The 288,358-nt window shown below is 38.4% G+C and overlaps 3 protein-coding genes and 1 long non-coding RNA gene across 10 annotated transcripts; 2 read left to right on the top strand and 2 right to left on the bottom strand.

Moving 5' to 3' along the window:
- Positions 1–61,963: 61,963 nt before the first annotated feature.
- SS18 (SS18 subunit of BAF chromatin remodeling complex) lies at positions 61,964–136,594 on the bottom strand. Of its 6 annotated transcripts, none has more exons than XM_061131050.1 (11): positions 136,476–136,594; positions 133,108–133,184; positions 123,958–124,042; positions 99,402–99,555; positions 95,728–95,949; positions 82,263–82,430; positions 81,511–81,615; positions 78,587–78,679; positions 77,750–77,869; positions 73,035–73,168; positions 61,964–63,733 (listed from the first exon to the last, which is right to left on the bottom strand). In XM_061131050.1, the coding sequence occupies exons 2-11, from the start codon at positions 133,182–133,184 to the stop codon at positions 63,707–63,709; spliced, it is 1,185 nt and encodes a 394-aa protein (XP_060987033.1). In that variant the 5' UTR covers positions 136,476–136,594; the 3' UTR covers positions 61,964–63,706. The 6 variants fall into 6 exon arrangements, with proteins under 6 accessions (XP_060987033.1, XP_060987035.1, XP_060987032.1 ...); XM_061131052.1 differs by lacking the exon at positions 136,476–136,594 and adding an exon at positions 136,147–136,219; XM_061131049.1 differs by lacking the exon at positions 136,476–136,594 and adding an exon at positions 135,882–136,040.
- Positions 136,595–148,527: 11,933 nt separating this feature from the next.
- On the top strand, positions 148,528–168,735 carry PSMA8 (proteasome 20S subunit alpha 8). Its single transcript, XM_061131414.1, has 7 exons — positions 148,528–148,629; positions 156,427–156,553; positions 158,068–158,192; positions 161,114–161,236; positions 166,198–166,317; positions 166,614–166,676; positions 168,643–168,735. Exons 1-7 carry the CDS (start codon positions 148,528–148,530, stop codon positions 168,733–168,735), a joined length of 753 nt encoding a protein of 250 aa, XP_060987397.1.
- LOC133047841 (uncharacterized) lies at positions 165,307–190,906 on the bottom strand. 2 transcript variants are annotated; one of them, XR_009690855.1, is made up of 4 exons: positions 190,711–190,906; positions 177,139–177,329; positions 176,109–176,263; positions 165,307–165,710 (listed from the first exon to the last, which is right to left on the bottom strand). It is a non-coding gene; the product is annotated as an uncharacterized LOC133047841 (long non-coding RNA). The 2 variants fall into 2 exon arrangements; XR_009690854.1 differs by lacking the exon at positions 165,307–165,710 and having other exon boundaries at positions 174,239–176,263.
- A 152-nt stretch (positions 190,907–191,058) lies between these two features.
- TAF4B (TATA-box binding protein associated factor 4b) lies at positions 191,059–280,383 on the top strand. Its single transcript, XM_061130736.1, has 15 exons — positions 191,059–191,893; positions 200,888–201,033; positions 202,587–202,694; positions 208,524–208,685; positions 208,788–208,910; positions 211,028–211,117; positions 213,598–214,215; positions 220,617–220,752; positions 221,454–221,556; positions 234,165–234,334; positions 237,904–238,034; positions 242,641–242,766; positions 247,573–247,629; positions 257,477–257,587; positions 278,528–280,383. Exons 1-15 carry the CDS (start codon positions 191,551–191,553, stop codon positions 278,693–278,695), a joined length of 2,592 nt encoding a protein of 863 aa, XP_060986719.1. The 5' UTR covers positions 191,059–191,550; the 3' UTR covers positions 278,696–280,383.
- Positions 280,384–288,358: the final 7,975 nt, after the last annotated feature.

Genomic DNA, 288,358 nt, shown 5'->3' with positions numbered 1-288,358 from the left:
AAAATTAAAGGGCAGCATTTGGAGGTCCTTTAATTGCATGGTAATTGGGAGTCAAAGCAGAATCTATTTAGAATCCACAAGGCCTATTAGGAGTCCAGAGGACCAATAGCAAGTCAACCAAAATTAGGAAAAGAAATCAGACTTTAATTGTAAACAGAAGACTAATCATTAGCTGTTCCCTTTCCCTGGAGTAGGTCATGGATAGCTGCCTGACATTTTACATTTTACTTTAAGTACAAAAAAAAAAAATTACACAAGTGGCCTCCTCATTAGTAGGTTTTTCTGTGTTAGGAATCATCAGAAATCCAGCTCAAGTCTAAGATTAGAAAACATCTTCCCAGTTTCTCCACAATAGCACACTCCTTAAATTGTCTCGTACCCACCCCAGGTCTGCAGGTGAACAGGGGAATTCACTTTGCATATGTGCATGACAGCTCACCTGTGGTTTCATGCCAAGTCACCACCTGATATGCAGACCAACTCCATGCACACTGAAAATATACTCAGTCAACCCAAAGACTCTTATAAATGTGTCTCACTGCTAAAAAGCAAAGAACCCTCTTCAATAGCTGCCAGGTTCATACAATACAGGACTTCCCTGGTGGCTCAGATGGTAAAGGATTTGCCTACAATGCAGGAGACCTGGGTTCAATCCCTGGGTCAGGAAGGGCCCCTGGAGAAGGCAGTGGCAACCCACTCCAGTATTCTTGCCTGGAGAATTCCATGGACAGAGGAACCTGGTGGACTACAGTTCATGGGATCACAAAGAGTCAGACACCACTGAGCAACTAAGTACAGCACAGCATAGTTCATTAGAACAACCTGTTGTTGAGTTAGAAATGAAGTTATGACATTGTTGAAATAGCAGATTATGCTGGAAATTACCAACTACTAGTATATCGAAAACAGGGTCTTCCCCAGTGGCTCAGCAGTAAAGAATCCACCTGCAATGCAGGAGATGCAGGAGACGTAGGTTTGATTCCTGGGTCGGGAAGATCCCCTGTAGAAGGGCATGACAACCCACTCCAGTACTCTTGCCAGGAAAGTCCTGTGGACAGAGGAGCCTGGCGGGCTACAGTCCACAGTGGGGCAGAGGGGGGCGGGTGGCGGTCATAGAGAGTTGGACACAACTGAAGCGACTGAGCATACCTGTGTGCAATATATGGAGAACTACCCCAATCTCTTGATCTTATTTGGTTTTACTTTAATATTCTACTGCTCCTTTGTCAGATCCATATACTAATCTGCTCTGTGTAGGTTCTAGGAACATTTCTATGGTGTTAAAAAATAGAACTAGTTCTACTTTTTAATTTTAGTTTACTAAATATTAAATTATTCATTAAGTGTTTTTTAAGCTTTTCAAGGGGGCCCACAAAATTCATATCCCACGGATTTTGTGTTACACAGTTTTAACAAGACTGAATCACCTCTTGGGTATAAGGTATCATGATGGGCACTGGAAAGACTACAAAAATGTATAAAGAGGCATAGGATTAATATAAGAAAACAATACCACAGGACCTCAAAGGAAGAGAGATGGTTTCCAGCGAAATGATCAGGAAAGACTTCATGGAGGTGACAGAACAGGAACTAGACTGAGAAGAGTGAAAAGAGCTCCATTTGATAGCTGAGCAGATACTCTATTCATTTATTTAGTGGCTATTTCTTGAGCCATAACCTGTGCTGAAAATGTCATGAATGACAGTGCAGAGGCAGATACACTCAAGAATGCTGGCATAACTACTAGCAGACTGGCTAAATGAGGGCTGTGATGAGAGAGGCTGTCTCAAGGAAGTGACTAGACTTGAAGTGACTCATGAAGGGCCCTGAGTGCCAGCCTGAGGAGTCTGGGCTTCACTTCTGAATAATATGAAGCCATTAGATAATGACAATCAAGTAATCTAACCTCCTGGTTAGGTTTATAACTGGGAGAGGAACAGTAGTCTCAGGTTTAACTTAGGTAGAGAGAGGAGTCAAGGAAAGAAGGCAGAGGGTGCTAGAAATGTTTCTGGACATGAAGACATCAGAACTAGTGTTACCAACTTGGAAGTCATGAGGAGATGGTGTTTAAAGCCACCAATTTGCAAGAGATTATCTCGAGAGGACAACTGTGTAGACTAAAGTGACAAGAAAAGAAGATCAAAGAGACCACACTGGAAAACAGGAAATTGAAGGAGTAGACAGTGGTTAAAAAGAGGAGAAGTGGGGGGAAATGGTGTCTTGGGCATCCAGAAAGCAGAGTCTCATCAGACAGGGAGAGAACAACCCATCTTACGCTACAGAGAGGTCATCTAGGATAGAAACTGGAAATGAGCAATTGCGAGTACTTGATAAACCATATGTGAGCAGCTTTGTAGTTTTGTGGGAGCTGAAGTGAGAATATTATGAATTTTGAAGAGTGGGTGAAAGGGAGGAAGAGACAAAAACCAGGCAGAATGCTCATTGAAGAAATAGGGCTATAATGGGCTCTAGCGAGAGACAGCAGTACCTTGGCCAAGGAAAGAATTATTTAAGATAGGGGAGATCTGGGAGCATTTATGTGTTTCTGGGAAGAAGCCAGAGAAAGGGAAAAACTAAAGATACAGGGAAAATCAAATGAACTGGTACAGTAAGAATGTATTGATAAAATCTAGGAAATACTTTAGAAGAAGCAATAAGAGAGCAAATGCCATGGTTTCCCAGGAGCCGTGATACCCACCACCCCAGAGTCAGGAACAACATCAACACATTGAGAAAAAAAAAAGACAAAGAGAAAAAAATGAAAAATTCTAGTCAGGGCCAGGAGCATAAGACATGAAACACAGTTGTCCAACATTTGTGATGAGAATCCTCACCCACGGGGCCCTGAAGAACGTTCTAGGATGACATCTCTGTACACACCTTTTGCAGGCACCCCTTGAAAAGGGATTTCCCAGCTGGGGTTGGATGGATTTAGCCAAGTCTGTGGAAGTGACAAGAAGTAGGAGGAAGGTGCCTTTATCCCAGAAAAGCAATAAAGGGTAGGCTGCCTTGGTTTACCTACTTTTGGCCAAAGTGGTATAATTCTTGATGATATCTTCATTAAATAAAGGAGAATTAGAGTAAGTAAAATTTAGCACACTGCCTAAATGACTTCCAGTAAATTCCTCAAAAAGTAACCCCAAATCTCTCACAGAGAGATGCAGCAAGTTTACTGTTGAATTTCTAGGGTGAAAACTTTGAGGAAAACACAGGTCCCTACAAAATCTCCAGTTGCTCCCACTCTCCAAAGGACGTCTTCCTACTGACCACTAACCAAGGTTAGTTATAAGAGATTCAGGCTGAGGAGGGGCCTGCAGGGAGGGCTACAAGCACTCCAAATTATCCCAGGGGCTCCTGGTCTTGCCTATTAGAAGGTTAACCCCAATTCCTGCAAATGAGCCAGATTTGAAAACAGGTGTTTAGGAGCAGAAGCAGCCCCAATGCCATGGCTCACAAAGCAGCCGGGCAAGTAGCAAGTTCAGTGCACCGTTCAAGGATAATAGGTTTACCGAGTGAAATAAAGGCTAAACTGGGGATGGGGAGAGCATTTTACCCTATTTGACCTCTTAGGAAAGTCACCCAGGGTGTCCTGGGCGGGAGCAGAGCAGATAGGAGGAAACTGTGGACATGGTGCTCCCTTCACCTCCCATATGAGTTGGTGGCCCTTGTTACGGAAGTGAAATAGAAAACAGAAAATTTCCCCATCACTTCCGCAGTTACTTTATTTGTCATTATTGTATGTTTTGTGCTGCGTGCATGCTAAGTGCTTCAGTCACATAGGACTTTGTGTGACGGTGTCAACTGCAGCCCGCCAGGCTCCTCTGTTCACGGGGATTCTCCAGACAAGAATACTGGAGTGGGTTGCCACGCCCTCCTCCAGGGGATCTTCCTGACCCGGGGATCAAACCTGCGTCTCTTACGTCTCCTGCACTGGCAGGCCAGTTCTTTACCAATAGAGCCACAGGGGAAGCCCTTTTAAATACTGAAGTAGGTCAATATTTGTCAAGTTCTCCTGCTTGGCCTCCACTATTAGGACACATGGAGCTCACAAACACTACAGGGGCATCATCATCTCCTCCAAACCTCTCTCGGGCCACGTCTCTAAGGCCACCTTATGTCCCCCACAGACCACAGCTACACAGGGATTCACCCCAAAATCCTGACAGGTCTTCTCAACCAGAGGCTAGGAAGGAAGGATGTGAGTGGAATATATCACAACTTTGGAGGTCTAAAGTTCCAAAATTGCATGGTCTTGTTTATTTCACCAACCCCACATTTCTGCTTTTAAAACATTAAGTCAATCTGTCTATGGAAACAGAAAATTATATGGATTGTTAATTCTGTTTATGCCTTTTTGCATAAAGATCATTGAGTTTTCAGACCACTGGTTTTGCACATACATATACACATCACATTTTAGCAGCCTGCATGTGCTTCTTTGCAAATGTTAATGTCTCTTTGTTAATTGGAATTCTTGTAGTGGGTATATATATATATATATATATATATATATATATATATGCACTATATATAATTTTTGAGCAATTTTTGCCTTACTTCCCATTATTTTCTAAAATAATGTTTTCCCTACTTGCAAATGGAAGAGTTGTTTATTTTAGAAAGGAAAGGAAAGCACAAGGGAGAAAATAAAAATCATCCATAAGCCCCTTCCCCAGAACAAACACTCCCATTTTGGTGCACATTCTTCTAATCTGGTTTTCTATGCATACATACACTTTTTTTCCTCCAAAATAGTATTATACTATGTATGTGCAAACAGTGGAAACAGTGTCAGGCTTTATTTTGGGGGGCTCCAAAATCACTGCAGATGGTGACTGCAGCCATGAAATTAAAAGACGCTTACTCCTTGGAAGGAAAATTATGACCAACCTGGATAGCATATTCGAAAGCAGAGACATTACTTTGCCAATAAAGGTCCATCTGGTCAAGGCTATGGTTTTTCCAGTGGTCATGTATGGATGTGAGAGTTGGACGGTGAAGAAAGAATTGATGCTTTTGAACTGTGGCATTGGAGAAGACTCTTGAGAGTCCCTTGGACTGCAAGGAGATCCAACCAGTCCATCCTAAAGGAGATCAGTCCTGGGTGTTCATTGGAAAGACTGATGCTGAAGATGAAACTCCAATACTTTGGCCACCTCGTGCGAAAAGTTGACTCATTGGAAAAGACCCTGATGCTGGGAGGAATTGGGGGCAGGAGGAGAAGGGAACAACAGAGGATGAGATGGCTGGATGGCATCACCGACTCGATGGGCATGGGTTGGGTAGCCTCCAGGAGTTGGTAATGGACAGGGAAGCCTGGCATGCTGCGATTCATGGGGTCGCAAAGAGTCAGACACGACTGAGCGACTGGATTGAACTGAACTGAACCATTTTATAGAGCTTTTGTTCATTTAACATGTAACACATATTTTTCTAGGTATTAAATATTTTTAAAGCATAATTTTCAAGAGTTGCTTAATATACCATACTATGCATATACCCAAGGTTATTCAACCATCCCCTACTGTTGGATATTTAAGTTATTGCTAATATTTTGTTATTATTAGCCAAATTATGTTGAGCATCCTCTTATCCTTGCTTAAATCTAAAATTATTTCCTTAGGGTAAAATTTTGTAAATTGAGTTGCTAAATCGTTGGAATTAGGCAATTATTAAGGCTTTCTATATATTGTAAAGTAGCTTCTCAAAGAGATTATATCAACTTACTTTCCTACCAGTGAGGTATAAAGTGCATTTCCCCCCATTTTCCAACACTAGATTGCCCACTATTTTGACCTTCTGTCTTCTTAGGATAGAACTTGTTCTGACCATTGTCTCTAAACCAGTAAATGAATGGCCTTAGACCTGTCAGGCAAAACTGGCCATCAACATAATAAATCTGATCACTGAACACTGTTCTAAGGTGTCTCTCATCCTCTCGCTTTCTATGGCTAATCTGTCCTTTTTCATCCACACAAAATGTTTCTGATCACCTATCTAAATGCTCTTAAGTAAAAATAAAGGCAATTTCAAACAGTTGGGGATAGAGATTCCAAATATGGTTCTATAAAATGTAATGAGGTTTTGAATTGTAAAACTCTCAGTTGAGGGGAGAGTTCTCGGCAACGACTGTGATACTAACAGGAAGATCTAAAAAGTAAACAGCTCAGATCCCTGAACGGACCTCTGAGGAATGAACACTAGGTAAAAGCTAGCAGGAGTGAACAGAACAATATCAGAGTAAATAGACTGTACCGATTCCAAGAGATAAGATTGATGAAATCCAGTGTGGCACTAATATATCCCACCCACATGGTTATATAAATAGGACTGTGGAACAGAGCTTATGGAAATGTGTGCCCTAGGAAAAAAAAAAAAAAAAAGAAAGAAAAAAAAAGTACTGGCTGTGTCAGGTCACGGCAGCGGGCTTGCTTTGTGTAATGAACAAACCGTCTTCCCCAAAGAATCCTCCTGAAGCTAGATTTTATATTACCTACCTCCTGGCAGGGTAATATAAAAATTGGATATATTGAAAATAATTTCTTTTAACTCGTAATGCTAGTACATACGAAGTTATGATCTACATCCAATTTCTCCTCTCAAACAGTTCAGAACTCAGTAATTAGTCTGAAAGGTGACTTCCAGAAACATTTGACAGAGAAACACATTATTTCTGTGGGTGGCTGCCACCTGGCCTCCATGTCTACTAAAGTAGTAAATGAGTCCCAGAATGCTTAGGAAAGCTGACACGCTGAACTAATCTTTAATTTATTGATTTGCTACCTCAGTGCAAAAAAGTAGGATATCAATAAATGGCTTTAGTTAAGAAGTGAAGGTCCAAGAAGAAACGGTGAGGGTTTGCTGGAATACACGGAGTACAACAAGGTTTATAGAAAATGAAATCAAGGGCTTCTGGGAAAAAATTGATGTCTGGTAAGGACACCAGAGTATCAAACAATATAAGCTTTAAGATCAACAACTTGAAGATCTATTTTATTATGTCCTTCCTTTTTTTGCTGTCTTCTTATTTGTACAAAATAAAAAGCAACAATAAACTGGAAGTTTTCAGATGAACTAATCTAAAAACAGTAAGTGGAATGAATAATTTAGAACTCTAGATCCAGCAAAATATGACTTCGTAACTTATGACTTTATGCTTAATTATAATGATCAATTAAAGAAATCTCTGTATGAAAATTAAAAATAGGGAATCCTAAAATGATAAAACTAAAAAGGAAAGTAAAAGAGAAAAGGCAATGATGTAAAATTAAAATAATCCTTAATTCTGAAGATGAAAATGGTCCCTGAACATATTTAAATTACTTCTTGCTCTTGTAGTCTTATATTACACTTTCATAAGAAGAAATTGTAAAATTTTCCTTTATACCAAGGGAAAATGTTGTTGGAACATATTTTCTGAGTATCTATAATATGACACATTAATAATTTAGAGATGTGCAAAATTATTTCTTTTTAATAAACATGGAAAGTTGATTTTGAATAAAATTTTAGGTAGATTTTATGTGTGTGGTATAATTTTTGAGAAGTTTTGATTAATGAAAAGCAGACTGACTCATGATGTCATACCTCAACATAGACATGAAAATTTTTTATATTCATTTCCAAAATTTTTTATAAACATTTGTTTTAATGTTTATTGGGGCTTTCCTGGTGGCTCAGCAGAAAAGAATTTGCCTGCCAAAGCAAGAGATGCAGGTTCGATTCCTGGGTTAGGAAGATCCCTTGGAGAAGGAAATAGCAACCCACTCCAGTATTCTTACCTAGGAAATCCCCTGGACAGAGGAGCCTGGCAGGTTACAGTCCATGGGGTCACAAAAGAATTGAACACGACTTAGTGACTAAACAGTAACAAATTAATATTTATTACATAATTACCATGTGTGTGTGTGTGTGCTAAGTTGCTTTAATAGTGCATGACTCTGTGCGACTCCACGGACTGGAGCCCACTAGGCTCCTCTGTCCACTGGGATTCTTCAGGAAAGGATACTGGAGTGGGTTGCCATGCCCTCCTCCAGGGGATCTTCCCAACCCAGGGATCGAACTTGCATCTCTGTCTCCTGAATTTCCCAGGAGAAATTCGCCACTGGCGCCACCTGGGAAATCCCCATAGTTACCATAGGATTCATAAAACTGGGTACGTTTTTTTCACTTAACAGTTTATCAGAAGCATTTTTAATGTTACTACCTGAGAGGTACCAAATAGTCCTCCCAGTGTATCATAATTTTTTATTGCTTTTTGTGGGACATTTGAATTACATTTATGTATTGTTATACTATAAAAGCCATGGTGATGAACATCTTCATGCATAATGTTTTGACCGCCTATGTAGATTTATTGCAAAAATGGCAGCAGTCCTTCCCCTTCAGCGTCCAGGCCTCTCACCCTGTAACTGTGAGTGTCCTCCTGCTCTCCGAGCTCAGCTATGCAACTTGCTTGGCTAATGGGATATTAGCAATAATGAGCATCCAAGTGCTTTCACTTTCGAGCTTGGTCCCTTGCTCTCCCGGGAACTCTGTCAACAAATCAACAAGCCTGAGCTAGCCTCCTGAATGATAAGACACAAGACCCAATCGCTCCCAACCCTTCTGCAGACCTGCCAACAACCAGACGTGTAAGTGAAGCCATCTTAGATCCCCCAGACACCAGCCAACTTTCCAACTAAACATAGAGATTTGAGCAAACTTTGCTGAAACCAGCAGAGTTGGCCCAGACAAGAAGTAATGCCAGTGATCCAAGAATCCAAGATCCAACTATTTGTTAGTCAGATAGTTATTGGTTCAAATTAGTTTGTTTTGGAGTGGCTTGTTATACAGCCAATATCATTAATACAAATTTTATATATATATATATATTTCCTTATACTTCCCAGGTGGCGCTAGTGATAAAGAGTCCGCCTGTTCCATCCCTGGGTTGGGAAGATCCTTGCTACGATTTTCTTGAGACCCAGAACTCTGGTAAAGAGACATGTCCCAGGTCCCAAATCTGCTAGTTAGGTGGGAAGTTTCCTGTCCTTGGGTATCCACCCTTACTCTCAGGCCTGCTGAGGTCCACTCTAAAGCAGTGAAGCCACTCTATCTCTTCCTTTCTTTCACTCATTCACTCAAAACACGTTTACTTAGAATTTATATATTAATGAAGCAGGTGTTGGGAGGCAGCAAGGAAATGGTTCCTACATTTAGGATGCTTATCTTCTAGAGGAAAGAATAAATATCTAAACACAGAGATTCTGGAAGCAATCTCTAGACTTTCTATAAATATATCCTAAAATATTCTGTTCACAGCCACCCAGCTCCTACCTTGATCCTAATTTAATATCTCTTGGTCTCAGTAGCACAGTTAAAGTGATATAAAATAAAAGTAATATTTATGTTGTTAACATGATGAAATGATAGTATTTTGGATATACTGAGTGAAATAAAATATATTATTAATTTCACTTGTCTCTTTTTAAGCATGGTTCTTGAGAGTCCCTTGGACTGTAAGGATATCAAACCAGTCAATCCTAAAGGAAATCAGTCCTGAATATTCACTGGAAGGACTGATCTTGAAGCTGTAGCTTCAACACTTTGGCCACCTGATGTGAAGAATTGACTCACTGGAAAAGACCCTGATGCTGGGAAAGATTGAAGGCAGGAGGAGAAGGGGACAACAGAGGATGAGATGGTTGGATGGCATCACTGACTCGATGGACATGAGTCTGAGCAAGCTTCAGGAGTTGGTGATGGACAGGGAAGCCTGCCATGTTGCAGTCCATAGGGTCGCAAAGATTTGGACACGACTGAACAACTGAACTGAACTGATCAGTAAAATTTAATATATGGCTCACATTTGTATCTCACATCATATTTCTACTGGCCAGTGTTGCCCTAAATACTATCAAAGTCTAGGTGAAAAGTATGCTAATTTAAACTATGTATTAGTCACTCAGTTGTATCCGACTCTGCAATCCCATGGACTGTAGCCTGCCAGGCTCCTCCATCCATGGAATTCTCCAGGCAGGAATACTGGAGTGGGGTGCCATTCCCTTTTCCAAATTTAAACTGGAAAGTAAATAAATTAATTGAATGAGGTTAGCTGCTATTGGGCTTCCCTGGTGGCTCAGATGGTAAGGAACTTGCCTGCAATGCAGGACACCCAGGTTCTATCCCTGGGTCAGGAAGATTCCCTGGAGAAAGGAATGGCTACCTACTCCAGTATTCTTGCCTGGAGAATTCCATGGACAGAGGAGCCTGGCAAGTTACACAGTCCACAGGGTCACAAAGAGTCGGACATGACTGAGCAACTAACACACACAACTGCAATCTGGACAGGGGTGAAGATTCACATGAAATAACAAGATGGGGAGAATGTGGATTTGAAGTAGATACAGAGATTTGGAAGATTAGCTCACCATTTGGCTGGTGATACAGAATCATCAGAGATGCATGTAACCCTCAAGCCCCACATCCAATCCTCTCCCACCTCTGACCACATCCTAGCCAAGACTTGTCAACCCAATAACCAACTCTTCTCACCCACTAGAGGAAATAGTCTAATGGTAAGTACATTCTCCAGATTGGGAAAGGCTTAAATGAAATATAAATATAATGAAATAAATCAAATCCTTAGTATTAATGATTTTGTGTTATATTCAGGAAAGGTTTTACCATTAGGACATTCAGTACATATCTGGTATTAAAGTATTTTAAAGAGAACTTGGTATATTAGGAATTCTGACAGGTTATTAAGCTTTGTGATTCCAACATAAAATGTATAAACACTTTTAGAATTGTTTTGAAAGGATTAAGAGAATTTTTCAAAACATACTAAATAATACCAGAATGGTTCAGAGAATTTCTTCATACTTCTCATTTGTTTTACCCTGCTTCCAAATTAATGTAGTAGATTTACAAGAGGGAAGTGCTTGGGAAGTTTCCTCTTATTAAAGCCAATCATTTGCCCTGTGAGCATTCAAAATAAAATCTATTCAATAACTGGTGGATTTTTAAATGCTTAAGAATTTGATTAAACTAGATTTTTCAATAAGACTAGTTGCTTAAAGACTTCTAGGTTTTTCAACTTGAGTTAATGAAATAATACAAGAGGTATTTGTTCTTATTTTAATATATTTTTGTTTTTAAAAGCTTAACAAATAGATTTATGTTTTTAAATTACTAAGTTAAAACTCAAGTATTATTAGTGGACATGAAAAGTCCAACGCAGGACATGAAAAAACCATGCACAGCAGCAAGAGAATATGTACAAAATTCTTGAGGGAAAATCAAGTTCATCCTTGAATAGAAATTATACTTGTTTACTGAGTAATATTTCCACTAAAGATTAAAAAACCAGTCTTCTCTTAGGTAAGAAATCTGTGTTAGATGTCACCTCAGACTTCATAAGTGCCTCAAAATGAAAGCAGTTGCCTGCTCATGCCCAGGAAATGGCTATGGGTTGCGGGCAAACCCTCTGTGAACATCTCTTCAACCAACAGGACCACGCTGGTTCAGGGATGCTGGGTGGCTTGTACTGTGAAACATTCCACTTTTGGTAGAGGCCTTAAATAGTAGCTTCATACTGCACAGAACTGGGAATAAAGGGACAATAAAAACCACATGAGGGAGCCTTTTTCTATCTTGTTATTATTAGGAGAACCAAAGTAGGACCTATCCCAGAAAAACGACTCATTTCTAATCATGGCAGTCCCTAAAATATCTTCTGTGTGCGCACCCTGGCCACCATGTCAAAATGTATGTTCATATGTGTCTCGTATTACTCTGATGCTCCATACTTCCAGAGGGAATCAGGAAATGATACTGAAAACAGTTTGGGAACAAAGAGTATTTACTTTATTTAAAAGGAAGTGAAGGGTTGGTTACGGTTTTAAAGCAGAGAATCGATCTTTTCCAGTAGCTTTCATTCAGAGAGAACCTAAAGGCAAGAGGCCAGTTAGGAGGTATTGCGAGAGGGACTGAAGATCTGATCTAGTGTTGTGTATGTTGTAGGGTGACTGTCTCATCTATTGTCCTAACCAGGACAGTCTTCTGGGTAAAACAGGGTGCTAACAGAACGGGATGCTCAGGGTATAAATCCAAACCGTACTGAGAACAGTAGGGTATATGGTCACCCAGCCAGTGGGAAGGTAAATGAAGAACGATGAGAGAGAAGCGTGTATATAAAAGCAAAAAGGGGGTTTCCTTAGTGGTCCAGTGGTTAAGATTCCACACTTCCAATAAGGGGACATGGGTTTGATCCCTGGTCAGGGAAATTCTGCATGCTTCAAGGTGTGGCCACCAAAAAAAAAAAAAAACCCAGCAAAAAAGAGTCAAATGTGACAGTGAGCTCTGGATAACTTGGGGAATACTTGGACCATTAACAAAAACAGGACACTCCTGGGTGCTGGATAGAGGGAGGAGGTAACCATGGTGGTGTAAAGCAAACCACAAATGCTGAATTAAAGCCTGACCAGGTCTGGGTGTAGAAATATGGGGTTCATCTCCATAAGAAGAAAGGTAAAAGAAGACAGGAAGGAGTCTTGTAACTACAGTTATTGTCAGGGGAGAAAAGGAAGGTGAGCAGAGAAGGAGAAGACAAAGCAGTCAGAGATACACAAGAGGAAAATTAGTCATGATCATTGCAACCAAGGCTTTCAGCAAGTTTAGAGAAAACAGGAGAACAATGGTACCAGACATTATAGGAAACACAAGGTTGAGAAGAATTGAACCAAAAGCTACTGGATTAGGGATCAGGGAGTTACCAGTGAATGTGAAAAGCATCTCTTTAAGGAAACGGGAACTACAGCCAGATTGCAAGAAAGTAAATACTGAGTGGTGATGAGAAAATAGAAACACAGAGGAGAGACTATTCTCTTTTAAATGTTTGATAGTGAAAGGAAGGAGGAAGACAGAAAGGTGCTGGGAGAGAATCCACCCTCTACAGAAACATAGTTTCAACAGCTAAATTCAGGTTCTCTCTCTAGGTAAGACCTATGTGAAAACCACCTGACTCCCTTGGGCTCTGCCTATTCATTTTGGAGCGAGCCCAACAAAGCCCATATAATAACCTACAGCATGTTCACTTCTGTTTGAAGTCTCTCAGTGACTGTAAATTCTGAATCAATTGTTTTGGTTGAATTCAAGTTAAGTGGTTCTTTATGTTACTGGAATTTTGTCAAAAATCTTATGTGTCTTTATTCAAATTTCCATGTTATTGCTATCTAGAAGACTGTCAATTTAGGTTTATTCCGTCTTGTAAATATAATTTTAATTTGCAAGTTACCCAAGTAAAGCTGTACATTCATGTTAAAGGGAGAGTCAGGTGGGAAGAAAACAGAGAAGAATGGCAGCTCACTGCAACTTATTTTTTATATACTATATATATATATGTGAAAGTAAGCAAAAATCTCTCTAGATTTGCTCATTTAAAGACTGGGTCATTAATCAAGACAGTACCCCAAGAAAATTTAAATTTATTTACATTATTTATTGTCCTAAGTCCTGCCCACGTATCCCCAATCTTTACCCCCTTTTCCTATTCCTTTCTAGCTCACGGTCACTTTCAGGTTACAGCTGAACATCACCTCCTCATGGCTGCCCTTCTCTGACTTAGGGTAACACGCCATACGTCACTTTCCTAACCCTCAGCATTCTTTATTTGCATTGTTTTTAACTAGCTGCCTTCCCACCTATCGAGAGTCTACGAGGGTAGGAACCACGGCTGTCTTGGGTAAGCAGTGTCCACACTTTGCACAGTGCCCGGCAAACAGCAGGTGCCCAGTAATATTTCGCAAATGAATAAATGCATGAAGCTCTGAAAAAGTGATCGTGCAGACTTATGGTTGCTGAGAGGGGTAGGAAAGGGATGGACTGGGAGTTTGCAGTTGGTACATGCAATTACCAACTGAGGCACAGGGAAGCCCCCTAATACAGTTAGAAAGAATAAACAAGGTCCTATTGTATAACAGAGAATGATGTGCAATCTCCTGGGGTAAACCATATGAAAAAGAATATTTTTTAAAATGTGTGTATGTGTGTGTATGGAGTTGGTGACCGACAGGGAGGTCTGGCGTGCTACAGTCCATGGGGTCGCAAAGAGTCGGACATGACTGAGTGACTGAACTGAACTAATATATATAGCATTATGTTTTTAATTCATAGACTCAAAGATCATAGTACTTCCAAGCAGTAGTGATACTTAAAGATGATCTAGTTTAAACATCTGTTTTAAGCAATAGGTCCTTTTTTAAAATACACACACCTGCAATCTTATAAAGGCTCTTATCTCAAAGTGAAGTAAAGGAGAACTGCTCCAGCTCTGGGTTGAGGGAACCAGAGCCCTGTCCGTTCTGCCTCTCATTTTCAAGGAAATACACCCTTACGTGCCTCACATAGCTCTGCAGAAATGGGGCTCCATAAAAACTTGGAGCTTCATAGACAGCAATTTGAAAACCACAGAACTAGATTAGTATCAATATATTAAAAGCACCTGGAAATCAGTAAGAAAAATGACAAATGCTAACTGATAGAAAAAAGGGTGCGAAGATTATGAAAAGGAAATTCACTGAAGAAGGTACACTATTGGCCAATAAAGACACATAAAGATGATGAACTTCTCTGCTAATTAGGAAAATGTAGGTTGAAACAGCAAAGAAAATGCAGATATTATCAAGAAGGTGAGAAATCACTGTTTAGAAGTGGAAATTGGGCAGCAATTCCAATTTTAAATTGTATTTACCATTAATTTATAAATGTTAGCTATTTAGGCTACGTGGGCTGTTTTGTTTTGTTTTGTTTTTTTGCTTCAGGACCTGCAAATTTTAGAGGCAAGTCCGCCAGCACATTGCTTGAATTTTTTTCTAACAACAATAATGTATCACTTTGGTCTTTTTTTTTTGTCATTTTAAAAAGACATTTTTAATTTTTAAAAAAGGAACTGATCTAGGTCAGCTATTTAGTTTACGGATGAGAAGGCTGAGTTTCAGAATCACTGAGCACCTTGCTCAGGTCGCTCAGGAAGTCAGTGAGAAATAACCAGGCCTCCGCGTGAAGCTCTGCCCTCATCTGTTGACAAATGCCGCTTCCCAGTCACTCAGATCCTTTATTGTCGTTGCAGGCTATCCTGGATATCTTAATAGTCCCGATAAGGCCTAAGAGCTAAACAGCAACAAGGACCTGAAGAAACTGCGTTCAATTTGAATATTTGAAACTTGGGGGGGAAATGTGTTTTTAGCACATAATTGTTGTCTAGGAAGCTAGTCTGCAATCAATATGTCAGAAGAGGTCACTTTGCACTTTCAGAATTAAAGATTTTTTTAGAAAAAATAAAAACCTGACATGTCAGCTTCCCAACCCCCACACCCAACATTCTTTCAGCGCTCACAACTCCTCCAAGCTGCCCCTGGCTCTGACTTCTCTTCCTCTAACTCCCTTTTTCATTTGCACTTCATCTCCTCTGCTCCACCCTAGAGCCTGGAGCCCATTCTCATACTCAGTGAAGGCTTCGTATTACCAAATTTTCACATCTTTCTCCTTAAAATCCAGCTCCCCCTCCTATCTCTCATTCCCTCCTTCACACGCACAGACAGACACATGCTCACATCTGGGCTCAAGACTTTCAACCTCTCTCCCAGGTTCTCTGTACTCTACTCCTTTCTCTCAAAACACAAATCCTTTCATTTCATTATACAAAACAATTTAGGGTCTCACCCACACCCCGGCTACTACCTTTGCACATCCAAGAGTCTGAAAGGACTGTCTTCTCTGGGACCCACAGTTGTATAAAAGAAAGAGAAGAGACTTTGTCACTTCAATTTTTTTCTTTCTGCATCAGTGGAAGGCAGTACTAGAGAGATTTCCTTTTCCACTGTATCACTTAGGATGATTTCAGCTATAAGTAATAGAAAACCCAGTTCAAACTGATTTAAATCAAAAAGGTTTACTGTGGTGCTGGAGAAGACTCTTGAGAGTTCCTTGGACAGCAAGGAGATCAAACCAGTCAATCCTAAAGGAAATCAACCCTGAATGCTCTTTGGAAGGACTGACACTGAAGCTGAAGCTCCAATACTTTGGCCACCTGATGTAAAGAGCCGACTCATTGGAAAACACCCTGATGCTGGGAAAGATTGAGGGCAGGAGGAGAAGGGGGAGGCAGAGGATGAGATGGTTAGCTAGCATCACTGACTCAACGGACATGAGTTTGAGCAAACTTTGGAGATAGTGAAGAACAGGGAAGCCTGGCATACTGTAGTCCATAGGGTCACAAAGAGTGAGACACGACTTAGCAATTCAACAACAACAATAAGAAGTCTAAGGTTTAGAGGTTTGGGACTGACTTCAAGGACAAAAACCCCTCCATCTTTTTTGCTTTGTCATCATCAGCTAACTGGCTTGATCCTGAGAGCTGTCTCCTTATGGTCACAGTATAGCTTCCATGGTTCCAGAAGTCAAATGTATGCTCAACAATGTCAGACTGAAAAGTGCATACATTTCCTCCCATAAGTCTCTATTTTATCTGTAAAGAAATGTCATCCAGCATCTCATTGACTGGAACTAGTCAAATGTATTCCCCTAAAATACTTTGGCAAAGAGCTGAATCACCAAAATTGACTTAAACCAAACACGACTCACTTCCTGGGACTGAGAAATGGCTCTTTTCCTAAGCATGTTTGTTTTGGTTGTCTATTACTATACGACAAATCATCCAAAACTTAGGAGTTTAAAGCAATTTACTATTATATCATTCATGGTTTTGTGAGCTGACTGGACTCATCTGGGTGTTTTGGGTTCTCGTGTGGCTGCAGTCAGGCTAGAGTCTCCTGAAGGCACCACGGGGTGCCTTCTCCACGATGGCTTCCCTGCTCACACATCTGGTCCTTCAAGATGCTTCCACATGCTTCTCTTTCTAGCAGAGCAGCCTAAACTTCTTACAGGGCAAACACAGAAGACAGGAGGCAGAAACTGCAAGTCCTTTGTAATCCTTTGTAATCCTTAGGACTGTAGTCTTAAGTCTGGAACTAACCATACTCTGTTACGTCACACGGTTCTGCCAAATTCTATGGATCAAACCAGCCCAGCACTGATTCTAGAGAGTCCACTTCTCAAGGCAAGAGTGGCATTCATGTACAGGAAGGGAAGAATTCATGCCAGCCGTCTTTGGAGTCAAGCTACCAGAGGATTTCTGACCAACATTCAAATAGTATTGAGATTCGGTAGACAAGGGAAAAGTGGGAAAATAGCTGTCGAGCAGGTAACCACTTTCTCCTTTTTTGGGGCAAATCGTCTCTGAGAAGAGGTGTATTTGTAATCCAGCCTAATCATGAGGCTCCATTATGAATCTCAAACCAGAGTGACCATCCATGAAATTACTACATAGAGTCCTTTGATGTGTCCAATTTTTTTAAATCATAAGATATTTTAGCTGTTAGAAATTCAGAAATCATTTCATCAACAAACCGTTTTGCAGGGATTCAAAGGAAATTATGTTATGCCTAAAGTAAAACAGAGACATAAATGGCAGCGCCAGCCTTGGGCATTTCTCAGTGCCACCAAGCCTTTGGCATTGCTCAGTCCTCCTTTCTGCCTCCACAATATAGAGTTCACACTGTCAGTTGTTTAGCAGAGTTGAAAGAGCCCTGGATTAGGAATTCAGAGTCCAAGTTCTATGTCTAGCTTTGTGTGACATAGACTGTTGGTGTTCCCCCAATATTCAGCCTCACATTTTCAATAGCAAAAGACCTCCCAATTTTATTTAGGGCATATACTTTATTAGGGCTTCCCCAAGGCTCATCAGGTAAAGAATCCACCTGCAATACAGGAGACACAGGCGACACAGGCTCAATCCCTGGGTCAGGAAGATACCCTGGAGGAGGGCATGGCAACCCACTCAAGTATTCTTGCTGGGGAAATTCCATGGACAGAGGAAGCTGACAAGTTACAGTCCATGGGCTGGCAAAGAATCAGACATGACTGAAGCAACTGAGCATGCACACGTCCATGTATTTTACTAAAACACTGCATCTCCCAGACTTCCTTGGCAGTAAATGCAGTTATGTAACAAAGTTCTGGCCAGTGAGATAAAAGGCACAGGTGCATGCCTTCCAGGAAACCTCTTCACCATCTAGCCTTCACCCCTGGTCTTTGTCTTCCTCCTTCTTGCCCTTCCTCTGTTCTGATGCCTGACCCCACCATGCCAACCAGAGCGCTGGCAGCCATCGGGACCACAAAGACAGGGGTCACACCCTAGGCAAGTGGAAGGAAACCAGGCTTCTGACAACTCTGCACAACCACCCACAAATGCTTTTACTTTCCTCCCCAAATTTACTTCCTGTCAGCTTCCACAGTCTCTAGGTACAGCTTTACTGCCCTCCCAGACACAGAACTGCTCACAACTCTGGCATCATCTTCAGCTCCCTTACTTCTGTCATCAGACAGCAAATCCTTCACCACGTCTTTCTGATTCATTCATCACTGCATGCTTTGGCTCTTCCCTCCTAGCCTGGATCTGCCTGAACGGCTATCTGATGGGTAGTGATAGTGACAGCGGCAACTAAGGCTCCTTGCCAACCTCATGAGACGATGCCTTGCTCACTGACTCAGCTGTATCCTCTGTTTTTGTCAGTCACTGTCCATTGTGTTCTCTGTGGGCACTGCATCTTTTAAGCAGAAAAGAAATGTCAGGGTAAGATCCTCCTCCAATGAATGTTCAGTGCTACCAAAGAGTCTGCCATTCACACAGTCAGTCAGTCAACTCTTATTACGTGTTTGTTTTGTACAAGGACCGGAGCTGGTGCCAGAGGGGGAGTAAAAGGATGACTGAGACATAGCCCCTGTCCTCAAGGATCACGGCTTCCAGAGGAGAAGGTAGTTTTGTATAAATAGAAACCAGAAACAAATAACTAGATGAAAATTTATTTTCCAGAAGAAAGTCCCAAAGCCAAGTTTCTGTTTGCCATTCAAGGAAGAACAATGCAAGCATCACCCAGAGTCTCTTAGGCCCAGTCTACACATTTGGAAGAGAGTCCCATAGAGCCCATGCAATAACCTACAGCATGATAACTTCTGTTGTAATCTCTCAGTGGTTGCAAAATGCCCATCTATCGTTTCAGCTAAGTGGGATTTTGGTGATTACATTCCTTCCAGCTCTAAATTTCTATGTTCTATGAAATACATAACTAATGACAGTTATGGTTACCCAGACACATATACACTAGTGCTTAGAGTGATACGAGTGTCTTGAGATGAGCAAGTTAATCTAGGAGGGTTTAACAGAGGAACTACCCACATAGGCATTCCAGTATGAATGAGAGTGCTTTCCTGTCAATAATACTTCCAAGTGAAGAGCAGCCACAATCAGAACCCTCACCTGTGCTTAACACAAAAGAGTTTCCACATATATGTTTTAGAAATGAGGCAAAACTATTTAACAAAATGCTATGGTTTCATTGCATATTTCTTTTTTATGTTCCTACCGTTTGTAAAATTGGATTAGAAACCACTAATAAAAAAAAAAAAACCTATACAATAGGAGGATTTTGTAACAGATAAGAGAGCAAGAGACCTAGAAAACTAGAATGATATGATGGAATTGATCAGAATATTGACCTCCGAGTTTCCGGATAGCTAAGGTAAGATATGTTACATCCTGTGTTACGTCATTCTCATTAACTGATCATTTTTGAGAATTTGTTGTATAGATTTTTATGAAAGGGACACTGAACAATTTTCAAAGAATATATTCAAGAACAGGTTTTAAAATACTTTAAATCAATGCTAAAAAAAAAAAAAACTCTGAAGCACAGATTATAGTCTGTTAGGACTACCTAATATAATGTTGCTGCTAACTATAGAACCCTATCTTTAGAAGGAGTAAAAATCCTGTCCTAGAGACTCTTTAGTAAAATTGAACATTCGAGGCTCAGCTGCCCACCTTGCTGAGCTCTCCCCTTGCACAGATACACTTCTGTGTGACTTGGAACTTTGCAACAGGACCATAAGGGGTTCTCTGACTTCTCAGGCAACACTTGCTGATCACCTGACCAAGGTAAGCTAGTCCAGTCCACCAAGTCCTAGCATACAGGATCACAAAGAATTCTCTGAAACAGCAGTGAGTTCATGCTGAACTCTGAGTGCCCTGGACTTCACTGAAAGCCGTTGGCAGCACTGGATAAGCTTCCCAAATGGACCAGGTGCATTTCCACAATGCCAAGCAACCAACTAGGGCTGCTGTTGCTTCTTTGTTTTCTTTCCAAAAATTCAAAAGCATGGATTCCTCTTGTCCACTGGATGAATGGTGGTTTGTCCCTTTGACATCTCAAGCTTGGTTCAATCCTGATCTCCAGATATCTGCCCAAGGGCTACCTAGCCTCTCATCCCTAAGAATGGAGCAGCAATGCTCAGCACCCATCACAATTCAAAGAAGAGAGACTTTGGAGACCAAAAGTAGACTTCTGGAGTTAGGTGGAATTCCAACAACTGCTTTCTGAACTTGGTTACCCAAGAGCTTGTTGGAGTATCCAGAAGTCACTTTTTACTCTGAAATCTTCAGACTTCTCTAGATCCACAAGGCAGATGCTGAAAGCTCCCCAGCAGGCTTTAAGCTTCTTTCCCTCAATCATTCTGGATCTCGAAGATCCCAAGAGCTGCCAGCAGAGGAGGGCAGGGTGGAAGGTCGGGAGAAGCCCCTGTACCTCTGCACATGCTCCTTCCACTTGGATGGACCTGCCTCTCTCTTGTTTTTCCATCAAAATCCTTTGTACCCTTCAAAACCCAGGTCAGGCCTTACCACTTCCGTAAATATTTCCCTGATGACTCCCTCTCTCCATGAGAATAAGTCACTCCCAGCTCTGTACTATTTATCTGTATAGACTTTACTGTTGCCTGTATCATTTCATGTGTTTGGTTCTCATGTTCAACTCTAAACTCCACGAAGGCAGAAATTTTTACCCCACTTTGTAATTCTCAATACTAGCAGAGAGCTTGCAATTTTCTAGGAACTTAATGAGGGTTTGTTAATTGTCTGAGCAAGAGTTTTACCACTTCCCAGGTGGTGCTACTGGTAATGAATCCACCTCCCAAAGCAGGAGACACAAGAGACTTGGGTTCAACCCCTGGGCCGGGAAGATCCCTTGGAGTAGGAAACGGCAACCCACTCCAGTATTCCTGCCTGGAAAATTCCATGGACAGAGAAGTCTACTGGGCGACAGTCCATGGGGTTACAAAGAGTTAGACACAACTGAGAGACTAACTTTCACACTTTTACTTTAACATTTTTAAAAAAAAAAAATTACTTTCTTTAACATATTTGAAAAAAAATTATCTGAACCAGCAAGAAAAGCTTAAGGTACTTAACTATTTTAGGGGAAAAGAAAATCAACTAACCTAAATCCAAGGTGCAAGATTCAAATGCATACCTGCAAAGTGTGTTTTTCTGTTCTTGGAAATAAGAAAATATTCCCTCCTTAGCTGCAAATGGGAGAGGATAAGGGAAAGAGATCACAATAAGGGTGGGAGGTTGAAAAGAAAATTGCTAGAGCCAAGAGCACAGAGTCCACCCTCTCCTTCCTGTGTTTGCGGACCCCCAACTGACATCAGCCAACCCATCACCCAGGCATTCTCTGGGTAGGAGTGACTCTCATAAAGACACCAGAAGTTTCCCTACCCTCCTCTCCCCACCTACCCTCTCACACCACCCTCCTCCTCTGATGGCCCGGAATGTTAGTAAACACTTCTCAGAATGAAGAGTAAACATCTTCACCTTCAGGGTGATGGCAGGAAGGGAAGACCCCCAGTAGGTAGGGACCATATGGAATCATTTGAAATCAGCCTCCCATCAGCACCCACAGTGGTGGGACACATCATTCCCATCACAACAGCCTTACAACTGTGCAATGTTCTGAAATCTGGAACTATCCCACACCGACATCAGGCAACTCAGGTGCTGAGTTTCCCTTGGTCCCTGCAGGACTCTAGTTAAGTGATGTATGGCTTGAGGAGGGAGCCATTGTCTACATCTCCAGGCTACGTAGTTACTCCTGTGTTTGGGATTATGAAGAGTCTTTTAGAACCTATCATCTAGCTTCTAGCTAATACCCCAAGTGCTAACATTTTCAGTACTGGGGGCCACTTCAAAAATGTGCTTACCGTTAAAATCTAACCTAAAGTATACATTTTCTTACTTGGTGACTGAGGTGTGAAATGGAATCATGTGGGATAAGGAAGTGGCAGAGTAGAACAAAGAAACAATACAACAGCACAGAAATCAGTGTTTTCTGAGCTCTGGGAAACACATGTTTGAGAAGGCGAATTCCCCAGGAAGTACTTGCTTCTGTGTTGTAGCTTGTTTTTTTTTTTTCTTTTCTACTCTACCACTTTTTCCTTGTCCCATGGGATTGCGTTTCATGGCTCAGTCACTGAAAAGAAAATGTATATTTTAATTTTGAAGTGAGAATTCTGAAATAGCTTTGAAGTGTGCGGTGGTGCAACAAAGCTGAATCCCTAGGCCTGGCAGATCAGCCACGGAGGTAAGACAATTGAAAAGGAAGTTGAGAGCTCAAAAAGTTGATTCAGCAAGAAACTAGGAAGACATTAGGTGGCAAGAAGTAAATAAGTGCCAAACTAACCTACTGTTGCTCAAAATCAGGTATATACTAGGACCACCAGAAAACAGTTTAAGTGCCTATGGAAGGCAACTGGTAGCAATTAACAGGAGAACAAAAGTTTTTGGTTTCTGGTTTTTTTTTAATTGACTTTTCTGGAAAGAAGCATGGCGATGTCTAAGCCCAATTAAAAGAATTCTAATGTTAATCACTTTGCTTGTAAAGAAGAATAAATCCAAAGGAAAGGTGTATACAATAGGTGATTGTTGTTTTTTTAATCAGAAGTACAGCATTTTAAGAGTCCAGTCACATTTTTTAACGGCAAAGAGAATTACAATTGTTTTTCCAAGACAGTTATTCAATAATTCTTACACTAACTGTTCACTGTTATAGAGAAAATCTTTGGAGAGAGGGAACTGATGGTTGTAGAAGGATAAGACCTGCAGAAATTCCAACACAAAAATGCTCCTAACGTCCAGTTGATGGTTCTATCAAAGTCAACAGCCATCTGGGGCTTGAATGTCATTTGCTATTTGTGTTTCTAAAAGTTATTTATCATCATTTCTTTTTGTCTCTCTAAAAATTTTTTTTTTAATTTAGAAAGAAAAAGATCAACTTTTTGGACCCTGGGAGATAAATTTCACCCTCAGTGGAAAAGAGCTTCATGTTCATATGTTTTCCTTTCAATAACAGCATTTGTGTTACCCAACCAGCCTCCTTCTCAGCTCTGTGATAAAAATCTATTATTCAAGGAGAGGCAGGATTCCTGAGACAGTCATCATGCTTCAGTTTATTTACTACACTAAAGGGGAAAGAACACCGATCTCTCAAGTTTTTGCTGCACTTCTGAGGGGTCTCAAGATTCCAAAACTTCATTTGATGATTGTAAAAAAAATTCCTACAATGTTGTATGTGAAAATTGTGTTCATCTAATAGACCTGAATATTACAGTCACCAAAACAATGACACAACTGAAAAGAAGTCTTGGAATAAGTGACAAAGAATAAGAATTAAGAGAATAAAAGAATAAGAGACAAAGATAGCAATGGGCCAGCTGTTCCTCAAAAAAGGCCTTCAGTTGATTGCACATCTTTTTGGACTTTTTTAATAAACCAGTTCAATTATCTATTAAACCTCTCCTGAACCTTTCACTAGCAACTTTTCACTCCTCTCTTTACTTAAGAGAAAGTGAGATAAATAGCCCAAACAGGGGGAAAAAATCTATAGTAGTGGTTACTAAAATCAAGAACTTGGAGTTTTTCCCTTAAAAATGAATTACACAATAAAAAAAAAAAGAAGAAAAAACATGAATTATAAATTTTCCAAGTCATGACTTTGGCCTTTACCACTTTGATTTAAGAACAAAGTGTATAGAATTCTGAAGAATGTCCACACATGGTTCAGGGACCATATGCACAAATTCAGAGATTAAATCCCTTTACTGTTCCACATATCTGAGCTCACATAAGTCAATACATTTTGAGGCTATGAGTTTCAAGAGCAACAGGAATTTTCCAACTCCTTCATAGAGAATATTTTACACTTTTAAAAATACATAAGCAAATCCAAACTGAGAGACATTCTACAAAATAAACGATTTGTACTCTTCAATAATGTCAAGGTCATGATGAAGACAAACTGGAGACTGTTTCAGTTTGAAGGAAACTAAAGAGACTTGAAGCTGAATACAATGCATCATCTGAGGTTTTTGCTTGTTATAAAGAAAACTATTGGGAAAACCAGCAATTTGAAAAAGGTAGATAATGGGGACTTCCCAGCCGGCTCAGTGGTAAAGAATCCGCTTGCCAGTGCAGGAGATATAGGAGATATGAGTTTGATCCCTAGGTAGAGAAGATCTCCTGGAGAAGGAAATGGCAACCCACTCCAGTATTCTTGCCTGGAAAATCCCATGGACAGAGGAGCCTGGTGGGCTACAGCCCAGAGGGTCGCAAAGAGTCACACATCCCTGAGAGACGGAGCATGAGCTAGAGATTAGTTAATAGTACTATATCAATGCTAATTGTGTAAGAGAATGTCCTTACTTTAAGAAACATGCAAGCATTTAAGAGTAGAGGAGCAAGGACTTCCCTGGTGGTCCAGTGGTTAAGACTCCACACTTCAGATTTCTTAACAAACTAGAAATAGAACTGCCATATGACCCAGCAATACCACTTCTGGGCATACACTGAGGAAACCAGATCTGAAAGAGACACATGCACCCCAGTGTTCATCGCAGCACTGTTTATAATAGCCAGGACATGGAAGCAACCTAGATACCCATCAGCAGACGAATGGATAAGGAAGCTGTGGTACATATACACCATATTACTCAGCCATTAAAAATAATTTATTTGAATCAGTTCTAATGAGATGGATGAAACTGGAGCCCATTATACAGAGTGAAGTGAGCCAGAAAGATAAAGACCATTACAGCATACTAACACATATATATGGGATTTAGAAAGATGGTAATGATAACCCTATATGCAAAACAGAAAAAGAGACACAGATGTACAGAACAGACTTTTGGACTCTGTGGGAGAAGGCAAGGATGGGATGTTTTGAGAGAAGAGCATCAAAACATGTATATTATCTAGGGTGAAACAGATCACCAGCCCAGGTTGGATGCATGAGACAAGTGCTTGGGGCTGGTGCACTGGGAAGACCCGAGGGATCAGGTGGAGAGGGAGGTGGGAGGGGGGGATAGGGATGGGGAATACTTGTAAATCCATGGTTGATTCATGTCAATGTATGACAAAAACCACTACAATATTGTAAAGTAATTAGCCTCCAACTAATAAAAATAAATGGAAAAACAAAAAACCAAAAAAAGACTCCACACTTCTAATGCAAGGGGTGAGGTTTCCATCCCTGGATGGGGAGCTAAGATCCCACGTGCCACACGGCAAAAAATAAATAAATAAAAGATCATCATAGATGACTCATATTTTAAAAAAATTTGTAGAGTTCAAAATACAGTTCAGAAAAGCCTAATAAAATGCATATACATGTGTATATGTATATTATACACACATACCCACAGAACAGAGGCAGCATAAATAAAGCAAATGCAGTGTAGTATAACAATGTGGAGACTGAGGGCATACAAGAATTCTTTGTACTATGCTACTAACTCCTCTGGAAATCTGAAACTATGTCAAAATGAAGAGCAAATACAAAATATTTTTAAATAAAAATATATAAGATTAAAATTTTTACTACATTCACTCTTACACCACACTTACCCCTACTTAAAAAGAGAAACATATTAAGGGGTCAAAACTCCTACTAGGGTGTTTTACCCTAAAAATATATATGAAGGAGCACTACTTTAAGAAGGAAATATCTAACGAGTTTGAAAAAACAAAACAAAAAGCAGGGATCATTACATTCACAGCATGGTGTCTGGAAATACACTTTAGAATGTGGACAGGTTTCTTATGGGTTAGCAATAAATGTATTTTAAAAGTTGAGGCTTACTAATTTCAGAAAATGGAAGAATTAGTATCAAAGGCAAGAATTATCCTTTCCCCACATCAGTACCTTTTAAAAGAGGAAGATTCCACCCGCTCCACTCATTGCCTACTATACTAAAGGTGGAGGAAGTTTGGGGAGAGGAATTTGATGGGAATGAAGTAGCAATACCCATCATTGATAAAAGTCCCTGCATAAAATGCCCTAAACTGGGTCCCAGGCTTGGGTTCACCAGGTGATTGCTTTAGTAAATGGTTTCTTAGAAACATGGAAGAGTTCGTCAACCTCCTTTGCACCAATCAGCGGATCCTTCCTTAGGAAGGATGGGGTTTACCTCCCTTTTATTTTAACTGATACAGAGAGAAGTATCAGTGCAGATGAAATATAGTTGAAATAAGAAGTCTCATAGTGGTCCTAGACAGTCTATAAAATCCAGTGGCAAAACCAAGAAAAGCATTTGCCTCCTGTGTTATGTTTAATGTATTTAATATTAGTCATTTGGTCAGAAACTTAATGACTTTTCCAAATGTCCCTAGTTTTCGGATCAATGTCTAAAAGAATGGGTTGCTCTCTTCACCTTCTTAGAGAAAGTTCAGGTTAAAATAAGAGAAATTCATCATAAAATACAAATAATATTGCTCTATTACTAATTCTTTCTTTCAATTTCAGTAAAATCTCAAACCAAAGTGCTTCATTTTCCAATCTAAACATTTTATCAATATATATTTTGCATTTAATTTCACGAGTATGGAAAATCCTCAGCCAAAAATAAAAGCAAAGTTAAAGATTAATGCAAATAGTGCCTTGTTTTAGCCTGACTTCAGTATCTCTAAAATCATGAGAATTATTGTGAATTGTCTAAATGTCTGGACACAGGCTTAAATTTTTAATACTCCCATCTAAAAACTATGAACCATTTTTCTTCTAATTTGACTTCATTTTCTTTGTTCAATGAGAACGCTACTCACATTCAATTTGAAGTTTATGGCTTCAGCTCTTTGAGTTATATAAGCCTCAAAAGGTCAGAGCACTTTTCTTAGAGCAGAAAGTAAGTTTTTTCACCCTCACATGACTCAAATATGGCTAAAGTGACCCAGCGGAAGCTTTAAAAAGACTCACATATCTGTTGGTTTGGAAAGTTTTAACCTAAGAGAATATAATCCATAACCTAAAAATGACTTTTCAATAACATGTGTCAGGGAGGGGAAATTTCCTTCTCTACCCCTCTGGAGTTCTTGAGGCTGGACTAATAATAAAACTGATATAAGACAGATTAACAGGAGAAAAAGTAACAAATTTTAATTCATCCACATGTAGATCTCAAAGACACGGGACTTAAGAAGTGGTCATCACAGGCAGCTTTCATACCTTTTAGACAGAGAAGGAATAAACTTGTGAGGAACTGCCAAGACAAAGAAATTTAGGCTCTGAGTGCTCAGTTAGTGAAGAATCTGGAACCTGGACTTGGGGGAGTAAATTAAAGAAATCACAAGGTTTGTTTATAAACACCCTGTCTCTGGAGGTAAGGGTGTCCTTCTACCTCCAGACGCGTGAAGGGCACTTTTCACATGAGAGATATATATCCTCCTTTCATGAAGACAGAAAGGAGAGTCAGAGTGTCCCTTTTGAATTGGCTGTTACTTGAGTGGATTTAATTCAAAAATAACCAATGTGTGCTACATATATACAATGGAATATTCCTCAGCCACCAAAAGGAACAAATTTGAGTCCATTGTAGTGAGGTAGAGGAACCTAGAGCCTGTTATACAGAGTGAAGTAAGTCAGAAAGAAAAAAACAAATATAGGATATTAATGCATACATATGGAATCTAGAAAAATGGTATTGATGAACATATTTCCAGGGAAGGAATGGAGACACAGATGTAGTGAATGGACCTGTGGACACAGTGGGGTAAGGGGAGGGTGGGATGAATTGAGAAAGTACCACCGACATATATACACTGCGTGCGTGCATACTAAGTCGCTGCAGTGTGTCGGACTCTGTGTGAGCCTATGGACTGTAACCTGCCAGGCTGCTCAGTCCATGGGATTCTCCAGGCAAGAATCCTGGATTGGGTTGCCATGCCCTCCTCCAGGGGTTCTTCCAGACCCAGGGATCAAACTACCATGTGTAAAAGAGATAGCTAGTAGGAAGCTGCTGCACAGTGCAAGGAGCTCAGCCTGGTGCTCTGTGATGACCCACAGGGGCAGGATGGGGGTGCGACGGAGGCTCAAGCAGGAGGGTACATATATCATATATAGTTTTATATGTATATATAGTTATAACTGATTCTTGATGTTGTATGGCAGAAACCAACACAACATTATAAAGCAATTATCCTCCAATTAAAACTTTTTAAAATAATAACAATAATAACCAATGCCATTATGGCATATTTGGGGCAGCCAAACATGTTTCGTATTACCTTGATTACATCTTCTGTAGTAACATATACAATCGTTTATCTTTTTTTTTTTTGCTGCAACTCACCACTTATGGGCTCTTAGTTCCCTAAGCAGGGATCAAACCTGGGCCCTCCACTGTGAAACTGCGGAGTCCTAACCACTGAACCACCAGGGAATTTCCAAAACTTACAAAGCTTTAAACTAACACATTTTAAGAATTTAATACAATTATTTTTGCTTGATTTTCAATACTTTTTCCAGAGGTAAAAAAGGAATTTATTAATGGATTAATAATGTTTTAGGTAAAACTATTCATTTGAACAAATAAGACTGATAGGCATAAAGCAACTATATATGTCTCCCACTGTCCTTCAATTTAATCCTATCCAAAGCTAGTTTCTCCTACCTCCTTAGATAAAAATTAGAGCGGTTTCATGAGTTTTTCTGGATTTGCTTGGGTAAGAAACATTTCTCTCATGACTCTGGTCCCCCAGTCTCAGTCCATTTATAAAATGTTCACTCTCTGATTGCTGTTGTTGTTTAGTCTCCAAGTCATGCATGTCCAACGCTTTTGCAACCCCATGGACTGTAGCCCACCAGGTTCCTCTGTCCATGGGATCTCCCAGGTAAGAATACTGGAGCGGGTTGCCATTTTATTCTCCAGAGGATCTTCCTGGCCCAGGGATTGAACCTGTGTCTCCTGCATTGGCAGATGTATTCTTTACCACTGAGACACCAGGGAAGTCCTCACTCTGCTGCTGCTTCTAAGTCACTTCAGTCGTGTCCAACTCTGTGTAACCCCAGAGAAGGCAGCCCACCAGGCTCCCACTCTCTGGTACTTGTTAAATTTCCAACTGTTCTTAAAGTTCCTCCCATATGCAGCTGGGCCTGATTCAGGTTGAACACTGACAGTGACAAAGATGAGCGTGATGCTCTCACTTTTTCTCCACCAGCACTACCCCTTTCCTCTCCACCATCCCCAACTCAGCTCTAGCCGGGCCCTCAGATCTCTCAGGGTTGGAGAGGAACGGAAGAGGAGGAGGGTAAGAGCTACAATATGGTGTGACACTGTCTTCTGAAGACCTGCATAGCTGACTCCCTCTCCTGGGCTCTTCAGTGGGTTCTTGGACAGCAGAGGACTTCTTAACTTGTAATCCCAACATGCTGGGAAAGGTGTCATCTTATACTGACAGCTTATACCTCCTCCCTCAACCGCCACCTGTTTGTGCTTCTCCAGGATCCTCTTGATGGACCCCTCCAGATGGACCTTGGGGCAGATCTCAGATGATCTATACCAGTTCTCTCTCTTTTGCTGCTCACAGAAACCAATGGCATTTGTTATTGCACAAATTCTGAGTGTATAGCCTATCTCCTACTCAGTAACCAATATTCCCCATTCTACCAAAGCAGGCAAGCAGTGCCAGACCTGAAGCAGTATCATTCCCCAGGCATGAGAGGGAGAGTCAACCCCTTCCTCTTCTCCCTTTGGAACTTCTTAACTTTCCCCCAAATTTCTTACATCCAACTCCCCTCTGAGTCTCTTCAACAATGCTTATAGGTTGGAAACAGGTGACCAGCTAAGGGTTACCAAACCATTTCTCAGACAACATCTTAACAATTGCTTCCTTAGTAGTCTGGAACTCTGTGCACACCCATTGTTTTGGGACCTGAGCCAGAACTGATCACATTTTTAAACATCTTGTTCTTAACACTTTTGCAACACCTGCCAAGAAGATTAAAACACCCTGGAATGTAACAAAGCCAGGACTGGAAAATGTGGTAGTAAGCATTCAATTTATACTGTTTTAAATCATAGTATCCGGTTGAGGAAAGATACATTCAGAATTTCATGCTATTTTCAGACCAGGGAATCCAGTGCTTCAATTTATACTGTTTTAAATCATAGTATCCGGTTGAGGAAAGATACATTCAGAACTTCATGCTATTTTCAGACCAGGGAATCCAGTGCTCCAAACCCAACTGGGACCATAGAGACAATGGAGAAGAGGTAGACGACAAAGGCTGACCAATTATAAAAAATTTGATCCTGAAAGGGAATCTAGGCAGCAGGAAAGAAACTGTTAAAGATAAAGGAAATCAATCAGAAGCCAGTGGAAGACCCATTGGCAGCATTGGAGCACCTCAGGGAATGCCTGCCACTGACCCTGAGTCACTGGAAGGGAAGGCAATCCTGTCGTACTTCATTTCCCCAAGTGCCCCCAACCCTAGGCATAAGCTTCCTACCTCTCACCTGGTCAAGGTTGCCTACCAGGGGTTTAATAACAAGACATAAAGGAGGATAAAAAGCCCGGAGGCAAGGCCACCTACTGGCTGTTTCCCTCCAAGGTCAGTCGGTCAGCAGTAAAATCTGGACTAACCACCCATAGAGACTCTTGATTCCAGTGAGTAAGCCCTGGCTCCCATCAAGGGACACCCAGCCAAGGAAATTAGGACCCAATCAGTGCACCCCACATGAACAAGAGGGACACTGGGAAAGAGAACACCCTCACTGTCCCCACATGGGGATGTAAATGGCAGATCCCAGCCACTACACTTGAATGCAGATGGTCCAAATAGACTAAGCACGATGGGGCTGGAGGCAGCCCTACTGACCCCAAGGAGCCCCAGCTGATACTGGACATGAAGAAAGTCTGTCAAATTCTTAGTCGACACCAGTGCCACCTACTCGGTTTTGAACACCAGACTGAGCAAACTCAGTCATGATGGTTGTAAACCTACGGGGGTATCAGGGAAGGTCTAAGAGGACGCATCCACGGAACCTTTAGAATGCCATCCTTTCCTGTATGTACAAGTTGGAGATTGGCATCCCCCTTAAACAAAGGGCACAGTATGATAATATTAATGGCTGAGGGCAAACCTCCATGGTCAGAGCAAATCCATCTGCCCAGAGTAAACTCCAAGGTCAGGGCTCACAGGTAGGTGAGATGAGCTGCAAATGTTACTTCACGGAACTTTTTTTGTAGTAATTTGAAGTAATTATTCAAATTACCTGTTTCACATGGGTGATTTGTAATAGGTTCTACCTTTACCATTTCACATATGTTTTCAAGTGAGCAATCTACATCTATACTCTATAGATATCGAGTGTTTGTAACAGTCTCTTACTAGCCTCTTGATGTCTATAGGTTTAGCGTGAAATAAAAATTCAACCCAGTAGATATTAAAGATCACATACATTAGCTTTATATGGTTTCTCTCTACAGTGGAGTCTTTTATTGAAATATAATTGATTATAACATGGCTCATTTTGGCTATACTACATAAAGAGGTATGTGCGTGCATGCTAAGTCACTTCAGTCGTGTCCAGCTATGTGACCTATGGACAGTAGCCCACCAGGCTCCTCTGTCCTTAGGGATTCTCCAGGCATGAATACTGGAGTGAGTTGCCAGGCCCTCCCCCAGGCATCTTCCCAACCCAGGGATCGAAGCCACATCTCTTAAGTCTCCTGCGTTGGCAGGCGGGTTGTTTACTACTAGTGCCACCTGGGAAGACCCACATAATGAGGTAACATTTGCATCTGCTTTATAATAAGGAGCCAATCCCATGATAGTCCATCAAACACCTGGACATTCACACCCACCAGACATGAGCATCTCTTTGTAGAGAGGCCTTGTTTGGTACTTGTTTGATACAGGGCCTAGTTGACCAGGGCCTTGTTACCTCAGGCCAGTCAGCCTGTTCTCTCTCCATTCTCCCCACAAAGAAACACACTGGGGAATGAAGGGTGATACAGGACCTCAGTGCAGTCAGTGAAGACCGCCCCCCTATATACACCAGTGGTCCCCAATCCCTACACCCAGCTGGTTGCTCTACTGTCCACCAGGACCTGGTTCTGTATTAGACCCACATGAAGCTCTTTTTCCAAAAACCAACAAAACAACAATACGCCAGGGATATTCAGACCTCAACGCCAGGGCACACTCACTTCCAGGCAAAAGATGTAGATACCTTCATTTTTTTTTAGGAAAAATTTGACATGTGACCATTATTCCCTTGCTAATATTTGAGCCATGCATCCTAAATTGTCTAGAGTCCTTTGTCTTCAAAAGGTTAGACAGATGGTGTTTGCTCAGGGAGACTGAGGCCTGAGGACCACTAAACACCTCTGAAGGTGGCTGAGGAGAAGGTCTGCTCCTCCACCCGCGGGTATAATGACACCCACACTCAGAAGGCTGGGACAAATTGAGGGCAAGAGGAGAAGAGGGCAACAGAGGATGAGATGGTGGGATGGCATCACTTACTGGATGGACGTGAGTCTGAGCAACCTCAGGGAGATAGTGATGGGCAGAGAAGCCTGGGGAGCTGCAGTCCATGGGGTCCCAAAGAGTTGGACACGACTGAACAACGAACAACAGAAAATGCAGCTGCGTCCCTCAGCACCCCCTGAGAATGAGGAGCAGGACAAAAGGTAGAGGAGGGGTTTGTCTCCAGCAAAGCCCATTCACAGCTTCCAGGGACTTGAGTGGGAGTGATAAAGTCTAACCTTTTTCTTTTCCTTTGTGCTTAGCCTCTCTCACTGGCTCACGGGGCGCTGCGTGCTGAGGCCTCATACCTGGCACCTGACGTCAGAGCTCCTCTTGAAAATGGCTGCCCCGACACCTCACCTGGGCGGGCCGTGTGCAGAGACCGTGCCCACCACCCCGCAATCCGGGGTGGGGGCGGCAGGCCGTGTGCAGAAGCGCTGTGCCCGGCACTGCGGTCTGAAACCCGGGGCTGCGCACCCGGGCCTGCCTCGCGAGAACCGCGTCGCCCCACGAGATTCCCGTGAAGCAGCCTGTCCGCGCACCAGGACCCACGCCTGTCCACAAGAGCGTGTGCTCCCAGCAGGAGCCTACCTCTCTTCAGTCTGCGATGAAAGAATTCTGCATTTTTACCCTTTGCTTCTGAACCCAACTCTGTCTCGTTCCGCTGCCTCAAAGAACACGGGACAGGAGGACGCTCGTTGGGGAGCAACTCGAAAGGTTAGGTGACATTAATCATCAGCCCTCAGAATCAAACCAGTCTGGGGTCTTTGTGCTTTTCAGCATGTAACAGCATCCTCCACCTGGGTGGGGGGTCTTCGTTCCTGCAGAACAGCTCAAAGGTGTGTGTCAAGTTGTTCCTCTCTTGCGGAGGAACTAGATATCTGTTTTATCACCGAACTAGGTTCTCGACTGCTTTTCCTTTGTTTCTGCATTCACTCGCTCTCCTAATTGCAACTGCTCCTGCCTGCTCTTTGGAACTCTGGAAAGGCCTAAGGGACTAAAATCTTTTTCTTACAAACATGAAGTGGGGGATCTAAGTGGGCTTTTATATTCAGGAAGGTTCCCCCAGTTTCAGTCACCTCCTCTTTGCTTTGATACTTCTCAATCCTGGGGAAAACAGAGGTGAGACAAGAAAAGGAATAAGGTTTTGGACAAAGAGGTTAATTATCAGCTCGGCAGAGGAACTCAGTTTTAGGGGAACTAGGTTTTGGTGGCAAGACACATGCACAGCTGGGGTATGTTAAAGTTGGTAGTGTCAAAGGTGACTATAAATATCAAGTTCAATTCTTTTCAAACTTTGGAAACACAGAATTCCAAAGGAATGCCTCAAGGTCCCCACCAGAAATAAAGGGACAACTGATCACGTGACTTAGGCACTTTCCTCTGCAGCTTTAAATGGAACGGCTTAAATTTAATGTTTAATTATGAGACTTCCACAAAATGTTTCATTTTTTTTTTTTAATGGTCCTCATGCAGGAGCCTGGACTACCCTGTAGCTCAAATGATAAAGAATCTGCCTGCAATGCAGGACACTCGGGTTCAATCCCTGGGTCAGGAGGATCCCCTGGAGGAGGGACTGGCAACCCACTCCAATATTCCTGCCTGGAAAGTTCCACGGACAGAGGAGCCTGGCGGGCTACAGTCCATGGGGTTGCAAAGAGTCAGATGACCAAGCACGACAGCAAACAACTGGGAAACAAAAGGCTGCTAAAAAGCAGAGCACTTATTTACAAGAGCCACCAAATGGCCTTTGCTTTCTTATTGCATCACCATCGTGGTCTGCAGTACCAACTCCACACATGTTGGATGAGTTAGGCACTTGCCCAAGACAACACTAGAGAAGGCAATGGCAACCCACTCTAGTATTCTTGCCTGAAGAATCCCACGGGCAGAGGAGCCTGGCATGGGGTCACAAGAGTTGGACATGACTTAGTGACTAAACCAACCACCACCCCAAGACAACACCACTGATCAGTGCTAAGCAGAGACTGGAACCGAGGTCCGCAGATTTGCAGCCCAGGATTATGACTGCTGTTGTCACACTACTTACAGTTCTTATGGTCCTACGTTCAATAAATACTTGCTGAATAATTGCACTAATCTGCTCCATAGAAAAATCGATCTGCACTTCCAGGAAAATATATTCAGCCCCATTGTCATAGTTGGTCATGGCTTTTCCCCAGACTTAGCTTTGGGTTGATTTGGGACAGAGGGTTCCCTCAACTTGAAGAGGAGTGGCTATGGTGACACCATGGAGAACCCAATTCCAAGTCTTTTGATAGAGATTTCTGTTTATTGCAGACTTCTGTTCTTTCAGTACAAAATTTTGCATCATCAGAAGTCCCTTTTTCTCATGCAAATGCTCCTGGGTAGACCAATTCATTGTCATTATCAAAATGAATTAGAACAGTGATTCAAAAAAATGGTGCACAGTTTTTATCTAGGGCTCTCCTTACAAAGTAACTTCTGAATCCGTCTTTCTGGAGTGAGGCCTGAATTTCTGCAGTTCAAACAAGCTCTCTGGTGCCTTGATCTGCCGCCCTGCCCTAGGACCACGCTTTGAAATTAACCAGTCTCCAGAAAAGACTTGGAGGAAATAGAAGACAGGCATAAATCTAGAGGCAGAGCTTCTTTGTGAGTTCTACATTCACAAAGGCCAGGTCTTGGGGGTTTCTAGCAGGGGAGATTCTAAACATTTTCCAAGAAGGACCTCAGTGTGGTCACAAAAGCACAGAAAAGGCAGGACACCGAAGACTGGCTAGAAGCTGCCTGGTTTGAAAAAGAAAGTAAAGCTGGGTTCAGCCAAGGGAATGGGTGAGTGTTAAAATGAGCCATCTCTATGCTTAGCACCCACCTGGGCAACCACGAGAGCCTGGCGTCCTGGATTGTTTAATAAGACCCACTTCCCAGGCTCCCTTGACTTTCAAGCTAACACCTCGCTGAGGTGACTAAGCGGTAAGCATGCACTGGAGTCGCACCTAGCTCCACCGCGGCAGCAATATTATCTGATTGGAGATGATCTTCATAAAGGCTGGGGGACAGGAGTATTGGCTAAGTTGGTTTCAGTGAGACTTTCACGAAGCTCCTTAAGCAGTTTGCCGTGTAGCAGGCAATATCCAGCCTTCCTCCCTCTGTGGTGTGATGCAGGGGCTTGGAGTTTCATTAGCCCCAGCTTAATTTTTACCAGATCCCTACTGAGCATACACAGAAGCAATTTTTTTAATTGGCTATTTTTTTTTATATTTTGTACTTTTCTTTCTTCTTCTTTTTTTTAAATTGAAGAAATACTATTGCACAAGGGAGATGAGTCATTGGTGAAGTTTGAAGTTTTATTTGTCAGAATTTTTTAAGGCATTATGGTAAAGCATATCTTCTCTTTCTTAGACCTATAAAATTTAAAAATATATATGTATCTTTTAAGGGTGGGGAATATCTTTGTATAACAAGATAAAGAAAAACTAGCTCTAAAATAATTTCCCAAACTGTGGTATATATAAAATTACATCATTCATTCCTTTGCCAAATAAGGTATAATTTTAATGTCTAGAAATGATAGCCACGTACTTTGTGCTTATCTTGAAAACATCTTTTCTCTAACTGAAAAAAAAAAAAGAAACAGATTATCTTAATCATTTGTATCATTTGTCAGCTGCACACTTGAGGCAATTAATCTCATTTTTAACTTTCTGAGTTTGTTGACACCACTTCGTTATCAGATAGCCCTCCTTCTCCCAGAAAAGGAAAATTTTCTTGTTGGTGTTCAGTCAGTACATTCTGCAGGGTCGTTTTCCTAGTTCTCATCTGCACTTCCCATGTTGAGGAGTGTTCCTACTTCTTTTCTAACATTGAAAACTTAATGTTATTTTAAAATGTCCCCTGTCACAGCCTAGATTCTCCGGAGAAACATATTCCCTTCCATAGAATGGGCATTTTTGCAACTTAATATCTTACATTTGATTACCATTGGTGCATATTTAAATATTGTCTTGCTCATCTTGTTTATTACATATATGTATTAAAAACTAATAAAAGCAAAATAAGACAAAAAATGAACATTTCATTTTGGCATCCTCCCTACTACAAAACCCTGCAGATGTTTGGCTGCCTGTGATATATTTTGGAGGATGGAATTTGCAACTGTTATAATTAAGCAATACCATTAAGTCACCCGAGAGTAAATTAGAAACTAAACTGGTGCTGTGTGCTCAGGAACCCAAGATTATGGGCTGAGATCTCTATTCAGTATCTGAAGTCAGCTCCCTTCAAATTGATTCTGAAATAAAAGGTGTTATTTCTATTCCCCACCTCCAAAATACGTAAGTGTATAAAACATGTCCCTAATATTGATTTGGCATGCCGGTTGTAATCTTAAATTGTAGGGAGGAAATGTTTTCGTAAATAGAGCTATTTCTGTTTTGCTACTACTGTTTCAGTTGTAATGGGCAAGAGAAATGTGTAGGTCTGGATTATTTCCAGGGATTTGGCCGAGATCCATGAACTCAGTTGTGGTTTAAAAAAAATGGAAAGAAAGAAATCAAGAGAAAGAAAGGGGGAGAAAGGAATCTTAGCACATCCTGTTGCAGTTAGAATTAGATAAAGGTAATGTCATGTCTGAGTTTTCCCTACATAATACCATCTAGAAAGACACAATCAAATCCCAGCAACCCAAGATACAAATTGTCCATAATAGGAATAGAACATTGATACAATAGCTGTCATAAAAGGCAGCTTGAACAACCTATAAGCTGATACATTTAGAATCTTAACAACTAAAAACTTGTTAATAATTACCTAATAAAATTAAACTAGATAATCTTGAACACAGCACCAGGCTAAACTCCTCTTTAACAGCAATTTAAGTTGGTTAAACTAAGACATAAAGGTCCAGTCCCTCACTACTAGCTGCTCAAATTAATGGTCTTTGACACCAGCCCCTTGCTACTCTGGGTAATGCTCTTTGAAAGCCCTATTAAGAGCACAGGCTGGGAGTTTGTTGGAAATGCAGAATCTTGACCCCACCCAGGACCGAATCTATATTTTCACAAGGTCCCCAGATGATTCATTCATATCTTTAAGGAGAGAAGCACTGATCTTGGCTTCCTACCTGTTTTCAGGACCCAGGTCAGCCCAAATTCACAAAGGCTTTAGTCACACGACAGGGGCAGCTTTCTTTTACTTCCCCACTTGTCAGTCATTTCCTTGACTTTCATGATGTGGCTGATCTCCCTAAAGTCACTGCATTTCAACAGTTTCCAAGAATTCTTTACAAATACCACTGGTGTAGAGGATTGGATCCCAGCTCTTCTTTTCAGTAGAGCCACTTTTACGGAGCTCCTCACAGACACGCTGACAAGATATTGATTCTATACATTTTCAGAGTAGTTCTCAATCGGATCTTTCCACACCTGAACTGTTGTTAGGATGGCTTGCTTTTCTCCCCAGACTTGACATATGCCTCCCCTGATCTAACAATCTGCTGCAACTTGGCAGCCTGAGTTTATCAAGTTTTCTATTCTTTCAGTTTTTCTTCTACAGATAGTACTCTGATTTTCTTCTTCATTTGTCTGGGATTAATCAGTTTTGAGGCTTCCCTCATGGCTCAGCAGTAAAGAATCTGCCCACAAAACAGGAGACACAATGTAGGAGAGACAGTTTGATCCCCGGGTCAGGAAGATCCCCTGGAAAATGGAATGGCAACCCACGCCAGTGTTCTTGCCTGGAGAATCCCATGGACAGAGGAGCCTGGCAGACTACAGTCCATAGTGTTGCAAAGAGTCTGACATGACTGAGCACATTGACCAGTACAGTAACCGGTTTTGATCTGATAGACTTCATGCAGAAGGAAGCTACTTGTAGAAGTAACACTTGTCCTTTATAGATATGGCCCGTCAGGAATGTGTCCTCCCTAGGGTGATTCCAAAGGCTTTCTTTCATGGCCTTCTCAGGCTCCCACTTTTTCACTCTACCCTATCAACAGAGGTGGAACGGTGTTCACATTCTGTGTGATTTTGCTGCAAGACTGCAAAGGACATCAATACCTGAGGACATATATCTTCTAATGAACTTTAAGGAAAAGAAAAAAACAAAAATACAAACCTAGCTACATGAGGTCCATTGCACCATGTTCATACAGATACCAAATCATTTTATGGCAAAGTCCAATCAATCGCTATGGTAACTAGGGTATCAACCAAAAGGCCAAGATCTGCTTTGTCCTCCAGGCAGCCTCTAAAGATTCTTCTCCTCCTTCAGATAGACTTGCTTGTCAGTTGCCTCCACAATCATGTTCAATCCAAGATTTTGCTACATAGGGTTTGCTTTTTTTCTACTTGGCAATTTCAGTTCTGCTATGATTTCCACAAACTCAACATCATGAATCACTTGAGCAAATAATGAGCCAGTAAGCACAAATCCAAGGGAAATTTCTACAAAGCTGTCTTTTGACTCTTTTCACACGGACTGAAGTGTTTCTTGTCATGGGATAACAATCTGAGAAACAACATCTGGCCAGATCCACAACTTTGTTTCAAATTGCAAACTATTTTAATATGTTAGAATAAACATTCCTTTATGCAATCAGTATCTATTCAGTGCCTACTTAGATGCAAGAACAAAAGAACAAAGGAACAACTCTTACAGCCTAATGATTTTTTCCCCTTATTTCTTCAAGCCTGTGCTTCTCAAATCCATCAAAAGGGCCTCCTTAGTGAAAGGTCTCCATGGCTCCCCCTACTCCTAAACGGCTCACATCAACCCTGGGAGCACTATCAATTCAGAAGAGGCCTTGAACACTTTTCAACTCCCCATGGAGGCACTCTCCCAAGCATCCAGAAGAGAGAGCTCTTGATGGCAAATCAAACATAATTTGAGTTAATATGTTTCTTAGTCATCTCAGTTTAATTTTTGTCCTCCCCCCACACATGCACCATTTTTCATACTCCTTCCAATGGTAACAATTTCCCAGCCTCTTGAAACTCTATGTGCTCAGCACTGTGGGACCTAATCAGATTTTCTAAGCAGCTCCATGCTGTGCTCTCAGCACTCTGGGACAATGCAAGACAGCGCTGAAATAAACTGGGGGAAGTATGTTTTTCTTTCCCAATTCCCAAGTATGCAGTTGGTTCTCACCAAGTTTGCTTCTGATATAGTAGCCAGGCATAAAACCTTGTGATCATATTGAGAATCACTGCCCCCAAGACGCATCCAAAGGCGCAGAGACTGCTGATACCAGGCAGGGATTTCACAAGACCAAGGAAGGGGTCTCCACATCGGATGCTGGATTTGTGCATCATTGGCTGGGTGTGAGTGGAGAGATGTACATGAGCAAATAAAATCTCATTGTGTTGAAAACCCTACTGGTTTTGGCTACCTGCTCCAGTTTGGACTGTTTTCCCATTGAGATGTTCTTTAACTTGGAAGAGCTCTTCGTTCTATTTTCCTAAACATTCCTTGGTAAATTCTTCTCTTTTGCATGTGGCAAGTTTTTTTGTTTGTTTGTTTCCAAGGCTTTTCCTTCTAAAGCCTTCCTGGAACTTCATACTACCTCTTTCAGGAAATACCATAAGAGAAAAGGCACAGAGAATTATAAAGTTTAGACCAATGCTGCCTGATTCTAAAACTAAAAACAAATAAGATTCAGCCATCACTGTCTTGGAAAATAAACCCTATTAATAATAACAGGATGCTTCCGGTACACCCCCTACTTTATACTTTGTAAATTAGTCTGCCATTCTCATCAGTCGCCCCTCAGGGTTGGCGAGAAGAGCACTGGCGCCCCAGGTAATATTTTTTTGGCAACCCCTCCCCAAAACAACAAAGCCAGTCCCCCACTGCTCTCTCCTCTCCAGTCCTCAGGTCGCCCCATGTCTCTAATTGGTATTCATCCAACGTGGAACAGTAGCTATCAGTACTTGATGATTAACAGCCTTGTGAGACCTTGTGCTAGCAGCAAGAGTTGGCTCTTGTAGCCACCATTTAAAAGGGACGCTCAAATGTGAGATTCTTGTTTCAAAGAGTTACAGATGGATGGCATTGTGTTTCCACCAGCTGAATGGGTCCTGGGAGTAAGGGATGTGTGGTGGAGGACAAATACCAAAATCCCTCTGTGTTCCCTCCCGACTTTGCTATGTACTGGGCAACTTTTAAAGCTTGATCTGCTTCTACATCGCTCCAACATTAATAAATCACTGGACTGTTGAGTGTTGAGACACCCATTTGTATTTCAAAGGACCTTCTGATCTGTATTCACTTTTCTCCTCCATGTTGACTTTTGTGCAATGCAACCCTCTTCACCCCCGCCACCCCTCACCAATCCCAGATTCAGGATTCCTCACTCTCTGCCTTTTGCCCCAACTTCACTGACTCATAGGAAACTGGATGATCATCTACATTTATACTAGAGAGCAACCCAGAGTTGCATACAGAATTCAACTTCTTTTCAGAATGATCCTAAAGGTCTCTAGTTACAAAGAGCTTTGCATGTCAAGATGATGATCCCACCATATGGGGCTCTTGGCTTTGCACTGGACCTGGGCACAGGGTTTCAGAAACAAGGTTTGGGTCTCATGGAACCACCAAGAATGTTTAGATGGCACCAGACTTCATAAGCCACAGAGCAAATTGTAAATACTTTGGGATACTGGTGCACATTTTATAAATAATTCTGGCAGAGCTTTAATTCTCTGGGACTTTAGGGGTTTGTTATATTCCATTTTTCATTATTTGTTCATTTCCATGTGGCCTTATTTCTGCAAACACAATTTCTTGAAAAATGGAATTAGGTCCAGATTTAGCAAATACAAAAGGATGATTTGTAACATTCCTCTCATAAACTGGTTCTAAGCAAAGGCAAAATGAACTCATTTATACTTAGTAGAACATAATTGTAAATTTACACATAAAAGTTGAAGGGAAAAATTGATATTCTGAATTTCACCAGTCTCTCCAGTTGCTTTCCTAACCTCTTCAGGGTGATGAGGCCTTTCTCGTTCCGTCGGTCTTATGACCAGAACCCCACAGGGCCTGTGTACTGACCAGAGAAAGCAGTGACTCAGTGGTTCCGGAGATAAGTTCCTCTCAGTAGAACCATTTCTTTTCTGAGTGCTCCGGAGTGACCACTGTGCACTGGTTCTACAGTGTGACTCAAGGAGAAAAGAAGTGGCTAATGTAAAAATAATATCTGAGCTATTCGTACGATTATGTTCTATCTGCCTGAAATCCTCTGAGCAGATGACACGACATGGTGGCTCACTCCCTCACCTCTTTCTGGTGACTTGGTTGCCACCTCCTAGAGAAGGACTTCCCTGACCACCTCTTTTACATTGCAACCCACCCATGCCCAAACCCGGATCCCCTCTCTCTGCTTTTTCTCCAGAGCCACTGTGCATGGACACAGACACAGACACACACACACCTCTAGGATGCCGGTGCCGTGAGAAAACAGATTTCGGGATGTTTGGTCACTCCTGTATTCCCAGTTCTTAGAATAGTGCCTTGCACAGGAGAAACACTCTGTAAATACTTGTCAAATAAACGAAGATATACAAGTCCATAAACAATGGGCATTTAAACACCCTCTTGGCCACATTATCTGTGTAAAGTTCACTCTAGGATATTCACTTTTCCCTTAGACTCATTAGGACCAAGCGTACACCTGATATGCCTTTTAACCTGCTTTCATCTCTATAGAATCCCCCTCCTCCTCCCATAATTTCCTTTCTATTCTCCTTGAGCCTTGACTTCTTATTTGTCTTCACCAGAGATCTATAGTGTATTCATCTGTAGAACCCAGTGCCTGGAGAAGCTAATAAAACTGAGCTATCAGGGTTAAGAGGAGAAAAAGATAGAAAATTAAGATGCTCAGAAGCACATTAGCATAAACCAAGCAAAGAGGAGTCTGGATAACTGCCACAGAACAACAGAGATGTTCACATAATCTCCGAAATTTATATTTACTGGCTGTTTGGTGGGATTGATCAGAAAATGTTGGGGCTAGGACTCAAGTTGAGGTCCTTTTCCTCAAAGTCAAATACTGTTAACCTTTTTTTTTTTGTTTTGTTTTATGATATAAAGCTCTTGGTTTCCTTAATCCATTTTTTGGATTGTAGATGTCATTCTCATCTAACAACTTAATTAATAACTTCCTTGTATAGCTCACTCTTGAAAGATGATTAGGAATCAAGAATATTTACTGAAGTAATTCATCTCCACGGTTCATGCTAGTTGCAAAAGAGTAAAGAAGAAAGAAAAGAATTAGAGGGTATATGGCTTCCTCAAATACCATGGCTAATGGGGGGAACACTCTCTGGAACTCAACAGGGCCATCACTTGCTGCTACTCTAGTTCTGAAAGAGCCGCTGAAGAGCTAGCTGCTAACGTCAGATGTGTCATTCTTATCAAGCTTGCCAACAACGCACTGATACAAGAGGCAAGAAGACTGCCTTCCACCAAAGGTGAGCTATGGGGAGAAATGACCCCATGCTTCCTGGATGAAGGCAAAAATGATGGGAAGTATGAGTAAACACAACACAATGACAATATTTGGGCCCACTAATAATGTGACCTAGAAGACTTTTTTATGATTCCTGTTTTGGGGAAACTGTTTTAAAATCTTTCACTGGCCAAGGCAGACCTGGTACTGTTAGCTAGACTGATTAATTTTACATCTGTTCTAACACAAATAGCCAACAGGCATATTATTTCCAGATTCCTAAAGGTTGGTGAATAGCAGTGGAATTAATTCTTGAGTACACATGAGAACATGCTCTCCCCCTACTTAAATACCATTGTGTTTTTTTCTTATAGATGACACACAGCAGAGCTTTGTTCCCAGTCCTCGAATTCTAAGAAAACCTGATCCTTTTGAAAATCTCAATTCAAAAGTTTTGGAGTTTCTATTATACAATTGCTATAAAAATTGTGAAATTCACCAAAACTGTGATCCTGGATTTGATTTAGATAAAACTCCTAATAACAGAATTATTATAGCAAACTATGTGTTAAAGTTTGGTTTTCCTCATGGAATTTACTCTGAAACTATATTTTATATATATATTTATATATATACATATAGCATGCATGCTAAGTTGCTTCAGTTGTGACCAAGTCTTTGCAACCCTGTGGACCTTAGCCACCAGGCTCCTCTGTCCATGGGATTCTCCAGGCAAGAAATACATACATATATATATGTGTGTGTGTGTATATATATAATATTCATATATATGGGCTTCTCTGGTAGCTCGGGGTGAAGAATCCACATGCCAATGCAGGAGACTCAAGTTTGATCCCTAGGTCGGGAAGATCCCCCAGAGAAGGGCATGGCAACCCACTCCAATATCTTGCCTGGAGAACCCCATGGACAGAGGAGCCTGGCGGGCTACAATCCATGGGGTCACAAAGAGTCAGACACAACTGAGCGACTAACACCTTCAGCTTGACAAACAGATGACACAGCAAAAACTCCCTTGAGAAATACTTGGGACTATTTGTGAAGTTTTATCGCCTGACGTTCATCTATCCTTTCCCACTAATACACCTTTCCATCTCAAATGTGCAGACTAAAAGCAAGAATAACTTAAGATACAGGATTGTAACCCAGCAGAACTAACTCTAACCAAGGAGAGGGGCTTCACCTAGTACAAGAGACACAAGGGCTCTACACTTGGAACTCCAACATCCTCAAGGGACTGCCTTCTACATCTCTCTGCATTGCCCTGCCAGTAAAATGGGGCTAATTCAGTTCACCTAGATAACCCAACAGACGTGAAAGTGAAAGTGTTAGCTGCTCAGTCATGTCTGACTCTTTGTGATCCCATGAACTGTAACCCACCAGGCTCCTCTGCCCACGAGATTCTCCAGGCAGGAAAACTGAAGTGGGCTGCCATTTCCTTCTCCAGGGGATCTTCCCCGACTCAGGGATCAAACCCGGGTCTCCCACATTGCAGGCAGATTCTTTACCATCTGAGCCATCAGGGAAGCCCCACAAACATGAAGAGAAGATGAATTATTCAGGGTTCACTGAGCGCTTTCAATATGAAAAGCACGATGTATGTCACAGACAGAGGGCTCTGACTTCAGGGGAGGCAATCGGCAGCAGGCACAGATGAACTTTTAAAAAAACAAAGGCCCTATTCTCATGTAAATACTCCATAATAAAGGCTACGGAAAGGAAGCTGCAGGAAATATAAAATATAAACAGAATATTTTCCATGAGGAGTCAGCAGATTTTATCAAGTTAATAAATTATTACAATAGAGTATATAAAATCAAACTCATGCAGAATCAGACCAGAGACTATCACGTGTGGCTGCTGGGATCATCTGGTGGGAAAGATCTCATTGATTTTTGTAGAGCACTGGATCTGGGAGATTTTTAAATTAGGTAAAGATGATGACCTGGTTTGGGTGGGAAAAGCTTAGAGGTTCCCAAGGAAGAACACAGCCCAAGAAGTCGTCTCTGGAGGTGCAGTTATTTTTAACCTTTCAGACCTGCATGACATGAAAAGAATTCTGAAAACTGAATGCAAAAAGGAGACATTTTAAGAACTTCTATATCCACTTTTCCTTGTCATGACCTGGGCTAAGATTTAAAAAGGACGGGCAAAGTTTATTTACATTTAAATAGGGATTCAAGGAAGATGAAATTCAGCTTGATATTCTGTATTTACCAGTATATGAAGAAACAGAGCTGGGTGGATTTTCTCTTGGACAGTGATTGGGCTAAGAGAGCCCTGTAAGAAATAAAGGCCATGTGTAGTCGTTTCAGTTGTGTCCGACTCTTTTCGACCCCATGGACCATAGCCCGCCAGGCTCCTCTGTCCATGGGATCCTCCAGGCAAGAATACTGGAGTGGGTGACCATGCCCTCCTCCAGGGGATCTTCTCAACCCAGGGATCTAACCCACATCTCTTACGTCTCCTGCATTGGCAGGTGGGTTCTTTACCACTAGCATCACCTGGAAGCTACACTGAGATGGCTGAAGAATGTTTATTTTGAGACCACAGCAAAGTGCTGTCATCACCCACCATGGTTTCCAACAGTAACTGGGGCCTGACACTGTCCAGGGTAGCCTCCCTTTCACTGCCTACGTGTTGCAGCTGCTCCAAAGCTTCCCACACTAGTCAAGTTCTCCACACCCCAAGAGGATCCTGCCTACCCTCAGCAGCTAACTTGGATTGTTCTTAGAGAAGAATGCACTCACCAGGACCTGTCTCAATCTCTTCTCTTCCACCTCTCCCGACTTGCACTTTCTGCATGTGTCCACACAACAGTGGATGCTGTGGGTGCCCAGATCCTCTTTACTGAAAGGTAATTTTGTCCCTTGGGCTTTCCATGTGACTCAGTTCAGTTCAGTTCAGTCACTCAATCGTGTCTGATTCTTTGTGACCCCATGGACTGCAGCATGCCAGGCCTCCCTGTCTATCACCAACTCCCGGAGTTATTCAAACCCATGTCCATTGAGTCGGTGATGCCATCCAACCATCTCATCCTCTGTCATCCCCTTCTCCCACCTTCAATCTTTCCCAGCATCAAAGTCTTTTCAAATGAGTCAGTTCTTCGCATCAGGTGGCCAAAGTATTGGAGTTTCAGCTTCAGCATCAGGGCTTCCAATGAATATTCAGGACTGATGTCCTTTAGGATGGACTGGTTGGATCTCCTTGCAGTCCAAGGGACTCTCAAGCATCTTCTCCAACACCACAGCTCAAAGAATCAGCTTGTCAATGAAGAAGACGTGGGTTCAATCCTAGGGTTGGAAAGATCCCCTGGAGGAGGAAATGGCAACCCATTCCAGTATTCTTGCCTGGAAAATCACATGGACAGAGACTGGCAGGCTATAGTCCATAGGATCTCAAGAGTCAAACACAACTGAACAACTGAACATGCACCCTTTTGTCCCTCAGCTGTTCTGAGAGCTGGTTGTTTAAAATTCACGGCTACTGCCTTCCCCAGAGAATTGCCCTCAGATCAACTGTATGTACTTAGTCTGGAAGGCTATGACCCATTCCCCTGGTGGGCAGACCTTAACCAATGAGTAACTGGCAAGGGGAAGGCCAGTCTTCTGGCTCCAGGTGGGTAACCGTGTGTTGCAGCCCCTCCTTCCATTAGACTGACACTAGTTTCCAGTCAAGATCACACTCTTGCTTGGCTTTCTTCCCTACCCCATAGAGAAGATACAGAGTAATATCAGAAAAGAAGATTTTACAAGAAAAATGAACTGCTTTTGATGTGTTAAGTCTTCAATGCCTGTGATATTAAACTTGAGATGTTGAGTAGGCAATTGATATTGAGGGTTTCAAGAAGTTTTGTGTTGGTAAATATATAACCGGCTCTTGGTGGAGGAGGGGGATGCATGCATACATAAGCATTTATACATTTTCCTGATGTGAAGGATGTCTGGTGCCTAATTTACACATACTAATAAAATATAAGATTCTATTGTAAACTCCATATCACCAACCAACTCTCATAAAATGTTTTTGTTGACTTTTATCAAGTGCTTGGATCCACAGAAAACCTATAAATGCAACTGATGAATGAGTGTTATGGTCAATATTTATGTTTAAGAGGAAGTGAAACAAGTAATTCCCTGGTAGTGCAGTGGATAAGAATCCTCCTGACAATGCAGGGGTCATGGATTTGATCCCTGGTCCAGGAAGATTCCCCAGGCCATGGAGCAACTAAGCCCGTGTGCCACAATTACTGAGGCTCATGTGCCTAGAGCCTGTGCTTTGCAACAAGAGAAGTCACCTCAATGAAGAAGCCTTCAGACCGCAGCAAAGTCCCAGTACAGCAATAAATAAATAAATAATTTTTTTAAAAAAGAGAAAGTGAAACAATAAAGTCGTAGGTCAGGATTTCTCTTGTTCATCAATGAAAGGACCAATTTCTTCGCTGAGGTGGATAATACTTTTTGAATATGAGAAGACTATTTCCTCAATTTTTTGGCATTACTATGTTACAGCTATAGACATGACACTATTACGCTTAATCTACATTATTAACATTTTCTCTATCACCTTCGTAAGTCTAGACAATCAACAAAACAATAAATTAAACCCTGATTTGAAGCATTTCCCAATTTCCATAGTGTAAATATTCCCACTGTGGCAGTTTTCAAGTTACCAAGATGACATCGCGGAATGTGAGTTGCAAGAGATGTGCAGTAATAGGCCACTATCAAGTCCTTTCAATACATAAATACAACAGACGCACAAAATCTCAAGTGCATTAATAGTTTTTAAATGTAGAAAAACTGTTAGGAAGTAATGAGTTTTAAGTATTTATTACCTTTGTTTTCTTTACTACAGTTTATTTTGTTGTAAATTTATAATAAAGGCTGGGTTTGGCAGCTGGCTCACAAAGTTCCTGAAAATGTAATAGTTGGCTGGCCGCAGCACACTATCAGTGTAGAGTGAAGTTGAGTGGTCCAGGCTGAGACATTTAAGTGTATAAGTAATAGCCCAATCAAGCATATGGATGAAATTCCCCCAGGGCGAATATTTTTCATAAAAAGGTAAGACAAGGTAGTGAGGAGGAAACCAACATTTAAAGGCAGGTAGTAGAAAAGTGAGTATGGGGAGGAGATGAGAAAGAGCCAAAGAAGAACAAACGAGGCAGCAGAGGGTGGGGAGTGGCGGGGCAAGGGCAAGGAGTGATGTAAGAAACGGTATGGTCAACAGTGTGAAATGAGGCCAAAAACTGATCACAAGGAATGAAAATTATCCATTCATTCATGGGATCATTTGTTTACTCATTCACCACTAATAATTCATTAAAAAATTTTTTTTATCATGGTAAAAGTCACATCATATAAAACATACTCTTTAAGCCATATTTAACTGTACAGTTCAGTGGTCCTAACTACATTCACACTGTTGTGCAATTCTCGCCACCACCCATCTCCTGGATTTTTCACCTTCCTAAACTGAAATTGTTCCCATTAAACACCAACTCCCCATTCCCCCTCCCCACTGCCACCACCCCCTGGCCCTTGGCATCTACCAATGTACTTTCTGACCCTGAGTTTGACTATTCTAGTTTCTCTGTATGTGTGTGTGCTAAGTCGCTTCAGTGGTGTCTGACTCATTGCAACCCTGTGGGCTGTAACCCACCAGGTTCCTCTGTCCACGGGATTCTCCAGGCAAGAATACTGGAGGGGGTTGCCATGCCCTCCTCCAGGGGATCTTCCCAACCCAGAGATGGAACCCGCATCTGTTATGTCTCCTGCACTGGCAAGTGGGTTTTACCACTAGCACCACCTGGGAAGCCCATCTCTGTATAAGTGGAATCAGACAGTATTTGTCTGCACCTGGGCTTCCCAGGTAGTAAAGAACATGCCTGACCGTACAGGAGATGTAAGAGATGTGGGTTTTATCCTTGAGTCGGGAAGATCCCCTAGAGGAGGGCAGGGCAACCCACTCCAGTATTCTTACCTGGAGAATCCCCATGGACAGAGGAGCCTGGAGAGCTGCAGTCCCTGGGGTCACACAGAGTCGGACACGACTGAGTGACTAAGCAGCACAGCGGCCTGCGACTCAGTCCAGGAGAAAGTGTCCCCCTGAGAGGCAGGCTGAAGTAGTCTGGAGTCTGGGTGCTTGGACACTCAGTCATGTCTAATTCCTTGTGACCCCATGGACTGTAGCCCCTCAGGCTTCTCTGTCCATGGGATTTTCCAGGCAAGAATACCGGAGTGGGTTGCCATTTCCTCTTCTAGGGGATCTTCCCGACCCAGAGACGGAACCCTCCTCTCTTACCACTAGCATCACCTGGGAAGCCCTCTACAGCCAGAGCAGGAGGCTACATTTGAGAAGTTATCACCTCAAAGGAGGACCTCAGCCCCTCTGAATGCATCCTAAGTGCATTCTGCCAGAGGGCCCGGCAGTCTGGAAAATGGCTGGAGGTGTACATTTGGCTGCAGAGATCACAGCTGCCCGTTTACCGTATAAAATTTTCTTTCCTTTGTTTCTATGGCATAATATCTCCCAGTTCTCCTTTTGATTTCTCACTGTTTCACTAATCCTCCTTATCCACCCACTCCCACACCTGCCTACGTCCTTAGCCATTCAGTCCTCCTTATATCACTGAGACTCCTCTGTAAAATTATCTTCAGAAAGAAATACCACTTCCTAGTTTGACCTGAATATACTATATTTCACCTAAGACTCGTGTTTTATCTGAGTTTCCAAACTGTAATTATAGAACATGGCTTATCTTTGTCAGCCTGAATTTTTATACCTTTCCTTTCTCCATCGTAGTAAACTTCTCGATGCATCAGTCCAAATGTGAATGTACAGATCCCACACGTGCTTACCAAGGTATTCCAAGGAGCTCTTGCTATCTATTTCTTGTAGAAAAAGACAAATTATTAGTAACAGTAATGCCATGTCAGAAGCCCCTCATGTAAGGGAGCTGTCTACCAGAAGAACTTGGAAATGCTTAGAAGCCATAAAATGTTAATAAAGGAAACAGGTTTAACAGGCAACTTGATTCAAGATGGTTGAGTGAATATTATGCGGTAAGGAAAGCCACTTGGAATGTAAAGGTATGTTTGTGGAGGGTGATGGAGAGGTGGGGGAGAAGCTCTAGGAAACAGAAGGGGCATTGTTAAGGTAGGATGGGCGCGCAGCCAAGGGTACAAGAAAGATGTGGAGAGGACGAAGAAGTATGATGGCAAGATCATACTGTGTATCACAGTGGGCTACAATGGTGAAGGAAGAAAACTGCACTTTTTCCTAGTAAGTTGTAGAATCCTAATCATTTAGCTCTGGGCACAGAATAGAGAATAACAGAGACCAAAACAAAGACAGGAATGTTGTCATCAATGTCATCATTTTCCCCATCTAAACAGACATCCCCGAAATTTCCTTTTTTTTATTAACAAGGGGAAATAAGACAAAGTTAGCTTTGCTTATCATTTTATAACTATAAACTTATTGCAATTCTATAATTCATTAATAAGTCACCAATATAAACAGGCAACTACTCCTTGCCTACTTAAAAATGAAATGTATTGTTCTATTATACAGATTATGTGGCTCAGTTGGTAAAGAAACCTGCAATGCAGGAGACGCAGGTTCGATCCCCTGGGTTGGGAAGATCCCCTGGAGAAGAAAATGGCAGCCCATGCCAGTATCCTTACCTGGGAAATCCCACGGACAAAGGAACCTGGAGGGCTGCAGTCCATGCGGTTGCAAAATAGTTGGACATGACTTAGCAACTAAACCACCACAGACATTGACACAGGTTCAGAATCCCTTATCTGAAACTCCTAAGACAAGGTATTTCATATACAGTATCTTACATCCACACCTCAAGGGGAATCTGAGTCAGATAAAGACAGGCCAGGCTTTGCAGGCAGATGACCTCAGGATAGGTCAGGACTGGGGAGTTTTGAAAAGGGAATTGTGGACCTGTGTTAATAATAATAATAAAAACCTTCTATTTTAACCCATTTGTTTCATTACTTCATTTATAATATGATTCCTAAATTTCTACATCCTAATTCATAATCAACATTCCTGATACACTTTCAACTAATACTTACAGAATTTCCTTTACATATCAGGCATTATTCCACACACTTGATGAGACCAGCAGTAGACAAAGTCCCTGACTTCGGGGAGCTGACAATGACTCCCTTTGAGCAACAGGAAGATTCATAAATGAGTTATAAAGTGATGAAAGAATTCGGTTTCATTCCTAAATCTAGTCATGACTCCCAAAGAAGCCAAAGACCACATCCTACATATTTTGTGATATTAATGCCAAATGTAAGAAGTTTATGATCAGGTTGGCTATACAGATCTTTTATAGTTCTAGCAAATATTTGGAATACACAGTGCATTTGTAATCACACTCCTTTCTTTTTCTCAAACTACTTGCTGCTGCTGCTGCTAAGTCACTTCAGTCGTGTCCGACTGTGTCTGACGGCAGCTCACCAGGCTCCTCTGTCCCTGGGGTACTTACTTGTACCTTAATATTTTTTCTTGGTCAAATTATAGCTCTGTTGGTTATTTTCAAAACACAGATGTGGTTCTTGATGATCCTCTTATTTTTATTAATTTATGATCTTTATTATTCCCCCTAAAAATCTTCCTTAGATTGTTTTGTCTGTGTTTAGTTTTGGCTTCCTCATCCATATTCCTGAGTTGAATTTATTTTCCACCTTTTTCACATAAAGACATTTAAGGCTATCAGTTTACTTCTAAGAACTGTTGCATCAACACCTCATGAGTTTTTATATTGACAATTTGTATTTTAGCTCAGTTCTAAATGTTTTAAATTTCCACTGCAATTTTCTCTTTAACCACAGATGCTTATTAATAAATTTTGCAAGTTCCTAGCACATGTACCGTTATCAAATAGTGACTCATCCAATATGGATTCTGTAAAATTTGATCAGACTTTATAAATTAGCATAAGGTCAATTTTTGTAAATATTACATATACTTGAAAAAGATTTATACTGTCAGGTACAAGACTTTGTATTTACTTATTAGATTTTCTGCATCAAGGCTATCCAGCATGGTAGCCACTAAGATGGGGCTGCTGAGCACTTGAGATGTGACAAGTGATGCACTCTAAGTGTGAAATACAAACTAGATTTCTAAGACTTACTTTGGAAACAATGTGAAACATCTCATGAATTTTCTCTCTATTGAAATAGCATTTGGGGTACTCTGGGTTGCACAAAAGATATTATTAAGTTTCTCTGTTTCCATACTTTTAAATATACTACTAGAAAACATTTTAATTACATATGGAGCTGATAATACTTTTCTATTGGACAGAATCTTTCTCTATCCTTATTGTTGTCTGGGTAATAGACTCAAGTTTCTGCTAGAAACAGACTAAAATCCTTCCACTATGGTCTTGCAGGCGTCCCTTCTGCAATGCAGGAGACCTGGGTTGGGAAGATCTCCTGGAGAAGGGAAAGGCTACCCACTCCAGTGTCCTAGCCTGGAGAATTTCATGGGGTTGCAAAGAGTCACACACGACTGAGAGACTTTCACTCACTATGGTCTTACAGTTTTACATTTTAGCTTGTAATTCTCAGCTTTTGCCTTATATATTCCAAAGTTATTATACCTTAAGTGGTTTTTCTATTTAATTACTTCAGATCCTTCTTTATTCTATTACTGCTTTTGCTTATAAATTCTACTTTGATATTAATACCTGTTTATTTTTCTACCTTTCTGTTATAGTTTTAATAATATCTCAATAAGAATAGTTCAGGTTCCCAATTTAATATCCTATAATAAGTAAGCTTAATCTGTTTATACTTACTGTGACTGATGTATTTAGATCTAATTTTATGATATTCTTTTTTTTTTTTTCCAGTGGGTTTTGTCATACATTGATATGAAACAGCCATGGATTTACATGTATTCCCAATCCCGATCCCCCCTCCCACCTCCCTCTCCACCCGATTCCTCTGGGTCTTCCCAGTGCACCAGGCCGGAGCACTTGTCTCGTGCATCCCACCTGGGCTGGTGATCTGTTTCACCATAGATAGCATACATGCTGTTCTTTTGAAATATCCCACCCTCACATTCTCCCACAGAGTTCAAAAGTCTGTTCTGTATTTCTGTGTCTCTTTTTCTGTTCTGCATATAGGGTTATCGTTATCACCTTTCTAAATTCCATATACATGTGTCAGTATGCTGTAATGTTCTTTATCTTTCTGGCTTACTTCACTCTGTATAAGGGGCTCCAGCTTCATCCATCTCATTAGGACTGGTTCAAATGAATTCTTTTTAATGGCTGAGTAATATTCCATGGTGTATATGTATCACAGCTTCCTTATCCATTCATCTGCTGATGGGCATCTAGGTTGCTTCCATGTCCTGGCTATTATAAACAGTGCTGCGATGAACATTGGGGTGCACGTGTCTTTTTGAGATCTGGTTTCCTCAGTGTGTATGCCCAGAAGTGGGATTGCTGGGTCATATGGCAGTTCTATTTCCAGTTTTTTAAGAAATCTCCACACTGTTTTCCATAGCGGCTGTACTAGTTTGCATTCCCACCAACAGTGTAAGAGGGTTCCCTTTTCTCCACACCCTCTCCAGCATTTATTGCTTGCAGACTTTTGGATAGCAGCCATCCTGACTGGCGTGTAATGGTACCTCATTGTGGTTTTGATTTGCATTTCTTTAATAATGAGTGATGTTGAGCATCTTTTCATGTGTTTGTTAGCCATCTCTATGTCTTCTTTGGAGAAATGTCTGTTTAGTTCTTTGGCCCATTTCTTGATTGGGTCATTTATTTTTCTGGAATTGAGCTGCAGGAGTTGCTTGTATATTTTTGAGATTAATCCTTTGTCTGTTTCTTCATTTGCTATTATTTTCTCCCAATCTGAGGGCTGTCTTTTCACCTTACTTATAGTTTCCTGTAGTGGATTGGAAGAATTAATATTGTCAAAATGGCTATTCTACCCAAAGCAGTCTATAGATTCAATGCAATCCCTATCAAGCTACCAACGGTATTTTTCACAGAACTAGACCAAAGAATTTCACAATTTGTATGGAAATACAAAAAACCTCGGATAGCCAAAGTAATCTTGAGAAAGAAGAATGGAGCTGGAGGAATCAACCTGCCTGACTTCAGACTCTACTACAAAGCCACAGTCATCAAGACAGTATGGTACTGGCACAAAGACAGAAATATAGATCAATGGAACAGAATAGAAAGCCCAGAGATAAATCCACGAACCTATGGACACCTTATCTTTGACAAAGGAGGCAAGGATATACAATGGAAAAAAGACAACCTCTTTAACAAGTGTTGCTGGGAAAACTGGTCAACCACTTGTAAAAGAATGAAACTAGAACACTTTCTAACACCATACACAAAAATAAACTCAAAATGGATTAAAGATCTAAATGTAAGACAAGAAACTATAAAACTCCTAGAGGAGAACATAGGCAAAACACTCTCCGACATAAATCAAAGCAAGATCCTCTATGACACACCTCCCAGAAAATTGGAAATAAAAGCAAAACTAAACAAATGGGACCTAATGAAACTTAAAAGCTTTTATGATATTCTTTCATGAGTTTTTACCACCCTATCTCTTTTTTCTTCCTTCCACTGAGTTAACACATTTTGTCTATTTCTTCTTCTCTTTTTTCCTCTTCCCTCTTTCTTGGCTCTTAAATTTATAAACTATATTTGTTTTTTTAACATGACTCATTTTTCATGCTGACACTTTTTAACATTACTCTTACAATTATACCCTAAAAATTTCCAATAAAGTCTAAAGGTTTTCAGTCTATTTCCCTGAACATGAAAGAAAACCCACATGCTTCCTATCTTGTATCTTATTATTATATCAGCTATCTATTGCTGCAATAATGCTTCATAACAAAGAAACATATACTAGTTTCATACAAACAAAGAAACTATACACAAAGTCAGTGACATGTAACAAAAAAATGGCTTAAGAGCCTGCAGGGTCTTGTTGATCTGGACTAGACTTGAATTTAATCTGTGGTCAGCTGACTGGCTGGGTGGCTTTGCTGATCTTGCCTGGTGTTCACTGTTGATTTGGCTTTGCCTCTCATGTCTCTCCCATTCCTGGGCTGGTTAGCCTGGGCAGATTTCCACGGCAAAGGCAGAGGTACTGAGTGGAAGCAGAACTGCACCAGTGTTCTGTAAGCACTCTATACAAGTTACATCTGCTAACAACCCATGGACAAAAATCAAGTCACACAGCCAAAGTCAGAATCCAGAATCCAGAAAACAAACTCAGCCTCTTCAGTGAGAGGAAGTGCAACATCACATGGCAAAGGGGCACAAACTCAGAGAGGGGTGAAGAATTGAGATCATAAATGCAACCAACCTACCACATTTATAAATTTTTTTTTTAACCTTTTATCTTTACCTTTCCTTTCCATGGGCTTCCCTAGTGGCTCAGATGGTAAAGAATCTGCCAGCAATACAGGAGAGCCAGGTTTGATCCCTGGGTTGGGAAGATCCCCTGGAGAAGGGAATGGCTACCCATTCCAGTATTCTGGCCTGAGAAATTCCATGGACAGAGAAGCCTGGAGGGCTACAGACCATGGGGTTGCAAATTGTAAAGAGCAGACATGACTGAGTGACTAACACTTTTTCTTTTCCATCCCCTAAAGAAGCGATCTGCTTCCTATGAATAATTACATTTGACAAATTTTATGTAATCTCTTTTCATCATCCTATACCTTCTTCTGATCATTATTATTATTTCTTTGCTGTACATCTTCCATGGATGATAAACTCTCTTGGTCTTTGTAAGTCTGAACATTTCTATTTTGCCTTCACTGAAGAAGGCTAGTTTAGCTAGGAATAACATTTAGACTGACTTATTTTCCCTCAGTACCTGACTTCTCTGTATCTTTTAGATTGTTGCAGATTAATTCTCTTGCCAAAATTTTATTTCTTCATAGGTAATGTGTCTTTTCTCTCAGATAATTTTTAGATGTTTTGAACATCATCATAATGTATCTGAATATGGATTCACTTTCCTTTGCCCTCACTGGACCTAGGGCAAATTGATAATTCAAGTATTAATAGACTGAATTGTGGAAAACTGTCAGCTTTTATCTATGCATAGTTTTCCTACCAAACCCTCTATTTTCTTCTGGAGCTACCTTATTGAAACTCTGCCTTCACTTCCATCTCTCTTCAATGTTCCTTCATTGATATATATATTTTAACATTTTGTGTTCTTGTATGAGACAATATCTCACACTATCATCTAAATCACAAATTTCCTCTTCAGTTGTGCCCAGCCTACAGTTTATGCCAATTGAGCTTGTTTCAGTGGTATTATTTTTTACTTGTAAGATTTCTCAGTGGTTTTTATGTATGTTTCATTTCTTCATGTTTTTGTTTTGTAATTTCATATCCATTCAAGGATGTGACTGGATAAATTTCCTTGAGCTGCTTAAGCATTCACATTTTAAAATGTCAGACCATTCCGTAACATTTAATTTTATATAGTGGGAATACATGTTCTTCCAAGTGATTCTGACATATCTTGAAATTTTAGTTCATGGGTTTATTTAAAGAAGGCTTTACTCGTACTTTTTTCCTCTCTTCCCTACCCTTCTTCTGTCTTTCCATTTGTACTCCTGGACCCTTGCAGAAAATTCAGAACCAAATCTCTAAAAGCTTCTTTCCCTACAATAATTATTTTAGGAATATTTTAGATCTAATTACCAAGTTTCAGAATACCTTGGTTCTGCTCCATATTAAGATGCTGAATATGTATTATCTAGCTTCATTATACTTAGCTGCCTGGAAAGAAGGCCCTAGGTGGTGATCATCAGTAGATTTTTTTTTTTTTTTAAACAAAACCTCCTTTTGGATGTGTGAACAGTTGGGAAGAGTCACATTCGAGCTTCTCTGATGTTAAACAGTAAACATGGCTCCAGTGTCCAATCTTGTTATTACTTTTAGTTTTTATTACTTCACAGGAGCCAATTTCTTAAGTACCACTTACCTGCTTCTAGACTCAAAACCCAGGTGCTCTGTGGTTTCAGTCTCACTCACCAATTCACATTTTTATTCTGTTTTTGCTCCACAGAGATACTTGGTTCTTTGAGCTTGACTATATCTGCTTTGGTTCCCTTTCTGTCTTTTCTTACAGTAGCAGTATTAGTATTCATTTGAGATAATACATCAAAACATGAACCATCCCTACTTGATCAGAAGTCTACATGGAATATTCAAATCCATACACACCCCAAAACAAACCCAAAAAAATCCATACACATTCTTTCTGACTTTGAGTGACTGATCTTAATCATTTTCCACTTCCAAAGAAATTTAAATATCAAATGATCTATTTAGTGATATTAATGACATAAACTGTTACCTCCCAGAAGACTATTGTAAATTATGGTCCAAAGTCCTTTAATCATGGGAACATTGAGGTATATTTTATTTCAAAGAACCGAAGAGTTAAGTGCCACTGATTTGCAACTTGGAATTCAATTTCTTCTTATACAAATCCAGTTATAACTTATTAAAACTCAAAATGCTTATGGGAGGGGGAGGGGGCTGGAGGAGGATGAATGACTTTTAGAATAGCCTGAGAATCGTGAATAAAGAAAAACATTGCTGTGTTTATTTAGAGAGTATTACCCCTTGGAGCCAGCATTTGCACTAATGCATTTTACATTAGCGTGCCGCATCAGGAAATCCTGAATTCTGGTGCCAAGGGGGTAATTAATATCAGTTCATGTTTTCAAAATGGTTGTGTTTATGTGGGAATGAGGACTGAGCACTAACATGTTGAGTTTGAAGTATGAAAGCTTGCTGTGAAGCAAGATCTTGGGAAAGAATGGAATACTGAAATTAATGAATAGGAATAGGATTTCTATGGATAGACTAATATTAGTACTGAAAAGAAAGTCACTGCCACACTTCCTTGTTCTTAATTTACTAAGCTAACCATTAACAGAAATAATCCCCTGGTATAGTTGCATCAATAGAAGATAAAATCCTTGATAGCTATAAACAGTATTTTGGTCCATGATGTCAGGAGACCTAAAAGTGCAGAAAACTCGATGTGTATGAAAAAGTATGAAAAATAATCAATATTCCAAGATATCCTTCCATAGCTAATATAGTTACACTTCCTACAGATATTAAATCCTTTATATTTGACCTGAAACTGAATGATAAAAGCTATTACAGGTATAAAATTAGAATGCTTTTAGCACATCTTCCCCGCCCACCCCCCCCAAAAGGAAAGTTGGCAGGCAAACTAGAATCAATGTATACACTTCAGATAGTCAAAGTCAGAAAGCTAAGGAAATAGCAAGAAAACATCAGAGAAAAAAGTCCAAAGGTCAAGTTAGGGCAGAAGAAGCCATAATAAAATTAAAAACACAAGAGATTTTATGAAGTCCTATCTAAAACATAATCCTCAAAGTAAGTATTCAGAAAACATGCTATTTATAAAATTTATAAATATGCCAAATGATAATAAATAGTAAGTATATTTTTACCAGTACTTTAACTAAATCTATTGTTACTAAATATAGCATTCAGCTAATTCAAGTGGTGAAAAGCTGAATATGATCTTAAAGGAAATATGGTGGGTTTTACCCTGTTTCACTAGTTAAGAATATGAACTAAATACAAAGTACACTACACACACAATAAAAACTTGTCACTTCTAAAAACTATGACTCCACACAGAATATGTACAGGGTAGTATGAACTGGCCCTCCCCTATGTGACCCTACATTAGAGTATGGGGTTTGCTGCTATAACAAAGAGCCTCACGAGACAGAAGTGTTACTTCTCTCATGTCATCATCCAGGCAGATAGGCAGTACGGGGATCCGTGAGGCCATTCAGGAGACTTTTCATTTTATTTAGTTGCACTGTCATTCTCTAAGTAATTTTCTGATATGTTAAGTTCAGATCTCCCCACTAATATGTGATAAGAGAGCCCTCGGGAACTGGGAGAGAGAAAATGGAGCATACTTTTAAAAATGTTATCTAGAAGTTACACACATCACTCCAGCCCCTCTTCCACAGGAAGCTGTAAAATGTAGTCACTAGGTAGGTGGCCATGTGTCACCCAAAACTTGGGGATTATTTTTAAAAGAAGAGAGGAGACTATTGATTGTCATCAGTATTTCAAAGAGACCAAAAATGATGAAAAAATCCTCATAATATTCAGGATTTTCCATTCACCTATTTTAACATTAAATAATTACTTATAATGTACCTCTCACAAAAAACCTCTCAGAATATTACCATAGTTACAAATTATAGCCTAAACATAAATGCAATGCTCACACATCTAAGTTCTTAAACTATAGATCTCTATCAGGAAAAAAAATTTTTTAAATATATACATACATTTATCCACATGTATACAAATATATAATACATACATATATATGAATGTGTATGTGTAATGTATATTTCAATAATTCTCTTACTATTAAGAAGCCACTCATTATTTATACCATTGCACTTAACTCTTACCCAATAGCAAAACCCTTGTGAGGGGGAAAAATTAATAACTTTATGCCAACTAAACGAAGTTATATTTAAATAAATCTAACTAGTCTTTGAAATGGCATAAATCAAGCATGTCTTAGCTATAATTAATTTTTTAGGTAAACAAAATAAGGTGACTTCTCAAATAAATTGGTTTATTCAGTAAATGATATTGAAACAACTGGTTATCACATAGGATAAAAACTAATGCTCTAAATCATATCACGTACAGTAAGTTTTAGAAAAATTAAAATAAGTATGGGGAATATTCTCATAAATTTGGAAGTTAGGGAGGTTCTAAGAAGTTATGAAATTGAATATGTGAAGTCTTACAACTTTAATACAGTGAAAGATATCAATAGTATATCTACAGTTAAATAATAGAGACTAAAGAGATGGGCAATATAGAAAGAGAATTAACATTTGCATTTAGAGAACCATATATAATTTTGTAATTTCTGTATATGTATTTATACAATTTCCTATCTCTCTCATATGCCCAAAGAAAAATATACAAAGAATATTAAAAGCCATTTCACAGCAAAAAATAATAAACTCCCTTTAAGTATTCTGGATGCTCAAACTTACAAATAAATCAAATGTAATTCAAATTAAATTCTGAGATAGCATTTTTTAGAAGCCTATTAGAATTGCAAAAATTAACAAGGTTAGTAATCTCGTGTTAGCAAGGATATATCCTTTAGGAAGATAATAATGTACATGGCCTTAAACCTAACATACTAAAATTTATAGTTTAGAAATATTCCAACAATCATATAAAAACAAAACCAAAAACACCTTGCCAGATAGTTTATGAAAGCTTTGCTTTTGCAATTGTAAAAAACAAACAAAAAATCCAAGATATTTTTTACCTTAAAAAAAAAAAAAAGCTGCAAAACAGTGTGGTTAGTTAAATTCCAATTTTGTTTAAAAAGAGAGAATAATATCTCAGCTTATGTGTATAAAATCAAGCTGGAAGAAATGTATCAAACCTTCTTAACAAGTGTTACATTTGAGAAATGAAATTAGGAAGACTGTACACTTAGTATACTTTTGCTAATACCTTAATGATTTAATATAAATGACTTTTTAAAATGAAAGAAAAGGCAGCAATTTGGCCATACATATTCTGAGATGATTTTTTATTCATTGTTAACAATGAAAATACAAAATTTCCAGAGCAGGGAAGAATCCTGGTACCAAGGTGTTACTTTAAAAAGTATTTATCTTTTAGAGATACTTATTAAAAGAATCAAAGGACATAGTGTTTGCTTCAATTTGTGGGTGGGTGTAAAGACAACACAAGACTGGCCATGAATTGCTAAGTGCCTCAGTCGGATTTATGGTACACGAAGACCCTCATACCATTCTCCACACACACAGAAAACGCCATTAAAAAATTAAAACCAAAAACAACTTGCCATCAAAGCTGTACAGACTACTAACATACTCTCAAATGCCGAAACTGGCACAGTTAAATAGTTTTAAATGTTAATCAATAACTGCCCTGCTCTTCTTAGTAATGTTTTGCTTCTGGAATTTCATGGGATGGTATGATATTTCTTCATAATAATACATTTTGCTAAAACGAAATTTCCAGTTTTACAATATATGGTCTATATGGTGATGTCAAACTTGGTAGAAAGCTACTGGTAAAGTTATTCAGCTTACTAGGTATCAAAGGAGTAAGGTAATTTTTGTCACCACCAATTAAAAACTTCTACGAAACAGGACTGTTATAAAACAATTAAACCTTGCAAATGCGGTAGTCTCCAGGAAGAAAGTCCTGGAGGAAATTCTGCTTATTAAAATTGCAATTTTAGTTTCCATTAAAAGAAGAATAAGACAACAGAAGATGGGTTGGCAAGACAAATTATTTCTTAATGTCAGTTGAGCTTATTTCAAATGAGATAACATATCTACACCAGGTTGGGTTCAGCACAATTTCGTCTCCTCAACTCATTTATCTAATTCAGTCATCTTGATTATAGCCTCATGGACTTCATTTTCAGAGAAAGAATTCCATAACAAACAGCCCACACAACATTCTGATTACTGAACAGTTAATTCTAATTAACTTGGGCATGACAAGAGAATTTTGATAAAGTCCTAGAATACAAATATAGTCTGCTTATACTAGACTAACTTATATAAAAAACCCACAGCACAGTCTCCAGACAGAACAAGAGAGTCAAAGAGATCTAATTTAAAAAAACAAATGAGAAAATTAAAATCACAAATAATTTATTCTTCTGTTAGAGTTGATACAGTTTTAAATAGCAACAAAGTACACAGTGGTGGAAAACTGGCACAGAACCTAAAAGCATTTCAGTCACAATAAGGCTGTCCATGCTTTATCTGATCAAATTTGATGTCCATTTTCTACTGACCATGTTGAAAACAGCCTTATTCAGACTTTAAAACACGCACACACTCTCTTTCATACACACAGAGACACAATAAAATTTCTCCTTTTGGTTACAGTATGTTGAGAACAGTACAGTTTGCTTTTTCAAATTTATGGCACCCCTTCTGTTTTGTTTCCAGTTGTAAGTGGGAAAAAACAATCCAATTATAAAGAATATACCTTATTCCCGGGGCACAGGCAACTGTGATGAAAACAGCAACTTACCTTTGGGCTAGATGTTTTCAGATTACGCTTAAAGAACTGTGGTTATAAACTTCTCAATGCATGATTTCCTGCCTAATGCAAAATCCCTGAACTCAGCTCAAACAATCAGGCACAGGACAGTCTCAAGTATGATTAAATAGACCATGCTAATAAAACAGAGTGATCTGAAATGCAACCTCTATGCTTTTAATATAGATCAGAATAAACCTCATCAGCAAGCATTTTCCTAAACATCTCTGTGTTCTATTAACCAACATAAAAAAGGGGGAAACATAAAAGTACTCCTTTATAAATGGCATTATTTCCAGTCAAGAAAAGTTGAAAGGAAGGTTTATAAAGTCTCCTGAACTATTCTTATTATAGAAACCAATTATCCTTCTCATGTTAAAAAATAAAATACATCATTGTTGACTCTTCTTTGATATCATTTATAAAATGTTCTGATATTATTTACTAGTGATTACTCAAATAAGGTAAAATCAAAACTTTCATGTTCAGTTATTGCTGTTTTAGGAGAGGACTTACATGCAACTGTTAACCAAGATTCTTCAGATCCCACACGAAGTAATTCTTATTGCCTCACATTTTAAAACAGAATTATAAATGATCTTTTATAAAAAAGGTTTTTGTCCATAAAACTGGAAAGCTTTTTAAAAAAATGTCTTTTTACTCAAAACTGTACCACAGTGCCCCTGATTAGCTAAGAGAGAAAAGGGGTCTGAATGTCCTCTGAAGAACCTAGTAGTGGACGTATGGGAGCTTTGTCTTCCCCCTCACCTTTAGCTTCACAGAACACCATTTTCAGACTAGCACAATCAAGCATCCAACGTGCTCCCATCCCCATGAACAGAGGATTTCTGATTCTGTCCAGCGCGTAGTGTACCGCCTTGCATATTCACCACATGAAATAAACATAATATACAAAATATTGCTGCTGTAAAAAGTGTACATTTCCCTCTTCCCCTTACAAAAGAATCTATGGAAAAGTATTAAAATCCCTTAACCTTCATAAACGTACAACGCTGTTCACACCTTTCAGTCTGTAACAGTCCGTTTGAAACGCAGTTCCGAAATCATTGCAAATTGGGTATGTCATTGTATTTTCTGTCCAATGTTGCCATCTAGAGTAGACATGTGAAATCAAGAGTATTTTTGAGCTACTAAAGCCTTTTTATAACTAAGCCACACAGGCTGCTTACGGATGAAACAGCCGCTTATCCACAAGGTTTTTCCAAAAACTAGATGGAATGGAAGGGTCTCTTCACAGGAAGGTGTCCACAGTGCTGAGGCGACAATTTGGCTGCTAGTAGATCCTGGCTACTGGAATGGAAGTACTTTTCACTGCTGGTAGTTTCCATACTGCCCCTAAAAGATAAATTTTAAAATGTAATTAGATGATCATTTGACCATAATAGTTTGCACAGAAAATCACAAGTAAGTCTTTACACTGTCATATGGCAAAAGCAGCTATTTTCACAACATACAGATATTGTTCTATATTTAGGTATATATAATATCTCTATAAATTTTTTCTGATATCACAGTCAACTGCAAATGGATTTCAAAATCTTTGAGCCTAGAACAGCACATAATGAGAATTTAAGTTTCTGGTGAATTTTGATGAACTGAATTGATCAGGAATGAGCGAGAAGTTCTGGCTCTAAACTCTGGCATGGTGTGTATCAGTGTATAAATTATGTGCTAGTATACAAAGTTCGTAACTGTTTAGATTATTATAATTACTTATGTATTAACACCAAGTTAGGACAAGTAGCAAGGATGAAGAGATATCTGGGAGGTAAGGGGAAAAGAACCTATAGCCCGTCGACAGAATTTGGGCCTCTCCCTGAGGCCAGTGAGGTCTCAGCAGACATATTCAGATAGGCAGCTGGTACATCAAAGAAAGACTGTTGTGCTTTTGTTGCTTTTATTTCTATTTTTTTGCTTTTGTTGCTTTTAATAAGGTAGGTTTGAAGGGCCTGTAGGCTGACAGCAAGGGAAAGAAAATAAAGTATAGATATAAAAGAGGTAATGAATGAAATAGCAACATTCTACAAGGGAGGTAAACAATGTCCAGTATACAACTGTTAAAGCAGGTTTTTAGAAAAGAGAAGGAAAATATTTTTCTCCAAAAGAGAAGAAAAGTAGAAGAAAAGAGAGACCAGAAAAAATATACTTTAGTAAAACATCTTAAATGTGTTTTAAAAAGATGCTCATAAAAGCACTTATTTTCCAAAAACAGTACTCACTGGAAGCACATAATCAGCTATTTCCTCTGGCTAAATACCCCCCTCTAAGTCACATTAATTATTTTATATCAAGAAAGTATTCTAGAGTTGAACTCCTCCTATACCATAAGAAGTAGTACCCTAAAAGTTTACACTTCCATAGAAGTAGATATACTTGAAAATCTGCTGAATACCACTATATCTAAGCAGATAATGCACTATAAATAGAATTAAGGTTTGAAAAATTTTGATGAATTTTACATAATTATATTCAGAAAGATTTAAAGTCAGAGTTCATCTTATAATATGTGCAGGGCTTCCCAGGTGGTCCAATGGTTAAGAATTCAACTGCCAATGCACGGGACACGGGTTTGACCCCTGCTCTGGGAAGATCCCACATACCAGGGAGCTACTAAGCCCATGGGCCACAACTACTGAGCCCATGCTCCACAATAAGAGAAGCCCCTGCAATGAGAAGCCCATGCACCCCAAAGAGTAGCCCCACTTGCCACAACTAGAGAAAACCCCACAGAGCAATGAAGACAGCACAGCCCAAAAATAAACAGGCCATTAAAAAAAATAAAATTACAAAAAGAAATATTTATAGGTAGGATTTGCTTTAAAATACTCAATAAAATAGGGTGGAAAGTATATAAAACAACATTGGTAAAATGTTAATTGTTGAAGTTGGTTTGTAAGTACACAGGGATTCATGAGGTTCCTCTCTGCTGTCTTTGTTTAAAAATTCCTATGTGCTGTGCTTAGTCGTTCAGTTGTGTTCAAATCTTTGCAACCCCATGTGTCCATGGGGATTCTCCAGGCAAGAACACTGGAGTGGGCTGCCATGCCCTCCTCCAGGGGATCCTCCCAGCCCAGGGATGGAACCCAGGTCTTCCGCACTGCGGGTGGGTTCTTTCCTGCCTGAGCCACCAGGGAAGCACAAAAACTCCTACAGTACAAAGTGTGAGATAAGAAACGCTTATTGTACAGGCGCTTGCTATTCAACTATAAAGTTACCTAATTACTAAGTTTAAGTCCCAACTCTACTGTTAATTGTTTGAGACGCAGATTCTTCACCTATAAGGTGGGGACTGTAACATACTCATCTCTGGATCTCAATTTTCTGTTTAAGGTTACATGAGTTCTACACCTCACTTGTTTGCTAGGACACTCAAATAAGAGAGGACATGAGAAAGCACTTTGAAAAATTACAAAAAAATTAGAAATAAGCAAGTCTCAATGCTGGAAGGAAACACTCTCCTAGTGAATGTGTATAATGAGATAGTAATGATGAAAGCAAGTGGCACGTATTATGAATGACGTGAATGCAGAAGAGAGGTAAAAACTGATGTGCTATATAAACAGAAGCTATAATCTATCTACTATAGTATGAATTAATGATAGGGACTAGGTCTTATCCATTCTTAGGCCCCAAGTATTGATGAGTGCCTGACACACAAGACTTCTTCAATAATGTATGCCAAATATGATATTCAAGCAATTACAAACATTTACTGAGCAAATATTATATGTTCATCACTGTAATAAATCTGAAAAATAGGGAAAATAAGATTTACAAATAAAGTCTAGTTACAGAACAAGTTCTATAAGCATTCAGAAAGGAAAAGGTTAACACAACTAAAATAATTTTACAAATATGTCACAGAGACTGTGTGCCTTAATAAAATAGTAAAATTTGAATAGCAGAGAAAAGAAAAAAGGGGCAATTCAAATAGCAGACATAGCTAAAGCAAAAGTGGAGAAAAAATGGGTAAAAAACGCTTAGGGAACTGGAGAATAAAAAAGAATGTACAATAATAAGGAGTAGAAGCTATTGATTATTTGGTAACACACAGCTTGAAGTAATAGATTTAAGTCTAATATCAATAATAGCTAACTGTTAATATATCTCAATAAGATCTTAATTACCAGATGTCAAACACCATAATAAGTGCTTCGTGTTCATCTGTTACATATGCAGTACACATTATCTCCATTTTATAGATGAAGAAACTGAAGCCCTGAAAATTTAAGTAACTTGATCTACACTTAATCACTTCGCTAGGATAAAATCAAATCACAAGCAAGCCCCCCCAAATACTGTATATTTGCAACCATTAGCAAATTCTAGGGTTACAAGTAAAGGTTTTGGAGTCGGAAATCTATTTCTAGTTTTAACTCTTTTGCTTAACAGTTTCTTGTCCTTGAGGCCAGTTACCTACCTTCCCTTTCTTGATTTTCTCATCTGACAAGTGAGGATAATTATAATTCCTGCTTCAGAAAGTTATTCAAGAAGAGCATGAAGATGCTCTGCACACAGCTGGTGTGGCTGGAGGCAGCCTGGTATAGGAAGGGTCCAGTCACTGGGTCTCTAGTCACTCAGGACTTACCACCCAGCTCCACCACTTCTCACCTCGGTCATCTTGGGTCAACCACGTCTACTCTCTAGGCCTCGGCATAGCATCTCTCTCTGCTTCTTCAATTTTTCTTTTCCTTTTTTAAATTACAAAATTCCTCTGAGTAAAGAATGAATGGGAAAGGATGCAAGAAGATAGCATGGGAGAATCCTTCATCCTGTGATGAAGTCAGGACATATTAATGGTCTAAACAAAGGTAAGGCACTTTTAGAAGTGGACGGATACAAGAATGTTGAAGGAAACCAGGCTAACAAGATTTTGTCATTTACCAGATGGAGAGAGGGAGATGGAGAAAGACTTAAGCACCAAATGTGGCACATGGCATTCTAACTTGGCAATAGTACCTCTCTCTGATAGACAACACAGAAAGGAGGAATGTGTGGCACAGAGATTATAAATGTTTTGGTTATATGAAACTGATATGCTATTTCTAACTGCAGATGACTACTAGGCGCCTGATGTTCAGAAGAGAAAGTCAAACTAGAAATACAGATTTGACAGTCAACAGCACGGTAAATTGAAACCCTGTGAGTAAATGAGATTTTCTAGAGTGTATGGTGTGAAGAGTCCCTAGACTGAACAATAACTGAGTAATATCAACCATCTTTAAATTTCTTTTCTTCATTCACCTAATCATACAAAGGTCTTAAAATTACTGCCAGAATGCTTTTTAGGGGTTTTTATTCTTTTTTTTTTTTTTTTTTGGTTTCTTTATTCTTATGATCACCATTCAGATTTAGGAAGTAAAGGTCTTATATGTTCACTCACCATATTTATTGACTACTCAATGTGTTCCCTGGAAGAAAAGCTATGACAAACCTAGACAGCATATTAAAAAGCAGAGACATCACTTTGCCAACAAAGGTCCATACAGTCAAAACTATGGCTTTTCCAGCAGTCATGTATGGATGTGAGAGTTGGACCATCAAGAAAGCTGAGCGCCAAAGAACTGATGTGTCTGAATTCTGGTACTGGAGAAGACTCTTGAGAGTCCCTTGGACTGCAAAGAGATCAAACTAGTCAATCCTAAAGGAGATCAGTCCTGAATATTCATTGGAGGGACTGATGCTGAAGCTGAAGCTCTAATACTCTGGCCACCTGATGCAAAGAGCCGACTCACTGGAAAAGACCTCAATGCTGGGAAAGATTGAAGGCAGGCGGAGAAGGAGCTGACAAGAGGACAAGATGGTTGGACGGCATCAAAAACTCAATGGACATGAGTTTGGGCAAGCTCTGGGAGACAGTGAAGGACAGGGAAGCCTGGCGTGCTGCAGTCCATGGGGTCACAAAGAGTTGGACACACCAGAGCAACTGAACAACAATAACAGCAATGTGTTCCTGGGTGGTGGAGACTCAACAGTGATAAAAACAGACATGGTGCTGTCTTTAAAGAACTGACAGTCTAGGGGAAGAGAGTATGATAATAAACAATAACTACATAATGTGTCACATGGAGATAAATGCTATGCTAGAAAATAAAAGCATCCAACATCGTATTTAATGAAACTTTCCTGCTAAGATCTAATGAAACTTTTGTGCTAAGATCAGGAACAAAGCAGAGATGTCCCCTCACACCACTCTTTCTCAACACTGTACTGAAATTCCTAGCTTATGCAATTAGAAAAAGAAATAAAGATAAACAAATTGGAAAAGGAGAAATAAAACTGTCTATGTTTGCTGATGACATGACTGACTCGGGAGAAAATCCCACAGAATCAACAATAAAAAAAACCTCCTGAAACTAATAAGCAAGGTTGCAGGATACAAGGTTAACACAGAAAAGTCCCCTGTACACTAGCAACTGAGAGAGTCAATTCCTGGGCAGGTTGATAAGAAGTCCAGGGTCACCGAGGAGGAGAAGAGAGGGGTCTGGAATTCTCAAAGAGGAGGAAAGGACAAGCGTCTTTTTCTTCTGTGTTCCTTAGTCTGAGTCATAAAACATTTTTTTCTTTAAGCCTGGAAGTGATGATTATACAACAAACAACTCAGTTTAAACTCTGTACTAAGGATTATATAACAATGTATCCTGCTTGAGGACAGTTTCTCCTTCCTGAAAATCTTCTGACTAATCCTGGTATCTTAGAATGTATATTATGGGAGTGGGTCTGGTAAAATCCTTCTGTTTTTATGTTCTAATCCTATTATCTTAAAATGTAAACTGTGGGAGTGGGTTTGGTAAAATTTTTACAACCTTGAGACATTCTTATGATTCATTGTAATAGCTAATTTAAAAACTATATAACTCCCTTGCTAACACTAGCAAGGGGGCCACTCTCTGTCCCCCATCCGATGTCTGTCTTTGCATCCGATGTGATGTCAGAAGCTTTCTCTGTCCCTTTTCTTACTTTAATAAAACTCTGCTACACAAACGATCTTGAGTGATCAAGCCTGGTCTCTGGTCCTAAAGCTAAATCTTCTTCAGAGATCATGAATCTCACACCGTTCACGGTAAGTTATCACAATGAACAAGTGGAGTTTGAAATTAAAAACAATACCATCTACATAAGAATTCTCCCCCACAAGTTAAATTCTTAGGTATAAATCTAATAAAATACATATATAACTGTATAAGGAAAATTTTAAAAGTAATAAAAGAACTGAATAAATGTAGAGATTCTCCATGTTCATGGATAGGAAACTCAATATTGTTTTGAGTTCTTCCCAACTTGATCTAAAGACTCAACACAATTGCAACCAAAATCTTCAAGTTATTTTTGGATACTGACAGTATAATTATAAAATCTATATGGAGAGGCAGAAGACCCAGAATAACCAAGGAATACTGGAGGAGAGGAACAATGACTTATCAGTTCATCATGTTCAGCTTCAAGACTTACTATCAAGCTATAACAATTAAGACAATGTGATATTGGTAAAAGAATAGAAAAATATATCGATGGAAGTGAACAGAGAACCCAGAAATAGATCCACTTAGATACGGTCAACTGATCTTTGGTAAAGGAGCAAAGGTAATACAATAATGCAAGAGTGGTCTCACTCAACAAATGGTGCTAGTTAACTGGACATCCGCATACAAAAAAGTGAATCTAGATACAAATCTTAACAATTAAGGTTTTCTCAATTCAGAAAATTAACTTAAATAAGAACTTGACCTAAATGTAAAATACAAAACTAATAAAGCTCCTAGAAGGTAACATAAGAGAAAACATAGGTGACCTTGAGTTCTGTGGTGACTTTATAGAAACAATATCAAAGGTGTGATCCATGAAAGAAATAACTGATAAACTGGACTTCACTAAAATTAAAACTTTCTACTCTGAGAAAGACAATGTCAAAAAAATAAGAAAAGTCAAGAAAACAAAGAAGTACTCGAAAGAGACACATCTGATAAGGACTGTTATCTAACCTATACAAAGGACTCTTACAACTTAACAATAAGAAAATAAACAACTCTATTAAAAAATGGGCCAAAGACCTGAAAAGACACCTCACCAAAGAAGATATAAGGATGGCAAATGAGCACATGAAAGGATGTCTATATAATATGTCATTGGAGAAATGCAAAATAAAACGAGATACGCCACACACCTATGAGAATGGCCACAACTCTGAACACTGATAACATCAAATGCTGATAAGGGTGCAGAGTGACAGGAACTAGTATTCACTGCTGGTGAGAATGCAATACGGTTGAGCCACACCATTATCAAGATGAAGGCCAAGCTCCCCTCTATGGCTTACAAGAGTCCTCCGAACCTGGCCCTAATTTATCTCTCCACTCTTGCCTCTTCCTCCCCACACTTCTGCTTTACTGAGCCACATATCTTAACACTAGTCCTTCATGAGTGCACTTCTTTCTGACAAGAATACCATTCTGTTCTCTCCAACAAGCTAGCTCCTGCACTTATACTTCCCAAGGAACATGTATCTGAGTTAAGCACTCCCTTTCACAAAAATCTTGCCTTCCCTCATACAAGTACCTTCTCACACTACATCATATCATCTACTTACTTGTCTGTACCCCGCCTAGACTTCAGTTCACAAACGCAGAGTCCATATTGATCTAATTTTCCTAACATGTTCCCATCTTGGCATATAAATGTTGCTCAAGAACCATTTGCTTAATGAATGATATAAGCTTAGGAGATTCAGAAACATGATAAGTCAGAAAGAAAATGATGAAGCTGAAGAAAATGGCAAGACACCCAGAGAGATGTTCTGTACACAGCTGAAAAAATGGAGCTGGAGTTGGGTTGAGAAGGGTGGGTTAAGGATACGGAAAATGTAAGACAGGAGGAATACAGACCGAAAAACTAAGCCAAGGATTGATAAAAGAAACTGATGGGGTAAAAGAAAGATGAGAAACAAGTAGAAAATAGAAAAGGAATCACTGGAAATGTAAGAGGAACGAAACAGTAGTCATGTAGAAGCTAAAAAACACCACTTAAGAATGAAAATAGGAACCTGAGTCAAAGGCTAAAGTGAGGTTAAGGAAGATGGAGGGAGTTTCTCCATGAGCTGTAAGGACCAGGCCTGTTTCACTCATCTAGGACACAACAGAGTGTCCAGCACACATGGGAAATTAATAAAAATCTGTTGAATTACAGAGTAAATGACAACTTTTCAACAGCTATCCTGTGGATTACAATGAGCCTAAATTATATCTGCTCAGAGATCTTGTCCTTAAATACTCACTAGTCAACACTTATTTTACAATTAAATAAAACTTCTACCTAATCCTTTGACTTAATCTTAGTATATTCTTTTTAATATTACTTATCTGTCCACATCCTTTTATTTTTCCCACCTAACTAGAAAGTGTCAGTACAAGAGGGTTGTCGACTTGGGAGAGCATTGACGAAACAGCTGCTCATGCCTCAGCATCTAATCAGCATTGTATATGACTTGTTCCTCAAACTAGATCATTCCTACTGGTCCTGTAACCCTGACATTAGAAAGTAATGTATTTCAGGCAGCTTAAGTGGTGAACAGATCAGATTCTCCTCACTGTAAAGTCATTAAACAAACCTGAAATCAATCAAAAAAAAAAAAAAAAAATAACCCTGCCAACATAATAAATCATCTTAATAATTTAGAGCATGTATGAGAAGATTCATAAAACAATGACTGTAGCACAGATTATTAAGCCTGAGCAATTTACTGACGCAAAGGTTTAAGAGAACACAGACATCATAGGATGATACACTTATACTTATCTAAAGGAAGCAGAAGGAAGGATAACAGGGGAGAAAGAAAGAGTATTAACATCTGACATAGTGGATAGGGGTACAGGAGGCAGCAGAGACAGGCTGTGAGCATGAGCGGAAAGAGAAAGGCCATCGTGGCTGCTGAGGACGTGGAGTGAACATGCTGACGTGAAGCTGAGAGCCAGTGAGTGCACTGACTCAGACGGACTCCACGTTTCAACAGGTCAGGTCTTGAGGAGTCTTGAACAATAAGCAGGAGGGAAATAAGAGAAATCAGGGGGTTTAGAATACAGAATAATGTTTGGAAGGGCTAAGGGAAGCATGCCTGCAGGGTAAAGACTAGAGAGAGACTATAAATGAATGAACAGGAATGAATGCTGGTGCCTGGAGAATGCCATGTTTTATATGTGACAGTAACCATGCTGCTGCTGCTAAGTCGCTTCAGTTGTGTCCGACTCTGTGTGACCCCACAGACGGCAGCCCACCAGGCTCCCCCGTCCCTGGGATTCTCCAGGCAAGAACACTCGAGCAGGTTGCCATTTCCTTCTCCAATGCATGAAAGTGAAAAGTGAAAGTGAAGTCACTCAGTCGTGTCCAACTCATAGCAACCCCATGGACTGCAGCCTACCAGGCTCCGCCGTCCATGGGAGTTTCCAGGCAAGAGTACTGCAGTGGGTTGCCATTGACTGTGCTGGCATTCTATGAAAAAGACTCAAGAGAAAATGCTTTTTTTTTGGTTAACTCATGTTATAAACAAAAGGAGGGAAAAATGAGTCGCCAACTGAAAAATATTTAAGCTAATCAAGAGTGAGCAAACAGTGGGGCAGCCACACAGCTGGCCAAGTTAACTTACCTGGTCGTACCCATAAGGCCTCTGCTGTGGTGGCTGTGGGGGTCCAGGCTGTGCCGGTCTGTAACCCCCATACTGCTGACCTTGTCCCTGTGGGTAGTTAGGATACTGAGGACCTGGGCCACCCTGTGAAGGACCTGCAAAATAATTCACACAAATAAAACCCCAGAAGAAAATACAGCAAGTTCCTAGAATTCTAGAAAGGGTTTAGAATTAGATGTTACTATGCTCTCATTTTTAAACTCAAAAGAATAGTTTGCTATCTTGATTCTTCTCAAATGCTTTTTGAAATAAATTCCAAAATTTATAAGTAAAAATACTGTTAGGTTCAAGAAGGAGGGGACATAGGTATACTTATGACTGATTCATGCTGACATTTGGCAGAAACCAACACAATATTATAGAGCAATTATCCTTCAATTAAAAATAAATTATAAAAAAATACTATAAATTGTAAAGCACACGAACTCCATGATGTTAAGGAAACTTATCTGTATTTCTATTAGAAAGTTAACCAGTATAAGCAAGGGATAAAAGAAAAAAGCAAGCAGCAGACTCAAATTAAAATACTGAAGAAATTTCTAATTAAAGTTTGGAAATCAGTGATAGTTGCAGCTGTATAACTCAACATTTACACTTGCAATCACTGGAAGAATCACAAAGAATGACTTTACATGTAAATTCCAGATTTACATTCACAATCACCAAAAGAAAGCTTTATGCTCTACACTGACAAACACTGACAAACAGAAACTAAAGAAGACTTGAAGAGCCACAGATTGCATGTGAAAAAGCACGATTCAAAAGTTACACTCTGTACCCATCACCTTTAACACTTAACATACATAAGTGAATGATTTCAATGTCCAGTGAGAGACAAGGGACTAATTTGGCTTGCCAAACAAATACATGTTTATTTAGTAAATTCTACTACTGTCTATTGTCAAGAATGCTTTATAAAGCATAAAGTTACACTCTGTACCCATCACCTTTAACACTTAACATACATAAGTGAATGATTTCAACGTCCAGTGAGAGACAAGGGACTAATTTGGCTTGCCAAACAAATACATTTATTTCGTAAATTCTACTACTGTCTATTGTCAAGAATGCTTTATCAAGCATAAGCTGAAATACTTTCCTGCTTAAAAGTTTTCAATCACAGCCATTCAAAACCTATCATAGAAAACACTGATTATAGAGGAATGTCAAAAGAGAGTAAATTTTCAAGCTGAAATAAATTCCATCAGTCTACTCTTTTGACTATGTAATTATTATGCACCCAACTATTAAAACTAAATTTTTCTATTAGAATGAAGTTTGACAACTAAAACCTACAGATAAGCAAAGTGGGAACATTTCCATGAGGGTACCCAATGTCAGACAGAAAAGCATTTAACCACTTAAACCCAGATTACTAAATTTCTTTTACTCTCTCTTTCCACTGAAAATATTTCTCTTAACTCAATAAACTTGCCTGACTGATCCATGTAACATTTGTTTTCATACAAACACAATAAAACCAGAATACTCTATTTATTCAACATACAAAATGTCCAATGGTCATGAAATGGAAATGCCATTTGAGAATAGTAAGAATATCCCTTCAAAAAGACAAGAAATACATGGAATATTTCTAAAGTCATATTTGGAATTAGGGAACCAGAACCGATCAACGAGGGGAAAATACCTAACTTCCAATACTTGACTGAAATTTCAGTGCTTACTGGCAAAGGTGCAAGAGAATTTTAGCCTGATTCCGGTTCTCAGATTTGCTATCACAGATGGAAAGAGGTGCCCATAATAACAGCAGAGTTTAAATCAATGAATAAAAAGAGTAAGACGTTGTTGTTTTCAGTCACTAAGTTAGGTCTGACTCTTTGTGACCCCATGGACTGCAGCATGCCAGGTTCCTCCGTCCCCTACTATCTCCCAGTTTGCTCACATTCATTGAGTCAGTGATGGTATCCAACAATCTGATTTCCTGTTGCCCCCTTCTCCTTTCGCCTTCCCAGCATCAGAGTCTTGTCTAATGAGTCAGCTCTTAGTATCAGGTGGCCAAAGTATTGGAGCTTCAACATCAGTCCTTCCAATGAATATTCAGGGCTGATTTTTTAGGATTGACTGGTCTGATCTTGCAGTCCAAGGGACTCTGAAGAGTCATCTCCAGCACCACAGTTCGAAAGCATCGATTTTTTAGTGCTCAGCCTTCTTTATGGTCCAACTCTCACATCTGTACACAACTACTGGAAAAACGATATTTTCAACTATACCGACGTTTGTCAGCAAAGTGCTATCTCTGGGGTTTTTTGGTTTTTTTTTTATATCTCTGGTTTTTAACACACTGTCTAGGTTTGTCATAGCTTTCCTTCTAAGGAGCAAGTGTATTTTAATTTCACGGCTGCAGTCACCATTCACAGTGATTCTGGAGGCCAAGAAAATAAAATCTGTCACTGCTTCTACTTTTCCCCTTCTATTTGCCATGAAGTGATGGGACCAGACGCCAAGATCTTAGTTTTTTTTTAATGTTGAGTTTCAAGTCAGCTTTTCATTTTCCCCTTTCACCCTCATCGAGAAGCTTTTTAGTTCTTCTTCACTTTTTGCCATTAGAGTGGTATCATCAGCGTATCTGAGGGTTGTTGATATTTCTCCTGGCAATCTTGATTCCAGCTTGTGATTCATCTAGTCCTACATTTTGCATATAAGTTAAATAAGCAGAGTGATAATATACAGCCTTGAAGTACTCCTTTCCCAATTCTGAACAGGTCATTCTATGTCCAGTTCTAACTGTTGCTTCTTGACCCACATACAGGTTTCTCAGGAGACAGCTAATGTGATCTGGCATTCTCATATCTTTTAAGAATTTTCCAGTTTGTTACAATCCACAAAAGGCTTCAGCATAGTCAGTGAAGCAGAAGTAGATGATTTTCTGGAATTCTCTTGCTTTCTCCATGATCAAACAAATGTTGACAATTTGATCTCTGGTTCCTCTGCCTCTTTGAAAACCATCTTGTGCATCTGGAAGTTCTCAGTTCACATACTGCTGAAGCCTAGCTTGAAGGATTTTGCACATATCCTTGCTAGAATGTGAAACGAGCACAATTAGATGATAGTTTGGACATTCTTCTTTCATTCAATGGAATGAAAATTGACCTTTTCTAGTCCTGTGGCTACTGCTGAGTTTTCCAAAGTTGCTGACATATTGAGTGCAGCATTTTAACAACATCATCTTTTAAGATTTTAAATAGCTCAGCTGGAATTTCATCACCTCCACTAGTTTTATTCATAGTAATGCTTTATAAGGCTCACTTGACTTCACATTCCAGGGTGGCTCTAAGTGAGTGACCACACCATGGTAGTTATCTGGGTAATTAAGACCGTTTTTGTATAATTCTTCTGTGTATTCTTGCTACCTCTTCTTAGTCTCTTCTGTTTCTGTTAGGTCCTTACCACCTCTGTCCTTTATTGTGTACATCCCTGCATAAATGCCCCGTTAGCTCCAATTTTCTTGAAGAGAACTCTAGTCTTTCCCCTTCAATTATTTTCCTTTATTTCTCTGCATTGTTCATTTAAGAAGGGCTTTTAATTTCTCTTTGCTATTCTCTGGAACTCTGCATTCAGTTGAGTATATGTTTCCCTTTCTGCCTTTGCCTTTCACTTCTCTTCCTTCCTCAGCTATTTTGTAAAGCCTCTTCAGACAACTACTTTGCCTTCTTGCATTTCTTTTTCTTTGGGATAGTTTTGGTCACTGCCTCTTGTACAACATTACAAACCTCTGTCCATAGCTCTTCAGATACTCTGTCTACCAGATCTAATCCCTTGAATCTATTTGTCACCTCCCCTGTATAATCATAAGGGATTTGATTGAGGTCATACCTGAATGGCCTGGTGGTTTTCCCTACTTTCTTCAATTTAAGCCTGAATTTTGCAATAGGGAGCTAGCTCATGATCTGAACCACAGTCATTTAGACATATTGATGTAAAAAAAAGAGACCCTGTTAGCAAAAGATGATATCTAATTAAGCAGCTCTATCTCCTATCATAGGAACTATATTTTCCTATATCTCAAGAGTCATAGATAAAATTAAGACTGATATTTCAGACTGATATATCAGGTCTGTGTCATTCCCCACTCCCTATCTAATGGATAGCCAACTAGTAAATATTACAGTGAGAATATAATAAGAAAAAATGGCTATACTTCCTCCAAACTCTGTAAGATACATACCTGCAATAAACATACCCCCATGGAAAGTGTACACTGCTATTTTAAAAGGGCATGACAAAAACATTTTCTCTAGACATTCCAAATGGACCTCATTTGTATACTAAAGGATCAATGTTACTTTTCATGGTAACAGTCATTAGTTTTGGAAACGAATTTGCCAAGCAGATTATGTAGATACTGTTAGTAATCACCCAACTCATCAGTTTTCTAAGCACATGCAAAGCTACTGGCTGGTCATGAATGCCAAACAGGTTTAGGAATTGATTAATTAATGAATTCATTTCAAATGACTTTCTATACCTTACCTGTGGTCAATGAGCCATCTCCAGTTTTTGCTTTCTCTTAAACAGACTACTAGTTTTAAGAACATTTTAAAGAGACACTCCATGAGCAAACTGAGCTAAAGCTATGAATTTTCAAATGAACATTTAAATATCCACTTCCACATTTTGGGGGGAGGGACAAAGTTAAAACTTCCAGAAGCAATTACCATAGCCCTGCTGCTGTCCTGGGTAGCCTTGCTGCCCTGGGTACTGCTGCTGGGGTGGGTAGCCCTGCTGGGGAGGTGGTCCTTGGTAGGCATCTTGCTGTTGGCCATACTGTGAATTTCCTACATGATAATTGGAGAAGAGGACAAAAAGAAAATACTGAGGAGTTTGCTTAATTAACTTTTTTCCTCTAAGATGCATAGCCAACAACACAAGAACAAAATTAAATGCTATATTGATTTTTGAAAGTTAACAAAACAAAGAAAAAACTCAAACCAAACAGAAGGATTTCGGCCAAACAAACTGCAGTTAAAGCCAATTTTGCAAGGTTGAACTGCAGCATTTTCAGCGTCTCTGCCATACGAGCATTACATTTACTGGAACATCACAGTCATAAGATCATGACTATGCTAAATAAAATAAAAAAGACAAAAATTAAAGACAGCTACAAGAGCACACACTAGCTACACAAGATCAGCAAGCTGTTTCCTAGAGGCACTAAACTTATATGTAAAATTATACATATGTGAACACACAACAAGAAAAAAAAAATTGGATTGATGGATTTATGTTCAAATAGAAAATTTCCACCGGGGAAAAAAATTATTTTAAAATGTTTTAGTCTTTTTATGGTTGTTAGAAATGGCAAGTCATGGTTATACATTTTAAATATTTGTAAGAAAATTATTCTGATTGTTCTAGGCTCCCTGGAACTTTCAAGACAGCCAGCAACTAGTATTCTACGAGAGCTTTGCGTGGGTAGAAGTTGTCTTATGCAAGAATTTTTGTTCCTGTAGAAGGGGATATATATGTGTATGTGTGTGAAGGTATATAGATACCTCCTTCGTAGTAATGTTGTGAGGAATCCTCATAAGGCCTATCGTAGCCTTGTTCAGGATACGACGGTTGCTGATAACCGTAATCATTATGACCTACATCAATTCGACAAGAGACAGGAAGAAACGTTAATGGCCACTGAGTGAAAACCCTAAATATATTTATACTTTCAGATAAAACTGAAAAAAAAGAAAAAGAAATGGAAATACATAAAAAATAATTTCAATTGCATTAGCCAAATATTTACCAAATGTGATTGCTTTCATATTGAGATAACGTGCATTTTCTTTTTAAAGCAAAAAACAGTTTTAGAAACATTACATTTAGTCTTAACTCTGATAATCCTCATCAAGGAGGGGAAAAAAAACTCTATCTTCCATTTTTTTAAAAAAAAGAAAAGGAAAGCATTTAGGCCTTTCACATGTAAATAACCTGAATTAAATTAGAATAAGCAAAGGAAGCAATTATCATATTTTGTCAAACACCTGTTCTGCTGGTCGCCAATTCCACAGCATATGCTAAAACAATGCAAAATATAAAGGAGCTCATAAGTTTTTTTCCCCCTAAAAGAAACTTAAATATTTCACATTCTGTATTAACTTCCTCGAAGTATTTGTATCTCAAAGTATTTTCAGATGCAAAAATATATTGCTTAATGCTGACATTCTAGGAGCCTTTAGAAAATATTTCTAGAGTATCATAAACATACACCTTCATAAAATTAATACTGTGTTAAGTGCCAGAGCACACTTTTAATTTTAAGGCACAATAAGTTACACCTGCAAGATGACTAGGCTTAGTCCTTTTAACTTATTTGCTCAAAGAAATTGTGGGAAAAAACCTTTCCGTTAGCTAAAATCTGAACTAAATTTTAGAAGAATACCTAATTAAGGAAGGAAGAATATAGTTATGAATAAATATAATACTCATAACTCTAGTATTTCAGTGTTTCCAAACCACCTCCTAAGTATCTACATTATAGATTGGCAACCTACGGCCTGCAGTCTAAATAGAGCCAGTGGCTTGTTTTTGCAAATTAAGTTTCACTGGAACAGTCATACCCATTCATATTTTCTATAGCTGTTTTCATGCTACCACAAAAGTTTAGTAGTTGAGACCAAGACCATAGGACTTGCAAAGACTAAAATATTTACTCCCTTGCCCTTTACAGAAAAAAGTTTGCTGGTCCTTATCTACATATTTACTGGCATAAGTATCTAAACGTAGTAAGAAAACATCCAATGCTGTTCAAGAAAACTGACTGTTGCTATAAATGAAATACTCTATGTAAATATCAGAAAAATATATTAATACACATTTATGTAAAAATGATATACAGCTTAAATTTTTAAATTCCATTGTACAATAAAAGAATTATTTATAGCAACCTTAAAGTTCTGCTATTTATAAGAACAACATATCTATTTTGAATAGAAAATTCATATTTATAACAATATAAATTTCATGTTTCATGAAATACTCAGTAACAGAATAAGTGTTAAATTCACCTCAATTACTTAAAATGTATTTTAAAAATTAAACAAGACTATCATTTATTTTCAGCAGACTATACCTAATGTGTTTAGCAACCTAGATTTCATTTCTTTAAAATATCTATAGTATATAAATGTAACTAAAGTTTTTCAAGGAAAAAAAAGTTAAAACAATGTCTACATGTGAAAGGAAAACAAAAGAACTCCAACATTCTAAATAACTGAGGGCAAGTAAGAGATTTTTTTAAAAAATATTTTCTAACCAAAATTATCCATATGTATCACTACCACTAAGAAACACATATTTTGTGTGCAAAATTCTATAAGGCGTGTTTGTTCTGCCTATATAAGCAGAATCTCTGCAGGAAAAAAACAATGTCCTTATACCACTTAGGATTTATACACTGACAGCAAGTGGCAGATAAAATGCTTTTTTAAATACACCAAGTCATATCCTCCTGCTAGCTTACATTAGCTTCTAGTCAAATGGTCTCAACATTTCAGCTTCAAGTTCTTAGTTTCTCCAAGTTTGTTAAGTAGTTTTACCTAATTACATCAAGGGAGCTTAATATAAATGAAGATTTTGGCAAATCCTTCCAAACAAGATAGATCATTTTGTAATGTGAACAGCCACCTCTATCTGATCAATTTTATATGTCTGGATTATTTTTTCTTCAATATTGTATCATAAAATTTTCAAGCATACAAGAAAACAAAGAACTGTATGATGAGAGTCTACTTGTAAACTTGGCTTACTACTAAACACAGTACATCTTTTACTGACCATTTTTTCACAAGCTACCTTCTCGTTAAAAAATAAAATTACCATTAAACTAAATAACTAGAGTTAAAATCTGATTTTCAAATGCCTTTCTATTCTACTAACTCTATATAAATAGCTATATTATGGATACAATTTAGCCTCCAAAATTTTTCTCAAATGCAAATGATAACATATATAAACCATAGTTCTTTGAGACGTATGTAATTTTAACTAACAGGATAAAATTTGGTAGAATACTCAAGAACTATATTCTCTTTGTATTTATACAATGAATAAAAATCAACAGTTGAACTTTATGATGTATGAATTACCTCAATAAAGCTGTTTCTTAAAAAAGCAAATCAGTAACACTTGCTTTGGTTCAAATGAACAATTCCAGATATAAAAGGATCTTCTTTTACATAAGATAGGATTCCAATGATAGAACATGTTGCCTGACGATACGAATATGGAATAACCAAGCAAAATATACTTTAAAATAGGTTATAAATTAATGCCACAATTGATGCTTTAGATTACTGAAGTGTTTCTAAATTTGGAAGAAACACAGTGTTAGTTTTTTCATTCTCATTACAGTGTTTTGAGTAGCTAGCTACATTAATATTGGGCAGGGATAGAAAATGGCAAAGTTAACATTAGGAGAGATTACCATCAGGGTAATATTGCTGGTTCATGCCTTCTGGAGGACCTTGTCCACCATGACTGTATTGGTCCCCATAATAGTCTTCCTGGCCTGAGTACTGCTGTGGTGGGCCTGAAAAACCACAACCAGTCAAGATGTAAATAGTTTGTTCTCTGTGTCATCAAAGGCATTCGGTCTAATCTGATGTTATGACAGATTATTTCTCAGCCGTAGATTCCCCTCCCATGCTCTGGCATCTCAGACACTTCTGACTTTTCTTATACACACACATGCATAAACACACAGCAACAACACACACCACATTTCACAGAAATCAATGTTAAGACCATACATGCAATATCAAACAATACCAACTCAAAAAACACAAACACTACCTTCCTAAAAAGAGATTCAAACTGGCAGAAAATTAATTTCCTGATATTAGGGCAGTTTGAAACAAATTAGGGTTTGTTTCTGATCATACATTTAGTAATTTCTCAAAAATAAAATGGTGTTTTCTGCTGTAAATTAGTGAGCTTATAATAATTTGATGACATAACCTTTTTCCAGAAAAGATTAAACAAAACCATAAACCAGGGAGTTCATATCCACTTTTCGTGACCCTCTGTACCTACTATACCCATTACCTTTTAAGAAAAATAATAAAATATGATTTTCAAAATCAAGAAAGAAAAGGCTCTAACTTTGCCTATATGAAAAGTTCATTAAAATGGAAAGCCTTTCGAGCACTGTGAGAATTTCTCCCCGTGGAGGCGTACCCTGTTGAGGTGGTCTATAGGGGGGGATCTGCCTCTGACCCAGCATATGATTGCCTTGGTTAACTTGACTCATCATCCCCATTGGTGGCTGCTGGCCTTGGTAATGCTGCCCGCCTCCCTGGGGCATGTTGTACTGTTGAGAAGGAGGCTGCTGGTGCATCACTGGACCTGAAAACAGACAAAACATTACACACATAATTGCTGGCACATAACTTCAATATCTTAAGAGAAATACAAACTTCTTGTATTGTCATATAATCCCTCAACTAGGTAATTTATTGGAAGATAAACTGACTTCAAGTAACATAAGCAAATCTTTTAACTACAGTTCACGTGCCTAAAATAATCTGCAAACTAGGAAAAACAAGCAATCCAGTTTGATTTGAATTCCACTGGAGGAATGTTATAGCAATTTCTTAAAAAACAGAGTGGTTATAATATATGAACTTGCTAAATGCATATATTTTTCATTATGTACTATGTAATATTTATCCAGACAACCTTTCCAGAAAAGACAGAATCTTGTGCTACATAAGAAAATATGTCAAAACAAAAAAACCCACAAAAATCACACAGCAAATGAGTATTTAAACAGAGGGAAAGAAATCTAATTCCTGGATATGTCTTTTTCCTTTTTCAATGCCCAATCATTATGTAACAGTAGACAGGGAATCTACAAATGCATTTATAAATGTACTATTTATATCAGTGGAATTTCATACACAATTTTAAAACAAAAACCTAAGGGTCTTTTATTTTTCAACTTTGTGAATATGCGTGTTCAGTCATGTCCGACTCTTTGTGACCCCCATGGACTGCAGTCTGCCAGGCTCCTCTGTCCATGGGATTTTCCAGGCAAAAATACTGGAGCGGGTTGCCATTTCCTTCTCCAGGGGGTCTACCTGACCCAGGGATCAAACTATCTCTTGCATCTCCTGCACTGGCAGGATGGTTCTTTACCAGCTGAGCCACCAGGAAGTTTTTTCAACTTTAAGATTTATAAACTAAAACAGTCTTCCTGAAATCAAAGGGCTATAAATGCTTAATAACCTCTAACACACACAGTCAAAAAAACACGTAGGCAGAGAATTACAATAAGCCATAGACTTAGAAATCAGAACTGCATAGTTTCCTGAGTGAGCAATATCCAGATAGTGGAACAACCACTGCTACAGTATCTTCACACTGGCAACAGTAAAAATGTATCACATGATATAATCAACAACAGCCATGAAGTTCCCTGTTGCCATCTAACAAAGTAGGTAGCTCCTCAGAGGTTCACTGGGCTAAGTTAAGGCATGTAGAGCTCATCATTTGAACATTATAACCATCACTGCCTGAGAAGCATGTATGAGTTGTCTCCTAATTTCCTGCTTAAATAGCTAGATGCCCCACCCCGCCTTCACTGACTTGGGGAAAGAATTAGAAAAGTTTTACAGGCAAAATGGTCCAGATGAGCCAAAAGCTCACAATTTACATAAAAAATTAAAAACACAACACACCCACCTCTTTAAATATATTTCTGACTAACAACAGCAGGAACAATGTGAGCAAAGAGAATTCACTCTTTTCCAATATGAAGAACTGGCTATCTAAAGAAGTACTCTATTAGAGCGAAAAATTTTTTTTCTCCTATTTGCCTTCTTCTATTCTACTTCTTTTCAAATTTCTTTTTTCTTCTAATTTTGTCATAAATATAAGTCTTCCAAAGGTTACTCTGGGACTTTGTCTTCAACAAGGAAGTAAACTCAATCACAGGGATAAGACAGCTCAGTAGAGACTGGGAGGGGAAAAGGGAACCCGACACAGAACGCACTTGCTCCCAGAAGTGCTCTCACGTTTACTTCATGTAAATCACTAACTACCAGAGGTAAGGAGCCTAACTTTCCCGTGTTCAGCCAAGAAATCCAAAGATCAAGATTACATAAGCTAATAGACATCAACTGGGAATCAGGCAAAACTCCAGTTAGATTTCAAAGCACATTTATTCCACTATTCTTCACTGCCTCTACTCCAGCTATAGCAAAGTTAGCAGTTCAGAAGCAAATTATGCAATGAAAAAGTTTCAAAGTACTAATTTATTAAGAGTACAATTATTAAAACATTTCGTATATTGAACACCAGCATTCATAATAGAATAGGCAGCATAATTGACCATTTACAGAATTCATTTCCAGTAAATGAAGGTTTTGCCTTGTCTTTCTTCTTCAACATTGATTAAAGATCTCGTGTTTTAACAGAAGATCACTATAAAATTAAAGCATATAATATGCAGTGGAACAAAAATTAAAGGGGAAAGAAAGCAAAAACATATCAGTTGGGGGAAAAATCCAAAAAGACACAATAATAACAAAGTTCTAAGGTTTGCTATAAAGGAGAAAAGTAATTCTAGTTTAAGCCCTAGATAGAAAAGACCATGCCACTTGTGCTTTATCTTTTGGGACTATCAGCAGTTCCAATCCCAAAGAGCTCAATTATCACCCTTCTCTTATTTTCTGTCACTTCTCTCCCTCTAAGGATCCACGAATCACTCAAGATCAAGCCTAAAACTGCAGAAAACAGAGCAGGAGAGCACTGCTAGACCATGGCACTTTTCATCTTTTTCCTTGAAGCCTTATCTATTAAAAAACTATGACTTAATTCTGATTGTTTAGGAAGCATATTATTTTTCTTATGATAATGAAATATGTCACACTGGCAAATAAATGTGTATTGAGATACTAAGGGACACTAAACTCAAAAGGCTACCCCAAAATAAGTTCTAAAAATCTGTGCTACAGAGTAAAGATTACAAAATGAGTATTATAACCATTTTCTACAAAGTGTGACATCACACATTATTATATGCTTAAAGGCTATTTTTTATCTTTCACATAAACCTTTCTGACACTAAGAAGTACCATAAAGGATGATATATACAAAGATCCTACTATCAAATACTCTACAAAAACAATGTCCTATATTTTAATCATATCTTGAGATATGAAATAATAAAACTCTAAAGTCATATTATTAATCTATGAATAATTTTAAAAGATTAAAAATGACAGCTAACAATTAATGAGTACTTATTATGGCCCAGGCACTAAGCTAAGAGCTTTATGTCTATTATTTATCCTCCTCAAACCCGATGAAACAGGTAGTATTGTTGTCAACTTCACTTTACAATTAAGAAAACTTAAGGCATACAAGCATTAAGACTCTTACCTAAAGTTGTATGGCTAGGAAATGGTGAGAAATCTAAAGCCATGCTCTTAGCCATTATGTGTAACTCTTCTCCAAAGTCAAATCAGACTTCTCCATGTAATATCTCGGAGAAAAACAGTCCTACATAACATTATCACTATAATAATAAAATCCTAGAATACAGTAAGTTTCTTCTTTTCATCTATTATCTCTGTGTTATAGTAAGAATGACTACAAAACTGTGTAGATAATATCCACTCCAAGCCCATTTTCTTGTTCATCTGTCATCACCTATTGCTCACATTTTACTACTTGTTCCTTAACCATTCAGTCTCAAACTAAACCATTTATAGCTCTCATTTGAAAGTATTACTAATGGTTTATTTGCAAGAAGAAAATCCCTGTATTTCAGTAAATTCAATTAGCTAACCCACTATCTATTAAAATGCCATTTAAAGTGAATAGGATTCTTTACTTACCTAAAATCTACACCTGCCTTCATCAAGAGTTTTAAGTGGTTCATAAGACATTTAGAAAAAAACATCAAGGGTAAAAGAACAAGAGCTAAGTAAGAAAATCTCAGAAGTTTAGTGAAGTCAATGTTAACTAGTACAAACCGAGCTGCATTTCCTAGCAACCAACGAAGAAACAGAACCATGACAGCTTTTATCTAGTAAAAAGAACAATTTTTAGAGAAATCCCATGAAAGTATTTAAAAAATACTGAAACATAACGTATCAATAACTTTTGTTATTGTTGTTAAGTTTCTTCAGTAACACAGACCACCCTTCCATGCAGTTCCGTACAGTAACCATTTCTTAAGGCTGTGACTCTGTCCCCAGGGGACTTTCAGTCAAGTTTGGAGGCATTTTTGGTTGTCTCCACAGGTGCTGGGGGTTGCCTACGGCCACCTAGTGGGTACGAGACAGAAATACTGCTAAATATCTCTGCACAGGGTAGGCCCCCACAGGAGAGACCGATGTAACTCAACATGTCAATAGTGCTGAGTTAAGAAGTCCTGGATTCTCAAGGGCATAATTCTACATCATAGGCATCTCTACAAACTAGTCTGAGGATTAGATTGTATATTTAGCTTTCTGCCGATTGAAAATTAGGAAAGGGGTGTGTTGTGGCTTCATAAATCTGGCAAAGCAAAAAGCTATGCAATTTCTCAGTCAACTCCTCTGAATAGTTTCAACTATACTATATAATAATATTAATTCAAAAACAAAGCCCCTGTAGACTGCATCTACTGTAAACTGAAAGGAATTCCAAAAGCTCTAGATTTATGGGACACAAGTGACAATCTACAGTGAAAGTAAAGGCCCCATCTTGTCCAAACAAAAAGCCATGGAGATGGGCTATATGAGAACATACAGCTTGTTTCAACTCAGCATGAAAGCTGAAAGTTATGAGCAGGTACAGGAGAGATTATCCTGCCCAGGAAAACTTCAGATGGAATGGGCTGTATAAACAGGCATGACTTGGAAGATTTGTAAAATGTAATTTCTAAAATTTACCCCTAGAGATTCTCATTTAGTGGGCATGGGGTGGAGCAGACAAACCTTGTTTTAACAGGTACCCCTGATGATTCTGATGCCGGTGGTCTTAGGATCACACTTTGAGATAAAGACTTCTAACAGAAAAAAGTAAATCAATCATCCCCTTTTATCATAAAAGAAGCGAGATTATGGTTAACACAAAACATTTAAACTGGAGTAAAACAGCATCCCATCAAGTCACCTAGGATGTTAGTTATAAAAGGAAGGCCAAGGAGTATATGTGTTACAAATACATCAAAACCCAGTGAATGAGACACTTAAAATTTATTTCATTGTATGTAAATGTTACCTTATTTAAAAAAAAAAAAACTATTAAAAGAAAAAGGAAAACGTTTTAAATGTTGTGCTCTAATGCTATGCAGACCAAAGTGTTAATGGGCAAAAGTATAATAATATCTGCAAAACACTCGGAAATGCATTTAAAAAGAAGATGCCATTAACGGATGAGTAGAATACAGAGGGCAACGATACAGGTACAATTCCTTGAAGTTTTCTGTACGTTTGAAATTTTACATTAAAAAAAAAACCCGGGAGAAAAATTTTAAATTAATCCTAAAAGAATATATGAAGACTTCTCAAAACTCAACAGTTAGAAAATAATTCAACTAGAAAATGGGCAAAAGACATGAAGAGACATTTCACTGAAGAGGATATACAGATGGCAAATAAGCACGTGAAAAGATGTTCAGCATGGCCAGCCATTGGGGAGATGCAAATTAAGGCCACAATGAGATGTGATCTACTACTCATTTTTAGAACAGCTAAGATTAAAAAAAAATTGACAATACCAAATGCTGGCAAGGATCTGAAGAAAGCAGATCCCACATGCACTGTGCTGCTGGGATGGTAAAATGGGAGAGATACTTTGGTAATCACTTTGGCAGTTTCTAAAAAAACTGAATATATAACTGGTAGTAAACCACTGTATAATAAGAGTAAATATAACAACCCTGGCTATGATAGTATTTTTTTGCCCTTTATATTTATATGATAAAGGTACTGAAAGAAAAACTTCCCACTACTCTAATGTCAAGCTTCTAGATCAGATCATTATCACTTGCAACTTATGAGCTAAATGAATCAAGACTTTCTTAATACTGTTCAAACAAAACTAAAGCCAGAAATAAATTAGGTCTTATGGCTAAAGAAGACAATAGCCAATAAACAGATCTCAAGTTCTCATTTTTACAAAAAAACCTTGTTCTCATTTTATGTAAATTATACAAATAATTATGGAATTAGGCTTTTTAAATGCATCATCTCACTTAATCTTACTTAAAGAAAATTAAGAAAATTAGACAGAGGTCCCATACACAGTACTCTATGGGGCCAAGACTTGGATCCAAGTCTGAAGAATTATATACCATATCTGGAAGTTGTGAAATATATGCTTTAACACAAACATAACAATTTGTGAAAATCCTTACGTTTGAATATGTAATATGTAAGTAAAATGGTGTTAAAATCTGGAAAGCTATAATCACTAAAGCCTGGGAATGAAAAATATGCTGGTTCTATCAAATGTTAACTGTTGGTCCAGAAAGCCTACCACATTACTCAAATTAATTAGACTTTTAAGAAACACATTTAAGGCACTAACTGTGTATCTTTCTGGGTTATCATGTAACATTTGGTTTCAGTTCCCATTCACTGAAAAGACATATCTGCATGCCTACCCCCAGGTTTTGTTCTAGACACCAGGACAAAAGAGGCAAACCTCTGCCTCTTTGGAGCTGTCTGAATTGCAGTGGAGCGAACACTCTCTACGTAAGTGAGTGGATCCAACACGTAAGAAGGTGATCAACTGTGAACATGAGCCTTACTCCTAAAGTTCAAAGTGACCATCACTGAACTTAATATGGGAAATAGTTAAAATAACACAGGAAGTAGATCAGATTAACTATTTACAACATTGTGCAGCAATTTAAGAAAGAAATTAACATTAAAAACTCCTGGAGAAGGAAATGGCAACCCACTCCAGTACTCTTGCCTGGAAAATCCCGTGGACGGAGGAGCCTGGTTAGGCTACAGCCCATGGGGTCGCAAAGAGTTGGACACGACTGAGTGACTTTTCTCTCTCTCTCTCTACTTCTTTTCAGTAGTCCTCCATAAGTTCACACTGTCCATTTACAGCTAATCTGTGTCCACTTTCAGACGGCGGTACTGCTTCATGGTCGCGCAGGCGCCTTTAACAGCGGGTCCTGGTTCCTCCCTCTCATCCTTCATGAACTGGCTGTCATTTGTTTCACTTAATGCTATACTCACCCTGTTTCTGCCAAAAATTTGAACAAACTTTGTCTACTGTGTCGGTTAAGAAAAAGAAGCATTTTAGTGTTACCTTTATTTTTTCCTTCTCCAGTGCTCTTTTTTTTATTTAGATTCAGATTTTCTGACCTGTATCATTTTCCTTCTCTCTGCAGAACGTTTAACATTTCATGCAGGTCATGTCTGCTGGCAGTAAATTGGCTCAGTTTTTGTTTGAAAAGTCTTTATTTCTTCTTTACTTTTGAGGGATCGTTTCACTGAATGTAGGACTCTATACTTTTCCTGCTTGCGTGTTTTCTAAGGAGAAGTTTGTTGTAATTCTCTGGTTTTTACTCTGGAGATAAGGTTTTCCCTCCTCCGGGCTTTTTCAGCACTCCCCTTGTCCCTGGTTCTCTGCAGCTGAGTGTGATTTGCCAAGGTGTAGATATTCTGGTATTTGCTGTGTTTGGTGTTCTCTGAGTTTCCTGGATCTGCAGTTTGCGGTTTATTGTTAACTTTGAAAAATTCTCAGCTGTTTTTCCGTCACATATTTCTTTCTGTTCCTTCTCCCTTCTCCTGTATTCTCATCATGTATATGTATCACTTTTTAATTGTCATAAATTTGCTTGATACTCTGTTCTCTGTTTTCCCTGTCTTTCCTTTCTGCTTTTCAGTAGGGGAAGTTCTTACGGACAGATACTCAGAGTCCCTCTTTCCTCAGCCCTGCCATCAGTATTTTTCACTCTTTGTCCACATTTCCTCTCTTCTTACATTATGTGTTTGCTTTTCCCATTAGAATCCTTAGCGTGTTAATTACAGTTACTTCAGATCCAAATCTGAGAATTCCAGAATTTCTGCTGTGTCTCTTCAGACTCTTCTCTCTTGCCTTTCACCCGGCCTGTGGCTTTTGTAGAAAGGTGGACATGGCGTCCTCATGAAACGTGAAGTGGGCCGGTGCTTGGCTTGAAGTGTGGTGGTAACCTGACCAGGGCTGGTCCCGGGTCTCCCCCTGCAGCTGCACACGTCAGTGCTTCAGGTTCCTCTCTCGTCCTTGTTTGTTGCCTTCTCCTTGACTCTGGGTTTCTCTAAAGACTCTTTTCATAGAGTCTGTACCTTGGGGCATTTTCCCCTGTAATCCTGTTATTATGCTTGAGCCCTGAGGAGTGGTCTGGGGGAGGGGAAGCATTTTATAGTCTGATTAAATTTCAGCCTTTTAGTGGCTTGTGTTTCCCGGGTTGTGACCTTGACAAGTATTTCTTCCCCTCCTTTCCCCTCCTAGGTGAGACCAGAAGGCCAGGGGCCAGGGTGGGGAGGGGCCTCCCCACCTCCTGAGATGGTGAAGTCTTCTCACTACAGCACAGGCCTTTGTTTTGGAGAACCGCTCAGGGCTTGCGGCCAGGGACTCCGGTGGTTTCTTTTCCTTTCTTTTCTTTTCTTTCTCTGGTGAGAACCTGGTGGTTCCTGGAGATGAACCCCAGGACACTGTGGGGCCCCTGGGACCGCAGCCCCGGGAGGTGCTCAGTCTCACCCGCGTGCAGTCGGCCTGGCGTCCCGTGCAGGCTGCCTCCGGGGCTCCCGCCGGCCCGAAGAGCTTCTGCTCCAGGCGAGCGGACGTCAGTGGTCCCATCCACAGGTTTCTCCAGGTCTGGGGGAGACATCTGACCAGGTTTCTCTGATACATCCAGGAAAAGTCATTGATTGTCAGTGCCGTGTGTTTCTTGCAGACAGGAGCTGTGACTTCTAAGCTCCTTGTTCGAGTGGAAGGTGGGGCCCCTCCTCTGTGTAATTTGGTTGTTGCTGACGGGCAGGAAGACTGCTGGTTTTACTAATGGCCACCTTGACAGGTTGTCTTATGAGTTCTAATAGTTTCTCAGTTGAGACTTGGATTAACTAGATAATCAATGGTAGCGTTTATCTGCAAGTAGTAATAATTTGGCCCCTTATTATTATGTCTTCTGTATTTTATTGAAAACATGCTCTATTTTCTGACATATCCTGTGTTCCCAGGTGTGCCTGGGGGCCTTTCCATCTCCTGGGTGATGAAGCGAGGGCCTCGCCCTTATTCTAAAGCAGCGGCTTCCCCTGGGTGCCTGTCCAGCGGGAGCCAGCCAGACCACCCGTGCTGCATGGGGCCCTCCGCCTGGCACAGCCAGTGCTGGCTGGGCCGCCGAGGCTCTCCACCTGCCTTTGCCCCCGCGGAGGACACTGGCGTCTCGCAAGGCGATAAAGGGGTGGGCAGCACCTCACAGGCGTCTGTCCCTAGGTCCCAGTGGGTGGGTCTGCTTGTTTACCGCCCTGGGGGCCGTGGGCCCCTATGCCGACACGTGTGCCGGGAGACACAGAAGGCAGCGGGCAGGCGTTTCCAGAGTGTGTGTGCCAGAAACCGCTCTCCTGCCCACCGGCCGCGCGAGCCCGCCTTGCTGCACCGGTCCGTCCCCACTGGCCAGCGGTGCCGGTCAGACGAGCGGGCCCACTCCTCAGTCTGCCCAGGCGCTCGGCCCCTCTGGCCTGGCTGACTCTCATGGATCGCCTCAGCCTCCACAGCTCCTCCCAGCTCTAAAGTTTGTTCATCTCCAGTCGTCTCCCTTTGTTCCACTTTGCCCTGAGGAGGCCCCTGTGTTGTGGAACTACAGTTCCCAGAATGCATCCTGCAGGCTTGGCAGTCACTTCCTGCGGGCTGTTAGCAGCCAGGTGCAGACATTTCCCGTGTGTTGGCAGAAAACAACCTTGAAGAACCTTGGCGGTGTCTGGAGTGTAGAAAACTTAGGGATGGGTAAGCCTGCTTTCACTGTCCTAGGTCCAAAAATGAAAATTCAAATTTCTTGGAGAAAATTTAAATTTTTGTTTTTGCATATTGGTTGAGATCTTAATAAAAGAAAAGTGAAATCAGGGAAAAAAAAAAAAAAACATTAAAAACTTGCTAAACCACTCATCTAAAAACAGCTGTCCTCATAAAAGAATATACACTAAATGCTAAATTTAAAAATATTTGCTTTCTCATAAAACTACAACTAAAAGTAGGCATCAACTGCAATGCCACTGTCATGTAAGTTTATTTAACTTATAATTTTTTAATAACCATGAATATAGAAATCAGTAAATTTAATGAGGCCATGTTTGGTATGGTAGGTCTACATGTTTTCACTATATTAGACTTTGCATTAATTTGCTTTACTATTATTTTTCAATTTTTCAGTAAAAATTTAAAAGCTGAAAACAGCTTTTAGAGAATTAATGACATCCAAAGACATTCCATAATTTCACTGCCAGAAATGATACTTTTACTGTAACACTAGAACACAATGTCCCCTTTTATATTGGAACTATGAGTATAAATCATCATGCTGCTTCTCCTTCCTTTTTTAAACAATCAAAATGATAAACAGAAAATGTATAAGATGTCTATCCTTTGAATTAATTTCAATCAGACTCCAAAACACATGACAAAATTTTTAGATGAGTACTTTTTTTCTCCTGAATTTCATTTTCAAAGCAGGGAGGAAAAAAAGAAGGAAAGGAAAGGAAATAAAGGAGAGAGGGTAAAAAACAAAGCCACTTCAAAACTACCAGAATAAAACACATCTAGGTCTTGACCAGCAATGTTCTATTTAGAAAACTACTATGACATCATCAGATAAGTACCCAAATATGTCACCTAAATAATAATTATTAACGTGACAAAGGTTAAATAATTGCTATCTGTTTTTAAAACACAATTATCACTGTGCTTTCTCTCCCCTTTGTCATTGGACAGAGATTTAATCTAAGAAATCCCACTATTTCATTGTTAAAAAAATAAGGGGTTTTAACATTTTTTTTCTAATAGCTCATGATGTAGAGATATGTATACAGAAATAAGCAGATAGTCAAAAGCCCTCAATGTTTTGAAATCTGAATTAATTCAAAGAACAGCAAATAATATCTCAACAAATAATAACAAAAAATTTTTAAAGTAGAAAACATTTCCTTTTATAGAATATTGGTATTCTTCTAAGCTTTTCTTTATTTTAAAATGTAATCTCCTCTAATTTCTTTCACCTATTTATCAAAACAGAAAAAATTTAATGTAAAACATGTAGCTTATTTGTGTAAACCTAAGGAAAGGTTTTATAATAAAATAAATATTAAAACTTCAAATAAAACTTATATCATGCTGAACAAGTTTTTAAAAATCCAATAGGTAACATGTAATTAAAGTATTTTTATAAGGAATTCCAAAATATTTTTATAAGGAATTTAACTGAAAAGTTTTTTATTTGTGATTAAGAAAGCAAGTATTGCTAAAAACTCATATAACTTTCCCTCCTTTTTTCCATGATAATTGTAATCTTCTTTGGTGGTTCTTGATTCTGAAATGTCAAAATTTAACTGAAAAGCTTTATATTTGTCCTGAAGAGATTTTTTAAAACAGCGGTAATTTCCTCACTAACATCCTCCTTTCTCTTTTGAAATGTAGCTTTTATTTCTAAATCAGATCCTCAAAGTCATGTTTTATACAGTCTATTTTCTATTCATAAATTCACAAATTATGAGAACAAAGAAAAAGTAAAATAAACTTCTAAAAGAAGAAAAAACTATACATTGATACAAATAGGACATTTTTCAGAAGAACACTGTGGGGTGTTGGGGGTGATGCACAAAATAGGTGAAAGAGATTAAGAGGTACAAACTTCCAGGTATAAAATAAGTAAGTCATGGTGGTATAATGTACACATAGGGAATATAGTCAATAATATTTAACAATTTAGTTCAATAACAGATGGTAACTGGACTTATGGTTATCATTTCATAATGCATGAAACTATCAAGTCATTATGCTATACACCTGAAACTAATACTGTATGTTAAATGTAACTAAATTAAAGAAAAATGATTTTAATTTAAAGAACAGTAATAGCTGGTGGTTATGTTTTGAACAGAAACTCCTATAAAACTTTAATTCCTTTTTCCAAAAACAGTTAAAACTATTTTCTCCATACACATTGCTGCATATGTTATTTTTCTTCTTCAAATCTTAAGCGCATGCTCAGTTGCTCAGTTGTGTCTGACTCTTTGGCAAACCTATGGACTGTAACTTACCAGGCTCCTCTGTCCGTGGGATTTCCCAGGCAAGAATACTGGAGTGGGTTGGCATTTCCTTCTCCAGGGGATCTTCCTGACCCAGGGATCGAACCCGGGTCTCCTGCACTGCAGGCGGATTCTTTACCACTGAGCCACCTGGGAAGCCCCTTCAAATCTTAAGATGCCATATCAAACCATGCTGTAGCAACATCCATTTTTGCACACGTATTTTCTAAGAAGTGAGCCACCATTACGGTGGCTGCTGTAAAGAATCACTATCGCTATTTTTTTGCTCTCCTTCCTGGTAATCAAACTGTATAGGAAACATCTGAACCCCTCCTGATCTAGCACTGACTGGATCTTGCTGTGGTTTTGAACCTTTATTTGATATAACTTAAAAAAGGAAATATTCCATAATGGGCACTCAACAACTTTCAGGGGAAAAGAATGGAACAAGTGCCAGTTCTATGAAGCTATGTTCATGGGCAATTTGTTCCATTTATTTGCCTTTGTTTCTGGTGTATTTTACCAAAATATAGAAAATATTTGTAGATTTTAAAATCACAATATATTATTTCATCAAAACTAATGATCAACAGATTAACATTAACTTCCTTTATCTGGGTGTATTTTGGTGATTTGTTTTTCATAAGCAAAATCTAGAGAATTTTATTGCAAATACATTTAATTCTATCTGAGACTCTTAACCTCACCACATTTCATAATTGAAATAGCTTTAAGCTGGCAACAGGCCAAATGTTTAAACAGGCAATTAGCAGAACAGAGCGCCACTTACTGGTTTTTAGTTATTATTCACAAGAATACTTAAAAGAGAAACATGATAACAATTTCATTCTCTGAAATTGGTAATAAACTTTAATAGACTTCACCCCACTCTAATAACACAAGAATACAGCAGCACCTCCACTGAACATTCTAACAACAAATTATCTTAAAATTAGCTTTAATGCTGAAACACAGCATCAGAAAACATTAAATCAAGGAAGATTCAAAGAAAATTAATATATTCTTCACAAGTAAAATGAACCACAGAGCAGATGCTTTTTAAGGAATGTACTTAATAAAACAAAATTTTATTTTCTCAATTCTCTAGGTCTAACCAAATGTTCTGTTATTCACCAATTAGCTTCAAAATCCAAAAATACTGTCTCAAATAAACTGTCCAAACAATATAAAAATAAATAGGCTTAAAAAGCTAAACTGAGCAATTCCTAAATGTAAAAGAAAAAAAAATATTTTCAGCTAGTTTCAAACTTGATGTTCCTTTTCTGAGTATGACTTACTTCAAACTTGTGTTTTTGAAAATCAGCTAACATTTTGAAAAAACTGTTTGATTTTCAAAAGCTAATGGAGCATGGTAGTCAAGAAGGGTATAAAGAAAGCTAACTTACCTTGGTTTGGTTGCATACTCATATTTGGTCTGGGGCCGTAGTTTCCCATGGGCTGCCCTTGACTCATGGTCATCTGGTTCTGTACCGGCATGCTCTGGGATGACGGCACGGAATGGTTGTAACCTCCCATGGACCCATGGCTACTTGAAGTCATGTTCATGGAACTGTTTGTCATATTAAGTTGATTGGGTCCAGGTCCCTGCATAGGCATATGGTTGGGCCCTTGAAGAAAAGTGATCAGAACCAAAATATGAAAGTTAAACAGATGATCTCTACAAAAGTACCTTAAGAAGCTATTTTTTTTGCATTAATGCAATAGTAATGACAAATGATAACTTGAGTATTGAATCAATAGCCAAAGAAGTAAATGCTTTACTTGAATGATAGCAAATACTGTAAGGTGGACTGCTATTCTCACTTTACACATTAAGAAACTGATGCTTTTGAAAAGCCAGAAACATTCTAGAAAAATTAAAAAAAACAGTATGAAGGAGGACTTGCTTTATAAGAGACCAAAACACATGAAGCTGAATTAAAAGTGTGTAGTGCTAACACATAAATGAACAAATTAACAGATCAATGAACCTAGAGCACAATCTAAAAACTGACCCAAAAGCACAATCTGGTAAATGACAATGGTTCTGATACTAAGTATCTGTGAGCAAAAGAAAGATAATTCAGTAAGTGATGCTGTGACAACTGAGTAGACATCTGGAAAAACACAGGTTGGATCCCTACCGTGTTTTTTCTAGCAAAACTAAGTCCAGATGTATAAAAGAATTAAACATTAAAAAAGAAGAAAGAAAAAGTAAGGAAACCATAGAAGAGTATTTCAAACTGGAGAATTTCTAAAATAAACTTAGAGTGGAAGTGCTTTCTTAAGTATACAAAAAAACTCAGAACTGTAAAAGATTTACAAACTAGAGTACATAAAAATAAAACATCTGCACATGATCAACAAAGCAAAATTAAATAACAAAAAGATTAACTGGGAAAAATTATTTACAAGAAATATCACAGACCAAACTAATTACTTAACATATAAACTTAAGTAGGTAAAAGTCCACCAGCAGTAAACAGGCAAAGTACATATAAAACATCAGTTCACACAAAAGCTGCAAAAGGGCCACAGACATGAGAAAATTCCTTGTTTCATTTAATATAGCAAAAAGGCAAATTAAAACCATGAGATCCATTTTTCATCTTTTAGATTTGCAAAGATCAAAAGTTTTGTTCCAACCATATTATGTAGAAAGAAGCACTTTCATTCTTCATTGGAAGACTATAAATGTAATAAGTACTATTTTTATGTAGACCAATATGGCAATAGCTACCATATTATAAAATGCATATACCTTTAACCTAGCAATTTCAGTTCTGAGACTTTATCCTATAAATATACAAGTTTTTGAGTGAATATGTATAGGATACAAAACTAAGTTTGTTTACTTATTTATTTATATTTCATAGGCATATTCACAAAAGCATAATTTTTAATACCAAAAGACTAGAAATAACCTATATTTCTATCAAAAGGAAACTGTCCAAATAAATGAGAGGCATCCATAAAAAGAATGAATACAGTCATCAAAAACAATGAGGCAGCTCTTTATATACTGAGTGGTCTCCAAAATGTATCTTTATATACTCTTGGTCTCTAAGGGAAATTTTTTAAGAGATAAAAATATGAAATATAATACTACCTAACATATGCTACCATTTGTGTTTAAAAAAAAAAAAAGGAAGAAAAAAGAATGTACACCAGCACATGTTTTAAGGGGTAACTAGACACCAATGACTATCTGGAACAACGAGTCTGGGTAGATAGGGGTTGTGTGCCTTTTCGCACCTTTTGATTTTGGCACCATAGGTATATATTATCTAGTTTTTTTTTAATCTGCTAAATTTATTTTAAAGGAAGATACGTGACCAAGATCAAGCAGCATATAAAGAGCACTACCACTTACAAGACAAAATATTAAAAACAAAACTAAAATCAGAAATTAAAAGCCTAGATACAAATTTGTGTGCATAAAAAGGTTAGCTAAATACCATATGAAACTTATTAAATAAAAACAATATAACTAACTGGACTTCCAATTTCTCCTACACCTAACTGAAAACTTTCTAACTATGAGTTGTTTTAGTTGTTCTCCAGTATTCTGGACAACCTAGGTCGTAACTGCTTGAAAATCCCTGGCTCATAAAGAGATATCTTATTCCAGATGGCATTACACAAAAACCAAATGTCATGTTAACAATAATTATATTGCTGCTTGCTTGCTTCCTCAGCCTTTGGCTTGAATGTTACCTGGAAAAGTTGAATCGAATTCCTAATTAAAGGCACCACCATTAAAAAAAAAAAAAAAAAAATCACAAAACTCCCCTGACTTGCTAACCTGCATTGGCACCACCCACAACGTGTCCTGATGATCTAAGTGTGGACAGAGCAAGAAGCTTCCTTAGACTACAACCAGTTCCTTCTGACTACGGCCAGAAGGAAGCAAGAAGCTTCCTTCTAACTAGCACCAACAAGCTGTTATGTCTTTAATCCTGCCTCCACCTGGGGTGAGGGCCATGTGGGCCATGACTGTGGAAGCCCCGGAAAGAAAGAGAAAGTTGCCACCAAACCCCCCCCTCCTACATGACCATTCAGTCACATAGCGACCTCCCATAAGCCAGGTCACCCGGCCTCTTTGCTCTGTGCTTTCTGCATCCACCCTGAACACCAGTGCTACCGACACAGTCAGTTGATACTATCCTAAGGATGCTAATACTAATTTTAAAAATAAACTTCTCTGTGATTTTAATTTACTCTCACTATTGCTATTTGTATAATACTTTATGTTAATGAAAATAACCTTTGTTTTTAGAAAGCAAAAATATTCTCACATTAAATGTAGAAAACACCCCACCAAAAATTATGGGTGTGTGATTGTTGTTACAAAAACAAGATAATTTAAAGATACTTTTCAGATTAAAAATTCAACCCAGCAAAAGGTGTGTAAATCAGCGCCTGATGGTCTGAAAGATATTTTAAGTAGCTCTAAACTTAAAATGGATAAACAACAAATGATGCATTATATAAGAAAGCTGACACTTTTCAGCTTTTAATTTTGCTCAATTTCCGCATTTCCATTATTCTATAAACATATATATTCATAAAAATCCAAGCTCAGTTTCAACAGACCAATGAGGAAATACCAAATACATCAGCACTTTAGAGAGTGTTTCGTTTTTATCTCCCCATGTGTTATTTTTTTCAGCAGTACTATTTCTGAGATGAATAAAATTTCAAGTAAATACAAAACTCAGAGAAATGCTATAATACATTTTTATAAACATTTTCATTCTTAAGCCACGACGCCATGCCTTTTTCCCCCCCCCAAAAGCTTCTAAAGCCAGCTGTATTGCATAGTTTCAGACAGACTAAATTTAGCCAGTTCTGTTCATCAGAGGAATGCTGTGTGTCAGCTACATCAAAGCCCAAGGGCAGCCTGATAAACACTGAATACAGGTCACGTAGCTCTGTAGCTAACAAACTCTAAGAGAGCTTGGACTCAGGGGCATTCAAAGCAGTTTTGTCATCAACAATCTAAGTATCCCTTGAGCCCCCATGTCGTTTCAGTTGCTAAGCAACTCTGGTGTTAATGTCTTAGAGGAGAGAAACTTACCAGGCATCTGGCCGTTCATCTGGTTCTGCATGTGTGGTGCCGGAGGACCCCCACCTACCATTCCATCTGAAGGCATGTTGTGAGCGCGCGGAGGTGGGGGAGGGCCGCTCGGACTCATCCCTCCGGGACCCATAGGCATATTCTGTGTGGGCGGCTGAAAGAAGACAGTTTAGTCAAACAAGACAAACAGTCAGACTAATATATTAAAGATGCATATGGTGTAACAGTTGCCTATATTATTCAAGTGAACAGGACAAAAACACACAAGTGTTTCAACTTATTCTGCTGCATTTTAATCATGGGCTTATTCACATTGTGTTTAATACACTCCAAAAACTTCACAGGATCATCAGCATGGATGTATCCTCTGACCACCTTAGACCAAAAGAAGAACCACAACTGAGGTATATTTTACTTTACAGTAAAAATTTAAAAATTGTCATTCAATACAAAAAATTCTTGTTTATCTATCAAGATTTCTAAGGTGCCCACTATTGTTATTTCAATTATACTTTAAAAATCAAGTCTCCTTTCATTATTGATATATGGGGGTGTATTTACTCTTAGTGATGTTATTTCACCTGAAAAGATACAGTAACAAAAGACTAAGGGACAGAAACGTCAAAATGTGATATATTTTATATTGTTGGGAGGGGGGTGGTTGTGGAGGGGGCATGTTTTAAACCACAGAGATGCAGCTCAGCCCAACATTTTTGTGCCGACTACTCCTATAGATTGGAAACATTACTGACGGCCTCCAAGGGTACACAGACAGCTGCCTCAAAAGGATGCCTTTGGCAAATTTCCTAATGCAAGTGTAAAGAAAATCACTGACTAACCTTGAGAGTTCACAAAAGGGCAAAAGGAAAAACACAGATATAAGGTAAGGTGGTCTGTAAACTTGGCTCCCTTCTTGGGGATTTTTGGGTAGAGAAAGCATATAGTTTCTTTCCAAACCCCAGTTTTTTAAGCCTGTAAGAGGATACGGAAATCTTACCTTTACAGATCTATTTTGCTTTCTTTCTCTACTTGTCTGTGTTCTAAACAGAATGTCCATTTCTACAACTTCAGTCTTCCTCTGACATGTTTACTATGTCTATACTACCCAGATTTTGCAAACACAGTCCTCCCTAGCACACTGCACAGATATACATTGTTCTTTAGACATCACTTGTAAATACTCAAATCTCCAACCACCTCATAACCACCAACATTTACAAAATTAAACAGATTCAAAATCTTAAATTCATAATCTTAGTTTCTTCCACTACTGAATCCAATCCAATAACTGCTTATTAAATATTTCCTCTTCAAGTCTTACTTTAAATTCTTTATCCAATTTGTATTCTTTAAATACTTTGCTCCATTTCAAAAAAATTACCAAACATCAACTTGGTGTCACATATCTCACTTTTAAATCACCCTTTCTTTATCCTCCTTCAATATGGCTGACATGACCCTCTAGTTTGAAAATCAAATTCCTTCCTCCTATTATCTTGTCCAAATTTTTTGTTCAAGAATTTGTGCTCTCACTCTCAGTAGATATCAGTTTCTCATCTTCTTGTGATTCACCTCATAAAACATCAGTGTTCTCAGTTCCCATCATAATAAAGTAGCTTGTATCAAACTAACCCTGTTGCTAGTAAAAGCTGTAAAATCCAGATAGGCCACTCTCTCCTTCCGAGATGGCCCAAACTCTGTCTGTGGAGTGTCATTCTTTCTAAATCCATTTCTTACCTATCACCTGGTTCTCACAGAATTCTTTCTGCCATGAGACATCAAGAACCTGAGCTTCATCAAGTTCTGAAACCAGGAGGTGGATCAAGAAAGATCTTGCTGTGATTTATGTCAAGGAGTATTCTATGTTTTCCAAGATTCATTACTTTATATTTGTGCTTCTTTACCTGGTTAGTTATACTTTTTGAAAATGGCAAAGAAAAATTAAAACTGTTTCTCTAAAAAAAATACAATCTAGATAAAAGTAAAAATCTAGATAAAATCTAGATAAAAATACAATGTAGATAAAAGTAAAAATTTGAAGGCACTGAACAGTGATGTACACAGAGAGGAACAAGAGGGGCTACAACCCTTAAAAGAAGGGAAAATAGAAACAACACAACCCCACAGCCACGCTGGCTTTTCCTGACTTCACTGGGGAACAGGAAAACAGAGCCCACGTAGGAGGCGCCAGTCCTACGGGACTAAGACAGAGATTTTTGGCTACCGGAGAGCTGGAAACTAAAGAACAAAGTCCCAGAGAGAAAGAACCAGAAAGAAGGGGAAGATTCAAGAAAACTAGCAGAAAACAGTAATTACAACAAAAAAGAGCTGAGAAGAGATTCCAGCTCTGCCCTGTTCAAGGGAGACAAAGATTGGAGTAGAGGTCCCAGTACATCAGAAAGGCCTTCAAACAAGTCCATCCCTCTGTTAAGATTTCAAAAGAGTCTTTATTTGGATTAAGATCAAATTTAAATAGATCAGCCCTACCAAGTCCAAAAGACCTCAATTAAAATTAAAAGGCATTCTACAAAAAGTAAGAAATGGCCAACACTCATCAGGATGGCTACAAAATTTTTTTTTTTTTAACTACGGAAAATAACAAGTGTTGGTAAGAGAGTGGGGAAAATAACTCACATGCTGAAGGGATTGTAAAAGGGTGCAACTGTTGTGCAGAACACTTGAGCAGTTTCTTAAAGAGGTAAACACAGAGCTATCAAAGGACCTAGCAATTCCACTACAGGTACAGATCCAAGAGAACCGAAGACATACATTCACACCATATTTAAACATGAATGTTCACAGCAGCACTATTCATAAAACAGCCAAACAGTAGGGAGAAAAAAAAAAGTTCTTTAACCAATGAATGAATAAACAAAATGTGATAAATTATCTACACAATGGAATGTTTCTCAGCCACAAAATGGAGTGAAGTACTGATACACACTACAACACAGACACATCTTGCAAACACTTATGCTAAGTGAAGATGTCAGACTCAAAAGTCTATACATGGTGTGATTCCATTTATATGAACTGTCTGGAACAGGCAAAGCCAGAGAGACAGAAAGTAGACTGATCAGTCTTTGCCAGAGGGATGGGCAGAGGGGAGAACTGCAGCTGATGGTCAATGGTCATGGGTGTTCTTTTAGGGGTGATGGAAGTGTCCTGAAATTAGATAATGGTAATGGCTGTATACCCTGTGAATACACTGAAAACCACTGAGTTGTATACAATTCCTCACTTTATTGTGCTTCAAAGATACTGTATGTGTGTGTTACAAATTAGAGCTGTGTGGCAACCCTGTGTGAAGCAGGTATGTGTGGTGCCATTTTTCCAACAGCATTTGCTCATTTCAAGTTTCTGTGTCACGTTTTGGTAATTTTCACAGTATTTCAAACTTTTTCATGACTGTTGTATTTGTCATGGTGGTCTGTGAGCAGTGCTGTTTAATGTTATTATTGCAAAAAGATTACAACTCACTGATGGTTCTGATGCTGGTGAGCATTTTTTAGCAATCAAGTATTTTTTAATTAATGTGTGTACACTGATGTTCAGACACAGCGCCAATGCACACTTCACAGACTACAGTACAGTGTAACACAACTTTTATATGCTCTGGGAAACAGAAAAATTTCTGTGACTAGCTTTATTGCAGTATTCATTTTATTGTGGTGGTCTAGAATGGAACCCACAATATCTGTACTTTAAAAGGTTAAAATGGTGAACTTCACACTATGTGAATTTTATCTCCATTAAAAAAAAAAGAGAGAGAGAGTAGATGGAAGACCAACAGAAATAATAGAAAACAGAAAAAAAAGACACATAGGTCATTCACATTTTAGAGTTATATGAGAGACTTTAATAATGACTGATATGTTCCAGGCAAAAAGCAAAAAGAATGAATGGAGAATTTCAGCAAAGCCTAGAATTCTTAAATGAGTAAAATGGAGCAACAAAAGTGTAAAATAAAATCACAAATCAAGATAGAAAAAATGGAGAGAAAATACAACTCAAAAGTGTTAAAGACATGTATGCCACGTTAAAAAGGCCTAACACACATCTAACTGGAGTTACAAAAGTGTTCTCCACTTTTTGACACATAAGCAGTAAGAATGCTGGCCAAGAATTTTCCAAAGCTAACGAAAGACCTGAGTCTCTAGCAAACGTATGAAGCTCTACACACCTCAGTAGGATATGAAGCAAACACAGCTAGACATATCAGAGTCAAAGTCCTAAAAGCCAAAGTCAAAGTGAAAACCTTAAAAGTAGCCAGGGAAAATAAGTTACATTACCTTCAGGGAAATGGCAATCAGACTAAAAACCTATTGTGTATCATAAATAATGGAAACAGAATTAAAAAAACCAAGATCTTTAAAGTGCTAGGACAGAAAACGAAAATAATAAATCAACCAACCTAGAATTCTATACTAAGAGAAAATATACTCCAAATACAAAGATGAAATAATAACAGTTTCAGATGAATGAAAGCTGAGATAACTTGTTTAACTGAAAAGGATTCATCCAGCTAAAAGAAAACGGCCCCAGACAGAAGCACAGAACTAGAGGAATTAACATAAAGGAATGGAAAGGTAAATATGTAAACAAATAAAAACATTAACATTTAAAATAACAGTAACAATGACTAGTATAAAGATATGTAGAAGTATAAAATATGACAAGACTAACATAAAGGACAACAGAATAATAAAGTTAAATTGCTATAAATTTCTTGTATTTTTTTCAGCAAGTGTTAGAAGTACAAATTTAGACTAGAATCTACTAAACCAAGCTTGCACAATGTAATCTATTGGGTAACTACTTCAAAATGTCTATACACATATAAAGGAACAAATAATGCTTGATTAATTCAAAGAAGGACCAAAAAAAGACAAATAGAAAACCAGGATCAGGCTGACAAACTCAGACCCTATTATATCATGTTCTACATTAAATGTTTATGGACCTCTCATTTCAATAAAACAACGAATACTATTGAATTTTTAAAACACTCAACTATATTCTGTTTACAAGAGATTTACTTTAAACTTAAGGACATATAGATGTTAAAAGAAAAAGAATAATATATAAACATTAATTAAATGTATGGTGATATCACTATATATCAGACAGTTGACAAACCAAAAACTACTACTACTAGAAATACTAAAGGGACAGTTTATTATAATAAAAGGACCAATTAACCAGGAATGAACAATCATAAATTTGCATACATCTTATAACACAGCTTCAAAATCTATATCGTAAAAGTTGACAGAATCAAAACGAAAAATGGAATAATCCATAATAATGGCTGGAGATTTTAATATACTTCTAGTAACTGACAGGACAAAAAAACACCTAATAGAAAAAAAAAAAAGCCTTAAAATATAAGATTTGACAACACCATTAACAACTCAATTTAATTAACATGTTTAGACTACTATATACAACAACTGAATAATACACATTCTTCTCAAACACTCAAGGAATGTAGACCAAATTAGGCTATATACAGGGCCACAGAGGAAGTCAACAAATAGCAAATGATTGAAATCCTATGTTACATGTTTTGAGCACAGTGGAATTAAACTCTAAATCAGTAACAGAAAACTAATAACCTGTTAATGAAGAAATCACAATGGAAATCAGAAAATATGCTGAAATGAATGAATGGTAATGAAAATGCAACATTAAAATTTGTGAGACAGGGACTTCCCTGGTGGTCCAGTGGCTAAGACTCTGAGCTCCAAAAGCAGGGGGCCTAGGTTCAATCCCTGGTCAGAGAACTAGATACCCCATGTTGCAACTAAGGCACAGCACAGCCAAATAAATATTTTTTTAAAAAAAGCAGCATCAAAGAGGACACAAACAGATGGAGAAACATACCGTGTTCATGGATTGGAAGAATCAATATTGTCAAAATGGCTATTCTACCCAAAGCAATCTATAGATTCAATGCAATCCCTATCAAGCTACCAACGGTATTTTTCACAGAACTAGACCAAAGAATTTCACAATTTGTATGGAAATACAAAAAACCTCGAATAGCCAAAGTAATCTTGAGAAAGAAGAATGGAACTGGAGGAATCAACCTGCCTGACTTCAGGTCTCTACTACAAAGCCACAGTCATCAAGACAGTATGGTACTGGCACAAAGACAGAAATATAGATCAATGGAACAGAATAGAAAGCCCAGAGATAAATCCACGAACCTATGGACACCTTATCTTTGACAAAGGAGGCAAGGATATACAATGGACAAAAGACAACCTCTTTAACAAGTGGTGCTGGGAAAACTGGTCAACCACTTGTAAAAGAATGAAACTAGAACACTTTCTAACACCATACACAAAAATAAACTCAAAATGGATTAAAGATCTAAATGTAAGACCAGAAACTATAAAACTCCTAGAGGAGAACATAGGCAAAACACTCTCCGACATAAATCACAGCAAGATCCTCTATGACCCACCTCCCAGAATATTTGAAATAAAAGCAAAACTAAACAAATGGGACCTAATGAAACTTAAAAGCTTTTGCACTACAAAGGAAACTATAAGTAAGGCGAAAAGACAGCCCTCAGATTGGGAGAAAATAATAGCAAATGAAGAAACAGACAAAGGATTAATCTCAAAAATATACAAGCAACTCCTGAAGCTCAATTCCAGAAAAATAAATGACCCAATCAAGAAATGGGCCAAAGAACTAAACAGACATTTCTCCAAAGAAGACATACAGAAGGCTAACAAACACATGAAAAGATGCTCAACATCACTCATTATTAGAGAAATGCAAATCAAAACCACAATGAGGTACCATTACACGCCAGTCAGGATGGCTGCTATGCAAAAGTCTACAAGCAATAAATGCTGGAGAGGGTGTGGAGAAAAGGGAACCCTCTTACACTGTTGGTGGGAATGCAAACTAGTACAGCCGCTATGGAAAACAGTGTGGAGATTTCTTAAAAAACTGGAAATAGAACTGCCATATGACCCAGCAATCCCACTTCTGGGCATACACACTGAGGAAACCAGATCTCAAAGAGACACGTGCACCCCAATGTTCATCGCAGCACTGTTTATAATAGCCAGGACATGGAAGCAACCTAGATGCCCATCAGCAGATGAATGGATAAGGAAGCTGTGATACATATACACCATGGAATATTACTCAGCCATTAAAAAGAATTCATTTGAACCAGTCCTAATGAGATGGATGAAACTGGAGCCCCTTATACAGAGTGAAGTAAGCCAGAAAGATAAAGAACATTACAGCATACTGACACATGTATATGGAATTTAGAAAGGTGATAACGATAACCCTATATGCAGAACAGAAAAAGAGACACAGAAATACAGAACAGACTTTTGAACTCTGTGGGAGAAGGTGAGGGTGGGATATTTCAAAAGAACAGCATGTATACTATCTATGGTGAAACAGATCACCAGCCCAGGTGGGATGCATGAGACAAATGCTCGGGCTTGGTGCACTGGGAAGACCCAGAGGAATCGGGTGGAGAGGGAGGTGGGAGGGGGGATCGGGATGGGGAATACGTGTAAATCCATGGCTGATTCAAAGCAATGTATGACAAAACCCACTGAAATGCTGTGAAGTAATTAGCCTCCAACTAATAAAAAAAAAAGAAAAAAAAAAAAAAAAGAATACAAGGTCATATTTAAAAATAAATAAATAAATAAAATTAAATTTAAAAAAAAAAAAAGCAGCAGCAGCAGCAGCCAGAAAAAATATGTGAGATACAGCTAAACCATGAAAATTTATAGCTTGAAAATGCATATTTAAAATGCATTTTTAAGAAAGGTTGAAAAATTAATGATATAAGCTTCCATCTGCAGTAGCCAGGAAAAGACAGCAATCAAACCCCAAGTAGTATAATGAAGGAAATAAAATAAGACAAGTACAGAATTCAAGGAGCCATATACAGTCTTTTAGAGAACAAAAAAATGGGAAACAATTTCCAAGTCTTAATGAGGTCACCAAAACTCTGATACCAAAACCTGACAATGACATCACAAGAAAGAAATTTACAGGCCAATATTTCTCATGAACAGACACAAAAATCCCAAACCAAATTCAGACTGCATAAAAAAGATGATACATTAATAACCAATGGAATTTATTTCAGGAATGCAGGCTAATTTAACTTTTGGAAATTAATCATTGTAACTCACCAAGTTAGCAAAATAAAAGTCATATGATCATCTCAATAAAGGAAATTATCTTTTAAAATTCAACATCCACTAAAGACTTTAAGGCATTAAGAATGGGAACATCATTAACCTAACAAATCTAGTTTACAAAATAAAATGTATATTCAATATCATCTTTTACTGATGAAAATACTGGACTTTCAGGAACAAGACAAGTATATTCATTAACACCATATATTCAACAAAATAAACAAGCCAATAGACAAATCAACAGTATAAAAAAAGAATAAAGTGGGGGAAAAATAAAAGATTGGTAATGACATATAATTATTATTCAATAATAGAAAACCCAAGAGAATCTTTAACGAACTGTTAGAACCACTAAAGTAACTAGAGACAAGGAATATATATATATATATACATATATATATATGTATATGTACCTATATGTGTGTGTATATATATAATTTCTTTAGGTTTCAGTAAAAAACTAGAAAACTAAAATTTTGAAAATGATACCATGTACAACAGCATCCAAAAAAAGGTGAATAAATAAATTTAGCAAGAGATGTGCAATACTTCTACACTGCGACATTGTTGACAGAAATTAAGGGGTTTACTAAACAGAGGGATATGTCATCCTCATTGACTGCAAGACTAAATATTGTGGAGATGTATCAGTTTCTCCAATGTTGGTTTAGAGATTTTATGTAATCTCAATCAAAATCCCAACAGGCTTTCTGCAGAAATTAACAAGCTAACTCTAAAATCTACATGGAAATATAAAAGATTTGGAACAGCCAGGACTCTAGAACATTACCTGATATGTAGTGCTCATTTATGTGGCTGATGCAAGGACTGATAAACAGACCAATAGAATAAAAGAGTTGAGGAACAGCCCCCCAGACACAGACACTTTACAATAAAATGATTTATATTTAATGGGTGAAAACTGATCTTTCCAATAAATGGTACTGGATAAACTGAACATCATATGAACAAAAATGAACCCTGACTCCTAGCTCAGATCATAAACAAATTTAATCTGCAATGAATCATGGATAAATGAACTTTCAGAAGAAAGCATATCTTCATGACCCTGATACAAAAAAGTATTTCATAAACAAGACACTGAAAATAACAGAAAAAGACTGATAAACTGGACTTCATTTAAATTAGAAACTGTTCATCCAAAGACACCATAAAGAGAATAAAAAGGTAATTTTCAAACTGGAAGAAAGTATTTGCAATATATATAGTCAGTAAAAGATCTGTATCTAGAATATAGGAAGAACTCCTACAAATCAATTTGATAAAGACAACCCAGTTTAAAGTGGGCAGAAAACAGGCATCAGAGAACTTTTTTGGAATGAGAGCATTATTCTATATCCTGATTGTAGCAGTAGTCACATGGATTAGTCAAAATTCATCCACCTATACAATTTAAATGAATGAATTTTATTCTATGCAAATTATAGCTCAAATGTCATTTTCTCAAGAAAGCGTTCCCTCACCCCCAGCGTCATCAGGCCCCATTATCTGCCCTCTTAAGTCCTAGATGCCCTTCCTTCATAGCATTTGCAACTGTCACTTAAAATGTTTGCATAATTACTTAATTAACATCTATCACACTATATGTTAATTTCTGTAAGGACTGAGCCCATAATTATATTTGCTTATCACTGTAGCCCCGAATCATCTCGTATCAAATAGAAGTGAAGTGTTAATTGCTTAGTCATGTCCAACTCTTTACAACCCTATGGACTGTAGCCCAACAGGCTCCTCTGTCCGTGGCGTTCTCCAGGCAAGATTCTGGAGTAGGTTGCCATTTCCTTCTCCAGGGGATCTTCAGGACCCAGGGATCCAACCTCGGTCTCCAGCAATGTGGGCATATTCTTTACCATCTGAACTGTCAAATAAAGGTACTCAATAAATAATTGTTACATGAAAAAATGGGGCTTCCCTGGTGGCTCAGACAGTAAAGAATCCGCCTGCAACTCGGGAGACCTGGGTTTGATCCCTGGGTTGGGAAGATCCCCTGGGGGAGGGCATGGCAACCCACTCCAGTATTCTTACCTGGAGAATCCCCATGGACAGAGGAGCCTGGCAGGATCGTGATTTTTGATGTCAAAATTACCTACTCTTAACTCCACACTTCCATTTGTCAATCTATTAGGCACCTCAAACTTAAAATTTACAACACTGAGTCCCTGACATCTTGGGGCATCCTTTACACCTCTATTCTTATACACTGTCTCCTATCTCCAACTTTCAACATATCCTTTGGGCTCTACCTTCAAAATAAACCCACAATGTGACTTCTACTACCAACTCCCCTGCTACCACCCTGGCACAAGCCACCATCACCACTCACACTGATTACTGCAAGAGTCTCCTTGAGGACTCCCCGCTTTGACCCACGCTCCTCCACAGTAAATTCTCCACAAAGTAACCAGAATGAACTTGTTAAACATCAATCTACTCTGGCTCAAAATCCTCCTTGAGTTTCTGGTTTCAGAGTGAAAAACAAAGTCCTTACAACCGCCTGCAAGATAGGCTCTGCTCACACACCTTCCTCACCTCATTCTGTTCCAGCCACAACCACCTTCCCGTTGTCCCTTGAACAAGCCAGGCACAGTCTCACCTCCGGAGCTTTCCACTGCTTGTTTCCTCTGCTTAAAACACTTTCTCAGGTCTTAGCTCAGACGTCACCTTCTCAAAGAGGTCTACCCTGACCACTCCATTTCATATCATAAACTCCACCCCAGCTTCCAGTATTTCCAGTATACCTCTTCTTCTCCTATTTGTTTTCCTTTTCCTTAGCTCTTTCCATCTCCTAACAGGCAACATGCTTTAATTATTTATCATGCCTGCCTTACTTGGTACAACATAAAATCCAAAAGAGCAGGAATATTTGTGTTTTGGTAAAGTAATTAACTATCGCCTAACACACAGTAGGCATCTAATACTTAAGGAACAAATGAAGAAACTACCAAATTTAAACAATTTACTATAAAACTAAAAATAATTCTGACTATAAAATATCTTCACTATTTCTTTAGGATATTTTAAAAAACTGAAAAATACAAATTGTAGTTTAATAATCTTTGGCCTGTATAAATATCATTAGTGTAACTGTCACTAAAATAGTTCCCCAAAGGAGGCAATCAAGTGACATACAGAAACAGATTAAAAAGAAACTATTCAAAATAGGCTACATATATTTTACATATACAGATAGATACATATACACATATAAATACTTCCAAAAACTGATAAAGGGATGATCCTTAGACACACACAAGAGTCTTGATGAATCAACCAAGACTGGACCCAAAAGCCCCATCCATATCATTATTTGTCTTACTTCCTGGTCCTAAAACCAGTCTGCCAAAATGAGTTTTACACATATCTGAAATGATTTAGGAAGGTCTCCTCCATTCCTTATTCATGCTATCCAGCAAATGGCTATCATGATTTTTCCTAGGAGTCTGAAAAGACACAACAGGCAACAATGTTGGCAAAATGCTCCCTGTATTAACATAGAGAAATGTGTTCCCATAAATTAATTCTCTATGAAATGCACGGTTACCTCTTTTATGAAACCTTCTCTAATCCTCAATAGAAGAACTAATCACATCTATTATGTTTCAAATGTACTTGAAATATACATACTTCTAAAATAGCATATAATTATACTGCAGAATTACTGTTGTCTTTAATTTCATTTATAGAATGCTCTGGCATATAAACTACAGATACACATTTCAAAAGACCATTTCACCTGCAGTCTTGCTCTGTTTTTAATACCAAAATGTCTTAATTAGACACTTTTTATTTTGCAGCACTTATTAAGGTAGAAGAGAAAGAAGACAGCTGCGGCTGGTGAAAGAAAAGGGAGTAGTCTGAGATGATCACTATGTTTCTCAGTAAAAGAACTCAATGTTTATACTACTCACTTGAGACAGGAAATACGAAAACGCAGGCTGTGCACTCCCCCCCGCCCCCACCTTAACAGCAGGGAACAGAGGAAACTGGAGAGAGATGAGTTTTGCCCACATCATGTGGTGAGGAATATTCAAACTAGGTATGCCAAATGGAAGCTAGATTCACGGTGCACACCTGGGCAAGAAGATACCTATTTGGGAGCCAAGAATATGGAGGAAGTGAAAGTGAAAGTGGCTCAGCCATGTCTGACTCTTTGTGATCCCATGGACTATACAGTCCAAGGAATTCTCCAGGCCAGAATACTGGAGTGGGTAGCCTTTCCCTTCTCCAGGGTATCTTCCCAACCCAGGGATCAAACCCAGGTCTCCCACATTGCAGGCAGATTCTTTACCAGCTGAGTCACAAGGGAAGCTCAAGAATACAGAGGGGGAACCTCAATAATATAAAAAAACAGGCATGTGAGTGAAATCTCCCATGCATGGTAAAAAAATGTTCAAGGATAGATCATCAACATTTGACAGGCAGGTAAAGAGAGGGAGCTGAGCAGCGAGAAAGGTGAACAAAGAAAACCCTCCCTGAAGTTAAAGGACAGCAGCCCCAGCGTCGCCACACTGACCACATGAACACGGCCATGCCCATCAGACGCTGAGAACACCCCGGGGACTCAGAAAAGATGCCGATACTGAAGTACCATAAATCTAAATGAGATGTTAAACACTTTCATTAAAAAAAAAAAAACTGTAATAAAAAATAGGATAGTGTGTACAGCAAGGTTCTACTCGCATAGAAAAGAAGGGGAATGTATGTATTGGCTTTTATTTGCATAAAAGTACATTGGCTTTTATTTGCATAAAACACAGCAAGAAGACAAGCTGGAGATGTGTTTTGTATAGCTGTTGGAAGTCCTTAATGTTCTAACCACATCAAAGTATTATAACCTGTGCTAAAAATTAAGCTAAAATTTATAAATGAAACAGACCTTGCTAATCTTTAAAATATTCCACAGCTCTAACCATGTATTCCTTCACTTCACTTGGACCATACCTGCAAACAGCTAATTTTGTAAACAGCAAATCCTATAATATCAAACTTTAGTCAGTGAAACATCTTAACTAATGAGTGCTCTGCCAGCATGGTCACTGACCTGAAGACAAATGTGTGATCGTTATTACTGACACTTATCTAAGGAAAGGCTAATCGAGGGCCCAATGCTAACTCAGACTATCAAGTGTGGCATCCTCCAAAAACACAATTTAGGAAATAAAAAACAACATATAAAGTGTAAGGCTACTTTCTCTAAGCTGATTTTTAGTAACAATTTAAGACTTATTTTTTTGTACAGAAAATACATTAAACAAAAATTATCTTTAATACCTAAAATTACCTAGTTAAATTAGAGATTCTTTTTAAAACTTAATGCTCATAATGAATTAAGTGAAAAGCCAAGACAAGCAATTCCAATCAACTTTCGGCCTTCTTTTAAAATTAAATGCACACACACTCAAACTCAGTGAATGGCATGAATATCAGTTAAGTCTCCAAAGTCCTTCCCTTATCCTGTATATGTATTAAGTAACATAATCTCACCAATATTCTTTCAAACACTAGCAAATCTGAATTCTCTTTCCATGTGTACGTTCCAATTGCGTACTACCTTCATTGTCATCACCATCAGTATTTCCTGAGTACCTGCTACACACTGGACACCCTGAACGCTTTATTTAGTCCTCCATGTAGTAGAATCATAGAGTAATTATAAATTCTCATAAAGTGGTCACCGTATACATCAAATGAAGGTAGATACTACAGAAAAAGGTATCATATTTTTCCAAAGTTTTACCTATCCTCAAATATCACTGGATATCCCATTCAAAATATATAGCAATATAAAATCCTCAATTTCTAGTTATACAATAGAATCAACTGAAAAGCTTTTAAAATGTGCCACCAAGGTAAAGAAACACTAGACAATAGGATTATCCAAGTTCCTTCCAGCTCTAAAATTTAATTCTGTAGAAATTCCAGACTGTATGTCTTCAAAATGAACTACCACAATAAAAAAGACGATTTCCTCCCCAAGTTTTTCCCAAAGAAAAATTAAATCAATAGATAAAAGCTGTTTAAAATTTAAACTGTTCTCTCATAATTCTTTCCTAAATCAATGGTACCTGAAAGTTAAAGTTGCTCAGTCCTGTCCAGCTCTTTGCGACCCCACGGACTGCAGCCCGCGAGGCTCCTTTGTCCATGGGGTTCTCCAGCAAGAGTACTGGAGTGTGCCGCCACACCCTCCTCTAGGGGACATTCCCAACCCAGGGGTTGAGCCCAGGTCTCCTGCACTGCAGTCAGAGTCTTTACCATCTGAACCACCAGGGAAGCCCGCTGTTGTTTTAGAAAGTAAATACCAACTCTGAAAACCAATATTCCAGTGATGCCTCCAACATCATAAGGCAGACAGGATACATACACATACTAAATGGCATCAGAATAGTGTGCACTTTGAACAATGCCCACTTTGTATAAGTATTTGGCCTCTCTCAATGTCACCTCAGATGTCAGGTACACTGCTTTTAAATAAGCCTGTCCACAGACTACATTCTCTGAGTTCTGATTTGTGATTTGCTTTTTGGTTATGGGCTTAAAATTGAAAAATCAAAATTGTTAAAACATATATAAAATTAAGAATAGTTTCTGTTAGAAACTTATACTGCATTTGAAACAAGAAAAGAATACCCAGGGCCCAGACCAAGAAGTAAAATGCCTAATGGTTAGTACACTGGCTTTGTAAGTCATCTTTCTCCTTTTAGGTCTTTTTCCATTTATTCCTGGTCTTTCAATTCTTGACTTTCATTCAAACAGAAGAAACTTGCTAGATCTGGTCCAGTTTCAGATACATGAAATATTACTATAAACACATAATTCCTCTTTTGGGGGTGATATTAAAGACTGAAAGTTGAGCTTACATATAAGTATGGGCACATTTCCAATTCCCACAACCAGTTAAAAAAAAAAAAAGAAAAACTCCATTCTGGAAAACTTGAGTAAAATCACCCTAAAACATAACAGTCTTTTTTCAGGGCCAAAATTTCTCACACTACAGTTAGTAACTAGTATATTCTATCCCTTTTGGCTGACTGGTGATAGGTATTCTGCTATTTCAGTTTTCCCAAATTCACCCTTCTTCCTATTTCATCTCTAATCCAACTGCTTCCCTTGCAGCTGATTTTTCCCCTCTCTAGCCCCACTTTTCTTTATTGGTCCAACTCTCTGTTGCTCCCCTTACTATGAGGATCAATTTATTTCTAGTTTCTCTAAAACCCTTCCTCCTTGCTAATGTTGCTTTTCAAACAACTTAAAGTTCAAAATACTCATTTTTTAAAATGAAAATTTGGTCACAAACTTCAATTAAAACTTTGACCAGTATTAAGAGGGAAAAATTTTATTTCAAAATACACAAATGGCAATATCTATATTCTTTAGCAAAATATGTAAAATGGTGACTCTGTTAAATGAATCTGAAATAATGGTAGGTCTGTAATGAAATCTGTGTCTTTCCTATGCGATAGTTCTTAACTAGGTGATGGTAAAATAATATTTGCCTTGAATACAAACAATAATAATTTTTACTGTCCTATTTGATCTGTAGGAAAAAATATAAATGCTATTTTTAAAAATTGCAAAAAATTTCAGTAAAGTATATAACTTAGCAACAGGTGAGAATGGAATAGTAAATTCTGAATCAGAAAATTTTGGGGTAGCTTAATGAATTTCTATGGTAAGCTAAATTTTACCACATTGGCTTCTCAATAATTACTACTTTTCTGAGGATGGGCAAGAGAAATGAGCAACTAAATCTCCAGATGCGTGCTATGAACCAACACTGTTGTGTTCTCCATGAAAGCTAGAGAGAATAAGGGACATGTGAGAAATTATAATGTTTAAGACTTTAAGATATTTCCATATCCTATGAAGATTTAATTTCAAATCAAGACAAACTGACAAAATTCAAAATTGCTCAGTATCGTAAGTTAGAGACTCTCCACTGGGTGGGCGGAAGGGATGTGGAAGGGGGAACAGAATCACCTGAGAGCACTGTGCACTGCTCACTCCCCAGCCAACCCCGAGATTCTGGTAACTGTCTGGGGGAGAACGTCCCCTCTCCACACTCAATGCCCTGACTTGAGAATCCTGTAATGCGTTACTGTTTTGACGAGAACATGACCAGAAAAGTGTTATATCTTTCAGGTGTACAAGAACAGGAGGAAAAAAAAAAATCACCATGGTGACAATAAGCGAAATTCTTAGCTTACATCTTAAATCCACAGTATAGCCCCCAAACTATAAGCAGACTCATTCATTTAACACTTTTTCTACAAACTTAACACCTAAGGACAAGAACAATGCTAGACAAAAAAGAAACAAAAGTGACTAAGGCATTCATTTACCTAACACCACAACCGAACAATCAAGTCACTGCAGGCTGTAAAATCTAGATTCAAGCTTTAGAAAAATCCAGCCAACTCCTACCCTGATACACAAACTTAAGAGCAAAGGGGTCAAGTTTTTATTCCCACTCCATCCCAATAGTCACATGACTGACTGATATAACACATGAACTGCTTTCAGTAAGGTGTGGGCTCAAGGGTCATGCCACCACTTACCAAGACACCCGAATCATCCTGAGACTCAGTATCTTCAACCATGAAATGGGACTAGTACTTTAAAGAATTCTGAGGATGAAATACAGTATTCAAAGGACCCAGTACTTAGCAGTCCTTTTCTGCAAGTGTGTTCTCTCTCCAGTGAAACAGGCATATCTGAGAAGCCATAAAAATAATTAATACACTATGGACAGCAAACAGAATTCTATGCCAATACTTAAGGAATCACACAAGGTGACGGCAGAGGAGGTCATTCAAACTCTCCGTGAGGGACAACAAAAAAGCTGGAGAAAATATTTTAAAAATATGTTTCAAGACATAGAAGAGCAGACAAAGCAATTAAAAATGCACAGGCCAAGCTCCAGAAGAAAAAAAATGCAGAGACATGGGCCCAAACCTGGGGCCACATTTGCTGTGGGCACAACAGGCAGTACAGAAAGCTGGTTGAGAATTTCCCAAAACTGATCAAAGCTGATCAAAGATTTCAATCCACAGACTTCAGAAATCTCAACAAAACAAGCAGGATAAATAAAAAGAAAATAGATAAATAAAACACCTAGAGAGAATAGAGTAAAACTGCAAAAAAACTCTAGGCAAAGCAAAACTCTTCAACACAAAGAAAATAGTCAAACTGCCTTCAAAATAATCACGTTTACATCGACACAGGTGTCAATAGTTAAAGGTCAGAAAACAACAGAATTATTAATTTAATGTACTCATATGCCAACCTAAAATCTGTCCCTGGCAAAAGCATCTTATAAGAAGGATAGTAAGGAAAAAAAAAATTTTTTCAGATCACATATACAAAAAAAAGACCTGAAGATATTTGTCACCACCAAACCAGTGCTAAAAGGAAATGTTGAAATATGTTCTTTCAGGAGGAAAAGAAGAAATGACCTGAGAGAAAAGGCTGAAAATGAAGGGAGGAATGAAAAGCATCAAAAATGGCAATAATGATAATTCTAATGAATATTAACTTTAAAAAAATAATTGTGAGTAAACAGTCACAGATTTAAAATGTGTAACAACAGATAAGTCATTGAGAAAATGAATAGAAATACAGTTATCTGAGGGTTCTTGAATTAACTGTACAGTAACCTATATAGTAAAAGAATAGTAAGCATATAATTTCCAAACGAGCATTAAAAAAAAAAAAGGAATGATAAAAAAATTATCCAGACAGAAAGAACAGAAAAAAGAAATATAAACAGATGAGACAAACACAAAGTGTTTGCATGGTAAGTTTATATGATGGTAGGTTTAAACTCAGATATATGAGCAATTATGTTCACTATAAATGGATTTAACGTTTCAAGTAAATAACAAAGACTGTTCAACTGGATTTTTTAAAAGCTTACGTATTATTCATAAAACAGGTATCTCTAGCACAAAGAAATGGTCATTCAAATGGGAGATACAACATGAAAATGCTAAAGAGAGCTGACTGAGCTACACAAAACCCAGACAAGTAGATACTAAGACCAAAAGCATAGTCAGAGACAACCAGGGGTACTTCATAAGGACACATGTTACAAAGAATCAGAAAGTTATAACATTTCTAAACATATAAGCACCCACTGACAGTGCCTCAAAGTGTAATAAAATCTTAAAACTGTACAAGGGAAAACAGTCAATCTATAACTACACTTGGACATTTTAAACATACACCTCTCAGTAGCTGACAGAACAAACACAAAAATGAAACGTCACGAAGTTAAAAAAAATCAGTAAGGCTATCTATGTATTAATAGAAGATTCAAACAAGATTAACACACTTGAAACAGTCAACATATATAGGACTCTGCACTCAGGAGCTAATGAATACATGGAACTTTTGTAAAAACTGACCATATGTTGGACCACAAAACAAATCTCGAAGAATTCCCAAGAACTGAAATCATATAAAGTGTTAACTACCCACAATGCAATGAAGTCGGAAATCATTAAGAAAAAGAAACAATAAAATCTCCCTGCTTGCAAACTAAGAAATATATTTACCAACCCATGTATAAAGAAGAAATAACAATGGAAATTATATATGAATATACTACACAAAAGAACTAATTGGACAGAAATTTACACCCTCAAATGCATAAATGAGTATGGAAGGATTAAAACTGAGGAAGCCAGGATTCATCTTAAAACTCAGAAAAAGAACAGCAAGATACAGTGAAAGAAAATAAAATGAAACAATGAAGTAAGATCAGAAACGAGCCATAAATAAAAACAAACAAAAGAGTAATGTCACAAAGTCTGGTTCTCAAGATTCTTTTAGGAAATCCAAAAGGTCAAAACTATTTCCATAATAGTACTAAGATAATGTTTGCTTTTTAGGCTATGTTGGTATTTATAATATCATGGTGCAACAGCAGAAGTGGACCTAACAGATGCAGCCTTATATCAAGGCATCAAAGTCTACTATAAATCACTGCATTATTGACTATCACAGACTGGCAATAAAAGAAAGTCACTTTCACTTAAGAATGTCCTTGATAAAGCAGTAAAAATTATTCATTTATTAAATTCTCCATGTCAGTTAAATACTCCATGTGATGACAAAGTGAGAAAATAATAAACACATCTGCCACAAATCAAAGTAAAATGAAAACACTTTGTGACTGAGCTGCTTGCTGATTTAGGCACCGTTTTCATGGAATACTGGGGTTCGTGTTTTCTCGGAACACCTGTGGCTCAGATGGTAAAGAATCTGCCTGCAGCACAGGAGAACCAGGTTCAATCTCTGGATCGGGAAGATCCCCTGGAAAAGGGAATGGCACCCCACTCCAGTATTCTTGCCTGGAGAATTCATGGCCAGAGGAGCCCGGCTGGTTACAGTCCAGGGGGTCGCAAAGAGTCAGACACAACTGAGTGACTAACACTTTCACTTCCCTTCATGGAACACCAACTTTACTTCAAAGAACAATTTCTAGACAAATTACCCTTATTCAGGCAGACATTTCCTCAAAACTGAACACAGTGAGCCTGGAAAACAATTGACAGTACTTGTTGCCAAAGACCACACTGCCAATGATCCTTGACTTTTCAAGGAAGAAATGGGAGTTTGGCAAACATATTTTCTATCTTGAGCTTGACAGCATCCCAACATATAAGAGACTTTTCTGATGAGACTGGCAGTAATTTCAACAAATGTGGTTTTTGGTATCACATAATGAAACATATTAGTACTCAAAATATGTGCAGAACTAAGTGAAATTATTTACCAGATGACCAAATCATGATGTTCTGAAATCATGCATGAGTAAAAGATCCATCCAAAAATGCAAGACAGACCAATGAACTTTAAGGTACCGGAGTAAGATAAATGTACTGATAAAATTTCAGATTCCATACTGCAACTAACCTTAAAAAAAAAAAAAACACTTGTTAAGATGTGCTATACTATCAGATTATTCACAACATTCTGAAAAGGTTAAAAATATTCTTCCCTTTACGAACTTCCTATTTGTGTGGAACTGGGTTTTCTTCTACTTCAACCAAAACATATTATGCTAGGTCAAATTCAGAAGTAAATGTGAAAATACAGATGTTTTCTATTAAGCCAGACATTCAAAAGAAATTTGCAAAATTATTAAACAGTATCATTTACCTCACTAAATTAGATCTCAAAGATATAGTTGTTTTTTCTTTAAAGAATCTTATATTAACATGCAATGAGTTTAGTATTGTTCATTTTAAATGAATAGTAGTATAATAAGGAAAATAAAATATCATATATATAACATATGAAACTCCTCAGTGTTCAGTCATGTTTACATATGATGCAGTTCTGAGGACAGAGTTTGAGAAATGATGCAACAGAGAAAGATCAAAGACAAATGCTGATTCTTTAAAAAGATTAAGAGAATAAATACAAAAAATACTTGGCAACTGTGATCAAAAAAGATTTTTTTTTTTTTTTCAAAAAAGATTTTTAACAAGAAGGCACAAATAAACTACAATGAGGATAAAAAAAGAAACTATCACTACAGATCCTATAGACATTAGGAAAATTCTATAAAACCCTAACAGATGTTAGGATTATTCTACAAACTTTATTATCAATAAATTTGAAATTTTAGATAAAATGCTAAAAAGCACAATTTACTAAAATAGGTATCTCATAAAATATAGAAATGCATAAACTGTCCTATAACCATAAAGAAATTGAGCAGGTAAATAAAAGTCTCCTCACAAAGAAAACTCCAGATCCAGATGGCTTTTCTAAATTATACGAATCAGCTAGGAAATAGCAATATTATGCAAATTCTTCCAGATAAGAAAAAGTGGGAAAATTCTGCAGCTCATTTTATAAAGCCAGCATAACCTCAAAACAAAAAAGAGACAAAGGTATTATAAGAAAGGAAAGATTAAAAAAAAAAAAAAAGAAAGAAAGGAAAGATAAAAGGCAATTACACTCATGAACACACATAAAAATCTTGATCAAAAATTCAACAAACTGAATACAGCAATTTTTTTAAAAAGATCATGACCAAGTGGGTCATGAAAAAGTAGGTTAATTACTAAAAAAATTCAAGACTGAACATTAAGAAGTAAATCAATGTAATTCACCACAATAACAGATTAAAGAGAAAACTATGATCATCTCATTAGATGCAATAAAAGTATTTAATAAAACTTAACATCCATTCAATATATAAACTCTTGGCACAAAAGAAACAGAAGGGAACTTCCTTAATCTGATTAAAGGTATCTACCAAAAAACTAGACGGAATATCATAGGGAATGGTTAAACAGTGAAAGCTTTCCCTCTGTGACCAGGAACAAGACTAAGATGTCCTCTGTCACCACTTCTACTCAGGAATGTACTGGAGGCCCTAGCCAGAGAAGGCAAAAGAAATAAATAAAAGGTGTAAGGACTGGCAAGAAAAGAACAAAACTCATTCACAAATGATACATTGGTGAATAGAGAAAACGAAAGTATCCACAGAAAAATTTTTAGAGATAAAAACTGAACAAGACTATAGGATTCAAAACCAATTGTGTTTCTATGTAAACAGCAATCACGGTTACAAAATAAAGCTTAGAAAAAACAAAGATTCCATTTAAAAACTGCCTTAAAAAGACAATGTACTTAGCAATAGATCCAAAGAGAGGTGTGCAAATCCCCTCCAGGAAAATCAAAAAACTTCACTGACAGGGAGGAAAGGACTAAATAAATCAAAATATATGGAATGATCATGATTTGAAAGACTCAGTATTGCAGAGACATCAATTGTCCCCAAACTGACTGACAGTCAAAGTCATCTCAGTGAAAATCACAACGGGATTATAGTGAACACGCTGATAAGTTTAAGTGTATAAGGAAATGCAAAGGACCAGTACCCAAGATAGTCTTGAAAAAAAAAAAAAAAGGAACATAAGGAAGAAGTAAAGAACTTCTCTAATATACATCAAGACTTATTACAAGTCTTGACTCTGACAAGTGTTGACAGGACAGAGGAAATCATCAAAACCAGCCAATGGAACAGAAGAGGTAAGACACAGACCCCCAGGTTTATGGGCACTTGATGTATGATATAGGTGTCATGACAGAAGTAGAGAAAAGATATTTTGCTTTGTTTTCCCAATAGATAATGCTGAGAGAGAATTATCTACCTGGAAACAAATGAAATCAAACCTATTTCTCATACTAGCTGGTAATCAAGATTATGGTTAAAAAAAAAAAAAAAAAAAAGATCATGGTAAAAAAATCACATTATTTCAGATTCAAAACAAAATTTATTCATTATATATCTTTAGTGAGATTTACCTTAAGGACAAGCCTATTATTGTTAGTGGCAATGTTGCTGTACTGAAATTATGTTACATATATAGCAGTACAAAGTAAACAAGACGATAAAGTTGTTAAGATGTCAAGCTTTTTAGAAAAGAAGAGACACTAATATACAAAATTAAAGCTCAGTTAAAAAAAAATCTTTCCTGAGGTGAAAAATACCACCAATATTTTCTTTTAAAAAAAAATGTTTACTACCTCTGTCCACTGAAAATGCTCCAAACATTCATTGGAAAGACTGATGCTGAAGCTCCAATACTTTGGCCACCTGATGTGAAGAGACAACTCATTGGAAAAGACCCTGATGCTGGGAAAGACTGAGGCAGGAGGAGAAGGGGGCGAGAGAGGATGAGATGGTTGGATGGCATCACCGATTCAATGGACATGGGGTTGAGCAAACTCCGAGATAGTGAAGGACAAGGAAGCCTGGTGGGCTGCAATCCATGGGTCACAAAGAGACAGGCACAACTTAGCGACTGAACAACAACCAAACGCAGTAATAACAAATGCCCCAAACACCCAAATTGTGGTCTCTAAATATCAACTCCCATAGAAAAAAAGGCTAGCTGAAAAAACAGCTGGGGCAGAATAGTTCTGGGGCAGAAGTATAGTCAGTCTGATCTCTCTCATAAATTCTAAAGTAAAGAAGCTCCACAAGAATACTGGGATCATGTCAGCAGGGCACAGAAGCCAAAGAAAGGGCTGACCAAAGGTGAGAAAACTTGAGCATCACAGCGTCTCAATGGATTTAAACACATTGAAAATATAGAAATGTGTAAGTTCAGATAATAATAAAAACAAAGACAAAATCCTTGGTCATCCTTTGCAAGTTGCCACAGACCAACTTGTTATTCTGAAAATTGATAAAACTGATTAAAAAATTGATAAAGAATAAAATCAAGATTTTATCATGACTTTCCTATAGGAACTCTCTATTTTAAGATAACCAAATATTTGCTGAAATTCTCCTTTTTAAAAGAAGTAAAATGAGGAATTGTAAAATGAAAAATTTATCATCCTTAGATCTTAAGAAACAACGGACCCAACCAACAAGCACCAATGACTGATAAACCCATTAACTGAAAGGTAGATGAAGAACTTTATAATGGACTGATGAAACTGGTATCAATTGTAAGCACTGATCAACATTAACATCACTAAAAATTGGACAACAAAATATGTTCCTCGTAACAAAAAACAATAGGCTACACTCACATGGCGCAGTCAATGAAATATTCAACATAAAACTAATTACGGTCGAGCCTCTCCATCTATAAATTACCAGTTTAGAGGAAATAGAAATGAGATGGAGGAACATGTTTAAGGATCATGAGGCTACAAACAGCCAAATCCAGAATGTGAGAAATTCTACAAAATAAGTGACCCTCTTTCTTCAGTAAGTAAATAGAGAATGAAAAAAACTGATACAGGTTAAAAAAGACCTAAGACACAGATCAGCCAAAGCAGACAGTGGGCCTTGCTTGGATTCTGTGGCAAACAATCGGCAAAACATTCTAATTTTTTTTAGATAACTGGGGAAAACTGAAAACATCCTGATTATTATAAGACATTAAGAGATTCTGGCTATTTTGTTATGTGGGATATCAGTCCTTATCTGCTAGAGATGCATATTAAATTACATACATGATGGATAGGGATCTGCTTTAAAATATTACAGATTTGTTCCTAAACAATTTGTGTGATTACACATCAAAATAAATGAATAAATAGGTAGGTGGATGGGTGAATGAATAGATGGATGGATGTTAACTTCCTTGGGCAGTGAATCAATTCTAACTGAATTACTTCAAATTAAATATGAAGGTAAAATAATAAAGCTAATAGATCATGTAAACAAATATCTTCATGTTCTCAGAGGAGGGCAGGATTTCCTAAACAAATCTCAGAATCAATCAACAAAAATGGGTCCTTCTGTACAGAACTCTATAAAAATTATCTACACTTCCCACTACTTTAAAGGTACTTACTGCTGGTAAGAGAGACTGCATGTTCTGATTAGAATCTGCTATTGTAGCAAGGTAGACCAAGTTGGTATGCAACATCTGTTGATACCTATTAAAACAAAACAAATGTCAATATTAAAAAAGTCATTTTCTTCCTATCTGCTTACACACAAACAGCATTCTATTTCTCAAGATTTTAGTAAGAGATTTCTGTTGCATGAACACCAGCAGTACTTCAATTTTTTCCTAGTTCTTCTGCAAAGTAACTGCAAATAAGTACATTCAAAGACAAAAATAAACACAAGGCTCTCGCCATGTGCTAGATATTCCTAGAGAATACATAAACATGCTTTATATACTTAACCGTCAAACCAACACTATGAGGTAAAGGTTCTTCTTTTCTCCATTTTACAGATGAAGAAACTGACGTTTAGAAAGGTTAATACCTTGTACAAGATTGTACAGCATAGAAAATGGAATACTAACACAGGTAAGGGCTCCACACAAACTACTGGGTTGGCCAAAAAGTTCGTTCAAGTTTTTCGTATTATATATAACACCTTATGGGAAAATCCAAACAAACTTTTCAACTAACCCAATACACTTACAAAGAGATCTAGGATGAAGGAGTCAACGAAACTGATATGTTTATTCCCTTCCCTCTGCCATTTTCGTGTTACCAAAAACCTCAAAGTCAAGTACAGTCAACACGCTCTATTAAAATGTCAGAAAGGAGGTGGAAACCACACTTTTTTATCCTCATTCCCGCACCAGTGACCAATAATTTATGCAGTTGTGCTGCCCAGCTATCAGGGCCTAGCATACAGAGGACAATAAATAGGTGTCTCCAATTAAAAAGCAGAGACATCACTTTGCTAACAAAGGTCCGTCTAGTCAAAGCTATGGTTTTTCCAGTAGTAGAGACTTGGACTATAAAGAAAGCTGAGCGCCGAAGAATTGATGCTTTTGAAGAAGACTCCTTTGGAGAAGACTCTTGAGAGTCCCTTGAACTGCAAGGAGATCCAATCAGTTCATCTTAAAGGAGATCAGTCCTGAATATTCATTTGGAAAGAGTGATGTTGAAGCTGAAACTCCAATACTTTGGCCACCTGATGCAAAGAACTGACTCATGTGAAAAGACCCTGATGCTGGAAAAGATTTAAGGCAGGAGGAGAAGGGGACGACAGAAGATGAGATGGTTGGATGGCATCACCAACTCAACGGACATGAGTTTGGGTAAACTCTGGGAGTTGGTGATGGACAGGGAGGCCTGGCGTGCTACAGTCCATGGGTTCGCTAAGAGTTGGACACAAATGAGCGCCTGAACTGAATTACAAAAAAAAAGTTACAAGCTAAAGCACTGAGATGGAGTAAAGAACAGAACACCAACACCATTACGAATTAACTTTAAAAAATAAAGCAAATTCTCATTATTGGCATGAAGTGGTTTTAAACATGTTTATTGCTATTTTATTTACTTATGAATAATTTTTGCTAAGCCTCTCTTCATAATCTTAAAAATTAATTCCAATGAAACCAGAGTGAAATTAGCAGTGATTCCATTACTAGTGTTGGTAAATACACAAAATACAAACTTAAAATCTGCATCAGATCATTATTCTTTTAGAATTTCATTTACTAATGAATAGTATATAAATTAAAATTATGAAGTAAGTAAAAAAACCTTTATTCTGCTAAATAAAGCCTTCTAATGCAGATCCCAAATGCAGTAATTTTCTAAAACAGACACCATAAAAGGAATCCTAGCAAATTCTTTGCTGTTAGAAAAACTAGTAAACTCTTTTTCCTGTTAGAAAAACTGGTTTCATTACTTTTTTCTTATTTAGTGGGGAATTTCTCACTGAACTTTAAGTTTCTTAACTAACAAGATTATGCTTTCATAGTTTGCTTTTTTTAGATTTATTGAGGTATAACTGATATTTATAAAGAACTTCACATATTCAATATGTACAATTTGATGTTTGGACATACATGAACACCTGTGAAAATATCACCACCGTGGAGGTAAGACATACCTAACACTTCCCAAGTCTTCCTTGTTTCCCTTTGTTATCATTTTTTTGTTGTTTAAAAACAAGTCTACAGGTTCTTTACGTTCCTCCTCACATATATTATACACTACGCTGCTCAATCACACGTGACATATTGTTACAATGATCCTTATACAAACAAGGACCAAGAAATAATATTTTGCAGTTATTCACAATTATGCCACTGAAGTTCAAACAGCACTGACAGGCACGACCAGCTGGAACTACTTCATTATTCCACAGGGATCTTAAATGGAATTTAAGGTGCAGGGCTCCACAATCTTGCCATTTTTAAAAAACCAACCAGCCATTTTTAATTAGAACATACAATGCATTTCAAAGGCTACTCCTTCAAGTTTTCCTCTTTTTCTGAGTACCAGTAAGGCTCTAATACACGTATTCAGATATGAGATTTGCTGACTGCCCTATCAAATATAAAAATGCCAACGTTACTAAGAACTATGGCTTACTTATGACCCTTTAAGAAAAACTGTAATCATGGTTACTGGTACTCAGTAAATCAGTATTAAAATATTTAATCTGCCACACTCTTGAGGCCCCATTTATAAAATACTGGCAATGAGAGTGGATCTATAAAGTGCTTGTAGTTCTAAATATCTTCAAATACAGCACCTTTTATCAAATATGTTAAAACATTTCCCTAACTTTCAAATCTTAATTTTTAATCTTGAAATAACCTCAAACTCAATTTCAAGAATAGTATGAAGAACTCCCAACTATCTTTCTCCCACACTCCCCAACTTTCATCATTTTACATTTGTCTCACACTATCTCTAAACACACAAATCAACATACACGTGCATGCAACTACACACTTTTTTCCCAAAGCCATTTGAGAGTCAGTTACTGACATAATACTCATCACTCCTAATACTACATTGTCAGTTTCCCAAAAACAAGGACATTCCCTTACATAACTACAGTACAACCATCCGAAGGAGGAAATGAATGCTGATACAATGTTAATCAAATACAAAGAACACAGTCAAATTGCTACAACTGTCCCAACAGCCAAATCTTTTTATCTAATGTAACGGGATAGGTAAAAACGAAAAATTTTAATGGGTCTTTTATAAGTAACTTCGTTAGGTTTTCTTTCTGGCAAAACCTAGAAAATTTTTCTTTTGGTTTATTTCTGGTTTCTTTCTTTCTGGTAAAACCTAGAAAAATTTTAACGGGTCTTTTGTAAGCAACTTCATTAGGTTTTCTTTCTGGTAAAAGAAAGAAATTCTTTTTTCTTCTTATTTTCTTCTTCATTCTTCTTACAACACTCACCAAATAAGCTTATTTTCAATTCTTCTACAAATACTCTTCTAAGAAACTTTTTTTATTCTATAAATACTACTAATTTATCACTGAAGCAGTTTTTAATGTATATGCTTGTAATTTCTAAAGCAGTATATTTTATATGAGAAAACAGTACATAAACAAAGGGCAGATATAAAACAAAATCAACATCTTATATTTGATGATGGTAACTGCCTAATAAATAACGGGCAGGTATTTCCAAATACCCTCAATTATTAACCTATTAAAAGTGAGGCAGTTCACTTCCCAAAGATTCCACTAAGAGCCACTACATCAATTACCTCGAATAAAGTTAAATAACCACTACTGAATGTACTGATATAATTATAAAGTGAATCAAAAAACATGAGATTTCATTTTGAAAAAAAAATCTTTATCTAGAAGCTATGAAGAGTATATTTATAGGTTAATAGGAATACAATGTACAGAATAAAAGTTATCTTCATAACTAGAGATTTTAACCAAAATTCATTTATATTATGAACACAAATTTTTCATTTGAGAATTGTTTATAACACATTCTGAAATAGATGCAATCACCCTGGAAAAAAAAAAATAAGGGCTGATTTAAGTAAATACATGGAATGATTTAAAAAATGCTCAAACCAAACACCACGAGAGAGCAATAATATATGCTTACATACACGTTGTCAGAATTTAAAGCGAAGAGGAGCTCGGTGTAGAAGCTCAACAGTGACTCACTGCCTTATATGTGTGTGTGTGAATGTATGAGTGTGGGTAAGGAACGAGTAACATACACAAACAGAGCTTCCCAGGTGGCCCTAGTGGTAAAGGATCCTCTTGCCAAAGAGGAGACACAATAGATGCAGGTTTGATCCCTGGATCGGGAGGATCCCCTGAAGTAGGAAATGGCAACTCACTCCAGTATTTCAGCCTGGAAAATTCCATGGGCAGAAGAGCCTAGCGGGCTATCATCCATGAAGTTGATGTAATCAGCAAAAAATCTTTGGGTGATGAGAATATGGTGTTCATCCTCTAAATTTTATATATCCGTGTTTCCTAATTTTCTACAATGTATATACTGTGTTCATAAAAATAAAGTTATTTTTTATCTTAAAAAACTCTGCTTGAGGCAGTTATCACATCTTAAGGAACTGTTTAATTAAAATTGAACAGTCAATTCCCAAATGGTTGTCATTGACATTTCTCTTTATTTTCCTTTCGCTTCTCCTCCTGTGAGAAACAAGAACATTTATTAACATTGAAAGGAGAGATTTTTTTTCTCTTCACTCCCAAACCAATTCTGACAACTTTAGAAACAAAGAGTACCTGGAAAACTCTAAGAATGAAATTAGATACAAGAGAAAGGGCAGAATTTAAGATTCTGTCTAAATCAATTTAGGCCCCATTTATACCAGATACATCTATGTGAGCAAATGAGGTCTATGCCAATAGGCAGAGAAAGAGGAAAATGATCACATACACGAAAATGCTGAGAATATAAAGAATAAGACAGGATGAACTTGTGCCAACTAGCTGGAAAAGAGGGTTCTAGATCTGAATATGTCTTATCCCCGTCATTCACTGCCAAGGCCTGTAGGAAACTGAACCAACCCTACGCCCTCGGCTCTGCCTGGCATTCTGAAAAGTCACAGGCGTGGTGATCACTTTGTAACGTACGGAAGGGTCAAATCACTACGCTCTGCACCAGGAACTAACATAGTGTTACAGGTCAGTTATGCTTCAAAACAAACTCACAGAAAAAGAGATTAGATTTGTGGTTACCAGGGGCCTGGGGGAGGGTGCGGAATGTGGACCGGGCAGAGGTGCTGGATGTAGTAAAAGAAGGCAGTAAAAAGAAAAAAGCCACAAGTGAAAATTATTCTTCTCACCAGTGCCTCACAATCATTACTATTCCACAGCTGACTTGAGGTAGGGATCTCCTAACAACTGATGATCAGTCACAGTTAAGCTAAGGAAGTAGCTCCGCTGGTAATTTTCTTAGAAGAATGTTTCACATATAAACAGACAAGATTCATCAAAGAAAATACACATAAAAGAAATGGCAGTGGTCACATAAAATGCAAAATACACAAGTGATTAGAAAATAGGATAGCCTAGCATTCAGATCTTAATTTCCGAATATAATTTTCCAAAAAAAGAACGAGGACCTGGAGAAATGGATGATTCCAGACTGGGGCAGAAAAAAATACAAGATAAGCCTGGAACATGTTGTCAGGCAAGAAAATTCTGTAAATGCTCAAAAAATAATAAGAGATGTATCAAGAAGCCAGCTTGAAGGGCTGCCAGTGGCCAGCATTTGGACAATTTGAAAAAGAAAATATATAGACTAACAAATTATAATCCAGAGAATACAATAAAAATCAATAACTCCATTCAGATATAAATCAATGAATGAATAAATGGGAGCAGGGCTTCGGAAATTTCTTCCTTACAGTAGGATTCCAAACAAGAAGGAAAGGTAGATTCTGTCACCTTTTGGCAACCAATACAGTAGTAACTGTTTGAGTTAAGAACCACTGTTGTTACTGGCATTTAGCACTATGTCTACTGCTGTTTAGTCACTAAGTTGTGTTCAACTCAATCCCATGGACTGAGGAGCTGGCAGGGATTTCCCAGACAAGAATACTGGAGTGGGTTGCCATTTCCTTCTCCAGGAGATCTTCCCAACCCAGCGATTGAACCCGCATCTCCTGCACTGGCAGATGGGTTCTTTACCAGAGTTACCAGGGAAGCCCCAAGAATCACTGGTGGATGTTACAATGAACATGTAGAGATAGGCTAAGAAACAGTGTTACATGTGTCTCAAGGTATCTCCCCAAAACATAGGTAGGAATCATAAAGGAAAAAATAGTAACTTTATAGTAAAAATCTTGGCAGACATGACAGCACCTTAACATAGTGGCCAAAGTTATCATGAATACTGGGACAAATCACGGTCACACAGCTACCGCGGATGCACTGCGAAGACAACAAATGTATGTAAACACGGATCTCATCAAGGAGCAACAGCAGTCAAACTCCACAATTAGGGACATCCCACACAACCGGCCTGTACTCTTCAACAATGTAAACATCATGAAAGAGAACAGATAAATCAAAGGACAGGTCCAAATCAAAGTATTCTGAGACCAAACTAAACATATCATCTGATCCTGCACCAGACTGTGGACGTGAGCAAATACACTAACATGAAAACTAGTAAAATTCCTAAAAAGTTTGAAACTAGACAATGGTATTAAATCTTAATTTGAACAACTAGACTCTTAAGTTGTGCCTGTTTTCATGAAATATGTCTGAAATACACACAGATATTATAAAGGTGAGAGAGAATCATGCCTGCAACTTTTTCTCAAATGTTTCAGAAAAACAATGTGGGGAAGAAATGAATGACATAACAAGGAGACTAATATGTTAACATTTGAGGAATTTCAGGGAAGGATATACAGGAATTTCTTTTACTATCTTTGAAATGTTTTTTGTAAGAGTGAAATTATTTTAAAATAAAAAGTTTTAGGAAAAGATACCACTCTTCACCAAACTATGTAAAAAAAATTTTTAAGATGGCCACTATCCACTGCTGGCCGACACGGTTGAAAACTAGGTCTCTGAAACCTAGTTGGAGGAAGGCAAACCAATACAATACAATCGAGTAATTTGGAGATTCAGCACAGTTTTTGACCCAGCCATTCCTTTTATAAAACTCTAACCTACTAAAAACAAAATGTCTAAATGTGTTTATATAAATATGAGCACATATTTGTAAATGCACAGAAAAATGTTTGGAAAGACAGAACTAAACCACTATAAGTAGTTACCTCTATGGAGAAAAGAGATAAGAGTGAGAAATAAGAAGTGTATGCCTATGGCCGATTCATACTGATGTATGGCAAAAAACATCACAATACTGTAAAATAATTACCTTCCAATTAAAAAAATATAATTTTTTACAAAGTTTCATCTCTACAAACTTTTATGCTTTATGATTTTAATTCAAAAATAATTTTAAGCACAGGGGAAAAAGTCATGGAGAAGTCATGAAGGAGGACTCAAAATTAGGAAAAGGGTTAATCAGATAATAGCCAAGAGACCAGCACAGCATGAAAGCCATGCAGAGCCAGGGTTGCTGAAAAACATCTTCCTGAGAGCAGACCAGTGAGATCTCCAGGAAATAGATGAATACCAAAACAACGGTGGGAGAAAAGTACTTGGAACTGAGTTGTCCAATACGGTAGCCACTAGACACACTGAACTTGAGGCTAGTACAAAATGATGTTAGTAGAATCAGATGCACAGTGGGTTTCAAAGAGTTGGTATGAAACAAAAGAACATAAATTAACTGATTAGTATTTTTATACTGGTTATATATTGAAGTGATATTTTAGAAACAATGAGTTAAGGAAGGTATTATTAAAATTAATTTCACCTGTTTCTTTCTACTTGTATAACGTAGATGGCTGATGGTAAAGAATCCGCCTGCAATGCAAGAGACCCAGGTTAATCCCTGGGTCAGGAAGATCCCCTGGAGAAGGGAATAGCTATCTACCCGTATTTTTGCCTGGAGAATCCCTTGGACAGAGGAGCCTGTGGGGTACATTCCATGGGGTCGCAAAGAGTCAGACACGACTGAGTGACTAACACACACACACAAAAGCAAATGTAGAATGACTTATGTGGCTTGCAATATATTTCTGCTGACAGTGCTGTTATAAGGATTTTTGATAAAATATTCAATTTGTTCCACTCTATCAAATCCTACTAGATATAGGGTACTGTTCACTTCGAAACATCATTACTTTAAAATAAGAAGTTCAGTTCTTACAAGTGATAATCAATTCTCTGTTTATTAGATATAAACTTTACATTCTCAACCACATACAGTTGACCTTTGCACAAAAGGGATGAAGACACGGAGCCACCTGCAGTTGAAAATCCAAGTATAACCCTACAGTTAGCCCTCAGTATTTCATGGTTTCGCATCCATGTATTCAATCAACTGCAGATCATATAGCACTGCAGTACATCTACACTGAAAAAAAATCCATGTAAGTGCACTTGTGTAGTTTAAACCTATGCTATGCAAGAGTCAACAGAATATGCATGTAACTATGAATGTGAAGATCTAACTGTTCCAAAAATCAGACTAAAGAAATTTGAAGTCATTTATAACACAGGATAAGAAGTGTAAGGAAAAAACTGATATATCCTCCCACCCAAGTAACAAATTTTTCTTTTACAAAAATCAAGTCACACAAAAAATTGCACACGAATGTGCACAGCATCACTCATCATAGTCAAGAACAGGAAACAATCCAAATGTTCATCACTGATAGATAAATAAAATGTGGTACAGATATGGAAGATTATTTAGCAATAAAAAGGAAGGAAATATTGATACAAGCTTCAACATGGATGAATCCTGAAAACACGATGCTAAAAGAAAGCAGTCAAAAAAGATCACGTACTGAGTGAATTCATTTGTATGAAGTGTCCACAGTAAGCAAATCTACACAGACAGAAAGCAAATTAGTGGTTATCAGCGGGTGTGGGATTAGGAGGTGAGAATGGGGAGTGACTGCTAATGATAGGGTTTCTTTCTGGATTGTTGAAAATGTTCTAAAATTGATCAAAGTGATAGTAATACAACTCTATGAATATACTAAAAACCACTGAATTGTACATTTTAAAACAGGTAAGTTATATGGTATGTGAATTATATCTCAATAAAGCTATTCTTAAAAAGAAAGAAAAGTAAAAAACTAACCAACACAGAAAAAGAAATACCAAAAAACAACTTTCATATCAATCTTACTGAGAACACTCTGAGGTCTTTCCTTTATTCTGATAATCCATTATACACTGAATTAGATGGTTATTTTCATCCAGCATCTGAAATAAAAGTAAAAAAAGTATATTGTAAATCTCATGCATCAAGTAAAATAAAAAATTCAGATTTTTAGAAAAGTTTATCTATTCAGGAACTGAATCCACAGGTCTTTTTTATACCTACAATATAGCCCTGCACAAAAGATCTTATTTTATATCTTTGGGATGTTATGTTTAATCAACAATTTTTTTTTTTTTTTTTTCAACCACTGCCACCCAGCTTGTGGGATCTTAGTTCCCAATCAGGGATTGGACCTGTGCCCCCTGCAGTGGAAGCTAATCTGTCCTAATCCAGAATGAAGTAAACTGATGAAAACTTCAGTACAGGAGGCTTAAGGAGATAGCTGGCTAGTTTCCAAGTTTTATGTTGTTGTTCAGTCACTAAGTCATGTCTGACTCTTTGAGACCCCATGGACTGCAGCACACCAAGCTTCCCTGTCCTTCACCCTCTCCCAGAGCTTGCTCAAACTTTGCCCATTGAGTCCATGATATTATCCAACCATCTCTTCCTCTGTCACCTCGTTCTCCTGCTGCCCTCAATCTTTCCCAGCATCAGGGTCTTTTCCAAGTTTTATGCAGCATGGTTTTGTGACTTTCCAAATATGAAATCATTAATTCCAGTAATTTCTAGGTAAGTATTGTAATATTAACCACAGATCCTATGAGCCAACCTTATAATTGTCCCAAAAGTTTAAAAACAAGCATATATTTATCATACTATGAAAACAATTCAAAGCAAAATTGGCTTTAAGGATTAAATAATTTCATCTAAGCAGAGTGGTACTGAGAAAAAAGCACCGATGTAGCAATTAAAAAGCCAGTTTTACTGTCAGTTTTGCTATCCTGAGCAAACCACTCAAGATGTCAGAGGCTCAGATTTATCAAGGGACAGGAGTAGATGTTCCTCCTCAAACTGTCCCCACCCTTCCAGGATTTCAGGAAAGCTTTAAGTTTAATACCATAACCACTCTTTCTCACTAATTTAGTTAATGTAATTCTTTTAATTAAACACGAAGATCCATTTAAAAGTGTGACTTCTTTTCTGCATATGAATCAGTCTTTACTAGGTGGAAAAAAAAATATTAATATGCCCTTCAAAAAAAAACAAATGCAGTTTTCTTCTTATATCTACTCATCAGATGCCAAAAAATTTGTCTTTAGAATGTGTTTTAATACAATGTCCAACCTAACGATTTCACAACCTATCTTGTCAGTAGATTCCACGGCTTAACAATCTTCACCATTAGAACGTCTGGGTTTGTCTCGTATCTAACGTCATTCCCTCACACTATACAATCAGGCACTTAATGTGGATCCTTTTTCTCTCCTGAGCTGAGGATGAACACTTTAACTGATCAGCATCTCTTGAGTTAGTCACCCACAATAAATTATCTTAAGATGTAGGTAGGAACTCTTTATAAGAAATACAAACTCAGAACTTTTCTACAGTCCAAAAAGTGAAGCCTTCCAGAAACACGTTTTGTGTACGCGTACTCGGAGGTGTTTGCCAGGCCGCAGACTTCGCCCAGCAAGCTATACAAAAAGTACTGCATTTTCAGGCAATGCCAAGCCTGTCTCTTCATAAATAAAAGCAACAGTTGGGCAAATGTCAAACGCCACACTGTAAAGAGCCTGAGAGTCAACAGAAGCCTATTAACATAAACTACTAGGCATATGATGGTGTCTTGAGTGGTTTTAAAAGTTGACTTTTTTCCATTTTCATCTTTGTTCCGGTGCATAAAACAAAACAGAACTATGTAGGGTAAATTGCAAAATTTAGCAAGTAACTTTTCAAACTCTGGTTCACTAAAATTCAGAATGCTGCCGTGCTCAAAGACAACAAGGGGCAGAAAACAATAAAGAAACCTTTGTGTTCCCAACTGGCAAGTAACCGCGGCCACAGCGCAGCTCCCCGCGTGTGTATCACGTCTTCTGAAACTGATCACGAGGCTTATACTGTCTCCACCACTCGACCCTAAGCTCCCTGAAGGCAGACAGGGACCATGCTCACCACCGCAGCCTCGGCGCCTACACTTGGCGCTGCAGCTGTAAATGGGTCGGGGGTGGATCCGGAGGGAAGAAGGGGCTCCGAGAGAACCCTGAAGTCTAGAGGGTGCTCCCTCGTCCGCCTCGGAGCCTCGGCCGAGGTACCCCGTAGCATCCCCCAAGTTCTGCTGAGAGCTCCCCAACTCGGCCGGAGTTTGCAGCCGAGCGCCGAGAGCGAGCAGCGCTCCTACTTCTCCTAGGCCCACCCCCGGGCCCCGAGATGGGGTCGACCCGGAGCGGCCGCCGCACCGCGCGGGGCGGGGCGACGCCAAAGTAACTCCGGAGCTACGCGCGGGCCACGGGGGGCGCGGGCCTCGGAAAACAGCCCTGCCTCGCGCGGCCGCCGCCGGGCGCAAGCGCCCCGTCGCGCGAACGCCGCCCCATCCCCAGAGAAATCGGGCGGCGGTTACTCGGGCTTTTGTGCCCGTAGGAAGGAGCCCGAGGGGGCGCGCAGGACTCCGCGAGGGGAGCAAGTCGCCCCCTTCCGCCACCCACTAGGGCGCAGCCCCGCGGCTTGGGTTCCCACAGCCGTCCGCCCGCCCAGCAGGCCCGCCTCCGCCCCCGGCGCGGCCGAGAAGCCCGGCCCGAGCCCGACCCCCGGGTTCCTCCTCAAGGCGGGCCAGGCCTGGCATCCCCGACGCCGCGCGGCTTCACCTTTTGAATCGCGGCGGGAGTAATCTCCCCCTTGCCGCGCTGCCTCGGGGCCGCGAACGCCACAGACATGTTGCCGCCGTCACCACTACGGGCAAGTCCCGAGCGCTCCGGGTGAACGGCAAACTGGGGGAGAGACGCCGGCCTCTCGGGCCGAACCACGTCGGGCTCGCGGGGAGGGGGGATGCTCCGGCGCCAGACGGGCAGCCGGCCGGCCCCGCCTGCGGGAGGAGCTCTGGCCCGAACTAGTCCGGTTTCTGCGCGGTACCTGGGAGCCGCGGCCCCGGCAGAACGTCCCTGTTCCCGGCCTCCCTCCGGTTCCTCCGCCTGTCCTTCCGCGCCACCCCCGGCCCTCTGCGCTCGTGGTAGGGCCGCGCCCCAGCCCTCCCTCCGCTTCAGCGATTCAGGAAATGGTCCCGCCGCCCGCGGGAGAGGGAGCGGTAGGGCAGCCCCTGTCACAGGAAATGCGAGCGCCCGAGCCGGCCCGCCCCCTTCGCGCGGGGCCGCCTGCCTCCCTGTCCGCGCGCCCGGGTGTCCCTCGCGGCGTTTCTGCGCTCCGCTCTAGAGCTCCAGCAGTTTGGCCAACTTCCTCCTCACCCCATCCTGGGTGGAAGTGGCCGCCCCGAGCTCTGCGGGTACCCGGCCAGCGGAGGAGGAAGGTCAGGATCTGGGAGTTCCGTGCGCACCCGTGGAGCATCTGCCGAGACGGGGCAGGGGTGGCCGGACGAGGGGAGCGCCGATTCGCTGGTTTGAATCGCTCGGCTACGCCCCCGAAGTGCGCACCTCCGAGCCCACGGTCTCGTGCTCATACACAGCACTGCCGAACAATTAGAAAGGAAAGCGCGACCCAAAATCGGGAAACGAAGGCTATGTCGTGTACTTCAGGGGCAGTCGGCCAACTTGGCTGGAGCGGCCAGAGTTCGTCTCTTAGGAAAAACCCTTGGCGGAAATGTGGGTCGGTTTCATCTGACGCGCATCTTTGGAATTAGGTTTTGAAATAGGGCACCCTCGCGCTTTTCTTTTGCGATTATGTATTTAGTGGCTTGTACATTAGGCCCAAGCTAATCAGTGTGAGGGAAAAAGCCAAAAGTTTTCAAATTGTGGAAGGGACATGGGCAAAAGTCCGTAATATGGTGAAGGCTTTGTTAATACACAGTAAAATTAGACTTTCATGTAACACGAAGGAAAAGTTTATATAAAAATGTCACCCAACATTAATGAGGTTCAAAAATCAATCCCTCGGTTTATATATAAAGTAAGCCGGGGGGGAAAAAAGGGAAAATTTCCTTATTTTAAAATATATGTTTCAAATAAATGCTCTTCACAAAAAAAGCCATGAGTTTCACTCATTCAGCAAATTTGGGTCCTTTTTATGTGCTAGGCTTTATGCTAGGCACCTGGGATACAGCTGTGAACAAGATGGACGAGTACCTGTTCTCAAGGAACTTAAACTCTGACAGGGCTCAGAGACCAGAGACAAACAAATATGTACATATGTAAAGTATTTAGGAAGACAAGCAAACTGGGGACTGAGACTGGGAGAGACTAGTTGTGATGCGAAGTCCCCTTGGTTATATTTAACCTGAGACCTAAAGGATGAAGAGACTCAAGCCATCCTCAGAATAAAAGTAAGATGTTTTGTAATTCTGCAAATAGTAGTTTCTTTCAGGAATTGTCTTTCACTACCCTCAGCGTTGACAAAAATACACTGGTAAACTTGGACAGAGTGCAAACACATCAATTTGGAAAACCTATTGAATTCAGAACAGAAACTAAGTCTTGTCAAAAAGCCTGGCTTCCATGGTGGTGTGTTGATGTTTACACAAATGTGCCTTGGTAGTTGAGAATATCTCAGTAGGAGAAATGAAACTTCTTACTGCTCCACTTCTATCTGCTAGGGAGATAGCATGGAAATTGTAGAAGAATAACATGAACCAGTAGCAACACTGTCTGAATTCCTATAGTCCAGGAAAAAAAAGTGCCAAGGACGTACCCAGAGATAGGTAACTCTTTTGTCTAAAGTACAGCTTCCCAGCTGTAGGTAAGGAAAGAGATAACAGCTCTGCTCAAGTAGTTTATTCCTTCAAAGTAGCAGGGCAGGGCCTAGGACACCCACTACTTCTAGACATGGATAACCACAGTTTTCTCTGGTACCAAGGGCTTCCCAGGTGGCCCAGTGGAAAAGAAACTGCCTGCCAATGCAAGAGACACCAGAGACATGGGTTCAATTCCTGGGTCAAGAAGATTCCTGGAATAGGAAATGGCTACCCACTCCAGTATTCTTGCCTGCAAAATTCCATGGACAGAGGAGCCTGGTGGTCTATTGTCCCAGGGGTTGCAAACTTGGACACCACTGAGCATGCATGTGTATATGCCAAAAAGATACCAGTATTTTCTATGTGTCCATCCCATGAAATCAAAGGGCAAGCACTCGTGTAATGGTTCATCCAAAGATACAAATGATCTCCGTGAAGAATTCACCTTTTTAAAGGGGCCCTAAAATCCCACGGACAGAGAAGCCTGGTAGGCTACAGTCCATGGGGTCGGAAAGAGTCGGACAGGACTGAGCAACTTCACTTTCACTTTCATCTTACTCCTGGGCTTCCCAGGCAGTGCTAGTGGTAACCAATCTGCCAGGTGATGCAAGTTAGTCATAATAAATGCCGCTTCTATCCCTTGGTTGGGAAGATCCCCTGGAGAAGGAAATGGCAACCCACTCCAGTATTCTTGCCTGGGAAATCCCATGGACAGAGGAGCAAGGTGGGCTACAGTCCACAGGGTTGCAAGAGTGGGACACAACTTAGCAAACAGACACCAACAACAATCTTACCTTTAAGCTTTTATTATAAATCCAATCAGTCAGCTTGATCTGGACAAGTAGAAAATTCAGCAAGTGGTAAGGAAGACTGTAGCCTGGAGGAACTCTCTGGGAATATTGGAGTCCTTGTACCTATAAGATGCCTGAGTTAGGGAAAAGGTGGAAGCATCTAGTCTCATTTCACCATTAGTTAAGAGAGAGGAATCCCAAGGTAACTACAGAGCGATAGCAGGACTGCAAGGGAAAAGAATAGAGTCCCCAGAATTTAGATAAGGAGAAAACAGAGAATGGGTAGTTGGCCCAAGTTTGAGAAATGACTTGGAACTTAATGAGCTCTGCAGGCAGCCGTCTCCCCAACTAGAAAAATCCGTCCCATTATTTAAACTGCTCTTGGATTGAGACATCTGAAAAAGGAATTCAGCCCCGTAACAAAGAGGTGAAAGGTTTTTGAGAATCTACAATAGCTCAGAATAAGTAAAAATATCCACATGAACAACTGGTCTTTATTATTCACACTAATGAATGTAGATACACTTTTCAAAAATAATAATGAGGAAATTATCTGTGCTTGATTTTCAAATATGCTTAAATTCTCTATTTGTTTTACATGAATTTGTATTCCTTAAATGAATTTAACTGAACTGACTGAATCAAGTGCTATAGGAATATGTTCAATATTTAATAAAACTATAAAATCATGGCATTAAAATTATCTTAATCCACAAAAAATACATCATGAATTTTCAGATAATTGAGATAACTTTACTTTCATACAAGCATTTCTTTAGTACTTACTGTTTTATAATTAGTAGACTCTCTGTACTACCAAATTAGCTGGTATTTTACGCCCCTGTGCTGCCATCAATTCATATAATACATTGCGAAGGCACAGACCAAGCCTGTCTGCTTATAATTGGGCTCAGAGCAAAACCCCTCAGGTAATATCTTTCAAAATATTTCTGCTCACTGTCACCATGGCATTTGATGAGTCATTTTGAGTTGTGGCTTCCACAGATTTCAAGACTATAAGGAGAACAGCAGACATCTATATATAAAATCATTATTCTAGGCAAGAACAAATCACCTTTCCCAATCCTTCGTAAAAGACTTTATTTTCAATACTCCAGAAGATTTCATTCAGAGTAGACTATAACTTAACCTCTCTGGCACATTTCCATTTCTTCTAATGCTATCAAATATTGAATGAATTAAGGAGAAGCTGAATCAATTATATTTGGGGGTTTAATGTTATAAGAAAGCATTGCTTCCAAAAACTAGTTTCTGTGGGAAGCTCTGTGCAACTGTAACTCACTGTGATGAATGCACAAGTTTGGAGATCCCAGTTCTTCCACCTATGGCATGATACTGGACAGAACACTCTTTATCTCATTCACCTTTTGCCACCCTATCTAAAAGACTACTAGGAATAATAAGATGTTTAATTATTTAGTTAGTATTTATTATGCACAGCCATCGTGCTGAGTGATTAAGATGTCAATCTTAACCGGTAAAATATGCAAAAAAAAATGTGATATTGTAATTACTAAATAAGGATAAGATTTGTACTTAATAGTCTAATAAGGAGAGAAATACATACTTCAAGACTAGAAATGGTCCAAAATACTTGATAGTGCAGCCTCCTCTTAAGATATTCTATAACTTAGGGATCACATTTTTTTCCTATTGAACATGTTTCCTGACCTTGAAAATGATGTCCAGTTACTTTACCTTTAGTAAAAGAATATAATAACTGTCCTTGAACTACTTCACAATTTATAAAGAGGATGATGACATACTAATTTCCGTATGAATTGTTAACTAAGTTCCCTATGAATGGATGTGATAGGCACTATAATTTCATCCTCACAAAGATGACTACTTCCCAATCCTCAGAACTTGTAAATATGATAACTTACATGAAAACATGGTATTAAGGTTCCAGTTAGAATTGAGGTGGTTAATCAGCTGACCTTAAAATACAAAGATGAACCCGGATTATTTGGGTGAAAGTTAAAGTCACTCCGTTTGTCTATCTCTTTGCAACCCCATGGACTATATAGTCCATGGAATTCTCCAGACCAGAATACTGGAGTGGGTAGCCTCTCCCTTCTCCAGGGGATCTTCCCAAACCAGGGATTGAATCCGATCTCCTGCACTGCAAGCAGATTCTTTACCACCAGGGATGACCTTATTTGAGTGAGCCCAGTGTAATCACAAATCTCCCTAAATGGAGAACAGTGAGGTTGAAAAGTCATGATCAGAGATGGCAACTTGAGGAAGACTTGTCATTGCTGGCTTTGAAGAGAGAAGTGGTTCATGAGCCAAGGAATGTGGGTGGCCTCTAGATGCTGAAAAGGCAAGGAAGGAGATTCTCCCCAAGAGCTTCCAGAAGAAATAGAACCATACTAACACTCAATTATAGGGCTTCCCTGGTGGCTCAGATGGTAAAGCATATGCCTACAATGCAGGAGACCTGGGTCGGGAAGGTCCCTGGAGAAGGAAATGGCAACCCACTCCAGTATCCTTGCCTGGAGAATCCCATGGATGGAGGAGCCTGGTAGGCTACATTCCTCGGGGTCACAAAGAGTCGGACACGTCTGAGAGACTTCACTTTCACTTAACTATAGCCCAGTGAGGCCCATTTTGGGTATCTGACCTCTAAAACTGTAAAGTAATAAATTTGTGTTGTTTTAAGCTACTAAGTTGGGGATAATTTGTTCGCGCACCTATAGGAAATTTCCCTATCTAACATTTATGGTTGAATTATGTAATGTGCACTAAAATATGGATGTTATTCAATATGTTACAAACTACTGTCCTAATTACATACTAAGCTAACCTAATAGCATTTATTGTATATTTTCTTTTGAAGAAAATATTATAGCGCAGTCCTATAGACACTATGGAGAAGGCAATGGCACCCCACTCCAGTACTCTTGCCTGGGAAATCCCATGGACAGAGGGGCCTGGTAGGCTACAGTCCATGGGGTTGCGAAGAGTCGGATACGACTGATGTGACTTAGCAGCAGCAGCACAGACAATATAGTTTCAGCCTTCTGGCCTCCAGAATTGTGAGAGAATAAATTTCTATTATTTTAAGCCACCAGATTTGTGGTAATTTATCATAGCAGCCATAAGAAAACTAATACAGATGCCAAGATAATTCAGTGGAGGAAAAACTGTTTTGCAACAATTCATGTTTTAAAAAATGAACTTTGACTCTTTCCTCACATAGGCACAAAAATTAACTTGAAATATACTGTAGACCTAATGTAGAAAGTAAAATTATAGAATTCTGAAACAAAAAATTGGAGAAAATCTTCATGACCTTGACTTAAATATTTCTTAGGTATAACAAAAAACAAGAAGCACCCAAGAAAGATTGATAAAGTGGATTTCAATCAAATTTAAAAGTCTTCAATCCTCTTCAAAGGATTATAAGAAAGTAAAAATGCAAGCTATACTCCAGGTGGAAACATATGAAAACAGAAAACTTGTATCTAGAATATTTAAAGAACCCTTACAGCTCAGTAAAAATGCAAACAACTCTTAACAAAAACAGACAAAAGATTTAAAGACACTTAAAACAATGATGTAGGAGCGGCCTGTACATAATGCAGCTTTACTGTGATAGTTTCTTAAAGTTGGTTGAAACTTACGGATTCTTACCAGTGAATTTTTATTACTCTTGCTGTTGTTGTTTAGTCACTCAGTTGTGTCTGACTCTTAGTGACCTCATAGACTGCAGCACACCAGGCTTTCCTGTCTTTCACCTTCTCCCAGAGCTTGCTCAGACTTATGTGCATTGAGTCAGTGATGCTCTCCATCCAACCATCTCGTCCTCTGTCGTCCCCTTCTCCTCCTGCCTTCAATCTTTCTCAGCATCAGGGTCTTTTCCAATGAGTCAGCGCTTTGCATCAGGTGGCCAAAGTATTGGAGCTTCAGCGTCAGTCCCTCCAATGAATATTCAGGGTTGATCTCCTTTAGGATTGACTGGTTTGATCTCCTTGCAGACCAAGGGACTCTCAAGAGTTCTCCAGCACCACCGTTCGAAAGCATCAGTTCTTCTGCAATCAGCTTTCTTTATGGTCCAAATCTCACATCCATACATGATTACTGGAAAAACCGTAGCTTTGACTGTACAGACCTTTGTTGGCAAAGTAATGTCTCTGCTTTTTAATACACTAAGTTGGTCATAGCATTTCTTCCAAGCAAGCATTTTTCATTTCATGGCTGCAGTCACTGTCTGCAGTGATTTTGAAGACAAGTTTGTTATTACTCCAACTCTATTACATTAAAATCCATTGGTCTATGTAGTCTTTTATTTATGCAAAACTGTGTATCTTGCTTTGGTCATTGGAAAATACTGGTTCACTGAATTATGTATAAATTCCAAATGCAGTACTACATAAAAAATTAGACTTTTTCATTGCCACTAGTCTCATCAGTAAAAGTTTATTTTTTTTGCCATTTAAGATTTTAATTTAAAAATAATTTTACATATACATTTTTCTATTCTTCTTCAATTTTTTTTCCTAAATGGGTTATTGTAGAATACAGAGCAAAGTTTTAATTTATGGGGAAGTTGTCCAGTTCATGGTGATGTATGCAAGTCTTCCAAAAATTCTAATTTTTGCTTAAATGCTTGAATTTTATCTTTTGAAACACACACTATCTGGTTTGGGGGGGGGGGGGGTTGTTTTGGACTTGCACTGGGAGTTGAAGGATTGAACCTGCCCTACACAGGGAAAGCACAGAGTCCTAACCACTGGCATGCGTACCTGCTCAGTTGCTAGCTGTGTCTGATTCTTTGCTACCCCATGGACTGTAGCCCACCAGGCTCCACTGTCCATGAGATTTTCCAAGCAAGAATACTGGAGCGGGTTGCCATTTCCTTCCCGACCCAGGGACGAACCTGAGTCTCCTGCATCCCCTGCACTAGCAGGTAGATTCTTTATCACTGAGCCACCTGGGAAGCCCTCTAACCACAGGACCACCAGGTAATTCCCTGTATGCTGTTCTTTTGAGATGACAGGTTAATGTCATTCAAGAAATGTTTGCCCAAATATCTAACTCTGAAAAACCACAGTATGTCAATCATTCTTTCAAGAATAAATGATGTCCCATAAGAAAGGGGGTGGTTCAGCAAGCAACTCAAATATTTAAAAAATGCTTTTTCTCAAGCTAACATCTTAATTTGAAGGCAGAAGAAGTGTTTTATGTGTACTGCCCCTTACGTCATTCTGAATATTAAAACAACAGGTACTCAAGAGAGAAGATTTAATAAAATTCATAATTAAGTGCTTATTCAATAACATTCTAAAATGAATTTGGCATTTCTTCTCACAGGTGCCTACTGGTAAAGAATATAATATTTACTAGTATTGTACTACTGCCTTGATTTATTCTAAAACTCTAGCAGTTTTATCCATTTCTTTACACTGTCAATGTAAATATCCATACAGTGAAAGGGCAAATACAGTTTTTAAAAATTTTTTTATTGGAGTATAATTGATTTACATTGTTGTGGGACAAATACTGTTTCAGTGTTATCACTATAGGCTTAACATTGTGAATCCCTTGAAAGGTTTTGGGGTACCTCCAACATCTCTAAACCACAGTTTGAGAAACATTGCTTTATTCCAATAGGACTGAGATGATTCAAAGCTTGGTATTAGTCCCTATGAGAACAGGTCTATTTTTGTTTCACTCTTAGGTCGGGTTGTGGCTCTCTGAATCCTAACAAAAGCCTAGGTGTTTTTCATGACCTCTGTACTATGACAGACTTTGAACTCCAATTTTTATCAAAGGTCTCCTTTGCTTCTCATCTAGGAATAGGCAGATACTTTGAGAGGAAGATGCTAGGCTTACTCTTTATGAGTTTTCCTTCTCTTCTGATCCTGGCACCACAAACCCTAGGTGGAGTTAGCAAGCATGCATATATTTTTTAAATATTTTGTCCAATATTTCTGATTGTTCAATAAGATATTTGGCTCAGACCATCAAGATGTCATTGTTGGAAGTCTCTAGGCATTCAACTAGAAAGTTTAATGTTGCTTTTATTATTTAAGTATCAATTATGTTGCTGTAAAAAATTTAAAATAATACATATAAAGTTTGGAACAGTATCTTCTCTTTTCTTACCATGTCTCCCCAGTCTCTTTCCAATCCTTGGCCTTTTGCAAAGAAAACCATTTGGTTGACTTGGTGTATGTTCTTTCACTCTTTCTTCTGTAGATTTAGAAATACATATATACATATGTATTTACACGTGTACATTTTAAATATGTACATATTTAAATACATATATTTAATATGCATATCACACGTACATTTTAAAAATATATAAATGGGTTCATGCTACATTTTACACTTCCTAATTTTCTCTTACAGAATAATCTTAACTTTTTACTTAACTCAATGATTAATAACAATGGTTATCATTTTTCAAGTGCTTGTCTGTGTTAGGTAAGGTGGTCTGGTATTCCCATCTCTAAGAATTTTCCACAGTTTGTTGTGATCCACACAGACAGAGGCTTTGGTATAGTCAATAAAGTAGAAGTAAATGTTTTTCTGGAACTCTCTTGCTTTTTTGATGATCTAACAGATGTTGGCAATTTGATCTCTGGTTCCTCTGCCTTTTCTAAATCCAGCTTGAACATCTGGAAGTTCATGGTTCACATACTGTTGAAGCCTAGCTTGGAGGATGTTGAGCATTACTTTGCTAGCATGAGATGAGTGTAATTGTGTGGTAGTTTGAACATTCTGTGCATTACCGATCTTTGGGATTGGAATGAAAACTGACCTTTTCCAGTCCTGTGACCATGGCTGAATTTTCCAAATTTGTTGGCATATTGAGTGCAGCACTTTCACAGCATAATCTTTTGAGATTTGAAATAGCTCAACTAGAATTCCATCACCTCCACTAACTTTGTTCATAGTTATACTTCCTAAGGCCCACTTGACTTCACATTCCAGGATGTCTGGCTCTAGGTGAGTGATCACACCATCATGGTTATCTGGGTCATGAAGATCTTTTTTTGTATAGTTATTCTGTGTATTCTTGTCACCTCTTGTTAATATCTTCTGCTTCTGTTAGGTCCATACCATTTCTGTCCTTTATTGAGCCCATCTTTGCATGAAATGTTTCCTTGGTATCTCTAATTTCCTTGAAGAGATCTCTAGTCTTTCCCATTCTATTGTCTTCCTCTATTTCTTTGCATTGCTCACTGAGGAAGGCTTTCTTATCTCTCCTTGCTATTCTTTGGAACTCTGCATTCAAATGGGTATATCTTTCCTTTTCTCCTTTGCCTTTAGCATCTCTTCTTTTCTCAGTTATTTTTAAGCCCTCCTCAGACAACCATTTTGCCTTTTTGCATTTCTTTTTCCTGGGGATGGTCTTGATCACTGCCTCATGTAAAATGTCACAAACCTCCATCCATAGTTCTTCTGGCATTCTATCAGATCTAAACCCTTGAATCTATTTGTCACTTCCACTGTATAATCATAAGGGATTTGATTTAGGTCATAGCTGAATGGTCTAGTGGTTTTTCCCTACTTTCTTCAATTTAAGTCTGACCTTGGCAATAAGGAGTTCATGATCTGAGCCACAGTCAGATCATGTTTTTGCTGACTTGTTTTTGCTAACTGTGGAAAATTCTTAAACAGATGGGAATACCAGACCACCTTACCTGCATCCTGAGAAATCTGTATGCAGGTCAAGAAGCAACAGTTAGAACTGGACATGGAACAACAGACTGGTTCCAAATAGGAAAAGGAGTACATCAAGGTTGTATATTGTCACCCTGCTTATTTAACTTATATGCAGAGTACATGAGAAATGCCAGGTTGGATGAAGCACAAGCTGGAATCAAGACTGCCAGGAGAAATATCAATAACCACAGTTATGCAGATGACACCACCCTTATGGCAGAAAGTGAAGAAGAACTAAAGAGCCTCTTGATGAAAGTGAAAGAGAAGAGTGAAAAAGTTGACTCAAAACTCAACATGCAGAAAACTAAGATCATGGCATCTGGTCCCATCACTTCATGGCAAATAGATGGGGAATAAATGGAAACAGTCACAGACTTTATTTTCTTGGGCTCCAAAATCACTGCAGATGGTGATTGCAGCCATGAAATTAAAAGACGCTTACTCCTTGGAAGAAAAGCTATGACCAACCTAGATAGCATATTAAAAAGCGGAGACATTACTTTGCCAACAAATTCCGTCTAGTCAAAGCTATGGTTTTTCCAGTAGTCATGTATGGATGTGAGAGTTGGACTATAAAAAAAGACTATAAGACTATAAAGAACTGATGCTTTTGAACTGTGGTGTTGGAGAAGACTCTTGAAAGTTCCTTGGACTACAGTCCTTACAAGGAGATCAAACCAGTCAATCCTAAAGGAAATCAGTCCTGAATATGCATTGGAAGGACTGATGCTGAAGCTGAAGCTCCAGTACTTTGGCCACCTGAGGAAAAGAACTGACTCATTGGAAAAGACCCTGATGCTGGAAAGATTGAAGGTAGGAGGAGAAGGGGGGCACAGAGGATGAGATGGTTGGATGGCATCACCGACTTGATGGATGTGAGTTTGAGGAAGCTCCAGGAGTTGGTGATGGACAGGGAAGCCCAGCATGTTGCATTCCATAGGGTCGCAAAGAACTATCTGAACTATCTGTGTTAGGCACTGCCTACAGGCAGTAACACATTATTTCATTTTCTCTTCATAACAACCTTATGAAGTAAGTATTGTTATCCTTGTTTTACAGATCAGAAAACTATTTTCATCATCACTAAAAAACTATTTTAATGACATGAAATATACTTGCCCAAAGCCACCCTGTTAGTTTCAGTGTCAATGTGAATCCGTGAATGTGTCAATTAATCCTTGTCAACATTTTAATGCTATATCTATGAAATATGTGCTATAACACACTGTAACACTTTCAAAATGTCTCTCAGTCAGAGCTATGTAACTATTTTATACCAGTGTCAATTTCCTGGTTCTGATATTATACTATCGTTAATATGATGTAACATATTGGGTAAAGTAGATGAAGGGTACAAGAGCCCACTCTGTTTTATCATTGAAACTTCCTGTGAATCTATAATTATCTTTTTTAAAAGTTCCATATGTAAAATATAACGAGGGAGGAAGGGGAAGCGAGAGAAGGAAATTTTAGAATATGAAACCAAACATAAGAGATTGAAAATTAACTTACCACTGGTTCTCTAACAGGTTTGTGAAAAATAAAAATACCCAATCTTCTAAATTCTGTGTGTGTGTGTGTGTGTACATGTGTGCACACGCCTTAGCGTGCTCAGTCATGGCTGACTCTTTGCAACCCCATGGACTGTAGTCCACCATGCCCCTCTGTACATGGGATTCCCCAGGCAAGAACACTGGAGTGGGTTGCCATTTCCTTCTCCAGGGAAATCTTCCCGACCCGGAATCGAACCTGCGTCTTCTGCATTGGCAGGAGGATTCTTTACCAACGCACCACTTGAGAAAGCCCTATTCTCACTATTAAGCCCTAATCTTTGAGATCGTTTTCACAACCCCATCCTGCAGCAATACCAGGGTGGGAAAACCAGGACACAGGAACTAAGGTGAGCCCTAAAACAGGATCACAGTGGACTCGCACATACCACCTCTCACCCGCGGAAGGACTCAAGGACGCCTGGGCGTTGTGTCAACACTTCCGGCGGCGACTTGGGGAGCACGCGCAAGCACTTCCGGATAGCACGTGGCCGCCGGCCCCGCCTCTCCTCGCTCCTCGGCTGCCATAGCGTGGGACGCTCAGCTGGGCCAGAGGTAGTGGTGCGCGATGGCGTCTCGGTATGACCGGGCGATCACTGTCTTCTCTCCAGACGGACACCTATTTCAAGTGGAATATGCCCAGGAAGCGGTAAAGAAAGGCTCCACCGCGGTGAGCGAGCAACTTTTCTTGGCCATCGACCCCTGCCTAGTGTCAGGCCTTTATTACTCCACCGTCCCAGCCCATCGCTGGATGTGGAGGGACCGGAAGTGTCCCCTAAGTGTGAAAATTGCCTCCTTTTTCTATCAAGGGAGGTGTTGTTTCTGAAATTCGGGTTGGAAACAGCGGAGTTAAAAGGTGGTAGACTTCTTAGGTTTCCGTTGTTGCAGCTGCCATTAACAGTCGCCGTAGATACGTACCTGGGGCAAGGGGGCGGGGGCGGCGTGGAGGTGTGTGTTTTGTAGCCTTGACTGTAGAAGAGACTTTTTTTTTCAAACTTCAAACTTTTTATTTTGTATTGAGGTATAGCGGATTAACAATGCTGTGGTATTTTCAGGTGGACAGCAAAGGGACTCAGCCATGCATGTACATGTATCGGTTCTCGCCTAAACCTCCCCTCCCCCCCAACATGGAGGCTGGCACATAACATTGAGTAGAGTTCCATGTGTTGTATAGTAGGTCCTTGTTGGTTATCCATTTTGCAAATAGCAATGTGTACAGTGACCTTCCCAAACTCCCTAACTATCCCTTCCCTCCCCCACCGAACATAAATTCATTCTCTTAAGTCTGTATCTTTCTGTTCTGTAAGTTCATTTGTATCATTTCTTTTTAGATTCCACATATAAGGGATGTCGTACCATATTTCTCCTCTGCCTGTCTGTCTTGTGGAAGAGAGACCTGTTAAAAATGTTTGCCCAAAAATTTGCTCCTGATTATTTAGCGGCCTTCTAGAGATTTTTAAGCCCCCAAGAATCTCCACTCTTTTGCCATTTCTCACTTTTGGTTTGATTGTTATAAAGGAGAGTATACCCTCCTTTAAATTGATACATCCACGGTTCTGAAAAACTTTCAAATACTGAGGGTAGCAGTAGTACTCCTGCCAAGGTTTAATTACGTTTAATAATCTTAGTGATTTATAAAAATTTATAAGGACAAAAATGGCCTGGTGACCCAAAAATCTGTTACCCCAAATCTTCCAAATCCTAGCCATTGGGCTTAGGAGGACCTGATGTTTTTAAATCTTTCAAATTTCATGAGCATGTTTGTTGTGTATCTTGGAAAAGGAGACACCAGCTATGAGAATACACAGTGCATTTCTAAGTCTAGCAATGTCTATATTTTCTCTCGCTTTCCATTCCAACTTACTTATGGAAGGAAATAATTCACTTTTATTATAAATCTATCAAATGTGAAGTGGTAAAAAAAATAACACTAGAAGGAATCTTATCATCATTTTTAAAGTATTTTTCTATTTAATTGGGCCCTCTAGTTTTACTTCTGTTTTGTAAGTAACTCTTTTAGAATTGTAAATTTAAGAAAAGCCTGATGTAGCTTAAACCAGAGGGGTACCATTTTGATAAAAACAAGAAGTTATATAATCCCCAGCATGGCGTGAAGCATATGGTTAGAAAATAATGCCCCAGTTTTAGAGCCTAAAATAAAGAGAGTAATGGGAGAAGACTGAGGTGTAATAAGAAGCCGCATTGGCTATTTAAAATGTTTTAAGAATGCTGTAGAACTGATTGATAGTTCCTTTGTAATGAGTTGTAAAAGGGTAAGGATATAAAAATACCTATAGTGGGCATTTTTAAAGATACATTGCAAGGAGGAGACAGTTTTGTCTCAGGATTCTGAATTATAATTTGCATCTTTGTATGGAGTTATTCATTGTGTTTCCTTTAGGGTGCTATGACCTGTCACGTGGGGTAAAGGGTATAATGGCACTTGTTTGTTAAGATATGTCACAGAAGATTCTGTCTGTAAATGACAGTTGATATGATGAGTTTTAAATAAGCCAAGGTTGGCCAGTTTTGACCAATATGAAGATGTGATATTATTTAGTAATAAAAAAAAAGTTATATGGGCTGCAACTAGAGACCCTGGGTTCTGCTTTCTTCTTGATGATCATCTTACAGAATTAAGTGAGGCAAGAGGCCTGTTTTCTTTTTCCTTAGTTCCCTTTTTATATAAATGAAAAATATGTTTGAATAACATTTTAGAGAGGTAATACCTTTCTTTTTAGGAAAGAAAAAAAAAATGAACCCCTCTAGAGTATTCCCATGGAAATGATGAGATTTATTATCGTTCTTCATTCTGTCCTTTCCCTGACCCCAAACTGTTATTAGCTCCATATTTCCTACTTTATCAAACCCCAGATCCAGAGTCTGGCCATCAAAGTCTTCCATGATCCACTTTAATTAAGGGTAGAGCTTTGTGGTTTTACCAATATATGTTTCTGCCCTTGTAGGTAGGGAGAGCAGAAAACACCTCTGTCACTCTCTGTCTTAAGAATCTCTGCACATTTCTCTCCTTTGTGGAGCCATCTCTGATCCGCTCCAGTGATCTGGATCAGATCTCTTGGTTCTCTGAAATTATCATCTGTACCATTGTATCATCTGTGTATAGTGTTTACTGTTTGGCCTCATGGGCTTCCCTGGTGGCTCAGTTGGTGAAGAATTTTCCTGCAGTGCGGGAGACCTGGTTTCAATCCCTGAGATGGGAAGATTCCCTGGAGGAGGGCATGGCAACCCACTCCAGTTTTCTTGCCTGGAGAATCCCCATGAACAGATGAGCCTAGTGGGCTACAGTCCATGGTGTCGTAAAGAGTACATTTGGCCTCATATTCTCTTTAATGTCAGACACATAATAGTCTTCTCACTTTAACTGGATAGTAACACCTTGGTAAAAAATCCACCTGTAATACAGGAGACCCTGGTTTGATTCCTGGGTTGGGAAGATCTGCTGGAGAAGGGATAGGCTACCCACTCCAGTATGCTTGGGCTTCCCTTGTGGCTCAGCTGGTAAAGAATGCAATGAGGGAGACCTGGATTCGATCCCTGGGTTGGGAAGACACCCTGGAGAAAAGAAAGGCTACCCACTACAGTATTCTGGCCTGGAGAATTCCATGGATTGTATAGTCCATGGGGTCGCAAAGAGTCGAACACAACTGAGCAACTTTCACTTTTGAGAATCTAAATGGTATAATGCCTTTTGTACTTTTACTGCAGGATATACAGTGGAGGAGCTGAGAAAGAAGGAAACTACCATTTTAAGTAATGCTCATTTCCGCCACATGTTTCATGTACATTGTCTTACATTGCATGCTCAGTTACTCAGTCATGTCCAGCTCTTTGCTACCCCATGGACTGTAGCCCTCCAGGCTCCTCTGTCCATGGAATTTTTCAAGCAAGAATACTGGAATGGGTTGCCAGTTCCTACTCTAGGGGGTCTTCTTCTTAACCCAAGGATGGAACCTATGTCTCCCACATCTTCTGTGTTGACAGGTGGATTCTTTACCACTGAGCCACCATTAAGAACAGTGTTTAATCCCCTTTTTAATGTATGTGGAAGCTATGATTCAGAAGCTTTCATAACTTGGTAAGGGTACCCAGCCAGAAAGTCATAGAGTCCGTGTTCTCACTTCAGTTTTCCTGGTTCCAAAGCCTTTGCACTTTGTGTTGCACCATGTGATTTATTCGGTAAATGTTTGTATACTAATTATCTGTCAACATCTCAAATGTGGAAGCTAGATATGTATCATGTAAAGCAATTAACTTCTCTAAGCTTCAGTTTTTTAAATAGATAGGCATCAAAATAGTGCCTGCTTCATAGAGCTGATGCGAGAATTGAATTTGAGGCAATCATATGTGTTCACCATTTTGCAGTGTCTGGTTCACAGCAAGTACTTAGTAAATGGTAGGTATTATTCTTTACTATCCCTTTGTTTTCTCTTTTTCCTTCAATTTTGTCTGTAGTTCTTCCAGCACTTCCATTTACTATTTAAAGACATTTTTGTCTGACACTTACACCTGCCAAATGTGGTGCAAGGTCCTCTGGTTTCACAGTGGACAAAAGAGTCTTAGTCTTTGGCCTCAGAGAGCTTGCTAGCAGGAATGTTGGATGACTGTGAGTATATAGTCCTAACAAGGCCTGTCTGAGTATTATAGTGGGAGATTATGAGGCTTTGTGGGAACTCTAGGTATTAGGTCCTAGGTCCATGGTCCCCATGAGGAAGTATGTGATATTTATGTAGACACCTGAAAGATGAAGTTAGCCAGATGAAAAAGTGGAAGGGGAAAGAGAGGAGTATAATAGACAAAAAGAACTAACATGTGAGAAGACCATGTAGGAAAATACAACTATGGTTCACCAACTGAAAGGCATTCAGGATTGCTGAAGCAATGGAAAAATGGGAAGAGGTGAAGCCAGAAACAGGAGCCAGACTGTGGAATGCTTTTAAGGGAATAAGAAGTTGAAGGGTTTTGATGTGGTTATTATTGTTCTGCCTTTCTAATAACAGGCCCCATTTGTCCCTCCAAAGAGGTACTCACATGACCCAAGAAATGTCATTCATAGTTTCTGTCCTCCTGCAACAAGCAAGGGACAGAAATCTAGCCAGTATAAGTCCATAGAGCAGGACTTTTCTAGCTAGAGATACTGGTAGCTTTTTTCCTCTGGGAGAACTATTGGGATATGAATCCAGGGTTCCCATTTTTTTTCTTGTACAGATAAAGCATGTCTGCATTAAGAGCGTAGAAAGCTGATAATACAGAAATAAATATTACAGTCCCTAGATCCTTTTGTCCCAAGTCTACTTCTGTGTTATCTTGGTTTGCCTACTGAGAAATGTTCCCCACTAATACAGGTTTCAAGTGGGGGAGTGCAGCATTCCAATTTTCTTTTCTTTTTTCTTCATATTTTTATTTTTCAAAGATTTCTCAGACTGCACCGTGGTCAGTGGATTAGATGAAATCAAGGAAGCAGGGAAACTGCATAGGAGTCTCTGGAAGTAACCCGGATGAAAGATGATAGGAGTTGTTACTAGGGTTGGGGCCAAAGTGGACATACGGCAGATTCTGGAGAAAATTCCGTGGTATTGTTGATACGTTGGATGATTATTTGGATGGGTTTGGGGATTGGGGAAAGAGAAAAGGTATTGAAGAGGGAGGAGTCAGAGAAGGTGCCTCTGTTTCTGGATTTAATCTCTTGGTATATGGCACTGCCGTTGTGTTTTTTTTTAAGGTAATCTGAAGCACTAATTGACATGCTTATAGGATCTGTAGTCAGCGGCCTCCAAAATGGCCTTTAATGATCCGCATCTTCTGGTGTTCGTTGCCTCAAGTAACTCTCTCCCTGTATGTGAGCTGAACCTAGTGAGTGGCTTCTGAGGAATGGAATGGGAAAGTGATGGAACGTCACTTCTCATGTTGGGTTTCAGATGGTGACTTACTTCATCCTCCTGCTTGCTTACCCTGGTGGAGCCCAGTTGGCATGTTGTGATTTGTCGTATGGAAGGTTCTGTATAGAAGGAACTGAGGGAAGCGTTTCTGTTAAAAACCTGGTATGAACAAAGCCCAGTGTGGAACTAAGGTCCTTAGTCCAGCAGTCCACAAGGAACTGAATCTTGTTAACAGCCTTGTGAGTGAGCTTGTAAAGGTTCTCCCCCAGGAGCCAGGAGATGAGTGCAGCCCTGGTGACAGCTTGGTTGCAGCCTTGTGAGAGACTGAACTTAGCTAACTGTCCAGATTTCTTACCTAGAGGTGAATATACATGTTTGGAAATCAAGAGACTGATCTAGGCTGGAGATAGTAATTTTAAAGTGTATCCTTTCTCTCCCCAGATTAAAACCTATGTTAAAGGTGAAGTAAATGAGTATTCTTGAGCATCCTTCTTCACTCAAGAAAATAAGATATAGACTACAGACCATGTAGAGGGTAGACAAAAGCCATAAGGGACCTTAATGACCCATGTGTAGTGCACCTTGGCGAAACTTTGGGAGGAGTGGGGTGGAAAGCGGGTTGCTGTAAACTGAGTTGATGACCGCATTTGGCCTTGAAAGGGTTAAGAGAGAGAGGCAGAATTGAAACAAAGTGGTCTCTAATATTCTGTTTAAACTAAGAGAGGCTTAGCCATGTGTTCAAATGTTGGTGAAACTCGCTCAGTCATGTCCGACTCTTTGCAACCCCATGGACTATACAGTCCATGGAATTCTCCAGGCCGGGATACCGGAGTGGGTAGCCTTTCCCTTCTCCAGGGGATCTTCCCAAACTAGGGGTGGAACCCAGGTCTCCCTCATTGCAGGCGGATTATTTACCAGCTGAGCCACAAGGGAAGCCACAAGGGACTTCCCTGGTGGTTGAGCCTGTAAAGTGTCTGCCTACAATGCAGGAGACCTGGGTTCAGTCCCTGGGTTGGGAATAGCTTCTGGAGAAGGAAATGGCAACCCACTCCAGTACTCTTGCCTGGAAAATCCCATGGACAGAGGAGCCTGGTAGGCTACAGTCCATGGGATTGCAAAGAGTCAGACACGACTGAGTGACTTCACTCACTTCAAATGTTGGTGAGAAAAACTCTGGAGAGAAAGCTGAGGTTTATTTGTTTTTAGGTTTGATTTATTTTAAACTTTTACACTTACAAAGATACAGAGGGAATAGTATAATGAACTTCTGTGTACCCATTACGCAGCACCAGTAATTATCAACATTTTACGTCTGTTTAATCTTTCTGACTTTTTCCTGTCTCCAGTGGAGTAATTTTAAATGAAATTTCTATTGAGATCATTGTAGATTTACATGCAGTTGGAATAAATAAAACATAGGGGTCCCTAGTATACTTTCTGCATTTTCTGCCAATAATAACATTTTGTAAAATGATACAGTGTCACAACCAGGATATCGATGTTGATATTTTATTCAGAATTCTCCAGTTTGACTTGGACTCATTTGGCTGCATACTTTCCTGCATCCACAGTCAGGATACTAAGCAGTTCCAGCTCCACAGTTCCATATGTTGCTCTTATTTAACCACACCCAACTCTTTATTTACCTTCCCTACCAAACTGACCTATCCATAGCTCTAATCCCTGGCAGCATTCATCTATCCTCCATGTGTAAAATTTTGTAACTTCAAATTGTTATTTAAATGACATCATACAGTATGAAACTTTTTGGGATTTGCTTTTTTCCCTTGAGTTTCATCCAAGTTGTTTCATGTATGTGTTTTAGTGCAAGTAGTGTTCCATGATATGGATGTACCATAGTGTTTAATTAACTATTCATGTATTGGAGAACATTTGAGTTGTTTCCAGTTTGGAGTTTTTATGAATAAAGGTACATTCATAGCACACTTTTGTGTGAACATGCTTTTATTTCTCTGATAAAATCTCCCAAGTGCACAATTACTAGATTGTATGTTAATTGCCTGTTTGATAAAAAGCTGCCAAATTGTCTGCACATGGTCCCTAATCCTTATCCCTCCTAACTGTGAGATATATGGAAGAGCTTTCAGGATTTTATCTACTTGACATTCGATACTGCTTCTACTACCACCGGTACTGGTACTGCCCATTCTATAAGAAATGCATACGTACTCCCAGCATCTTGTTTCATTTGGGTGAATGCTGCTCTGTAAGGAGCCTGGTGGGCTACAGTCCATGGGGTCGCAAAGAGTCGGACACGACTGAGCAAGTTTTCACTTTCACTCACCCTTAGGCGTATGAGATTAGGACAGTCGTGTAGTTTCAGCACTGGTGGTGTATTCTAGTTTATACCTATTTGTGTTTGCTTTGAGTTTGGGAAATGGACTTCCTGTAAGCCTATACTTGTGTGTCTTTAGTTTTCTTAGAAGTCTGTTTTTCTCTTTTATATTGAAGGTTTAAGGAAAACCCTTTTCCTGTAAGTCATTTGTTAGAATAATTTGATTTTAGGTGTAAAAATGGCCAGCTCATTCTTTCTTACAATGACTCAACAGGTTGGAATTCGAGGTACTAATATAGTTGTGCTCGGGGTCGAAAAAAAATCCGTTGCCAAGCTTCAAGATGAAAGAACTGTGAGGAAGATTTGTGCCCTTGATGACCACGTCTGCATGGCTTTTGCAGGTACTTGCGGGCCTACAGTAATGATGCAGAGTGTGTTGGTATTTTAGGTAACACACCTGGCCTGACTGTAGCTGTTACATAATATTCATCATAAATATACTATACGCCATTTCTCACTATACATAAATAGTATGTCTTATATTTTGGGGGGAAATGACAACTCTATAAACCAAGATTTCTAATAATGAGTTTTCTACATATACTTTTATTTTTCTATAGTTTTGGATTATATCAGTATTTACAATGTAAAGAAATACTGTACTTCAATATCTCCTTTCTTATCATATTTTTAAATGGAGTGAAGCTTTTAGCCTATAGGGTAGGCTCAGTCAATCTATCACCATTTCTTTCTCTCAGATAACCTTTGCAAAAAGAAAAGAATCAATTTCTTCTCTTTAATTGAGTGTCTGATTGTAATTCATACCCTACCCCTGAGTGTTAGAGTGGTTCTCAACAGTGGCATGTTCTGACAGCTGCTTCTTTGTTGGTTACTGTTAACTATCTTCAGGAACTAACCATTCTTTTAGGTTTGTAGAAACACATTTTGAAATGGCATGGAAAGAAACAAGAGTTTGTGACTGCAGAAGACTGATTGGTTATGTGAGAAACGGCTGTTTCAGAGATTTTTTGAATGAGTTTTTTGAGCAATATGATATTAAGAGAGTGGAGAAAGAAAGTAAATGGTGATGAAAAGGTCAAATGCCAAAGTCTTCAATAGAAATGTTTGTAATCATTTGTAATCCATTTAAGTTTTGGTCATTTTGATAGAAACATCTTCTGTCTCCTCTTAGAAGTGTTAAGAATTCATCACATGATGTTTTGGTATGATAAAAGTAAGATGAAGTTTTTTTCTTTCCTTCTTTCTTGTTTTTGGCTGTATACCTTTTGGCATCCTAGTTCCCTGAAAGGAATTGAATCCAGGCCCTCAGCAATGGACATGCCAGAGTCCTCACCATTCGACTGCCAGCAAATGCCCTTCTTTTTCTGTTTTAATGTTCTTGATTTTCAAACCCCTAATCTTAGACAAAAAGCTGACAAGTGGCATGTCACGGTTATGTTGAATGCAGATTGAGTTCGTGTTTGATAATGAAGTTTCGTCGTCTTCATAAGAAGAAATCCAGCTTACTTTATGGTTTAGGTAATAAGTAGCTTGATTCTGGAATCAGGATAGACGGTCAGCTTTTGAACAAATCTGCCACTGATACTGTCTCAAAAAAGCTTTTAAAATTTGACTACAGAATTGTTTTTTTTTTAATTTAATAAAACCTAATAATCAAACCAGTTACTGTACATTATGTTACTGTATGTAACATTCATGTTTAAATATTAATTAAAACAATTTTCTTTAAAAAAGTAAATAAGAATGGATCAAATGAAGGAAACAAAGCAACTTAGGATGAATGATACTCTATTTCATAAATTCTTTATTATGGACATATATTGGAAAAAACAAAGAATGTTACAGGAAAAATATAATGGTGGCCAAAGCACTTTTCTTCTTTGACTTTTTATAGGGCTGACTGCTGATGCGAGAGTCGTCATAAACAGAGCGCGTGTGGAGTGCCAGAGTCATAAGCTTACAGTTGAGGACCCAGTCACTGTCGAATATATAACTCGCTTCATAGCAACCTTAAAGCAGGTAAGCCAGTATGCCAACAGATTTCTCCACGTGTTCTTTTTTCCACCATGATGGGTCCTATCATGGGAACACTAGTCACTCCAACCATTCAGTCTGTTAAAATGTACTGAATTCCTTATTATTTCTCACTTCACACTCAGATTCTTATACCAGTGGAGTGGATTGATTTGATCACTAGAAAATCTCAATCAGTATCAATTCTGAGAATTAAATATTAAAAAAAAAAAAAGTGACCTTTTAAGGAGATTTCTGTAGTTCAGAGATGTAGCAGTAAGACACCACTTTTAAAGTTTTCCATAGAAATACCTGATTCTTTCATCTACAAAGCTAAACACAACTGATCAGGTTTAGATATGTCTTCTGAATCCATATGTAGATACATGATTTGACTTTTAGTATAATCATGATGCATACAAATTTTGCTTCATTTATTATCATTTTCTTTGGTATTTATCCACGGCAACATAGTTCTTACACTCACCACCCTAACTATGTAGTACTGTTTCTAATTGCTGCCTCCTAATGATTTAGGTCGCTCCAGGTTTTTTCCTTTTCTCCTTCCCTCCCCTACCCCCTCTTTTTGTCTCTCTTGCTGCCTCTCCCTTTCAATCTGCTACTTTAATAACATTATTCTATCTTGGTCACAGTTTTTCCTTTTTTGAATTATATTGTTAAATTAACTTTCAGTCTGGGATTCCTAGATTAAAGGTTGTAATTAGTTTTAAGACTCTTGTTATATGTAGCTAAATTGCTTTCTAAAAAGATTGAACAAATTTTTTCGTACAACTATCAGTACATAAATACATCCCTAAAGAATCATCAGCATTGGGTTTTTCATTTTTCTTTTATTTTGCAAATAAGTATAGCATAGTATTGTAATAGTTGTTTTAATTTGTATTTTATAATTAGTAGTGAGGTCAATTTTTTCTCCACATGTTTGTTTGCTATTTTCATTTCTCCTAGTGTAAACTATCTTTTCTTTTGACAGGCACTCTAGCAGTTAAGAATTTGCTCCCAGGAGCCAGAAATGTGGGGTTTAAATCCTGGCTTTGCTACTTCCTAGTTAATGCCCTGGGCAAACCATTTAGCCTGTTTTGCCTCAGTTTCCTTATTTATAAAATTAACATTACAATAAAATGTTTGTTGAGTTGCAATATATAGTACACTTCAAGAATTTAGAATACTTCCTGGGATGAATTTAGTATTTGTTTTTACATAGATACTTTTTATAGGTTCTATATATTCTAGATATTAAATTTTTAAATTTCATACTTATAAGAAATGGCCCTATTTTGTTTTTTTAGAATTTAATTCGTTTCAGCAAAGTTCAACATTTTTATATTGTTCTGTTTTTCTTTCTTCATTGCTTTGATTTCCCCAAGGTAAAAGGTACTCACCAAAAGCCAAGAAGATTGTGTACAGAAGGTACAGAAGATTGTGTACACAGGGTTCCCAGTTAAGGTTTTTAGGTTTTATTTTGGAAATATAAAAACTATTATGCATGGAACATTTTTAGAAACATGCATTGTGAATCTGTAACAGTGGCGTTGCTACCGAGGAGAAGCCTGAGGCTCTGGAACAAAAGTTATCCTCATGTACACCTTTTGTTCTTTTAAATGATTTTTTTTTTTTTTTTAATGATTTTAACCTTGTGCATGTATTTCTTCTTCATGCTGCTTCGATCCCTGGTGGAGGAACTAAGATCTCACATGCCTCTTGGCATGGCCAAAACAAAACAAAAAAGTGGTTGCTTAAGCAAGCAAAGTAAAAGTTTCTTTCCTTTAAGGTGTATTTACAAAACATCTACATTTACAAAACATCTACTTCATACCTACGTGTCAACTAGGAACATTAGGGAATACAGAGAAAAAAAGACAAACCCTATTCTTTCAAGAGTTTATGTTGTAACTCACTATTTGCATTCAAAATTTAAAGTGGCTTTGGAAATTCCCTGGCAATCCAGTGATTAGGACTCTGGCTTCCACTGCTGGGGGTGGGGGCATTTTGAACTAAGATCCCACAAGTTGTGTGGCATAGCTGAAGAAAAATCAAACAAAAAAACCCCAAATTTAAAGTGGCTTGTAAATATATATATAATAACATTAAAATAAAAAAAATATGTAGACAAGTCCAAGAAGAAAGCTAGTCTAAAGCATCTCAGGCCGGAATTCATACAGTTGCCTACAAATGTGGTCCTGAGTTTTCTACCATAGCTGCTGCTCTGCACAACTTCTCTGGATTCCAGTCTCAGAATTTGCATGAATTCCACTCCCTAAGACATAAATTCAGAAAGTTCCTCGCACCAAAGTTAAAAGATAAAACTGGTTTCCAGTGCCCCATTGTCAGTGAGGAAAAACATGCTTTTTTCTTCAAGAGAAACAAAAGTTTCTTGTTTTGAGACTGAAAGAAATGTCCCAGTTGGATTTTTATGTAGAGATAAGAGCGTAGTGAACAGAATATACTTGATAATAGTAGTATCAAGTAAGAATACTTGATAATAACAACAGTGTCCCTTAGAGTGAAACCAAGGCCGTGCTTCACACAGCTCACTGAAATCAACTTTGTTCAGAACCAGAACGATATGACATGCACAGTTCTCTGCAGTAGGAAAATGGTTACAGTTTATTTATGCTACCAAACTTACATAAGGCAACAGGAAAAGAAATTTGAGACCATACATAAGAAACTTATGATTTCATTTTACAAGACTGTCAATATTTACTTTTTAAAATTTTCATCATGGGTTGAGGTTACTACAGAAGAAGTTCAGCAAGAGGAAGTTATACAAAACAGAAATTAATAAAGATCATTTTATCAGGAATACTTTATTTACTATTAGAGATTGTTATTTGATAAGTAATAGTGTTGTCCTTTCTTTGGCCTCATTCAGAGAGTAGTCATGAAAACATTTTATTTTTCAGAAATATACTCAGAGCAATGGACGAAGGCCTTTTGGTATATCTGCCTTGATTGTAGGTTTTGATGATGATGGTGTCCCAAGATTATATCAGACTGATCCCTCTGGTACTTACCACGCTTGGAAGGTGAGTCAGGAATTTGTGTCTTTTAGAATTTGAGGGTTATACTTGTTGGATAGCATCACTGGCTTACTGGACATGAGTTTGAGCAAACTCTGGGAGATAGTGAAGGACAGGGAGGCCTGGCGTGCTGCAGTCCAGGTCGCAAGAGTTGGACACAACTTAGCGACTGAACAACAACTGCTGAGAAGCATCTTTATTTCAAGGTCAGTTAGGAAAATAATGGAGATTGCTTAATTGTTGGCAAGTTTATTTATCATCTGGGTCTGAAACTGCTTTGCTGTGGTGTTGTTAAGGCCAGGTGGTGGACGTGGGAGGGGGTAAACAGCATGAGCATGTGCGCGCACACATGTACACCGTGTCATCATCATTTTACCGATTTTATGTATTGCACTTTCTTATAAGATTTTGGTTGAAGGACGTTGAAGTGGTTGAAGTGGTTGAAGTGGTTAAAGTTTTCACCACTAGTTAATAGCAAGACTGCAATTAGAACTCAGGGTCTCCTGCTTCTTAGTGCAGGGTTCTGTCCTCTACTTCATGCTACTTCTCTCAAGCCAAATGATCCTCTCTCTATAGTATATAAATTCTGATATCCAGCCTTTCAATGTGGAGTAAAATCTTGTGGTTTTATTTTTATTTAGGGGTGTGCCCTCTGGCACTTTGTTAAACATAAGGTCAAGTTTCTCTGTCTTGTTTTTTTTGTTGGTTTTGTTGTTTTTTACGCTGACCTAGTATACCACGCAGCCTGGTAAGATGGCGCTGTGGACTGCTGAGAACACGGCTGTGTCACCACCGCCTAATGACAACACTTTGCAGTGCCAGGTTGTAGTCTTACAAGGTGCAGTTAGAGGACATGTGAAATAGATAGTAGAGATTTTCGCATATTAGAGTAACATGATCTGATTTATATTTTAAAAGGATCTCTCATTGAGAATAGATTGTAGGGCAGAAGCAGGCAAACAAATTGCATGCATGCTCAGTCACTTCAATCCTGTCCAGCTCTTTGTGACCCCATGGACTGTAGACCACCAGGCTCCTCTGTCCATTGGATTCTCCAGGCAAGAATATTGGAGTGGGTTGCTGCCATGCCCTCCTCCAGGGGAATCTTTCCAACCCGGGGATCGAATTTGCATCTGAGTCTCCTACATTGCAGGTGGATTCTTTACCCAATGAGCCACAGGGACTCTTAATAATAAGTGAAATCAGATTTAGATCAGGGGCATTGGCCAGTGAAAAGTGGGGCTAGACCCAGCCTAGTCTGTAAAGGAGGAGAACCCAGAGAGTAATATCCTGGATCCCGAGTGAAAACAGGATTCCAAGAAGAGTTGATCAGCCAAGTCAGCACCACTGATAAATCAAGTAAGAAATGGACTGTGCTATGATTGAATTGGGCAACATGCAAGTCATTGGTGACCTTGCGAGAACAGCCTGGATAGAGCGACAGTGATAAGCTTATAAGGCCAAGTTTTTTGCTGTGTTGGTAATACTTTAAACAGGAACAAAGTTAGTATATTGTGTACTTCAGAACAGTGTTTCTCAAAGTGTATTTCTTTGGATGTTAATATATCTAAGTTAAGCTGTTTAAGGCTAATTAGTTTGGGGAGATGTTTTTCCAAAGAAATTTAATAAATTTTCTTAAGTTCTGCATGTTCTAAAAGACATTGTAAATATTCTAGAAGCAGTTGAAGTAGTCCCCAAGATTACTTTAATTTGGAACCCTTTTATCATAGATCCTCTCTCCACATTGGTATTCTTTGGAAAATACCATCTAACCCTCAGTAAAGGCCATTTATTTATTTATTTTAGTGAAGGCCATTTAACCATCTTTACTAAGCGCTTTGGGGGTCAGCATTTGTTGAAGGGAAGGGAACAGGATGAGGCTGAGGGAAGGGGGGGCCTGCGGTGCAGTCTCAGTCGCGGCCTCCGCAGCCCTGTGGGGAGCCCGGGGCCGGGGTAGCTCTTCGGAGTTGTCTGAAGTTGGGGTGGGGGACTGGGCATTAGTAGCTGTTCATCAGTCAGTCACTGGATCTGGGCCAACTCTGGACAGTACGAGACCTTAGGCAAGATAGCTCTTGTTAACAAAGGCACCTCTCAAAGAAAGTTAAGAGCGGGGGCCATGTGCCCTTGGCACTTCCAGCAGCTGGAGGAATAAGGCTTTCATTTCTGAAGGGGAGTGGGGCAGCACATCCCAGGATCCACTCAGAGGTGTATTTGTGGATTACTGTTCTCGGCTCCTAACCACAGGGACATGATGATCCTTAACACATAAGGATTTATCCTTCCTGCATAATGAGAAGGTTGAAGTAGGCAGTTACTGGTTTTTGTCTCTTTTATTATCTTAGTCTTTTCTCATGCGCCCAAGGTAGTTACTAGACCTCCAGCCAACATGTCTGCATTATAGGCAGCAGAGATTCCTAGAAGGTTCATCCAGTTACTTCCACTTGTATATTCCTTTTGGTAACAGAGGGTAGGACATGACATTTTTCAGCAGGCACATTGCCTGGAGTTCTGTCACAGAGGAAGAATGAATACTGGGGTTGGCAGCTAATATTCTTCACCACAGAAAATCATTAATCTGGACAGGCAGGCAGGAAAAACATTGCAGAACCATCAAAAGTCTGTTGAAATGAGCTTGAGTGGGTAATGGGGTTGGAGGGAGGGTGGGGTTAAAGTGTGGTAAGAAGCAGCTAGATTTTAGGAAACCAGTCAAATAGGATCGGGGTTAAAGAATTTTGACATCAGCAATTGGAAGCAGTGGACAGGAAAGTCACCAGGCATTTACAAGGTGACTTTTAAAGGCTCAGTGAGATTTTTGGAGAAACCACTACTTTATGAACTTCCTCTCCAGGCAGCAGCCAGTTAGTTGACCAAAACAAACTTGAAGCTAATAAGCTCCAAAGTCACACCAGGCTGAAGGGTTTACCTTTGATCTTAATGAAATTTCAAGGCCAGAAACTCTGATTTAAAATTTCATAGCTATTTATTTTAATCTTCTGAAATATAAAGGTATGGTAAAAGTTCTGCGAAGTTCAGTTCAGATGCTTAGTTGTGTCTGACTCTTTGCAACCGCGTGGACTGCAGCACACCAGGCCTCCCTGTCTATCACCAACTCCTGGAATATACTGAAATTGATGTCCATTGAGTCGGTGATGCCATCCAACCATCTCATCCTCTGTTGTTCCGTTCTCCTCCCACTTTCAATCTTTCCCAGCATCAGAGTCAGTTCTTCGCATTTGGTGGCCAAAGTATTGGAGTTTTAGCTTCAGGATCAGTCCTTCCAATGAATATTCAGGACTGATTTCCTGCAGAACTATATGTTCATGTAGTACAAAAGGTATGTTTTCATACTCACTTCCTAAAAATTTCCTTTGCAGTCTCTTTCCAGTAACCATAGTACATACCAGTTAGAACTGGGACATTCCCTATTTGCAGCCAGAATCCTTCAGTGAAAGGATGGGCCTTTCTGCTGCTTCTTTTCACTCTCTGGAGCCATCACAGCAAAAGGGCATGTGGCAGCATGGTGTATAGAGCTCAAAGCTCGGACTGATGGTTTGGTCCACTTGGTTTCAAAGCTCATATCTTCTGCTTACCCCCTATATGATCTTGGGCAAGATTACCTAAGCCAGCGGTTTACAAATAGCGGTGATTTTGTCCCAGCATAGGGACATTTGGCAATATCTCAAGGCACATTTGGTTGTCATCACTGGCATCTAGTGAATAGAAAGCTGAGCGCCGAAGAATTGATTCTTCTGAACTGTGGTGTTGGAGAAGACGCCCGAGAGTCCCGTGGACTACAAGGAGATCAAACCAGTCAATCCTCAAGGAAATCAGTCCTGAATATTTATTGGAAGGACTGATGCTAGAGCTGAAGGTCTAATACTTTTGCCACCTGATGTGAAGAACTGACACTGGAAAAGACCCTGATGCTGGGAAAGATTGAAGGAATGAGGAGAAGAGGATGACAGAGAAGGAGATGGTTGGATGGCATCACCAACTCAACGGACATGAGTTTGAGCAAGCTCTGGGAGTTGGTGATGGACAGGGAAGCCCAGCATGCTAAAGTCCATGGGGTTGCAAAGAGTTGGACATGACTGAGTGACTGAACTGAACTAGTGGATAGAGGCTGCTAAACATCCTGCAATGTACAGAATAGCCCCCCACCCCAGCAAAGTTATCCAGTCCAAATTGTCGGCTCTTTTAACCTTTTCAACCCTTCATTTCTTCCTCCATGAATTAGAGTTAGTAATGGTACCTTTTTGATTGTTTTTGTGATGGTTAAGATGAGATAATCCATTTAAAATGCTTAACATAGTGTCTGGCACATTAAGTGTTCTGTTAATAAAAATTACTGTTGTTACCATTATCATAACTAGTACTCATTTGGATATTTACACTGAATGGAAAGAACAGGCTATATATTACCTGTAGCCATGCAGCCAGGGAGATGCTTTTGCCTCTTCCTTTCATCTGCTGAAAATTTCTGAAGAACGAAGAAAAATGGGGAATGGAACAGAAAGAAGCAGCCCTTCTTGCTTATAGTCAGAGGAGATAAAATGATGCACAGTCCTGTTCAAAGAAACACCTTTCTTCTTCACACTGATGTCCTTTTATTTTTCTTTTTGCATCATATTGCAGTTATATCTCCTTTCCTCTTTCCATCTTTTCGAGTTTCAACTCTTTCCATCTTTTTTGACTACTAAGGACTTGGGAACCATTAAGGAAATAGAAAGCACTGGCCAGGACAGGGCATTGGTGTATTTGAGAATAAGTCATGCCATCATCTCAGATTATTCATATAGTTAATCAAATGAGCTGTTGAAATGTTCGCTAAACCTTCGAACTACAATTTTCATTAAGTAATTATGCTAAGTAATAGTGGAATAAACTGTAAACCCCTAAACTTCACTTAGTAACCATAAGTTCATTCATATTACAATGGCATTAATAATTATCTTCTATCTTCCAAGGCAAATGCAATAGGTCGAAGTGCCAAAACTGTCCGAGAATTTCTGGAAAAGAATTACACAGAAGATGCCATAGCACATGACAATGAAGCTATCAAATTAGCAATAAGAGCTTTGTTGGAAGTAAGTGATCTAATAAAGCATGTACAGAAAATCATGTTTTTTTCCCCTCATTCAGTTGTTTATTAAAACACAGACTTTGGAGAAGGAAATGGCAACCCACTCCAGTATTCTTGCCTGGAAAAGTCCATGGACAGAGGAGCCTGGCAAGCTGCAGTCCATGGGGTTACATGACTGAGCATGTGTGCACGAGGGTGGAGGGAGATGGGTTGATAGCAATAAACTGGTAGAACTAAAATAAATAAATAAAACACAGACTTTCCTGAAGTAATTCTAAAATTGCACTTGTTTTACATTAGGTTGTCCAGTCTGGTGGAAAAAACATTGAACTTGCTATAATAAGAAGAAACCAACCTTTGAAGGTAAGTCATTAACCAAAGAGGAAAAATACCTGTAGTATAAGGCATTTCACAAAAAACTTTAGTATGTTGCTGACACCTGTGAATCTTTATTACAAGCCTGAAATCTCCATTTGCATCCATTGACACTGTGATGACTTCTGTTTTGTTTCTGTAGGCTGACAGTCACTAATCTGTACATGCTTACTACGCAAGCAGTTCGCTCTCCCTAGCCCTCTGTGAAGTCCTAGGGGTGCTGAGATCTATGTATAGGCCTACCCCACTTAGTACATGTTCTTATAAGTAGGAATCCCTACTGAGTCCGTCCCATATAGGGCAGCGTACTGTATTCCCTGTGGAGATTTCATTCCTGGCACCTTATAGTGAACAGTCCTTCGTGGTGTCTTTTTAGATCTGAAATCAAGATTAGCTTCCAGTGTCATTCAGCTGCCATTTATATAATTGTTGGCCCTCTAGGCTTCTAACATAATGTTATCCTTCATTATGTTAAAAAACCAACCTTTCTTGATTGCCTACTGGTTTTTATCTGATTTCTCTACTTTTCACTTATGAGTGTGTTAAGCTTCTGTAAGACTTACATTTTAATATCTAATTGTGATCATCTTTTCATATTTCTTTATGTCAAGTCTAGCGTTATTAGTTGTACACCTTAGTCAGCCATTATGTGTTAAAATTGCTGGACCACAAAGTAAATTGTGCAGAACACTGCAGTAAGTTGTTCCAAACATTGTGATGGAGAACTCATTGGTGAAGAGTATTTGAAATGGGACAGACTGTTCGTTAGGTAGAGCTCCACACTCTGTGCCAGCTGGGTCTTTAGCTGAGTGTACAAAAGCACTTGCCTGGGAAACTATATGAAAAATGTGCCCTAAGGCAGTATTTTACGTATGCCCGTTCTTTTGTGTCAAGGAAACCATTTCAAGGGGAAACAGTGTTAAAATCAGTGCTGTGTGGAGCAGTGGTTTGGTTTTCGGAGTTTTGTTGTTGTTTTGACACCAGTGGGTTAGGGATGCAAGGACAGGGCAGGAGCAGGTTTCAATGAGTAAGAGAAGTGGGGCCACGGGGGCTGGGCTGCCTCTGTAGGGCTCCACATAAACAGCCAGGGTGCCGAGCAGAGTATGGAGATGTGGAGGGCAGGTTGTCGCCTCTGGCTTCCAGGACTCAGGGACAGCTGTGCCAATACCACAGGGACACAGAACCACTGAGTCCAGAGTCAGCTCTCCAGCCCCATGACATCCATGTGTACACAACTGGGTAAGCGCACACACACAGATACACGTGTCTTTATTTTTGAGTGGTAGGATGCATCCTGGCAACAGAGTTACACTGTCCCTCCACATGACATTTCCCAGTAGGCTGGGTAGTGAGTAGCCTGTGCTTCAGAATTAGGTAGATCTGGGTTTAATTTCCAGCAGATGCATGTGTTTAACAGTATGATCTTGAGCAGGTTGCTCCCATCTTTGATTTTAAGTAAAATAAAACTGATTTAAGTAAAATCAAAACTCTTCTGTTCTCTGCTTAGTTTGGCAGTTCTAAACAGAACACCATGAAAATCATCATTTTCCTACCTCTTTGGCTAGTTCTGGAGCTGATAAAATAAACAAAACCTAATGAGAATCACAGTGGGATGAGGTGGGAGTTCAGTAATCAGTTATTTTTTCATGAATAGAATAAGCTTTGAATTCAAATGTGTTCAGAATTGTATCCATATATAGGATATGGAATCCAATATTGCATTTCCTGGCTTTTTATTTTAGCACAGTGGTAGTGGAAATGTTGTAGAATTCTGGTTTTGTCCATAATTGTTATAGTTAAGCTACTTCTGAAATATTTCATCATGTACTTGAAGTTATAAGATAAAAGTTATAAAAAATAAAATTATAAAATATAATTGGGTTCATCGACATAAATATTTTAGAAATTGTTGCTATAATTGAAATTTGCTTTTTAAAATTTTTTCTCTTTTCAGATGTTTAGTGCCAAAGAAATTGAATTACAAGTAAATGAAATAGAAAAGGAAAAAGAAGAAGCAGAGAAGAAAAAATTAAAGAAGACCACCTAATTCTTAGGAGAAACACTGGGATCTTTTAATATTTCCTTGTACTCAGAATTGCTTAGTGAAATTTTAAAGGAAATAAGTTAATATGCAACATTACATTTAGTAGTTACATGTGTTGAGAATGTCATACTTGTGGCATTCATCTATGACAAACATACATGATTATGAAGATTTTTTTTAAGAGTTCAGTAATTGTTGAAAGCAGTCATGACTTTACATAAGCCTGAGACTATATTTTATAACTTTCTTAGTATGTTACTTTTTTCATATATGCAAATTCAATTAAAAATTTTTAAATTAAAAATTTGATGCTATTCAAGCATTGACTGTCAAGTAGAGATAGCTATTCCAAAATAAACTGAATATAATAATTGAGTTGCATTTCTAGATAAAAACACCCTTGTGTTGGTGAAGTGCCAAAATTTTGTCAGTGCCTTATTTTTAAGCAAGCTTTCCAGGCAGTGCTAGTGGTTAAGAACCTGCCTGCAAATGCGGGAGACATAAGAGACGTGGGTTCAGTCCCTGGGTTGGGAAGATCCCCTGGAGGACGGCACGGCAACCCACTCCAGTATTCTCACCTGGAGAACCCCATGGACTGAGGAGCCTGGTGGGCCACAGTCCATGGGGTTGCACAGCTGGACAGAACTGTAGCAAATTAGCACGTGTTGTCATAGTTATCTTACAAGTTGCAGTACAGTCATCTGTTGGTGTCGGCCCCTGTGAACACCAAAACCTGCAGATGCTCAAGACCCTTGTACAACAAAATGGTGGAGTATTTGCATGAGCCTACACACATCCTCTTGTATACTTTATTATTTCTTCCAATTTTATTGAGATACAATTGATAAGGGCCTGGTGGCTCTGCTGGTAAAGAATCCACCTGCAATGTGGGAGACCTGAGTTTGATCCTTGGGTTGGGAAGATCCCCTGGAGAAGAGAATGGCAATCCACTCTACTATTTTGGCCTGGAGAATTCCATGGACTGTATAGTCCATGGGGTCGCAGAGTCGGACACGACTGAGCAACTTTCATGTACAAACAGAGATTCTGATTATGCATTATGGGATTCCCAGGTGGTGTTAGTGGTAAAGAACCTGCCTGCCAGTGCAGGAGATGGAAGAGACCCGGGTTTAATCTCTGGGTCTGGACGATCCCCTAGAGAAGGAAATGGCAACCCACTCCAGTGTTCTTGCCTGGAGAATCCCATGGAGAGAGGAGCCTGGCGGGTCACAGAGAGTCAGACACAACTGAATGAATTAGCACAGCACAGATGATTAGTGATTTTGAGCATCTTTTCATGTGCCTGTTGGTCATCTGTATGTCTTCCCTAATGTCTTTTGCCCTTGTTGAACATAGAGTGATGGGAAGGCACCACATAATTGTTGAATATGTCAACGTATTGCATGCATGGTCCCTGAAAGTGGATTCAGACCCTGGTTAAGTCAAAATGGGGGGACCTCCAGAAAGAGAGGGATGTGTTGCTAGCCCACACATGGCCCTGGGAAGCCATCTCATGAAAGTGCATCCACCTACTGCTCATCCTCACCAAACATTCTCTCCATGCTAAGTGAAAGTCAAAGTTGCTCAGTCGTGTCCAACTCTTTGTGACCTCATGGACTGTACAGTCCATGAAATTCTCTAGGCCAGGATACTGGAGTGGGCAGCCTTTCCCTTCTCAGGGCATCTTCCCAACTCAGGGATTGAACACATGTTTCCTGCATTGCAGGCAGATTCTTTACCAGCTGAGCCACAAGGGAAGCCCAGGAACACTGGAGTGGGTAGCCCATCCCTTTTCCAGTGGATCTTCCGGACCCAGGGATCAAACTCGGGTCTCTTGCATTGTAGGCGGATTCTTTACCAGCTGAGCTATTGAGAATTAAAAAGATATGGTCCTTGTCTTGAAGAGGTCACAGTACCAAATAATTGAGCCCATTCTTATGAGTTATATGAATAATGCAAAGTCTATTTCCCTTAAATCTGTGGATTTAATAGGGAGTATGGAGTATGTTGCTAGTAGTTTCTGGATTAACATTTAAGTCTTAGTAAAATACACCCTAGTAAAACACACAACACTAGACCTTAAAGGAAATAAGACGTATTTTTTGTTAATCAACAAAAAGGAGAAGATACCTTCCTCTCCCAATTTCCACCTCTAATCTGAGGACAGGGCCTTTTCTACCTCTGGGTGTGTTTGGCTGTACATGGATACAGTACAATGTTAATTACTCTGTTCTGAACCATACCTCAGCTGTGGGGGTCCCATGCTTCCTAGGTGTGGGGTGAGGGGAGGAATGGGGACACATCATCCTAACGATCTGTTGTAATTCCACCCCTTACTTTTACTAAACCACCACTCACGCACTGTTTACTACATGCCAGACACTGTCTTGAGTTCCTTGAAAACATTAACTCACTGAATTCTCTTACCTCTAATGAGACACACTGTGGTTTATACCCAAAGACACATTTCTCCCCAGTCTTCCTCACAAGGCTGTATCATAAGAGGCGAAAGCTTTTATATCTCATTGGCTTTATTCTGCCTGTAACTGGCATGAGCATCAGATTGTTTTTGACTTGATTGCTTTGTTTTACTTTGGAAATCGAAGTATTGTTTTGGTCAGGTTTTGCTGATTTATACATATATATTTTTTTTTAAATGTGAAGTTTTAACCAAAATATGGGGCTTCCCCCTGGCTCAGTGGGTAAAAATTTTGCAGTGCAGGAGACACTGAAGACCCAGGTTCGAGCCCTGGGTCAGGAAGATTTCCTGGAGGAGGAAATGGCAAACCACTCTAGTGTTCTTGCCTGGAGAATCCTATGGACAGAAGACCCTGATGGTCTACAGTCCAGGGAGCTGCAAAGGGACATGACTGAGCGATTAACTTTAACCAGAATATACTCAAACATTATTGCTATTTAAAATGTCAGTTTTCTTTTGTTGGAAAAATGCAATATGCAAGCACTTTGTGCTTTTTCTCCCTTGTATCCTCAAACTGAGATGATCACAAACATTTGGTTCTCGGGATCAGCTAGACAACTTCTCTTTCCATCGTTAGGTTATCATTAACTAGGTAGTCTGAAAAAACTCTCTCACTACAGGCAAAGAAACAAACACTGGATAAAATCTAATGAATCTAAGTATATGCCCTTTAAATGCAGAACTGAACTCACAGGAAGAAAGGGAAGTCCCTGAGGCCAAAACCAGAAAAAGGTTTGAGAATCAGAGAAGCACCTGAGCAGATGTCAGTGCTGCCCAGGAGAGAGCTGGACTGGTATAGGTAATGAGCAAACTAAAGATGAGACCCCCCCAAAAAATGACTTAAAAACACACCTACCCTCACTGGGTTACTTGGGTTATGGCAGCAAACACTGCATATCAGTGGGTACAGAATAAGCTCTTCAATAAATGGTGACAGGACAACTGGTCATCCATTTGGAGAGAAAGACAGTGGAATCTCTACTTGACACAGTTTAAACAAATCAATGTCAGATGAATTAAAGACCTACACATAAAACTTTTAGAATGCAGGAAAAGATGGGACCTTGTTTCTAAACATACAAAAATGCTAACACATAAGAGATGGATAATTCAACTACCTGAAAATGTAAGCTCTATATCAAAAGATACCATAAAGAACGTGGAAAACTAGGAATAAAATAAATTAAAAAAAAATAAAAATATATAAGATAAAAACCTTAAAATACTAGGAATAAAGCCACTATATGACCCAGAAATCCCACTCCTAGGCATATACCCTGGGGAAACCAAAATTGAAAAAGACACATGTATCCCATTGTTCATTGCAGCACTATTTACAATAGCTAGAACATGGAAGCAACCTAGATTTCCATCAACAGATGAATGGATAAAGAAGTTGTGGTACATATATACAATGGAATATTAGCCATAAAAAGGAATGTGTTGAGTCAGTTCTAATGAGGTGGATGAACCTAGAGCCTAGTATATATACAGAGTGAAGTCAGAAAGAGAAAGGTAAATGTTGTATTCTAATGCATATACATGGAATGTAGAAAAATTATACTGAAAAAATTATTTACAGGGCAGCAATGGCAAAACAAACATAAAGAATAGACTTGTGGACATGGAGAGAGGGGAGGAGAGGGTGAGATGTATGGGAAGAGTAACATGGAAACTTACATTACCATATGTAAAATAGATAGCCAACAGGCATTTGCTGTATGTCTCAGGAAACTCAAACAGGGGCCCTGTATCAACCTAGAGGGGCGGGATGGGGAGGGGAGGGACATGAGAGGGAGGCTCAAAAGGGAGGGGATATATGTGTGTAACTATGATTCATGTTGAGGTTTGACAGAAAACAATAAAAGTCTGTAAAGCAATTATCCTTCAATTAAAAAGCAAAGAAAACAAACAAAAAAAGAATGTGAAAAGACTGGCCCCATGGGGGAAGATGTTCGTAACATGTAACTGATAAAAGGTGTGTATCTGGAGTTTATACAGGACTGGTTCAAAGGAATAAAGAACACCATGCAACAGAAAAATGGATGGACCATTTAAACAGACGTTTCACAGAAGAGGACACCTGAATGATTTTCTCTTCATGAGGAGCTTATTAAATGAAACTCTACCCTAATCCAGTAAATACATATTGTAGCTGTGATGAGACACTATTTCACAGCCATCATCAAGCTGGCAAAATCTAACACCGTATAAAATGTCAGTGAGCATCTAGAGCCCAAGAAACTCCAGTATACTGCTACTGGACTTTGGACTACTACACCTGCTTTGGGGAGCAAGGTGGTGAGATCTAGGAAGTCAAAGAGGCATGTGTCCTTCAGCCAGTAATTCTACTCTGAAATATGCAGCCTACAGAAAACTCCACTATATGTGCATAAAGACAATCACTGACAAAGGCATTGCTTGTGATAGAAAAAAAATTAGAAATAACCTAAGACTCATCAACAGGAGAATGACTGAATAAATCATGATTTATTCGTACAGGAGCATACCATACAGCAGGGAAAAAGAAGCCATTACCATTACATGTATCAACAAGGATGTGTCTCCAGAGCAAACACTAAAGCCAGTTGTGACAGAGTACACAGAATGGACTGTTTATAGAAAGCTTAAAGAGCTACAAAACTAGTGTTCAACAGACACAGCCAGGTAAAACTGAAGAAAAGCAAGGGAAGCGTTGTTGCGAAAGATAAGACAGTGAGTCCTTCTGTTGGGAGCCTGGGAGAGGAATACACAATGGTGAGGCTTTTGCAAAGCTTGGTGGAGAGAATGTGTGTGTTCAATTCATTATTCTCTGAACTGTGCACGTCAACTACCTATACTTATTATGTGTCTCACAATTGTAAATCCAAAGAACATTCGATGCAGAAAAAGTTTAAGGAAGTTTAAACATGCATACCTTGCCTTTAAACACACATACTTAAACAGAAGCACACTGTTTAAGAAAAAATGGAAAGCATGAATAACTATAACATATTGTGTTGTCTGTATATTCATCTGTAGTAAAAATAAAAAGCAAAATCAGTAGGGTTGTAAGAGAAGGGAACACAAAGGGCTTCAACTGTATTTGATACATCATATTTATTTCTTGAATAGTGGATGGAATAAGAGTTGATTACAGTATTCCAGAGACAACTTGGCTTCTTTACTAAGGTTAGAACTTAATCCTCTCTAAAAATTTCTTTCACCCTCATTCCTGGTTATCTTGAGGAAGATGATCAAGAGAGTGAAGTAATGAAAGACAGGACAAGGTCACCATCATCTGAAGTGAAATCATGACTAATTCTCATATGAGCAGATCCGTAGTTTGCACAGTAAGTTTCAAAAGACATTTGAAAGTGTTAGTCACTCAGTCGTATCTCTTTGCAACCCCGTGAACTGTAACCTTCCAGGCTCCTCTGTCCTTGGGTTTTTCCAGGCAAGAATCCTTTGAGTGGGTAACCATGCCCTACTTCAGGGGATCTTCCCAACCCAGGGATCAAACCCCAGTTCTCCCGCATTGCAGTCAGATTCTTTACCATCTGAGCCGCCAGGGAAGCCCCCTAGTAAATTTCTACTTGATCTTTGAAAAAGGATGTGATTGAAATAAATACTCTCAAGTTTGAAAAAAATTCTCATATTTCATATTTCCTTAGGGGGTCTTCATTCCAAGTATTCCCATGCTGTATGTAATTTAATGGACTATATATATAAATTATATATTAAGATTCCTTTAGACAGAAATTAAACAATTTATCATGATTCCACATACATTTTCAGTGGTTATTGACCAGGTCATAAAAATGTCTCACCTAATTAAAAATTAAAAGAAGGCTTTTCACTGTATTTTTAATAGACAGTTATAAACATACATTGTGCTTTACATAAAGTGGAGAAAAGAGATAAGATTTTCTTTCAGGAGGCGTGTATCAGAAATAAACAACATAAGAAGTGCATGTAATAGTCTCATTGAATGAAAATGTTTATACTATTAACTCTTTATTTTTTAATAACTAATATATGTGTGGCTCAGCTAGTAAAGAATCCATCTGCAATGTGGGGGAAATGGGTTCGATCCCTAAGTTGGGAAGATCCCCTAGAGAAGGGAAAGGCTACCCACTCCAATATTCTGGCCTGAAGAATTCCATGGACTGTATAGTCCATGGGGTCGCAAAGAGTTGGACACAACTGAGTGACTTTCACTTTTCACATGATACGTAATTTTTTTAAAAACTGTATAGTCAAATACTCCATTCAATTTCTGTCCCCCAGTAACAGAGTTTCTCTTCCTGGAGGCAAAGCATGTTATCAGTGTGTTCCCACTGATATTTTCAGTTTACTTCTATTGATATTCCATACATATACAAACATGAATACCTCTTTCAGTGAAAATGGTATCACACTGTATATACTGTTCTGTATTTTGACTTTTTTCACTTACATGTCTTTGATGTCTTCCCATGAGAAGAACATTCTTTCCAATATACAGATGTAAAGTTAAGATTCTTAACCAATCTTCTACTGATGAACCTTACTATTCATGGTGCTGCTATTGCAAATAATGTTGCAAAGAATGAACTTAGGTTTGTCATTCCCCGTATTAGACGTATATTTTCAGGGTAAATCACTAGAATTAGAATTGCAGGGATAAAAGTATTTTACACAGTTATACAAATGTGTGTTTCTCCTAACAGTGAGTGAGGGTCCCTCCACTATACCTTTCCCATTGTTAGTTGCACTGGCTTTGTATGGTGTCAACTCAGCTGACCTTGGAATGACTTCCCCAATTTTTCTTTCCTGTAGGGAAATTTGCACAGTATTTGAAGGCAGAAGAGAAGGAGCTCAGAGTAGGGCACTGGTACTAGAGCAGCTTGCAAGGGATGCTGGTTTGCTGGCTTACTTTACTGGTGCGGGGAGGCATCCAGGCTCACAGCTACTTAGCTCCTCCAGATCCTGCCAAATCTCCTCCTTCACATTCTTCGCTCACAGATTCTTTGCTTGCAGCTTGATGGCAAAGGACCCCAGCTTTCCTGCAGGTCACCAGCAGCATCAAGCCTGCAGATGGTGAAAGATACATGAGGGCACTTTTTGTCCTCCTGGGTTACAGCTTGTTCTCATCCTCCCCATTTCACATCCAGCTTATCTTCCTGACTTCCAGAATGAGCTGACTACAGAGGCAGCAGCCTTGCACAGACCTCTCCCTCAACTCCCACAACTGTGTGAGGTCTACTTCCTCTAGAAAATTGCTTACTCGTTATCACAGTGATTTTGCCTCTCTAACTGAACTCAAACTGATAACAATGGTGCGTCAAACTTTTTTGCCCAGAAATAGGTGAATCTCAATATCTATTTACTTTTTGTTTTTAAAAATTTCCCCAAATAATTTTGATTCGCATTTCTCTTACGAATGATGTAGAACATCTTTGAAAAGTTGAAAGTTTAGCCACACAGTCGTGTCCGACTCTGCGATCCCATGGACTGTAGCCTGCCAGGCTCCTCTGTCCTTGGAATTCTCCAGGCAAGAGTCCTAGAGTGGCTTTCCATTTCCTCCTCCAGGGAGAACATCTTTATGTTTGTCTAAATGCCTTTTGAGGGCTTCCCCTGGTGGCTCCACAGTAAAGAATTGTATCACAATGCAGGAGACCGTAGGTTGGATCCCTGGATCAGGAATCTCCCCTGGAGAAGGAAATAGCAACCCCCTCCAGTATTCTTGCCTGGGAAATCCCACGGACAGCGGAGCCTGTGGGCTACAGTCCATGGGGTCGCAATAGAGTAAAACACAACTTAGCGACTAAACAGCAAAAAAGCCTTTGAATTTTCCTTTCATTGATCCTTCATATCCTTTGCCTAATTTTTCCAATAAGTCTTGGCTTTTTCCACATCAATTTGTATGAGCTTTTACTATATTTGGGAAATTATGTTTTGCTTACATGTTAAAGCAATGCTAGCTGCTACAGTAGATGACCACACACAGAAGTTTCTCGATAACAAATCCCGTTGCTGCTTGCAATCCTCCAAGCAAAAATCTAGGAACCGCGATTCTTCCCATTTTGTGGCTCTGGCATCTTCAACATGCCATTTTCAAACACTCCCAAGACTTTTGTGTCCATCTAGATTTAACCTAGCAAATGGGGAAAGAATTTGGAGTATCAATTGTAATTAAAAAATAAACAAACTTGGTATACTAGAAACAGAAGAGAACTTCTTCAACATGATAAAGGATGTTTTTAAAGGACCCAAAGCTAACATCATACTCAACAGCCAAAGACCGAAAAAGCTTTTCCTTTAAGATCAGGAATAAGACAAGGCTGCCCACTTTCACCACTTCTATTCACTAATATATAGGATGTTCTAGTCAGAACAACTGGCCAAGAAAAAGAATTAAAAGGCATCTATGTTGGAAAAGAAGACGTAATATCAATTTTGTTGCCAGATGTTTATTAGTTCTAACATTTTTCAAATGGAATCTTCAGAGTGGAAAACAAAGACGCAGGATAAAAAAAATAAATAAACCCAGATGCATTTTCTTAAAGATTTTTTTTTTTTTTTTTGGCGTGGACCATTTTTAAAGTTTTTATCCAATCTGTTACAATATTCCTTCTGCTTGATGTTTGGCTTCCAAGTATGTGAGATCTTAGCTCCCTAACTAGAGATTGAACCTGCACTCCCTGCATTGGAAGGTGAAGTCTTCCACTAGACCACGAGGGAAGTCCCAAGTTAGATGCATTTTATACACTGACAATGAACAATTCAAAAAGAAAATTAACAAGTTCCATTTACAATAGCATCAGAAAGAATATAATACTGAGGAATAAACTTAACCAAGGAGGCAAAAGATTTGTGTACTGAAAACTGCAAAGTACTGCTGAAAGAAATAACACACAAATAAATGGAGAGATACCTTGTGTTCATAGACTGGAAGACTTAATATTGTTAAGATGTCAACAGTACCCAAAGCCATCTACAGAGGCAATGCGATCTCTATCCAAATCCCAGTGATGTTTTTTTTTTGCAGAAGTAGAAAATTTCACCCTACATTGAAAATTCAAGCACTAATCATGGTTTCCTATGTTTTCATTAAAGACCACCCAGGTGGCTCAGAGCTAAAGAACCCACCTGCCAAAGAGAAGATACAGGTTCGATCCCTGGATTGGAAAGATCCCCTGAAGAAGGGAACGGTAACCCACTCCAGTATTCTTGCCTGGGAAATCCCATAGAGGAGCCTGGAAGACCGTGGTCCTTGGGGCTGCAAAGAGTCTTTGTTAACTAACGTAAACTAACGAGTATTTCTCATACTTTAATGAATTTATAAGTTTAGGATCTTGTGAAAACACAGGTTCTGACTCAATCAGTCTGAGGCAGGTCTTTTCTGTCAAGTCCCCAGATGATGCCTAGACGCACTGGCATCACCTAAGTACTTCCTATGCCTGATTAGCTCAGGATTTAGGAGACATCTACCTACATGGAGCCTTACTCTGGTCTATGAGACCTGCCACCCCTCACCCTCCCCAAACCTCTTTGCTTCATCTCTTGCCATTCCTACCATCCCTCATTCACCTCAAGCCACACTGGCCTCCCTGCTGTTCCTCATAAACAAGAAGCACATTGCTGTCTCAGAGCTTTGGAGCTGACCGTCCTCAGCCTGGGGCACTCTCCCCACATGCTCCGTGGGCAAGGCTTGCTCCGTGGTGTGTATGCTAAGTCACTTCAGCCCTATCCAACCGTTTCAGACCCCACGGACTGTAGCCTGCCAGGCTCCTCTGTTCATGGGACTCTCCAGGCAAGAATACTAGAGTGGGTTGCCGTTCCCTTCTCCAGGGGATCTTCCTGACCCAGGGATCGAACCTGCGTCTCCTGTGACTCCCACATTGCAGGCAGATTCTTTACCGCTGAGCCAGCGGGGAAGCCCGGCTTGCGCCTGTACTTCCATTTGTGCACAAACGTCACTGAATGGGCAGATTGTCTCTGATTGTCATTTATAAGACAGGACTCCCGCTACCCCCAGACCTAACACCTGAAATATATGTTTGTGTTTACTGACTGTCCCCCATCCAAATTGTAAGTTCCATGTCTATTTTATTCATTAGTGTATGGCCAGTGCCAAGAACAGTCTGAGCTTACAGTAGGTAGTTAACACATACTAAATGGATGAATATTAGACAGCCATTTACTTATATTACAACTTAAAACCCCCAAATCGGATACCAGTTGTCTCCATGTTTCTTACTTAAAATCGCTGGCTAAGATGAGATTGTTTTTTTGCTTATTTTAGTATAATATCATATTTGTTGACAATGGCATAAAGTTATAGCAAAGAAGTTTTGAAAAGTTCTCCAAATGATGTGTTTGGTAAGTTATCATTCTGTCTTCCAAATGCATATAGCATGTGAGTGGGTTACATCTATGAGGCTGGCCCACCTCCACTAGGAATTCAAGGACAACTGAAGGCCATCTTTTTTCAGACATGGTATTTGGAATCTGCTGACAGTGTCATGTGTTCTGTATGCCCACTTCAGTTAAGATCTTTCGGCTAAAAGAAACAAAGATTGACTCCAGCAAGGATTCAAGGAAAAAAAAGACTCTTGCTGGGAAATATAAAACTGGGAAAAAGAGCACCATTTTGCCTTGTAGGGACGGCACTGCTAGAAATCTCAGCGTCAGGAACTTTTGGATCTTAATTCTAACGTTGAAGCAGGAATACGATCACTTCCTTTCAGCACATCTGTTCTTCTCTCTCTGCTGTCTGACTTTCTCAGCCTAGTTTTCTTTCTTTAACGCACTGCTTATGCTAGCTCATGGCTTCTTTTCCTTTATAACCTTCTGGCTTATACATATGCATTATGGCCCATCTCGCCTCTCTTTCCATTATGATCGTGTAGCTTCAGCTCCCATAGTTAACTTCTCTTCTCTTTTCAGGCTCCCAACAGCAATTCTGCATGAGTAAATGTGCTTGCACCGGCTGATATTTTTTGCATCTGGCCTGGGTAGGATGGCTGCCTTTGGGCCAGCTTCCTGTTGCTTGTCCAGTCAGGAGTGGCCAGTGGCCAAGTGGTTCCACCCTGTGATGACCTTTATATCAGTGAAGCAGTTCTCTTTCGAGGGGCTGCATGTATGACTGAGGTGGGGGAGTACCCACATGCTTCCTCAAAACTTCTTTCCTTCTCCTTTTCATAGATGGGAGCTGACTCTGGAAATTTCTTATGACTCACTCCAGGTCCAAGAAGCCTTTCCTCAGGCTGGTTAGAAGCCCGACCTCTGTGAGTTTTTGTTGGGATCTGTCTCATACTGTCTAATAAGTGTTTCATACTTGTACCTTCCACTTTAGTGTGAGCATCTCTGGCTAAGAAAACTATACTTGTTTTTCATTTAAAATATTTATGAAATATCAAATGTTGATGGACGGTGATAATCATCAATTTCTTGCCTCTTACACATCCAGCTTTCTTTGCCCCTTTTCATGATAGTAGAGCTGGTCTCTGGAAACATCTCTCCTTTGCCAGCTATGAAATGCCAGACTTCGCCAATAGAGGGCGCAGAAGACACACTGCAGAGCCACAGCAACAGGCTTGTGGATTCCGGTGAGCTTCCCAGGTGTAGAGAATCCGCCTGCCAATGCAGGAGAGGCAGGTTCCATCCCTGGGTCGGGAAGATCCCCCGGAGGAGGAACCGGCAACTCACTTCAGTACTCTAGCCTGGAGAACCCCACGGACAGAGGAGCCTGGTGGGCTACAGTCCTTGGGGCCGCAAAGAGTCAGACACGACTGAGCGCCCACACACTCCCAGATCCGCGGTGGCCCTTTTCCTCTGGCAAGCTTCTCCATCACTGCCAGGCCGTGTGCTCCATGCCCTCTTTGAGGAGTTCTGAATCTCAGCCACGGGGAGTCTCCCCTGGTAATCTCTGGGTCTTTCAGTGTCCACTCTCCCTCTAGCTGGAGGAAGTAGATGCTTTTTCTGCACCTGCTACTCTTAAGGATGCCTTAGAGCACAGGTCCCCAACCTCTAGGAACCTAATGCCTGATGATCTGAGGTGGCGCTGATGTAATAATAAAGGGCACTATTAATAAATATAATGCCCTGAATCATCTGGAAACCATCCCTCCTACCCCTCGTCCATGGAAAAACTGTGTTCCACAAATCTGGTCCCTGGTGCCAAAAAGGCTGGGGATCACTGCTAAGAGTTCTGCTTCTTTCAGCAGTAAACCACCTTCCAGAAGTTAAAAATTCTTTACATTTTCCCTCTTCAATTAGCTGAGTAATAGCTGTCCTCTGAATGGACCCTGGCTAATATAACATGTAATGAGGCTTTTATGGTGTTTTTAAATGGACCCATAAATAAATAACATAATTTTCTCCATTTTAATTTCTAACATGGTAAATATTGACAGATATAATCCATACAGAGAAAAGGTTTTAGGGGTCCTCAAAAAGTTTTAATAGTTTAAATGTTTCCTGAGATAAAAATGTTTGAAAACAGCTGCTTTATTTCAAGTCTTCTCAGTGTTTTAGGTGTTTTTTTTTCAATATTTATTTATTTTTATGACTGTGCTTGGTCTTTGCTGCTGCTGCAGCTACTCTCTAGCTGTGATGCGTGGGCTTCTCATTGTGATGAATTTTCTTTTTGGGGAGCCCAGGCTCCAGGGCACGTGGGCTTTAGTAGTTGTGGTGCACAGGCTTAGCTGCACCGCAGCATGTGGAATCTTCCCTGACGAGGAATCGAACCCATGGCCCCTGCATGGGCAGGTGGATTCTTAACCACTGGACCACCAAGTCCCTTCTCAGTGTTTTGCCATACTAATGCACATTGCATATCTGAATTTAAACCCAGACCTCATGTATATAAAGCTGTAGGTGAGGCTGACAATGTTTAAGTCTTGAAAACTTGAAACCTTTTTTTCTCATTCAGAACTTTCTTTAAAAAAATTTAAAAAGAGATCACCCCTTAACAGTTAACAATGTGGTAGTGGTGGTTTAGTCGCTCAGCCGTGTCCAATTCTTTGCAGCCCCACGGACTGTAGCCTGCCAGCCTTCTCTGTCCATGGGATTTCCCAGGCAAAATCCTGGAGTGGGTTGCCATTCCCTTCTCCAGGGGATCTTCCCCGCCCAGGGATCAAAACCCTCACCTCCTGCTTGGCAGGCGGATTCTTTACCCCTGAGTCTCCTGGGAAGCCCAGTTAAAAATATAATTAAAATGAAATACATCAGCTGGGATTACTTGACATGATATGGAAGATATAAGGAAGAATTTGGTGAAACTTAGAAGGCAGAGAAGATTCTCTGGGAAGGATACCTGGAAACAAACTGAGACGTGGTGGGTGAAAGCTCAGTTTTGACTGAGATCTTGACTTCCTTCCTTCCTACCACAAAAAACTCATGATACTGTGGCAGAAACTGCAGGTTAAATGGCAGGTTAAACGGTAAAGTTTCTGAAAGAAACTTAAGAGTCTACAGGGGAGACTGGGAAGTAAGGAATCTACCAGGAGAATCTAAAGGAAGATCAACCAAGAGGATGTGGGGATATTTGTTGGGGAGAGGGTCATAGGAGACTTCTTTGGGAAAGTTCTTCCCCCACCTCTTTGCCTGGCAAGAGGCGCCTGGCATCACAAGAAGTCAGGTGTGGGAAAAGGAAGGTGGTAGCCAGAAGTGATGCCAACCAGTGGTCACATCACGATGGGACGTCTAGTTCATGTCTATGTTTTATTCTGGGGACACTGAGGGAGAGGGAGGGGCATATGGTGGGTGGGAGGAGGGCATGGAACATTTTTAAGTATGCAGGAAACCACAAATTTTTGTTTTGTAGAGGCAAACATCAAACAAACCATGTGAGGAAACATTACATCGAGAACAAGACTAGGAAGCATATCATTGTTATTATTCAACACTCCCTTGGAGGTCATATCTAACCAGTGCAATAAGACTACAAAAACACACGATCTACAAATTCATTCATTCAGTTGAAAATATTTATAAAACACCTAATATGGGTCAGCCATTGGCCCATATTTAAGGATATAGCAGTGAACAACAACAAAAGAGCCTTGATTTCATCAAGCCTCATTCTAGAAGAGCCAAACTGAAATCTGACCTCTCAGCATTTCACATAGTTCAACCCTTGGTTCTCGACTTCAACTCTTTTGATTTTTCTTTTTTTCTTTCGCCTTGGTATCCTGACTTCACACTTTTTGTTTTTTTCCCCCTATCTCTCCAGCCTCTCTCCTCCTTCCCCAGTTCCAATTTATTGGCTTTTATTCCTATGCTACCATGAAATGCTGATGTTTGATATGGGCTCTTCTCTCTTTACTGTACTTGCTTTCCTTCCATGATAATATCCAGTACTATACTGTGTCATGAAGTGCAGCTAGAAAGGTAATATAAAACCTAGTTTTGGTTTCACTTTCAAGTTCTATTCAATCTTCCTTGAACTCTTGATCTTTGCCATCTCCAATCTTCCCCATTACTGTGAATGCAATCACTATCCACCCAGTATCTCAAGCTATAAACCGAGAGTCACTCTTAACACTTTTCACTCCCTAAGCTACTTGGCTCAATTTGCCACTAACACCCACAGATTTTTACCATCAACATATATTTCAAATCTGCCCACTGCTACTACCCTATTTCAGTTCAGTTCAGTTCAATTCAGTCACTCAGTCGTGTCCGACTCTTTGTGACCCCATGAATCCCAGTATGCTAGGCCTCCCCGTCCATCACCAACTCCCGGAGTTTACTCAAACTCATGCCCATCGAGTGGGTGATGCCATCCAGCCATCTCATCCTCTGTTGTCCCCTTCTCCTCCTGCCCCCAATCCCTCCCAGCATCAGGGTCTTTTACAATGAGTCAGCTCTTTGCATCCAATGACCAAAGTACTGGAGTTTCAGCATCAGCATCAGTCTTTCCAATGAACACCCAGGACTGATCTCCTTTAGGATGGACTGGTTGGATCTCCTTGCAGTCCAAGGGACTCTCAAGAGTCTTCCCCAACACCACAGTTCAAAAGCATCAATTCTTTGGTGCTCAGCTTTCTTTATAGTCCAACTCTCACATCCATACATGACTACTGGAGAAACCATAGCTTTGACTAGACGGACCTTTGATGGCAAAGTAATGTCTCTGCTTTTATTTTTATTTTTTTCAATGTCTCTGCTTTTTAATATTCTGTTTAGGTTGATCATAACTTTCCTTCCAAGGAGTAAGCATCTTTTAATTTCATGGCTGCAGTCACCGTCTGCAGTTATCTTGGAGCCCAGAAACATAAAGTCTGCCAGTATTTCCACAGTTTCCCCATCTATTTGCCATGAAGTGATGGGACCAGATGCCATGATCTTAGTTTTTTGAATGCTGAGCTTTAAACCAACTTTTTCACTCTCCTCTTTCACTTTCATCAAGAAGCTTTTTAGTTCTTAACTTTCTGCCATAAGGGTGGTGTCATCTGCACATCTGAGGTTATTGATATTTCTTCTGGCAATCTTGATTCCAGCTTGTGCTTCATATGCAGAGTAATTGTTATTATATTATTACAAACTAATATAACGTGTCTCCTAATATGACACAGAGGGTATAATATCACTTATGCAGTATTTCAGACAAAATGCATAACCTGACTCTGCTTATGAGGAAACAATAAACAAATGCAACGGACGGCACTCTACAAAATAAATGGCCTGTTCTCTTCAAAAATGGCAATATCATGAAAAAGAAAGGCAAAAGAACTGCTCTAGATTGAAGGGGACTAAAGAGATATAAAACTGTGCACAATGAATGAGTCTCGATTGAATCCTGGGTTAGAAAAAAACTTGCTATAAAAGAACAATATTGGGAAATTGGCAAAAATTGAAAAAGATATGTTGATTTAAGATTTATTGACTAAATAGTTGTATCAATGTTAAATTTCCTCATTTTGTTAATTGTATGGTGGTTATATAAATCCTTGTTTTTAGGAACTATAAATTGAAGTATTTGGGGGTAATGAGGCATCTTCAACTTAATTTCAAGTGGTTCAGGGGAAAAGTGTATATAGAGTTGATTTTCATTATTTGTAGTGATTATGTTCTATTAAGTTGCAGAGAACTGAATTAGCAAATACTCAAAAAATTGTGCCTAGGGGAAACACACAGTTAAGTTCCTGTAAGCCTCTAGTTATTTTCTTCCCCCGCCCGTCAATATATTAACTTGTTTCGTGTGTGTTTCTGTTTGTGCGTGTGTGCATACTAAGTCCCTTCAGTGCGTGCAACTCTTTGTGACCCCATGGACTGCAGACTCCCAGGCTCCTCTGTCCATGGGATTCTCCAGACAAGAATACTAGAGTGGGTTGCCGTGCCCTTCTTCAGGGGATCTTCCCAACTCCGAGACTGAATCCGCCTCTCTTGCATCTCCTGCATTGGCCAGCAGGTTCTTTACCACTAGCGCCACCTGGGAAGCCCATGTTTAAAGATATCTTATTCAATATATATTTAATATATACTGTTGATTCATTAACACTGAACTCAAAACCAACAGTGCCTACTCTTTGTGACCCCATGGACTATACAGTCCATGGAATTCTCCAGGCCAGAATACTGGAGTGGGTAGCCTTTCCCTTCTCCAGGGGATCTTCTCAACTTAGGGATCAAACCCAGGTCTCCCGCATTGCAGGCAGATTCTTTACCATCTGAGTCACAAGGGAAGCCCATGTTTCTATTTAAAGATACCTTATTTAATATATATTGTTGATTCATTAACACTGAACTCATAACCAACAGCACTATTACTCATGCCTGGAATTGACCAGGGAGAATATGTTTCAGATGGGGAAGGCTTTTAAAGGGAGGTGAACCACTGTATGAAAATGCATTGGTTTTCATACCAATGAGGTTTGAGAGAAAGTTTGGGACATCTGGGAAGTTCCTGTAGTTGTATATGGGGCCAGTGGAAGGTGCCCAGCTTTGTGAATTCAGTGAAGTTTCCTGGATATTATGGACAGGAGATGAGGAAGAACTTAACTGTGTGTACAGATTTCAAGTGTTACTAAGAATACATATTTTAAGAAAAAGTTTGTTAATTTTTGATTATGTAAATACTATTCATTCATTGTTTAAAAAAAATTAGAGCATACAAGAGAAATTTTTTTTAAAAAAGATCACTTGGACTATCCCCAAATAGAGACATCCTCTGTTAACAAGATTGGTGTATAATCTAGATTTTCTTCTGAGCATCTATCTGTTTATTGGTTACAAATATTTTTTAATTTACAAAAAAATGGAGTCATACTTTGTATCAGTTCAGTTCAGTTCAGTTCAGTCGCTCAGTCGTGTCAGACTCTTTGCAACCCCATGAACCACAGCATGCTAGGCCTCCCTGTCCATCACCAACTCCCGGAGTCCACCCAAACCCATGTCCATTGAGTTGGTGATGCCATCCAACCATCTTACCCTCTGTCGTCCCCCTTCTCCTCCTGCCCTCAATCTTTCCCAGCATCAGGGTCTTTCCAAATGAGTCAGCTCTTTGCATGAGGTGGCCAAAGTATTGGAGTTTCAGCTTCAACATCAGTCCTTCCAGTGAACACCAGGACTGATCTCCTTTAGGATGGACTGGCTGGATCTCCTTGCAGGCCAAGGGACTCTCAAAAGTCTCCTCCAACACCACAGTTCAAAAGCATCAATTCTTCGGCACTCAGCTTTCTTTATAATCCAACTCTCACATCCATACATGACTACTGGAAAAATCATAGCCTTGACTAGACAGACATTTGTTGGCAAAGTAATGTCTCTGATTTTTAATATGCTATCTAGGTTGGCCATGACTTTCCTTCCAAGGAGTAAGCATCTTTTAATTTCGTGGCTACAGTCACCATCTGCAGTGATTTTGGAGCCCAGAAAAATAAAGTCAGCTACTGTTTCCCCATCTATTTGCCACTAACGTCTTTTTTTCATTTAACTACATGCCATGATCATTTTTTTTCATAAATGCACCTCTAAAAGTATATATCTTAATGCTGATTAATATTCCATAGTGTGAATAGATTTCTTACATTAGGATCATTCAGCTGTATCCACTTTTTCAAGGACCTTGACTTTCAAATACTAAAAATTTTTTAAAGTGGCTCAGACTTCATTAACCTTTAATGAAGCCACCCAAAATTGAAATTATTCACGAAGTCAAAACTCTTTAAGAGTTTGAGGAATTTCCTCGTGGTCCAGTGGTTAGGTCTTGGAGTGGTGGGGTGGGGGGCAGGATCCTGCAAGCCATATGGCAAGACCAACACAGAAAGAGAGTGAGCCACATTCCTTTAAGAGGAAAGGAGTGATACAGTGGTGTTCTGTTGCAGAAAGTATTTAAACAATCTGACGCAAAACGCAGATACTAGACTAGGCTCAAGGTACAGAACTTGAAGGCACACAGTCGTTTCTGGCACACTTTGAAGGTGAGGCCACAGCCATCTTAGTCAAATAGTTGTTTTCTTAGGCAGATTTTTCAGCTGATCTCATTTCACAAATAAAGAAGGTTTCCTATTTAAATCCTAAAGAGTAATAAAGTTCTACTCATTTTGTGGAGACTGTAGGTACTTGGAAAATCAAATGGCCAATAAGAATAATTGACACATTAAAAAAAAAAAAAGAAGAATCGACACCTTCTACTTGGTAACTGTGTGTGAGTGTGTATGCGCCCAGTCATGTCTGACTCTTTGTGATCCCAAGAACTTGTAGCTTGTCAAGCCACTCTGTCCATGGAATTTTCCAGGTAAGAATGCTGGACTGGGTAGCCATTTGCTACTCCAGGGGATAACTATACCTAGTTAAATTGTTTGTGTCTGTGTGTTAAAAAGGGCTCCCAGATGGCTCAGTGGTAAAAAAAAAATCTGCCTGCCAATGAAGGAGACATAGGTATGATCCCTGGGTTAGGAAGATCCTCTGGAGGAGGAAATGGCAACCCACTCCAGTATTCTTGCCTGGAAAATCCCATGAACAGAGGAGTCTGGCAGGCTACAGTCTATAGGATAGCAAAAGGTTTGACATAACTGAGTAACTAAGCATGCATGCAGTATGTAAATAGTAAAATATTCAGAATATAGATTTTATATTTGTTCAGTTTTATCACCTGAGTTAATAAGCAGACTATCTGGACAATAAATGACTTAATCCCTCATTTAGAAGGTGCTAAGGGCTTTCCTGATGGCTCAGCAGGTAAAGAATCTGCCTGCAATGCAGGAGAGCTGGGTTCGATTCATGGGTCGGGAAGTTCCCCTGGAGCAGAAAAGGCAACCCACTACAGTATGCTTGCCTGGAGAATTCCATGGACAGAGGAGCCTGGAGGGCTGCAGTCCATGGGTCACATGACTAAACACTCACTCACACTCAAGGGATTCCCAGGTGGTGCACTGGTAAACAATCCACTTGCAAAATCAAGAGACATAAGAGACATGGGTTTGATCCCTGGGTTGGAAAGATCACATGGAGGAGGAAACAGCAACCCACTCCAGTATTCTTGCCCAGAGAATTCCAAGGACAGAGGAGTCTGGCAAGCTATAGTCCATGGGGTGGTAAAGAGCTGGACAGAACTGAGTGACTGAGTACATACACACATGATCTGAATGTCTGTATCTCCCCAAAACTCATATCTTGAAATCCTAATGCCCAAAGGTGATGGTATTAGTAAGCCAGGGCTTTGGGGAGGTGTTAAATCATGAAGGTGGAACCCTCATGAATGGGATTAGTACACTGGACTAAGGTAAATGAACAAGGATTTTCAACATCTTTAATTTCACAAATATTTTAACAGCTAAATCTAATAAAGTGTTAGTCACTCAGTCATATCTAATAAAATCAAGATATAAGCTTCCCCCTACATTTTTCTTTTCTTACATAGAATGCATTTTGCCTCACTATATGTACTGTTTTATTATTATAAATTTCTATAGAAAGGAAATGTAATAAACACAATTATTGCTAAACTCCAAATTCAGGACAAGTATTGTAGTTACTTGAACTGGGTAAAGAGGAGTAAATTTTTAAGTAGAAAATTAAAGCTCCCATTAGCACAGCAAATTACCAAGCAAATGTAAACAATTAAAAGAGAAATGTCCAAGGTCACCTTAAAGAGAAAGTATACTTCCTCAGTCAGGTCTCTTTGTAACTTGATAGAAGTTATTTACATACCTAAATACAGTATGTGAGTTGGGGGTGGGGTTTAATGGAGTTTTAGAAAAGGGTAGTTCTCAGAGCAAACTTCTGACCCTTTCTTTCTTCAGCTGAACAATTTGTCCAGCGTGGAAACAGCAGGTCTGAGATTCAAATCCACTAGGTGGTTTTGCTTCCCTGAAAATGTTGCATTGTTGTCGTTTAGTCACTAAGTCGTGTCCGACTTGTCCAACCCCATGGACTGTAGCCCACCAGGTTCCTCGGCCCATGGGATTTCCCAGACAAGAATACTGAAGTGGGTTGCCATTTCTTCTCCAGAAAATGTTGCATGGCTCCATTTCATTCATTTACTTAGCAAATATTTACTAAATACCTTTTCAGTGCAAACTACTTTGCCAAGAGTTGTGTGTGGGGGATATAAGATTCACTAACGGAGTAGTGGAAAGAGATGTGCTTTGGGATCAAACAGCCTGGTTAGATTCCCAGCTTCATGGATAAATTACTCCTTTGCAGTTTTTAAGCCAGTAAACTGAAGTTGTTTTTTTTTTTTTTTTTTTTTTTAAGGAAGAAAGCAAGAAGGAAATATAAATATCTGTGACCAGGACACAAGAAGTGCTTAATAAAACTGCTTTTCTCTCTTCAACTCCACTTGGAGGAGTTTTCTATAAGGTAAGTGATCAAGTAAGCCTTCATAAAATGGGGAAGGGTGTAATTGATTTGGGTCTTAAGAAGGGTTCTTGATTTGGACTGGTTGAGATATGGGAGAGAACAAACTCAGCGACTGACGTGTTTGAATTGGAAGTAGATCCTGTTCTCTGGAACAGACTAGGAGGGTGAGAACAGGAAGCTGCAAAAGTCAGGATGCCTTTTATAATCTCATTCAGTATAGAGCAGGTTCCTAAAAACACAAAGTTATGAGGACAACAGCCTGAAATCAAGGCATCTTCTCTGATTAGATCTACGCGGCAAGTTTTTCTGTATTTGATTGTATTATTGATTCATTCACCACACACTTTTGATTTATTCAAAGAATAACACAGCACTTAAAATCTAAACACTAGAATGTGACCAGGAATCAAAAGACACTGTCCCAGTTTTGAAGCAGACACATAAACAATTTAAATACGTTTAGAGGTGATAGAGAGTCAGGTAGAGCAGCTCTGAGAAGAAAAAGATTTTTTTTTTGGGTCAGCTCAACTCTAATTATAAGAAAATAAACACATTTTACCAACTGTAAAATTATACGCCACGCTTAAACATTAAAAAAAAGAAAGGGACATTAAGTTTTGTTTTTTTTTCCCCCCGAAGTGTCAAACGTAAAGCTCATTCTAGCGATGCTTTTGGAGCTAAACCCGCAGAAAAACACTGAGGAAGCGTGACTGAGTTCTTACTGTTACTGCTCTCCGAAATCGGTCCTCCACATCGTTTCCTTAAAAAGTAGAAGCTTATGGGAAACACAATCTTGGCTCTTCAAGGAACACGCAACTAGAGACACCAAGGAGAAAGCAGAACGCGGATGCCGCAGTTTTCCAAGTGCGGTCTGCCGTTCCCACGTGGTGGATTTTTGGCAACTCGCCCCGCCTTCCTCCGGATTCAGAGGAAGATTCTAACGCCCTCCGGAGCCGTCCCTAGTGACGTCACGAGCGCGATTCCAGTCTGCGGCCAATCACGCGGCCGGATTCCGGGGGAAGCCCGGGGCGGCGGTGGCGGCCTGTGCGCGTGCGCGAGGTCTCCGCGTGGCTATATAAACATGGCTGGCGTGGCCGCGCGGCGGGGCCGTGCGGAGCGCGCGTAGGGGGCTTTGGGGCGCTCTGGCTTCGTAGGTTTGAAATTTCTGGCGGGGGATCCGCCGCGCCGAGTTTCGGTGGGAGGTGGGAGCCGACGTGACGCCCTTCCGGGAGCCGCGCAGCCGGGCTCCGGTGCATCTGGTCCCGGGGCTGAGGCGCCGGGTTGAGCCGGCGCACGTGTGAGCGCCGCTGAGGAAGCGGCGAGCGGCCGAGCAGGTGTGGCAGCCGGCGGGGCCGCGCGGACGGGAGGAAGGTCCGGGACGCCGGGGTCCCGCTGTCCAGCGCGGCGTGGGTCACTGACTCCTGTGTCGCGGCCCCGGCGCCTCTCCCCAGCGATGCTGTGGAGCTGGAACTGCACCGGAGTCGGCGGCCGCTTGTCAAGCCTCCCCTCGCCTCTGCTCCCGGAACGGCGGCGCCGCGGCTGCCGCTGATCCACCTGGGGGGATGCCCGCGGGCCTCACGGAGCCGGCCGGCGCCTCTACCCCCGCCGGTGTGGGCGCCTCCGGGACCGTGACGATGGCCCCCGCCGCGGCTCTGCCCGTCCGGGTGGAGAGCACTCCGGTGGCCTTGGGCGCCGTGACTAAGGCTCCTGTCAGTGTCTGCGTAGAGTCCTCGGCGTCCCAGCCGCTGCGGTCCCCCGTGGGGACCCTGGTGACCAAAGTGGCCCCTGTCAGTGCCCTTCCTAAACTCAGCAACGGCCCTCGTCTGCCATCTCCTCAGATTGTCGCCGTGAAAGCCCCCAACACCACCACAATCCAATTGCCTGCTAATCTGCAGCTTCCTCCAGGTACGTGGCTCACCTTGATAGCTTTAGCGGGCCAGCTGGCTGTGACAGGGGAAACGTCGCAGCCCCCGATCGCGCCCTGTCGCTGGGAGTTCCAAAGCACTCAGCCCAGAGAACCTTTCAACGTCTCCACTTTGCGGGGCAGTGATTTGGCTTGACAATGGGGATAACCTCTTTGAGTCCTTCCTGCATAGTTTTTCTTTTCATATTTAAGGAAAGCATTTTTCACCTAAGGGGCCACAGTAAAAGCTGGAGCAGCATGTTCGAGAGGCCTTTGAGGCACTGGCTCTTACATTCGGGAAGATAGAGATTCGCTCAAGTTTTATTTCGTGTGGAGAAAGGACCAGTTTTTATATCCACACACTTACATTACTGTGTTAAAAAAAAAAAGTGTTTTTAAAAGGTTCTTCTGTGTTAAGACCGAAAGAGAATTTAAATTGAAGCAAGCCTAGATAAGTTTACTGCTTTCTAGTACCAGAAACGAATAATGTTGCTTCCCGAACAATCTTCAGAGGTGTGATGATTGTAATCTGCCGGAGTTGACAGGTCAGAGCCAGGAGGTTATTTGTGAAGCAATGTGTGAATTCTGCAGTTAATGAGCCTGTGACTACTTTTGATACTAAAGTTTACTCTGTAGGGCTGTTTTTCTTGACTGAGGCAAAGTTTTTGCTTTGTGATGACTTACATATTGTAAATATGCTGGAAGGTGTGTAAGTATTTTATCTTGTTTTCTTGCCTCCGGTGAAAGTCACTTGGAATTTCTGTGGGAGGAAAAGGCACATTTTCTCTTCTTTGGAAAAAAAATTCTGCTGGTAATTTTATTATATTCTATGTGTTTTGCTTAGCAGTGGGAGCTCTGACCAGCAAAGGTGGTAAAGAAATGGAAACCTTTTGGTTCACATGATGTCAGTTTCCCCTTAGCAGAATGAGGAGGCCTCTTTTGTAGCTAATGTTCAGTTTGGTCAGGAACATTGTGGAAAGATTAGTTCTTAACTTTTGATGAACTTGTGTTTTAGTTCTGTATGGTACAGGGGGTACTTACACTTAAGACTGTGTGCTCCACTGGATACATTTTTTTTTTTTTTTTTTTTAATGTTTTGGAAGGACATCATCTATTAAGAGAATCATCATAAATTAACCCTGTACAGAACACAGGAGCTAGGTGGACAGAGACTATAGTCTTTTGTAAGACATTGCTTCCTACTAATCAGTCCCTGCAGGGCTTGCTTTTTTTCTTTCTTAACTTCTATACAGGGTTATTGTGCAGTTGGGAAAATTCTTTCTCAAAAGAGCTGATGTCAGTTTCCCACTGTCTACAAATTCCAACAAAAAGTAAACCCAAGTGTGCTCACAAAGTGCTCTTAGTCAACATTACTACTGGTATGTAGTTTCAAGGTCTCCCCTCAATTGGTAAAATAAACAAAACCTTACAAGAGGAACACTAAAATATACATGAATACTTTGCTCAGTATCACACAATGTTAGGTTTCCAATTCACATACTCTATGACTGTGCGATCCACCTCATCCATACTGGTTCCCAGGACTGTGTCCGCTTGGAGGTTTAAAATAAAGAAAATAAGCCAAACTCTGTGGCTTAGGAGTCCTCTCTGGGAGACAGTACTGGCCTTCTGAATGCTGGGACTCATGGACTTGTTGATGTGGCTTCCTGCTGTGCCAGGATCTCCTGGCAGGTCCTGTACATTTCAATCAGGCAGTTCCACTGAATATATTTTGTGCTGGTTCTAAATTGTCACCCTACATACCCTCTTATAAAGTAGTTATGAATGTGCTTAGATGAAGTACTCCTGATTTGTTAAAAACGAAATTCCTATCTAGTCCCCAAAGTTTGTTTAGAAATGATAAAAAAGTATTGAGAGGAAAACTTTCAAAAGTGGGAACTCGCTGGTGAGAGGGACCCGATCACTTATTGAGAACATACTGTGCTATAAAAATTGAGGTAAAGTTGACATACAATATTATATCGCTGGGCACTTTTTATACATTTCCATTATTTTGTTTCTTGGTCAAAATAGATAGCAAATAAGGAAAAAGTTGTCTAAGGGTAAATAATTTGTCCAGTGCCAAACAACTCATAGATATCAGAGGGAAATTGAATCCAGCTTTGTTTGACTCTTCCCACAGCACTCTGCTTACCACTTGATGTGCGTGTATGATATGCCTCCTTGAGTAGCAATGTTAAAAGGTGATTTATAGAATTTTAGAGCCTAATCTTTTTATTACACAGAGAAACCAAAACTGAAACTTGCTAGAGCAAAAGAGCAGCAAGCCAGGACCACAGGCTTAAGTATGCACCACGCTGACACTTGTTATGCCGTGGGAGTGCTGTGCTGTGCCTAGTCACTCAGTGGTGTCCGGCTCTTAGCGAATCCATGGACTGTAGCCTGCCAGGCTCCTCTGTCCATGGGGTTCTCCAGACAAGAATACTGGAGTGGGTCGCCATGCCCTCCTCCAGGGGATCTTCCCAACCCAGGGATCGAACCGAGGTCTCCCGCCTTGCAGGCGGATTCTTTACCTCCTGAGCCGCCAGGGAAGCCCATGCTGTGGCAGAAACATCCACAAAAGAGAGGAGATAAATTGTCTCTAGGAGTTACTTAGCGAGGAGATAGGATGGTACTTTGAGGAGCAGCTTTTGGAATTTCTGCTCAAGTGTAGCAGAAGAGCATACTCAGGTTTGCACTCTTGTAGGTGCACAATAAGATAACTGATAACCTGAGGTATGACATAGAAACACTGATTCAAATAACGTTTGGACACTGATTAAAGTAATGTTTTAAAGAGTTTATCAGTCTTGTACTAGTTCTTTTATAGGCCAAGGATTAGCAGAGGATTACTCACAGATGCTTAAATTACATAGGAGTCAGCTCTGATTTTTCCAAGGTAATGAATTCTTTGTGTTTGATTTCTCTTTACTTCAAAATTTCCTCTGTGAACTGAACTATTTTTTTAAAATGTACATATGTACCACAGGTTTTTCTTGGGAGCAGGAGCTGGAAACAAAAAGAGGGGCATTGTGAGGAAATGAAAGAACTGTAGCAAAGCCCTGAAGATTATTCTGTGGAATATTTTTGGTAATCTCTTCAGTCTTTTCTCTTTTATGAATTTGTGGGATTCAGACCAGACTGTGGCTCTTTGCATTTTTGGTATCCTGTGCCTCTTCTATCATGTATTTGAGAGTGATGAGGAAGGACTTGATTGCTTCTTTTATGCCGCAGTTCTTTTACAAACTGTGCTTCATAAATTCTGCTTCCACAGTCTTACTGTACAGAAGTTTGTGAAAGTTGCTGGTGAAATGGATCAGGTCCTTTTTCATCAACTCCTTCATGCTGAGACATGGCGTAGGTTTTGCATCTTTCTAGAATTCTGAATCAGTACCTAGATAAACTTGTGGTTCTTGTTTTCACCCCAGCTTTATCAGAGGGATATTCCATGATCATCTGCTCCCATGGTTGTCCCAGTACTCCTGGACGCCATGGAAAGAGTTGGCAGTTGTCGTCGGTGGTCACCAGTGTCCCGGTGACTCATCTGGTAAAGAATCCGCCCGCAATGCGGGAAACCTGGGTTCGATCCCTGGGTTGGGAAGATCCCCTGGAGAAGGGAATGGCTACCCATGCCAGTATTCTGGCCTGGAGAATTCCATGGACTGTATAGGCCATTGGGTTGCAAAGAATCTGACACAATTGAGCAACTTTCAGTGCTCACCATGTGTACCAGCCACAGTTTGGATTTCAAGGGCTGTGAAGTCACTTTGACTCACATTTACCCTTGCAGCATTAATAACAACTACTACTGACAACTTTAAAATTCATAAATTTGCTCAGAAGTATTGTCTCATTTGACCTGTTTAACAATCCTGCAAAGTAGGTATGTCTCTCAGTCCGCAAACATGAGATGTCTTTCCATTTATTTAGATCTTTAATTTCTTTAAACAAGAAGTTTTAGGTATTGTAGTTTTCAGATATTGCTTTTGTACTTTTTTTTGTTTAATTTATTCCTAAAGTGTATTATTTTTATCTTATTGTAGGTGGAATTTTTTCTTAATTCTCTTTACAGTTATTCATTGGAAATGTATGGAAATGCAGTTGATTTTTGTTTATTGATCTTGTATCCTGCTTCCTAGCTGAACTCATTTTTTTAGTTTTAATAGGTTTTTTTTAATAGGATCTGTTTGGATTTTTATATACAAAATCATGATATATGTGAATAGATAGTTTTACTGTCTGTTTTGGATGCCTTTTATTTTCTTGTATCATTGCCCTGGTTAGAATGCTCAGAACAATGTTAAATACAAGTGGTAGTGATTGTAGGCATCCTTGTCGCGTTTCTCATTTCAGGAATCCTGATCTTAGGGTAAAAGAATTTAGTCTTTCACTGTTAAGTATGATGCTAGCTATGAGATTTAAACTAACCTTGCATATTGAGATAAGTATCACTTGATCATGGGGTATAACACTTTTTAAATGTTGCTGAATTTAGTTTGCTAGTACTTTGTTGAGAATTTTTGCATTGGTATACATAAGATATTTTGGTTTTAATTTGAGGGTAATACAGACCTTACAGAATGAATTGACACGTGTTTTCTATTCTGTTTTTTTAGAAGAATTTATGAAGATCTAGCATTTATTTTTCTTTAGATATTTGGTAGAATTCATCAGTGAAGCCATGGGGACCTGAGCTTATCTTGTGGATACTATTTTATATTATTCATTCAGTCTGTTTGTTAGAGGTCTATTCAGGTTGTCCATTTTCTTAAGTTAGTGTTAGTTTATTATGTGTCTAGGAATTTGTCCATTTCATGTAATTTATCTAATTTATTGGTTTATAATTGGTCATAGCATTCAACTAGAATCCTTCTTTCTGTAAGGTTAGGGGTAATATACCCTCTTTCATTCCTAATTTTAGCAGTTTGAGCCTTTTCTTTTTTTCTTGGTTAATCTAGGTCAAGATTTCTCAGTTTTTTGATCTCTTCAAAGAACCAACTTTTGATTTTTTTTTCTCAGTTGTTTCTCTATTCTCTATTCTCCTGACCTCTGCTCTAATCTTTATTAATTTTCTTTCGTCTGCTTGCTGTCATTTTTATTTAGTTTTTTCCCAGTGTTTTAAGATAGAAGGTTATAAAGCTATTACTTTAAATTATCCTTCTCTTAAAACACAGGAATTTACTTTCTGTAGTCTCTTTTCAACCTGAAGAACTTAATTTGGTATTTTCTGTCTGATGCTAGTGCCCAGTCCTCTCTGTTTTTATCTGAGGATGTCTTTTCTTTTTTTCACTTTTTATTGGGGTGTAGTTGATTTGCAATGTTGTGTTAGTTTCAGGTGTGCAGCAGAGTAAATCTGTTATACACACACGTATGTCCACCCTTTTTTAGATTCTTTTCCTGTATAGGCCATTACAAAGTATTGAGTAGAGTTCCTTGTGCTACACAGTAGGTCCTCATTAGTTATCTATTTTATATATAGTAGTGTGTATACGTCAGTTCCAATCCAGGATGTCCTTTTCTGAAAGATATTTTCTTTGAATATCTGATTGTTGGTTGATAATTGTTTTTGTTTTTCTTTTTCCCCAGCAAGTGGAATATGTCATACTCCTGATGTCTGGCCTCCATTGTTTCTGATGAGAAGTTAGCTGTCAATCCTTTTAACACAGTTCTCTTATATATTTTTCTCTTACTGTTCTCAAGATTTTGTCTTTGTAGATTTTTATCATGATGTGTCTTTGCATTTATCTTATTGGGTTGACCGAAAAGTTCATTCAGGTTTTTCCATCTTATAAAAACTCAAATAAACCATTTGGCCAATTCACAACTTAAGAGTTTGTTTGGCTACTTGGATGTTTATTTTTCAGCACATTTGGGAAGTTTTTAGCCCTTATGTCTTTGGATGTTTTTCTGCTCCTCTCTCTCTCTCTCCCTCCCTCCCCACTTCTTTTTTTCTTTTCCCTCCCCACTTCTTCCCCTCCTCTCCGGTGTTCACATCAGGCCTGTGTTGATGTGCCTGTCACTGTGCCAGGTTTCTGTGAAGCTTTGCTCGTTTTTCTTCATTCTTTTTTCTCTCCATTCTTTGGATTTCATAATCTCTATTGAACCGTCTTCAGGTTCACTGACTTATCTTATGCTCATTCAAGTTTGCTGTTGTTGATCCTCTCTAGTGAAATTTTTATTTTAGTTTTTGTACCTTACAATTACAGAATTTTTTTTTGTAATATCTGTTTCTCTAATAGTATTATCTACTTAATGACAGAATCATCATCATATCTTCCTTTACTTCTCTAAGCATGATTTCCCTTAGTCTTTTGACATGTTTGTAACAGTTACTTTGAAGTCTTCTAACGTCTGATTTCACTCATAGGTGTTTTCTGTTGCCTGCCTTTCTCTGTGTGTGATTCTTTTTTCTTGGCATGTCCTATAATTTTTAAATTAAAACTAATATATTGAAACTTCCAGGGGCTAAAGCTCCATGCTTCCAATGCAGGGGGCCCAAGTTCGATCCCTGGTCAGGGAACTAGATTCCACATGCTGCAACTAAAGATCCTATCTGCCGCAACTAAGACCCAGCACAGGCAAATAAATAAATATTTTTTAAAAATTAGCAGAGTGACTTGAGGTATTGGTTTACTCCCTTGAGTGGATTATTGTTGTTTGTTTTTTAAATGTCTGGCTGAACTATTTTAATGAAGTCTGTTTCCCTCAGAGGGCACAGCTTTAGGCATAAGCACAGCCTCCCTGGGATGACAGAGGTTTTAGCAGGGCTCTTTTTGACTGTTTCTTTCTCTGATAGCTCTGTTAAGCTTTCTGTCTCTGCTGGTATCATGCTGGTATCATGAGACTCCACTCACTGCCAGTTACCCTCTTGTTTTCAACAGCAGCCTAAGGCCTAACTAGCTTCACAGTCTAATTCAATTAAATATGGACTCATCTATAGGAAGTAGTTTTTTGAGGTCATTACTTGAGGTTCTGACCCCAGTGAAGTGAAGTGAAGTCGCTCAGTTGTGTCCGACTCTGTGACCCCATGGACTGTAGCCTACTGGGCTCCTCCATCATGGGATTTTCCAGGCAAGAGTACTGGAGTGGGTTGCCATTTCTTTCTCCAGAGGATCTTCCTGACCCAGGGATCGAACCCGGGTCTCCCGCATTGTAGGCAGACGCTTTACTGTCTAAGCCACCAGGGAAGCCCTTGTGACCCCAGTAGGGCCGTTCTTAGTTGTTTCTTTGTCTTGTTTTCTCTGGTAAACCAGAGATAGACCTGTGACTTAGCATAGCCTGGATCTGTTAGGAAGATACCAAAAGCCTTTCTTTTAATTGTTCATTGTATTTGAGAATGTCCTTAGTTTGACCTTTCCCACACTCTGAAATAAAGTCAGTTTCTCTTGGGAGATGTTTGGAGCAGGTACTCAGGACAGTGGCATGCTTCTTTCTGAGTGATGTCTCTGCTTTAGAAGTGGGGTACTGGGCTTGGGTGGTAACCTCTAGTCTGCTCTACTTACCTCTTCCATCATGGAACTCCCACCCCATGAAAGAGCTGGGGTGAGGGTGATGGGGGCCCAAGTATTCTCAGTCGAGCCTTCCCTTTATGAGTAGGGATGAGTAAAACAAGAAGCCTGGAAACTCTTGGATGCACTTGTCTCCAATTTCTTCTCTTCCGTATGCAGCTTGAGGTGGCAGAGATGCAAGATACTGTCCCTGAGAAGTAACAAAGCCCTCAACTGGAAGCTTGGGAGAGAGGGACACCCTATGTTGGCCACATTACCTAAACTGAGAGAGAGGGGGTGGATCATGGTTCAGATGCCACAGATTCTTGTTGTTCTTACTGAGTTTTAGTAGATTCTCTCTAATAAATTGTCTAGTCATTTTCTGTATGCCTTTGGGCAATTTCTGAAGACTTTAAATAGTTGTTTTTAAAAATAATTTTCACCAGTTATGCGGAATGGCTTTATGGAGCTCTTCATGCTGCCATTCCAGGAATGGAACTCCAGCTATGAATATTCTTGCTTGTACCTGCTACTTATATGGACAAGAATTTCTTTACAGTAGAAATACTGGGTTAGAGGGTATGCAAATGGGAACCAGTTTGGCACAGTCATGTAGAGTTAAATGAAGCAGTTGTACCAAACTAGACTACCAGCTTCAAGATTTTAAGAGTTTTTGTTGCTACACATCTCTCTAATACTTAATATTGTCAATGGACTTCTTAATTTTTGTCTGCCTAGATAGACACAAAGTGATATTTCACTGTGGTCTTAATTTACCTTTCCCTGTCATTGGTGTCTGTGTTTCTTTTGTGCATTTTGGATGTTCATTCTTTGAATATATGTGAGTTAAATTTTTTTTTCCAATTTTTGTGCTTTGTCTTTTTACCTCATGTTATCTTTGGCTGAGCAAAAGTTTTAAAAATATAGTGGTATGTATCAAGCTTTATTTAGTTAAGAAATTCTTCCCTGTTTCAAGTTCAGAATGACAGTTTTCTACATTAAGAGGTTAAAAGTTTTTATTCTTGTATCCTTGATGTCCTTGGGTTTTTGTGCATGGTGTGGAACATTTCATCTTTTCCATATAAGTAACTAATTATATAGTAGCTCTTTTTCTCACTGATCTGCAGTACTCTTAGAAAAATTTCATATGACGTGTCTGGAGGCTATTTGGGATTTTCTATTCTATTCCATTGGTTAGTTTGCATAGTCTTGTGCTGTTACCATACTGTCTTAACTGTAGCTTTATAAATAGTTTGATGGCATGAGGAAAAGTGTTTTGCCTTTTTCAGGAGTATCTCATCCATACATTTAGACTTTTAATATGTTAAATAGCTTTGAGTAACAACATTTTTCTATATTATATATTGTAATTAGTAGACATGGAATTCAGTATGTACTAACTGTTCATTTATTCAGAACATTTTACAGCATTGAAAGAAATGGGAGAACAAAATATATGAAGATTATGCTTCATTTATTAGCTCACGTTTTGTTTTCTGTTAACTACAGGAACCGTTTTGATCAAAAGTAACAATGGTCAGCTGATGTTGGTATCTCCTCAGCAAGCTGTAACAAGAACCGAGACCACAAGTAACATAACTTCAAGGCCAGCGATGCCAGCAAATACGCAAACTGTCAAAATCTGTACCGTGCCGGTAGTATACCTTAATGTTTTCTTCATCCTCCTTAGTTTTCTAGCAATTACCTTCATATAAGTGTGTATGTATTTGCCAGTAAAAATAATAGAAGAGATGATTCTGCTCAACTTTTTGAATTAAGCTACTTTCCTTGAATATGTTAATTTTATCAAGATGTTTGGTTTTGTCATTTGGTAAAATTAAAAATTTAATCTTCATACTCAGATTTGTTGTCCTCAAGGGAATGTTCAAAGGGCTATTTGCATCTCTAAATGGGAAGAGAATAACCATTCTCCTTCTATTTTAATTTGTGGTAAGACATCAACACTACAGTTTATAGTATTCATTTTTATCTATATCATACAGGAGTTATCTTTAAAAAATTACACATCTACTGTAATATTTCATTAACTTGGCATTGTTAAAAGATGATTTATTTTACATACATGATCATCTTTCTAGGTATCTAAAGCTTATCCTGTGTGTGTCAGAGTTAATAAAAAATATTTTTATGGGCATCTTTCTTTGGTTAAACAGAAAATACAGAATGTAGTATAGTAATTTCTTCATGAATCAGGCTCATCCTGATAAAAAGGTTCATTGTATTCTGTGGTAATATCATCTCTGCCAGTCTGTCCCAACCCGCTGTGTTCTGTGCTCCCCTAATTTGATTCTAGGTGGTCAACCAGTCATTTTCTCTATTTCTGTATCAGTGATAGCTACTCCTTCCTTTTCTTGTTTCCTATGGGTTGAGAAGATACGTTAGCAGACTTTTGTTTATAATCACATATTAAATAAGAATCTAAAGGGGAGGGGCATGATAGTGGTAGAAGATTTAAGAGATACGAACTACCATGTATAAAGTAAATAAGCTACATGGATATATCATACAACACAGGGAATATAGATGGTATTTTAAAATAGTTGTTAATGCAGTATAACATTTAAAAGTTGGGAATCAATATATTGTAAGCCTAAGACTTATATAATATTGTACCTCAACTATACTTCAATAAAAAAGGAATAATAATTATGTGATATGATGTAGATATTAGTGAATGTTATGGAATCATTGCATTATATAAATGCATTATATAAACTCCCATTCATGTTAGGGAATCATATTGCATTATATAAATGTATCAAATCAACACATCACACACTTTAAACTTATGCAATGTTATATTTCTATTATATCACAATAAAAGAAGCTTAATTAGTGATATTTTTTTAAAAGACTGAAAGGATATCAGCAATGAAAATGGCAGAAAAAAAGAATCTACATTTTCTGTGAGAATCAAAGAGTAAAATTCAAGTTTTTAATGCTGAAATACTGTGATATTTAGGAATATTAAATCAACTCTTCACCTGCTGAGCCATCAGGAAGCCATAGTAACAATTTACTAGTTAGGTTAATAGTAGAAAATATGCATAAAGTTCATAAGGTTATAAAGCAAGTTATAACAAAGAAGTTTCTCGTGTTAAAGTGTTTGGATGTTTGCTATAATACTGCTGATTGATTTTAAACTACTAATATTGATGACTCTCTATCATCTCCCCCTTCTCCCAAGAATTCTAGTTCACAGTTAATCAAGAAAGTGGCAGTGGCCCCTGTTAAACAATCAGCACAAGTAGGCACTACGGTGGTGACCTCTGCTCCAAAGCCTGCCCCGGTGCAAGTAAGTGTGACTTGTGTCATGTGCGCCCTGCTTATAGTCTCATGTTTCGTTATTTATTGTCTGCTATTTCCTGAAAAGAACAATCCACTGATATATGAGGATACTTATTAAACTGGGAACTATTGGAAGTATGGGAAACACAAGATGAACATGGTATATAGTCTTGGAATATCATGTTTATTTGAGTGTATTAAATTAATACAAGCGTGTCTAATGTTTATGTGTCCCAGGGTCTATAAGCAGGTGCTGGGACAGAATTTTGGTGTCTGGGATGTTTATAAAGGATTGATAGCTGTGGAATGGAAGGAGAATAGTAATTTGAACTAAATGCAGGCCCAATAATGCCTTGGCCACCCTAATGGGGAACTCTGGAGCAAGCGTGGCCTGTCAATAGTTGTCTCACTGAGTGCCATCTTGGTTGGGTGAATCACAGTTCCCCCTCTGTGATCAGTCACTGAATGTGGACTCTCCAGGGAGAGTTGTGTTCATGGCAAGGTAATGCTCTGTAGCTGAGACAGATTCTGAAGGAACTGACAACTGTTATCTCTCTAAATAGCATCCCCAACAGCTAGGATAACATATATCTTTCTTTCTGATGGTATATCGCAGTCTCCTCCTTGAAGCACTGGGACATACATGTTGGAAACCAACTCTCCTTGGATTCTAATAGGTTTCTTCCTTGGGGAAGCAGAGAAGAGGAAGTTAGTAGGGTGGACTACAGTCCCCACCGCTGCAGCTGACATCATCATTTCCCTCCACCATCCGTTGTGGATTCCTCCCACTCTTACCTACCAACTCTGTTGGGTCTTAACTGGTAGTGTGATCAGACTTTTATCCCTGAGGGATCTGAGGTCCAAATTGCAGTTTTGTTTTTTTTTAAATAAGTTTGTTTATTTCTTTATGGTTGTGCTGGGTCTTCATTGCTGTGCATGGGCTTTTCTCTAGTTGCAGAGAATGGATGCTAACTCTCTAGTTGCGGTGCACAGGCTTCTCATTGTGGTGGCTTCTCTTGTTGCGGAGCACAGGCTTTAGGGTGCATAGGCTTCAGTCATTGTGGCACGTGGGCTCAGTAGGTGGGATCCCTGGGCTTAGAGCACAAGCTCAAAAGTTGTGGTGCACGGGCTTAGTTGTTTTTCAGCATGTGGGATCTTCCTGGATCAGGGATCAAACCCATGTCTCCTGCGTTGGCAGGCAGATTCTTTACCACTGAGCCATCAGGGAAGCCCCACCACAGTCTTTTTAGGCAAGAGTTGTGGCCCTTGTCCATTTATCACCATAATTGGACAAGGAAATAACCAAGAGCCAGTAAGTGAATCATCTGGATTCACTGCATAAACTCCTTGACCTTCACTGTATAAAAGCAACCTTCCCTATTCCAGATGTTAGGTCTGTTACCCCTGTCATGATAATGACTCTTCTCTTTCCTGCTGGTTGGTAGATAATTCGACCTTGAAGTCCCCAGGAGGCAGCCATAGTGTCTACTTCCTAGGGACTCCTGTTTCATTCTTTGGTGAAAGCGTGCACACTCTAGGCAGGAATGGAAAGCACAGAGACCCCCAGTGCGTTTTGGGGAGTAATAGTAAGTAGATCCATTCATCCTTCTACTCTTTGATTTTTTGGTTCTTCATGTTTTTATCCATATAAAATTTTTTGATTGAGTGAGTACACCTAAGTCTTAGAAGATGGAGGATGGAATTCTGTCTTCATAGAGTATTGTCTCTGAGTTCGCACTTCACCTGATTTCTGCAGGCTGTTCTAAACTAAGCAGGGTCCTGCCAGATATGATACAATCAGTGGATCTCGTGGTCACGGGCCCACTATTTCCCTTCCTTTGCTGTATAGAAGGTACATCTTCCTGGAACATGTTACGTGAAATCCCATGCTGTAGATCAAACGTGGTGTTTAAGGTTTCAAAATTGTTTAGCCATATTACTTCCTCTACCATTAGAGATGATGAGCAGTGAATCTGATTTTAAACATAGTTTTTCTTTTCCCTAATAATGGCTACCATTTATTGAGTACTTAATATGTTGAACACTTTAAGAGTTTTACATCCCTCACCTCATTTCATTTCGTCCTGTGACTACTCTATGAGGAAGTATTATCTCCATTTTATGTGTGTGAAAATAGGTTTAGAGAAGTTAAGAAATTTGCATGATTTCTGCTAATATGTAGCAGAGGGGCATTTGAGTCAAGGTCTCTGTCTGACTCTGGAAACTGTTCTTTATTACCTCTGTGCTGATTGTCCCAAACTCTAGGTCCCCCCAAACTTGGGTTATTCTAAGGAGCTCATTGGGCCAAAGAGCATAAATTGAGGCCTATTGATGTCTGCTCTGTATTGTAAGAAATAATTATGTGTCTTAAAAGGGGATTTTCTTTTTTGATGATCGGTCAGATGTAGGCACCAAATACCACCACAGAGAGGTATGTGGAAGTGAAAGAGATTTATTATACTGGCAGGTCTTAGAAAAGGGGGCATGGCATGCCATGCAGGGGGGCACGTGGGAGGAGACCTGGGGCAGACTCACCAAACAGGTGGTGTCTGAGAGAATGAGGACCTGGGGGGCAGGTGCCTGTGTTGAGAGTTCGTATGCATTGAATTTCACTGGTGAGTTTGAATGGCACTAGGTCACAGTCAGGAGGGCAGAAAGAGAACTTGTGGCAGGGACCAGCCTTATCACCCTGGGTCACCTGGTCACCTGGGCGAGGTGTTCACAGCTTCTTTGTGGGATGTTGAGGCACCAGGAAAATATGAAGTTGAAGAATTTATAAGATTATTTTATGAAAGATTTTCTCTTCTGCAGTACTTGGAGTATATAATTTCTTTTATCTTTTTGAAAAATATTTATCTTTTATTTTTGGATGTGCTGGGTGGTTCTTCGTTGCTGCATGGGCTTTTCTCTAGTTGTGGCCAAAAGGGGCTACTCTTCATTGCAGTGCGTGGGCTTCTTGTTGAGGAGCACAGGCTTTAGCAGTTGCAGCACATGGGCTCAGCAGTTGTGGTGTGCAGCCTTAGTTGCTCTGCAGGAGGTGGAATCTTCCTGGACCAGGAATCAAACCTGTGTCCCTTGCATTAGCAGGCGGATTCTTATCCACTGCACCACCAGGGAAGTCCTATCATTTTTTAAAATTCTATCTATTTCTTAAAGATTTAGTACATGCAGTTGTTCCAAAATGATATATATGTGTGTTATTTCATTCTTTTCTACCATTGCTCTTTCCATGTAGTGTGTGCATAACTTTTCCTAATTTAGACTGATGTATATTTCAAGCTGGGTCGCTCCTCAGTGGAAGACTAAGGCAGTAGAAATATCAGTGAATTAGTGAATAATATCTGTGTGCACTTTGAGAGGCCAGTCAGTTCAGTTGCTCAGTCGTGTCTGACTCTTTGCGACCCCATGAACCGCAGCACGCTAGGCCTCCCTCTGCATCACCAACTCCCAGAGTTTACCCAAACCCATGTCCATTGAGTTGGTGATACCATCCAACCATCTCATCCTCTGTCATCCCCTTCTTCTCCTGCCCTCAATCCTTCCCAGCATCAGGGTCTTTTCCAACGAGTCAGCTCTTTGCATCAAATGGCCAAAGTATTGGAGTTTCAGCTTCAGCATCAGTCCTTCCATTGAATACCCAGGACTGATCTCCTTTAGGATGGACTGGTTGGATCTCCTTGCAGTCCAAGGAACTCTCAAGAGTCTTCTCCAACACCACAGTTCAAAAGCGTCAATTCTTCCGCACTCAGCTTTCTTTATAGTCCAACTCTCACATCCATACATGACTACTGGAGAAACCATAGCCTTGACTAGACGGACCTTTGTTGACAAAGTAATGTCTCTGCTTTTTAATATGCTATCCAGGTTGGTCATAACTTTCCTTCCAAGGAGTAAGCAACTTTTAATTTCATGGCTGCAGTCACCATTTGCAGTGATTCTGGAGCCCAAAAAAATAGTCAGCCACTGTTTCCCCATCTATTTGCCATGAAGTGATGGGACCAGATGCCATGGTCTTAGTTTTCTGAATGTTGAGCTTTAAGCCAACTTTTTCACTCTCCTCTTTCACTTTCAGCAAGAGGCTCTTTAGTTCTTCTTCACTTTCTGCCATAAGGGTGGTGTCATCTGCATATCTGAGGTTATGATATTTCTCCCGGCAATGTTGATTCCAGCTTGTGCTTCTTCCAGCCCAGTGTTTCTCATGATGTACTCTGCATATAAGTTAAATAAGCAGGGTGACAACATACAGCCTTGAAGTACTCCTTTCCCAGTTTGGAACCAGTCTGTTGTTCCATGTCCAATTGTAACTGTTGCTTCCTGACCTGCATATAGGTTTCTCAAGAGACAGGTCAGGTGGTCTGGTATTCCCATCTCTTTCAGAATTTTCCACAGTTTATTGTGATCCCAGTTTTAGGCATTTCTTAGAAATGAGGGTCTAGAACCTGGATGACTCTGTGTAGTCTGTTAAATTTGCATACAGTTCATTTCACTGACTAGTATAAGTGATTTTTCACAATTTGTTTCACATATACCCAAGCATTTTTCTCTCCTGTCCCCTAGACATGCCTATCAGTGCCAGTGTGGTCTTGAAAAGCATGGCAATAGCATTACCTGGTCTAGCATATGGAGAGTTTAATGATTAACACAGTTCATCCATTATAGCAGTGTGATTACACATAGTGTAAGGGTGGAATCATATAACTCTCCATGCCTCTTAAGAGGTACAAGTATCAGGTGAGGTACAGGTAGTAGCTATATTAGTAAGAGTTACAAAGGACAGATTTTGTGCTGGAGACAGGATAAAATATTGACAAGGAAAGTAGAAATTCTATAAATGCTTCTACTCACAAAAAATAGGACTCTTCCTGAGATTTTCCTTATTTTGCTTCATAAGGAAAAGGGACAGTAGTTCCCCCGAGGAACTCCTCTCATCGGTCCTAAAGCTGAAGTTCAACATCACTTTCTTAAATATAGTAGTACAGAGAATTAATGGCAGAGTACAAAACATTCACTGAAGAAGTTTGTATTCACTGTCTATAAACCTAAAAAAGTTTATTAGAAAATCTCCAAAAGGATTCAGAGGAAACTGTATAGTACTTTATCTCAATATGGTTGTCTCAAATATTTATTACCCAATTTGTGATTTCTTGTATTAAACTTTTTATCCTGCAGGTGGTGCTGTAATCACTCTTCATTTAATTGAGGCTAGAAGAAACAACAGATTCTTTTCCATGTGAAAATAACACAATCACATAATATTTGTTATTACCAATTTCAAAGATATTACTTCTCTAATAAGTCTACATAAAAAGCAGCTTTTCTGAATATAAGATGATCAGTAGATCTCTCAGCTTTGTACTTAAATAAAAAGCAAAGTATTTCAAAATAGGAAATTGTGTATTTTCATATAAAAACTTACTATTTCACATCCTTTTTGGAGACATATTAATATACTTGAGGACTGTGCGCTTGGCACTGTTTTTTAAAAACAATCCCAGGATAGTAGGTACCATTACTATCCTTGTTTTCTTACAGATAGGAATCAAGAGACTAGCAAGATTAAGTAATTTACCTGAAGTGGATGCTTGGGTGTCAATGAAAAATAATAGGTAGTTAATGAAACCCAGAAATGAAATGAAACCTAAAAGAGGTGAGAATGAAACCCAGAGGTACTAGAATCCAGAGCTGGTAAATGATTTTACATTGCCTTAGACTAGTAGAGCATAATACAAAAGCACTGAAGTCAAGATCCATCTGTAGTCTTAAGTGTGAAATGAGGCACCCACGTGATACACAGCATAGTAATGCATATCTCAGTATCTACTGCTTTCAATTTCAGTCTGTGGCTGTGCCAACTAACGTGGTCACAGTTACTCCTGTAAAGCCGGTAAATACTGTAACGACCCAGAATCCTTCAAGTTTGGGAACAGCATCTGCCCCCTCAAATGAGCTCAATCTCAAAACAGAGAACTCGGCCGCTGCTCAGGCTAACCTTTCTCCGGTAAGCTCTCACTTGCATCTTACCTAAATCAAGCACACTACACATTTTCTTGAATTCTGTTTTCTAGCCAACATTTGTGCGTGTTTGTATTTCTGCATTTAGACGATGCTAGAAAATGTGAAGAAATGTAAGAACTTCCTCGCAATGTTAATAAAACTAGCGTGTAGTGGATCCCAGTCACCGGAGATGGGGCAGAATGTGAAGAAGTTGGTAGAGCAACTTTTGGTAAGTTCGGACTATAAAAGCTCTGTAAGAATCCATACAACTGAGGGAGGTGGGAGGGGGTATCGGGATGGGGAATACATGTAACTCCATGGCTGATTCATGTCAATGTATGACAAAACCCACTTCAATATTGTAAAGTAATTAGCCTCCAACTAATAAAAATAAATGAAAAAAAAAGAAAGAAAAAAAAGAATAAAAAAAAAAGAATCCATACAACTGGTTTTAAATGGGGAATAAATAAATATTTTTAAATGAAGTTTATCTTAAATGGATTTTTGGATAAACTTTACTTTTGCTTCTTGAAAACTCTGGAATGATTATAAATCTTAGAGTCGTAAATCTAGGCTATCCGGCTGTTGCCCCGTATCCATGGGGGTTGGTTTTAGGACCCACTGTAGATAAAAAAATCCCCGGATGCTCAAGTCCCATAGTTGACCCTCCCTGTCTGTGGGCTCCACATCCGCGATTGGACCAATCACGGGTTGTAAATCTTATAGTACCCCATCCTTAACTGGTTGAATCTGCATATGCGAGTCTGCGCACGCGGAACGCGGGGATCCAGAGGGCAGAGTGTGTATTACTCGGGGATCCAGAGGGCAGAGTGTGTATTACTTTTTGTTTGCTAGTTTTGCGTCTCTTAGCCTAAAAACATCTTTAGAGAGAAGGTTGATTTTTTTTTTTTTTTTTTTGGTCAGGTAAACTTATTGGGGAATATTTGGCCTCATGGAAAGAGATGATTGAGAAAGTATTTTGAGAGCTTTTCTCCCGGTGATTATAGGTGTTGTTTATAGTCCACTGGTTTATCTTGTACCTTGAATGGATCTTTCACCCATGTATGATTTTTGTAACAGCTCACATTTGGTCGTCTGGAGAATAACTGGTTCAATGAGTTGTATAGATCTTCCAAATGTTGACAGATCTTTTTTAAAATATCAAAAAATCATACTTGTAATCTAACAATCCCATCAGAAAATTTTTTCAGTACAGGGAAACTATCAAATTCAGAATTATGGTTACACATTTTCCAAAATTTTAATTTTGACTTGAGAGCACTGATTTTTATCATTAGCAGCAAAAACTGACAGTTGTTTTCCTCACAGTGACAGGCTTGCTTCATTTGTTTTTTTTCCTTTTGAGAGAATGTCTCTCAAAATACCCCAATGTGAATAACCACAGCTGGTTTGATATTCTTTCCAGTAAACGAAAAAAATAACAACAAAACACAGCTAATTCAGCTAGCAGCTCAGTGGAAAAGTGCTTTTCCTTGAGTATCTTACTTTGGCCTGCTCTGTGTGTGGTTCCCAGTAGGTTACATGTAATATTTTTAAAAGATATCTACTAAAGTGTTGAGATTTGGTATTTTACTGTTTGGTCAAAGACATTTTCAAGTGGAGCTGGTTCTGTTTTTTGTTTTTTACCATACCTGGTTTGCAATGTAGAATATGACAACTGTTTAAAACTGCCAGCAGTTTTATTCAGTGTTGCTTTTGTACCATTTGTGCAAATCTCAACACAGTGAAAAAGGCCCCCAAATGATTAATATTAATGTGAGAATAATTTAGACCTCATAGACCCCTGCAGTGTTTAGAGTCCACAGCAGTATGGAAGGGTTCCTAAGCCCCTCTGAAACAACAGCATGTATATTATTTTGGCCTTGTAATAGCATTCTAAAAATACAGTCCAGTCACAATTAAAGTAATTCAAAAATTGGGAAGGCAAAGCAAAACAAAATCCAAAGCCCCCACACCAGGTAACTTTTCAGATTTCTGCCCTAAGTAATGTAGGACTCCTGTGTTTTTACTTCTTAGTTTGCTCTTAACAGACTGTGGTCTTAATACTGTCACCTTACCATTTAGCCAGCTCTCATCTCACTTTCACTTTGCTTACTGAGATCTTAAAAAATAATAATAATTGCTTCATTGTATTCTATATGAAAAAAGCATCTGTTTATTCACTTTGTAGGGGACATGAAAAAAAAAAACCCACCTGTATTTAATGATAGACTTTGACTTTATCATTGTTGGAAGCTTGCTATATCTCCAGTCATGAATTACACACTTTTCCTCTTGTAAAATATTTGTAGACCTGGAAGTGTCTTTCTTTTTCTTATTCTTCAGGATGCAAAAATTGAAGCTGAAGAGTTTACTAGACAACTGTATGTTGAACTAAAGTCTTCACCTCAGCCTCACCTAGTTCCTTTCCTCAAGGTAAAGTTATGTGTTACTTTGAAGAAATTGTTTGGATTAGATTACTTTAAAGTAATTGAAAATCTGAATATTTCAATATGACAGCAACTTAATATGAAGATTATAACAGTAGGAGAAACCTCTCAGGGCTGTTGTAATCTGTAAAGCACATTTATAATCCATATTCTTTGGATTGGAGCATGCTGGGAAAACAAAAGTAACATGAATATAACTTAATGATTATATTATCTAATGCTTGTATCCTGAAAGATTCTTAACTTAAAAAAAATAGGGTCTCTTCTTTGTCCTGTTGATTCTTACTGTCAGAAATAGCCAACCTTGTGGTGCCAAATTTAGTGGGAAAACTGTTACGTTTTGGGTGGGGTAAAGCTATTATTTTTAAAAAGTAATTTATAATGTTAGACATTCTCTTCTCTAAGATTTATTGAATTAAATAGATTTTGATGGAGAACAATATCTTCGATAACAAGAACTTTGTTTGGCAGACTGAAAAAATATGTTCCTTTTGTATATTTAGTAGCTGAAAAAGAATTGAATTGAAAGTTATAAAGTTATTAAAGACCCAGGGTTATAGAGTCCTCCCATCCATTTTGAAATAACAGAAGGAAGAGTTGCCTTTAGAAGAGTTTGGCATGGTTGTCTAGGGGAGACGAGCGAGACTTCGTGAAGATGAAAGAAGAGTGGGAAAGGGGGTGGGGCACCACACTTTCCTAAGGCTATTAAGATAGTAGAAATTGTCACCAGGAGGCTGATCATGTTAATTAGGAGGGTGCCAGACATCTGATCTGAACTGAGAGTGTTTTAGCCTGAGCAGACTTGGTCTGGGGAAGAGAAGATTAAAGAATCAGCACAGTGCTGAACATCAGATAACGTTTCCAGGTAGCCCTCACGACTGAGAAGTTAGTGCCAGTTCTTCCTTAGGTGCTTCAGTGCAAAAGGTCTGTGAGCTGTAGGTGCTGTGTGTGACACTGGCAACTCTGTGTAATATGAATCTGTGTTTCATACTCATTGGAGACTGTAGGGGAGAAGAAGGGAATAAGTAAGTACCCACTATGCGTTCTGTGCCTTGCTAGCTACTTATGTTTTTTAATTTGTATTGTTTAGATTTAATTTAATTTTCCATTTCGGAGGTGAGAAAATTGTTCAAGTTAACTTTTGATTAAACACACAGGCCTAGAATTTAGCCTAACTCTAAGGCCTATAAAACACTACCTTAAAGTTATCAAATATTACCATTAAGTTTTTGCACTTTGCATCAGTTTTGTAAGGACTGTAACAAAGCCTTTTTTTTTTTCTTGAGAATAGTTTTTTTCATATCCTTGGGCACTCTGGCAGTTGGATGGTGCACTGGGATGAGGGATTTGGCATTTAAGCTTAACTCTGGCCAGATAATCAAGAGATAATATAGCATACATATTGTATTTATTTAACATACATATTTTTATTGCTATTTTTTTAAGTCATATCACTTTAGCATGTCTCTCCAATGTGTTTTTCCCAGGTCTTCTCCATCTTTGATTTCTTACTTAAATTTAATTAATCACATCAGTTCATATGTTCATGTATTTTCAAAGCAGCTTATTTTCTACCATTTTTAAAGTTTTGGAAAATAGTGTTGAGAGACTTTCTTTTCTTAGATACTATTTATAGATATATAACTGAAAACCTTCGGTTTAAAATTTTTTCAGCCTTTTTAAATAAAAAAAGTAAAAGAAGTAACTAAAAAGAAGGGAAGAGAAGCCATAGTTCTCATTTGCTTCTTAAGTAAAGGTGGTCTGATTGAATTTAAGTATCAAAACATGGAAATCTTCCAGAACAGCTCAAGAGTTCACCAAAAGATAGCCTATAGCCTTCTCCTTTTTTATCTTTTTTTCTAACTTAAAAGCAAATAAAAATCCCAGGGATGAAAAGGGAGAACCTTCTACTTTTTAGTTTAAGCTGTTTTTATTTTTTTCAGCAAGATACAAAGAGAGACCCAAACTTTAAATCCAGTCAGAAAATACTCTAGCTCAATTAAGAAAATTGACCTTGTTTCTGTTAGTTTTATTTTCATGTAAAGACTGTTTCTATTCAGTTTGGAAGTTATTTAACAAAAACTTTTTTTTAAGATTCTGCTGTCCTGTAAACAAACTTGTAGATACTAAAGTTATGGGTGATCTGTTAATGGGGTTTAGATAAATACAAATAAGTAGGATAAAGTGTTTTATTTTACCATACTAATATTTGATACCAAATTGATACTACAGTCTATAAGCTTAATACTGAGACATAATACTTAAAAATTGAAAAATGAAGCACTTTGGAGTTTTATTTGTATCCTGGATATTGACAGAAGGTAAATGATTGATAACAGATTTCCTCAGCTGAAACATTGATATACTTTTTATGTTGTCGAGATACGGCACACAAAGTAGTTCTATTTTACTAGAGCTCACTCACTCAGTTATCAATGTTGTTGTTTTTTTCTTTCCTGTTTCTAGAAAAGTGTGATTGCCTTACGACAACTGATGCCTAATGCCCAGAGCTTTATTCAGCAGTGCGTTCAGCAGACTTCTAGCGAGGTGGTCACTACTACCTGTACCACAACATCAACACCTTCTTCCGTGGTAACAACGGCAGCTTCCTCCATCCAGCCTGAGAAGCCTGTTGGTGGTTCGGAAGCCGCGGTGCCCGGAACTGTGTCCGTACAAACTCTGAAACCACTTGCTGGTCCAGGGGGAGCAAACACTGGAGTCGTGACACTTCACTCTGTGGGGCCGGCTGCTGTGCCTGGAGGGACCACGGCTGGCACTGTCGTGCTGCAGGCTCCAAAACCTCTGGTGACCTCCCTGCAGAACACGGTGACAACAGTCTCTCTGCAGCCTGAAAAGCCGGTTGTCTCCGGCACAGCGGTGACGCTGGCGCTCCCCTCGGTACCTTTTGGAAAAACCTCAGCAGCAGCTGTTTGCCTTCCGTCCGTGAAGCCTGTTCTTACTTCCGCTGGGACCACGTCCGACAAGCCCGTCCTTGGCCCTCCACTCCAAATCAAACTCGCACAGCCGGGCCCTGTGCTTGCCCAGCCAGCCGGTATCCCACAGGCAGTCAAAGTCAAACAACTAGTGAGTAACTTTTCATTTCTTCCTCAGTTTCTTCTTTAGAAAAAGTCCAACATTCTGAAAACTGGCAAGACTAGTAAAATCAACCCCTGTGTACCCTTGACCACGGCTGGTGAGTTGGTAACGTTGGAACATGTTGGCTTTGTCTCATTCCCCTCTAGTCACAGGCACAGACACACACATAATTTTTTTCCTGAACCATTTAAGAATTGTTTGCAGAAATTGGAACTTTGCACCATTAAATACTGTGTATCTCTTAAGAAAAAGGGTTTCTTTTTCTTTGCATTAACTGCAACATACTATCATGCATGGGAAGTTAATACAGGCACAATATTTTCTTTGTTGTCCCAACAAGTTCCTTTATAGCTAGTTTGCTTCCTGATGTTTCCAGTAAAGAATTGCATATTACCCTTGTCATTTTTTTTTCCAGACTCCCATAGTCTAGAACGGTTCTCAACCTTTTGTGGTTGTTCATTGTGTTGTAATAATTTTAAGTGCTTGGGGCTAGTTGTTTTTCAGAATATCCTTTTGTGTAATCGTTTCCTCAAGATTAGATTCAGATTAAATATTTTTGGTAGGCTTGTTATTAGTACATAGGTGATGTTATGATAACATTTCTTTTAAAATTGCTAAGGAGAGAAGGTGACAATGAGGGGAGCAGATGAGTAAGAAGTGGTGTTTTCTCCTGAATTCTGTAAGTTGGGAAGTTCTTGGGTAAAAGAACTTGAGTGAAATCTGTGCTGTTTATCTATTAATGTTTAGATAAACCTTACTCAAGACAAGTTTTATCAGGAGACTGAAAGTACTGTTAAGCTGTGGGAGACAGTACATGGTGAATTAATTGAAAATTATGTTTTTTAAATAAAGTTCTCACCTACCTTATCCTATAACAGAACTAACTGTTCTTTTTTGATTTTTGGTGATTGCACTTGTTCTTTATAAACCTCCATGTTAACGGCTGTGTTTTGAGTCTCTTTTTTTTTTTTTAATGTTTTCTGCTTTTTTGGAGTATTAAAATTAAGTAAACTTCCCATCCTTGTTTATGTGATCAGAACAAAACATTAGTATCTATGGATGATGGTCTTTGAGGCAGAGGGCAAACCTTGGGTATAGAATGAAGGTGTAGAATGAAAGAGGAAAGATCAGTTTGGACAGTAGTCAGACTCTTAATTTTTTTTTTCATCCCTTCCTACTCTGGCTCTGATTTTCAAGTGGAAAAATGTACCTGCCTCATGGTGTTTCTCTTGGGTGTCTGAATTTAATCTAAGAGATAAAACCTTTAGAAGCAGTGATGCTTAAACATCTGTCTAAACATCCAGGTTTGGGAGGTGCTGGAACTGTAAATGCCCCAGTGGAACGTTGTTTTTTGTAACACTGAAGAGAATGGAGACCCTAAATGCCCCAGTGGAAGGTTGCTTTTGGTAACACTGGAGAGAATGGAGATCCTCTTTCTGTGTCATAGCTGATTCTTGAATCAGTGCTCATCTTTATTGAAAATCTGTAGCATATCCACCCCTAAGTGAAATAACATTTCATAGCTACATAGAGTTTTAAAAACATACCTTGTGTATGCAGTATGGATTTTGAAATAATTTTGATGAAGGTAAGACGGAGAAAACTAAGAATCCCAGAATTTTAAGGGAACAGTCTGCTGACACTCAAGCAATAGATCTCAAAGTAGAATACATTGTCTTCCCCATTAAATTATGGTGCTCATGGCAAGAACTTCTAGGTTTCTAGAATGTCTTGAAACAGAAAACTGTCAGGTAATAATATCTTGTGGCCTCCAAAGTGACTCAGTGGTAAAGAGTCCACCTGCCATGCTGGAGGCACAGGTTCAATCCCTGGGTCAGGAAGATCTCCTGGAGAAGGAAATGACAGCTCACTCCAGTATTCTTGCCTGGGAAATCCCATGGACAGAGGAGCCTTGCAGGCTACAGTCCATGGGGTCACCAAGAGTTGGACATGACTTAGTAACTAAGCAACAATAATATCTTGACAGCATTTACACTTCATAAGCTTGAGTTGTTATGCATTAGAAACTATTTCAATCAAGAAAAACATAACAAAATCCATTGGTACATTTCAGGGATTTTTAAACTTCTACTTTGATTCTTAAAAGAATGGAAATGATTTAGTTTTCTTATGAATTCTGCTTTCTTATTTGGCCTTTGTTTCAGTTTTAATCAACAGATTTAATGTCAGTATTCCTACCTTACTGTTTAAAACAGCAAAATCTAGAGCAGCTAGACTCTGAAGATGCATTGTAATCTGTTTTACAGCAGATTTTTACCTGGGGCACAAAACAGCATAAGCTGTTCTATATGGTAATGCCACAGAGAGGATTGAACTTGAATGCTCTTTTAAATCAACTAATTTAGAACATTAATATTACTTAGGTTGGAAATAGTATTACTCAGGTAGTTTAAGAATATCATCAGTGAGTTCATTACAAACTAGTCCAATTTAATACTAGGTTGAAGCGAGGAGGAAGACACTCAGCGTGCTAGAAATAAGATGGTATTCAATGCAGCTTATAAGAAACATGAATAATTATTTAAAATGTGAGAATTGCCACACTGGATCAAATCTGTGGTCCATAAAACTCAGGATACAGTCTCCAGTAATGGTCTGAACAATGCAAATGTGACTGTGTTGTTCAGTGTCAGGTGTAAAAGTTTGTGTGGTTTATTTCCTTTAATAATCATGAATTTTAAAATTCCCGTTAGTACTTTATCCTTTTCTAGCTTGTACAGATTTTTCTGAAGAATTCTATAGGTTTTCTTCCTTCTTGATAAAATGTTTTAAATGTCACACTTTTAAGTTACAAGAAGCTTCTTAACCTACCATTGCAGAGTTTAGTTTTATCATAGATATTTTCCTTATTTCAGATGTATATTTCCCCAGGTGACTGTATTACTTGCATTTCTCTCTTAACAGAATTGTAGACATTTGATAAATAAGTGGCCAAGTACATTCAACAAATTATTGTCCAACTACTATTGTTTTGTGGATATAAGGGAAAAATAACTAATTAGTACATTATTAATGTGGTAATTTTCATTTTTATTATACTGAAGTGAAACTGATCTCCTAATAAAATAAAATAAATTAACCCAGAATATTAGGAAAGATTTGTTGTTGTTGAATAGGATTTTTGTCCCGTAACTAACTAATTGTTTTAAAGGAGAAGCATAATGAGTAGGAAACAAAACAAGGATTATTGTTTTGTTGAGTCAGATGGTTCACTCTCAGTTTCTTATTGGACTGACCTAGATCGAGACTTGAGCAATTAGTTTGTGGGTTTGGTTTTTTCTCACCTTTTTGCATATATGCTGTTAGAAGGGTGAGAGGAGAGGTAGAGTTCGGTTGTCGACTAACCACTAAGACGGGACTAAAGGCTGGATGCGAGGCTGAGTCCACACAAAGCCTGCTGCCCTCTATTTGCCATATGTAATTAGGGATTGCATAGAAAAACCTTCATGGGCTGTAATGTGGTCAGAGTTTACGTAACAATAGTCTTAACATAGATTGATTAATGCCAGCTCATTTAAATTTACTTGAAGAATATGTGTTTTTTTAGGTTTTATTTTAATACGGGGGCATCAGAATTCATGGAAAATAAACTGTTGAAACTATATTTACAGTGTATATGTTGTCTTATTTTTGCCTTATTCAAGAAAATGTTTTATTATGAAAATTTCCAAACATAGCAAAGTTGAGGTTTATCATGAACACTGTATACCAGCCACCTAGATTCTGCTGTTTACAGTTGCTCTACTTGATTTATTCATTCATCAATTATCTTAATTTTGATACATTTCAAGGCTTCTTCCTAAAATATTTTGATATTAATGTGCATATCATTAACTGCCAATCAATATTTCTTTACTCTTTTTCTTGTTTTTAGTTACAATGTATATACTGTGACATGCACAAATTTTAAATCTGTCATTGGATAAATTCTGACAATGCTTAAAAGTGAAAGTGTTAGTCTAGTGGCTTAGTTCATGTCCACCTCTTCGAGAGTCCATGAACTGTAGTCCTCCAGGCTCCTCTGTCCATGGAATTCTCCAGACAAGAATACTGGGGTGGGTTGCCATTCCCTTCTCCAGGGGATCTTCCTGACCCAGGGATCATACCCAGGTCTCCCCCATTGTGGGCAGATTCTTTACCCTCGGAGCCACAAGGGAAGCCCCTTGATGATGCTTACCTCTGTAACTCAAGTCTGCTTTTCAAGATATAGAGTGTTACCGTCACCTTGAAGTTTCCTTCTCTCCCTTCCCAGTCTGTCTCTACCTGCATACCTCCAGAACCACTGACTCTTGTAATAATAGCTCTTTGTTTCGCTTGCCAAGTAGGAGCAGATCTATCATCCTTGGACCAATTTCCATCTCTCTTAATATCGGTCTCCGTTATATGCCTTATATTATAGTCTAAAACTGTCCTTTCTTTGAAAGAACACTGCTGCTGAGTTGTTTTATATTTTCTCACTAGTAGTATTTTACTTTGTTCAGCAAGTGTGCAGGAATATGCTGCACATATGCTCCCAAGTTTTACAGTCATCAGGATGAGGAATGATGGGGATCCAGGATTGTTAAATCAGTGGATGCATTTGCCTCCTGCCATGTACATGAACTTGCACTGGATTGGGCCTAGATTGGGCCATGCACAGCCCTGGTTTTGGAGCCCATGTGAAGGCTCATCTCCCTACTTGTTCTGTGTCAGGGTCACATGCTGATGCTGGGTTCCTTTGGCCTTCCTACCCCATGCCTCCTGGCTGGTCCCCTAGAGGCCTGGAGCCTCCATTCACCTTAGGGGCTAGCCTCTATGCTGTAGTTATCATATATATATATATATAGAGAGAGAGAGAGAGAGAGAGAAAGTATCAAAAGTGGTTTGAAAACTAACTCAAATTTCTAATAACATTTTATTACTACCTTTCATAATCAAAATATGAAAACAATACCAAATAAAAGATAGCAGGGAAGAAAATAAACAATAGGGAGATAAGTCAGAGTTGCTAGGAGTATTTGTTTTGTTTTGAGTTTTCATCTGAATGCATAAGTGGGACTCTGAATGTATATTACTTTGTAGAATTGAAATCTGATTCCTAGAACTTTAGGATACAAAAGTATGATCTCAACTGAAATACATAATTGTTTTCAAGGGTTCTTTCTCTCTTTCAAGAGTTAGTTCTCATAGAATCATGACAATCGAATTATTCCAACTTGTATTTCTCCTCTAGGGGTATTAGTTCTTATATGATTATTTACTGGGACATTTTGGATTTCTTGTAAGTTACTTTTGTTTAGTAATATGCACTAGATTTAATTTTATTTGTAAAAGAATATAGAATAAATTATGGGCTTCTCTGGTGATTCAGACAGTAAAGAATCCGCCTTCTATGCAGGAGACCTGGGTTCAATCCCCAGGTTGGGAAGATCCCCTGGAGGAGGGCGTGGCAACCCACTCAAGTATTCTTGCCTGGAGAGTCCCCACAGACAGAAGAGCCTGGTGGGCTGCAGTCCATGGGGTTGCAAAAGAGTCGGACACAACTGAGTGATTAAGCCCAGCACGTAGAATAAATTAAATAACCTCCAGAATTCTGTTATGAAACTAGATCATTTATATTAGCCATATATGAGTTTGAGGACTTAAAAATAGTTCACTATGAATAGCTGGCTCAAATACATAGTGACTTTTTTTCCTTTGAGGTGAAAGAATGAAACTCTACTATTCTGTTTTTTTCTTCTTTGAAGCTAAAAATAAGGCTCTGCTATTACTTTAATTTCTCTTATTTAATCCCCAACCCTCACCCTGTGGATTTCTTGAACTGTTATCTTGGAGAATGCTTTTAGCATTGCAATCTTTCAGATACTTTTAAAAAAACAACTGAAAGTCATTATCTTTTAGAGGTATATTTTGAAATATTTATGGATTAAAAGATGTACCTGAGATTTGCTTTAAAATAATTGAGAGTGGGGAGAAGTGGGTAGGGATAGAGATGAATTAATCATTGCTGAAGCTGGGTAATAATGGTATAGGTGTTTTCATTTTTTTGTTGTTGTTGTTCCCTCTGCTTTTGTATGTCTTTGAAATTTTCCATGGTAAGTTAAAAGGATGAAAATAAGATCTATTTGGAGATTTAAATTGTGCCGTGTGTAAGTTTGAATTCCACTCTGAAAATTACAGTGTGAGATTATCATGGTTTTCACTTTTGAGCTAGGTAAATTTACAACATACAAATTTAAACTTTTAAGTAGGCTTTCTTGTGATGCTGAGGTAAAGGTATGTATGGTTAAATGAGGACAATCATATGTTCTCTTGTTACAGTTGTAGTTTTGTTCTTTTCTAAACCAGGTCTAGTTGAAGGACTATATTAATAGTTCTCATTGTTTCAGGTAGTCCAGCAGCCTTCAGGAGGTCTTGCAAAACAAGTGACCACTCTTACCCATTCCCCAGCATTGACCATCCAGAAACCTGGACAGAAGAAGGTGGCAGTGAGCACTACAATACCTACCAGTCAGTTTTCCCAAGGTAGATTATAACTGATCTCTGCCCTGTCATGTTGGGTTTGCAACATGATGGGTTTCTGTACTTTTTTTTTTCACCATTATATTCAGAGAAGAGAGATTTCTATTAAGTTGAGACCTATGAGAGAAGACTGAAAAATAGCTTAATATTATATTCTTTGTACATAGCCACTTTTAGGGATGTATGCTGTTTTAGATTAAATCAACACCATTCATGGTGTTTTGTAACTAGATAAAACAATCTACTAGTAAATATAGTACCTTTTTTTAACATAAATTTTGCTATTGCCTTATTTCTTTTATTAAAATTGTGCTTTTTTCCCTCTACATTTGGAAGTCAGTCTTACAAAGGATAAGAGTCTTTATGTATTTTTAAAATCCACCAATACAAAAGATATAGTATAACATATTTCTTTTCTTCATAGTATTTTTCATAGTATCCTTCATAGTATTTTTGTAATGCTGGTAATTCTCTAGACAATTTGGGGAACATATAAAAAGAAATGGAGAGGTCTTGATTTTGTGATTTCTTGTGCAGGGAATAAATTAATTGTAATGTTTGAATTTAAATATAGTTCTAGAAAGCTTTGAAATTTTCTTTGATTATTCTTTATGCATTGAAAATAGCTATTGTCCTGAATTTTTTCCTGATGTGTGATTGCTTTTTTTTCATTTTACTTTTTCTGTCTTCTTTTGTTTTTATAGCTTCCATTCTAAAGCAAATTACTCTTCCAGGAAATAAAATTCTGTCACTTCAATCATCTGTTCAGAAAAACAAAATAAAAGAGAATGGAACAATATCCTTCAGGTAAAGAAATTCAATGATCAAAATTTTGCCTGATTTAAGAAATTAATATTCTTTTTAAAAACACAAAAGAGATGACAAAATAATACTTATATAAAATAAATTTAATGATGCCTTTTGAAAAAGCTAACAGTGCTTTATTGAATATAATTTATAAGTAGTAAAGTGCACAGATCTTAAGTGTAGAGCTCAATGAATTTTGACAAACATATACCTGTGTAATCTTAATTCAGACCAAGATGCTAAACATATCCATCATCTTTATGCTCCTTTCAAATCAATTACTTCCAACCTTGCCTCTGGCAGCCACTGTTCTTATGTCCCTCACCATAGATCATTTTTGTCCATTCTTGAACTTTACATAAATGGAAAATTACATTATCTACTCTTTTGCATTCGATTTTTTTCACTCAACATGTGTTTGAGATTCATCTACATCATTTTGATTATTATAAGGTTGCTATTTTGTTCTGGTGAACAGTATTCATTATCTGAATGTAAATTTGGTTGTTTTCCTGTTGATGGACATTGAGTTGTTCCCAGTTTTCAAATGATTCTATAAAGTTGCTGTAAACATTTCCATACAGATTATTATGTGAACATAGGTTTCATTTCTCTGTAGTTAACATCTAAGAGTAGTATTGTGGGGTCACTAGGTAAGTATGTGTTTTACTATTTAAGAAGCTATCAAACTGTTTATCAGAGGGACTGTACCATTTTTCATTTCCACCAGCAATGAGGAGACTTCCACTCCAATTTTAGTACTTGTTATTGCCAATTCTTTTGACTTTTACCATTCTAAGTATACAGTGGTTATTGTCACTCTCATTTTAGTTTATATTTTCCTAAAGACTTAAGATGTTGAACATCTGTTCTTGTGCTTATTTGCTATCCTTAACACTACCTTCTTTGGTGAAGTAATCTTTTGCCCATTTTTCTTTTGAGTTGTTTGTTTTTCTGTGCTTGCATTTTTAGAGTTCTTTATATATGTTCAAGATCCAAGTCATTCTCTTACCAGTGTCTTTCACAGAGCAAAAGTTTTTAATTTTGCTGAAGCCCAGTTCATTAATTTTTTCTCTTGCAGATTATGCTTCTCATGTTTTATATAAGAAATGTTTGTGTAACCAAAGGTTATAGAAATTTTCTCCTGTTCTTTGTTCTAGAAGTTTTACAGTTTTATGTCTGTCCTTCTTGGATCAATACTTTTTAAAATTTACCAGTTGCTTACTTAAAAATCTGTGTGTGGATATTCTATTTTCTTCTTTATATGCTCCCATTTTTAGTTGCATTATTTGTCATAGTATGTAAGCATTTGTACATTAATCCCCTCTCCTCATCCCCATCAATACTTTAGTTGTAGCTCTACTTTTATATTAAAATGCTCACCTTCAGTCTGTTCTCTGGAGTTTTCTCAGTCATCTTTTGTTTGGATGAAATTAATTGAATGTGGTCCATGCTTTGATCTACCAGGACACCTCTTTAGTATTTTTTGACTTGGGATGTACTTATCTTCCTGCCAGTGGTATATTTCATCCTTTATTCTGCCACTAGTTCTCTGGTCTCTCTCCTGCAATTTTTATTCAGTCTGCTTTTGCCTAAAACCTCTTGAGATAGGGTGAGTGAGTTGAGGAATCGGTCGCCATTGGACAAGAAAGTGTGCACTGGAAATTGTTGTTTTGCTTTTTCATTTATTCTTGTTTTGAAGTTTGGATATTCTTTGTCTTCAGGTTGTGCTGAGGCTGTGGTGATGATTGTTCTGTATTGCTTGGGGGAAGTAAATGTTGGAAGATGATGACCTAGGCAGTCATCATTGTCTTCCAATGCAGTAAGTTTTGACAAAAGACTAAATTTATGTACCAAGTACCTCAGTCAAGATACATAGAATATTTTCAATACCCTGAAAGTCTCCTGTGTGATACTTCCCAGCCAGTCCCCTCATTATACCTTAGGCAACCACTAACTGGCTTCTTATCATTGTTGATTTTTCTTTCCTAGGGTTTTAAATAAGTAGAATTGTATAATTTGTATTCTTCGCTTGGTTTCCTTTGCTCAGCATAATGTATTTGATATACATCCAGTGTTGTTGCATGTATTAGTAATTTGTTGCCTTTCATTGCTGAGTAGTATTCCACTGTATGGTGCTCTGTGGTTGTTTGCACTGAATTGTTTATCTCTTTAGCCATTGGTGGATATTCAGGTTGTTTCCTGGTTTTGGCTATTGTGAGTAAAGATGTTAGAAACATCTGTATCCAAGTCTTTGTATGGACATAAGTTTTCCTTTGTGTAAATATATGAGCAAAATTGCTGAATCATTTAGTAGGTTTATGTTTAACTTTATAAGAAGCTGCCAATCTGTTTTCCTATGTGGTTGCACCACTACAGTCCTACCACAAAGTATAAGAATTTGTTCCAGTTGTCCTATATCCTTGCTCGGTGGATGGGTAAATCAGGTTAGAACTGACAGCCCGCTGAGTTTGCTTTACTCCAGAGAAGATCTGTGACTGTCTCACAGGAACCAGGGAGGATTTGGCACCACGTAGCACCTGCTCTGGAGAACCTGACTTAGTGTCTCCACTCTAACAGAGGCCAGGAAGCTAGTGCCAGCCTCAGGCATTTGCCCTCGAGGCAGTTCTAGCTTTAGAGTGTACTAGGTGCTTGTTTTTACTGATACTTTTTGACAACTTCTGTGCGCCCAACATTGGAATGAAAAAGTCTTAAACTTGTCTAAATTAGAATGCCAACCTAATTTTGGCATTAGAAATTATATAATTTCTAATTTCTCATGGGTACATCTAGTCCACTTAATGCCTGATGCAGAAGTATCACCATTAGCAGATTTTAAATCACAAAACTAGCTTTATCAGTCTCCTCCTTTATAACTTTTGAATTTTGCATTATTCTAAGAAATCTTTTCCTATCCTGAGCTTATAATGATGAGCTTGTGTATTTTCTTCCAAAATATCTATACAAACTCCATATATGCAGTAGACCTTTACAAAGTCAGCAGTAGTGCTTGATTCTATCTTTGTAAATAGCTGAAGCAGAAATAACCTTTTCCTGGCTGGGTTGCTTACATCAACAATAGTTACTGAAGATTTCATCATCTTTACTTTTCTGATATGAAATGCTACTTTACCTTTCAGTAAATCCCCATTTGTTCAAGAGTATATTTCTAAAATTTCATTTTACTGCTGTTTTTGTTTTATTTCTATGTTAATATTTTTGCATTTTGATTTCCCTTACTTTCATTATTTTTATATCTGGATAAATTCTCTATTCCTTTCTTATCAAAAATGTCTTGACTTGTTCTTCTTTTACATATAAATTTCAAAATCAGCGGGGAAGTTCTTTTAAAATTTTTTACTGAGATTACCTTGAACCATAGTTATATTTATTAGAGTTCAGTAAGGTTGTAGCTGACAGAAAAACTGAAGAATAGTGGCATAAGCAAGATAAGATTCTTTCCCATATTTAGGAAAACTGGAAGTAGGCAGACCATTACAGGTACAGCATTCTCTTGGTGTTAGGGACGGAGGAGTTTTGCTCCCTTCCTTTTGGTTCCTCATACATACTAGTCAGGCCCGCTGTACAGTTTTTAGATGTGGTTATTTGCTGCATTTTCTTTCCCCATCTTCATATGGACCAATCCAGTTTAAAAGCTTCTGTTTATAACAGTTATTATTAATATTTCAGTTTAAAAGTTATCTGACTAAAGAGTCTTTGCTTAGCCAGCCCTGTAAAGTAGCTTTTTCAGTCACAACTGCTGTCTTGAAGCACTTATCTAAAGTTACTCTATTTATTTGTTTACCCTTCTTTATACTCCCCAATCTCTCTGAGAGTTTGTTGTAACTTTACCATTGTGTACTTAATGTGTAGAAAAATGCCTTGTTCATAATAAGCATTCAGAAATTTATTGAAATAATGAATTTCAAAAAAGAACAGGAATGTCTATAATCTTAGATATAATCTATTTTTAAGATAAGTTTTATTTTAGCTCTAATATGCACTTTTCATTTTTGTATAATATGTTCTAGTTATTTGGGTCATATGTGACTTTATGCATATCTTTTTATAGTGATGTCTTTTTGTTAAGTTTGCTTTCTCAGATACATAGTGTTAATATCACTTCATTTACTGTTTAGGTAAGAGACTCTATTTAGGTAAGAGGATGTAATAGTGTATGGCATTAGATCTTGTCTTGACTTAACTGGATGAGGTTAATAGCAGAATGATATCCTTCTGTATTTTCAAAACTACTTAAGTGAAAAGAAAATTTTTGTGACTTTTTCCCTGCATAAATCATATTTTCTATTGTGCTTGTCAGTACATCTGGGATGAATAAGGGAAGCTATATAGTGTTTAAACACCAGAGGGTGCCAGAGATTCGTGTTTTATTCTTTATATTTCAGAATCAGAAGTGACAAATATTACAGTACCTCTGCATGTTTGTGTAGTTAATTTTATTTAAACTGGAAACTGGAAATTTGATGATCATAAGGAGTTATTGTTGATTTTTTTAAAGAGGTGATACTGTCTTATGATTAAAGTTTTTCTTTAGAATATTTTAGAGAGAGAATAAAATATTTGTGGATGGATGTTATATATATGTGGATATTTATGTATACATGTATAACTTAGGACGCATTATAACAGCTAGAGGTTAAGTGGCTTTTTTAAAAATTTGCCTTAAAAGACACTTAGAAAAAAACATAGGACAAGGTTACATACTGTTTGTACAGATATTACTCCACCAACTTTAATGTCCCATTTTCTTCTTATTGCAGGAATCAGATTCTCTAGTGTAGGTTAAACATGTGCTCTATCTTGATTCGTATGTAATTAATTGTTTTATTATGTATTTATACATAGTAACAGATGGTTAATCATTCCAAGGAAGGACTTAGAAAACTGTCTCTGGTGATAAAATCTTGGAAGGACAGGAGACAGAAGAAACACCCTTCTGAGCTGTGCAAATTAATTCTAAATCTAGGGTTAAATTCAACAAAAAAAAGTCTTGGAGGAGTTGCCTTTATGCTAATTCTTGTTAGACAGTAGGTTCTTAAATATTCCTCACAGCAAAATTACATGGATGAAAACTTAGAGATGTGATTGTGAAAGCTTGCAAAATTATTAGCCAGATTTTATTATAGTAAAATGCTATTTAGGAAAAAATTATCTTTGTGCTTACATGCAGAATGAACTGGGAAGGAATATACTCTGAAGTAGTTCCTAAAGTCACTAAAGTTTGAGAAATACTGCAATATCCTATGCTATGTTTCTTAAAAAGAAGAAAGATGATTTCCCATGGGGAAAAATACCTTTGAAAAAGCATAAAAGGAGAGTAAGCAAGATGTTGTGTGAGTTTATATACTGGCTGTGGTAGGTAACACAGAGATTATGCTGAAAGGTGATGAAACAAGAATATTGAAGGTAAACTTATTTTACCAGGGATTAGTAACCTAAAGGAAGAACTTGATCTTCTTAAAATAAAAAGAAATGTACCCTCGAACGTTCAAAAGTTGTAGTAATTGGACAGACACTTTAAATTATGAAAACAAACTAACATTTCCAAAGTAGGCAATTGAAGTCGATCTGGACTATGCATGGGGCATTGACAGCTGAAAAATAATAAAGCAAAAGGAGCTGAAGACTAGAACAAGAAAGGGAGAATAGCCTGAGAAAGGCCAGGGTCGGTAGGAGCTATTTGATGGTGAGAAATGGGAGGGAAGAGTGTGCTAAGTTAAGGTCATTACCTGGAGGACCTTGAATATCAGGTTGAGTTCATGGGATCATGAAATGTTTTGTAACAGGAAAGTAATGTGATTTTTTTCTACTAGAGAAGATTTAGTTTGATGCTAATATAGATCTTAAGAGGGTTCAGTTCAGTTCAGTCGCTCAGTTGTGTCCGACTCTTTGCGACCCCATGAACTGCAGCACGCCAGGCCTCCCTGTCCATCACCAACTCCCAGAGTTTACCCAAATCCGCGTCCATCAAGTCAGTCATGCCATCCAAACATCTCATCCTCTGTCGTCCCCTTCTCCTGTCCTCAGTCTTTCCCAGCATTAGGGTCTTTTCAAGTGAGTCAGCTCTTCACATCAGGTGGCCAAAGTATTGGAGTTTCAGCTTCAACATCAGTCCTTCCAATGAATACCCGGACTGATCTCCTTTAGGATTGGACTGGTTGGATCTCCTTGCAGTCCAAGGGACTCTCAAGAGTCTTCTCCAACACCACAGTTCAAAAGCATCAATTCTTTGGCACTCAGCTTTCTTTATAGTCCTACTCTCACATCCATACATGACCACTGGAAAAACCATAGCCTTGACTAGACAGACCTTTGTTGACAAAGTAATGTCTCTGCTTTTTAATATGCTATCCAGGTTGGTCATAACTTTCCTTCCAAGGAGTAAGCGTCTTTTAATTTCATGGCTGAAATCACCATCTGCAGTGATTTTTGGAGCCCAGAAAAATAAAATCAGCCACTGTTTCCACTGTTTCCCCAACTATTTGCCATGAAGTGATGGGACCAGATGCCATGATCTTAGTTTTCTGAATGTTGAGCTTTAAGCCAACTTTTTCACTCTCCTCTTTCACTTTCATCAAGAGGCTTTTTAGTTCCTCTTCACTTTCTGCCATAAGGGTGGTGTCACCTCCATATCTGAGGTTATTGGTATTTCTCCCAGCAGTCTTAATTCCAGCTTGTGCTTCCCCCAGCCCAGCGTTTCTCATGATGTACTCTGCATATAAGTTAAATAAGGTGACAAGTAGAAGCGATTTTAAAAAGTAGGCACAAGCGGTAGTTAACTGTATTAAAAGCTGAAGAATTAGATCAGTTTCAGAAGCCAAAAAGCAAGCCAGGTGATTGGGTAATACTTCTTTAACTTTTGCATAGTAACCTATTGCCCCGACAGAATCTTAAATTGGAAGCCTTTCACTGTTAAATTTTCTTCTTGTATATCTTTTAGAACGAAACAGTCTTATGTCTTTCACAACACCTTCATTAAAAAATATACTGCATCAGACCAGAGGTCTTGAAGAATGATTCAGAGATTCTCACTTTCTTTGCCTCTAAAATTAAACCAATCCAGAATCACAAATTACCTCAGCAGCAAAGCCTTTGTTCCTGCCTTGGCCTGTCTTTTTAGCCTTATCAACAGTGCTGCTATGACACTGTGTTGTCTTTGCTTTCCTTTAGTCTGCCTTCTCTCTAAGAGGAAGTTTTAAATGGTTCAGGTACTGTTGATCGTGGTACTCTTTCCTCTTCCCTCCTTAGGGTCTCCCTCTCTTCATGCGGCCCTCTGTAACCATAGCAGCTGATAGCTGGACTAGAGGGAGCTGTGTTCAGCTTGGGGCCAGATAGAAGGGGCGGGGATGGCTAGGCAAGAACAAATCTTATTGGGTGGTTAGCTCCCTGCTGATTTCAGAGAAGGGCTGCAAGAAGATTCTGAAAGACATGGGACAGTCTCTGCACTGATGAATTACTTTCAGTTCTGGTACTGTGCGTGGGACTGCTAGTAATAGGAGACCTGGTACTGGTCTCTCCAGTCTTTATGTGAGATTTCAGCAGGGGCTCAGAGGGAACACCCACCTGTGGAAGCAAGGTACAAGGCCTCTGTACCTGGCACACAGCTGACCTTGTGACCATACCATGCTGTGTGCATGTGTGTAAAGGCCATGTGCTGTATACCGTAAATAAGTCTGGGGGTTTTTTAAGGAAAGAATGAGGCTATGTTCTGAACTTCATTATATTTCTCTGTCTTCAGTTTTCTTTTTTTGTTTATTTACATATTATTTTAAAAATATCACTAACCATTTGATTGAGTAATCCATGTATATAGTACAACATTCAAAGGGTAGAAAAGATAACATGTTTGCATGCGAAGTCACTTCAGTTGTGTCTGACTCTTTGCAACCCTATGGACTGTAGCCCTCCAGGCTCCTCTGTCCATGGGATTCTCCAGGCAAGAATACTGGAGTGGGTTGCCATGTCCTCCAGGGGATCTTCCTGACCCAGGGACCAAACCCATATCTCTTAATGTCTTCTGCATTGGCAGGCAGTTTCTTTACCACTAATGTCACCTGGAAAACCCCTAGAAAAAGAGTATGAGGTGATATAAAATGTCTTCTTTCCTACTCATGCTTCCCAGTTTCCCCCTCCAGAGATGAATTTCTTGTGTATCCAGAGATATGCCCATATAAGTTATGTCCATATAAGTGTGTATTTTTTTTCCCAAGGTACACTCTGTTCCATACCTTGTTTTGTTTAGTTTTTCCAATTTCGTAATACACCTTGGCATTTGTTCTGTATCTGGCCAAAGAGAGCGCCCTTATCCTTTTAAGTGGCTGAGAGCGACATTAGAAAGTACCCTAATCAAAGTTATTCATTGTTTTGAGGAAGAAAATTTTGTCCTAAAGGCGATAAGTAACTGGTTGGGATTCTATTTCAGAGTAAACAGATTCTGTTTAGGAGTGAACAGAGTTTTTAGTCGAATGTACTTGGCCCCTTTTTTCTTTTTTAATAGATGATTTTTAGTGCAATTTTAGGTTCACAGGAAAATTGATTGGTATCTTGTAGAAAATTCTAATATATGCACAGCCTCAATCATTACCAACATCCCCCACCAGAGTGGTTTATTTGTTATGCTTGATGAATCTGCACTGAGACATCATTATCAACCAAAGTTCATCATTTACCTTACAATTCACTCTTGTGATGCATTCTGTGGGTTTTTACATTTTCGTGTGATGACATATATCCCCCATTATAGTGTCATACAGATACTATATATTTCACTGTCCTAAAACGTCCTCTGTTTTCTGCCTAGTCATCCCTTTCTGCTAACCTTTGGCAACTACAGGTCGTCTTATTGTCTCCATAATTTGCATTTGCCGAGATGACATATAGTTGGAATCATCAGTATGTAGCTTTTTCAGTTTGGCTTCTTCACTTAATAGTGTGCGTTTGAGTTTCCTCCAACGTCTTTTCATGGTATGGTAACATTTCTTTTTAGTCCTCAACGATATTCCATTTCTGGATTTACTACAGTTTGTCCAGTCACCTGCTGAAGGACATCTTGGTTGTTTCCAGGTTTTGACAATTAGGAGTAAATCTGCTAGAAACATCCATGTACAGCTTTTTGTATGGATGTGAATTTTCAGTTCCTTTGGGTTAGTACTGAGGAGTATAATTGCTGGATCATATGGTAAGAGTATGTTTAGTTGTGCAATGAACTGCCAGACTGTCTTTCATGGTAGCTGTACCATTTTGCGTTCCCACCAGCAGTGAATGAGACCTCCTGTTTCTCCACACCCACATCAGCATCTGGTGTTCAGGCTTGTGGCCATTCTGATAGGTGTGTGGTGGTATCTCATTGTTTTAATTTGCATCTCCTTGACAACATAGGATGTGGAGCATCTTTTCATATGCTTGCCATCTTTTTGGTGAGTTGTCTTTTAGGTCTTTGGCCCATTTTTTAATCTGTTTGTATTCTTTTTGTTGTGTTCTAAGAGTTCTCTATATATTTTGGATAACAGTCCTTAATCAGATATGTGTTTTGCAAATATTTTCTCCCAGTCTATGGCTTGTTTTTTCATTTTCTTGATACTTGATTTTTAAAAAGTATTTTTTTACTTAGACCTTTTAGAATATTTTTTTAACTCGGATCTTGGTCCATCTTTAGGTTTACAGTTTCTATTGTACTTAAATTTAAGCTTTAAGTGTTCAGATGTTTCTGGAATACTTCTTTGTTTACATAGGTGGTAAATTAGTTCTTAGAACCATTCTCAGCATCCCATACCTCTGACAGTACCCCTGTGACATTTGATAAGGTGGAGACCAACCATTTTTATACAGTTTCTTTACATTGTATATTTCATTTGGTTGATTTGAGATACTAATTTTAAAAGTTTTCTTTTCCCTATTACAGAGACACAGTTTTAAAGGTTAGGCTTTTAAATATACTGTTTAGGTTGTGGAACCATATTTCTTTCTCTTCACTTGCAACTGTTGTGTCTAGCACTTAACTTTCTTTCATTTAGTTTGAAACTCTTATACCTATGTGAGTGGGGTCTCTTTCCCTCTCTTAGCCCTAACATGCTGCTTTTTAAAGTTGAACACCAGAGGCTTTCATATCTTAAACACTTAACTGGTATAGTTCATTTCTGTCTTTTGTACACAAATGCATTACTACAGGGAGGTTCAAATCTATTGATATGAAATCACATGATAGATCATTTGGCCCATGCAATAAATAGAAACAATATCTTTTTTATATAATCATGTTTGTGTAAATTGTTATGCACTGGTACGTAAGTTATGGTCAGTGACATGCCTCTTATTATGTATGGTGTTAAGGATGCCATTCAGTTCAGTTCAGTCGCTCAGTCGTGTCCGACTCTTTGCGACCCCGTGAATCTCAGCACGCCAGGCCTCCCTGTCCATCACCAACTCCTGGAGTCTACCCAAACCCATGTCCATCGAGTCAGTTACGCCATCCAGCCATCTCATCCTCTGTCTTCCCCTTCTCCTCCTGCCCCCAATCCTTCCCAGCATCAGGATCTTTCCAAATGAGTCAGCTCTTCACATCAGGTGGCCAAAGTATTGGAGTTTCAGCTTCAACATCAGTCCTTCCAGTGAACACCAGGACTGATCTCCTTTAGGATGAACTGGCTGGATCTCCTTGCAGTCCAAGGAACTCTCAAGAGTCTTCTCCAACACCACAGTTCAAAAGTGTCAATTCTTCCGCACTCAGCTTTCTTTATAGTCCAACTCTCACATCCATACATGACTACTGGAAAAACCATAGCCTTGACTAGATGGACCTTAGTTGGCAAAGTAATGTCTCTGCTTTTAAATATGCTATCTAGGTTGGTTATAACTTTCCTTCCAAGGAGTAAGCGTCTTTTAATTTCATGGCTGCAGTCACCATCTGCAGTGATTTTGGAGCCCCCAAAAATAAAGTCTGACACTGTTTCCACTGTTTCCCCATCTATTTGCCATGAAGTAACAGGACCAGATGCCATGATCTTAGTTTTCTGAATATTGAGCTTTAAGCCAACTTTTTCACTTTCCCCCTTCACTTTCAGCAAGAGGCTTTTTAGTTCCTCTTCACTTTCTGCCATAAGGGTGGTGTCATCTGCATATCTGAGGTTACTGATATTTCTCCCAGCAATCTTGATTCCAGCTTGTGCTTCTTCCAGCCCAGCATTTCCCATGATGTATTCTGCATATAAGTTAAATAAGCAGGGTGACAGTATACAGCCTTGACGTACTCCTTTTCCTATTTGGAACCAGTCTGTTGTTCCATGGCCAGTTCTAACTGTTGCCTCCTAACCTGCATACAGGTTTTTCAAGAGACAGGTCAGATGGTCTGGTATTCCCATCTCTTTCAGAATTTTCCACAATTTATTGTGATCCACACAGTCAAAGGCTTTGGCATATTCAATAAAGCAGAAATAGATGTTTTTCTGGAACTCTCTTGCTTTTTTGATGATCCAGTGGATGTTGGCAATTTGATCTCTGGTTCCTCTGCCTTTTCTAAATCTAGCTTGAACATCTGGAAGTTCACGGTTCACATATTGCTGAAGCCTGTCTTGGAGAATAAGGATGCCATTAGAATTTTAGTATTTCTTTCGTCTTTCTTTTCTCTCTCCTTAAACATAATATACTCATCTTAGTACCCATAGCCATGTAGCAATTCTATTAGATAAAACCAACTATTTAATTTTGCTGGCACAATGCAAGGAGCCCAAACATATTTTGTGTTCTTATATGTGTGTCTTTTACATATGTGTGTATAATTTTATATCTTAAATATTAGCCCTTTGCAGCCATTTGCTCGAGGAGGTGGTTTAATTAATTCAATTGGTACAGATGAAGCACACCAAAAGTCTAAAGCAGAAAAACAAAGCTGATTTTAACCATATAGTTTCAGAATAGCTAGTCTAGAGAGATTCTTCTCAAGGGCCTTTTCACGGGTATGGACCTTTCAGGATCGAAGGCTTTCTCCTCCTCAGTGGACCAGTGGAGGGCAATGGGGATATTTCAGGGGTTTTTAATCATCTTGGGTGAAAAAAAAGAAACCTGTTTTTATTTCATTGTCTTTCATTGGAGGCAGTTTGTGGATAACTTAGACTAACTTCCAAATCCCTCTTTTTTGAAAAAAAATTATTTATTTTAATTGGAGGACAGTTTTTCCACAATATTGCATTGACATCTGCCATACATCAACATGAATTGGCCATGGGTATCCTGTCCCTGCCCCCACCACAAACCTCTCTCCCACCCCTCTAGTTTGTCACAGAGCACTGGACCAAATCCCTCTTAGTGCACCCTATTTACTAAACTGAGAGAGGGAGAGATGGGCACCAGGACTCAAAGGTGTCTGTGATCGATCTTTCTGATATTAAATGTACTAGACGTTAGAGACACCAGTTAATTTTAAAGACTGACAGAGAGGGATAGCCATGCCTCACTTCTTCTCTTGCTTAGATAAATTAAGTAAGATAATGTGTTTAGTTATAAGGAGAGATCTACACTTCCTTGCTCTTTGAAATCACTCATTCACATACCACCACCACCACCAAACAGCTTTCCTTTTTTTTTTCTATTAGAGATGAAGATGACATCAATGATGTGACTTCCATGGCAGGGGTCAATCTCAGTGAAGAAAACGCCTGCATCTTAGCAACAAATTCTGAATTGGTTGGCACCCTCGTTCAATCCTGTAAAGATGAACCATTTCTTTTCATTGGAGCTCTACAAAAGCGAATTTTAGACATTGGTAAGTATGATCATTGACCTGATAAGACTGTCTGATCCAAGGAAAATGTTATCAAGAGTTAGATAACCTGAGTTTGTGTTTCTGGAAAGTCTGAAGCTTAACAAAAGCTCTGGAAGTAGTCAAGATTTCATGGGTGTTACAGTAATATTTTATTTTAAAAATTATTAAAGTAACTTAAATCATACAACCTGTGGTTTCTGGTATAGGTAGTGGTTAATATCATAAGTATATAGATATACTTAGGATATATTTTTTTTTCTGTGCTGTTCTACTTTGGTTGGCCTTTAGGCATGTAATTTATGTTACAAATTTGTGTTTATGAAACAAAGAAATAGCCAACGAGATTAAGTCCCTTTTTCCTCATCTCCACCCTGGAACTCAGACCCATCCGTATGGTAAAAGAGCGAAACTAGAATATCAGGGTTCTCTCTGGCCAGTAGTTGTTAGATGGCCTGAAGTATGTGAAAGGAAATGGTAGAGAACATACCTGTTTTATTCTGGAGCCAAACATTTTTGTTGTTAATAGCAAACTCACAGTGGTAACTGAAAAAAGAGACAAATTGAAGAGAGACTGTTGTGTGTGTGTCTTCTCGTTTCTTGTGTCCTGACCCAGGGGCTGGCCAGAGACTAACTCTCCTCCTTCACCCATGTCCAGCTTGAGAGGCCAGCACCAGTGACCTTTTAGTATGCTTGAGTAAGAACCTTTGCGTTCTGTGTTGAAGGCTTCACACAAAACTGTGGAAGTTTCAGATGTTTGATACATCCATGGTATATTTAAGGACTGTTACATATTCTAAGTCTACTTGAAAATTACTCAGTAAATATTTGAGCTCCTGCTGTATGCTATACAAATTATCACTTTTTTCACCTCAGTATATATTATCCTTTTATTTTGAAAAAGTAGAATTTACATTAGTTCAAAAGGATTGGAATTCAGAAAAGCTAATTCTAAAATGTTTGTTTGCTGTTTGCTTGTGTTTTGTTTGCTCTCCTCTCCAGCCCTCCCTCCCCCTCTTTCTTCCCTCTCTCTCTTTCTTTCTCTTTCATTTTCTTCATTGCGTCCTGTTTTGTACTGTACAGAAGGCGGTTCCTTAGTTTGGGATTAAGCCTAAGCACATACCTTTCTGTGATGGCTTGGGAAATTTGCTGGTGTTTTAACTGCTTTTAGCCACAGAATTATTTAGAACTCTGGTGGAGCACAAGTCGATTCGTACTTAATTTTATCAATTCCCTGCCCCTGTATAAATTTTATTTCTAGCTTGATTTAGACCTTGACTGTATGATAGGAGAACTTTTAGTATTGAAAGAACATTTTTGATCTTTTAGGACAGAGATTGACAGGTTTGTTTTTTTTTTCTTGCAAAGGACCAGATAATAAATGTTTGCTACTTTGTGGGCAAATATAGTCTGTGTCGCAACTGCTCACCTCTACTGTTATATTACAGAAGAAGCTGTAGACAATATGTGAACTAATAGGAAAGATTGTATTCCCATCAAACTGTATCTATAAAGAGAGACCAGGTTTAGTTTGCTAACCTCTGCCTTCAAGGAGAATTCTGGGGATATATCTTTGTATTTTCAGTTCTTAGTGATAAAACACAAGCTTGTCATTTAATATGATGGAAAATTGCAAAACTTCTTCCCTCTAAATTACCTAAGCTTTTAAAACAAAAACCATAGAGTGAATGGAGTTATGTATTTCTAGGAATGGTCTTCATTTATAATAAAATTCCATGTTCACAGAACAGGTTAGAACCAAGATCATTTTTTAATAACAGGAGTTATAAATTAACCCAAAGAATTTGGGGAGGAAGATTTTCTTACTTGAATATGGTGGGGGAGTAAACATGCCAGTGTTCTTCCTTTTTTGCCAGTTACCTAAATTAAATTACACAGACTTTCTGTAAAATCACATAGTAAGCTTTCAAACACCAACTTGATCTCCTTAATCAGTTAATGATGACTTTACCAAAGAGAGTGTTTTATTTTAAAGTGAGACTTTAACTTTGTAATTGTGTCATGTTTTATCGTCAGTTTAGTGAGGATACTAGAAAATTTGATTGTTCACTAAGCCCTGAAATTGTTTGCAACTCCCAACGCTTGTTTATTTTTAATATTTTGGAAATATGGATTTTTCTTTAACTTAAGCTTCTGTTTTATACTTATGAAATTATTTTCAAAGTTTTTTCCCAGACACTATATATTATTAAATGTTCGTTTTTCTTAAAGTATCAACTGGTATGTCATCCTCTACATACCCATGTTTACTCATAATTTTAATCACTGGATTGTTTTGAAATTGTATTATTGCTGCTATACAAGGCCCCACTATTTATCTATGCTGACGTTTCAGTAAAGTAGATTTGACTTTCCAGTTTTTTCCCCTTGCTTGAATTGTATATTGGTGATGAATTCAGTTTTGCTAAAAAGCAATGAACTACATTTTGAAGGTTTGGTACAGATGAAGCTGAATCGTTTTATATCCTTTTTCTGTCTGGTTTAATATAGCCCACGTTTTGAACTAAAGTTCAGCGTTTCTTATGGCAGCATTTCTTATGATCAAACAGTATATTTAAGATTTGTTGGCTTTTTTAATTAAAGCTTTTTTTTTGCAATCTTTATTCACACTTTGAGTATATAAGAATGTATTTCAGATAGAGTGCAAGTTAAATATTATATTTTTAAAATTTGTGTAAATACATATGTTAAAAACAAACACAATAGCACTTAGAAAACTCATTTAGATGAGATTACATAATTGCATGTATCTTTAGGGTTATCATCTCTGATGATACAGGTGGTTTCACTGAGCTGGAGAACTGCTATTTAAATACTGATGAGGTTGATTTATTAATGAGCTTCTGCTTTGCAGTATGTGGTCGAAATTGTTTTCCTGAAACTTTCTTCCTAGTTAGCAGAAGGAAGAATAGAAGTTTGGTTTATTTATAGAAAGAGATATAGTGAAAGAGAAGTTTTTTAAAGTTGATGAGTAAAATGATGAGGCTTTGAACTCATTTCAACATGTAAACTAATTATCAAGTCAATTTATAGAATATGAGTGCAAAGTAAGCATGATTGGTATTGGACAAAAAAAGTATAGGTGTGTTGTGTAGACAAGCTATTAACAGAGATTCACAATCTGAATTCATGGAAACAAATGTTGTAAATTGCTAACAGTGTCAAACAGGGCAAAATGTAATTTGCTGTTTTTTTTTTAATTACTAAAATTAACAGAATACAGCACTAATTTCTGCAGTTACCATTTTCCTCCCTGAACACTAGACTTGATTTGTGTTCTTATTAACTTTGTCCTACAAATGACCTTGCAAGGAGAATGATTCTAGAGGCTAAGTGAAACAATGTCTATATTTTCTGAGGCTCCAGGCTAGGTTTTATTAATGTAATGTCTTAAGATCTTTGAAGTTGTGACTTTACCAGGAAAATCATAATCTCCAAACCTTTATTCATAATGGGTATGACTTCCAGGGGGAACAGAATACCTGCTGTGCTAATTATTTCAATTATCAGCCTCTACTAAAACACGTAATGGATTTTCCCTGCTTCCACAGGTAAAAAGCATGACATTACAGAACTTAATTCTGATGCTGTGAACTTGATCTCCCATGCAACACAGGAGCGATTACGAGGCCTTCTAGAAAAACTGACTACAATTGCTCAGCATCGAATGACAACTTACAAGGTAAAGGAAATCGTTAGAGAAGACCAAACTCTCCTCCCCCCTTTGTTCTGTTAAAGGTAGCTGTTTGATATAGATTCATATTCTAGGTACATTTTTCAAGGAAATGGTTGAGACATAATTCATACTGGTAGAAAATCAAAATCTCATTCCTAATGTGCCTAATTTAGATATGTTTACATGACAAATAAATAGAGTTTCAGTAGTATCCAAAGCTTCTATGTTAAGTGCAGACTGAAATACGCATCTGTCATGCCTGAGGCTTCTCTTCCTAAAGCTCTTGACTGGAAAGGGGAGGATGTGTTAGAAGGAAATATTGGGTAGCTGTGTTCTCTTCAGTGATCCGTACTCTGCTGGCAACTCCCGTTTCCTTTCAGTGAGTTAAGCTATTGCATTGAGGACTTTTATTTAAAAAATTACATGCACGAATAGCCTTGTCTTATCCCTAGTGGTGTGAACCAAATCACTTGCCATCATCAAGATGAAAGCACTGGATTTATTTGTATTATGGTTTTGATGAAGAACAAATATATTGGTTGATGAGGGTTAAAAAAGAAAAAGATAACCTTTCCCCTCATAGCAGGAAATGTTCACAGCTAGATTTTATACATGTTACATGGGTAACCTTTTAACGTTTTGAGTTTGCAAGAATGGTCATTGTCATGATGTCCTAGACGTAGGTTAAAAGGAATCTAGAGAAGTATCAGCTATGCTTATGGAAAATTTCCTGGAGGAAATCATTCTATTTTCTCCCCTTTCTGCTTCATTTAGAATTTTGGGAGAACTGTTTATAGTTGCTGAGGTGCTCACTTGTGTATTTGAGGTGCTCACTTGAGAATTTGCTAGACTGACGTAAATATCATCAGAAAAAACTGCAGAAAAAAGACCCCTAATGTCAGTATTTATTTCTGTGTACTTCTGGAATTTGTCCATTTCTTTTGGGTTATTTAATTTATTGGCATACAGTTGTTCATAATATTCTCTGGTAATCCTTTTTATTTTTGTAAGGTCCATGATAATGATCCTACTTTCTTTTCTCACTTTGTTTCCTGAAGGTATAAGGTTGGTTACTTATTTACAATCTCTTCTTTTAATGAGGCATTTCTTTATTGCTATAAAATTCCCTCTAAACACTGCTTTTGCTGCATTCAATAAGTTTTGGTACATTGTGTTTTTGTTTTCATTTATCTCTTAGTTATTTTCTAATTTCCCTTGAGATTTCTTTTATCTATTGGTTATTTAAAAGTATGTTGTTTAATTTCCACATATTTGTGAAATTTCCAGTGTTCCTTCTGTTGATTTCTAGCTTCATTGTTGTCAGAGAATATTCTTAGCACAATTCAGTCATTTTATATGTAGTGAGGCTCGTCTTGTGGCCTAACATATCGTCTTTCTTAGAGGCTATTCCATGCGCACGTGAGAAGAATGTGTATTCTGCTGTTGTTGGGGAGGAGTGTTCAGTATGTCTGTTAGATCTAGTTGGTTTATAGTGTTAGTCCTCTGTTTTCATATTGATATTCTGTCTAGCTATTCAATCCAGTATTGAAAGTAAGGTATTAAAGACTTCATCTACTCTTGTAAAACTGTCTCTTTCTGAATTCTCCCCTTTTCCTCACCCTGTTGTTTCAGAGATACATGTGTACTTTCATTTACAGTAGACAGTTTCTGTACAAAATGTAGTATGTACATTTAGTATGGGATAAAATTTTTCCAATGATTGATTGTAATGGAATGCTTTCCATTACACTTTCCAGTGTAATGTTTACTATCCCAAATACCATCCAAAGCTTTATTATGTATAACCTTCAGATGGAGTAGTTCTTGTAATGTACATCAGCAGCACATATTCCAAGGATTTAGTTGCCCCAGGCAAAATGGATAGCATCTACTCCACTTAGAAACTCAGTAAGACTTCCCTGGTGGCTCAGATGGTAAAGCGTCTGTCTACAATGCGGGTGACCTGGGTTTGATCCCTGGGTTGGGAAGACCCCTGGAGAAGGAAATGGCAATCCACTCCAGTACTATTGCCTGGAAAATCCCATGGACAGGGGAGCCTGGTAGGCTACAGTCCATGGGGTCCCAAAGAGTCGGACTCGACTGAGCGACTTCACTTTCACTTTCAATACCTCCTTAACTTCCTCCCTTGACATTGTCTGTCCTGATTTATTTTTCCCCCCTCTGCCTTTCCCCACTCTTACTCTTTAATATAGCTAATGCCACTGTGTGAGTTCATGCATATAAAAAGGCAGCTACATGATCATACTTCTTTAAATAGAAATGATAATCATTTAATTATTTTTGATTCTAATTCAAAATTATACTTATTTTGTAGACTCTGATTATGATAATCTTTGTGTCACAGATTGAGCCTTGTCCGTATATTTCAGTTCATCCTGATAGGATTTGTTTTTATCTGTACAGTGGGAAAATTTACTCCATGAATTTCATAACAATGAGCTACTTTTATTAAAAGCAAAATCCCACCATCTCTTTCGATTTGAAATCCATCTACTTTTGATAATCTTTCACCTGGTTAGATATAATTCTCTAATTAATCATAGTCCATAAATTGAGATTTAAATAAAGAAGTGGAAAGTAAACACATGTGATGCAAAGCTTCTGATCTTGCTGCCAGGTTTTTTCCCACTGAAGATATATTAGAGTCTTCTAGTGCCAGTGGCTGTGGAAAAGCTTCAGTGTTTTCCAGTTGAAAGGGACTGTAGTGCTTTCTTTAGATGGGATTCACTTGATGATGTTGTCATTTGGTCTGAGTCCTTGTATTTTCATTACTAAACCACCCTCCTCTGTGGTCCAAGAAGACTTCAGTTAGACCAGCTGGATAGACAGAAGGGATCATGATAAGATTGGGGTTACTGTTATTTAAATACAGTTAGAGACTCAGTAGAAATAGGGAAGACACTCATTTGTTTAGGATCTGGAAGAGTAAAGGAAGGATGCATTAAGCAAGAGGTGGTTGCACTGAGCTGGAAGAGAGAAAGAGAAGGAATCTTAGCATGGAAATGAGATTGGGTTCAAATTTAGAAACTCTGTGCCCCTTTTTAATTTAGCATTTGTTGTCCTTTTAAATTAAATCCTCTCAGTAAACTATCTCCAGAGTGTATGAACACAAAAATGGTAAAAATGAAGTATTTAAGAAGCCACTGGTTATTTTGTTTATGCCTGTATGGTTGGCCCATAATGTATTCCATATTCTATCTTGTATTATTTAACTTTAAAAAACATTTGAGAATTCTTTTTTGTATTAAACACAAAGTAAAATAAGTAGCACTAATACATCCTTGTTCGTTATACTATGTAATACTCCTTTGATCTGGTTAAATACCAATAATAAAAATTTAATTTAAAAAGAATCTTGGGCATATGAAATCTCTCAGTCCCAGTTAATTGAATCAGCCATGAGCATAGGATAAAACAAAGATGGGAATGGTACTGTAACCAGATTTCCAAGCCAGGCACTGACTGTTGGACTAAATGTTTAAAAACATTCAGTTTTCCTTTTATAGTCTCCCTCCTATAGTTTAGATGTCTGAATTACTGAAATGAGTAGATGGCAGGAAGTCACCCCCCACCCCCACAAGCATATATATATTAATGTTAAGAGAGATGGGTGATCATGTCAGATGAAGAAAATAATAAAGTATTTAGGTTGTAAAGCACTGTTTTAGAGTTTAGCATATTAGAATAAATGAAACTGTAAATTTTATCCTTTTATGGAACATTGAAGATGAATAATTACACTTCTTGTTATGACTCTGATTTATGCAAGTTTCTGCCCAAGTCCATAGCTTAAGGAAATCCTCACAACAGGGTTTAGGATTTTAAGTTTGCCATTTGATCTTACGTTGTCTTTTGATAGAAGTTGCATTTGCTTGTAAAAGTTAGACCAATTCAGCAATAGAAGCAAAGGTGATAACTTTCATCTTTGGTATATTTTTCAGAGAGGTGATTATTTATTTTTTTATCTTTTATGGGCCTAAGATTTAATTAGTCATTAAGGTCTGATGAGATTGACAGTAGTTTAACTAAAAAGATTTAGATGATAGGTAAACAGTACACTGTTTTGCTTTCTATTCCTATTATCAGGATCTGCTGGGCTTAATTCCTTTTTCCTCCCCTCTGGAAGAAGCTTACTAGGAAATCTCTTTGAAATTTTTGCTTAATCGCCTCTTGGATTTTAAGAATGAGGGCTTCCCTAGTGGTTCTGACAGTAAAGAATTTGCCTGCAGTTCAGGAGACCCAGATTCCATCCCTGGGTCAGGAAGATCCACTGCCGGAGGGAATGGCAACCCACCCCAGTATTCTTGCCTGAAGAATTCCATAGACAGAGGAGCCTGGTGGGCTACAGTCCATGGGATTGCAAACAGTTGGACATGACTGAGAGACTTTCAAACTTCTTTTTAAATTGCCTCTCAGATTTTAAGAATGATTAACATACTTGCTTTGTTGTTTGTTTAGCAGAAATAAAATATTACCTCCTGAAAATTTACCTCCCTATGTATCTTGGTGTAACTGTCTTTAGTTGATTTATAACAAGACCTAATGTAGAATGTGTTGCCTTGGATCATCAGAAGACTTTTTTTTTCCCCAGGCAAGTGAAAATTACATCCTGTCTAATGACACCAGATCACAGCTCAAATTTCTTGAAAAGCTAGATCAACTGGAGAAGCAGAGAAAGGATTTAGAAGAAAGAGAAATGTTACTTAAAGCAGCCAAGGTAAGATCCTGTGTGATTTATGAGTGAACATGGCCTGTCAAGGAGGTCAGAATCAGCTTTATCATTGGTTGACTATCTTGGTTTTGTTAGGCCATTAGGTGTCTCTGAAGGATTTCTTAAAATGGAATAGTTTTTAAAAGTTTATTTATTTTGAAATCATCCCATACTTACAGAAAAGCTGCCAGAACAACATATCTCCTTTTCAGTTGAGGTTCCCATTTTTAAGATTTTAGTGTACTTGCTCCATCTCCACCGTTTCTGGAAACAGGTACACACTCCCATCATAATTATTCTTTTCTTCTGTTCTTTTTCTCTTTCAATTCAGAGGTTTCTTGTACTGTTTTCTCTAGTCTTTCTCTGAACCTTTGAAAGCAAGCTTTAGACATGACATCTCATCATCATTTCTGAACATTCTAGCATGTGTTTGGAATATCAGGGACATTCTCCTGTGTAACCTTCCAAGTCAGGATGTGACTCATATGACACAACCCTCTAAATCCTTAGACCCCAGCCAGGTTTCACCGGCTGCCTCAGATCTTTTTCCTTCAAGGCCCGTTTTCACGTTTAGGTGTATGTGTCTGTTCAGTTGTCATCTCTTTTCAGACTCCTTTCAGATCTCCTCACTCTTTCCCTTTCATATCTTTGACAGGTTTCGAGAGTACAGGCCTTTTCTTCTGCAGGTGACTCTGGACCACAGTTCATCTTGTGTTTCCTCACGATTTCATTTAGGGCATGCATTCTTGGTGGTTATACATACATAGAAATGATGCTGCATTCTTCTCAACTGATTCTTTCAAAAGGCAAACTTAATCAGTTCTATTTTAAACTTGCCCTTTTCCCGTTTATAATCAATTAGTTTTTTGTAGAAAGGTATTGTAGGATTATACCAATAATCCCATACCTTATCAAACTCTACTTAGCAACTTTAGCATCTATAGATGATATCTGTGAATTAGCTACATCTACGATGGCTGCCAAATGGTAATTCTTTATTCTTGTCACCTCTTCCACATTTGTTAGTACTGTCTTCCGTGGAAGAGCCTTTCTTTCTCTGATTCATTCACTCATTTTTATCAGTATGGCCTCTCAGATTTCTGTTTGATTCAACAGGTTGTAACCTATTACTGTCATGATCTATTCTGATGCTCAGATCTCTTGAGTGGGAGACCCTTCCAGCTGGCACCTCTGTCCTTTTGTCTTATTAAAATCATTCACTGAACATGCCCTTACTTTCAGGCACAAGATACTCCAGGCCCAGCTTTCATTCATCCTCCCCAGCCATAGAATCAGTCATTTCTCCCAGGAACCCTATATTTTTTTAGTTGAGGATGATACCCAGAAACAAGATTAGAGCCTCCCATGTGCTCCTTGCTCAGAGGGTATTATTACATTAGATCCTGTCAAATAGACAAAGGTAGGAAGTCTAAGTATGGTGTATGTATATATGTACACATATGTGTGTAAACACACATAGATCAATAAATATTTTTCTGTGTGTGTATAAAACCATAAATTTATATTCTAAAACTATAATTTTTATATGAATACCTTTGACTTTATTTCATATCTTAGGATTCTTCCTAGCCTTAACCTTTCCATGTTTATAAGTATTTACTCTGTAGTCAGAAACTTGGCTCTCATTATCCTTGATCTATTTACTTATATTCGCTATTTACTTATTTGATCAATGTAATTAATCTTCCAAGCAGCCATGTTGACTGACTCTTCTGTCTGCCACCACTGTTATCCCTGCCCTCATTTCATGGCCCATGTAATTGGCCACCATGCCTGCTGGCCCTTGCCTTGGCGAGCCTCCTCAGCCCTTCGTCTCCCTTCTTTCTTGGCCTCTGGTCTACACTTTCATGTGTCAGGGTGCACCAAAGCCATGTGACTGAGCAGCTCCTCACTGCCCACAGTCTCAGTCCCCATTTTGACCCCTCTTACACTGGGAAAGGCAGCTAGGACAGGCAGATGCTCTTTCCTGAGCCCGTGAGTATTATAAGCAAGCATGCAGCCACTGTAACGAGGTGGTTTATTGGGATTTTATTTCCAATTACTATGCTGTAAACAAGGTTATAAACTATTAAATACTTGTTTAGTTCTTATTGGATGTAGTATATTATACTTGCTCTCACTTTCCCTTCTTTTCACCTTGTGGTCTTGCAGATTTTCTTACTCAGTAAATGACATTGTTACTCATCCAGATGTTCAAGCCACAGAATCTAGGACATCATCGTTAACTCCTTTCCTCTCTTCTTGTCCTGCATCCAGTCATTTCCTATTCAATTCCCAAAGTATCCATCACCCTCTCTTCATCACTGTTGTCACCACTCTAGTCTAAGTCATCTAGCCCTTGAACATTTATAATATCTTCTAACTAACACCCTTTTCTTTCTACAATCCATCTTTCATGCTGTTGTCAGGATAATGTTTTCATAACAAATCATGTGTGTGTCTCTGTTGCATAAAATTCCTTCAGTGGCTTCCTCTTGCACTTAAATTAAAATCCAAACTTCTTACCAAATTTTAAAAGGCACCCACCTCCCTGTCTGACCTTGCTTCATGCTGTTCCCTTCTTTGCTCATTCAGCTCCAGTCACAGTGACCTTTCATTGCACTCCAAGTTTGTATCCTAGACTACTGATGAGGCATCCAAAACTGAACGCTGAGTTCCCTTCCCCAGATCTAGTGCGGTCTTGATCTTCTCGGAAAATTGGAACAATCATCCTTCCAGTTACTTAGACCACAGTCCTAGGCGTCATCCCTGACTCCTCTGTTTACTTCACACCCTGTGTCCAGTCCTTCTGTAAATCTGGTTGGCTCTGCCCCTAACATATGTTTCAATCTAATTATTTATTGTCACCTTCTCTGCTCTGATGCCGGTTCAGGTCATCCTCATCTCTGTCCCAGTCTTGTATTCACAACAGTTGTCTTAGAACAGTCTCCTGATTGCTCTGTGTTCCTGTGCCTCCAGTCTTGGGTCCCTTCAGTGCACCCTGTATACGGCCTCCAGGGGCCTTTCAGAAGTGTCTTGTCGGAGGCATCTCACACCTGTGCTTCAAATCCTCCAGTGGCTTTTTCTTAAAACAAGAATCAAACCCCAACTCCTTACTGTGGCCTGTAAGGCGACACCTGGTATCCAGCCACAGCAGCCTCCTTTTTTCCTCAAGTGTGCCAAGCAGATTCCCATTTTTTGGCTTCTGCAGTGACTTCTGCCTTCTGCTTGGGGTGTTCTTCCCTCAGATATTTGTGTGGCTGCCTCCTGCTTGTCATTCAGATCTCTACTCAGTTTTTGCTCCTTAGCGATGGATTCTGTCCCATTCTAGCTATAGAAGTACTCCCCTCCTTCTATCACATGGTCCTATTTTCTTTATAGTACTTACCATTCTCAGTCATTTTTTTCTTTTTCCCCATCATAAATGTATTATATTTCACAGCTGTGTTTAATTTCTGTAAATTTTATTATTTTTATCTTCTTAGGCAGGGACTTTGTCTTGTCATCTCATTTCTGTATCTCCAAGGCCTAGAACAGTGACAAGTCAAGTAGGATATAAACTATGGGTAGTCAGCAAATGTTGGTTGACTGACAAAGACTTGATAACAAAATGTGCCCGTTTTATACTGAGGCAAAGCATTATATGCACAAACATGTACATGCACACACATATACACACATGTTCTTGTGTGAATACATACATACACATACTCATTCTCTCCTAACATAGATATAATAATAAAGGAGTTTTCTTAGTTTCAGTTGGAGTGAAGTTGTTCTATTAGATTGGACACAAAAATGAAGGAAAAAATTACTTTAAACAGAATCTTATGTAAGTATTAAGGTGTTTAAAATTGGAAGGCACTCAAATCTAAACAGTTTCTAGTGCTTTCCTTTAACAAAATTCTATTAAATTAGGAAAATACCTTTAGCTTTTATTTTGTTAGCCTATCTTTAGTTAGCTAATGTTTCATTTTATAGAATAAATATTCAGATTTATAAGGAATTAGGTAATTTTGTTAGAATGAGAAAAAGGATATACCTGTCCACAGCATCTTTTTCAGCAGACAAATGTCCATGGTGTCAAAAATAAAATTCCTTCCTTACCTCTTGATGCATCATAGCATTACATGTAGAAGGTAGCTTTCTTCTTATAGCAGTCTTCTAGGATTATTCATTTTTGGAATGTTGAACTGAATTAGCATGGAAAGAAACATTTAATAAACAGTTTTTGAACTTTTACTTGGGCACAGCATTCAACTAAGTGCTATAGAGAATCCAAAGAAGATGACATACTCTAGTGAAAACACTGGGATGTATTTCTTCCTTAATTCTTAAAAATTACACATTTGAAGAGAGAGAAATTCAGTTCAAAGTTCATCAGTTTCTTGGTTTTAATAGTCTTTGAAATACCATGTGTTTTACCAAAACGGCTTCACCTGAGGATCAGCCAGTGTTGATTGTTTTCATTCATTTAAGCCAACAGTTATCCTCCTTTGCTTTCCTTCCTCTGTACCATACATTTTTCAGTTTTTAGTGTTCCAACAAGAACAACGTCATGCCTCAACTGGACCTGACTGACATTGTTAGCATCATTTTCTGTATAAACTTCCTCCAGGCTAGAACTGCAGCAGCCAGCCCAGATGATGAGGTGGGAGGAGGTAGGGGGAGCACGGGACTGGATTGAGGCATTTTCCCCCAGAGCTAAGGTTTTCAATCACAAGAGAAAATTGTCATTTATTAAATATTTAACGGCAACTATGGTGTTTAGCTGCTAGTAATTTCTATTAAAATTTTCTTTTCCTTTGATAGAGTCGTTCCAATAAAGAAGATCCAGAACAGCTGAGATTAAAGCAGAAAGCCAAAGAGGTAGGACTTTCAAGTTACCATGCTGTCTTTGTGTTGGAGGAAAGGTTGGCAGCTCTCTCCTGGCAATTAGGTCAGGGTTTATTTTGCTGTTGCATACCATTTGCCGAAGCCTTGGGGAAGGACAGGAACTGCTGAAGGCAAGGGCAGTGCTTCAAATGAGGTCAATGAGTTATGTGCTCTCTTTTTAAAATTTATTTTCAAGGCTTAGGCCTGTCTAGAAATGGCTCTTTGTAAACTCCAGCAGCCCACTTGGAGGAATATAATGTGGGATTTTAAAAAAAAAGAAAAAAAGAAACTTCTGAGATTTAGCATCTGGGACTGTACAATAGGCTACATTTTTCCAGGGTAATTGTTCGTTTTGTAAATCTGATACTGCTTATAATTCTTTGGCTGGGAGGTGGTACTGGGATTTAGTTTTAAATGGAAAACGCCTCTGGCTTTTAATTTTCTGGGCCCAGCAGTTTTCTGTTCTGGAATGGAGCCCTTGTTTCACACAGTTCATGTTTAGCTGCAGGGGTTTTAGTTTATAGCTTAGACTGGTTAAGCTTTTACTCCCAGAGGCCTCTGCATAGCAACTGTAGAAATCAACAAATAAGTTCATTTATGTCTGCAGCCTCCTCTCAGTAGCTGACTTTTTACATTTCCCAATATCCATTTCCTGACTTTTCTAGCCCCAGAGAAAAAAGCTCCACTAATTGGAGCTTATTTTAATTGAGCCTTAATATTGGATCTCACTGGAGTTGCCCCCAGAGCTGCTGAGAACAGAAGGAAATGAAAGTACCTAAGGTTGAAGATGGGGTGTGTGTGGATGGGGGTGTGTGTGTGTGTGTGTGTGTGTGAAATTTTTCACTTGACCTACAGATTCTTTTCCCTGCTGAATAAATCATCAAGCCTGTTCACATTTCTGATTAAGGATCTGACAGCAGACGATAATAAAGACAATTGAGGTGTGAGACGTGTGATATGGAGCTGAAGAAATTGGTTTCTATAGTTACTTGACTGATTTCATGCAATTTTTAAGGATCTTTGTGCTAAATAAGAGTGATTTCCTGAGCAACCTTTTTCCTTAACTGTGCCTCTTGAACTATGAAATTTGTTGTTGCTTAACATTGCTGCACTCGGCTCCTAAGTGCCAGCAGCAGCAGGTTATTTATGAATGTTTTAAGGGCCCTTATTGTTTGGATTAATGTAGGAGCTGAGGCAAAACAAATGGAAATCTAGTAAGATCCTTACAATCAATGTAGTGTGTTTTCACTAAAACAGAAAAGGAAGAAAACATGAACTCTGGATGGAGGAGTTTCTGGATTGGGGTGAAGAGAACTATGAAAGGAGAACATTAAAAATGATTTGAAACCAGAATCATTTTATTTCAGCAACAAAAAGATTTCTGGTACTCATTTCTTTCCAGTGGAAAACTTAACCTAAAAACGTCACCTGAAAAAAGGAACCACAAGAACTATACCTATACCCTTTTAGCAAGCCTGGCTTGATGGTAGATTGTGTGGGGATGCGCACTCTGTGGCTGCTCTGAATCATGAGTGGTCCTGTTTGTTTTCATTAAGGACTGATTAGATGCTTATCTTGCTTCGAATTCCAGCCACTTTTGGAAAATATATATCAGAAATCTTACCTTTTTATCATTAAAGGCCTTTCCTGTCTGTTCTTCCTTCATAAACTTTCAAACATCTGGATGATTAGATTAAATTTTCCTTCAGGTTTATAAGGAGTGGTTTTGGTTGGTTGGTTGGTTTTTCTTGTGTGTGTGTGTGTGTGTGTGTGTGTGTTTTAAATTCCCTGAGGGATGAATAGTTGGATAGGATTTTTCAAAGAAAAGTCTAAGAGCAAATGTGAAGGGAAAACACTTCTCCCTGAGAGCAGGTGGTGGCAAACCTGTTCTTTTTCCTCCCCAATCTTTTCACAGCTCCATTTATTTCTTTCTCCTAGCAAGATTTAAAAGACCATATATTTTCTTTCCAAAATATTTGGAAAGTTTTCTGGTTGCTTCCTATTCTAAATCCTCTTTGATTAAAAAAAGAATCAAAGACATTGGCCCAGTTCCAAGAACAGGGCCACCCTGTATTCGTTGCAAATGCTTGATAAAAGTAAAATATTGTCATTTTTGTCATCCCTTTGCCCCCTAGAGCTCTTCATAACTAATATTCTTAGGGCCTCTAGTTTAGAATCAAATATGCCATATTTTTTTAAGAAAAAACTTTTTGTTTTGTATTGGTGATATAGCCAGTTAACAATGTTGTGGTAGTTTCAGTGGACAGCAAAGGGACTCAGCTATACATGTACCCATTTTCCCCCAGCTCCCCTTGCATCCAGGCTGCCAGATAACAGAGTTCCGTGTGCTCTTCAGTAGGTCCTTGTTGTTTATCCATTTTAAATACAGCAAAACACCATATTTTGTTTGGGTGCAATAATCATTGACCCTGTCTTATAGAGTTGAATTGTTGTATGGTAATTTGTAAGGTTATCATTTGGGATATGCTAACTGCTATCACACTGGTGTAAACTATAAAGCTTTGGTTTGTCCTGTTTCGGTATTTGGCTGTTGAGGGAGTTTTCACTGTCCAGTCCCGAAAATTAGCACAGATGCCTTCCAGTGTCTCAGTTAAAACTGCTTTGCTCTCCTTTTCCAGGTAATTACCTACCTACCAAGGTGGGCACAGGAAATAGATTAATGACTGCATCTCACAAATACAGAACTCCAAAGAACTATTTAAGGAAGCTGTAGGCTTTATTGATCCTGAGAAATGTTTCAGCAATGATGTCTGTCATATAAATATTAAATCACAGCTTGAGTCCCCTTTGCACATAGGCTTATACTTCATGATTGCCTCTAGCTGTTAAGGGCTAGAGTTTTGGTCTTGGTCATTTCTCCCCTTGGTTTTCTTGTCTCTAATACAGGTTTAGAATCTATGCATTCCCTCTTGACAAACTGTTCAGTTGAGCAGGTTTTTGTAAAGGTGTCTAATTTCTCTTCATCCTTCCTGTTGATTTCTTCCAATGTTGTCATTCTCATTCAGCACATTAAAAAAAAGTAAACTGGGTACTTCTCTGGTGGTCCAGTAGCTAAGGCTCTGCGCTCCCATTGCCAGGGGCCTGGGATCGATCCTTGGTTGGGGAAACTAGATCTCATATGCCCCAACTAAGATCCAGTGCAGCCAAATAAATACATACATACATAAAGTAGGCTGCCTTTGGGTTTGCCTTCAGCTTAATCTCAATCCAGTGAAGTAGCTCCTGCTACATTCTATTCTTATTGACCTGACAGGTTATCTGTCTATTTGAAAACCTTGTTGTCTGGCTAAAATGTCTGTGGATATCAGACTTTCTTTAAATTTAGTTTTATTGGAGGATAGTTGCTTTACAGTGTTGTGTGGGTGTCTGCCATTGAATGACGCAAATCAACCATAAGAATACATATATCCCTATATCCCTTCCCTCTTGAATTCTAATTCCAACTTTGGGGCCATCTTTTTCCTGTTTTCTATTTTCGCCTAGAAAAACATCATTATATGTGTCTTCTCTCTTTATTGCAACTTTATATTTTAAATATGGACACTTTTAAATTGTGATGGCTTTTTTTCCCCTTAGATACTTTTACTAAAATGTAAGTACTGACTTCTTCCATTTCACTGTCCATTTGTGAAGGGTTTTAAATAGATTACTAATTGCCAGATTGTGACTTCAAACAAGCAGGGGCATTTTTGTCCAGTGCATCTGCAGACTTGTCTGAAATGTGTGCTGTGTGTCCTAGATTACCATCTAGCCTTGAGTGTTTTCCTTTCTTACCACATCATCCAGAATTCTATGGAGCAAGCCATCTGACCTTGGAGTTCAAACACCCTGATTCCTTAAACATTTGTTATATATATTGTGACCCTTATTTCCTTTTAAATATCTTCTTTCTCCTATGGGAATGTGAGTTCAGTACATCTGTGCAGAGTGAGACAAAGATTCATTTTCTTTGTAACAATTCCTAGCATTCCCATTTTCATTTGTTATCAGACAATAGAAGAAAGAAAAAGGAATGCAAGACGTGTACCTACTGGCACCTTAGTTTCACAGTACTTCCTCTAGAAACTACAAAAATAAGTATTAAATTATTAAAATGCATAACAGTACCCTGAAGTACTTGGGATTTTTGTTTGTATAAGATATAAGAACTATAAGAAATATAATTCTCCATAAAACATTATTGTACAATAAATAGAATACTGACTCATAAGACTCATTACTGATTAGAAAATATATTATTTAGGTACAAGAAAGGTAAGGGACTTTTTTATAATGAAATTTTAAAAGATATAGAGTCAATGAAATGTGATGGTAAAGGCTAACTGTTAAATTATAGCAACTTGTGTTTAAACTTTATGCTGGTTCTCCATGAGCCAAAATTCGTGGAACACTGAACAGGGCAAAATGAAATTTGTTATTAAAAGTATATTCGAGCAATCAAATTAATGTAATATGGAGAAGGTGTTCTTAAAATGACAAGTTATAAAGAACTTGTATACATAGCAGAGAAACAGAATTGCCATGTTTCAAAGCATTGGTAGTCTAAGTGGTTCTCAAACTCAGGTGTACATAAGAATTATCTGGAGGACTCATTAAAACACAGATTGCTGGGTCCCAGGCACCTATGATACAGCAGGCCTGGGTGAGGCCTGAGAATTCACATTTCCGACCAGTTTCCACTGATTTTGCAATTGCTGTTGCTGCTCAAGAGACCACACTTAGAATCCTTGGTCCAGGAGGAGAAAGAAGCTGGCCTTTAAAATCTATCATTTTTATTTTCCCATTGACTATATAGTCATAGAAGGTTAAATTAAATACTATGATTTGGGGAATCTGAGAATTGGCATCTTGAATTGGCATAGTTCAGTCACCATCCAGTTACCATTCACTTGGTTCTTTCTTGGACACAGGAAAGCTACAGTAGGTTTTTTTAATGGATATTTTCACAAGAGACCTTTGTTGGTTGTGTCCCTGGATTGGTGTACGTAAAAAAGACGACATTTTATTTTTTATTTAGAGCTTCAGAAGGGAATATGCATCTTTAATTTTGAATATGGGATCTGTGTGTCTTGAGAGACATGTTTTCCTTTTGCAGGAAAATGTACATATTATGGCGGAGGGAGCATTGAGGTAGGAGTCAGGAGTCTTGGATGCTAGATTCAGTCTACCATTGCCTCAATTCCACTGTGGGAAAATCACTTGACCTCTTTGAACTTACCCAGTTCCTTGTATTTAAAATGAATGTAACAATGCATGCTCTGCTTGTATTACAGAGCTGTCATAATTTAGGGAAAGGTGAGATATTAGAGGGAAAACCAGTAGCTTAAAAACATTAGCTATGGAGATGTTTAAGAAAGATGCCATCAGGCAAGATTGACCATGAGCCTGAGATTGACCATGGATATGTCTGTTTCCAAAAACTAACATACTAATTTTGTATGTGTGTGTTGGGGGAGTGGTTTCCTTCCAGAGGTTGAGAATAAAAAAAGACTATAAAAGTAAGAACTGGGGGGAAAGTTCTGTAATCATATCAATATAGTACATTATATTTCTTTTCAACAATATATAAAGTACTGTGTTTGAGTGTAAGGGGGAAAGTGTCCAGTTGAGATTATGTGGACTATACTATTTTCCTGAAAGGTGAGGTTGAATTATAAAGGCTAACTAGCAAGATAGCGCCTCTAATTCTGCCTAGTAAGCTTTTGGTTTCTGTTTTCATACTTGTTGCTTGATCCTAGACATGGACACAGTCACAGAACTACATGGCCAAGAGGAGTAACTAAAGCCCCAGCCTTCTAGCCAGAGAGACAAAAAGAGGAGTCAGCCCCAAGAAACCAGGATTTACTGGGAAGAGGAGGTAGAAAGGGAGGAGCTCAGGAAAGCAACCCCATATTCTTATGTTTATTTCTTGTTCCCACTCGAGCTACACTCTTGTCATATGTGACCCTGACCTACTCTGCATACCAGTCAACAGTATAAATCAATATGCCTCATGAACATAAGTGTAAACATCTTCACCAAAATATTAGCAAATCAAATCCAGTGATACCTAATAATAATATATCTTGACCAAGAGTTTACCCCAGGAAGGCAAAGCTGGTTCAGTATTTAAAAATTAGTAAAATCTAACATAATAATTGTCTAAGAAAGAAAAACCATGTGACCATATCAACTGAGGCAGAACTATGTTTGCAGATTTCACCATGCATTATTAATAAAACTCTAAGCAATCTAGAAATAGAAGGGACTTCCTCAGTCTGATACAGGGCCTCTGTTAAAACCCTCCCACTAATACCATTCTTAATGATGAAAAGTCTTAATGCTTTCTTCTAAAGATTAGGAAACATAATATTGCTAGTACAGTAAGGCAAAAAAAGAAAAAGCATATAGATTGAAGAGAAAAATAGTGTGTCCTTTCATTCTATTAACTGTCTTTTACAGAGCAAAAGTTTTTAATTTTTATGAAGTCAAATATGTGAAAAAAAAAAATAGACCTGCTTTGGCTGTCAATGTCTGAGAATTCTTTTCTGGGCCATAAATCATGAAAGCTTTTCCTTATGCTTTTTGCTAGAAATTTAAAGTTTACATTTTGAGGTTAATTTTTGTATAATGTGTGAGGTTCAAGATTCATTTTTTTTTTTTTGCCTGTGAATGTTCAGTTGCTCAATTTGTTGAAATAATTGCTTTCTCAATTGAGTTGTTTTTCACCTTGGTCAAAAATAAACTGGCCATGTTTATGTGAATCTGTTTCTCGATTCCCTATCCTGTCTCATTAATCTGTGCCCATTCCTTTGTCAATACCACATTATTTTGGTTACTGTAGCCTTATATAAGTAATTCTTAAAATTGCATGGTGTAATTCTTCCAATTTTGTTCCCCTTTTTCCCCCCAAAATTGATTTAGCTTCTGATTTCAACTTCCATATAAATTTTATTATCAACTTATACATATCTACAAAAAAATTTTTATTGGAATTATGTTGTCTGAAGGTCAGTTTGGAGAGAATTGAACCTTTACTGTTTCTTACAATCCATAACAATCCATAGATTGTTAAATCTTACAGTCCATGAACACAATGTATCTCTCCATTTATCTGTTTTTTTCTTTTATTTCTTTCATCTGCATCTTGTGGTTTATAGCATACAAGTATCTGTATGTGTTAGATTTATACTTATTTCATTCGGGGGAAAGCTATTTTAAGTGGCATTTTAAAAAATTTTAAGTTTCTGACTTTACTTAACGGTATTTAGAAATGCGATCATTATGTGTATTGACTTGCATCTTGTAGCCTTGCTTAAACTTGTTATTAATCCTAGGAAGTTATTCAATTTTGTTTTTTATAACTACCTTGAAATTTTCTGTGTAAATAATCATGTCACTTGCAATCCTGTTTCCACTAGGAAACCTCTAATTCAGTGCTTTTATCATGCAGAAAGTTTACATGTCTTCATCCACAGTGTATTATGCTGGCCACAATACATTGAGTTTAAGAAAGTTTATTGTAAATACAGGACCCACCAAACTATGGTCAGTTTCTATTTTTGTTAAGAGTTTTGCAAAATTTTCTAAAACATTGTGTGTGAGATTTCTGGAAACCAAAGTACAATTTGCAGAAAGAAAATGTTTTACTTTATAGGGAGAGGAATCTGATGACAGAGGTCAGTTTTAAAACTGGTGCGACTGTCTTGCAGATACCATTTCTCTACAGGGAAAGACTTTAAAATATAGCTTGTTGTTTGATTTCTGCTGCAGGGTAGATTAGCTAAAATTGTATTTTGTCACCCTGAAGTTCTATATTGTGACAGCGTCAGACTCTAAAACTGTATATTTTATTTAAAAGACCATCCTCAACAAAAGATAGTTTACAACTCCCGAAAATAGTTTTCTAACAGTTCACATATATATAAATACACAGTTTAAAGGATGGATTTCTGCCCTGTAATTTGTGGAGCAAAAGGGAAGTGGTTCCTAGTTCATTTTCTTCAGTTAAGTCAAACTTTTCTGCTTTGTTAGACTCAGTTACCTATAGCTTACTGGCTTATTCTTTGTCTTTCCTTTGATATTATAAAGTAATTTGAAATGATCTCTCTGAAATGGCCTACTTCATCCCAAACTGTTTTCTGCTTTCATCTGGTCTTTTTTTTTTTTTTTTTTAAGTGTTAAAAATTTGGTTAGTGCTCTTTTAGAAGAATATTCTCAGGATATATTTATGGTTCCCCAGTAGGTTACTTCAGTTGACTATCTTGGAGTCTGATCTTGTTTGAATATTTATCTAGCCATCACTACCTAGTTCTTTCTCCCTTTTTCTCCACAATAACAAGATTTTTGATAGGAATGGAACATTATTTCTCTTCTGGAAAAGCCCAAGGATCTGTGTAGTGATATTTTATTTTGACTTCTTTACCTTGTTGTTTTTTAAAAAAAAAAGAATACCATTTGACACTTGCCTTGGTGAAATGATGCAGTGTTTCATACATTTATTTCTCAATTTTAGTATATTAAATTTATCTACCTTAATGGGACATCTTTGATAGATCCTGTGTACAGCTTAGTGCCCAAATATCAAAAAATTATACCTTGTAGATTTCATCATTCTGGTTTAAGCATAGTGATAACAGTACACCAAAACGATACTGACTCACTTTCAATCTTTGACATGAAGATAAATATAGAGTAAATCCATAAAAAATGTGATATATTGAAAAGGCTTTGATGGCTCTGAGTTCCGTTTTTATCACTTCTTATTTGTGTGACCTTTATGATGTTTTCCCAACGTCTTTAAAGCCCCACTGTCTCCCTTAGTTAAAAAAAAAAAGTACATGTATACTTTTCATGTTATTATAACAATATATACCTTTCAATGTGATTGTAAGAGTTAAATTAATTAATTTTAAGGAAGTGCTCTGTAAATCATGTAGAACTGTTTGCTGTAATACATAAAAACTGTTTTTAAGTACAGTTGACCTTTGAACAACACAGATTTGAGCTGTGTGCGTTCACTTACATGTATATTTTTTTCACTGAATATCTAGTACTACATGACTTGCAGTTTGTTGAATTAGGGATATGTAGATATGCAGAAACCTCTATAAGTTATATGTAAATTTAATTATGTGTTATGTATTAGCTGCTCAGTCATGTCCAACTCTTTGCGACCCCATAGACTGTATCCTGCCAGACTCCTCTGTCCATGGAATTCTCCAGGCAAGAATACTGGAGTGGGGAGCCATTCCCTTCTCCAGGGGGTCTTCCTGACCCAGAGTTTGAACCCGGGCCTCCTGCATTGCAGGCAGATTCTTTAATTTAGTTATATGTTAGTTATGAGGTATATGGAAGACCAACTATAAGTTAATGAATTTTCTACTGCATAGATAGTCAGCACCTTTAGCCTCACATTCATTGTTCAAGGGTCAAATGTAATTTGCTTTTAATCTGAAAAATTTGACTGTCCTTTGGCTGCTTTCACTCCAATTTACAGTTCAGCTTATTCTTCAGGCATTTCTTATCTGTGGTTAAACTTAAGGAGAGGTTAAGTTCTAGATGTCTTTCTTCTGTTCTATTCTATACTTCTTCCTTACCTAAATTCTGCCTCTTCTATTTAGAGATTCAGGACTAAGGAGTTTATCAGAGCAAAGGAATCAGAATATGATGTATACTTGGCTGTTAGGGAAATCTGTTATTTATTTTGATCTGACATTTTATTTTGCACTGTCACATATTTGGGAAAGAACAGAGAAGTGGGCTTAGTGGTCAGTTTCTTTACCCTTTCTGAGCATGGCTGTGTGTAAACACCGATTTTTTTTAAAATTCTGTCTTCTAGTTACAACAGTTGGAGCTCGCACAGATACAGCAGAGAGATGCTAATCTCACAGCTCTTGCAGCTATTGGACCAAGGAAGAAGAGACCACTAGAGTCGGGGTCTGGAAGTGAGGTATGGAAACAATGTTTGTCCTTTTATTTACCATGTCAAAAAAGCAGGCCTAAAGGAAGCAGAGAATGCAGATAATTTATTGTACCTTGCACACTATTGCTTCCAAATGCTTGTTAAAGCTCTCCTTTGCCTATTTTATAAAATCTTAATTTTTGTTTGTTCTTAAAAATATATATTACCTTGAACTTTCCTCCAATTTGCTACTTGTTTTATACTTCTTCCCATCCCCCACCACTGGTCATACTGAGTTTCACTATCTCAGTTTTTTCCTGTACATTCTTTCAGGCAGTTTTATATAATTTTCTCCTCTCTGGGTGTCTAAATCCAGCTCATCTGTTAAGATCAAGTCTGCCCTCTTTTTTCCACCATGACCTTGATTCTGCATACCCACACTAACGTCTCTTTTTTTTGGCATGAATGTGTTTGCATGGCATTAACCGTTCTCTGCTCCTCACATGAGTATTTTCTCTTCGGTGAGTTTATGAACTTCTTGAGCAAGACTGTAATCCTTTCCTTTGAATCTCCCACAGGACCAGGTACATATTCATATATATTCAATAAATATCATTAATTGTTTGATTAACACCAAAAAAGGATCTTACATCTTTAGAGCAATTATTCTAGATGAATTAATCTATAATGCTAGATTTTCAGATTGGTCACTGGGGCTAAGATACAAGAGTGAGAAAGAGCCCTGAGTTAGGTCAGTAATAAAGAAACTGTGGCTCCTCTGTTGTGCTCTATAAAACATAAATGTGCTTTGGGACAAGCTCTTCCCAGCACTGACCCTAAACATTAACAGTTCCTGATGAATGATAGTCATCTCTATAGAGGAAAGATTTTAAAAGTCTAGTTCTTTTTATTAATAAAAATGTAATGGATATAATACATTCACATGCAAAAAAAGTCATAATATAAAAATGTTTGAAAAGATAAGTTTCCTCGTCCCAGATTTCTAGTCCCCCATCCCCTGCCCAACCAGATGTAACCACTGTTCAGATTCTCACATATCCTTCTAGAATTTATTATGAATATGGACGTGTATCTATTGTTCTGCTCTTGATACTTTTCCCCTTTTCCATAATCTCTCTCATATAATTTACCTCAATGTTTTTTAAAGGTATGTTACATCACTGTGTTTAGATAAACAATTATTCAGCCAATTCTCTAATGGAAATTTAGGTTGTTTCTGGATGCTTCTGTTACCTCAGAGTGTCCTTGTACTTCCACTGTTGTGCTTGTTCAGTGTATCTGTAAGCTGAATTCAAAAAAATGAAATTCCTGGGTTAAAGAGTGTGCATGATAGGAACAACTTTGGAAAAATTCAAACATATTCAAAGATAGAGTAATATAATGAATCCCCTACATACTTACCATCCCGATGCAACTACTATCATTTTATGCCAAATTTTGTTTTATTTATATCTGCACCAACTTTCTCAGGTAAGTTTTTTACTCCTCGGGTTATTTTCAACACAAACCCAGATTCAGTATCATTTTACCCATAAATTATTTGTTGCTTTTCATTTTTGATAAATATTTAAAAATTGCCCCTGAATGATTTGTATCAGGTTTTGCATCCATTCGTGCCTGTTTTTCCACACAGTCATTAAGCCAGGGGATTATCTTTTCCATCTGATGACTGGAAGTACAATTTTTAATAGTGTTTAAATTCCAAGTGAAATTGAGCAACTTTTTCATGTGTATATTGACACTTTCAATTTATTTTCTCCCACTCCACACCCCCCTTCTCTTTTCTTTCAGTTTGTCTGGGCTTTATTCATATGAAAGTTTGTATTTTGTTAAATTAAAAAAAAAGAAATCAGTCGTTTTCTTTTGTCCTTCTTGGATTCCATTGTGTTTGGAAAGCCCTTTCTTAATGATTAGACTTACGAGTTAGTACTTTTATCATTTCAGCTTTAAAGTATAAATCTCTGATTCATTCAGAATTTGTTTGGAATAATAGGTGAGATCTGCATTTAGCTTTACTCCCTTTCTCCTTCCTCATTCTCCAGACGAGCAGATTGTCCCAACATTGTTTTCTCAATAATGCTTTCCCCACCGATTTGTTGTGCCACCTTTATCACAAACAGGTTTGTGTCAAATACAGATTCCTATATGTATTTGAGTCTGACCCAGTGCTGTCTAATAGAACTTCCTGTGATGAACACGTATGGAGTTTGAGCTGCCTTCAACAGCTACATAACAGCTGCTGAGCAGTTGAGCTGTGGCTACTGTGATTGAGGAAATGAAATTTTAACTTTAAAAAGTTTATGTAAATTTTAATAGGCACACGTGACTAGTAGCTGCATATAAGTGCATGGGGCCAGTCTACTGTTTTGTTTTGTTTTTTTATTTTTTTTCAGTCTACTGTTTATAGGTTATTTATATCTGTTTATGATTATTTATGTATTGCTGCCGAATCTTTTTTCTTAACCATCTCAACCATTTTTAAGTGCACAGATCAATGGTGTTAAGCATATTCACATTGCTGGGCCCCACCCCCCCAGAACTTTTTCATCTCGCAAAACTGAAACTCTATACCCATTAAACAACTCCTCATCTTCCTCTTTCCCAGCCCCTGGTAAGCAACACTCTGCTTTGATTCTATGAATTTGACTACTTAGAGTCCTCATGTAAGTGGAATGAATCATACAGTATTTGTCTTTTTGTGACCTCGAGGTTCCAAATCTTAGTATATTTTTAAAATATGGTAAAACTAGTCCAGTAGAAATTTTTATGATCCTACTTCTCTACCACAGGATGATCCACTGTCCTTTATTATTGGTCTATTTGTATATAAATGTGTGCAAATATTTTATTAAAAGTGAGGCATGCTGTTTCATCATTAAGCACATTACTATAAATATGGCCTTGGTAGCATACTTTTTTCTTTTTGGCAGGAACAGTTGTTTGTAAATTTGTTCATCCACATAGTTATTCTTTATAATATCATAACTCCTTTGAGAAAGATACAGGAATGTCTGAGCTTGATTAATTTTTTCAAAGCTTCATTTTTATGTGTCATTTGAGTTTGTCACAAATCTCAGAAACATAAAGGTTCCCTGGTTTCTAATAATCAGAGATTGTAAAGTACTTTTCATTTATTGTATGTTTGAATCTGAGAAAGTCTATAGGTTACAGGGGGCAGAAATGAAATGTACTATTGATATTCAAAAGGTGATTTTTTTAAAAATCAGTTTCTATCAGTATTAAAATGGAAATTTATTTAATTTTTATTTGTTCAGTGGAAATTTAAATTAAATTTAAAAATTTAATTTTAATTTTTAAATTTCAGAACAGATATATGTTCTAACTTGGCTATAAATATACTGAAGTGTTTGTCTGCTTGGTGCTTCTTCAGGTTTGAGAATTTAGGCACATATATTTTCCCCTTTATTCCTGTATTTTTAACTTATATTGTTGTCAGACTTTCTGAATTATAAACAGACAGTACTTTAAGTAATCCAACCTGAATTGAAAATGTCCATGTCTTTATTGAGTTGGTGACATTTTAGTGCAATCCTTATTTCGAAATTAGCTGAAAACTACTTTTTTGTGTTGATTTGTATTCATGGTTTCTAAAAGGCAATTTTCTTTGAAAAATGGGAAACTGGAGAGAACCCTCCTATATGCTCTTTCAGTGTTTACATAAACTGCTGATTGATTTGCCCCTCCAGTCACTTAAATTGCATGAATCAGGATTGTTAAAAACCCTTTAACAATTTGATTTTTTTATTCTCACAAATAACACAAAATTGATATTTGAAACCATTTATATTTTTATTATTCTGTACCTAAAAATTGAGGGTCTACTTATTGTCTGCCTCTTTCTTTATAGATGGAAACCTGAAATGTTATCTGTTTGGTCTGAATTTGCTGGAATAAGCATAAAATCCCAGAGGGGAGTGAGGTGGAGTCTTGCTCTTTGAGCAGTAAATCCTTGGTTCAAATGCAGGTTTTTCTAGTACCTAAGGGGAGAGCTTTCAGTTTGGAACACTGCATACAGTGGTGGCAATTTTTAAAAATATAAATTTCAGAAAATTAGAACATTCATCATTCATAGCTTATCCTTTTTGCTGATAACAAATCAACAAAAATAAATTTGAAGAAATTTGTTTTAGACCTTCTTCCTTTAGTATTTTTTTCTGTTATGCAAAACTCCCTCTTATCCTTCAAAAATCTTTCTAGTTGTACAATTTATATATTAAACTATCCTCTATGTAGATTTACATTTAATATTCTCAGAAGTCTTGCTAGAGTTGAATAGCATCAGCCACTGTCTCCGGGTGTTACTCTGGCAAAAAGCAACAAGTACCACTTATCATTTAGAACCAACTATTTATTCCATAAGCCTGTTGCGTCTAAGGGAGGGGGACTGTTAAAATTTACTACTTTGGAGTATTTAATTTCTCCTTAATTTACTTCTGTACATTGAAGTTATATATAAGAATATAAGTGTATGAAATCAGTTCTTAGATCCACATAGACTGTACAGATACCTCTGCAGTAATCTAGAACCTACTTAAAGATTTAGAATGTTTGCCTGTGTGTGTTTTGTATGTATATTGGTTAGGTGACGTCTTTGGAATGTTAAGTCATGAATAACTTCACTTTCTCCATTAATTTTAAGCCCTTGGATTAGAAAGAATCTCTCTTCTGGATTAGCAATACTTTTTAAAAATAATTTATTTATTTATATTAATTGGAGGCTAATTACTTTACAATATTGTGGTGGTTTTTGCCATACATTGACATGAGTCAGCCATGGGTGTACATGTATCCCCCATCCCGAACCCCCCTCCCACCTCCCTCTCCATCCCATCCCTCTGGGTTGTCCCAGTGCTCCGGCTTTGAGTGCCCTGTTTCATGCATTGAACTTGGACTGGTCATCTATTTCACATATGGTAATAGAATTGTTTCAGTGCTATTCTCTCAAATCATCCCACCCTTGCCTTCTCCGAACAGAGCCCAAAAGTCTCTTCTTTATATCTGTGTCTCTTTTGCTGTCTTGCATATAGGGTCATCATTACCATCTTTCTAAATTCCATATATAGGTGTCAATATACTGTATTGGTATTTTTCTTGCTGACTACTTCACTCTGTATAATAGGCTCCAGTTTCATGTACCTCATTAGAACTGATTCAAATGCTTACTTTTTAATAGCTGAGTAATATTCCGTTGTGTATATGTACCATAGCTTTCTTATCCATTTGTCTGCCGATGGACATCTAGGTTGCTTCCATGTCCTAGCTATTGTAAACAGTGCTGCAGTGAATATTGGGGTACACGTGTCTCTTTCAATTCTGGTTTCCTCGGTCTGTATACCCAACAGTGGGATTGCTGGGTCGTATGGCAGTTCTATTTCCAGTTTTTTAAGGAATCTCCACACTGTTCTCCATAGTGGTTGTACTAGTTTGCATTCCCACCAACAGTGTAAGAGGGTTCCCTTTTCTCCACACCCTCTCCAGCATTTATTGCTCATAGACTTTTGGATAGCAGCCATTCTGACCAGCGTGAGATGGTTCTTCACTGTGGTTTTGATTTGCATTTCTCTGATAATGAGTGATGTTGAGTATCTTTTTATGTGTTTGTTAGCCATTTGTATGTCTTCTTTGGAGAAATGTCTGTTTAGTTCTTTGGCCCATTTTTTGATTGGGTCATTTATTTTTCTGGTATTGAGCTAAACAAGCTGTTCATAATATTTTTGAGATTAATTCTTTGTCAGTTGCTTCATTTGCTATTATTTTTTCCCATTCTGAAGGCTGTCTTTTCACCTTGCTTATAGTTTCCTTCGTTGTGTGAAAGCTTTTAGGTTTAATTGGGTTCTATTTGTGTATTTTTGCTTTTATTTCTGTTACTCTGGGAGGTGGGTCATAGAGGATCTCGCTGTAATTTATGTTAGAAAGTGTTTTGCCTATGTTTTCCTCTAGGAGTTTTATAGTTTCTGGTCTTAAGTTTAGATCTTTAATCCATTTTGAGTTTATTTCTGTGTATGATGTTGGAAAGTGTTCTAGTCTCATTCTTTTACAGGTGGTTGACCAGTTTCCCCAGCACCACTTGTTAAAGAGATTGTCTTTTCTCCATTGTATATTCTTGCCTCCTTTGTCAAAGATAAGGTGTCCATAAGTGCGTGGATTTATCTCTGGGCTTTCTGTTTTGTTCCATTGATCTTTATCTCTGTCTTTGTGCCAGGACCATACTGTCTTGATGATCATAGCTTTGTAGTATAGTCTGAAGTCAGGCAGGTAGATTTCTCCAGTTCCATTCTTCTTTCTCAAGATTGCTTTGGCTATTCGAGGTTTTTTGTATTTCCATACAAATTGTGAAATTATTTGTTCTAGTTCTCTGAAAAATACCACTGGGAGCTTGATAGGGATTGCATTGAATCTGTAGGTTGCTTTGGGTAGTATACTCATTTTTACTATATTGATTCTTCCAATCCATGAACATGGTACATTTCTCCATCAATTTGTGGCATCTTTGATTTCTTTCATCAGTGTTTTATAGTTTTTCTATATATAGGCCTTTTGTTTCTTTCAGTAGATTTATTCCTAAGTATTTTATTCTTTTCATCGCAATGGTGAATGGAATTGTTTCCTTAATCTTGCTTTCTCTTTTCTCATTTTTAGTGTATAGGAATGCAAGGCATTTCTTTGTATTAATTTTACATCCTGCAACTTTACTATATTCATTAATTAGCTATAGTAATTTTCTGGTGGTGTCTTTAGGGTTTTCTATGTAGAGGATCATGTCATCTGCAAACAATGAGAGTTTTACTTCTTCTTTTCCAATCTGGATTCCTTTTATTTCTTTTTCTTCTTGATTGCTATGGCTAAAACTACCAAAACTATGTTGAATACTAGTGGTGAGAGTGGGCACCCTTGTCTTGTTCCTGATTTTAGGGGAAATGCTTTCAATTTTTCACCATTGAGGGTAATGTTTGCTATGGATTTATCATATATGACTTTTATTATGTTGAAGTAAGTTCCTTCTATGCCTGCTTTCTGGAGAGTTTTTATCATAAATGGGTATTGAATTTTGTCAAAGTCTTTCTCTGAATCTATTGAGATACTTATATGGCTTTTATCTTTCAATTTGTTAATGTGGTATATGTATCACATTGATTGCTTTGCAAATCTTGAAGAATGCTTGCATCCCTGGGATTAAGCCCACTTGATCATGATGTATGATCTTTTTAATATGTTGTTGGATTCTGTTTGCTAGAATTTTGTTGAGGATTTTTGCATCTGTGTTCATCAGTGATATTGGCCTGTAGTTTTCTTTTTTTGTGGCCTCTTTGTCTGGTTTTGGTATTAGGTTGATGGTGGCCTCATAGAATGAGTTTGGGAGTTTACCTTTCTCTGCAATTTTCTGGAAGAGTTTGAGTAGGATAGGTGTTAGCTCTTTAAATTTTTGGTCTAATTCACCTGTGAAGCCATCTGGTCCTGGGCTTTTGTTTGTTGAAAGATTTTTGATTACAGTTTCAATTTCTGTGCTTGTGTTAGGTCTGTTTTTTTATTTCTTCCTGGTTCAGTTTTGGAAAGTTATACTTTTCTAAGAATTCGTCCATTTCTTCCAAGTTGTCCATTCTAGTGGCATATAGTTGCTTATGATCCTTTCTATTTTTGTGTTGTCCATTGTGATTTCTCCATTTTCATTTCTAATTTTGTTGATTTGATTCTTCTCCCTTTTTTTCTCGATGAGTATGGCTAATGGTTTGTCTATTTTATCTTCTCAAAGAACCAGTTTTCAGTTTTGTTGGTTTTTGCTTTAGTCTCCTTTGTTTCTTTTTCATTTATTTCTGCTCTAATTTTTATGATTTCTTTCCTTCTACTAATCCTCAGTTCAACCCTAGGGTTCTTCATTTCTTCTTTTTCTAGTTACTTTAGGTATAAAGTTAGCTTATTTATTTTATTTTTCTCTTGTTTCTTGAGGTAAGCTTGTATGCTATGAACCTTCCCCTTAGCACTGCTTTTACTGAATCCCATAGGTTTTCATTTTCATTTGTTTCTATGCATATTTTGATTTCCTTTCGACTTCTTCCTTGATTTGTCTATTAGCAATACTTTCAAATAGTTTACCTAACTTACTAATGATCCAGCCATCATAACTATTTATTTTGTTGAAAATAAAGATAGATTTTATTTTGACCTTATAACACATTGGCTTGAAAATGCTGGTATTTCTCTTAAGATTAAGTGTTTACAGTGTCAGATCAACTACATGGTGCTTATAGTATTTATATGCCTAGTCTGTGTTGCTTTAAAGAGTGTTCATTTGCTAAACAAAGCAAAGAAAGTATTGCCACATAGATCAGTGTATACTCTTTCTGTCTAGAAACTGGTTAGAATACTGCCCTGTAAAATTGTGAAGATTTTAGGGGAAGAGAAGGAACTTTTTTGAAACTTTGCTTGGCAATAAATACAAATTTTATTGAATCAGAATTGCTTTCAGACAAATATATTTTTTTCCATAGTTGAATTCTAATTCAGAAATTAATGTCAGAGAATGATAACAGTTTTGCTATTTCTCCCAGCTATTAAAGATACATCCCTAAAATTCATTTCTTCTTTATTGTACTTTTTAAGTGTGTGTACCTTCAAAATAAGGCATTTAATTTAAGCAGACTTGTAACTATTATTAAACCAAGAATTCTTAAAATATTATTAGCCAAGCAAATTTTATTTGGACAGAACTATAAAATGATTCTACAGCAGAACTGTAAATCTATATGCTTAACCATTTATTGGTTAATGGTGTCTCTGTAACATTAATGATAGAAATCATCACATTGCAGTATTTTGTGAGTAGACTTATAAGGGAAAGAAGGTGAAAAAGGATCATTTTAGAATAGTATGTTGACAATACTATAAAGCAATTATGCTTCAATTAAAAATAAAAAAAGAAATATTGGAGTCCATATTTGCCTGCTTATATGCCAGGAATTATTCTAAACATTAGGAATATAACAGTAAGTTAAAAAGTTAAAAGGGAAAAAGAAATAGGGTATTGAATTCCATTGGCAAGAATATTTCATGCCATAGCTTACAGAAGTGTGATTTCTGAGAAAGTTATATTAATTTTTATGTGTATTTAGAGATGAACTTTTGAAAAAATCCTATACCTCAAATAGTGTTTCATTACAGTTTGCTATAGATATTATTAGAACTTTTTTGTACAGAACCTGAGAGTCTTGTGATAGTATCTATTGTAGCACCCTGCCTTTCTCTTTAGCTCCAATTTGATGTCTAAAGTATTAGAGTACTTTGATTTGAGGGAGAACAGGGTATAGAGAAGGAAGGGAATTTTCAGAAGACTGTGGGCAGACAGCAATGAAATAACTCAGGGTAAAGAAATAAATAATGATGGTGTAAAAGAAACAAAAGTGCTTTAAGAATCTTTCCCGTATGTTTTCTTTTATTTTAGCCTGTGTCTGGGTGCCCTAAACAAAGAGTGGCCCTACTCTGCTAGAAGCCCTAGTCCTCTGAAGGGCAATGTACATTATTAGGGCCTGGGCTGTTTTAAGTAAAGATATCTCAGGGCTTGAAAATTCACCTGTGTTTATTTTTTTGGCACCTGGGATAAAATTTTAAGAATCAAGTGGGAAATAAAGCTTTTTTAAGAAAAGAAACTGAAATTGTTTAAAGAAAAATCACAGTGTACTATGAAGCAGGGCTGAAGCAATGTAACAAGTAATAAAATGCCTTGTTTTGAAAAGAATGTTCTAGAGCTGTTACATTATAAGTATGTGACAAGGTTTGAGATAACTCAGAAGAAATAATTTGCATTAATTTCATAAATTTATATTAAGTGCTTACTATTTTGAAATTTTCATTCTTATGAAAAATAAAAGTAATGATAGTCACTTCATAGCCTGAAATCACTTGAGCATTCTACTAATTTGAATATACCTGAGAAAAAATTTACCAGAATCATAGTGGCACAAACATTTGCCTTTCCTCATGATTTAATATTAAATCCTCAGTGTCTTGAGCTTCCTAGGTGGCTCAGTGGCATAGAATCCACCTGCCACTGTAGGAGAGGCAGGTTCGATCCCTGGGTCGGGAAGATCCCCTGGAGAAAGAAATAGCAACCAACTCCAGTATTCTTGCCTGGACAATCCCATAGACAGAGGAGCCTGGCGGGCTATAGTCCATGGGATTGGAAAGAGTAACATGACTTAGCAACACTAAAGAACAACACCTCATCAATGTATGACAAAACCCACTGGAAAAAAAAAAAAAAAAAACTTAAAAAAAAAAAAAAAAAAGAACAACACCTCAATGTCTTAGGATGCCTGCACCTATTCAGTAAAAGAATAGCTTAGTGGAGTCCAAGAACTATCTCCAAGATTCTGAAGAAATCTGTGTGGTGGGTAGCTATTTTTTTCCCTCCATGCTAATCCTAACAACAGTATTTCCTGTCCCCCTCCCATTATTTCTGTTCTTTGCTGATATGCGCCTTCAAGGAAGTGAAAATTAGCTAGTTAAGTGCCAGGTAATGATGTACCTGTTTTTTTAAAACAAGGACTCAGCAGCAACTTCCTGCTCATAGCCACAAATGAAGTCTGGGAAAGGTGGGACATCCTGGAAAGGCAGTGATGGTACTTACTGGAAGGTGTTCTGTCCATGAACAAATGGAACTTTGGTGGTTTGTGTGTGTCTTGTCAGATGAGAGGAAACATCAGGAGGCAGAGTGAGATGGGTTCCGTTGCTTTGTCTTCTTCAGAGAAGATGGTTAGGGAATTTCTGGATTTTATTACTAATTATCCTAATTATTACTTTTCCAAGAATCATTCCAGGATCTTCCCTGGTAGTCCAGTAGCTAAGACTCCAAGCTTCTAGTGCAGGTGGCTTGGGTTCAATCTCTGGTCAGGGAACTAAATCCCACATGTCACAACTAAGACCTGGCATAGCTAAGTAAATAAATAAAAAATTTTTAAATAAAAGAATCATTTCAACATGGAGCAAGCTAGGGCTTCCAAAGCACTAGGCCTGTGGTCTCAAACACAGAGTGCCCCACTAATTTCTTTGTACCTGTCAGAAAATATTATTTTGTTCCCATTTCTTGACTTTTCTTCTCAATTCCCACCCACTTTTTTATAAGGATAGTTATATAGAATTATTAAAACCAAAGCTCTTTGGAATATAATATTAGATAGATTTCAGTGGTAACTTTCTTCCATTGTTTAAACTAGTATGAGTTTACTTAGGTATGTAATCTCTTAAGATCCTTTCCAGGACCTACAAGTTTCTTATGAAATGAAGAGGACACAATTTCTAGAAGAGTACAATCGAAAGGTAGATTATTGATTGAGGGGGTAAGAAAGAGGTCTCCTGTGTCTGCTAGAGTAAATAGCTTTTTATTTGGGAGAAGGAGTGTTAACTCTGATCATGTTGAAAAATGTCAAAATGATATAAAAGAGTATTAAAAACAACTCTTATGTTTCTTGGGTTACCCTTTCCAGAAATATCCATACATATATTAGGTTAAACCCTATGAACCTGCCATTTTCATAGATGAAAATCTATCAGGTATTGGCAACTCCATACCTATGATCAAATATATATATATGTGTGTGTGTATATATGTATACACACAATTGCGTATTAATAACTATAGTTTACCTTTATCAAGCACTTAGAATGTATTACCTTTGTTAGTTTTTGTTAACTCCTCTACTATTGTTTTCTCTAAATGAAAAAATTCAGGTATAAGGAAGATGACTTTTCCAGAGTTCCACAGTTAGTAAATGGAGAACCCCAGATACATATCAAAGAATTTGATGTTTGTCTGTGCTCTTAACCACTATAATGGAATCATCCTAAAAGTACTGTTTTACAACTTGTGGAACAGTGTATATTGGACATTTTCCTGCGCTGGTTACATACTTTTGTGCCATAGTTCTGTAATCCACTGATAGACATTTAAAATATTTTCACTTGGTTATTTTAAATAGTTAGCATTCTCTGTCATCATGTACCCATTTATTTTGCAGACTTGATTTCTAGAAGTGGGACTTCTGGGTCAAAGGATATTCACATCTTAAATTTTAGTAGATATTTCCATGTTACTTTCCAAGAAGTTTATGCCAGTTTCTACCACTGCGTGAATGCCTATTTTCCCATTCCTTTGTTAGTAACAGATGTGATCAGACATTTCAAAATGTTCCAGTTTCTACAACTTTTCATTTATTATATCTATACCATTTCTCTCTGCCCTCTTCAAAGGTTGAGGTTCTATTTATGTATGGAACATGGTGCAGGAATGTGAACTTCTAAGGTAGCCTATAAGGAGAATACTTGGGTTTTTAAATTTTTATTTAAGCATTAAAAATTATTTATGGACAATTTTTTTCCATACCTTAGAAATGGGTGTATTTTGAAACAGACAACCGAGTTGAATTCTTAAGGGTATTTGAATGATCAATCTTACATAGATGTTATTTTGTTTACCATATTTAGTAGTTTTCATGATTTTTGAGGGTCTAAGTAGATTATAATTGAAATATTAAGCATGAAATGATTCGGGGAACACAGCAGTTTAAAATCTACTAGGGGACAAACAGAATTAGATATTTCACAGATTTGTTTCTATAAATATCATGTAGATACATTAGAATTGAGAGCATGTATCATTTTAGATAAAGAAGCAGCTTTTTATGTTTTGAGGTATATTTTTTCACATTTAATTTTGTTCACACTTTCATTAACAAATCTGCCTCTCTTTCATAAATGACTTAAACATAAATCTGAATTTTAGTTGGATCTTGAAAATTTTCCAGAGATTCCAAGGCTGACTCTTTGTCAGCTATCTTCAGGGACTGCCTGTGAAATAAGTTGAATTGCACATTACAGGTTTATCTTTCATCCTTCCCAAATCCCCTTTAAATGATAGTAAAGGAGAGAAAATGACATAAAAACACAAGAATAAAAAAAAGAGAAAACAGCAATACAAGTATTTACTTAGTTAAAATAACACTAAATTTCTCTGTGAAATAGTCCTAAATAAAATATTCAGATTTTCAATTAATGTTGTCAGTTAAAACCCAGGTTTTCATGGAAAACAGTGTATCTGTCTTAAGTATTGCAGCAGTACCTAGTTAGAGTATGTTCTTAAATTCCTATTTATGCAATTTCTACTAAGAATTATAGACAGTTTTGAAAACAGTAAATATAAGTTGTTATTGAAATGTTTACTACAACTTGTTTGTTTGACTTATCAGACTGTGCCAGTTGTTTGTCTTTTTCATTGTGATAAATTCACATACCACGCTAGCACTTCTTATGCTTAGTATTTGCATGATTTATCGTTTCTCCATTCTTTTACTTCCAGCCTATCTGTGTCTTTATTTAAAGCTGATTTCTTATGGCTAGGGCTAGGTCACTTCAGTCGTGGACTCTATGCCTCCCTGTGGGCCTTTCAGTCGTGTCCTCTGTCCATGGGGTTTTCCAGGCAAGAATGCTAGAGTGGGCTGCTGTGCCCTCCTCCAGGGGGTCTTCCCAGGGATCAAACCTGCATCTCTTCCTCTCCTGCATTGGCAGCGGGGTTCTTTACCACTAGTGCCACCTAGAGCAGCATGTAATTGAGTTTTGGGTTCGTATCCAGTATGAAAATTTATGTGGACAGTTGAGTTCATTTACATTTAATGCAATTATTACCGTGATTGGACTTGAGTGTACCATAGTGCTGCTTTGTTTGTCCTTGTTTTTGTTGTTGTTATTGTTTCTCCTTTCTTTTCATCTTTTGAGTCAATCAAGTCGTGTTTTAGTATACCATTCTATATCCTCTTTTAACTTTTTAACTATACCTCTTTTATTTTTTTTTTAATGGTTGCTATACAAATCTGTCTAAAGGTACAGTATGTATTGTTAACTGCTTACACTCAATTTTGAATTAATGCCACTTCACATACCATGTAAAAACCTTTTAACTGTAGAATTCCATTATATAAATCCCTCCCATCCTTTGTGTTATTTGTCTTCACCTGTTTCACTTCTGCATGTTTTAACTTCCATAGTACATTGTTATTACTTGGTCATATGTCTCTTAAAGAACTTATGAAAATAAAAACAGCTTTTTAACATTTATCATTTCTAGTGCTCTTTCATTTTCCCTGTAAATTCATATTTCTTTCTAGTATCATTTTCTGTCAGTCTATATGCAATTTGTCAACTCTAGAATTGCCAGAGTTTCAATTAAACAAAGCTGCTATTAATACATTTAAATATACTGGTAAACCTACCTTTGCTCGTGAGGCACAGCGATCCTTACAGATACTGTAGCTTTTTTTTTTTTAAACATTTACAATCCTGAAAGGATAAAATTAAAGCTGGTTCTGAAAGAAAAATCTTTTACTGGCAATCCTTTAAAGAAATTCTTATAGAATAATAGATAAAACTTGTTTCTAGACATAGTTTACTTGAGTTTTTGGAGGACTTTGTAAGTGTCTTAATTAAAGGTTAAAGAAAATAACCAGAGTATGAAGAGGACACAGGCTTATCAGCTTGCAGTAAGTTACTGCTTTTCAGAATTGACATTTATTTGGTTACTTGGTGTTCTTGTGTGTTGTATTACTTGGTGGGTTGAAGACTTGCTGACTGTTTGGAGAAAATGACAGAAAATAGCCTTTTGAGTAAATACCGTCTGGTGGCAGCTTGGTGGGGATGAATAATGTAGAAGAATAAGTCATCAAAAGACTTTACCTTTCAGCTCTTCTCCCAGATTTATTTGGCTTAAAGGTAAGAATAGCAGCAGGATCTTGATTTAAAAGCCCGTAGTATGGCTCATTTTCACTGTTTTGGTCATTCACATAACTGATATTATTGAGTCATACTTTGTGCAGAAGTGTACAACATGTAGATTGGATAGCAGTAAGTGCCATATATATAAAATATTCACAAGTCCAAAATCCTTCCTTTCCAGTGAGTGGGCAAGTTATTAGAGAGGTAGTTGTGTTGCATTAAACACATGTGATGGTAAAGTAGAGAGCACTGAAGTCCACGGGAGATGCCCCTCATCTCAGCCAGGGCTAAGTGTGTTTGTGACATTGGAAAAACACATTACCTAAGTTGAGTATTGAAGAACTTAGTCAGGTGCTGTGATTGAAGGGTAGGAGAGAGATTGGAGAAGGAATCCCAGGAGGAGAGAAGTAACTCTCTCGAACAAACTGGAAAACACCTTCTATGGCATGATCAATAGTTTGAGTAGTGAGAAGGAAATGAGAGATGAAAGTGTGGAGAGAAGCTTTGGCGTGCTCATGGTTGACTGTGTCATGGTTAGATACTTGGACTTGGTCCTGGAGAAGAGTTCTAGCCACTGGAGCGTTTTAAATCGGAAAATGGTATTACCAGATTACTTATTTGAGAAAGATCATTCTCACTGCAGTGTGAACACTATTGATACTGAAAACAGGAAGATTTCTTAGAAGGTTGATGAAGTAATCTCAGGCATGGAGGTGAAAATGTAGAAAGATGTGGATTATTTGGAAACTATTAAGGAGGTAGAACTAGTAAGAATGATAGTTGGGATATGGAAGGTAGGTTTGAGGGTGACACCCAGTTTTCTGGCTTAGGCATTGGAGGTGAATGGTTTTACCATTCCTTTAAGTGAGAAAGAGAAGAGGAAAACAGGAGAAGTAATGACTTAGAGCTGTCTTCCCCAGCCTCTGGTAAAGAATCCACCTGCCAATGCAGGAAACACAGGTTTGATCCCTGGGCTGGGAATATCCCCTCAAGAAGGAAATGGCAAACATACTCAAGTATTCTTGCCTGGGAAATCCCACGGACAGAGGAGCCTAGCGGGCTACTCGCAAGAGTCTGACACAACTGAGTGACAAAACAACAACAAAAATGACTTGCCGCATTCTTTATTAGAGAGTTGAACAATGAGGTCTAGAATTTAAGAAGGTGTTCTTTTGGAGATAAAGATGAGAGTGGTCATTAGCACAGGACATCCAGTATTGTCTTTATAGCTCTCATAATTGCACAACTAGAAGTAGAACTCAGCTTTACCAGCTGAGCCACAGTGGAAGCCCAGAATTAGGATTCAGAACCCAGGATTACGTGTCACATCAGTCCATTTAGACATATAACTTCTGTAAAAGACTGCTGAAACACAGAAACTTAGAGGTGACAAAATTCGAGGGTGGAAATTAACATGCAGAGCTGTCTGTGTTCTGAAATAAAGGTGATAGAGGTGAAGGATCTATTACTTCAAGAGTTCTGCTTGTTGACCAGCAGAGGGCAGGCAACAACACGGCTCAGTATCCACAATTTCTGCTCTGTGTTGCCCCTCAGGCCTGGAAGTTCAGGCCTTCTAGAGGTAAAAATGTCCAACTTTTGTTCCTAGTTAACTGTTAAGATTCAGGGACACGTTTGTGTTTTGCTTGGTCTTACGATTCGGAGACTGGAGTGGAAGGAATGGACATTGGTTCATGGCGATGGTGCTGATGAGCCTGGTTGGTTCTGTAAGGCAGCACTGCCACTCTTCCACTATTTGATTTGAGGAGCTTGTGAAAACCTTCCTATCACAGTTGGGGTGGCAGGACAAATTATCAGTATTTCTTTAAACTAACCAGGACTTACTTACAAGAATAGGATTTAGGCGGGAACATTTAATTAGATTTAACTAGGGGATGCAAGAAAGATCTTGGAACTAGGGTTATACTATTTCTGATTTACAAACCTTCAATGCCTCCCAGCTGACAAATGACATTTATAGAGAATATACTGTATGCCAGGTATTGTTCCTATTTAATCCTTAGGCCAATCTCAGTTACTATTCCTGTTTTGCAGATTAGGAAACTAAAGCACAGAGAAGTTAAGTAATTTTTCTGAGGTTACTATGGAGGAGACAACCTATATGCACCACCATTCAATCCCCCTGTGTATTTTAATTGTTTAATTTATTTATTTATTAAACTAGTTTATTTTTGACTGTGCTGAGTCTTCGTTGCTGCATGTAGGCTTTCTCTAGTGGTGAGCAGGGGCTACTCTCTCACTGCAGGGCCCGGGCTTCTCATTGCAGTGGCTTCTCTGGCTGCAGAGCATGGACCCTAGGGATGAATGGGCTCAGTAGTTGTGGCACGTAGATTTAGTTGCTCCACAGCATGTGGAATCTTCCTAGACCAGGGATCAAAACCATGTCGCCTGCATTGGGAGATTGATTCTTAATCACTAGACCACCTGGGAAGTCCCCCAGATAACTTTTGAATCTAATTAGTACATGGGTTAGCATGAATTCGCTAGTATAGCAGTAACATAATTTAGGAAAACATAGGTAGAGACGCTTTTAAAAGTTTTACCTCACAGCATCTACCTGCTGTATTGAGAAATATGGATAATTGGTTATTTTTAATTACTTACTGATAACTGACAGTGTTCAAGTGTTCCTTATTAGATCAAAAAAGTTCCTCTAAAAATATGAAGCTTTGATTACTGATATAATTGAACAACTTAATGAAGGCTAACTTAATTGACCTGGCAGTTTTAGAGAATGCTTACATTTAGGTTTGGTTATGCTTCTGAAAACATCTGTTGTACACTTAGTAAGTGAATTATTTCTTTCATCTTCATTGAATTTCATCTTCTATTTTATCCTCTTTTCATCTAAATGAAGAATACAAATTAAGGAGTATGTTCATGTAGAAAGTCGATTGGGAAAACCTTCTGTTTCAGAAACAAATAGTACATTGTCCCAAGAGGTTTTTATTTTCCTTCTTACAACTTCTCATCTCCTAACTACATTTGTGTTCTTTGGCATTGACTGAATAGCATAACCAGAAATCAGTCCTAGACAACTTTGAGCAAAAAGACTTGGTGAGAAAGAAGAAAATGAAAACTGATGGTGAGGGCAGATTTTGAGTTTTTATAAGCTCTGGGTTCCACCCTCCTTACCGTGGATAATTAAGAGGTAGCTGACTGTTCTGGCCAGGTCAGTGGGAAGCTGACAAGTCAGACTGTGGATTTTCCCACATCATCAGCCTAGGAATAAAATTGCTATATATTTGTATCTAAGTTCAAGAAAGACTGACTTTCCAAGCCAGCCACTGGTTTGGGAGAAGAGAATGCTGTCACCTTCATAGAGTTGTGAATTATAAAAGACATTTCTGTTGGGTTACTGCATGTCCCTTGGGGTTTGTTTCATTTATAACATTGCCTCAGGCCTTTCGCGGCATCCTGTTGGAATGACCTCCTTTTCAACCCTGTGCTGGCAGCTGCAATGTGGCTCTTTCCCGGGGATCCTTCAGGCTGCTCACGTGACCAGCATGAACTGCGACCCCTTTGTTCCTTACCCAGATGATCAGTTTTCCTTCATTTTTTTTTCTATTTAATAACTTTGCCTTATTTTCTGTCCTCTTTTTCCTCTTCACTTCCCTTTTTATTTCCTACATACACAAGACTTTGGGTGGCAATTTAAATTTTTTTTATTGAAGTATAACATCAATGCAGAAAAGTACACAGATCATAAGTTAGCTCACTGAATTTTCACAGCATGAACATACCCATGCAGACAGTCCTCAGGTCAAGGAAGAGAACAGCACCAGAATCCCAGCAAACCTCTCCTGTCCCCTTTTCTGGTTACCATTCTTCTCCCTTAAAGAGAATCCTTATCCTGACTTCTACAGCTTTGCCTGTTATTAAATCTAGAAATGGAATCAAACCATGTGTATTCCTTTCATTGATCATTTTTGTGACTTGTCCACATTACTCTTTATTCCTGCTATGTAGTATTCCATTTGTGTGCATAGTCCACAGTTTATTCTGTTCTTTGTGGGCGTTTGGATTGTTTCTAGTTTAGGGCCATTATGAATAGTACTGCAGACATTCTCATACATGTCTTTTATCAAAAGACATGACATATTTCTGGATATTTACATAGAAATGAAATTGCCAAGGCCTAGTGTATCCATCTAACCATTTAATTTAAGATTCATGTCAAACACTGCATGGGTGATTTTTGGTGAATTCTTGGTAGGAAACATTTGTAAACATATAGATTCAGCTTCAGCAAGTCTAATCTTTGGCTATGAAAAATGCCTTTAGTTAAATGTGTGGTAGTTTTAAACAGATGACTCCTTTATACAACAAAATTGCCGCTCAGTCATGTGTTTCATTAACTTTCTTCCTAATGTGTCCTTTTATCCAGCATTTCAAAGCTGAGTTGGTGGGCCCATTCTGTAAAAATCTTATGTATTTTGACAGTAATAATTTACAAGAGTTAAGATTTCATGTTTGTTACACGGCCTTTAAGTAACAGTGCAGGGGAGAGTGATGTATTGGTGCTTGACTGTCATGCTCAGTCAGAGCTACAGAGGCTGGCACTTGTATTTGTACAAATTTGTACCAAGACACCTGCAAAGGTGATGAAAGACAGGCTCTACACCAGAGGGTCTCCAGGAGAAGTAACCAGGCAATTGTGTAGCCGAGAGTAGTCTTCTTGTTCTTTTTTTAAAATCAGGACTTTACAAAACTTGTTTCATGGATGCTTCTGAATAAGTTTAACCTAATGAGTATAGAAATGTGATTGTGATATCATATGCCTTCAAAAGGGAATAACATCTTTGAAGGAAAGTTTATTTGTGAAATAAAATGTTCCCAGTCATTCTGTGAACATGTATGGGGTTAAGTTGACTTGCTTTGACCATAGTGTTTTGGAGACCTTCAAGAGAATTTCCTTACCTTCCATCAAAATAAAACAAAGCAAAAAAAAGAAAGAGGGAGTAATTAAAATTTGATGGTTATAAAAATATAGTAATGGAACCATCAGATTCACTTCCCATGTTAGGTAGATAGCTTTCCTTTAGAAGAAAGTCTTTTGAGTAGGGAAAGGAGGATTGCCATTCCAGTTGAGATGGTTTTGAAACAAAGTATAGTAAAAATAAATAAATAAAAGAATGAGAGAATAAAGGATTCATTTCTGCCAAATTATTCTATGTCTGAGTATTCTGTATTATTATTTCTTCCAGTCTTTTTTTTAATAGTGATGTATAGACATACTGATAAGAGAATTTAATATCTTGATATAGAAATATTGGGTTTCATTCTATTTTGAATGACATTTAGAACTCACACTGAATTGTTCAATTGAGAAAGTATTGCTGATAATCTGTGTTGTCCTGTACTTGGCTAAGCCCTAGATGACATAGAAATGATAGTCCCTGTCCTCAGAAAGCTTACAATCTAGTGGGTATGGCATGTACAAATTACAGTGTAAAGCAATGGCCACAGTGAGAATTCTTGAAGGAAAGGAGAAGGCAAGTAGACCCATTTGAAATGAGTCTTAAAGGATAAATCGTTTGGCCTGGAATGGCCTTTTGCTGATCTTGGCAGTGAGAAGTAAGGCTAAAGGGAAGCAGGTAATGAATTTGTACCTGATATGGTATCCCAGGTGACACAGTGGTAAAGAATCTACCTGCCAAGGCAAGAGATGCAGGTTCAATCACTGATCTGGGAAGATCCCCTGGAGAAGGAATTGGCAACCTACTCCAATATTCTTGCCTGGGAAATCCCATGGACAGAAGAGCCTGGGAGACGACAGTCCATGAGGTCGCAGAATTGGACACGATTAAGTGACTAAGCAGCAACACAACACAGAACAGACCAAGAGCATTCACTTTAGATCAAGTTAAAAATTGAGTCTTTGCTCAGTGTTGCTGTCTGACCTTAAACAGGTTGTGTCAACCTGTCCCAGCTCATGTTCCTCATTTACTTAGTGGGGACAGCACCCATGTCACTTGCCACAGCGTTGTAGGAAAGATGAGATCCTGTGCAGAAGTGTAGCTGCACTGCTGGAGGACCGGGTCGAGCTCCATCGTGATGTGACCTCCAGCACCTAACTCAGGAGCCAGAGGAGAGCAGGCTCTTGCTGAACTGACAGATTCTCTTTGAAAGATGGCTTACTTTATACTTGCTTCTCCCTTTATTTTTGTTTAGGGTTTAAAAGACAACCTGTTTGCTTCTGGGACATCCAGTCTGACAGCCAGCAAGCAGCTGGTTCGTCCAAGAATCACGAGAATCTGCCTCAGGGACCTGATCTTCTGTATGGAGCAGGAGAGGGATATGAAGTATTCCCGAGCTCTATACCTGGCCCTCCTGAAGTGACCACAGCCCCGGCATCCAGACCCTTGCTACTTACTGCCAAAGAAGACGTCAAGAGCGTTGTTGTGCAGTCCTGACATTTCGTTTCTAGAAAATAATCACCAGTAGGGGAGACCATTGTTTACAGTTATAAACTTTTACTAAATTGTGCTTATATATCCCATGAGGTTCTTAATGACTAGGATTCAGCTTTGTCTCCTGAAAATTGGTTGTGACATACGGTTTCCACCGTAGTAGGCCTCTGCCTTCGTACATGTTTAATTACAGCAAGGCTCTGTTTGTTCCTGCCTGCTTCACTTGTTAACAGGTAAGGTGTCTCTCCCTGTTACATCCTGCCCTGAGATGCAGGGGGACAAGAGGGGGAGTCTTTACTTACCAGGAAACTATGTATTTCATCCTACATGGAACCTGACTCAAAGCATTAGGTTTTCTGAGCTGGAATCAGAAGTTGCTAAGCTAACTGTGACAGTCACCTTCTGTGGTTGAAGGTGACAAGCCACAGGGAAAGACGCCATGGTGGTAACTTAGGTCAGCTGAGACCCATTGATGTCAATACATTGACAAATGGTGATAGTTTGTGCCCGAGGTTCCCTGGTTCACGTCACTACGTGCTGCTTCTGATACCAAGGGGACATCCTTGTCAGGGAAGGATGCTATACATTGAAGCTGCTGGTATACCTCATTGAAAAATGGAAAAGATAGCGAGTACACAAAGGAATGATGGGGTACTGCCTCCAAATTGATGGAGGGAAAATGAAAATGGACTCGTAACAGGAAATATGCTTTATACACCTAAGAGGAGGCAGATCTAATTAGAACTCCAAAGCAGCCAGTACATATTTTGTTGACAGGGAAACAAAAAAAATCTCAGCCCAACCAAAAAGGAAAATGTGTCAAACATTTTCAAATTACAGTATTTCAAAAGAAAGAAGTTATTGTTTTGTGTATTGCTTTAAATCTCAAGAAGGATAGTTTTATAAACTCTTTTAGCCTAAGTTTTAAGCATCTTGTTGCATTTAAAAAAAGTCCTAATTGATGATTAGAAATTTTTAACAATGGATTCCATTTTGGGTTCTGTACACAAAAGGTAATGTCAGCATCTTACTCTTGAACATCTTGGCTCTGCATATATATTATGAGAAGCATGTTACATGTATACTCCTCTGAAGAGGAGGCTGACATTTTTCAAAGCAAACCCTCTAATTTTTTTTAAAATTCGACTTTTGTGGCATGTAGCTGGTGAAAAATAATAACTGTAGTTAGAATCACATACAGAAAAAGTGAGTAAATCCTCCAAAGAAGGTTTTTTAAAAAAGGGGTTGGGGGAGGAAACTGTGCTTCTTAGAAAAAGAATTCAGGGGAGAGAAAAAAAAACCTCAAGTATGTTATTCTTCATCCTGTTCTTCCCTTTGGGACTGTTATGGCCATATTCTGACTGTAGTAAGTTTTAAATTGGCCACATTTTCTGTTTCAGCAAGTTATTATGTAAAAATGCTATAAATTATGTATATGTTAAAAAAAAAAGTCCTTTAAGAAGAGATCTATACCTAAAGTTGTTTTTGTATATTGAAAACAAGCTTAGCTTTATTTTTTGGTAAAGTGCAGCACACTCCCATATTTGTGTATAATCTTCTTGATCAGATGTTTAAAATTATTGCAAATACTTCATTAAAATAATTATTTTATTATAAGAATAACGTTGCATAATCACTGACTTGGGCAACATCTCTGGAAGTCCGCCCATGAAGCTGGGGGCTGGGCAGAGAATCTTTCTTGGCTCGGATTGTTACTCTGGAGAATGAGCATTCTAGAACCTCACTTCATATCCAAGCTCCTGTATCACTTTCTTTGACATAGTTGTAAATTTGCATGGTATTTGACTCACAGTGAAAGCTACGCATATTCATTACAAAAGCTTTTCTTGGCCCATCAGAGTTTTCTTACAAAGGTATTCCTTTTTCCAAATTTAAATTTATTACACATTTTAAACTTTGGGTCATGGAGTAGATCTTACACACAAAAAGACACACACAGTGGGCCCAAGGTATTCCTCCACTCACTTTGCAGAATGGTGTCCTGGGGCCAATTTGATCTCTTAAGTGAATTCTCTGTGACTCACATGTTGCTGCCAATATTTTAATTCACAAAAGTATATTTCCAGTTCTTTTGAAAAATTAGATGATCTGGAGTCGTTAGTTGTACCCATTTGTGTGACGACCTTCTGGAGTCAAACCACTGGCTGTCTAGATGTGAGGGGATTGCACAAGTTTGCAATCCCTTGCCTGATCCCTTTAAGCACTGATGTTTGAGGCTCTCTGCCTTCATAATATATTTACTTTGTGGGATGAAAACTAAAAGAGCAAAGTGCCAGAAATTCTCTTATCTATTTACTGTTTTTTAGCAACTTTATTGAGACATGTTTTACATATAAAATTCACCATTTTATTTGTTTAATTTTAATATGACTAATGGACCTTTTAAATTATTTCTTCGCAGATATCTGTAAGATTCTTCTCTTTAAAAAAGTGAATTTAACTTTCTTTCAAAGCCTATATTTGTCTTTTTCTTTTTTTTTTGAATTGAATGAAAGTTTCAATTCTATAGTGCTTTATTGTTTTACAGTTTTCAGAAATTTCACATATATGATTTCATGTAATCCTATAGTAACCCTTTTTTCCCTACCCCTTTATTGCCCCCTTCCCTCTCTCCACTGGTAACCTCTAGTTTGTTCTCTATATCTATGAGGCTGCTTATTTTTTGTTTTTATTCACTAGTTAGATTTCCATTGGTAAGTAATATCATATGGTATTTGTCTTTCTCTGACTTATTTCACTTAGCTTAATGCCCTCCCATCCATGTTACTGCAAATGCAAATTTTCGTTCTTTTTATGGCTAAGTAGTATTCCATTGTGTGTATACATATGTGTGTGTATACACACACACACACACACACACACACACACACACACACACCACATCTCCATTCATCTATTGATGAACATTTTGGTTCCCTCCATACGGAGTTGGTGATGGACAGGGAGGCCTGGCATGCTGCGATTCATGGGGTCATAAAGAGTCGGACACAACTGAGCCACTGAACTGAACTGAACTGATACCTTGGCAATTGTAAATAATGCTGCTTTGAACATTGGGGTGCATGTATCTTTTTAAATTAGCATTTTGTTTTTTTGGCTCTATACCCAGGAGTGGGATTGCAGGCTCATATGGTAGCTCTGGTTTTAGCTTTTTGAGATAACCTTCATTTTTCCACAGTGGCTGCACCAATTTCCATTCCCACCAACAGTGTATGAGGGTTCCCTTTTCTCCATATCCTTACCAACACTTATTACTTGTGGGTTGGTTGGTTGGTTGTTTTTTGGGGTGATACCCATTCTGACAGGTGTGAAGTGATATCTCATGGTGGTTTTAGTTTGCATTTCCCTGATAACTAGTGATGTTGAGCATATTTTCATATGCCTGTTGGCCATCTGCATTTCTTCTTTGGAAAAATGTTCTTCTGCCCATTTTTTAATTGGGTTTTTTGTTGTTTCTGTTGTTTTTTGATGTTGAGTTATATGAGTTGTTCATATATGTTGGATATTAATCCCTTATTGGTCATATCATTTGCAAGTATTTTCTCCCATTCAGCAGGTTGTCCTTTTATTTTATTGATGATTTCCTTTGCTGGGCAAAATCTTTTAAATTTAATTAGGTTCCATTTGTTTTTTTTTTTTTTGCCTTAGTAGATGGATCCAAAAAATATTGTTGCAATTTATGTCAGAGGGTACTCTGCCTGTGATTTCCTCTATGAGTTTTATATATTCAGTCTTATATTTAGGTCTTTAATCCATTTTGAAGTTTATCTTTGTAAATGGTATTAGAGAATTTCTAATTTCATTCTTTTACAAGTAGCTGACTGGTTTTCCCAACACCATTTATTAAAGAGACAGTCTTTTCTCTTTGTATATTCTTGTATATTCTTGCTGCCTTTTTCATAAATTAATTGACCATTGTGTGTGTGTTTATTTCCTGTTCTGTTGATCTGTGTGTCTGTTTTTGTGCCAGTACCATACTGTTTTGATTACTGCAGCTTTGTAGTATGGTCTGAAGTCAAGGAGTATGATTCCTCCAGCTCTTGTTATTTTTTCTCAAGATTGTTGTAGCTATTTGGGATATTTTGTGTTCCCTTACAAATTTTAATATTATTTGCAGTTGTGAAAAATGCCATAGGTATTTTGATAGGGATTGCATTGAATCTGTAGATTCAGTGCCTTGAATAGTATGGTCATTTTAACAATATTAATTCTTTCAATTCAAGAACATAGTATCTTTCCATTTCTTGGTGTCATCTTCAGTTTCTTTCATCAGTGTCTTATAGTTTCCCAAGTACAGGTCTTTTACCTTCTTAGGTAGGTTTATTCTTAGGTGTTTTATTGTTTTTTATACAGTGGTCAGTGGGCTTGTTCGTTGATTTCTGATAGTTCATTGTTAGTGTATAGAAATGCAACAGATTTCTATATATTAATTTTGCATCCTGCAAATTTATCAAATTCATTGGTGAGCTCTAGTTTTCTGATAGCATCTTTTTTGTAATATATCATCTGCAAACAGTGACAGTTTTACTTCTTCCTTTTTATTCTAGATTCTTTTTATTTCTTTTTCTTTTATGATTCTGTGGCTAGAATTTCCAAAATTATGTTGAATAAAAATTAAAGCCTGTATTTCTTGAAATCTGCTTTGAGGTAAATTTTGTTTCATTAGAATTTTGGCCGAACTTTATTTAGAATTAAAACCATTTATACTAGTTATGTCATAGTTGCAGTAAAAAAAAAACAACAACCAAAATAACCCCACAAGCAGTATTAGGGCATATTCTTTAGAAAAATAAGGAACCAAGATCTCAGGATGATTGAGTTGGACTTCATACCTACTTGTACAATGAGCCAACTAAGTGTTTGTGAAACTTTAATGTTAACAGAAGTCAGTGATTCTACAGGAAATAAAAGTATAATATATCCTATGTTTATATATGACCTGGTAGCCAATTTTTGTTTGTAACGTCACTAGCTTTTCAGATATTTTCATATGCCTTGCTGCACTGAAACAACTTTTTTTTTTTTTTTTAAACATTTAGGCACAGTTAACATCTAATAAGCAGAGTAATTCTTATGTCCATGGCTTTGCCTATTAAGTTTCTTGTAGGGTTGGAAGTAGTAATGAAGCCGTGCTGTTATTTTAAAATTTTTAATTGAAACTATTATAGATATTGTGAACAATCAAACCATATAAAGGGCATGCCAAAGTAATTCTCCTACTAACAGACTGCAGAGGTCCTGTGCTCCCCTCCCTCGGTGCACCCACTTTTTCCAGTTTCACATACCTCTCACCAGACATAGTCTGTATACACAGAAGCATGTAGTTGTGGGTTCCTCCTTTATTTATGTATGGGAGCATACTGATCTATCCATTGCCATTTTCACAATCTCATTATTCTTGTTCAGTTTATACTGTGTTCCAGGCCAGGAATCCTAGAAGAATCTTGCTGCAAATCTTTGGGAAAACTACACTGAAATTTTCCTTGAGGTATTTTAGTCTCAGATTTTCTTACTGTTTAGTAAATTTTCTTTTCTCACTAGAAGAATCCAGTGATATCTGAGTGTGTGTCAACAATGTTCCTCTACCAAATAGGCATCATGAAAAAATCAGCAAGGGGAGTAGAGGTTTCCTCTGGTAGGAGGTAGGGAGAAGGAAAGGGGAAAAATCACCTAAGCTAAGAATTGAGTGTGCCAGTTATAAAGTTTCACTGACAGGACCCTCCCGCCATGAACACTAGGATTGCAAGTTAACCTGAATTGAGGGTCACTCCAACCTCTTTTTTTGTAAGATTGACATTCTTCATTTAAAAGTAATAAGTAGATCTTAATAGGGATGATCTAAATTTGGGTTCCTGGGAGTCATTCCTAAAGGGATGCTTGATCCCGAAATATTCATTTTGCAAACTTGTAAAAATATTCTGCACTATGGGGAGCAAGGGCTTCCCTGGTGGCTCAGACAGTAAAGAATCTGCCTGCAATGTGGGAGACCTGGGTTTGATCCATAAGTTGGGAAGATACCCTAGAGGAGGCATGGCAACCCACTTCAGTATTCTTGCCTGGAGAATCCCCTTGGACAGAGGAGGCTGGCAGCCTGCAGTCCATGGGGTCACAGAGAGTTGGACACAACTGAGGGACTAAGCATGGGGAACAAAGATGTGTAAGACAGAGTCCATGTCCTCGGGGGGTTCTCTAGTCAGAGATACGGACTCAAGATACATAAACACACTAATAATGCAAAGTAGCATATATTCCCTGAAGAGAGGTGTCTCATTATTTGCACTGGGCATCTATGTGAGAAGCTAACTTGGGAGAATTGCCAAAATTACTGAGCAGAATCAAAGCTAGTGCGGAAATGTTACCTATGAGATTTAGACTGTAGGACTCATAACTTTATGGTTTGTCATTTTAATGGAGGCTTTACCTGAAGATGAGAGGAAGGTAAAGATTTGCTGGTTGATTTCTTGAAATCTCCTGACTTAGGTTTATGCGTGTGCATGCATGTTCAGTCATGTCTGACTCTTTGTGACCCACGTGGACTGTAGCCCGCCAGGCTCCTCTGTCCATGGAATTCTCCAGGCAAGAATACTGGAGTGGGTTCCCGTTTCCTTCTCCAGGGGATCTTTCTGACCCAGGGATCAAACCCACAAGCCTTGCCTCTCCTGCCTTGGCAGACAGATTCTTTACCACTGCACCACCAGGGAAGCCTGTCTTAGAGTTTCATTTCCCCACATAGAAGTGTGAAGTTGTGCCAGGCGGTCTCCAACGAACCTTTTAACTTTCAGATGGAGATACAAGTATCTCACAGGGTGCTTCTTAGGAGTGTTCATTCCTGTCAGAGGAGACAGTGGTTGCTGTTAATGCTGAGGAGAGCAATTGAGTAAAGGGTGTATCTTGTCTTCTCCGTGTCTTCTGCTGTTATCAAGAAGTGTAAGTTGCATGTGGTGCTGGACAGACCCCAACCAAAGAACCATTCAAGTGCCCTTCTTGCTCTCTCCCGAGCTGGATGAGGGTCCCACGGCTGCCATAACAAATTGCCATAACTAGGTGGCTAAAAACAGTTAAGTTCTCTCACAGTTCTGGGGGCCAGAAGTCTGAAATCAAGGTCCCATGGCAGGCCCACGCTCCCTCCAGAGGCTCTTGGAGAACCTTTGCCCTTCCAGCCTCTGGTGGTTTTTGCTGGCCTTGGCTATGGCAGCAGGACTCCAGAGTCTGCTTCCATCTTCACCAGGTCTCTGCGTCCTCGCCTCTTCTCATAATGACATCAGGCATGGAAATCAGAGCCCACTGTAGTCCGTCCAGTCTGACCTCATCTTGACCCTCAGCTAACATCTGCAAAGACCTTATTTCTGTTTGTTTTTTTTTCAATTTGTATTTATTTTTTAACTTTTTATTTTGTATTGGGGTGTAGCCAATTAACAATGTTGTGATAGTTTCAGGTGAACAGAAAAGGGACTAGGCCGTGCATACACATATATCCATTCTCCCCCAAACTCTCCTCCCATCCAGGCCGCCATGTAACATTAAGCAGTGTTCCTTATGCTCCGCAGTAGACAAAAACCCTATTTCTAGATCAGGTCCCATTCCGAGGTTCCAAGCGGACATGAATTTGGGAGGGGAGACACTGTTTACCCTACTACAGGGTGTAGGATGAATACTGTGTATGATTTATATTCCTAATACTTTGTTTTCTGCCTCTGACTTAGTAATGAAAAAACGTCATCGTTATTAAAATGAAAAGGGGTTGATTTTGTGTCTCAGGTACAGGTAACTCAGAATCTGGTGGTCTGTTAAGACCCCTGTCTTCCCCTTCTCTCCACTTCTCTCCTCTTTAGGCTCAGAAGTTTCTAGTAGGTGACTCTGTTCTGAGCAACATGTCTGATGTGGTGTAGACTGCCATCCTGCTGTTTACAGAAGTATCTTCAAGTGACTGTCTTCTGAAACCTTTTGAGGTTTTACATGTTATGTACATGTTGACTGTTCTTAAGTAAATTCTCCACACTGTGAGCAAATCATAAGTTTATTTCATGTGGAAATACAGATTCTAACAGGTGTCAAGTATTAGACTTTTTTTTTTTTAATAAAAGTGAATTTGGGCCCCCTCTTCAAGAACTTCAAGAGAGTATAGGCATGCCTCATTTAACTTGTTAAAGAATGTGCTTTTCCTACTGCAGCTTTCAAAGGCCAGCCTCTGTCTACTTCTTATGGATTTACTGAATAACTAGGCAAAACAGTTGCTACGGGTTTGGGGGAAAGGCCCTTAGAAGAAATCTGCATTTATTCTAGGCAGAACCCCACAGGAAAATCTATCAAGTGTTATCTGTAAAGGTCAGAAACCAGCAGGATCTGCCTGAAATGTTAATGGAGGCTCAATCATCTAGCAGATTCTCAAACTTGTTTTCATGACATAGTCTGCAGTTACCTCAAGGGAGGATTCAAATCTCAGGTTTCCCAAGATGAAATTTTAATCCATCTTTTTAATAGATGAAGACACAGGCATGAGAAAAGGAGAAAAAGATATCAAATTAAGCAAAAGGGTAGGACGTTGCATCTTCTTATCTGGTTTCATCTGTTTCAAGGCTAGTGAATGACATCCATTGCTGAGGTGCAGGCTAGGTTACAAAGATGAGAGTCCATAAAACAAGGATGTTGATGTGGTCCCATCTACCACATTTGTGTGCAAATCCACTTAGAATCAAACCACTTATTTGCAGCCCAAGGTTCTTGATATTTCTGAGGCTATTCAAAGGTTAGCTGGTCCAATATTCAACTAATAAAGGAACTCCCGTTGGCATCCCTGAAGCCAAGGTCCTCTACTTGAATAGCTCCAGTGGTGGAAACCTCACTGTCATCACAGAATCCATAATTGAACTAATATTCCTTTGTTTTGTCTTGGTTTGATCTGAAATCTGTCTCCCTATAATTTAATATTTGGGAACCTACATTTGTTCTTCAGAGTTAAGTGATAACAGCAGTTTGTTGAGCGATGACTGTAACAGGGACTAGACCAAACTCAGCATTCTCCCTGCGCTATCTAAACCATCACCCTCACAGCAGCCTCAGGAGGGAAAGCAGCTGGGAGTAGCTGGCTGTTCACCAACGTCCCTTTCTTCCTGGGCTTAACCACGTTTCTGAGTCTCTCTGTCACTGAATGTGACCTTGGGTCTGAGGTCTGGCCAATCACATGCAGGCAGAAGTGATGTGTCAGCTGTCAGAGCTGGCTCTTGACAACGTGCTGTGACCTGCTTGCTCTTTTCCTTTCTATCAAGACCCTGCAAGGCTCGTGACGGCAGAGCCACCACATGGAAGGAGCAGTGGTCACTGAATTGTGGCCAGTTGGAGCAAAGCTACTTGCTAATCAAAGATACCTATTTTATTTATTTACTTGGCCGCACCACGTGGAATGCTAGATCTTAGTTCCCTGACCAGGGATTGAACCCCTGCCCCCTGTATTGGAAGCTCAGAATCTTAACCACTGGACCACCAAGGAAATCCTAAGAACATTCATTTTAGACTATACACAACTGAGAAATAAACATCTAATGTGTAAATCACTAGCATGATGTAACTATCA

The sequence above is a fragment of the Dama dama genome, chromosome 27 (assembly GCF_033118175.1).
Source record: "Dama dama isolate Ldn47 chromosome 27, ASM3311817v1, whole genome shotgun sequence".
NCBI lineage: Eukaryota > Metazoa > Chordata > Mammalia > Artiodactyla > Cervidae > Dama > Dama dama.
Note: the sequence above shows the minus strand (reverse complement) of the source record. Positions and strands in the feature narration are given on the sequence as shown.

Bases quoted from the DNA above. Each gene is read 5' to 3' on its own strand.
- SS18 (XM_061131049.1), bottom strand. From the start codon at position 135,950: ATGTCTGTGGCGTTCGCGGCCCCGAGGCAGCGCGGCAAGGGGGAGATT. The intron at 124,043-133,107 runs GTAAGATTGATA...TTGTTTTAATAG, and splicing joins AAGACCTCAGAGTGTTCTCA to GTATCAACAGATGTTGCATA. The intron at 73,169-77,749 runs GTAATTGCTTCT...ATTATTTTGCAG, and splicing joins AGGACAGCAGCAGGGCTATG to GTCCTTCACAGGGTGGCCCA.
- PSMA8 (XM_061131414.1), top strand. From the start codon at position 148,528: ATGGCGTCTCGGTATGACCGGGCGATCACTGTCTTCTCTCCAGACGGA. The intron at 156,554-158,067 runs GTACTTGCGGGC...GACTTTTTATAG, and splicing joins CGTCTGCATGGCTTTTGCAG to GGCTGACTGCTGATGCGAGA. The intron at 166,677-168,642 runs GTAAGTCATTAA...TTCTCTTTTCAG, and splicing joins GAAGAAACCAACCTTTGAAG to ATGTTTAGTGCCAAAGAAAT.
- TAF4B (XM_061130736.1), top strand. From the start codon at position 191,551: ATGCCCGCGGGCCTCACGGAGCCGGCCGGCGCCTCTACCCCCGCCGGT. The intron at 211,118-213,597 runs GTAAAGTTATGT...TCCTGTTTCTAG, and splicing joins ACCTAGTTCCTTTCCTCAAG to AAAAGTGTGATTGCCTTACG. The intron at 238,035-242,640 runs GTAAAGGAAATC...TTTTTTCCCCAG, and splicing joins ATCGAATGACAACTTACAAG to GCAAGTGAAAATTACATCCT.